The sequence below is a fragment of the Arvicola amphibius genome, chromosome 4 (assembly GCF_903992535.2).
Source record: "Arvicola amphibius chromosome 4, mArvAmp1.2, whole genome shotgun sequence".
NCBI classification, from domain to species: Eukaryota; Metazoa; Chordata; class Mammalia; order Rodentia; family Cricetidae; genus Arvicola; species Arvicola amphibius.
In genome coordinates, this window is record NC_052050.1 from 66,242,727 (window position 1) to 66,531,084 (window position 288,358).

Genomic DNA, 288,358 nt, shown 5'->3' on the forward strand with positions numbered 1-288,358 from the left:
CCATCAACCACATGGTGGCTCACAACCATCTGTAATGAGGTCTGGTGCCCTCTTCTGGCCTGCAGGCATACACACAGATAGAATACTGTATACATAATGAATAAATATTTAAAAAAAACCTGAAGCTGACGGATCCTTCCCCACAGTTTAAACCCAATCAGCATATAACCAACAGTCTCACTTGGTATGTAGCAGAAAGATCAGGAGTGTGCTCTAGAAAGGATGTGAACACATGTGTGCACGGTGTCATTCCTTACAGATGTGACCTGTGTGCTTCACAGCAGCAGAGCAGTTAAACACAGCATGAACATACAATGGGAAATCGGCCTCGGTAGAAGGAACCTGGTGTTCCACTGCTGTGAAGAGACACCATGACCAAGGCAACTCTTATTAATTTTTTTTTTAAAAAGCATTTAATTGGGGGTTGGTTTACAGTTTCAGACTTATTAGTCCAATATCATCATGGCAGGGCGCACGGTGACACACACAACTGGTGTGTACATGGAGCAGTAGCTGGAAGCTTTATGTCCTGCTCTGTAAGCAGCAAGCGGGGGTGGGGGGACTGGTATACTTCCAGTGGCATACTTCCTCCACAAGACCACACCTCCTCCAATAAGACTGTCCTCAAACATAGAAGATATGTAAGCCTTTGGGGCCATTCCCGTTCAAGCCACCACCGGACCAATAGATGCTAGCCCATGGGTCAGCATAAGGACAGGAAAAGTGAAGTAAGCAAGTCACAAAAAGTCAAACAGAACTTCAGTTATGCAAGCAAACAAGTCACAGCTACAGGAGCAGGATGGGACTCGGATAAAGAAGTGTTCGTGAATGGATTCAGTTCCAAGACATGGAGATGTGAAGACTGGTTAGAAAATTCAAAGCCGCTAACACCACTGAAGCGCACGCACATAGTTAAGGTAATTCTAACATCATTTGTGCTTTGCCACAGTTTTAAATTCCCTCCTGCCCTGGCCCCAATGAACACTCAAGGACTGAGAATATTCCTGCCTGGTGAGGGAGAAGTCTGTGGGCACCGAGACTGGTGGCCCAGTGGCAGCTGAGCCTCTTCTACTGCAGTCGCTCACGTCAGGTGCACCTGCTTCCCAGCACCTTTCCGGACTCCCCTCCCTCCCGCCATCCCTTTTCTACCCGCACATCAATCAAACTCCAGGGCACTGGAGCTGAAGCTGGGTGAGCCACTGGATCAACATTCATAGAAACTCGACTTCAGCCTTTAACTGAGCTGTCAAGTTCAGCCCTAGGGATCCATCATGTTACGGAACCAACCAAAAACTTTAATATTTTTTATCATTTGTTTTTCTGCGCGTTAGAGATCGAATCCAAGTGCTACAGAGATGGCTCAGCAGTGAAGAGCACTGACTGCTCTTCTAGATTCAATTCCTAGCACCCACATGGCAGCTCACAACTGTCTGTAACTCTAGTTCCAGGGGATCTGACACCCTCATGTATGTATGCAGGCAAACACCATTGCATGCAAAACAAATACTTTAAGTTAAAAAAAAAAGCTGGGCAGTGGTGGTGCATGCCATTAATGCCAGCTCTTGGGAGGCAGAGGCAGGCGGAACTCTGCGAGTTCGAGACCAGCCTGGTCTACAGAGGGAGTTCCACCTAACAGCCAACGTGAATGCTCTGCATCTGGGCTGGATCCTGGGCTCCTTTCTAACGTGTTTTGACACAGTTGCTCAGACTTGGCTGCAGCTGGGCCACCAGGCTTTGCAATATATGTCATTCTTTTGTCACCAAGGCTCATTGATCCTGTGAGAAAGTTTACATCTCAATAAGCTTCAGAGGTTATCGGTAACTTTGGATGGTTACTTAGTAAGCAAGAACAAACAGGGTACTCAGGCAACTAAATATCTGTAATTATGGCTTTAGACAATAAACCTGGGAACTTCCAGCCATCTTAACCTATACATATACATACCCTTGATTAAATAATTAAAAATTTTAAATATCATGAGATATAATAACATTGACAAGTTTACCATTTGTTGTAAGCCATTTTCCCCATGGGTGGGTGGTACTAGGCAATGTCTGTTTTCATTGGGTTCACTGGGACTTTCTATAACAGCTTTCCCACGGCTGCATGAGAGCCCACGCACCTCTCTCTCACTAGATTTTCTAGTATACATACCTGACTTACCCAGAAAACTTAGGTCTTGTGCTAGTGGGGCCTGATTGCATACAACTAGGTAGGGCAGTGCTGCAGGTGAGGGACCAATAAAAACCTTAATAAAAGAAGGTTGAACTGGAGCATGGTGGTATGGTGGCGCAAGCCTTTAATGCCAGCACTTGGGAGGAAGAGGCAGGCAGATCTCTGAGTTTGAGGCTAGCCTGGTCTACAGAGTTCCAGGCCAGTCAAGACTATAGGGAGAGATCCTGTCTCAAAACCTAAAAATAAATAAAAAAGGTTGAGTCCAAATTACAAACAGGTTAAAGCAGTAATTTGATATTACCTGTGGACATACTATTATGCCATTAGATGGCTTCGTAAGTTTCCAGGTAAGCCTTATATGAAACATAAGGAGCCTTTATGGTTTATGCAGGATGTAGAGCTATTTATCATATGAACATTTCTCTCCTGCCTGCCAGTTCCCAAATAACCACTCAGAGGCTTAATATTACTTATAAATGCTCGGCTGGTAGCGCAGGCTTGTTACTAGCTAACTCTTACATTTAAATTAACCCATAGTTCTTATTTACCCTCTGGCACTGGCTCATGGCTTGTTACCTTATTTTCTACACGTTCTGTTTCCTTTAAGTCTGCTCCAGACTCCGCCCCACCCTTCTTTTCAGAGTCCTCTGTGTCTGGCTATCCTGCCAGACTACCAGTCTGTCAGCTTAACCAATGAGAGTAATGCATATTCACAGTGCATGGAAGGATTGTTCCACAGCAGTCATAATCATCATTAAGTTGATGCTTAGCACATCTAACAGAATTTAGATTGCTATGATGCTGGAGTTAGTACTGAGAGATTTTAGACAGAGGGTCTCTTATCTTTTCCATGTATGAGCATCCTGTTAGCTTATTTTTTATTGTAAATACCTTTATGTTTAGACCATGAGATAACCAACAGTAGCCTCTGTTGGGAATAGGTTAGCTCTTAACTGTTCTCCAGTACACAATGCCTTTTTCCTAGACTGTTCTGTTCTGTCACCGAGTCCGGGGACCAGCCTGACCCAGGACAGGGACTCTGGAGGAAACTTTGAGGCAAAAAAGAAAAAAATGCTTGAGTCTGCAATGAGCAGGCCAAATCCCTTCCCCAGTGCCAGCTTCTCTGTGAGCTAATACAGAGAAGTCAGGACAAGTCTCACCCAGAACCTGGGCAGTGAGCAAACAGTAAGTGAAACAAATGTCCCCATCCCTGCATCCCGCTCCCTTCCCAGCTCTGTCCAACATTCCCTTCCTGGGCCCCAACAACGACACCCCAATTTCAGTGGAGAGTAACTATAGACAAGATTATATCACCCCTTTCCCAACAACAAAAAGTCTGAGATGTTGGACAAAGCCAGGAAGGGAGGGAGGAGTGCAGGCTGGGGGCGTTTGGTTCACTTACTGCTCAGTGTCTAGGTTTTGGGGAAACTTCTTTTGAGACCTAACATGCATCATGTGACAATTTCTCAGCATTTCCATACCCAAAGGACAGTTGTTCCTCTAATGGACTGAACCCAGTGATCCAAACATCCATAGCCGTTGTGTGTGTGTCTGCAGATGGGGGCAGACAGCCTGAAGTTTAGTTAGCATTCCCTCTTATAACAGCATCAAGTTGTAGGATTGCAGGATCATATAATGATTCTATGAAGCAGGGAGAGCTTGGCTTCTTTGCCAGTCAAACAGCTAATTTTTTCCTCTTTGTCCCTTTTAAACTTATAAGTACCTGTAACCCTGAGACCACTAAACATCCATAAAAAACAAGATACCTAAGGGACTCAGAAAGTGGTGGCATTAGTCTGTATCTTTATCACTGAAAAATAGAAATAAAATCAAAAGTATTCAGACTTGGTGAAGCAGAGACAAAGGCAGACCACAGACATATGGCAAAGGAGTCCCAACTACAGAAAGAACATCCTGTCTTAGAGGAACTGACTTTATGATCCAGTAGAGATGGTAGGCGTCAGGGCCCAGGACATCTTCTACCTCCAGCTTCTCTCCCCAGTGTGCAACTAAAGGGCTTCCCATGGAAAAATTGGCCGTGCACTCTGTGGCCACTCTGAGGTGGGACCTGGGACCCATTGTTTGGCAAGGATGCCAAGATGCCTGGGGTCTTGGCAGAGGTAAAGGAGGGGAGCGACTGTTCTCCCCTGCAGGGACCAGGGGAGGAGACTACAGGGTCTGTTCTCTGGATAGAGGAGTCTTTCCTTTTTCTTTAGTGATACCAGAGTCATTTTCATTTCTCCTCATAAAAGGAGTCCCAGGTCTTACTTAGCTGGTCCTTTTGTGTCAAAAAAGATGTCCATGGGCCAGCAGCTCAGCTCGGAGGCATGCATGGGGCAGGCTTCAGGGATGAATGTGAGCTTGAATCCAGTTTATCAGGCTCAGTCCAGCTGAGCAGGTGGTTAGTTTCCTGAGAAAGTTCTTCCTAGTCCCCTGGTCTCGGGGGTCTCTGTGACATTTGAAGGACCCAGCCAGACAGGCAGCACCATATTCCCTCCTATTGCTTTCCTGTGGGAGACCAGACTGTCAGCCTCCCTAGGAAGACTCCCTGTTGGGCACACAGCCCTACCCCAACCTGTTAGCTTTACTAGCAAACTTCCTTAGGGCTTGGTCAGAGCCCTCCTATACTCTGTAGGTTTGAGAACTGGGGCCCAGTCTCAGCCTTACCTTATTTTGCAAGTTCTTTGTTGAGTTTTCCTTATCTCTGAAAAGTTTATATGGACCAGTGATAAGCAGTCCCAAGAGCCAATACATTCAGACAAATCTTACTTCTCTTCCTGGGGCTCCTCCTTTCTAGCCAGTTGAGCAGCATGAGGGGCTAGTGCAAAGTGACATCTCGCAGGGGCCTCCACATTATGAAATAATATGCTTTCCCTGTAAGGAATCTCTCCACACATTTAGAGATTAATGAAGGAAAAGATCTTTAATAACAGTGCCCAATTGGCGCCAGCTAATGAACAAAGGAGGACCAGCGTCAAACAGACATTTCCCCAGCTTGTATTATAGTCGTACAGTTTATGTGCTCCACATATGCTGCCATCCTTCAGTCTCCTTCAGGACTCAGCCCCAGGTTGCACTTTGAACAATTTAAACAGAGACAGGAGACTGCAAGCTAGACACTGGATAGATGGGAGAGTTACACCTCAAAGATATTGCTAGAATTATTTTAAGTACAACAGTGTTGTTCTTGGTACCCAGGTTCTTCTTGCCCACTGGCAGATTTACACTTTTCCTGGTAAATAGCACAGGAGACAAAATAGCAGAGCAGGATTTGATGACTATTGTGACCATGCACTGTCCCCTATAGCTGCCCATCATCAGAGCCATGTTCTTTGCTATAGGAATGGGCCAAATGACTGTCAGGGATGTCCCTCGTTATGGGAAGTAACCCTAAACTTCAGCTGTGGTACATTTTCTACAGTTTCTACGAAGTGTGGTTAGCATACCACTTTTCTTCAGCCCTCCTGGAGGGAGAGTTCCTTTAGCTGAGTTCTACTTTGTGTAACTTACTATTTCCTAAGCAAGTTTCTTTTTAAAGTAAATCCTCTAGTGAATCAACTTTATTATTCCAAGTTTTTCCTGCCCTATTCCCACTTCCTGATGGTCCAGAAGCACCTGCTTCTGGGCAGCACAAACAGCAGCAACTACCACATGGAGCCACAGAAATGCTCTCTGTCACACAGTCTCTGGCAGAAGCCTGCCACCCCAGTCACAGCCAACCTGACCCACCTCCTTGTGGCTTCTGTGGTTAGTCTGTGATCATACAGCTTGTCTGGCTCACATTCAGGTTTCTGTCCCTAAAAGAAGGCTCAAGGAAGCCACAGAAGCCCTCTAGAGAGGGGTGAGACCTGTGTCTGAAAACAGCCATGACACTTGGGATGTTTGCAGTCTTCAGGTAAGGCCTCAGCCCTGGAGCAGCAGAGACATGCAGCAGTTCCAAACTCTCTGGATTTCTGACTCACAGAGAAGTACAGCAGTATATCTTATGCCACCAAGTTTTGTGTTTGTTACAGAGTGGTATTAACTAGGATGTCATGACAGAACACAGGAGAAAACCCAGTTACCTGAGTAGACAAAGGAAAAACTGTTGACAGAACTCAGCAATTAGGGAAAAAAAAAACCCAAAATACAACACCAAATATAGAAAGAAAGCTGGAAACAGAAGGATTTTCTTTTTTTTTTGGGGGGGGGGGGAGAGTTGAGATAGTGTTTCTATGTGTAGCCTTGGCTGTCCTGAAACTCACTCTGTAAACTAGGCTAGCCTTGAACTCAGAGATCCACTTGCCTCTGCCTCCTGAGTGTTGGCATTAAAGGTATGTGCCATCACTACATGCAAAAGGAATTTTCTGAGAGAGATACAAAACCTTTAGCAAATGTAGGTTTTTGTGTTTATTGTTCTCCACCACCCCTCTTCTTTCTTTTTGGCCTGGCTGACCTGGAATTCAGGGAGCTTCACCTCTGGAGTTTTGGGATTAAAGCCATACATCACCATGACTGGCTCTATCATCTTTTAGTATATATCAAAAGTCTGGATCATGAAAATAAAAAGCCATATACAACAAGAAATGGACTTAGTTGCACATTGGCAGACAAAGGTCTAAAAAGTATTGTCAGAAGTGAGGCTGCCAGATGCATCACTAACATTAAAGAACCATTTTGTTTTCTATTTGTCAAAACTAAGTAATCAAACACTGAAAATGTAAAAGCTACTTTTCAAAAATGAAGGCATAGAACAAATTCTTAAAATAACCTCACATGAGGGCTGGAAATGGCTCAGAAGTTAAGAATATTTGTTACTCTTGCAGGGGACCTGGGTTTAATTCCAGCACCCACATGGTGGCTCACAACTGCCTGTAACTTCAAATCCAGGGGATCCAGCACCCTCTTCTGACATTTACAGGAATCAGATGTTCAGGAGGCACACAGACATTCCTACAAAGCATCTGCACACTTAACGATATATTTAAAGAACCCACACGAAGAGTGAGGCCATGAACCACATGTGGAAAGTGGTACATCTCCCATGGGGGGCCGGCACTGATGCACAGGGCTAGTGAGTTTAAGACTAGCCTATTCGGAAAAAGAAAAAGAACTTGTTAATAAACAGAGAAGTGAACCCAGCTGGGGTCACAGATGGCAGAAGACTGCCCCTCGTGTGATGAACTCCAGCATGACCCAGTGCAAACTAGTGAAGGGTGAAAGGGTGGCAGGCAGGCTTGCTTCAGCCACACGGGGACAGTTGAAAGGTGAATGGCTCAGAGAGCTGTCTACCTGACACAGCACTAGAGTATAAGACAGGAGATCTGAGAGTGGAGATTCAGTCACAGCAGACTACGGACCCAGCAAGGAACACAGAGTCATATTGATGGCTGACTAATAGCAACGATGATTGAAGCACAGTCAATCCAGTCTCCCCATCCTTTCCGCCCACAGCATCCTTTACTTCTGCTCTGCTCTCCCTCTTCAAGATTCCTTCCCTCACTTCCTCACAAAGATATTCCATTTTTGACAGAGCATACAGAAGACTTGAAACTATGTGCCCTTTGTCTTCTTGGGCCTGTGTTACTTCACTTTGTTTTTTGGTGGCACTGGCGACAGAATCCAGGGATTCGGTCATATCAGGCAAGCTCTCTACATCCCTGCTTCACCTGGAATGATTTCTTTCCAATTTTATCCATTACCTTGCAAATCTCACTTTCTTTCTAGTCGAGTAAAGCACACTGTGTATATGTACCACATCTTCATTGCCCATTCATCTGTTGTTGGGCATGTAGGCTGTCTTCATTTTCTAGCTATTGTGACCTCTGAACGGATTTAAGACCCACTCCTTGGGGGACAAGAGGACCACTGCCTGGTACTGTAAGCTTCGCTGAAAATCTAGGTCTGGGGATGTCGTAAGCCCATGCAGGTCCCTCCCTCCCTCCCTCCCCCTCTCCCTCCTTCCCTCCCCTGCCCTGTTTTTAGACAGGGTTTCTCAGTAGCTATGGAGCCAGTCCTTGAACTAGCTCTGTAGACCAGGCTGGCCTCAAACTCACAGATATCCGCCTGCCTCTGCCCCTCGAATGCTGGGATTAAAAGGTGTGTGCCAACACGGCTTTCCTGGGATACTTCTGATGGTTAACTAAATGCATACAGCGATATGCTGCCTTCTAAACACCCATGCTCATACCTGTGGATCAGAGAAGCCGCCCTTCACAACAAACAGTGCTGACAGCAGAGGATGAGGAATACTTGTGGCTTAGCCCTCAACAAGGCACTCCTGCCACACCCTGTGATGCTCCAAGCAACTCTAGCCATCGACCCTGGCTACAGGAGACCAGCCTGCCAACAAACAGCCAAGGAGGTGGGTGGGACTCACAGGGCCTTCCCTTCACATCAGAAATAGATTCTAGGAGCAAGAATCACTGCCTTTAATTGTTTCCTCTGCTGAGTCCACCAGGCTCCAAAGGGTAGCTTCACACCCACGGGGACACGGATGGCTCTGGTGGGTCTCAAAATAAATGAATAAGAAGATATTTGTGGGGAGTGGACAGGGGTTGTAGGAAGATGGGAGTGAGAGTTACTGTGCTGGGCTAATGTGTGAGAAAGTTAGAAAAAGAAAACAATTGGGAGGTGGTAAGGTGCACGCCTTTCATCCCAGCACTTAGGAAGCAGGTGGATCTGAGTTTGAGGCCAGCCTGGTCTACAGAACAAGTCCTAGGACAGTTAGGTCTGTTATACAGAGAAATCCTGTCTCGAATCTGCTCCCCTCCATTAAAAAAAATTCCCAATAAGTCACATTGTACCATGGCGCCACCTGGTGTCTGTACAAACTTTTTTTTTTAATTCCCACTCCAGTTTCATTTAATTATTGGGGGTAGGGGAGTGTGCCACATCTTGCATGTAGAGCTCAGAGGAAAAGTCTATGAAGCTGGTTCTCTCCTTCCATCTTTATATGGGTTATGGGGACTAAATTCCAATGGTTAGGCATCACTCATGGGCCTCCTCCCCATACTTGGTTTTGTTAAAGGTGAGTTTCCAGACACTGCATACAGATGGCAGCACGGTGACACTTCCCACCACCATCTGATGAGCAATCTTGACCATCAACTTGACTACAACAGGAATTAACTAAAACCTAAGCCACTGGGCATGCCTGTGAATGGTGTCTACCCACCCCCCAACCCCCCCACCCCGCAGACAAGGTTTCTCTGTGTAGCAGTCCTGGAACTCACTCTGCAGACCAGGCTGACCTCAAACCCAAGAGACACACCTGCCTCTTGCCTCCAAGTGCTGGGATTAAAATGCATGTGCCACCACCGCTGTGAACTGCTTTCTTGTGTTATTTGAGGTGGGAAGACCCACCCTAAATCTGGGCCATACCTTCTGGTGACAGCCCATTAAAGGACATAGGAGGAAGTGTTTGCTTTTGCTGCCTGCTTTCACTGTCCCTGGCAAGTCTGTCTATATTGTTGCTGCTGAAGCATTTCTTTGCTGGTGTTAGAACCTACTTCCTCAAGATTCCAGCTAGACTGAAGGATGGAGACATCTGGGCTTTTGGGCTGAATAACTACTGGATTTTTGGCCTTTCCATTGGAAGACATCCATTGTTGGGCTAGCTGAACCATAGCCTGTAAGGCATTTTAATACACACATATTTCATTCTATTAGTTCTTTTCCTCTATAGAGCATCAAAAAAAATTTTTTTTTTAAAATTACAACACTGTTTGGCCAACAGCTCAGGCATATTCCTAGCTATCTCTTACATCTTAAATTTTTATTATTTTATATTTTATCATGAGGCTTGTGGTTTGTTACCTCATCTTGCATCTTGGGCAGCTACATGACTTTCTCCCTGAATTCAGTTTAGTTTTCCCATCTAACTATATTCTGCATTGCCATAGGCCAAAGCAGCTTCTTTATTAACCAGTGGTAATAAAACATATTCATAGCATACAGTGGGGATTCCCACATAACTTGTGCTTTCATTTTCTCCTCAGACATTCAGCCTCCCTTTCTCTGATAGAATGTAGCAAGCTTTGAGAAGTATTTTAGCAACTAGAAGGGACTAGTAACATCAGGTTGTTATATAACCCAGTAAAATGATTTGTGAATTTCTTGTCCCTAATAGTAAACAAATACATATTATAATTGTGAAAGCAACAGATAAAGACATACATATCTTTCATTTTAGAATGTGTAGAAGTGTCTCAAAAGCTAAAAAAGAGCCACCACACAACCCAGCTCAATCACTCCTGGATATGTAACTCAACTTAATACCCTACTACAGAGACACTTGCACATTGGTGTTTGCTGCTGCTCCATTTACAATAGCTAGGAAACAAAATCAACCTAGAAGTCAATCAATAGATTAATGTACAATGAGAATGTACTGCAGATACACAGTAGAAGTTTATTCATCCAGAAGGAAAATGAAATAATGAAATGTATGGAGCTGGAAAATACATTAAGAGAGGTAATCCAAACTCATAAAGACAAATGCCAGGGGGCTGGGGGCTGGGGAGATGGCTCAAAGGTTAAGAGCATTGCCTGCTCTTCCAAAGGTCCTGAGTTCAATTCCCAGCAACCACATGGTGGCTCACAACCATCTGTAATGGGGTCTGGTGCCCTCTTCTGGCCTGCAGGCATACACACAGAATATTGTATATATAATAAATAAATATTTAAAAAAAGACAAATGCCAATGAGATCTCTCACATGTGGATACTGGCTTCTAAATTTTTTATGTGCATTGGTATAGGATGACTGTGTTTAGAGGATAAGAAACCAGAAAGATGACTCAGAGAGGCAATGATGCTCCTAGAACACAAGAGGCATGAAAACTGAATGCGTAAGTATTATAGGGTAGACATTTATAGTGAGAATGAGGGCTCAGGAATATGAAGAGATGAGGGTATGGAGACAAGAATTAACCAAATCTAAGTATATAGGAAAAAGGCCACAAGGAAAGTTGCTACTTTATAAATTAAAAATAAATCTCTCTATAAGTAAATCTTGACTAATGATGAGATCTGCCTTGTTAGCCAGCATTCCTATGTGTTGTGGAATATTATTTTAGCTATGTAAAGATATGTCACATTTGTATTTGCTATGGATTACTTTAACTGTTTTAATTTGTTTAATGATGTAAGGATGTGTTATATTTGTTAATGCTTCATCTGTTTAATTATGCAAAGATGTATTGCATTTGTTTCACTTTGCCTGCCTAAGGCCTAATAAAAAGCTGAATGGCTAGGCCAATAGCTAGGCAGGAGAGGGATAGGCAGGCAGAGAGAATAAGTAGAAGGAGAAATATAGGCTAGAGAGGAGGAGAAGAGGACAAGGGAGAAAGAAAGGGACACTCCCAGGGCCAGAAGCCAGGCAGCCACCAGCCAGAAAACAGGAAAGTAGGAAGAGCATTGATTCTTAACTTGTGGGTGGAGACCTCTTTGGGGGTCATCAAAGGCCATCAGAAAACAGAGATACTTACAATTCATAACAGTAGCAAAGGTACAGTTGTGAAGTAGCAATTAAAATAATTTTATGGTTCGGTCATCACAACAGGAAGAACTAACTGTATAAAAGGGTCACAGCATTAGGAAGGTTGAGAACCACTGCTCTAAGAGAATCCCAACAAATAGACTATAATATCAGGAGTGGTTCTAGAGCAACACAGCCATGAGGAAGGATGTGTTTAAGTACCTGGAACAGGCTTTCCAATTTGCCCACACCTAGTTACCGAAGTCTCTTCCTGAAGCATGGAGAGCACTAAAAATCCACGGTGTGAACTAGTTAATGAACTTAACTATATAAATGCAATTATCTTGACTTACCTCTGGGAGGAGCAAGGAATTTATGACTTTACAAAACTTCTGCATTTGTGCAAAAATAATGAAAACAATGAATTTAGTGATATACCTAGATGTGCATCAACAGTCTAAAGTGTTCTAACTATGCCCTGGAGGAGATTCTTCCCTCTAGATGATGCCACAGAGTTCAAGTTGCAAAGACTCAAACAGAAGTCCATATATTGGCTGAATTACAACAAGACTTTTAAGTCCCAGCCTGAGAACCCTAATACAAACTGCGAAGAGCGAGCTTGATCTCAGACATGCCCTGCACTAAGTGCTTACATTTAAAAATTACCGTGATGGTGTGTGCAGGACTCCTGTGTGGACATATGCATGGAGGCCACAGGACACCTCCGCAGGGTTGGGTCTCTGTTCCCGTCTCATGTGGATTCGGTTTAGACTTGCAGGTTAGGTGCTGTAGATTTTTCTCTGTTGGTATACTCAATCACTTTACATATTCTCCCTAGCAATGTTTGTGAACAGTTCCCAACTTCCTAGCCTTTTGCTTTTACTAATGTCTGTGTCTTTTAATATTGCCAAGTCTATCATCTATTTCTTTTTCTTTTTTTAGCTCTGGCTGTCCCGGAACTCTCCTATGTACACCAGATGGCCTCAAATTCAGAGATCTACCTGCCTCTGCCTCCTGAGTGGTAGAATTAAATGTGGGCACCAGTATGTCTTATCCAACCATTCTTTTAAGAATTCTGAGATTCTGATAGGTAGGTTCTACGTGAGCATGACTTATCAGAGCAGCAGTCCAATATTGCTTTTTTTTTGTAAAGGTGCTCCCTCCCGCCATAAAGACAAGGGTTTCCATCACTTAGGCTATCCTCAAACTCATGAGGCAGTGGACAACTTTGAACATCTGATTTCCTGCCTCTGCCTAGTCTGGTATGGTCCTGGGCAAGGTCCACTCCACTTTCAGCTTCAACTAGGGCTCCTTGGTTTTCCTTATGGCTTTGGGGAGCTGTTTTTAGTACCAACTTGCAAGCATGGTACTGTGAAAACTTCACAATTATGGTGCTTTCTCATCACTGACTTGGGTTAGTCCTCTCCTTACACTGTACCCATATAGTTTCAGAGGGCTGACCTGTAGGCATTTTGGGCATATTACCTCTCTAGTTTATGCTGATACCTTTCCATTAATTTTGGTTTAACTATTATTCTGGTTTCTTGAGAATACTTAATTTTTAGCAATTCTTGTCTAATATATGCATCTAGAAGCCATCAGCTTCTCTTTAAATGTGGCGTTAAAATGATAGGTTGTGAGTGTGGCACCATGCACCTTTAATCCCTGCACTTGGGAGGCAGATGCATGTGGATCCCTGAGAACTTGAGGCCAGCCTGGTCGACATAGTAGGGTTCCGTGTCCGTCAGAATCACATAGTTGAGACCATTTCAAAAGTCTCTTTGTTTGGAGACAGGGTTTCTCTGTATGACAGTCCTGGTTATCCTGGAACTCACTTTGTAGATCAAGCTCACCTTGAACTCAAGAGATCTGCCTGCCTCTGCCTCCCAAGTGCTGGAATTAAAGGTGTGTGCCACCACTGCTCAGCTTTAAAATCTTAAAAATTTTACTGTGTGTGTGTGCACCATGGTATGTAGACATTAGAGGATAACTTGCAGGACGCAGGTCTACCCTTCCAATGTGTAGGTTCAAAGATTAAACTTAGATCATCAGGATTGATGGTAAATGCCCTTGCTCCCCAAGCCTAATGTAGGGCCCCAAACCCTAAAATTTGTTTAAAAATAAGAAAAATTGAAAAAAAAAAAGGGATCCTGTTTTGTTATGTGGGCTCACACTCCTGCTTCATCCCCCAGAGGCTGTGACTGCAGCTGTGTGCTCCTGGGCCCAGCTTTGTTGGCAGCTTCTCAGTGGTCAAGCATTCCATTCTGATGTGTGGTCTGGAGGCGTTTCCCACAGATGTGTTGGATGGATTGTGTTTCCGTTCCTACATCTTCACTAATCTGGGGAAGGCTCAGCTCCCACTGCATGCTGGAGCAGCTGTAGGATATGCCATCCTATGAGGTCAAGATGGAGGGCCTGCTGGATAGGGAGAGGTGCCTTCTTCAATAACGTCGTCGCTGTGCAGGTGGCTCAAGCTCCCATAAGCTAGCCTACTGAAAATAAACCAACAAACAGAGAATACACTTTGCCCACTCCCAACACTGCACTAGACACATGGGTCAGAGGAGTGAGGCAAAGACAAGGCTGGAAATGAACACCATGAAGAGACCCTGTGAGCATGCAGCGAGATGCCCAGGACCCGAGTTAGAACAAGTGACACACCAAGAATCAGGATCCTGACGCCAAGTGTTACAAGTCCAGGCCAACTACATCAAAGGTATGCTTACCTGTATTCCTCCAGTGAGGGACAGGCCGGCTGGAATGGCAGGCTCCTCTCAGCTGTTCTCATCTCAGGCTTCTATGGGTGAAGGCTAGTGGATTCCCAGGGTATGCTATGGACCACACCCCTGAGCAACGGGAACCCAAACGTGAATTACGACATTCGCTGCCTAGAGTTACTAACAAATTACAGGCTAGGTGGGGACACCAAACACTTGTTGATTCAAAGTTCCGGCAGCCCAAAGACTTGTTTCCCAAAGAAAACAACACACAGGTATAGAAGGGTCTGGGGAGAACTTACAAAGCGCCATGGTGGCAGAATACCTTCTCTGCCAAGGTCTAGAGGGACCTGATTCCAGTAAAGAAACGGTCACCTGGGTACCACCCGAGGCTGGGTAGACAGGCGGTGCAGGCTCACTGGCTGCCAAGGGTCCTCACACAGCAAGATGTCCATGCTGCTTTTATTCACAGGACTGTATGGAGTCCACTGCTCTGCCACAGCACACAGGCTTCCTCATAAGTTCTTAGTGTAGCACTGATGACCTTGATGTGAGCAGAGCTTCTGGAACGTTCATCTTTCAATAAAAATGGACCATGTTTGCTCTTTTCATTCCACATTGCCCTGAGTTGATGTCCTGGTGTAAATACAGAGGCTGACAGGTGTTTGAGGGCCTAACAGTGCCTGCATCAGCCTTAAAGTTTGCTCATGGACATTTCTGTTAGGAAGCAAGTTCAATGGTGTTTAAGTCACTGTTCCTTCATCTGCAACCATTTTCCCCGAGGCAGGGTTTTTCTGTAGCTTTGGAGCCTGTCCTGGAATTAGCTTTTGTAGACCAGGCTGACCTTGAACTCACAGAGATCCACCTACCTTTGCCTCCTGAGAGCCACCACCGCCTGGCTCCAAAATTATCTTTTAAAGGTATATTAGAGCTGTTTTACAGATTATATATGGTTGTTGTAACAGAGCTCCAACTTCTCTGGTGACTTAGAGGCACCATGGGTCCCCAGTTGGCATTCTTGTTTTTGATTACAGTGGCCTAGGATGGCTTCAAACTCTCCATTTAGCAGAAGGTAACTTTGAAATTTTGGTCTTCTTTGCTTCCACCTCTGTAGTGCTGGGGCTACAGCTGTATGTTATAGTATCCACTTTTATGTGGTTCTAGAAACTGAACCCAGGGCTTTGTGCATGTTAGGGAGGCAAGCAGTGCTCTAATAAGCCACCATGCAGCCTGAACACTCCTCTGAAGCAACCTAGTTAACTGTTCCATGGGCTCTATATAAACTTGGAATAAAGTGCACACAGTTAATGCAGGTTCTTTATTGGTTCCAATGTGTTAGGAGACGTGGTAATAAATGATACCCATACATTCTCTTAACCAAAAATATAACAAGTATTTACACTCAGTAAAAATACAAAAGCATACAGAGGCACTGTCTTTCTAAAAGACATAAGTTTAAGAGGCATCAAAAACTAGGAGACAACATTGCTTGTTACAGGATGCCTTACAATCATTGAATTGTGCAGATAATTGTCACTTGATCATAGCAACTGTGCAATTTTGCTTTTTGCTAAACTCACATTTCAATGTTAAAATACCTATCAGGTACAACTGCATTCTGTACAGTAAAAATAAAGAGGCCTTTTAAATAGCACAAAAGCTAAAGATGAAGTAGGGTTTAAGTTTCAACTTGAAAATGTACCCAACTCAAGGCTGATTCCCACCCCCTTTTTATAGCATGTAATGGAATTCTGAAAGGATACACTTAATGTCTTCTAGAACCTTTCAATGCAAATAATCACTGTTTTAAACTTAAGGAATCCTTTTTCCTCCCTCCTTCTTTGTAATTATAAAGAAACTAGTGTAGTTACTGCTGCTTTTCCAGTTTGGTAGCGATCACAGAGGTGATGAACATGTCACCCTCGTGAATATTCTCTAAAGGATTTTTCTCCTCAAAGATCATGTTGAAAGACACCAGTTACAGGAAATGAAGTCTGGGGATCGCAAGTAACCTTGCTGTAAGGAGTACTGGGACTCAGTAACCAAATCTCTCACTGTTTGGCAAATTCTGCACTAAAGGTCTCCTGCTCTGACAGTCTTGGAAGATGCTGGGCACTGGTCTCTTTAGTAATGTTACACACTCAGGACAAGGACAAATGGGGATTTGGAACTGGAGCAAGCATGGGCTTAAGGCTTCCCTTGTTCTAGTCACATGACAAAGTAAAAAAAAGGCAGACATGATTTTTTTCAGGGACTCATATACATCATATCACGAAGCATTTGGTTTTCATTCTGATCAATATGATCAGCTGGTCTGAACACTCACAGATAAAGCTCAATATAACCAAGGCAGCTACACAGTGCAAGTTCAAAGCCACAAGCCTCAATGCTCTGTGCAAGATATTTACACCACTGAGGACCAAGGCAGGTCAGGCTCTGTCTGAAGACCTGCTAGACAAACGAGTTGTGAGAACAGCACATTTTTCTAGAGTGATGGATAGAAAATGGTGGCAATGAGGACCCAAACTTGGATTAAAAAGGTGGACATAGCAAAAATACTTATTTTGTTTTGGACACGAAAACAATATTATGCAAACAGGTGAATAAAAAACTTCACACTCAGAGACAGCACAGTTCATAGGTCAGATCAGTTAAGCATGGCTGTTAAGCTTCAGTGGCCGCGCAGGCTGCTTTCAACTTTAAAGGGCAGGCAAGGTTGGGCCTTACTGTACTGAAGTGCAGCTGGGCTCACGTCTAAGGCTTCTGGGTTAAGGTCTCCCCAGGGGAATTCATCAGTCACTACTTTTCCTAAAGAGACAGGCATTCTGTGGGAGGACAAAACATTTACATTTGGAACTGTTCTGTGTCTCAAGTGATTGGGCAGGAAACAGGAAGAGAGAGCAGCAGAAAAGTACAGTCTTGAAAAGGCAGTTGGTCACATGACTGTTCTGCAGCAATGCTGTCATGCTTAGTGCACTTATAATGGCTTTGGCTTTTTTTGGTAATTACAGAAGTTTATGAAACCTTATTTGCCTTTATATTACAAAGCAAATGAAAATTTTAAATATGTTATTTAACATTTAAATACATTAACTACAAAATGCTATGATTAATTTGTAAAAATGTGAAAAGTCTACTTTATTTAATAAGCAGTCACTGAATTTGAATAAAGAGTGCCATATCCAGGAGGTCACAAAGGATGTCCTCTCCAGGGTAGAAGTCCCCTCCATTATCCTAGTGCCTTTCTCTTATACAAGTCTATCCCTTGGTTACTGAGCTCTGTGGAGGGTTCTAAGTTCAAGTTCAATGATTGCACATGTGGCTGTGTAGTGCAAGCCACCAAATAAGTCAAGATGACCTTCATCATTACATCCATACTTAAAAAATTATTATTATTACTATTTTGTGTGTAGGGTGTTCTGCCTGCATGTATGCCTATGTACCACATGTACTCAGTGCTTCCGGAAACCAGGAGGGGGTTGGATTCCACTTCTGGAGTTACAGGCAGTTGTAAGCCATCATATGAGGGCTAGGAATTAAATAAACCAGGGCCTTCTGCAAGAGCATCTTAACCACCGAGCCATCTCTCTAGCTCCTACACTGATTTGTTTAAACTAGGAATTCTACACTTGGAGTTGTGAAATGTTAGCTTAGGGTGGGTTCCAATAGAAACAAAACTCTCTAGAAGCCATTCCCATTGGATTTGTAGTATCCTCACAACTGGATGCAGCATGACGTTCACTTCAGAAATAGATCCAATGTTAACTACTCCTTCTTTGGAAATTAGGGTTCTCCCTCCCTAATTGACCTCTGTTCCCCTTCCCAAAGGATTGCTAAGACCCCTATGGCTGTTAAAGCCCATGCCATGATAAGCAGGCTGCTCACACTTCATCTGTACAGGTGTCTAGAGTTCCCACCTGAGTGTCTGCTACAATAGTGCCACATCTCTATACCTATGTCAGGATGATGTCTGTTGCTCAGGCCACAGACAGCTGTATAGCCTCAGACAAACAATAGCTAACAAGAGCTCTTGAATACAAACACAACCACAATACTTTAAATAATAAGTTACTTTTCAAATACACAAGACTATCCTTGGTATTGGCAGACATTTTGAATGTGTCCTTTAGCCCAAGCTATGGCTTGGAAATAATAATACCACTATCTTTAAAATGATTTACAAAAAGAGAAACCTATAGTGATATACAGGGGGGCAACTCTGAGCTTGAATGTAGTCCCAAGGCAGGAGTGATGTGCAAAGTGAAGGCTGGGACCAGGTGCAACATCCAGTTTAAAAAACCTGCACCTGCAGGGACAGAAGAAACGGAAGCATGACTCAGGAAGAGCTCATCCTCAGCCCAGCGAGGAAACTTCATGGTGACAGCAGTGAGCTGTTGGCCTTGGCCTGCAGAACCACGAGCTCTGGTCCATGCTCCTGACTTCCAGTGGTCTCCAAAGGACATCCAAAGACTAGACTGCGGACACCTGCTCATTTTCTGAAAATGATGAAAATACAATTAGCTGGCATTTCTATCTGCTAACGCAGATCAAGTAATAACCAACAGATTAACAGATTATTTGCTACATGAGAAACTCTCCCTATCTCAACAAATCTTGGCAGACATTCTATTAAGAACCAGGCTTCTTTCTAACACCATGGTTTCTAGTCATACTGAGGACTAGAATTTCAAAACTAAAATTCTTTTACCCTCCCCCCCCCCGGTGTATACACAAATGCCACTGTGTATGTGTGAAGGTCAGATGGCCACTTCTCTTCTTTCACTGTGTGGATTCAGGGGATCAGGTTTGGCAGGAAGTGCAAAGGCACTGCTGAACCACCTTGCTGGCCTCCATAGATTTATTTTCCTTAGTGTGTGTATGTAGCGGGGTAGATATATGTATGTATGGGTATGTGCATATGTGTATGGAGAATAGAGGTTGACATATGATGTCTTATTGGATGGACCATTCTCTAGTCAGGATTTCTCAGTAAACCTAGAGTTTGCTAATTTGACTACTCTCTAGTGGGATTACAGACAGCCACTATACTTTCCAGCTTTTACATAGATTTCCGGGTTCTCTAAATTCTGGTCTTCATGATCGCATGGCAAGCACTTCATCTATCGACCAGACCATAAATAGTTTCAATATATCACTTTACTATTATATTTGTTTAGAAGGCTAAAACAATTACTTCCAATGAAGAAACTACTTTTCAAACTTTGGTGACAGCTACAAAGTTCATCAAGAGTTTTTATGTCTTTCATACAACTGCCATTTGTAGTTGTCAAGTACCTGCTCTCAGATGTCTCCTACTGGAGCTGCTGTTTCATTATCAAAGGCAGCGATACTCCACGTGAGCTAGCAACAGAGCAATGTGTACAGAGATACAGTTTGATCGTGTTTACAAAATGCATATTTAGTGACTATTTAAATGTTCCTTATAATTTGTGTGTGTGTGCACTACAGTGTTCATGGAGGCCAGCAGATAACTTTTGTGTTAGCTCTCTCCTTTGTGTGGGTTTGGGGGACAGAACTTAGGCTGCCAGGCTTGCTCAAACAAATACTAAATACTTTTTTGTTTGTAGTGCAAGAGTTTGAACCCAGGGCCTGTACATGGCTAGTCAAGAGCTCTACCACTGAGCTACATGCTCAGATCTTATTTTTTTTAAAAAACAAATTTAAAAAGAGCTACAAACAAACATTACAAATTATCACATATATCAGAGGAAAGAGCTTTCTATGGTCCATAATCCACTTAAGATCCATTTAGACAGTTTGTCAACGTACCATCTGCTTCGCTATCTGCATCAGCCACATCTGCTAGTTTGGGATGGGACGGCTGCAAGCTATGCCTGTGAGGCTGGGATCCGGTCTTCGAGGGAACCCAGGCCAAGGTGTGGCTACTGGGAGGAGCTGGCGGCAATCTAGACAGGCTGTTAAACATCATCTTTGACCTCTGCACTGCCACACTATAGTCTGGAGGTTTTAGATGAGGGTGGGGTCCTTCCTTTACGTCCGCTAAAGAAATTCCCAGATATCCTGGAGGAGTGGGAGGTGGCTCCCTATACCTATCACCTTTCTTGGGTGAGGTGACACAGTACACTGGTGTGAAAAAAATAAGCAGTGAAAATGTTAATGGAAAAACATAAGAAACAAAGGAAAAAGAACTCCACATTGAACATTACAATGGCAAAAATATAAAAAAACACAAAATGAATACATTTAGACACAATGATAGCAAAGTGAAAATGGCCTTAAAAACACCAATATTTAAACCTATGGTACAAACCAAAACCTATCGGATATTTTAGGAAAATTCCACAAACAGCTTCATGAAGCAGCGACAGCACACTCCTCCCAAGATATAGACAGCTCTCACGTCCAGCAGCTAGACCACGCCCTCAAGTGTGAGGTTGGCCTGAAGAGACAGATTTCTGCTGGCTGAAATGATCTATTCTGCACCACAGCACTGGCACTTGGGGCAGACACATTCTCAGTCTAGGTATGCAAACCATTGAACTTTCCCAGTTCGGATGAACGGATTCTCCGTGGGATCTTATTTTTGTTTTGAAATAGGGTCTCTACATAGCCCTGGCTGGCCTGGAACTCACAGAGATCACCTGCCTCTGCTTCCTGGTGTTGGGATTAAAGGTATGTACCACCACATCTGGCTGGGATTTTACTTTTAACTCCTTTTTATTTTTCTGACTAAAGGGTAGGGAAAAAAAAAACCCTGAAATTTAGGAAATGTGACATTAAGAATAACAGTAACTTTAATTTTTTTTCTATGTGTGTAATAATCCCCTGGGACTAATGTGAAGCTTCACAAAGCATCAGAAAAGGAAGGGAGGGAGCTCCTCAGAGTGAAAACCCTTCACAATATGTTGATTATACAGATGACATTTAAGAAGACACTACCCACACACAGCAGAATGGATTTAAGGAGTATTAGATAGTTTTCACATCAACAGGAGGCTTGTCCATGTGGATTTCTACTCTTCTACAGTAAAACTCGCATGTAATGTCAGGATCAGAGTAGCCTGTTTCCACATGAGGACAAGCAGGCATGACTAAGCACGGCAGTGGAAAGATTGTCAAGGAGAGAAAATTGAAGGAGGATTTGCCCAAAGTCACCAAGAAGTGGAAGAGTTTAAAATTAATACTTGGAGGGACATAGACATGTATATTTCTAGAATCCTGACAAAGTGCACTAAACAAATCCAAGAACTGCAAGGTCAGCAACTGCCCTTTCCTTTTTAAATAATTATATCATACTGACGTTGACTTGATGGTATTTCACATGAGCAGAGAAGCAGAGATATTATGTATAAGTATTCATGTAATTCAGGGAATAAACAAAAAAGCTTACTAGACAGCAATCCACAAATCAGTTACCAGCTGGTGATACACACCAGGCTAGACACGCTGAAATGCTTGGGGGTCTGTCTCTGCTTTGCAGTGCCTGGAAGTGAGCACAGGGCCTTGAGCTGCTAAGACCTACTTTATCATGGAACATGTAAAAGAGGATTCACTGTTTCCATCATGGATACACAGCAACTGTGGTACCAACAACTTGCGAGATCACCAGAACAATCAATCCGTTTGTCTCTACTGGGGAGTCAAGTCACACCACCACACCTGACAGTCCTAATAACGTCCCTCCTGCTGCTCATGCTCCGTTCACTCTCATGGCTTGAGTATCACTCAGGAACTTTTGACCTGTGCGTCTGTGTTTTCCACATATTTGAGAACTATGTGTCTTTTCTGCTACTCATGGTCATTTCCCTTCTCATCTTATATATAAATACAAGGACACGTATGACAGAGGGAAAACAAAGTTCCCGAGAAGCCATAAATTTTGGGGCGATAAATTGTGGAAGGAAGAAAAAGTGCAAAGTGAGAGAAATAATAAAATATCTTCAAGGTAGCCAATGTCCTCTTTTAGGGGAGGGGATACATAATCCCTCAACACCAGTGGTTCAAACAAACTTGTACTTACCAATCAACCCTCTGTCTGTACTGGAAGTGACAGTTTTATAAACTGGGTCAGTGGTGTCCCTGGGCTCCAAGCCATCAGGGGCCTCTGCTGGTGCACTTTCCAAAACCCTCCGCTTAACTGTCCCATAGTTCGGTTCATATGTGTCCGAGAGGGAGCTGGAAGAGGCCCAACTCTGCCTCAGCTGACTGGACTCTAGGCTGCCTTTGCACTGGCCACAAGTTCTTGAGCAGCCTCCTTTAGGACAGGCACAGGGCTCACAGTCAGTGGGCTCAACCTCAGCAATAGGGTCATCTAAATGTGTGTGCCTGTAAGTGTTCAGAAAGTCCCAGCTTTTGGGGTTTGGAAGGCTTTGGAAGTTGTCATGGGAGCTGCTGGAGCAGGAAGTCCAACTGCCCCGCCCACTGTCAGCTGCTTCCAGTAGGATGTGCTCATGAGACATCTCTTCACTGCTCAGAGAAGATGGGACAGCTACACCCTTGATAAGAGACGGCTTTGACAGCATCCACCTAAAAACAGAGACGCACAGATGAGTAGTGGTAATTTAGTGGCATAATGGAGACTTCCCAGCACATGTGTCCCTCCTAAAAGAGACCAGGATATACCTGAATGCTTAGTGAGGCAGTGTTTTCTCCACAAAACCTTCACTGACTTTAAATAAAAACACAAGATGAAATGTGAAATGAATGGAAATAAACACACCTTTGTCAATACACTGCTCCCCCAATGTGCAGAATTAGCATTTCTTTTCCTTTCTTTCTTTTTTTGGTGTTTCGAGACAGGGTTTCTCTGTGTATCTCTGGCTATCCTGGAACTCATTCTGTAGACCAGGCTGGCCTTACACACACAGACATCTGCTTGTCTCCGCATCCCTAAGTGCTGGGATTAAAGGCGCGCGCCACCACCACCGCCCGGGTGAGAACTCAGCATTTCTACACTGAGGAGCCGTGCTTTATCTTTTCACTGCCGTCCGAGGTTAACTGAGTGACGAAAGCGCCAACTGCACAGATGCCAACATTTATAACAAGGTTCCCAAATATGGGCCACAGGTCCCCAACAGTCTTTTTCTGTATAGTTAGTGACAGAGAGGATTTCAGTATTTTAAATAGTATGTATGCCCAATCTGCAGCCTGCATGTGGGCACATATAGTTACAAACGCAGCACAATACAAAATCTGTAAATAGATTTAAGACACTGTGAGGTATTTTTTTTATGTACGTGTATGTGTGTGTGGTAACTCAATTGTGCTGTTTTTGAATTTCAACTGTTTGAAAGACAACATAGTCTCAATGTCAAAAGACTAGACATGAGAATAAAGATCAAGGCCTGGCCCCACTCTCCAAGCTCTTGTAATGTGCTAGATATACATGCTAGACAGGAAGTCTGTTGTATAATACAATCTTTCTGAGTAATCGCTAATAGTCAGGAGCCATGTCTCTAGTAACAGCAGCAGGCAGACAATGCATTCTTAGCAATCAATAGGATACATGGCAGAAACTAACTTGAATAAAGGGAATTTAGGAACACAAAAAAATTTTACCCATGTATCTTTCAAATAGTATGTATTTTCAAACTCAGTATGTACAACGGGCATACGTGTAGCCTCATACTCTTACTAGGAATGTCTTATAACGGACCTACTTGAAGAGGGTGTAAGGTCAGGTTGTGAGTGTTATTGATTCCATAGGAACACAGACATGGATGTTTACCCGTGACCAAGCTGACTGTGGTCTCTGATTCCTGAAGGATGATCTGTCTTTTCCAATGTCCCCGCCATGGGCTCAGGAACTGCCAGGGTGTGGGTGGAAGACCGTTCATCCTGCAGAGCTGCAGACATGGAGTCCACGGAACAGTTGCTCACAATGCTGGACCGAGAGGAGATTTCACTGTGGCTGGAGTCAGACAAGTTGTCAGACTTGGCTGATGGTATAAGTGTGTAACCTAAAGGAGAAAAGAACACTGATTAAACCAAAAATAGGGGAATAGGAAGGAGCAGCCAAGGGAACACCAAGAAAAAGTAGGGGACAAAAAACATAGTAGGAAATCTCAGTTTTCATGCGTGAGGATATGAGAATGGCAATTTTCTCCATACCTTTCCTATACAGCCATTCACCTACCATCCACACCACACCCACAGAACTCCACACTGAAGAAAAAGAGTCAAAAGCTGGTATTACTGTCCAGACTCACACTTTCAAATATTCAACAAAACAAGAGCAATGAACATATTATAAACATTAGCAAGTACATACAGTTTAGCTTTTCTCTTTTTAACTCTGTGCCCCCTTCTTTGATTGATATAAAATATTTTATGACCCATGCTGTGGAAGGGATAGGAATGGAGACAGGCTCAAAGAATTGTACCTGGAAATCTTCAAAATGCATATCCTTATCACAGATATTCTACTTATTCTACCCAAGTCTTTTCCCAAGTTGAGGATCACTATTTCAGTATTTTCAATCGATTATTTTTTTGCAATTCTAAGTAAGAATACAACTCATGACCTTGTATGGGCTGGGCAAATGAGAGCTCCAGTCCTGTTTCTGTGCATATGTGCATACACATGTGGTAGATGTTCATGCGGGTTATGTATGTTCATGTGTATACGTCAGAGGTCAAGGTGTCTTCCTTGACTGCTCTCTACTGTATTTCTGAGACACAGTCTCACATTGAATCTGCAGCTCCATTAGCTGGCGAGGCTAGCTGGCCAGAGAGTCTCTATCTTCCTGCCTTGTGCTATGGTAATATAACACACAATGGATTTTTCACCTGGATGCAGAGGATATGGACTCAGAACCTCACATTGAAAGATCTTCCTAGCCCTGGTTCAGTATTTTTAAACAACTGTTTTAGATTTGGACATGATTAACTTTGTTGGGAATTAAGTAGCTGAACAGATTAGAAAGTACAACGATGAAAATAGCATGTATCTACTTTCCAATCTTCTACATCTTACTGCACAGTGCATGGCTACAGAGGCTTTGTTTATTTTGGAGGGATAAAAGAATAGGGATGAAGTGAGGTGAAGGATCCAAAATCACATCTACAGTATGATGGTTAAAGGTACCAAGCGTTCTATTTTGAGACAGGGTTTCTCTGTGTAGCTTTGGTGCCTCTCCTGCTCTTGTAGACCAGGCTGGCCTCGAACTCAGAGATCTGCCTGCCTCTGCCTCCCAAGAGCTGGGATTAAAGGCATGTGCTACCATGGCCGGCCAAGGGGCCAGTCTTTAAGAAACAACAATACTTTGTGTTCTTAGGGCAGAGTGAGGTCTGACAGATCACATGACTTTTGAACTAATTCCCAGAAATATTCATTGCTAAGGAAGAAATGGAGGCTCTTGTATGTTACTGATTCTAAGTAATTAAAAAAGAAGACAGTAAGCTTAGTGCCAGGACCTCCTTATGCCTGAAGAATTTTGGCATGTTTAACTGAATTCAACTGAAGATAAAAAAATGACTGTGAAGTAACATTTTCAAGAGGTGCCATTAATCATTTCAAAGAAAAATCAAGATCCAGAAATGTATGGTTTACACTTGGGCTTATGGGGCCAAGAACAGTAAGACAAGACAAGCCAGTGTTTCTGACTTCTACCACACAGCCTTGCACTTGGGATTACTGTCACTCACCAGTGTCCATGAAATGATTCTTCCATTTTTAAGATGACCAAGACAATGGAAATGGCAAGCAAGCGTTCAGACAAGCCAGCCTTCTACTTCTAAAGAGAATCACTGTCTCTTTCATTATACAGATTTCTTTACTATTTCAAATCAATTTTATCTTAATGTTACATTATTTTATCCTTTGTTACATCAGAATCTCACAAGTGTAATTTATACTAAGGATTGTCTGGAACATTTTTTGAATCACATATACACCTGGCACTCGAATTCAAAGCAATGAGATCTGGGGTGGGACATGGTAATTTCACTTAAAGTTTCCAGATGATTCTGAACCCGTTGGGCTAACTTCCCTCCCAGAGGCATTTTGAAGTGATGACATAAGACATAGGAAAAGACGTGCTTTTTCTGGCTCATAGTTCCCCCCCACAAAGTTGAGGAAGTAAGATGGCAAACAGGTTCTGAGGCAGAGGGTGGAAATGGCTTGTGATGGGGGTTTACATGAAACTGAACATTGGTTCTTAAGTTCTCTCTGATAATCTCACTCAGTCTCAGCTGCTACCAGAAGAAAATACAGAAACTACAGAAAACAAGTAGACAAGTTTACTAATTCAACACAGCAGTCAGAGAACATACGTACAAGTGAGGCACAATAAATCAGTAATTCTTTGCTGCTAAAGGTTCTAGAGCACTCAGCATAAAATGCTTAATTGTGTTTACTACATCATCTGCCCAACCTCTGACAGATGGCTGAATTCAAGCCATATTTACAGTAATAACTTAAAATAAACTCAACACTAATATTAAATAAGGAACTTTTCAGAGAGTCTTTCTCCGCTTAGGCTTGAACCGTGTACAGAAGCAGCTGAGAGTGGTACTGTGGCCTCGGCTACTCGAGTCGCAGATGGCATTCCCTTTCTCATCTGTGAGGTTGCTTCCAACACCCTTCACTTTCTCACAGCTGTCTGTAGCTTGATTGTGATCTGTGTCCTCTTTTTGGCTGTTGACTAGTCTCTCCCTTGAAAGAGTTCTCTCCCTAAATCTTCTAAACGGGGATGTCATTCTTTTCCTGGTTGTGTTTTCACAACTTGTCCTGTCTCTATTCTCCTCAGTGGCCTTCTTCGTCCTGTCTGTTCTTTTTGCTGTGCTCCCAGTAATCTGAAGGATTTTCTTTTGCAAGTAAACCCCACCTATTCCGGGACAGCTCTGGCCACTGATCTTGGTGCTGGGCTCACGGGGAGGGGATGAGGAAGACCCTGAGAGTTGCAGCGGGATGCTGTGATCAGATAGGATACTGCCAACTGGAGAAAGAGATGCAAAAACCCTGACATGATCAATTAATTCTTTTCAATCAGTCACAATTAGCTTGGTTAACAAAACATTTCACTATTTTAAAACTTTATCATCTTGACAATACCTAACTGAACGACAGTAACAGTTCTTTTTTAATAAATGAAGAAGCTATATAGCTACTATACAGCATAAACACCTGTTCCTACAAGACAAAATAGGGAAGGTATTACCTCGCTTAGAACAAGCTGACCCAAAAAGAAAAAAAAAAGAAAAAATATTGCTGAAAGCAAGTCATACTGGTAAAAATTATAAAGAGAAATATGACAAGAATATAAGGTGATCAGAAACATTTAAGAAATGTTAATCTTAAGAAATGATGCCTTAGAATTTTCAGATAAAAAAACCCCCAAAACTCATAAAGGACTTGCACAGGCTGCAATATATACCTTTATATAGTGCCATTTCTGGTGCAGATGGGGCTCCAGGAGGATGTTCAGGTTGTTTGGCTTACCCTCCAATGTGTGTGGTGACATATGTAGGTGGTGGACGTCAGAGGACAATCTGGGTGGTGCTTGCCCTGAGGAGCAGCTCGCTGATTGGCCCAGCAATCTGCCTGTCTTGACTTCCGCAGGCTCAGGACAAAGTAAACTATCATCCTGAGGTTTCACATGGTGCTGGGGTTGCATATTTGCATAGTATGTACTTTATTAACCGAGCCATATTCCCAGTTCTTGGCTTCTAAGACACTTTAAATTCTCCTTATGTAAATATGAAATAGGTTTACTTTATTAGTGAGGAGAACAAACCTAATTCCAAAGTTTAACAAGAACTGAGAACAGCTGAATAATGTACTTTTACTGTAATAATTTTGTTCAGCTACAGGTTACTGGCATGAACCTGTTTATGAAAATAGATGTACCAAGGTTGAGTTGGGTTTTTCTATTTTTGGAAGGTTCTCATTATGAAAATCCAAATGGTCACAAACTTTCTACAAACTTAAGTATGTACCTTATATAAGTCTTCCTGCCTCAGTTGGCTGAATGCCAGCTGAGTATGTTACTCTGGCCCTGCAGGATCATTTGTGAGACTAAAGATCAGATCAGTTGTAGAGATCTGATGAAGGCGTTCTGGATATAGACCAAAAAAGGCACAGATCTGTGTGTCTTATAAAAGCATAATGAGATACAGCAGAATCAGAAACTGTTTTCTGAATATACCTACTATGTATATATTCCTTCTATATCCTGTTTGATTTCATGAATCATTCCTTAGTAAAATCTCAGAATCTCAGTTACCTGAGGGTAGAAAGGGCTGGGGAGCAAGGGAGCTAAACTATGCTGGGGCAACAGCAGGGAAAGGAAGAGACGCTCGATTTATTCACTACTGACAACATACAGAAATACCATTTCTTTTAAACTATATACATTGGCCCCAAGGCAAAGGGTCTTTCTGAACCTTATAAACAAGTCACAAATGGTAACAAAGAAGTAATAAGGGACAGAGTGTCAAACTAGGTATTACATCATTACACCCCAGCTGGCAAAAATAGTTCTGAAGAGAGAATCTTAGACCTTGGGAACAGAGTGAGCTGCAGGAGCTCCTCCTTCTAGCCAGGACTTACAAACTTCATCTCCCTTCTGGCCAGGTAATGCCTTCTGCTGTGATTATTTAAAGGGCATTGCCCTCCCCCCCCTTTTACATTCATGAATAGTCCAGGACTAGGGCACCTTTATCAAACCAAAAGTGGCAATCTAATTCTTTCCTTTTCTTTTTTGAGACAGGGTTTCTGTGTAGGCCTGCTGTCCTGGAATTTATATTGCATATCAGGCTAAGAGATCTGCCTGCCTTTGCTGCCCCAAGTGCTAGGATTAAAGGGGTACATCACCATGCCCAACTAAGACTGCTTTTATCCCCCTACATTTTGCACTTGAACAAAAACAAAGTTTTTTTTAGAGTGGGGTCTCGGGCCTTGAACCAAGAATGGAGCTGCTGATGGCCATGACCTCCTGACCCCCTTGCCTCCTCTTCCCAAGTGCTGGGATTTCAAGTGTGCACCATCATGCCCAGTATAAATACAGTTTCTTGTGTAACTTTATTTGCAAATTCTCTATAGAAATGTTCAAATATTGGAAACTGGGAAGATGGCACTGAGCACCAGCAAAGACCAAAACAACTATGATTTATGCCCTCATTTCTATTCAAGCTTGTCCTCTGCCCAAGAAGCTAAGAGTCACGCCCTAAATACTGGAGTTCTAGTTACATAATGACTGACACCTGAAAAATGTTTGAACAATTCAATGTGAAGCATTAATTCATGTTTCTTACAGACTGAAAAGCCAAGCGTGCTGACATGCTGTTTGGTCTGAAAAGAGCTAGCACGAAAGGTCCTATCTTACCTTTGCGAGGGGAACTCTGAGGAGATGCAGGAGGGCTAGAATGCAGAGAGGATGCCACAGAAACAGTGTCTTCTGTGTGCTTCTTACCACTCACTTCTTCGGTTGGTCCTAAACCCTTCGGAGGTAAACTTGTACCTAAAATTAAATAAACAAAACACATAGAAATAAAGCAGCAAGTAAGTATCATTTTACAATTAAAATGTGTGAGCCCGGTGGTGGTGACACACTCCTTTAATCCCAGCACTCGGGAGGCAGAGGCAGGCAGATCTCTGTGAGTTGGAGGCCAGCCTGGCCTACCAAAAACAAACAAACAAACAAACAAACAATCAAACACTCCCAATTCCCCCACCCCCCACAAAAAAAGGTGTGTAGCTGTCTAAACCACTAGTAATTAAAGCCCTGAGACAATGGCTGGTATAGTCAACCAAGACATGTAAGTGCACTCAGGGACTAAGTGACTAGGAGATGGCACACAGGTCTCATTCTCTAGATTATTTGTTCAAACTCAGTTGGTCAGTACAGATAAGATTATATTAGGAAATTTGTTTTGTGACAGAGGGAAATCAAATACACAGTCCAAGTACAGTGCCCCAACTACCCACAATGATATGGTTGCAATCTTGAGAGAAGACTGAGGTTCAAACTTTGCCCTCCCCTCTTAAAGTAGCCCCTTCAAGAGAGCAAAATACGCCAGAGGTAGTGTGTGGTTGCCAGCCTCGTCACCACCTGAGGTGCATCTCTGCTGTGGGTACACATGAGAGGCTGTAGGGCTGCCAGGTCAGCCCTTTTCAAGATCACTAAATTCATACTACAGAAGAAAAGTAAGTAAAGGACAGGAAGATTGGATGGCACTCCCAAAACCATTCTTGTCAAGTTCTATTCTCCACCAGCTGCCTATTGAGCAAAGATCAGATTCTGAAATGGATATTGTGGAATAATCTTTTCGTACACTGTGAATTTGTGTTATTCAGATTAGTTTAATAGAAAGCTGAACGGCCAACTGCTAGGCACAATTTTCAGGACAGAGAGGATGTTTAGGAGGTGGCAGAGATGTCAAGAGACATTGAACAAGCAAGACATGAAGGAGGAGAGATAACAGCCATGAGCCACACGGCAGCATATAATAGAAATGGGTTGATTTAAATTTTAAGAGCTAGTTAGAAACAAGCCTAAGTTTTTGGCCATGCTTTCATAATAAACAAGTTTCTGTGTCATGATTTGGGAGCTGGCTGAAGGGATGGAGAATGACTTACTACAAATGGTTCAGTCTAGTTACTTTTTGGAGTCCTAGGAAGTCACCGACTACTCTCAGCATAAAGCAAGGATGACTGTGGTGAGGAGCTGGTACAGCAACAGCAATCTTCTCAAAAGATGTGCCAACCAGCCTCACTTGCCTGTGAACTTATTCTACTTCCTCCTCCCCACAACTATAGTGATATTTCATTTGTATTTTAATAAACAATGCTTGCCTGAAGATCAGAATGCAAAACAGCCACACTACTCAGCCATACTGGCCAGGTAGTAGTGGCACACACCTTTAATCCCATTGCAAGAGAGGAACATAAAGCTGGATGAGACAGGAACTCGCTCTTTTTCGGTATGAAAATTTCATAGAGGTAAGAGCCCTCTAGTGGCTTGGCTGCTTTGCTTTTCTGATTTTCATGTTGAACATCCCAGTATCTGTCTCTGGGTTTTTATTAATTGTGATACATACAACTTTCTTTTGTTCAAATATATTTCAATCTTCTTTCTCCCCATCTTGTTTCTCCTTCTACTCCCTTTCCTCGTATCTTCCTGTCACTCTCTCTCTCTCTGTTTTTCTTTTTTTTTGAGACAAGGTTTCTCTGTAGCTTGGAGCCTGTCCTGGAACTCGTTCTGTAGACCAGGCTGGCCTCGAATACACAGAGATCCACCTGCCTCTGCCTCCTGAGTGTTGGGATAAAGGTGTGCGCCACCACTGCCTGGTCCTGTCACTCTCTTAACAGAATATCACTATATAGATCAGGCTGGTCTCAAACTTATAGCCTAGGTTAACATTGAACATGCACTCCTCCTGCAGGCCTCAGTCTCCCAAGTGCTATGATTAGAAGGGTGTACACCATGCAAGACTTCAAATCTCTTCAGTGGTTTCTCTGTGATTAACTGTGCTTTGCACTTGTGTAATCTAGACATATTTATGACTTCACTTCTCATGTCTGGGAGGCTGTTTAGTCTGGTGGCTAAAAAGCAAGGATTTTAAAGCCAACCAGCCTAAGATCAACTACCAGATTGACTATGTACTGGCACTGTGTAAATTTACAAAAATTCTGTGTATAATGAGGCTAAATTACCATCTCCTAGGGCTATTATGAAGACTAAGTAAATATATAAAATTAATAATAAAGATGGATTATGTCTGAAACTCAGCAAGTGTTAAATGTGAGCTTCAATTACTTGTGTGCATGTTTTTGCAAACTGGGCTGAGCCCCTATGGCTTTATGCACACTAGTCAAGCATTCTAATACCAAGCCAAATCCCCAACGCTGACCTTCAGTTGTTACTGGCTCTTAATAAGCATGCAATCTGCAGTACACCAAACTGTAGCTCCTGACAGACACCAATACTCAAGGAAACACTTAAAAGCGTTCTTCTAAAGGCCTTCATTATCCCTGCCTTTGCTAAAGGTTTCTTTTGCTTTTTATTTTACATGCACCATGTTAGTACATACATAGTAAGTAATCTGTCTGTATCTTTTTTTAAATATTTATTTATTTATTATGTATACAATATTCTGTCTATGTGTATGTCTGCAGGCCAGAAGAGGGCACCAGACCTCATTACAGATGGTTGTGAGCCACCATGTGGTTGCCGGGAACTGAACTCAGGACCTTTGGAAGAATAGGCAATGCTCTTAACCACTGAGCCATCTCTCCAGCCCATCTATCTGTATCTTTAATGACACTAGACTGAAACTGGCCATTTCATACTCAGCTCCATATGTCAGACCAAATCAAATTAAAATATCATACTTTGCTGGGTGGTAATGGTACACACCTTTAATTCCAGCACCCAGGAGGCAGAAGCAGGAGGATTTCTGTGAGTTCAAGGCAAGTCTGGTCTATAGAGCAAGTTTCAGGACAGCCAAGTCTACACAGAGAAACCGTCTTGAAAAACTAAACAAAACCAAAGAAACAAACACCCCAAAAATTCTATTAAGCATGACATATGCATAATACATGGATCATGTTAATAGTACCAGGAATCAAATCTAATCTTTTCCCATGTAAAAGTGGACATAGAGATACTGTTAAAACAACAAATAAAAGTAATTCCAATAACGTCTATATGGCTGAATGGGGAAACAGAATTTAAGATTACACTAATGTATTTTATGTTTAAAAAAATTTCTTATTTGGGTCTGGAGAGTTGGCTCAGAGGTTAAAAGCACTGAATGTTCTTCCAGAAGTCCTGAGTTCAATTCCCAGCAACCACATGGTGGCTCACAACCATCTGTAATGAGATTTGGTGCCCTCTTCTGGTAGGCAGCATACATGCAGACAGAATACTATATACATAATAAATTTTAAAAGGTTCTTAATTTATTATTTTATTTGTATGGATGTTTTGCCTATATGTATGTGCACTATGTGTGTGCCTGGTAACCACAGGGGTCAAAAAAAGCAGTGGATCCCCTGGAACTGGAGTAGTGGATTGTTGTGAGCCATTATATGGATGCTGGGAACCAAACCCAGGTCCTTCTGCAACAGCAAGTGCTCTTACCACTGTGTCATCTCTCTAACCCTGTCACGTAAAAATAACTTTATTAGCTGTGTGGTATAGGTATGCATAAGACAGTACATATCCCAAGGAGGTCGGAGGCATCTGATCACTTGGAGCTCAAGTTACAGGCAGTTGTGAGCCACCTAATGTGGGTGCTGGGGATCTAGTGAGTTCTCATGAAAACAGTACACCCTTATAACTGAGCCATCTCTCTAGCTCCTACGTTTATTTTTAATTAAAATTTTTGTTTTTACAATTTTGTGTGTATGGATGTTTTGACTATATACCATATTAGTGCAATGCCCATGGAGGCCAGGAGAGGATGCTGGATCCTCTGAAAGTGGAGTCACAGATGGTTGTGAGCTGACATGACAGGTGTGGAAGAGCAGCCAGTGCTTAACCACTGAACCATCTCTCCAGCCTCATACTCTCTCCATGTTCTTTTCTCCTAATGAGGTCTTCAGAAGAGGACATTAATGAAAAAAGCAGTGTATAGGTATTTTCATAAAAAGCAATTTGATTTTCACAGGTTTTGGAAGTTTACATCTGGAGTATTTGAAATACATCTTTGAATAAAGAATGAATTTTAGCTTGAAGTGTTACCTAAGATTTACTGTAAATATTCAAGATATACAGTTATGTAAGATTTCTGTTGATAAACAGATTTCAGCACACTTTTAATCCTAGCACTTGGGAGGGAGATGCAGGTGGATCTCTGAGTTCAAGGCCAGCCTGGTCTACAAAATGAGTTTTAGTACAGCCGGGGCAGTCACAGAGAAATTCTGCCTTGACAAACCAAAACCAACCAATTGACCAACCAACCAAACAAACAAAAAAACTCCACATTGTCATCAAATACACTGAAGCAAAACAAAACATTTTGATGTAATGACCATATTATTCTGACATTGTTAGTAGTTTTAGAAATTAAGAGGGAAATGGATTAGGGCTTTGAGCACTCACTCAGCACATGGTCTTTGGCTTGTCCTCTCTTTCTGATGGGGTGCAAATTAACTGCTGGCACCTGAAGCACCTGGCTCACTCTGTGTGGCTGATGCAGGTGGACTTTCGCTGTTTGGCCAACTGATCTCAAAGGCACGGGTGACATTTCAGATGACTTGGCTGACCTTTTTTCAGTTATGTTCTTTGTCACTATAAGGAGAAAGAAGGGTCAGATAACTGCGCATTTTTAAAAGACTATTACAATTGACAAGTAGTTGTTTAAAAATCACATCATATACAAAAAATTAAAGATATACTTTCATAAAAGAAATTTAAGCATAAATTATCTCTTTTAAGCTGTTGTAGAACATATTGTTTGATTATCTACTTGCTGAGACTGAGTTTGCACTCTCATCTATAGGACTGGAATGTTCTCACTGGATCAATTCCAGCATGCCTCCAGTCCTCCAGATGACAGCATGAGAACTAAGATGGAGATCTAACCTACTATCTTCCTTCTTTATGTTCCATAAACCTCACAACTCCCTCTGTTCTCAGGAAAGACTCAAATGCCTCCAGAGAGGGCTGTAAAGCCATGAAGATTCACTGTCTTCACCGTGTACTTCCCTACTCTTCAATCCCATATGCTTGAGGTTTCTATCACGTCAGCCTCTGCCTTGGTTGGATCACTTTACACCAATGACCTCTTGCACCTTTCAGATCTACTTTCTTATAAACTCACAAAACTTTCCCTAACACTGCAATGACTATACTAGTGAGGTCTAAATACATAGACGGAATGGGGGGGCGGGGGAAGGAGGGAGAACACCACAAAACCCCCAAATCAGTACTGTGGCCCAAAGGCAAGAAATTCTTCCTCATCCAGCCCTTTCAGTCCTTTGGTTAAGTATTCAGGAGGGTTTCATGCATAGGCCTCAAACACCAACAGAAGACTACTTGTGCCAGCCCAGCTGTGACTAGGTAGTATTCATGCTTTCACTGTGAGCCTGAAACTGATTGATCCTCCTGTCTTCTCAGTAGCTGGGACTGAAGTGTGTATTACCACACTAAGGATAATGTCTACGGAGTACTTAGTAAAGATGCTGCTGCCATATAGAAGGCTCTCAATTTCCAGTGTTATTTCTTTCTTCAATTTTATAGGCTTGATAAAGAATCAGAAGACATAAAACATGTTCTTTAACCTTAGCCAAAGTTTCAGATATTTATTTTTTTAAAAAGACAGAGTCTTACTGTGTATTCCTGGCTGGCATGGAACTCTCAGAATCTGCCTGCCTCTGCCTTCTGTGTGATGGCATTAAAAGCACAGGATACTATTGCTAGCATTTTTCCATTCTTGAAAACAGGTGAGAATGAAGAAAACCTTGCCCAATGGTAATAAATGAAACTCAAACTCTGCTTACATCCATTATTGTCAGTACAAACATATTCCACTAAATTTCTCCAGTGGAAGCATTCAATATATTGTTTTTTTTTCCTTTCCTTTCTTTTCTTTTTTCTTTTTGAGACAGGGTTTCTCTAGGTAGCCATGGTGGTCTGGAATTCACTCTGTAGATCAGACTGGCCTTGAACTCCCAGAAATCTGCCTGTCTCTACCTACTGAATGCTGGGAATAGGGGAGTGCCTGTCTTGAATATATTGTTTGGATAATAGCTTAATCCACCCCCCCACAGACAAGCTATGCAGCCCAGGCTGGCCCTGAACATACTATCCTTCTGTCTTAGTCTCCCAAGTACTTTTAATCACTGGAGTGCACCTGTGAGGGCTAAAGTTATGTTTTAAGTTTTAATTACAGTGCATAAGAGAGCTAGAAGACAAAAATGTCTCTAATATATAAACTTTACTTGCCCAAGGGAAGTTAACTTTCTGGAATACTGGGGGCTGTTCATATAAGATAATAAGCTATGTGTCTTCACTTCTGTAAACAAGGTTGGTTGCCCCAGAGCTCAGGGTGTACTTATCACTCACAGGTGGGAAGACTGTAGGCAGTAAGCACATCAGGATATATGTTTGTCCCCAACCCCCATTGGACAAAGGCAGGAAGTATGTAGTCTTGTGAGCTTTGCCTTTATAAGCACCTGACTAACAATAATAATTTGTAGCCATTCTCTGGGAATTCTGGGTATGGACCTGGCCAGTGTCCATTGTCCTGATCAGTATTTAATAAAGCTTCCTTCAAATGGGGCTAAAAATTTGTGGTAGTGCTCTTATTGTTGTCCAGTGGATTAACACACTACTATGTCCAGCTCTTGCTAATATGGAATATACTGAATGACTCTTTACCCAGTATTTTAAATTCAATGTGAAATCACTATATGCTTCTATGTTCACTTTCTCTTTTCTATTCATATTACAATGGAAATATCAACACAGTTATTTTTTGGGGGGGTCAATCCATGGAGAGTACCATTCCCTTTTGTCAACAGAAAACTTGTAATTCTATTATGCTTTTTATGAGTTTAACATTTACCCCCCCCCCCCCCGCCCGCCACCCCACTCTTCAGCTCCTGTAACTCACGATTTTCTTAACCCAAAGATGTGTTCTGAAGCCTGCACACAAAGGTCAGGGTGATGGTTGGCGATGCAGTACTTACAGTAGTGGACAGATAGACTGTGAGGTAGCAGTAGTGAGGAGAAAATCTTTCCCACAGTGTCAGGATGCGTCTACTTCCTCTTTTATCTTACTGATAAGGCATCCATCACTGCTAGTGTTTGACTCAAAACTCTAAGCTTTCTATTTGCTAATTGATTTTCACCTGGTACAGAAGTCACATTTCATTTAGAGATAAGGGCAACAATGTTCTCAAACAGAGTTTTTTCTATAATGTCCTAATTAAAAAGAGACATTTCTGCTTTATGTGTATGGGTGTTTTGCCAGCATGTATGCCTGTGCACCATGTATCTGTAGTGCCCATGGAGTCCAGAAGAGGGCATTAGATCTTCTGTAACAGGTGTTACAGATAGTGGAGACACCATGTGGGTACAGGAAACTGAACTCAGGTCCTGTGAGAGCAGCAAGTGCTCTTAATAGCTGAGTCAGCTCTCCAGTGACTTGTTCAGCCCCTCCCCATTTGAAAACTTTATTAATGCTCCAACTTTGTAAGAGGATTTGTAAAGCCTTTAAAAGAGGAACTATTCACCTCTCCCCCTCCTACAGAGTTCTGTAAGGGCTAGGACTCAGCATTTCATGAACAGACCACATAGCTGGAGACAGCAGTCATCCTTGCAAATGAAATCAACAACTCTGGAGAAAGATATTTCTACTTTGTTGTGCTCACCCATGTGATAAAAAAGAAAACACTCACAGGTACCATATGCAGGCTCCCACTGCAGTGACATCATCTGGAACTTCTCCTCATCTGTATCTATGTCCAGACTAGAAAGATACTGTTTCACTTTCCTTGCCATTTGGGCATCTTCATATAGCTTCTTGGCATTCAGCAGTGAGCTGCGGCGTGCTCTTTTCTTGTGAGCACCTCCCTGAACATCTAGCATGTTTGAATTTGTGCTGCCTTGACTCAATGATCTGTAAATAGACAGAAACTGCAATGAAAGCCTGTAAAGATGAGAGTTTAGCACGAAAAAACGAAGATTCAAAGATTTTTTTTCTGTTAATACTATTGCATGCTGATGTAAATGAGTTAAAAGATGAAGAGCATTAATAATGCAAAGTAATCTGGCACAGATGGCAATATTCTCAATTAAAACAAGATCTGGCAAAACACGGGATTCAAAAGAGTAAGATACCAGTTTCTCCCTGAGCAACATATTTCATTACATCTGTGTGTGCCTATGCAACCCATGGCAGAACCGTGCCAAGAAAAGCTTTCCTCTGGTCCATTTAGACCATTCACTCTAAGATGTGGTAAGAGTCTAAGACAGGATAAATTCGTCATTAGTCCTTCAGCAAGGGAAAACAGAGCAGCTTTGTTACCTGTGCTGCTAGTTATATCCTGTAAAAGCACCATTCTGTGACAGGGTCACTTCAAGCATGGTGACCAATTTTACCAGTAACCAAGCATATTGTGACCAAAATTTAAAGAGAACCAAGATAACATTTCAATCTAGTATAGTGAGAAATTAGAAACGCAGTAAAAAAGAATTGTTTCTGTGTCTGCAAATATGATGTGGCCAGATACAACTTGCATTCTAGAAGCAGGAGCTGAGATTTTACCATTGCAATACCTCTGAATATGACAGGACTGCAGACTGAATCTTAGAAATAAGTACTATTCAAATAAGCTACAGCTTTATCCAGCGCTACTGTTTTTGTCAAGCCTGCGTATACAATGCACATCCAGAACCAATGAAAGGTAGCAACTGCAGTGTAGCTGATCCTTTCTAACAGGCTACAAGTTAAATGCCTATAGAGGGTTATTTGTTTATTACTGTGTGTGTGCAGGTGGGTACATGCCATAGCAAGTCTGTCAAGGTTTGAGGAGTGGTTCTCTCCTCCTACCTGTGTGGACCCCAGGTTATCACTCGGGATTCCAGGCTTGCCCGACTCAAAAGGTCTTTAATTGGAGGGTAAGAGTATATCTATTTTCAATATTAGCATTATTTACATAAGATGCTCTAAAACACAGACCATAAACACACAATTTGTTCTTCAATGTTCACATACCTGACTTAAAACAGACACTGAATCTTAACGTTTTCATTGTAAATCACATAAGACAGAGTTGAGAAACTGTTAATGGCATTTTTTTCTGTCACATTTTTAAGACCTTTGAAGCAGGGTTCCCAGGGGAGGGTGAGAAGGGAGGCCAAGTACACGTTTGAAAATGTCATAAAGAAACTTACTATTTTTTATGTAACTGAAGTAAAAACAAAACAAAATAACTCTTAAAAAAGAGGAAGGAAATTGATATAGTTATGCCTTATATTTGATGGCAACTTTTTTTTTTTTTTAAAGACAGGGTTTCTTTTGTGTAGCCCTGGCTGTCCTTGAACTCTGAGATCAGCCTGTTCCTGCCTCTGCTGTGCTACTACTGCTTGGTATATTGATGGCAACTTTCAGTTGATGTTGGTCAGGCAGGAAAGATGATATGGCTGTGAGTGACACATGGGAAAAACTGTTAAATTTGCAAAATTTGCAGAATGGTTTGGAGGAAAAAAAATCTCATTAACCAGTGAATTATCCTTTAACCTTTAAGAAACACTTGATTAAAGAAAGTGAAACCTAAAAATTTTAGTAAATCTCTAACAATGTTAAGGGGAGAGAGGATCCATGTGCTGAGCAAGTCGAGATAACCACAGGGTCAGCTTTGTCTTCTTTTATGGTTTGTTTATCCTCAAGTGATGGATGAACAAGATGCCGATCTGGGGCAAGGGGTGGGCACCAGTGCTCTAAAAGTAATCTGGAAGATTCAAATTCTGAATATAAAGTTTTAGAAACATCTAAACCAATTCACTTTCCTTGTATCTTCCCTTTTATGTACACACAGGGTGTCATGTGAGGAAAATGTGAAGTAGAGACAAATGTGAAGCACTTCAATGAGCATAGACTAACGAGGTGTTGCACCGGCTTTTCTTGGCATACAAGATAACAACTCATCACGTGTAACCATTATTACTGTGTGGATGTGCTACAGTGCATCTACGGAGGTCACAGGACAGCTGTGTGGAACTGGTTCTCTCCTACCTCTGTGTGGGTTCCAGGAACCAAACTCACAGTGAAACAAACCCTTAGCATTTAGGAGCAAATTTTGATGTAAATATTTAATAATTTTTATCTTAGTTGTTATCCAAAATAAAAAAGCCAGCTTGTAAACAAACCTAGGACACAAAGTTCTAATGGATGAGAATAATATAAGACAATAAAGTTTCTACTGAACTACTTCAAAAGCAACAAATACTGATGTGAAATGAAAACACCTGCTGTCTGCAAGCCCCAAACACTATACAACCCAAAGCCCACAGTAACTACTTAGCTCACTCACTAGGTCTTAAGATGCTCTGCTTTAGTTGTAATGCCAGGCTATCAGTTTCTACTTTCAGTAAGAAGAACCAGGGAAGATAAAGACACAAATGTATGACGTAGAAGAAAATGCACAAGAAACACACCAGAAGAGGAAAGTCAAGGTCACCAAATGAAAAACAAGACCACAAATAAGACTCAAAGACATGGCTCAAAAAATTCTTACATGTAAGGCAAGTATCAAAACCTCACAGCTCATTAGTTTTAAACATTAAGATTCTACGTATGTTCTATTTCTGCAATTCCACACATCTATAGTACTTATTCTTTCATTTAAAATGGATGCTCTAGGGAAATGATGTATAAGATCTTTAACTGTCTGTGGCTTTAAACTAGATGGCTAGCAATGTAGAATTAAGAGACCAGAACCTACTATATACCACAAAAAGCTGGACAGCTGAGAAGTTTTAGGGAGACAAAGAGATCTTCTAAAATAAATGTACAAGTTTAAAGTAAATTTCAATCTATACTTCAAGTTTAGGCATTTAGTAGATCTCATGAAGGGTTAAAAATGTATTCACTTTTATAATACAGAGTGAATAAAGTAGACTCTATGCAAATCTAATGTAAAATGCAACCCTTATAGACAGACCTTTTGTATGTTTAGTTTCATAAAATATGGCACTGAAACTAGAGAAAGTGTTGCTAACATTTGAAGCAGACTGTCTAGGTTTGGACACACCATTAATGGGTGGGTAAGACTGAGCAAGTTACCTTCCCCGTCCTGGGATCCCCCAGGAATCCCACACCTGTTCATGGGGCAATAGGAGACTTTTAAAAGTTATTTGCTTAGCAAAGTAGAGCACAGGGGACATGACATATACAGCAAATATCCACAATCATCATCTACATCTCATGAATCTGTTAAATTTAAATCTAAAAAGGGATTATAAAATACCTATAAAAGAAAAACAAAACAAAAACACAACCAACAAAATGCTAGTTCCATCACTACTTCCACCTTGTTAGCAAAAGGCATTTGTCAGGATGTAGGCTGACGGAGTTAACAGAACGCATGCTAACTGACTTGCGTGCATTAATGAAAAGGATGCAGCACATGTTAAGAGTTGCACAACCTTCATTCCAGTTGTTCATTTCCCCACTTACCCCAGACTCCGCCACCTCTTCTTCCTGTAAGCAAGAGCCACAAACATTGAAGCATGTGTTTGAATAGGAAAGCACAGAAAAAAAGACAACAGTTGAGAGTCAGAGAATTTATGCAGACAGAATAGAACAGAAAAATTTACCAGGAGAAAAAAATTATAGCTTAACAGTAAAAAATGGCTTTAATGGAATGAAGGAATGGGAAGGACACAAAGGTTTCTGAAGGCCAAACCCCTCTATAGCATGTACTTTAAAATATGCTTTTGATCGACAGCATTTTTAATGCCGAATCTACCCATAAGTTGATAGGGAATGTAATCTGTTCATTGCAAATTTTCTATTCTGTTTTTGGAAATGAAGGTAGTGGTCTTGTGCATTATACCAGAAGTCAGAATGCTCAGTCTAAGAACAGAGTTTCTACATTTTTGGAGCTACTTGACAATGAAATTACAAGGAACATATAGATACATAAATCAATTTTTAAGTATAAAGATTTCTCTGGCAAAGTACTTTATAAGAACACTTGGCCAGCAAAACAACTTAAAAGTGAAAGTAAGAAGATAACAAACTAGGGGTTGTGGTGTGTACCTATTCTTCTATGACTTGGGGGGAATTCCAGGCCAGTCTGGGAACACAATGAGATCCCAATTATGACACTTAAGTCCACTCTAAATATATTTATTTCCTCATATACTTTCTATTCAATCCAGGCTATTTTCAAGTAAATATCCAGGCTTATTAATATTCTTCAGTCATTTTCTTTATACCTGTGTGTTTGTGTGATTGTAGGCATGAGCATATGTATGCATGTGTAAGGAAGTGGTAAGCCTATCATGCTGTCCCTCAAGTGTCATAGATCTGTAGTTTTTGAGACAGGATCCTCTTTATTGGCCTGTAGGTAGCAAATTAGGCAATACTGGCTGGCCAGTGAGGCCCAGGCCAGGGATCCACCTGTGTCTTTCTTCCTCCCTGTGATGGATTATAAGCACAGCAACCATGCCTGTCTTTTATACATAGTGTTGGATATTGAACTCAAGTCCTCAAGTTTTCATTGCAATCACTTTCCCGAGTTCTCCCTCTCTCGGTTCTCCTCTGTTAATTTTGAAGTGGAGCATGCACTTTTATCAACTAATTTGGCAGGGAGACAAATTTATTATGTCTTCAGGTACTAGAATGGAAACATACATGAGTAAATGGAGGTTCATATCAAGACAAGAGACAGTGGGAAGGTCACCGTACCAGGACATTCAACAAAAACAAAAACAGACAACAAGCCTCTTAAGGTGTGCTTTGATCCCTGGTTCTTAATGTTTTTTGCTTTCAGATTTTGGAGAAGTGAAATCTCACTACATTACCAGGAGAAAGAAAAGAGATGGGAAGAGGAGATTTTGGCACTCCATCCCTGCTACTATGAGAATCTCTAAACTACAGCAAACAAGATCATCTACTTAGAAAAAAATGACTGTTGACAATGATATGAATGAAACAAACAAAACCAATCTCTCTCCCAATAAAAACTCAGTATAGCATACACTGATAAAAAAGTATCAAGTATTTTTATTTTCTTAGCAGAATACCTGTATTTTAAAATCACAGCAATTGTGTTTACTTAATTTATTTTATTTTTAATGCCCTACATGGAGAGGTCTAAAAGGAAAATTTAATAAAAAAAAATTTAAACTGTAATGCCTACTTACCTGCTCAAAATTGTAAAATTTACTAGGAACAGCTTAACTTTCTTTAAACTCTATAAATCTGTAGTAGCCTTTATACTACATAAAAAAAAAATCAAGTTAAAAAAGCATTCTCATTTTGTGGTGGTGTACAACCAGCAGTTGGAAGGCAGAGGCAAGATCATGAGTTCTAGACCAGCCTCAGCTACAAACTGAGTTCAAAAGTATTCTCAGATGAAACCAAAATAAAAAAGAAGCTCTCATTATTAATCAAGATAAGTCATGGCTAAATGGGTACTTTTTGGGAAGAGTTTTGCTAACTTTTAGAAAAGAAATGTCTTAGAAAATTGAAGCACCAATTAGATGAGATAGGACTTTAAAAGAGAAACAGAATAATTCTTTGCTACTTAGGTTAGAAAACAGATGAAATGATTTGCACTCAGATGATTTCGGGGATATTAGCATTCTTCTAATGCTGCTTGTTAGTGCTTGTTGGCACAACTATATAGAACTACTTGTATAGTCAGAAAAGTAATTGAGAAATGGGCTCAGGTCTTAGCAAGTTGTATAAAAACTGCTTGAGGGGCTAGAGAGATGGTTGATCAGCTAAGAGTACTGACTGCTCTTGCAGAGGACCTGGGTTCAATTCCCAGCACCTACATGGTGACTTACAATCATCTGCTATTCTAGTTCCAGAGAAGCCAATACCCTCTTCTGGACTCTGCAAGCATTGCACGCATGTGATACACAGACATACAAGCTGGCAAAACATGTGTACATATAAAACAAAACTACTTGAATTTCAATTTCTTCAGATGTAAAGGGAAGTTGACTATTGCTTACCTGTTAGGATTACCATATGATTACTGGAGAAGGATGTGTGTATAAAACTTAGCACAAAGCACAATAAAGGACAGACGTTACTTCACTACCCTCGATGCCACTGTAACATGATTTCCATGGCATACCTCTGTCGGAACATCATGGCAGGGTCCATGTTCGCAGAAGTCATTCGAACAATATGACGAATTTCCTTGGCAATCATTCTTAGCTTCTCAAAATTTACTAAGCCATCGACTTTGGAGTCATTTCCTATGAAATACAAATAATTTTCATAATTACAATTATATATCCAAGTAGCAGGAGACCAGTTATTACTCTTGAGTACAAACAAGCTTTAACAATTTGCCATTAAAAAAAAAAAAGATCAATTGATAGACAACTCAGCCCTAATCCCAGGGAATGAGCTTCTAAGAAGAGCTGTGTTATCTCTGGGAAAACTGACTCTGGATACAGAAAGTGACTGGCTGTCCACAGCTGCTAAAACCAGTTCATGTCTCACAGGCTCACACATGATTACACACCACCCAATCCCATTCTGCACTGTTTGCTCTTTTGGAAGAAGGCACAGCACCTGAAAACTTAGGCTAGCCGGGTGAAAAAGCCACTGCTGGGCTTTCTTATTTACTAATAATTAAGCCAGACTGCAATTTTTTTATTTGTAATTCTTAAAAATTTTCAAACAAATAATTATTTAAGAAGTAGCAAATATTTCCAATAGAATAAATGATGGGGGATTGAATAATACTGGATTTCTTTTTCAAATGGCAAAAATTAGCTAAAACAAAAGTAGCTGCCTGATGGGGTGCTTTCTGGCCTGGTATTCACTTTTCCTCTCTCAGAATCTGAATTTATCACTGTGACTTTAATCATTAGTATGAAATGCATACTTGTTAATTATTTTAATTTACGACTTTGAAAATTGTGAACAGACAGAGTTCTGGTGTGAGAGAATTGTCTGTATTCTGTCAATCATATTTTAAATAAATGCTGATTGGCCAGGCAGGAAGTATAGGTGAGTCAACCAGACAGGAAGTAGAGGTGAGGCAATGAGAACAGGATAATTCTGGGAAGGAGGAAGCCCATTCCACCCACTTCTGACCAGACTTTGAAGAAGCAACATGTGATCTGCCCCTCTGTGAAAGGTACTGATGAGCCACATGGCTAACAGAGATCAGAATAAGGGGTTAATATAAGCTACAAGAGCTAATAAGAAGACTGAGCTAATGGGCCAATCAATTTATAACCTAATGTAGACTCTGTATGATTTTCTTTGGGGCTTGCTGGCTGTGGAGAATCGGGCGGGACAGCCAGCCCTCATTGTTACAGAGTTAACTTATTGGCCTATCTAGCCCAAACCATAAGGCAAAAAACTCAATGTTCAAAGGTCAGTTACCTGACCACAGTAGCATTTAACTTCATCTGACTATTACTGTCAGTGCAACTGTTTTCTAACGTAGAAGGCCCTGAAGCAACTCTGAGAGCAATATGGGTCTAGAGTCTCATCTCTCATGCCGTTAGTGGCATCTGTACACCATCACAGGAATGGTTCAGGGACATAATACCAGTGGGAAACAAAACATCAAAACCACACTCAAGCTAAAGCAGTGTTTAAGATTATGTCAGAAGCCTGTGGGAATCATGTTATGTAAAGTAATGTGATGATGATGATGATGATGATGATAAGACTCAAGCAGGAAGAGTAGACAACTTGGATGCCCTTCCTGCTGAGGACAATTAGCAAAGGCAGACAGGGGACAGGGAACTGAATAGTCTTTTTGTGTTTTGAGGTAAAAAGAATAAAGACAACTTATACCCAATTAAATCCTAGAGCTTTGCTTTGGGATTCTGACTTTATTCTGGGACTAAGGATGAATCAAATACAGACTGGAATAAAGCCTAGAAATCTGAAAATGAGTAAAATCATGTGAGATTACTAATAGGCTTAAATAAGCAAAGCGTAATCCTTTTTGGAATAAAATATCAGTCATAAATTTCATATTATTTTTGTACTTTTTTCACTATTTCATAAAAAAAAACCCTGAAACCAAGGTAGAAAAGTGAGCATAAGAAAAAGTGAAAGAAGACAGTAGAAAGAGACCCCCAGAGGGCCCAGGCTACAGAGTCACAACAGAGCAGCTTTAAAATGTTCAAAGATACAAAACCAAGACTGCTAATTTAACAGAGACTATGAAATAGTAAAACTGAAAAACAATGAACTAGATTAGGAATTATGCAACAGGTTTAACTGATTAGACACAGCTGAAGAGAAAGCCTGGCAAGAAGGACAATACCTTGCATGCTGTAAGATGTAAGGTTACAAACATGCAGGGGTCAAGTCAGACAAAAATAAAACTAGTCCCAAAACTGAAGTCAGCAAAGGACAAATAAAAAACCTGAAGACCTAACTATACAGAATGTTCTAAAAACAAAGGAAAATATCAAACTATTTCAATATGACCTGTAAATGTAAATCTGAATGACAATGACACAAAATTACAAATCCCACACCTAGTAAAACCTAGCAAAACAGAAAAACTAAGGCTGATGTCTCAATAGTGACAATGGGAGCCAGAAGACAATGGATGCCACCTCGAAATGATGAAGCTGCCAATCAAACTACATTTATTAAACTGAAGTCTTGGTCGTTTAGATGAACAAAAATTGAGATCTCCATTACTTTAAGGGAATTACGGTGTCTTATGATCTACACAAAAATCAAACTTCTAAGCAACTAAACAACACAGCCCTCGAAAACCACAAAGTACACCAGTCACCAAGACACTTATAGGAATTTAGGATGGAATAAAAGCAGTGAGTGCAATAGACACACATGAGATTAAACAGATTTTAGTAGCCAACAGTGAAGCACTCAGGATTGACAGTATGATGGCTGCTTAAAAACTGGGGACAGAGTAAATGAAGCTTAAGTAGTCTAAGTTCTTCACACAACCCGAAATAAAATAACACTAATGAAATTGGCAAGCCCTACAGAATGGGAAAAGATCTTCACCAGCCCCACATCAGACAGAGGTCTGATCTCCAAAATATACAAAGAACTCAAGAAATTGGACACCAAAAGATCATATAACCCAATAAAAAATGGAGTACGGACCTAAACAGAGAACTTTCAACAGAGGAATCTAAAATGGCTGAAAGATACATCATCCTTAGTCATCAGAGAAATGCAAATCAAAACAACTCTGAGATTCCATCTCACACCTGTAAGAATGGCCAAGATCAAAAACACTGATGACAACTTATGCTGAGAGGTTGTGGGGAAAAGGGAATGCTTCTGCATTGCTGGTGGGAATGCAAGCTGGTACAATCCCTTTGGATGTTAGTGTGGCCATTTCTCAGAAAATTAGGAAACAAACTTCCTCAAGACCCAATAATAACCACTTTTGGGTATATATCCAAAGGATGCTCAATCGTGCCACAAGGACATGTACTCAACTATGTTCATAGCAGCTTTGTTTGTCATAACCAGAACCTGGAAACAACCTAAATGTCCCTTGATCAAAGAATGGATAAGAAAAATGTGGTACATTTACACAATGGAGTACTACACAGCAGAAAAAAATAACGATGCTTGAATTTTGCAGGAAAATGGATGGAACTAGAAAACATTATTTTGAGTGAGGTAACCCAGACACAGAAAGACAATTATCACATGTACTCACTCATAGGTGGCTTTTAAACATAAAGCAAAGAAAGCCAGCCTACAAACCACAATCCAGAGAACTTAGACAACAATATGGACACTAAGAGAGACTTACATAGATCTAATCTACATGGGAAGTAGAAAGTAGAAAAAGGCAAGATCTCCTGAGTAAATTGGGAACATGGGGACCTTGGGGGAGGGCTGAAGGGGAGGGGAGAGGCAGGGAGGAGAGCAGAGAAAATGTGGAGCTCAATAAATATCATGGGAAAAATAAAATAATTAAAAAAAGAAATTGGCAAACAAACTTAAATGCTATATCCTCTAGTGAAACACTAAAGAATAGTAAAACAGCATAAGGTTACCAAAGGAACAGAGCAGGAAAAATATCATTACCACAGAAAAGTTCATGTAGGCAGATTGTAAAAAAAACTGTACTGGCAAAAGATCAAAAGGAACTTATACTCATAAAAAACAAAACAAAACAAAAACAAGACAAAAAACAAAAACAAAACCAAAAAACCAAAAAACCATAAAAGAGTCAAAGAGTAAGTTATTTTACACCCAGGATGTAGAAGAGAATGTCTGTAGGAACAGTAAACAAAAAAGGAAACCTAATAAAAAATGAGCAAGGATTTCAAACCGGTAACTGACAAGAGGGTTACTGCACACAGAGGATGTTCAGCCCATTCGTAATCACAGAAATGCAAATTATAACCATGTCAAGAGCCAAGTACTCATTTACTGTAAGACACAGAAATGATGAGAATGAATTTAATAGATAATCATAAGGATGAGGAGTGTGAGAACATCCCCAATGCTAGAAACCAATTTCATTTGACACTATCACCACATTTTTTTTTAATGGGTGAAATCATAGATTCTACTGACTATATTGTATAGTCATTAAGAATACACTTTCTGGGGCTGGAGAGATGGCTCAGAGGTTAAGAGAACTGGCTTCACTTCCAAAGGTCCTGAGTTCAATTCCTAGCAACCACATGGTGGATCACAACCATCTGTAATGAAATATGCTGTCCTCTTCTGGCCTGCAGGGACATATGCAGGCAGACCACTGTATACTTAATAAATAAATAAACCTTAAAAAAAAAAGAACACTTTCCTGAAGAGTATGAGCAGAGAATGGACAACAACAGTATTCTTCACAGCAGGTCAACAAGAGAAACTACCCAACAGTCACCAACCAGAAGAATGAATCACAGTATAGAACCCAGGCAATGGAATGGTAAGCAGTTTTTGGGAAACAATGCAGAATCTCCATAATCCAATGCTGACCAAAAGAAGACAGAAATCAAATCTAACTGCAAGAAAACAAGCATTTTCCAAATCTGCTTGTCTAAAGTTCAAGAACAGTTGAAACTACACAAGGCACAGGATAGTAGTCACCTCTATGGAGGGGAAGAGGTGAGTGGCTGGGATTGGGCAGGAGCAAGCTTCTAGGATATTGGCAATGCTTAATTTTCCTTGTCAAGTTTATATTTGAACTCTTACTGTAAACAATTCAAACTGTGACTGTCAACAACATGGCTTAGGATGTCATCAATTTGCTGCATTTAACTATATGAAGATTTAATAGCATGGGATGATTACAATGAAATGGGTAATAGATCATAATGCTGCAGCTAAAGCTAAACATGCTAATTTTCAAATGGCTTTCAATACCTTCATGAAGAAATGTCATATCTTTCTTGACAACAGGAAAGAGTGGAATAATTGGAGGCTGCATGCTTTGACTGCTAAGAATATTTCTGTATTTGGCCATATTTCTAGATGGATCAAAAAGGTCTTGTAGATCTTGGAGATGTTTCTCATATTTGCTTGGTAACTTTTCCCAAGTGCCTCTGAGTCGTGCTACGGGTGCCAGGTTCAAGCCACTGTCAAAGATGAGAATAAAAACATTCAGAACAGATTCAGAGGAAAGGTTAGGTTTAGGTCAATAAACTATACAACCACGATCTATAGTGGAAAAAAAAAAGCAGGACCCATTTTTTTTTTTTTTTAAATCAAGACAGGGTTTCTCTGTAGCTTTGGTGCCTGTCCCGGAACTAGCTCTTGTAGACCAGGCTGGCCTTGAACTCAGAGATCTGCCTGCCTCTGCCTCCCTCTGCCTCCCGAGTGCTGGGATTAAAGGTGTGCGCCACCACCGCCTGGCTAGGACCCATTTTAATATTCTGAAACAGAGAAGAACTGTAACTTGAAAAGATAACTCATGTCCATCAAGCAGTCTTTCCCCATTCCTTTGCTTCCATGCTGCACGCTATAAAAAATAGTGTATCTAACACATCAACACGCCTACAGTTTAGTTCTTTGCTTCTTGGGCATCTAATCTTTACCTACAACACTACATATAAAATGTTTTCTATCTTCTAATTTTAAGGTAGGAGTTAAAATGTTTGATCCGCATTGTTTCTAAGTAATCACCTCCCCACTACTAAAAGAAGGGTAAAACAGAAATGTAATTTCACCTCTGTTGATATTCAGAGAGGGCCCAAGTCCTAACTAGAATGTCTGCCAAAAATTAGCCAAGGTCAAGCAGGAGTAAGCAAACACACCAAAAAATGACATTTGTAGCTAAAGAGGGAAGGAAGGCTGGAACAGTAGTGCTCCAAAGTTACAAGGGAAAAAGCAAGACTTGGAACAAGAGCATAAACGCCTGTGTGGTGGCATCAGGCAGGGTTAATCTCTTCAGTATCAGAGGAAGTAAATCAGCGACTGTAAAGAAAAATTCTAAAAGGAAGCTGGCTGTTCAAAAGGACAGCAGAGAGAAACTGTGGGTGTAACATAGCCCTAAGGCTGCCAATCTCCACTCACTAAAAAAGATAAGGGTAAAATAATTTACAAGGCTAGTCCTATTAGCTAGGAACTGTGCCCCAGCTTCACTCTCATATGAGCATCCACAGGGGACTCCTCATTCAGAAGGAATGGAGAGGAGGAGGAGTGCAACATCTACATGTGTAGTACAGTTAATAAAAACTTAAGAGACAGAAATTGGGGTTCAACCTGAAGGTCAGAAAAGCAAAACTGTCAGCCACTGGTAAATGGGATGAAACTACTTCTTTATCATTATTTGAAAGAAACAAGAAAATGAGATTATATAACTCAAGTCCCCAAAATATTAACTCAAAACTATAAGAAAAAGAATTCTGTACTATGCCAATATATGGAACTGATACATATAAACAGCAGATTACTTAGTGGAAACAACAAATGGTCAGAACAATATAAGGACATACTGAACATTAAAAGAAATGTTCAAGACTTATATGAACATCACATAGAAAAGAAAAAGCAGGGCTGCAGTGTTTTAGGGTAAAGGAGCTAATGCTAAATAAATCTATGTATTCTGTGTAAGCTCAAGGAAAATATTCATAAGACTTTTTAGAAGACCTAGACAAATTTACCCTGAAACTTGTATCAAACATGCCAGCAATAAAGGACAAGGAGAGGAACAAAGAGCTTGACTAGGCCTAAGAGAACTCAATACCTCTTTAAAGCTCTAGCAACTATAGCTAAATTGCTGGGACACAGTGCAGAAACAGACCCAACATATTTATGGGGTTCTAGCAGCATATTTTATTGTGTATGAGTGTTTGTCTCCATGTATTATGTGTACCACATGCATGCCTGATGCCTACAGAGGCCAGAAGAGGGTATCAGAACCCCCAAGAACTGAAGTTATAGATAGCTGTGAGCTGTCATGTAGATATAATGCTTACTCAAAAGTTAAAATTAAGTTTTTCTACCTAGGGTGGTGATCATGCATTTAATCCCAGTACCTGAGACACAGAGGCAGGTGGATCTCGTGACTTTGAGGCCTGGTCAACATAGAGTTCCAGGCCAACGAGAGCTACATAAGAAACCCTGTCTCAAAAACAAAACAAAACAACCCAACAACAAAAAAGGTTTCCTCTTAGCCTTCTGTTCTAGACCACCTCTACTGCTTTTGTCAGCCACTGGTCCCCAGAAACATTTCCCATCCAGAACTCCCAGTGGCCACATCATGCTGGGACTCAGATCAGTGCCTTGGTCAGCTATCATCACTTTGGGACACTCAGTCTTAAATGGGTTGTCTTCATCAAACTCCTCTTAGGGTTTAAGGATTTATGTGGAAGAGGAGGTGGAAGATTCCAAAAGCCAGAGGGGATGGATGACTCCAAAGAAACAGCATCTTGCAGATACAGTCAAGACTGATATACGTAAGAACTCATAGAGCCTGTACAAGTTCAAACAAGAAAAACTCCCGGTACTGAAAGGAAGAAATGGAAATAGGCTCCCACCCCTAACCAAGAAGCTATCTGCAACTGATACCCACTACCAAATGAAAAATTTAGTTTTCTCCAATGGAGTCTCTCTGGGTATATGAACCACATGATAGGGTAGGCCACATGCCCAGCTGTAGCTGGCCAACACAAAAAGAATTAATTCAATGGTGTTTTTGAAAAAATGGGTTCTTTTTTTAAAATGAAGGATAAAACACAGAATAAATTAAAAAGAGAGAGCCCTCATTATCAGAATGGAACACACATTAAATCTAATCATATTCCAATAAAAACTTAATAGTTGTTGGGGAGATGGCCAAGTATTTGTCTTAACACTGTGAGGACCTGAGTTTGGATTCACAGCACTAGGTAGGCATGGTGACCCAACTGTGATTCCAATGTGAAGGAAGCAGAGACAGGATCCCTGGGGCAAGAGGCTATCCAGACTAGTTGAACTGGCAAATTGAGTTCAAGTGAGACTTGATTACGTTATGTGTGGTGGAGTGCGATGGAAAGACATGTGACATCAGCTTATGACATTATCTATATTGAAAAAAACCAATGCTAAAAGAATGCACCCAAACACAAACATATGTACCCCACTTTACAAAAGTTTTCTAAACTTTTCTGTTTCTAGACATGAGATACCTAAGCAGATAATGCCTTATATATGAGAAAAATCATTACACAGATAACTGTACAAACTTACCTTATTATTGCAAACATGGAATTGAAGTTCTTGCATTCTCGGCAATGAAGGGCAATTTTAATAAAATGTTTAATAATCTTCATCCTTTTGAGCTGATTGGATTCACTTAAAATCTCTGAGGCAACCCAGAATGTCTCTTGGTTTACAATGTCCTCAAATTGTTTCAAGTGAGTATTTCCTGTCTTAGAATCTAATTTAAAAAGATCATCAATGTATTCAGTAGGCTCAATATTACGAAACAAATCAAAGTCCCTCATTGAAAGCTGGGTGGCAACCTCAATGGTGCTGAGCTGTAGCATGGACAGTTGGCTTTCCTTAAGTAGTTCCTGGGCATCTTCATCAGAACATAATGTTTCTGTTTCCATGTTATTTTTTAGGTAATACCTAAATGGGAATGAAATTATAAATGTGATCATAAATAGATGTCATTTAATAAGAATACTTTCTTGATTTTACTTTTGCTTACCAAAAGTACCATTTTATGGTAAGCTTTTTAACAAAAACATTATTCACTTATAGATGAAATGGAAAAATAAATTAAAAGATATCTTGAGAAGTTCTACTTCCTGCCACTTGACATCTATTATTGTAAAAAATAAAAATAATGATGACAGTTACCTTGAAGTAGCCAGTTTTAGAAACTTCTAGTGTGTGTGAACCATCGTGTGTTACCCTGAGGATAAAAGCTCTACAGGGCATAGTCAGGACCTGAAGTTGTGTGTGTGTGTGAACCATCGTGTGTTACCCTGAGGATAAAGGCTCTACAGGGCATAGTCAGGACCTGAAGTTGGCCATGTTGGTTCTGTGGGGCAGTGATGGGAGACTAACACAAAAAGCTGTAGAGACAAGTTGGGTCGCTGCTGTAATTAATCTTACCAAATGGTTATTACCTTTGGAACTGGTTGGTAAGAGGAAACTGCAAGGCCTTGGGAATATGGGACACAGAAGTCCTAGGATGCCCTAACTACAGCTCAATGGTCTATTTCAGTTGGAACTCTGAGGAGGAGAAAGCCAACACAAATGTGGACAGATAAGACTATGGCCGAGAATTTTCAGATGGGTTTCTGGATTAGAGGTTGTCTGTGATACCCTCTAACGAAGAGTAAGACACTGCTGGAGGCTAAGTTTAAAAATAATTTAGGCAGAGGAAATTTCAATCCTGTTAAGATATCAGGCTGTGAGGCAACGCTGTTCCTAGCTGCTTTAGCCACGTTTATAGGAATGTTATTACTAGCTGCTTTAGCTATGGTTAGCCAAGAATTGGGAACAAAAAACAAGAGTAGAATCTTTAACTTAGTTTCACCAGTGAAGCCTATGTAAAGCTGGGCCTAAGGAGGGCATGTTTCTAAAAAAGACCAGGACCATTTAAAGCAGTGGTTCTTAATCTTCCTAACACTGTAACCCTTTAATACAGCTCCCCTGTTGGGGTGACCTCCAAACATGAAATTATTTTCACTGCTACTTCATAACAGTAATCTTGATTCTGCTATGAATTATAATGTAAATATCTGATATGCAGAATATCAGATGTACCACCCTTGTGAAAGAATCTTTCAACCCTCAAAGGGGTTGCAATCTACAGGCTGAGAGCAACTGATTAAAAGCCAAGCAAATGCTCCGTGTCTGGATTACAGGGAACTGTCTGAAGGGGTGATCAGACCTTTCCTGCTGCAGTTAAAAGAGGGTGTACTTGTAAACTTATTTAAAAAATAATTTCTTGCTGGATCCAGTGGCACAGACCTCTATGTGGACTAGGCTGGCCTAAAACTTACACAGATCTACCAGTTTCAGTCTCCTGAGTGCTAGGATTAAAGATCTCCAACATCATGTCCTGTAATACAGGCCTCTAATTCCAGTTACCTAGGGATGTGAGACAGTAAGATTATATTAAGGTGTGCTTGGACAACTTAGTGAGTTCCTGTATCAAAAATAATAAATAAAAAAAGAGAGAAGCTTTGGATATAGCTCAGCAGTAGAGGTCTTACCATGTAGAGGCTCAAGGTTCAATTGTCAGTTCTTCAAAAACAAACACAAAATATGTAAGTAAAAAACTTTCTTTTGAAAAGAATGAGTCACTGGAATACCCTATTAGCACAGTGCACTAAATAAAGTGTTTCCCAGGATTAACTTTATCATGCTCAACTATCTCACCATTTATAAACCACTGCAACTAGGATCCAAAGGGGCTTGTTATTCTACTGCCTAGCCTGGCAGCAGACTGTAGCACTGCCTATGTGATAATGTTTTTGCAGGCATTTAGACTGAAAGAGCTTTTAGTCATGGAAGCTTCCATTAAGATTTTTCAAAGAAAGGCTGGAAAGCCAGGCAATGTGTGGAAGGGTCAAGACCACAGCAGGCTCTGGGCAGGTGGTAAGTAAAGTGGAAGGTTAAGATGAAGATACAATGGAGACTCCAAGATGTTGGAGATGCTAGCAATGTGGAATGTTTGACAAGCCAAGGAAAGCCAAAAAACAAGTGGAGATAGTTCAAGAGGTCACAAACGTGGGTCTTCCAAAGCCAACAGAATGACACCATGTGTCTGGGACACAGGCATGGATCTATAGGATTTAATGTTTGTCTCAATGGATTTCTGTCTCATTTTGGTTTGCTGGATTCTTGCTATTCTCGTGTTACTCCCACTTGGAATGGAAATGTTTACCTGTTATCATTTTCATCTTTTTATTTTTATTTATTTATTTATTCTACAAGGTTCACAGCTAAGAGTCTGCCCTGAATTTCAGAAGAGACTTTGGACTTGGACACAACAAGCTGTGTGAAACAATCAGAGCAATTAAGATTCTGAGAATTCTTAGAAGATGGACTAAATGTGTTCTACATTTTGAGATTGTATGAGTCTTTAGGGGCCAGGGTGGAAGGTTATGGTTTGAATAAGAAATGTCTCACATGGGCTCAGGTGGTGCACACCATGTAAGTAGGCTGAGCAGGAGAAAGCAGGTCACTGGGGTTAGGCATCTTGAAGGTTATACCTACTCCCTGGTCTCATTCTTTCTCTCCTTCCTGGATGCCATGATGGGATCTACTTCTGCTCTGCTACATACTCCCTGTCATGATGGACTGTGACTAAATAAATCCATCCTCCATGAAGTTGTTCCTGTCAGGTATATTGTGACAGCAATGAAAAATTAATATAGCATCTGACATATGGGTAATATTACATACATATTTGTTTATGGAGAATATGATTTCTGGCTGGCAAGAAAAAGCATGTACATTAAGACTTGCTTTTAACCGTATTCAGTAGCTGCTACTAGATCCATTTCCCCCACCGCTCCTGTCTAAAACTTCCAAGTGAGGCAAGGAAAAGTAGATCTGTAGACATTAAGTTCTTAGTGATTTCTCCTATAATAAATACAACTTGCATCTCAGCAAGTGGTATGGATCTGTCCTTGTACAAAAGACCTTCATGTCCTCTTCTCTTTTTAGAATAGAACCTCTATGGTACTTCACAGCCGAGAGACAGGCCCTTCTCTATTTACAGCTGGACACATATTATACAGGGCTGTTCTCTCCTTTTTAGGGTAGACTAAGGACCCCTCCAAGATTCCATTTTTTGTAATTATGGAGATAAAAACTTGACAAGGAGAGAAACCCCATTTTAATCTTAGAACATAGTAGTGGCAAAGCAGCATGATGTTTCTACCTAAAATACTCACTATTATAGGGAATCTACAAATGGCACTTTGCATATTCATGGATAAGCTCATTCACCTTCCATTGAGTTGAATTCTATCAGCTAATTTGGAGAACTGGTCCGGAAGTCTTCTCTGCTTTATGACACCCTCCGGAGTAACAGAAACTTCACAGAGAGAGTATGTCTCAGATGCACCAGTCAAACCAAATTCCTGAACAGCTTGGCATACCACTTCTTTAGCTGTGGTATCTTTACTGATGATAATGTAGCAACTTTGTTGATCTGCTTTGAAAACTCTTATAACTTGATCAGGAATATCTATATAAACACAAAGATGAACCTTAGTATTTTAAAAAGTAACATTTAAACACCCCAATAAGCAACTTGGAGTACAAGGATCCCTCCAAACAATGAAATATACATTTCTATTTCACACAGAATATGAGAAAAATGTATTCATTTTCTTCAGATGAAAGATACTAATAGAAGTTCACAAAGATAAAAATTGTGACAATTCAGAAGACATTTTTTCATTTAACATGTTATAAACATTTGATGTTATTATTGTTTTATAGTTATTTTTATTATTTAAAATAAAAAATTATGTGTATAGGTATTCTGCCTGCATGTATGCTTATGTTCTACATGTATGCTCAGTGTCCGCGGAAGCCAAAAGAGGATACTGGAACCCCTGAGACTATTACAGGTGGTTGTGAGCTGCCATGTGGGTTCTGGGAATTGAAGCTTAGTCCTCTGGAAGAGCAGCCAGTGCTCCTTAACCATTAAGCCATCTCTCTCGCCAACAAGCTATTTGTTTCTAATAAGGATGGAAGGACAGTAGTCCATATGTATTGTGTGAATGTGCAAACAAGTGCAGGTGGTACTGAAACTCCTTGGATTAGCATTTTCTATCATGACAAACAGTATGATACAGAAAGCCGCCCCCCCCCCAGCAGATAAAACTATCTTTTGAAGGAATCTGACCAGCTCTTTAGTGACAACTCTCAAAAGGTCTCTGAAAAGGTATGCAGATTTTCCAGGTCGTTACAACACACTTTCCAATCTTTCTCCAAAGGTTATGTTTTATAATCATAGAATGTGAGAGAGCAAATTTGGTCATGTCTCTATTAAAGCTGTTTATTACCTTATATGTTTTTGTCTTACTGCTATTCTGAAAGGCTATCTTTTTCTTGTCTTCAATACTTTTTTTTTTGAGACAGTGTCTCTCTATGTAGTATTGGTGGTTTTCAAGCTCACTACGTAGATCAGACTGCCTTTAAACTCAGAGATCCTCTTGCCTCTATTTCCTGAGTGCCAGAGTTTTAAAGGTGTGCACCAACACATCTAGTTTCCAATACTCTTTGGCACCACCTGTGTTTCTTCCTATTGAGTCACATTAAGGCACCAACACTTATTCAACTATAAAGCAGTAATCATTTTTTTCTAGTTTTTTTTTATTTTTTTTCTTTTTAAAGGGGAGGAGTGTTGTGTTTTTGTTTGAGTTTCTGTTGAGTATGTATGCAGAGTCAGAGGTTAACATTAGGTGTCTTCTTTAATGGTTCTCTACTTGCCTTTTGAGATAGTCTCTTATTGAACCTGGAGCTCCTTGATTACACTAGAATGATTAACCAGTGATAACCCCAGGGAATCTCCTATGTGCCACTTCTCCAACCCTGAGATAATTGGTGTGCATTGCAGCACTCAAGTTTTGTTTTTGTTTTTTTTTTTTAATAAAAAAACATGAATACTAGGTATTAAATTCAGGTCCTCTTGTTTATACAACCAATACTTTACCTACTGAGTCAACCTCTGTGCAGTCCATTTTGTCTGTTTTATATTAAATTTATTTTGTTTTTTTAAGAGGAAAGTGTTTAAATGTTTATACACATCAATTTTTGTTCTGTGATTCTGCCACTAGCAAATAAATACTACCTAAGATATGCTCATATGATTTACACATGTCAACATTTCCTCCTTCGGTCTTGCTTTTCTTTTAAGGGGAGAGCTACACCTCCAGAACAATGCTTACTGCAATGCCACACACTAAAAATAAACACTAAGTTTCCAAATGAAAATAAGTTGTATTTTCAAATAGGAATATGCATTGCTGTGACCAGTGATGATGGCAGTAAGTAACTTTACACTATTTGCTCAGCATTGCCTTTCTTAACACTATTATGCACCATTAGTTAAAAAAAGGGGGGGGGGACCTGTCTCAAAAGGGAAGATGAGAATAATGGAACAGGCGTAGCAGGAAAACAACTCTACAGAATAAAATACCCCACACTCTTGTACCCTGAAAATGTGAACACAGAAAGAAATCAGTTCCCAAGACTAAAGATTCAACTGAATATACATGGGTGTAATTCTACTTGTGAGCTGCTGGATGCTCTGGGTCAAGTTCATGTACTCAGTAGCCTCTGTTCTACAAAGAGGTACCAAGCAATATTTCTTTGATTTAGAGATCTGAGTAATCAATACTTCTTGCTTAGATTTCTGTCAATGAGTGAGTCTCTGATGTGTAGCTAATAGAACTGTTATTTTAGAGCTCACACAACTTAAGGTTAGACAGTTTTATAATTCACCAAATCAGGCATGCCTCTCTGCCTAGTGCTGGATATTGCTGTCAGGAAATGGAAGACTGGCTGTCAGAAGGAAAGTGAGCGAAGGGGTTTCACCATATGCTTTCCTTAATAAAGAACAAAACTGTGTACCTGAACTCTTCATGAACTGGGTTCTAAGCCCCAGAAGTGGGATTTCTCTGTTATACTTTTGGAGACTAAGTTTCAACAAGAGATCTTGTTTGACCTTGAGGGAAGGGCAAAATGTCTATCCCTTTATTAGCATCTTTAAGGGAATATATTCACAGACAGGGTGGGGATTTGTACAACTTCACACTCTGTTTCTGGGAAGGAACACAGTTGTGTATCTTTTAACAAGGCTCAAAAGCTTTACTTCCTAAAGACATTTGTTCCTTAGGTGAAAGACAAATTGTTCTTGTAGTCACATAACAGAAAGTCAAGTTAAAAAAAAAAAAAGGTGCTAGAAAAAATCTGTAAATAGGATTTATCCAAAGGCATCACAACTGAAACCTGATAAATCTGCCAATGTCATGAAAGCCAACCTGAGAACAGTGAAATCAGAAGAAAAACAGTTTCTCCTCACTGGCACCAGCAAGAGAACAACCTTTGCTTATTTCAGAATCACTGTATGTACATTATTTACAAACACGCTGCCAGATGAAGAATCATGTACAGGGCCAAACATAATACTTGGCTCATGACAGATGTACATAATACAGAATTAGATGAACAGTAAATATGAGATCAAAAGAATCAAAAAGAAAAAAAATGATATAATCATCGCAAATTCTAGTCACGAAGCAAAAATGCATACACAAAAAATTCCGTTAAAAGTAGTTATTTTTGGGTGATGATGATGGTGACATCAAACCCAGGGCTTTTATATATGCTAGGCAAGTTCTGCCCCTAAACTATCATTGCAGTCCCAGAAAGACATGCTTTAATAGACTTTGAAGTGTACAGTATTTATTAACCCAGATATTTATATTTTATTTATATATAATTGATTAGTTTATTTGTGTGCTGGTATGACTGGAGGGGCAAACACACGTCACAGCACTTATATGGAAAGCAGGACAAAATTTGGGAGTTGGTTTCTTTCCTTTCACTAATGTGGGCTCCAGGGACAGAATTTAGTTGGGCAGTTTTAGTGGAAAGTGTGCATGTAACTGTTGAACCATCTCATCAGCCCCCAGATTTTATTTTCATAACACATCCTTTTTAAAAAACGATTTATTTATTTATTATGTATACAGTGTTCTGCCGGCATGTATGCCTGCAGGCCAGAAGAGGGCACCAGATCTTATTACAGATGGTTATGAGCCACCATGTGGTTGCTGGGACTTGAACTCAGGACCTCTGGAAGAGTAGCCAGCTCTCAATCTCTGAGCCATCTCTTCAGACCCTTAGATTTTATTTTATTTATTTATTTTTGGTTTTTTGAGACAGGGTTTCTCTGTAGCTTTGGAGCCTGTCCTGGAACTAGCTCTTGTAGACCAGGCTGGCCTTGAACTCTCAGATATCCGCCTGCCTCTGCCTCCCAAGTGCTGGGATTAAAGGCGTGCGCCTTGGCTAGATTTTATTTTTGAGAAATGAAGCCGGGCGGTGGTGGCGCACGCCTTTAATCCCAGCACTCAGGAGGCAGAGGCAGGCGGATCTCTGAGTTCGAGGCCAGCCTGGTCTACAAGAGCTAGTTCCAGGACAGGCTCTAGAAACTACAGGGAAACCCTGTCTCAAAAAACAACAACAACAACAAAAACAAAAAAAACCCAACCAAACAAAAAGAAATGAAACAAATGAGACAAACAGAAATTCCAGATATCTGAACTTTAAAGCTAGAAACACATTTTTAGAGCACTAACTACATGTATTTTTGAAGATTATTCACTTGTAAGTGTGTATGCTTGATTGTCTGTACAGATGGCACCATGTTCCAGCAATGCTATCGAATCCCATTGAACTGGCTCGAGATCCTCTGAAAGAGTAGTCAGTGCTTGTAACTGCTGAGTAGTGGTCCACTCTCTCAGAGTGATAACTTTAATTTGGTATGTATAAAATAAATACTTTTAGGGAGCTGGTTGTGGTGGCTTATGTCTTTCATCCTGACTCTTGGGAGATAGAGGTAGGCAGATCTGCGGGGCAGCCTGGTTTACCTAGCAAGTTCTAAGATAGCCAGCACTACACAGAGAAACCCTGTTTCAAAAACAAAACCTTTTAAGGGATGTACTGCCCTTGAGATTACACTAAAGATGGAATAAGTTTTCAGGTATTTAGAAGGATCTTTAAGAAAATAAAGTTTACTTTTTCATTCTCTACTCCCCTCCCCCCCCCCCCCCCCCCCGAGCATTTGTGTATCTACTGTGTTTCAGGTGAAGAAAATACAATGGCAAAGAAAGCAGACAAGTCTCTGACCTCAGGAAATTCACTAATACTCAAGAGAGTGGAAAGTGGTTCAAGGAAAGATAGTAACAAGTAGAACAGCTCACAAAGTGGCCAGGGCATGTGCTAACACACACATACACATCAAAGGCTATGGTAGACTATTGCCACACTTGCTCTACTCATATCAAGGGCTGGTAGTGAGTATTTTACTTATTTTATGGCACTTATACAACGAGACAAAATCTCCACAAAACAATGCATGTATAAAACAGGTGGTAATTCATGAACACAAAGACTTAGCAAAAACACAAATGCCCATTACTGGAACTAGTTTAAAGAATTTTTACTATCTCTAATGTTGGTAGAACATGTCATCCAGATACATAAATATTTAAGGTATTCTGTTAAATAAAATGGTGAGTGGAAGTGTACCATCTCATTTAAATTAAAGGGATCGATTGACGCCACATTTTATATTCAACAAAACTTGTGAAAACATCTAAGTAAATTATTGTAAAATCTGAAGGGTGGAGACACTTGTAATTACCCTTTCTCTAAAGTTTTACTTAAAAAGTACATGATATCTGTACTTAAAATTAAAAAGCAGCAAAAAGACTTTAGATAAGACAAAATTAAGTTTGCTACAGAAAATAGGACTTCACCTACTAAATGAAAAAATAGCCATAAAGAGCTCTGTATATAAACTTGGCAGCAGCAGCAGTGGGGGTAGGAGGGACAGGAGTTGGCTTCAAACCTGCCATGAAGCTGAAGGTGAACTTTAACTTCTGCTCTCCACCTAACTGCTGGGTTACAAGCCTGTGCCACTGTGACAGCTGTGAGAGCTGCACAGACTGAACTGTGCCTTCTACAAGGTAAGTGAGCACTCCAACTGAGCTGCATTCCCAGCTCCATACTCTGAATTCTTAAAGCTTCAACTTATGTTAGATGAAAAAGTACTTCCACAGCACTCCATGACACATGTTTATATATATACACACAGAGTAAAAAAAATAAAAATTTAAAAAACTTTTCACAAGTTGTAAAGTGGCATGTATATTCTGTCTTTATATGAAGAAAAAACACACACAGTCACTGAAAATAAATAAAAGGTTTATACCAATGAGCACTACTTCACAAGTGGAAAGAGAACTATGCTTCCTACTTCACTGAGTTCTCTATCAAATGACCTTTTTGAAAATAACAAACTATACACAAAAGACAAAAGAATACCAAGATACTTACAGTAAAAACCAACAGCTGTAGGCAGCAAAAATAAAGCAAAATTATAAAAAGTCAGCAATCAAATCAAACTATTCAGTAGTTCTGCAGCTTTGCCTGCACTGCGATTTTGATCTAGTAAGAACTTTATGCATACAGACTCAACATAGCTGAGCTTGACCGACAAACATCAATAAACGTTGGCTAATGACACACAGTCACTGCAATCAAGTGTGTGGACAGAGCTAACTTTTAGTATTGCTGTTAAATGTATGAAGCTGAATTTGAAGCTGGTAACAGTTTTTCCCAACAAAAATATAAATAACATATTACTGAATAAGTCTTTCACAAAGTTGTGCACTTGGGGGTCTCAAAAGTGAGCTGATAGGTGTATCCAGCTGTAACATGACATGCACACACATGGCAGCCTCAGCTGCATTAGACTTTTTCTAAGCAGATTTAAAGAGCATCTCAGTGTCCTTTCAGGATGCTCTCAAGGAAAGAACTAAGAAACCAATCTGAGAGCTACCCGAGAAGTACCTGCTCCTCAGGGCGGATACAGGTCTACATGTGGAATACTGCCCACCTCCTCCTTTCACTTCTCACTCTTCTTTCCCTTAAGGCCCTCTTTGTTCCTTCAGCATCACTTTCTAATTATTTACTCTATTAATTATGATGATGATGATGTATACATGCATGTAGAGGTCATAGGATGACATGTAGGAGACAGTTCTCTTCTACCACGTGGGTTCTGACAAAACTCTGGTTGTCAGACTTGGAGGCAAGTGTCTTAACTTTAAATAGGCCTTGTGCTGGCTTGTCTTTATCCCTATTATCTATAAATGCTTGGGATGGCAATATAATAAAAAAATCAGCAAATCAGAAATATCATATGCCCTTTCTAAATAACTGCATATTTAGATTGTTCTCTGGAAGTGTAAAAATCTTTTAGTTGTGAATCTTCTATGGAGTGTAAGAAACACCACTGTAGAACACCTACATACAAAGTAAAACAGATTTTGATTCTACCACACGATGAACATGAGAAGTCATTAAAATGCACTGAAAGTGAGTCAGGTGGTGCTCTGTGAGTTTGAGGTCAGCTTGGTCTACAAAGTGAGCTCCAGGACAGCCAGGGATGCCACACAGAGAAACCCTGTCTCAAAAAAACCAAAATACCAAAGGTGCTGAAAATGATGATAAAAGTAGGGTATCTGAGCTTGAGTACTCGAGAGTAACACATTAGAGTAAGAAGCAGTTGACTGGACATGCAGAGAGAACCTACAGCTGGCCAAACACACGTAGGCAAGAAATGATGAAGCAACAGGTTGTCAGAACAGGTGGTTAGAAAGAACATTCATCTACAAAACACATCCTCATGCTGGTACAGGCATTTCCTCTTATGTCACAGAACTGAACCAAGCCTGCTCTTTCCTTGCCTTTGTGACACCTTAGTGCTCACCTTTCCTGAAAGCAAATAACTTAACATACTGGCAGCCAGTTTTATACTTATTTCTGATTTGTCTTCTGACACAACCCTTTATAGGAACTACTAGAACTTTCAAAGCGAAACAATGATTCATTAAAATCTCTGTTCTACAGAGTCTTGACAGCCTTACAGAAAGAATGATGCACAACACCAACTTGCTAGGTGCAGTAACCCTATCGTGCGCGTTGGGAATGGAAGGAAACAATGTACACAACTACTTTCACTAGTCTGGGTTTTTGTTAAACCTTGGGAGTTTTTAGACTGCTATATAATATACAGTACAACCTTCAGTAAATGTTTTCTCTTATGTTGAAGGGTTTTTATTTAAGTTGCTATAGGAAAACACAAACTTTACCAATACACTTGTATTTTCTTTCTGGCACTGAAATATATGTGAATGAATGCTTTTCCTTTGAGCATTAGAACTAAAAATTTAAGTTGAATCAGAAACACTCTGAGGGATCATTTCCCCCATCTTTCCTTTGGGTGCAATTGCATATTCAGTTTTTAATTTTTTCCTGGAAAAGAAAAGTGGTGTATGGCATATAATCGGTTCTTTACAATGAGATTTTTAGATCATAGACTTATGTGAAATTTTATGCCTCTGGGCATCAACACATACAGAAAACAACTTGATGCTCCATTCTGAAAACCATTAGTAGGGAAAACAATGTTATACTATGATAATAATTCTTGACCAAACCAAAACCAAGTCCTCTTTCCCCCCACCCCCGAAAAAACAACTTTAGCTTCAGGTGCTGAGATATAAATTTTACAGTCATTTGTTTTCATTCCATCACTCATCAATTTCTAAAAAATATCACTGGTGCTCTTATTATGAAGTTTTAATTTAGAAAGAAGTAACCTGCTTTGGTAAAAAGACATAAATTTCCCTGGCTTATTGCATGAATCCAAAAACCAGAGGTAAACTCTGCAGGCAAAACCAGTATTTATGGCACAAGTGACTGTGTATCAGGTACCACTTTGGCCACACGACATCACATAGAAACATTACCTGAAGGGTTGGAAAAGTCCAACATGCTGGTGGTAGGCTGCAAGAGATCTGGGCTGCTGGATGAGAGAGTTCCAGGAATTGGCATTATAGCCAGGCTGTGCCTACAGTGCCTGGTTCCCACAATGCTGTCATCTTGTGATTGGCTCAGGCCTCCATCACTTCAAAAGATAGATATATATCACTTTCAAGTATTAGAAGGCACTTACATAGCAAACAATTTGGATTCCTAAGCTCAAGGTAAAATAACAAACTCAATTCAGTGTAATGACTTAAGCAGTTAAGATTAAAACATTTCAGCAACCAAAAAGAATAATTATAATGAAGAGACAGCAATGAAATGTTTTTGAAAATTACATTAAAATGAAACATAAAACGGAAGTAATTCTACTATATCACAAATAATGCTGAATTTGCTTCTTCTGGTTTTGGCAGAAAAACTCAATCTGAATGTTCAGGGACTGCTTGCAATTTGCCAGTCTCAAATTTCAAATATAGTTACTGAGCTATACATAGCCACACAACAGCAACTGTCCTCTCCAAACACATGATAATCACAAGATGATTTAAATCGGTAAGAAGAGTTTGTTCTCTTTTTAGGTTTCAAAAACACATTAACTAAAAAGCCATTACCGCCGGGCGGTGGTGGCGCACGCCTTTAATCCCAGCACTCGGGAGGCAGAGGCAGGCGGATCTCTGTGAGTTCGAGACCAGCCTGGTCTACAAGAGCTAGTTCCAGGACAGGCTCCAAAGCCACAGAGAAACCCTGTCTCGAAAAGAAAAAAAAAAAAAAAAAAAAAAAAAAAAAAAGCCATTACCTAGGGCAACAAGAAACTCTTACAACACTTAGAACTGTTACATAGGTAATTCTAAAATCACAGGAAGGAAAAACAAACACTGTCAGTTAAACTTTGTATATTTCCAGTATCAGTTTAATCATAAGTAAAACTGTTCTAGAGAACTTAGATCACAGTGGGAAAGATTTCCATCATCACCAATGACCAAAATCAGAGTTCTCTCCCCAAACCGACTTAGGTTGAAATATGTTCCTTAGTATCTGTTCTCATGTAAATTTTACTCAGCACAATCTCCTGTCTTGTTTTGCTATACAAACAGGATCACAGAACACTTACAAATTATCATGGCAAAGATTAAACTACAACCTATAAAAATGAGCGATATGGAATATATAGAATACATTAAAGCAAAATATAAGATTGAGGCAGACTATGTAATGAAGCAAGATGGAGAGTAACGGAGTGTTAATAGCAAGAAAACAAGGACGGCCAGGACAAGAGCTGCATAGTCAGGGAGGCATGAGGGCGTGGAACACACTGTAATGGCAGACAGACTGTTAAGTTAGCTGGTTGTCTCAGGTCCTTTCTCTAGCTCGCCACTGGTTGAAGAGCTAAGTCAGCTAAAGTAGATAAAAAATGGTATTCCTGTTCTTATGAAGAGAAGTCAAGTACTTTTACCAAATTAAAATAAGAGCAATTCAAAGCTGGAGAGGAGGAACATTTATTTTAACTGACACCGAGAAGGAGAGGCACAACAACACAACTGATAGAAATACCAGTTATCCCCAAGGAGAAACATCAGTTTACTCTTGGGAGAAGAAAGGTTTTATTTGGTAAGCAATTCCCGCTTACCCTAAACTACATCTCTACAACTTGGTTTGCACTGCTGGCTGTAAAAAAATAAACATTTTAAGATTATCTAAGAGAAGACAAGAAAAGCTGTCAGTATTTGAATCAGAAAAAGTATAAAGACATATGTTTAAACAATAGTCTCTAACTGATTTCTACAAACCCAGCAATTTTTGGATTCATAAGGTTAGGTAACTGAATCCAAAGACACAAAGAGGTGATCTACTCTTACGAACAAAGTAGAAGAAACTACAAAACTAAAAGTAGAATTATTTTTTGGTACAGGGTCTCATGTAGCCTTGGCTGACTTTCAACATTCTAGTAGTGAGAATGATTTTGAATGCCCGATTCTCTTGCCTCCACCTCCAAAGTGTTGGTATTCTATGCTTGCAGCACCACATCTGACTCATGTGGTGCCTAGGATCAAACCCAGAGCCGTCAGATGCTGGGCAAGCACTCTGCCAGTTAAACCATGTCCCCAGCAATAAGTCAGAATTTTTGGTTAAAGGGACTTCACTATAAGTTTACAGAATATGAAAAGATTTTTTTCCCTAATTAAAAGTCCTTATCTAGCTATACTCATGTAAGGCAGGCTATAAATTCATGTTACTTAGGTGTGAGCATGTGGACATGAAAATTCTGTCATGCAGAATTCAAGCCATGACAGGAATGAAACAATTGGCAAAAAAATCCATGCTTAAAGTTTAACGGATAAAACCTATTTGAGAAATAATTATGTCATTTCTTACCAAAACAGTCTCCTGAGAGGTGATGCAGTAACAGAAACAAGACATTTTTGAAAAATTCCTCAATAATTAGTTCCCTAACGCTAAACTTTAGAATAAAATTAGCTTCATTATGAAACCAAGAGGGCACAAAACATCACTAATGTGCATATGAAAAATAACTTCAACATTAAAAGCAAACAAAAAATACGCTGACATTTGGAGAAAAAAGAAGTTCTTAATGCACAAAACAAAGCAATGTTATTTCTAGGAAGATAAAGAATAAAAGTTGAGTGATAAAAAAAAAAAAAGGAAATCTTGACTTCGGAACAGTCTAATATTCTCCAGTTAATTAAAAGTGTACTTTTGTCACAGTTTACAGATGTCCCTCAAATCACTAACTTATTTTCATTGCTTTTTAGGAATAATTTTTCACTTCAAAAGTATGTAATTATTTGGGACTTAAGTGTTATCTACTATTATCTAAAGTATCTATGTCTTTTTATATTCTTTCCTTCTTGTTCCCACAGATGCTATGACAGCTCCTCTGAGATCATGTGGGGAGGAGTGGAGTCTGTCTTCCACCAGGCTGGCCGTAAACTCAGAGGTCGGCCTGCCTCTGCTTCCCGAGTGCTAGGATTAAAGGTAAACACCACTACCAACTGGCATTTACTTAATTTTTAATTTCCATTTAAAAAATCCAAATATTTAAAGTAAGAAACTTGGAAGATAAAGAAAGAAAAAGGGAAAAATTATTTGTACTTTATAAAAAACAAAAAACCCAAAACAGACATCTGGACATTCGTCCTTGTTAATTTTTGTGTCTACATACCATTTAGCTAACTACTTTCTTTCTTTCTTTTTTTTTTTTGGTTTTTCGAGGCAGGGTTTCTCTGTAGCTTTTGGAGCCTGTCCTGGAACTAGCTCTTGTAGACCAGACTGGCCTTGAACTCACAGAGATCCGCCTGCCTCTGCCTCCCAAGTGCTGGGATTAAAGGCGTGTGCCACCAAACGCCCGGCTTCTAACCACTTTCTTCTACTTGGACTTTTAGTATACTTCTAACCTTTATGAGGATCACCTGACTAGAGGAGTTTTCAGGATGAGCAACACAGCAGGACATTACCATCATCAAGGAGCTCTATGGAAAAGGTGTAGTATCCTTAGATAAACATCTATACGAATCACTTGAACTCATGTTCTCTATTATCTACTGATGCCACAGTGATGTTTTCCCCCTAAATGACTTTTAAGAGTTCTTCAGAAAGGGTGAACCTCTGTAGTGGTTTGAATGAGTATGTCCCCTATAGGCGTAAATATTTGAATACTTGGTCCCCCAGCTGGTAGTACTGTCTAGGGCGGCTTAGATAGTGCAGCCTTGTTGGAGGAAGTACAGCACTGGGAGCAGACATTGTGTGTTTATAGTTTTCTTCCATTTCCTGTTTGTGTTCTCTGCAAAATGGTCAACCCTTTGGGTGAGTTTCTGAATGTTAGGCTCGCAGATTTCCCTACATCTAGCTAGACTGCACACTTTTGCAAAAAGCAATCATTTGCTGGATGTGGTGATGCATACCTATTTCTAGCACTTGGGAAGTAGAGGCTGAACAGGGCTGAAGAATTTGAGACTACGCAGGGCTACAGAATAAATATGGTACATGCTGGAACTACATGGGGAGTCCCTGCTTCAAAAAAGCCAAGAACTAGTGCTATGGTTTAATGGCAGAACATTTGCCTTGCATGGGAAAGCCACCCAAAAATTGCAGAAAAATTTATCCAAATTCACTTTAAATGATTTGTAACAAAATAATAATAAAATATATGGTCTCAAAAACCGAGTCAGACAGAGAAAATGAGAAACTAGCTCTCACAAAACTGGCCTCAGAAATCTGTATGATTCTGATTTATCTTTTTGGATTTCAGCAACTGAAATGATTGCCATTTTATGCTACAGCATGAATAGAAGACATGCGTAACACGTTTTTACTCATGTTTGTATTTAGCTAACTGCTTCTTGTGGCACAATGCAAAAAACTCAAAATGCCTACTGATTAATAAATGAAAAACTAAATAAAAATATATTCTGAATTTAAACACACCCATTTCTAGTAGATTTTTCTTCCTTTGTTACTAATACAAAGTTATCATGTGGGAAATGCTCAACTAGCTGCTCCTGGTGATAGCAACTTTGTATCCTGCTATTAACCAGTCCACTCTCCAGAGAGTACGCAACACAACAATGTACACAATCCAGACCAATCCATCAAGGCTTCTGGAAATAAAACTCAAGACATTACCTGCTTAAAGAACTCTCCATGTGAATTATTTTCTGCTCTCTGGCCTCTGGATTTGTTTCCCTTTCCACAGTGACTTCTGGTCATCTCAAACTCTCCCCGGCCTCTTTAGAGTGGGTTACAACTCTAACAGTTTCTTCACCCAGCTTCAACTGGTCTCAGTGTTTGTGATATGTACAATATTAAATATTTTTGCTATTTTAAAGTTATAGTTTTCATAACCTACTCACCTTAATGAAAGCAGTGACTTAGAAATGAACAAGCAATGAGCTTTACAGTTGAAGTATAAAGCAAAGCCATCTGATGCACTTGTCTCCAGTGAGTGACAAATTGAAAGAAGAGAAAATTTGTTTCCCTGGGTAAAGAACTCAGGAAGAATATTTCCTGATCTTTGAGATTTGTGTATGTGTGTGATGGGGGCATGAACAGGCTTGTGTGTGGTCATATGTATAGGGAGACAGTGGATGGCATCAGCTATCTCCTTAATCCCTCTACACATTTTTTCAGACAGGCAACAGAGAATCTCTAGAACCAGAGATTATCAGTTCTGTAAGGCTGGATGGCTAAGAAGCCTCAGGAATACATCTATCCTTTGAGCTCCTGCCACTGCATGATATACATACAGAATGACTGTCTGGAAAAACCCAAATATAAAAAAATTCACCATTAGAATTCAGGATAGAATAAGTAATGCCAGCAGAAAAAAATGATATTTAAAAACTCAAAAATTACCAGCAAAAGATGTACCTCAAAATTTAACGTCCAAATTTATAGATACAGTGATTGAAACTGAACCCAAAACATAAAAATACATAACATAAAACAGTCTTTTATAAAATTCACAACACTGAAAGCTACTATATAGTGATAAATCCACAGAGATAACGCAGAGATTTTTAGATTTTACTCATGTATTATTTAAAGATTTTATGATGTATAAAACAAACATGACTCTTATCCCTACAATAAAAACTTCACTTAATATGACAATCCAACACAATAGATTTGTATTACCTACCTAAAGAGTTTTGGAGGCAAGATACTAAATCGTGTTTTATCCAAAATTTTTCTGATTTTGTTTCTTCCACCTGAAACAGTATTTGCTTTAACTTTCTTATTTCCTTTCTCCTGTGATGTCTGTTCAATATCTCCTGGGACATCTTGGATTGAATGGCGATTACTTTTTTTTTCAGCAATTTTGGGAATATGAGGTATACCAGATTTCTCTTGTTCAGTCCTACTGAGCAGTTCTTTGAACACTGTGGAAATAAATAAATTCATCATTTCCCCTTTCCTTACTAAAATGTTTTTACCAACACATTTTAGGGATAAATACCATCAGGTTCACACTCACTTTAAAATTATCTGCTAGATCCCCAAAGTTATAAAATTAAGTCATTAGGAATAACCGAAAAAAAAAAGGGTATGCTGCTAGCATGTGTGAAAATGTGCACAACTAAATTAAATGAGATCGCCTGGTCCCATACAGCCTTACCACAACTGAGCTGCACCCCAGCCTGAGAGGTTGCCTTTCTTTGTCCTTTCCCCTTCCCTTCCCTTCTCTCTCCTTCTTGCTTTCCTCCCCACCTTCCTTTTGTTTTGACACAGGATTTTGCTTCACAGGTTGGGATTGAACTCTCAATTATCTTCCTGCCCTGGCCTCCCCAAGTGCTGGGATTACATGTATGTGCCACTCCAATGGGCTTGTTAAAGCAAAATAACAAACAGCAGCAGCAGCAACAACAACACACCCAACAGATATTAACTGCGCATACTTGTGAAGATCAGGATGTCATTCTATGCAATCATGCAACATACATCATCGTATCTTTCATTTTTGCACTCTTCTTCACATCTTTCCTAACCTCTAGAAATCTTAACCCTGCCTTCAGGTGAATATTGCTTTAGCTGCCAGAGAAGAGAGAAAATGCCATACTTGTCTTTGTGTGTCAGACTGGGCTACCTTAGCATAATATCTTTCAGCTCCATCCACTTTGGCCAAGTGTCAAGATTTGACCTCTGTTATGGCTTAATACTCCCGAGTATTATATACCATCCTTTAACTTATTATTGTGCCTCAAGATGACTTCTAATCTTAGCTATTTGTAAAAGCAGCAAAAAAACAGCATGCAGGTATCTTCATTTCTGGCTTCATTTCTTGTGGCTATCCACTGAGGAGTGAGACAGCACCATCACACAATAGTTCTACTGTTAAGCTATATGAGGAACTTCTCATTCTCTCTTCGGGAGTTACACTAAGTTACATTGGGAATGACAGTGTAAAGAGTTTCTTTCTTAAGGGAAGCAAACTAGAGCTTACCCTGTGGTAAGCTCAAAAGTTAAGGCAATCCTGAGGGCACAGCGCAGGAGGGCTGACTCTGACCCCCCCCCCCCCCGTCTACCATGTGGCGGCATATGTGCGTGAAAGATGCCTTCCCCTCCACACCCATTACTACCTGTAGCAGGTGAGAAAGCTGGCCCTAGGGTCACAACAGTGAGAGAACTAGCCCTTATCCTTACCAGCTGCACCCAGGAGAGCTGACCCCATGCTCCCCTCATATATCCCCTACGGCAATAAAGAGAGAGGGTCCTTGCACCTCACCTGGCAAAACAGTAGAGTTGACTATGGGTGGTATGAGTGGGTGATCCGGATCTGAGAGTAGGAGAACTGGCCTTGCTCCCTGCTGCAGGTGGCAATGGGTAAACTACATGGGGCAGTGCTGGAGAGCTTGCCTGGGTAGTAATAATGAGGGACTGGTGATATATTCAACCCAGCTACCACCCAGGCCCAGAACTAGGTCTATGAGTTGGCCAATCCCAACATCCACATCATCTATGAATATGTGAATGGGATGAACCTACAGATCCAAAACATCAGGATCTCCAAGACACAGGACAACAAGATATCTAAGAGGAGCCCAAGTGAGAGCCCATTATCAGTGGTGTAGCAGAAACTAGAGGCGTCAAGCCAGGCCAGACTGTGGCAGTGAACACTTGCAAATAAGGATGAACGGACTAAAGGGTGAACTGTGACTCAACTGGCCACACTACAGCTGCCACGACAGGATTATTTTCTCTCTCATTTGTTTTGTTTAGCTTTTCTTTTAAATTTGGTTTTGTTGAGGGGAGGGGGGTTCTAAGAGCAGAGGATGCATTCAAGGGAATGAGGAGATAAGTGGATACCAGAATGTATGATTTAAAATCCACAAATAAACAATAAAAGTTAAAAAGTTTCTTTCTCATACACCCTCGTGATCAACATATGCTATATTTTTCTTCTGTGTTTAAATATACTTATGACAGAAGATAACTGTGGCCTTGATTTACAGTTTTCTGATGGTTAATAATATAGAGTACTTTCTCAAATATTTGTTTGGCCATGTTTGTTTTTTCTCTTGTGAACTGTTTCTTTTTTCCTTTTTTGGAGACAATGTTTCACAATGTATCTCAGCCAGGTCATGAATATTCACTCCTGACTCATCCTCCAAGTCCTCTCCTTTCATTGCTTTGTCTTATTTTTTGGAGATAGGGTTTGGGTAGTTCACGCTAGCCTTGGAGGCTAATCCTCCTGCCTCCACCATACCAGTTTTTTTGAAGTTTTTAATATGGTCTAGATATTAAACTTCTGTTAGAACTGCCAAATATTTTTTCCCATTCTGTAGGGTCTTTAACAAAGACAAGACTACAGTGCCCAAGTATGATGCAAACATATAAAAATGACATTAAAGTTGAGATTTATTTTATGTGTACATGAGTGTCTGCCATGCATCTGCATGTGCCTGCTGAGTCCAGAAGAGGGCACCAGATTCCCTGAATATGGAGTTACAGGATGATACTGCCTGATGTGGTGGTTGGGAACATAACTCAGGTCCTCTGGAAGAATAGCAAGTGAGCTTTTTAACCAGCGAACCATCTCTCCAGCACCAAGAGAGACATTTTACTCTGCCTTCAAAGTATAAGGTATCTTTAGGATTCCTCTTTAATAGATATTTTGCTTTACTAAATTAAAGTTCCTTTCAGCTTTTGGTTTTCAAATTTCACCTTTGTTAAAACCACCTGGCAAAGATAAAAATAGCTTTTCATGCAAGGCTTTTCTCTTGACATTCAGAACCAGGAGCAAAATTTTCAAGTTTTCCTGGGTCCCCCTGAGAGGGAGCTACAGCTGAGTTCTATCTTTTGAGGAGGTCTGTGAGAGCTCCAGTTTGCTAAGGTGATGCTGGGTGCTCTTGTCTTCGTGAGAAGTGAACCATGAGTATCCCTAAGAGTTGTTTATTTCTCAATGACTTGTGTTTTTTTTTTTTCCTTTCCTCATTTTTCTGTTCTTGTTTCAAGAGATAAAGTTTTAAATCACTAGACAGGTTTTCTGCCCCTTCCTTGAATCAACTTTTCTTCTTCATAATCTGAAAAGGGATCATCCTCTACGCCCATCTTCTGCTTTTCCTTACACCTGATGTCTGACCCAATTTTATGACAGTGCCAGTTATTGTGAACACTATGAAAAGATAAAAGTACTCCCTCCATTTCTACAAATGTTGTATGAATGCTAGTTTGAGGTCGACTTTGGTGTTCTGCTTGGCTGATGGCATTCTACCTGGGTTAAGGCAGCTCCCACACTTCTATGGTACCATGTAGTTCCCTATCCTTGACCACAACCAGTGTAGGATCCTGGGAGGACAAAAGTATTCTTACTACCCAGAAGCTCTTAGGCATGGCTTCCCTGCCTCCTACATCCAAAAGTCTTCATTTTTTCCCCCCAGGGTCCATGTTGCTAAATACTTGGCACCAGTCAGTAAATATTTGTTACAGATGCAAAGCACTCTCAGGTATTAGATCCTTAAGAATTATATAAAATACACTTGAGACAGAAAGCTTGAGAGAAACTTAATTTGCTTAAGGTGACAGAGTAAAGATTGCTTTCATATTTTTCAAAATTGAAATTCTTTAATATGACCTAAAAGTTGGCATTGGTAGATAGTATAAATCCCCAGAAAGTAAAAAGCTCTGAAGGCTTCTTTATTGAGCACTAAAATAGAAGGCTGGAAAACTGTCCAACGACAATTTGAGGTATCCAAGGCACTCAGATGAAAATCTCAAAATACTTCATTTTTCTCTATGACTGAACACAGTTTAAAGAAAGACAAGCAAAAGTGAAGAGTAAACAAATAAATCAAAAAAACCCCAAACACATCAGAGGTGGGGCATACTCATAGGGTTCTATCATTCTCATAGCAATCTAATCATCCTAAAGGGATTTTCTCCCCCTGTCTTGAACTCCTAAGTGGTTTTTTAATTGTTATTCTAGATGTATTGGCATTGTTCTCATGATTTTGGCCAAAATTCAATGGAGTCTAAAGCAAATGGTAATAAATTTTTCATAAAAATTATAATATCAAATGAATTAGGTATATTTGATTAAAAACACAAACTTTATCTTTTTAAATAAAGATTTATTTTATTGTTAGTTTATGTGTGTGTTTTACATGCCAATATGGAGTCAGATAAGAACAAATCAGAGTGGCAGATGGTTGTGAACCACCACGTAGGTGCTTGGTTTTCTGGAAGAACATCTAGTACTTTTAACCACTGAGCCATTTCTTCAGCCCCCAAAGCACAAGCTTAATACATGTTTTAATCAGATATAAATAAGAAAAACAAAACAGCCCAGGGCCCAGTCTCTCATACCACAGCTACTAGAAATATTTCTACAAAGAAAGGAGGACATGTCGCTTACAAATCTCTTCATAGATTTCAAATGCTTCACTGAATTTATCTGATGAAACAACTCTGGCATTTGATTCGTTGCAGAAAGCTAGCTTTGTACATTTCGAGTGGAAAAGAGACTGGTTATGACTTCTAAGCTTTATTCAAATTATTCAAGTTTTATTACTGCACTCTGCACTATATAATATAGTACACAATAAAAGCTCAATGGATACTTTATACATAACTGAAGCTGTATCTCTATTTTCATAAAATTTAGATTATATAAAAATTATAGATTATAAAAGCATAATAACCTTAGCATCTTACACAAAACAAGCCTTTTATTCTGTTTCTGATTTTCAAAGATAGGGTTTCTCTGTGTAGCCCTGTCATGAAACTTACTCTGTAGACCAGGTTGGCTCTGAACTCACAGAGACCCACCTGCCTCTGCCTCCCAAGTGCTGGGATTAAATGCGTGCACCACCACTGCCTGGCAGAAGTTTATATTTTACTATTATCTACCTCACTGAAAAAAAATTCTTTTTTTTTTTAAAGATTTATGTATTTATTATGTATATGGTGTTCTGTCTGTATGTCTGTCTGCAGGCCAGAAGAGGACACCAGATCTCATTATAGATAGTTGTGAGCCACCATGTGGGTGCTGGGCAATGAATTTACGACATCTGGAAGGGCAGCCTATGAGCTCTCTCTCTAGCTCCCTTACTTTTTTATTTACACAAAATAAAACAAAACCTTACCTCAGTAGCTTTTACAAAACTTACCAAAAATGTTGGTCTTCACAGTAAGTGCAAGGTGAGTATTATTCCTCAAAATTTCAAGAGCTTTAACAAATGTAATATTCTCAAAATTTTGTCCATTGACTTCCATTATCTTGAAAAAATTTTAAAATGCAAATTAAAAAGATATAGTATTAGTATCATCTATTACTTCATAAGTTTAATATTAGAAAAACCAAAATAGAACTTGAATAAATCACACCATATGCAAGCAATGATTATTGTTTTTAGAAACTGGACTACCTTTTGTTTCCCTGTACTGTATAATTTCCAAATCTTCCATCATACGTACTCAAACAGAGAAAAGAGAGACTTGATTTCTTGGATATCCACACATGCATTCCACATGTATGTGAATAAGAACACATGCACACACTAAACAGAATTACATATATATGTATATATGCGTGTATATGTACACACACACACGATGGTTTTAAGCATACAGCTTTCAAATCATCTAAAGAGAAATTTAGTATATTTCAAGGTGAAAAAATTCATTTAAAATCAGCATGCTAATGTTGGATGTAACAGTGCATGCCTAGAATCCCAATACTAGGACAAGACGACTGAAAGTTCAGGGTTATATAGTCAGTCTCTGTCTTAAGAAAAAAAATTTAGATTTGTTATTTTTAACTAATAAAAGCACCAGGTAGTCAACCCAAAGCAGCACTATTATGATGGTTTTTCTCCAGGTGAAAAACTGCTTAATTTGGCTGTACCCCATTACTACACAAAAAGCTTCTTGGAAGAAGAAGAAACCAAAATGAAAAATACCAAGGGCAAAGCATAAAAAGGTAAAAATCAAATAAGCAGAAATTCAGCAGTGAATAAACACAGTAGAGAAGACAGATCTCAGAAGTGACAAAAATTCTCAAAGGTAAAGAGGACACAAAACAATATATTATGAAAAGAAAAATCAATGTAAGGAAAATTCAGAATTCTAAAAGGACATCAGGCCCAGAGTGATGGTGCACATCTTTAATTACAGTGTTTTGGAGGCTGAGACAGATGGATTTTTGAAGTTTGAGGCCATGAGGGTCTACAGAGTGAGTTCCAGGTCAGCCAGAAACATGATATTGTGAGATTCTGTCTCAAAAAACAAAACAAAACAAAAAGATTTATATCTACATACCAAAATGCCATAGCACTGAACAGAGATCCACATTTTAATAATTCTCAGTGACAACTTTGAATCTCAAGGACAGAGAATAAAGATGTTTATGTGTAGGAATCAATAATATAAAAGAAAAATAAAGCCGATTTTAACTTCTAATATTATACAATATAAGATGATATTTTTCTGTAACCTCAGTGTTATTAAGGAATAAAATCCTAACTTTATACCACATTGACTAAAAATATCTTCAGATATATACAAACTTATGTCTGTAAAATGAATAATAACAGGGAGATATGATCTAGACAAAGTGGATCAAGGGAAGATGGATAGAAGAGGCAAAACCACAATAAATTTCATTGTTAGGAATGTAAGTTTTGGATTTCACAGTCCTCCCACGCACTGTGAGAAATATCTTTAAAAGTTTTATGATGAAACACTGGAAAATATATATTAATTCTAGGATACTGGCTATTAGATATTTTTAATGAGTAGACCGAGGAATAGGCCAATTAAAAAAAAAACACAAAAAAACACTTCCTTAAGGAACATCAAAGGATTGCTACATTTTTTTCTCGTTTTTGAGACAGGGTCTCACTGCAGCTATCCCTGGCTGGCCTGGAACTCAGAGATACACCTACCTGTCTTTGGCTCCTGAGGCTGGGATTAAAGGCGTGCATCACCATGCCTGGCCCCCTACTTTACACCTCACCATCTCCCTCGGTTTCTGATAATATGAGCATTTGCAGGTTGTTTAGTGGCTTCTATTCCCTATGTACCGGCAATAATTCTTAAGTTTTTAATACCCAAAAATATTTTTAGGGACTTGAAATGTAGTAGAGTAAAATACAGTGCTCATCTATCATGTCTGAGGCCTTGGGTTCAATCCCTAGATACACTCTCAACAAACCAAATCAAACAATAAAAACAACAACAAATATGTGTGCACATGTCTAGTTTTAGACATTGCCAAATGATGGTCATATTGTATGTGAACTTAAGGTCAGCAAGAAAATAATTCTTTGGTGCACATGAGAGACATCTATAAAGCTTTTGTAAAAATACACATTCCTGGGGTAAGGAAGAAAGTTGATGCTGACTGCTTGCCTCACAGTGCAAACCTTGGCCTGATCTCCAGTATTAGAAATAAAAACAACAAAAAGTGGCAACAGATTCCCAACTTTTCTGTTGATGATATTTTTAAGACTGAGACAATCCTGGAAATTACATTTTATGCAGAAGATACATTATATCACACTTTGAATTAGGACGCACAATAGCTACTTAATGACTAAAAGCATAAACCAACCAGGTCTAATGGCACATGCCTTTAATCCCAGCACTGGGAGTTAAAGGATTTCTGTGAGTTCCAGACCAGCCACAGCTAGCTATACAAGTGAGACCTTGTCTTAAAAACCAAAAAGAACAACAACAACAAACCAAAAAAAAAAAAAAAAGAAAAAAAAATCAAACAAACAAATCCCCAAAAGAATAAATCCCTACCCAATTCCTCCCATGTCTCAGTTTCTCCTGGTCCCTCATATAGTTCTCTGCTTATAAATGTAGCCGTGGTACCATATATTAGTTAATATGATAACATGATTTAATCTTCAGCCACCTACATTTGAAAGTACTATGAAGCATCTATTCTGTCAAACTTGTAAGGTGCTAATTAATGAACATCTTTCTGGAATATTCTGAAGTTGTCAAGGAAAAATTTCACAATCCTTAGAAAATAAGAAGGGCTATTCAAAGTAGGCTATACTGATTGAGCCCCATAGAACACATGATTTTCAACCCTCTATTACAAAATTTTCCATCAAAAGTAATGAATATATGTTAAGTATTTTAAAAATAAACCTTATTTAAATGTTAACACTAGGGCTGTGAAGATGTACGATTGGGAAAAAAGGGTAAGCAGTGCTTGAGGAACAACACTCAAAACTGTCCTCTGGTACACACACACACATTATCTTTCTCTCTCAACTATCACCTTCCTCCAAAGAAAAGAAACAAAAGTAACAGATGTACTGCTTATAAAAGTTTTTATCTAAGTGTGGGATTATTTACTTACCTGATCACCCCGTTTCAGTCCTGCATCAGCAGCTTTGCTACCAGGTTCTACGCCTTCAACAAAAACACCAAATCCCTTCTCACTGCCTCCATTAAGGCTGAAGTGCAGCGGCGACTCACGGGACGCCTTCTGTAGCACAACTTGCCTCCACTTAGCCTTTGCAGCACAGGCAATATTCAATAACCTGAGATGACCATTCATTTTCTGTGAAGTAGAAAAGATTACAATGAACATTTATGTACCTATTCTTACAGGCTTTAAAAAAATATACATTGGTTATGATTAGGACCAAAACACAAACTACAGAACATGTGAACAAAACTGGAAAAGGTCCTTCCACTCCAGAGCACTCAACAAAATTCCTTAACAGGGTTTTAAAAGACTTTTAGATAATGAAAGGTTATTCCTGAATGTTCAAAGTTCTTATCACACTATCTTGTATACCTCCTAGCTAAAACAGAGTGATTTCCTTTCTGAATACTTATATTGTTTAATACTCAGACACATTCAGAAAATACTTAACTCTTTAATAAATTCAGTAAGTCTAATTTGAAGTTCTATTCCTATTTGAATATTCAATTATTCTCAAACAGGTAATGCAACATGTTTGTGAACATTATATGGCTCTAATAAGCCAAAGATCTTTTTTCTTCCAGGGCAGGAGTCAAATTCTATACTTGTACATAATAATAATGTTGAGTGGGAGATTTCAATAAATATTTGATTATTTGTTGGGGGTGGGAAATCCCATAACTCAATCTTTCCTTCCAGTGTCTCTTAAATAACTGCACACCAGTACTGCAAGAGCTACATGATTTGGTGTGCCTCAATGGTCTATTAGCCAAGTTCCCCAATCTCTGTTCAAGTTTCCTCATTTTGCACGGGGTAGATATGCTGTAGGAAAGTCTACAGGAACTGAGGGGTAAGAAAGGGACCAGAGCCGCCACTTTCTTCCTTCCGTGTCCAACTCAATTTACTCTGGGAACTATGCTCCTGAGTATTTTCTCTGTGACGGTTTCTTTTTAGGTTATTACATTGACTACCTCATTGTAGTCCTCACATAATCTCTCATAACTGGAGACTAAATTTTTTTTTATTAAGATCTAAGGTATAAAGCTTATGCAATCTGTTCAAGTGCACAGTTCTAACTAGAGGATAGCTCCAAAACAGAAATGAACATAGAAGATCCACCGATTTTTATTTTAGTGAGGAATTCTCATCCAAAAACAGATCTGGGGGGCTGGAGAGATGGCTCAGAGGTTAAGAGCACTGACTGCTCTTCCAGAGGTCCTGAGGTCCTGAGTTCAATTCCCAGCAACCACATGGTGGCTCACAGCCATCTGTAATGAGATCTGGTGCCCTCTTCTGGCATGCAAGCATACATGGAAGGAGTGCTGTATACATAATAAATAAATAAATCTTAAAAAAAAAAAACAGATCTGGGAGAAGATGGAAGTTGTTCTGAGTTGCTGTTCTTGCTGAGGGAGTAGAGAGACCCCTGAATTATAAAAACAACTTCTTACTGTATCTTCCAGATTTTTTTCAAATTCTTCTAGAAATCGAGTCATAGCGGGATCACCTTCAAAATCATTAAAATGATTATTTACCCATAAGAGTACAATCCGGGTCACCTGTGGAAAGGAGGAAGCATGTGGTTATGTGAAGCATTCATTCTGTCTGGCTAGTCACTCTTGAGCTTCATTTTACACAAAAGGCGTGTTCTAACAGAGGCACAGTTTAATTTCAATGTATGCTTCCCTTGGTTCTGAAAGAAGTCACAAAAGTCACAAACTGGGATGTGCATTTTACATGTGTCTTAAATACAATTCTCTGTTGTTAAGTGCAGGTAGTCATTTCAATTAGAACATATCATTGAAAGTGTTTCTACAATTAAGAATGTACTTGAGGGCTGGAGAGATGGCTCAGAGGTTAAGAGCATTGCCTGGTCTTCCAAAAGTCCTGAGTTCAATTCCCAGCAACCACATGGTGGCTCACAACCATCTGTAATGGGGTCTGGTGCTCTCTTCTGGCCTGCAGGCATACACACAGAATACTGTATACATAATAAATAAACAAATAAATAAATAAAATTTTTTTTTAAAAAAGAATGTACTTGACTAATATTTCTACGAAAAACAGATCTAATATTCCATTAAATGTTGTCAAACTTTCAAAGTGGTGAGTTAGTTTATTTTGTCTGACAGGTTAAGTAAAAAATTAAGACATGTGGGTGAAAAGTGGTATACTTCATTTGGTTTTGAGTGGACTTCCATATGTGCAATCATGATGAACATATGCTTCTTGGCTACGTATAAATCTTCTTCAAATAAGTGTTTATTCCAGTCATTTGTTCTTTTTTTAATCATGTTGCTTGTCTTTCTGCCCTTCAGTTCTAAAAGTTCTTTATGTATTCTGGTTAGTAAAATCTTACTGAATCTATGATTTGCAAATCAGTATGTTGTTTTGTGCATTTTTTTTGTTTTTTCCATTTTCATATTTGTGTGGGGCATGCATGTGCAGGTCTGAGGTTGATGTTGGTAATTATCCTCCATCAGTCTTCTACCTTATTCACTGAGTCAGGGACTTTCAATCAAACCCAGAGCTTGCTGATATAGCTTTTCTTGCAAGACAGTGTACACTGGGGAGCCCTATTTACACCTTCTGAGGCTGGAATTGTAGGCTGGCTGCCATGCCCATCTGGCCTTTACCTGGGGTCTTGGAATCCAAACTCACATCCCGAACCTTGCCTAACAAAGTATTTTAGTTACTGGGCCATCTCCCAAGCCCCTATTTTTGCACTTCTTGATAGTACTTTTTGATACAGAAAAAAAGGTCTTAATATTGGAAGTTCTGTTTATCTGTCTTTTTCTTTTCTTGTTTGTGCTTTGGGTGTCACAGCTGCAGAACTATAGCGAAACCCAAAGTCAATTAGTCTAAGAGCATTATAATTTTAGTTCTTAAGAAATATTTTCATTTATTACTTACTGTGTATGCTCATGATATACATGTGGGATACATGTGCCATGGTGTGTACTAAGGTGAAAAGATAACTTTGTGGAGCTGGTTCTCTCCTTTCACTAGACTGTTTACAAAGTTACTCAGGTAAACTTATTTTTTTTTTTCATTAAAAAACAACAACACCCCATGTGATATATAAGATGCAAAAGTGTTAAAATATAAAGGCTAAAGTTAAGTCCATGCCTTTTATATTTATAAACCAACCTTATCCCTTAAGCTGTCAATCTTAAACCATTCCAAAAGCTTGATCCCAACATCCAAAGGACTTTCAAGAAATGTCCTAAAAGTTAACAGGAAATCTTCTATATACGTTGGGTCCACAATAGAATGTTCTTCTATCAAATGCATGATTAAACGTTCAGGTGTTGCCTAAAGATCCAATGAAACAAAAGATTAAGACAAAACAAAACAAAACTCAAGTATCTTCCTAATTGTCTTTTAAAGCCTACTGCTGGAGAGAATGCAGTTTTCAGATCATAACTCAGAAGCAGACAAAGCTCAGGGCTAAGAAATGGTAGGAGGATAAGCCCCCAGCAGCATTTGCACAATTGTGCTTGTTTCCACTGGCATTTGCAGGGCCTAGGAAATTTACTGACTTCTCCCTTGTATGGGGCGTTACTATCACTTCTGCTACAATAGGGCATGTAATGACTGTTCAAGGCAAAAGAAACAGAAAGAAGTTAGCCGGGCAGTGGTAGTGCACAGCTTTAATCGCAAAACACAGGAAGCAGAGGCAGGTTAATCCTTTTGAGTTTGAGGCCTGTCTGGTCTACAGAGGAAGTTCCAGGACAGCGAGGGGTACACAAAGAAACCCTGTTTTGAAAAAAACAAACAGCAACAACATCAATAACTTAAAAAAAAGAAGACAGTGAGCAAGTAATCTTTCTTCCACATTTAATCCACCTCAAATTCTCTTCTGTCCCAGGCTATAGGAATAATAATATACAGGTTTTTACTCTTCCAGTCTTCCTGCTTGCTGTGTGTGAAATGACTAAATCTTTTACTGTTTGTACATTCAGCATTTTAAAGGCTTATCTACCTCAAAATTTATCTACACATATACATAAATAAATATAATATCTATGTGTGTATGTAGGAACAAATTTTCCTAGAGTTTCTGAACCAATGTTAAAATTTACTAAGACTTTTTAAAAAAAATATTATTTTTTGGTGGTGTATGTGTCATGTGGAGGCTAGAGGACAACCCTGAGTATTGTTCCTTAAGCACTGTCCTTTATTTTTTTGAGACAGAGTCTCACCAGCCTTGGATGTGCCAAGTAGGCAAAGCTAGTTAACCAGTAAGCCCTATAAGCATATGCTATCATGCCTGGCTTTTTGGGGAGTGAGTTGGGTGAGGTGTACATGTGTGAGTTATAGGCTAGAGGATGACATCTTACTCAAACAGTATTATTATTGTTGTTATTATTATTATTTATTTTAAAATATACAGTGTTTCACTAAACCTGGAGTTTACCAAGTGACTGGATTGGTTGGCTAGAAAACCAGAGGAACCCTTGTCTCTGCCTCCACAATACAAGAATTACAGGTGCTCAAAATCACACCAGTTTTTTTTTTTTTTAAAGAATTCTGAAATAAGATCCATGTACTTATACAGCAAACACTTTACCAACTGAGCAATCTCTCCAACCTCCTATGCTTGGTTTTATAAATGTGGGTTCTGGGGATCAAACTTAAGTTACTAGGTTTGTACTTTATCAACCTTGCCACCTTTGCAACCCTGCTCTGCTACCTTCTCAAAAGTGAGTAAACACAACACATTTAAAAAGAAAACAAATATTAATTTGTATCTATGTGGGGGAAAGGAAAGCTCTGGGGTGAAGTCCTCTGCTGCTCTTGCGGAGGACTTGGGTTTGGTTCCCAGTACCCACATGGTCACTCACAAACATCTCTAACTCCAGTTGAAGGGATCCACTGCCCTTTTATGGCCTCTGTAGTTATGGCACACACATGATGCACATACATAAAATAAAATTAAAAAAATCTAACGGTGGCCCTTAAGTTTAAACTTCAATTTGCTGTGCCCAAATAATTAATTGATCACAACATCTATCTAAACACACATTAATACTGATAATGCTGTCACCTTAGATTTTTTTTCCCCCCAAGGGCACCCAGTGCTAACAAGGTATATAAATCACTTCTATTGAAGGCACTCAGGAATAAGAAAGACTTTAATATAAACCTACTAATGGCACAAAGGCTATAGGTTATTCTTCTTTTCTTATCCTCAAAAATATTAAGTCTAAAAACCCAGTATAAAACATTATAAAAATGGGTTTATTATTTAGGTCAATCAAGTCTAGGAAATTAATTTATGTGGTTCTAGGATTTACAAGCTAAGTGGCCAACCTTAAAGGAAGAACATCATACTATTTATGTAAATCAGTAGACAAACCATGCAGAAGTATGTAAGTTGGATACTTGGAGAAAAGGATCCCACTCTGGATACTCCCCTCTTCGTTGAAAGGCAAAAGACATGTTTGGCAACAGTTATACTGGCATGGTAGAGACTGGTTAAAAACAGTGAATAGTGGGAGGGAGCAGGGGGACGTGGGCAAAGGGAAGGGAGGGGAAACTGTGGTTGGTATGAATAAAATTAAAAAAACGGCAAATAATTAGAAGATATTAATATATACGGAAGTAAAACACTAAAAAAGTCTGTAAGACAGTATTAGAACTGTATCATATAAACTCATGTTTGTATAATACATATATGTGCAATGATAATTAACATATCTGTTTTTCCAGTTCTGACTCTTGAGAGGCTGTAAATATTCAATATAGTGAATTTCCAGATACTGGCTTATAAATGCTATCCTCCACTGGAAAGATCAAGAACTTTCTGGAGAAATTGCTGATTCCAGAGCAGGAGCAAAAAAAGTTCATGAGACAGGCAGATCTCTGAGTTTGAGGCCAGCCTAGTCTACAGAGAGAGTTCCGGGACAGCCAAGACCACAGAGAGAAACTATCTCAAAACAAACAAATAAACAACAACAACAACAACAACAAAAAATATCAATTAAATGAACAACCAAAACCAAAAAACAGAAACAAAAATAGGGGTCTTTTCCAAAGACAAAATGATAAATAATGTGCATTAGCTTATGCGTTTTATTTATATGTTTTCCTTTCTTCCTAATTTTTTGAAAGACTCCTGATGCTCTTGCCTCTACACTTTCAGTGTTGGGATAACTACAGGTGTGCAACCAAACCCAACACACACTATTCACCTTTTACTATACACAAAGTTTATCCTCAGAAACAGCTCTAAGAATTCAATTCCCAAGAAAAAAACTGATATGACATCAGACTCATATGCTAAATCGTCTATTTGCCAACTAATAACAACATACTTATTTTATAAACAAGACTAGCTTAGGAAGAGAAACATGCATGTATTTTCAACTATACTTGCTCTACTTTATATCTAGAGATTTTCAAACAGACAAGAACGACAAAAAACGTAGGAGAGTAAGACACAGAGAAGGGACTATGGAGATTGCTGTTCTGGCTGCAATTACGCTAAAGCTTCAGATTTACCTAACTCAATCCTAATTTTACTTCCTTTGTCTCTTCCATTTTTAATTTAAAGTAAGGTTCAGAGAAGCCACAGCTGATTTCAATGCTAGCAAGAGCACTGCGTCTTCACTGTGGATTCTATGTGTCTTTGTGGCTAGTTTTTAAATTTCCTGTTCCTGTCTATCACTAATTTTGCTTTTCTTTTCGTAAACCAACAACCAACATCAAGGGCTTATACATTTAGGAAGAAAAGATTTGGCCAGTATAATCTAAAATAATATTGTAACAATTTTGATATTAAATGCCAATAAGTATCCTTCATTATTCAAATGTGTAATAAATAACCAGCTGGAAAAGGGACAGAAGAGAGAACACACTGAATTAGACATTAACATGTTAATGATGAATTTTACATTACTCAAAAAAATGATTTAAAGCCTTCTATACAAGAAGTTAAAAACAAGCCTGGCAGTGGTGGTGAAAGCCTTTAATCACAGCACTTGGGAAGCAGAAACAGGCGGATCTGTGAGTTCAAGGCCAGCCTGATCTATGAGTAAGCTCAGGACCATCATAGCTACAGAGAGTAACTACAGAGAGAAAAACCAAGCAAGCAAGCAAGCAAAAATACCCACCTTGATTACAATGTGTCCTTTCCTGGTTCCACTCCGGTCTAGTTCTCTATGCTCATGTACCATGACAATTTCTCCCTCTTCCTCAACTTTATGGGTATTTTTTTCCACATGGTTTAAAATTCTCCAATAATCCTGTTGGGCTATACACACAAACTGTCCAAGAACAACATGTGGACAGTTAATGAACCTATAGTACATGAACACATCACTATGCACCAAGGCAGAGCACAAAGGTAAGAAATCAAATGGCATCAGTTCTTTTCTCAATTTGTTTAACCCTAAACAAAAAACCAAGGCAAACAATTCACACACACACCAGACCAAAGTGGAATCGTCTGAATTCTGCTGTAAAAGGAGAAGTGAACATCCACTTCTCTTAAGACATTATGCAGAGAAAACATGAAGCAGGAATAAGTCAGAAACAAACAACTCACAAGTTCCTATTTCCTTCCTTCTTTGAAAACAGAAAAGAGCCTGAACTGGATAATAAGACTTTGAATGCTCAAACAAACATTTATTTGGAACATTCTCTTAAAATTTGTAGTCTGCTCAATTCAACAAAATTTGAGACAAATATAAAATCTACTTTCTATTGGCAACTTATAGACTACTGAAAATCCTAATTCCCAACTAAAGCTGTTTTATTTCCAGGAAGAAAAAGAAAAGTAACTTAGATATTTTCAGGCAAAGAATGAGAAAACACTGAGCAGAGGTCAGCTTACCTGACAATCATCGACTTTGGTCCTGACAACACCATGCATGTGCTGCTTATCTAGAGTGGGAACAATTCCAAAACTATTCCCCATGAAGAGATTTTCTATTCTCCCATCTGGATGAATAATTTCTACGGTGCCATTTAAAATGACATACCATGAGTCAAGCTACAAAGGAAAATAAAGGTGTTAGAACCTTTAAAAAATAGTTATAACTTTAAACAACAATATAGCAGAATACATACATCACTTAAAAAGAAAAAAAGAACACCTTGCTCTATTATTCAATAATTAGTCAACAACACCCCATGCTTTGTCTACAGGAAGCTGCACCGTTGTTGTTGCTGTTTTTTTTTTTTGGATACAAAGTCTCTATGTAACCCTGGCTGTCCTGGAACTTGTTATGTAGATCAGGTTATCCTTGAACACACAAAGATCTTTCAGTCTGCCTCTCTAGTACAGGAACTAAGGGTGCACCCTGCCCAACCAGACAATACATTTTTGTTGATGGAACTGTAGAGTTGAAGAACATAAAAGCATATAGGAAAGAAAAACTGTTTAAAATTCTATTGTGTATGTGTGGGTGCAGGTACACATATGTGTTGGCATATAAACAGACTCATTTGGAGGCCAGAAGAAAACCTGGCTGTCTTTCTGCAGATACCATTTATACCTAATTCTTTTAGAAAGGGTCTCTTTGACCTGGAGCTTCTCAAGCAGGTGTGGCCAATGAGCCCAGGGATCTTCCGGTCTTCACATCCTCACTACTAGGCTATCTCTCCAGTGCCTGCCTTATGTTTAAAAACAAAATACAATCATCTGTCTCCTCCAACTTCCTGAGGATGTATATCCTACATATTAGATATAGGAACAAAATACATAAATAAAGCTGGAGAAGAATTGTGAGCAACTTAAGAAAAGAGTGTGAGGTCAGTGGGACATTATGTGTCTAGCATGTTGGGTTGAATCCTCAGCACCACGAAGAATGCCTGAGAATGCTCTAGTCTTTTATCCTATGATTATGTATTCATTTGGTTAGCTATTGTTTGTTCTTAAACTGTATTTTGGCATACTCAGTTCTTTCTATTACAAATATGTAAGGAGTATCTTTTTATATAACTTGAGATTTTTATTATGTTCTAAATAGAGACTCCAGTTAAGTAGAACAGGTTAGAGACTGTGAATATAGTAGAGCCCACATCAAGAATTTCTAAATACATTTTCAGAAATGTTAAAATAATTTACTAATAGTAAACATTGGTAATTCACTTCTCAGCACCAATCTGACAGCAGGGATTCTCAACCTGTGGGTTTGCAACCCTTTCACTAGAGGTTGCCTGAGGCCATCAGAAAACACAGCTATATACATTACAATTCATAACAGTAGAAAAATTGCACTTATGAAGTAATAAGGAAAATAATTTTAGGTTTGGGGTCACTACAAATATATTAAAGGGTGGCAGCATTACAAAGACTGAGAACCACTGTACCACAGCCTGGTCACATCCCTAGGATAAAGAAATCAACATCAATTCTCCCTCTTTCAATTCTTATCACACAGTGAAGAGGGGAGTGAATAAACACTTGACCAACATTTTCACCAACAAGATCACACATACACACGTATAAATCACCAACAATAACAACACACATACACACATATAAATCAACAACAATGAAGAATTCTTTAAAGAGTTTTACCACCTAATTTTATTTAAAAAAATTGGTTCAATCATCGACTGAATACCTATTTTGTATAAAGTCCATTGCTGGGGAACTAACAGTTTAAAAAAATGTAAAGCAAACAAAACAAAAAACCCAAAACACCACACGCACAAAACAAAAAACCCCCAAAACAACAACACACACACACACACAAAACCACAATAACAAAATAAAACAACTCATCTCTTCAAAAGTTAACTACCCAGAGAAACCCTGTCTCAAAAAAAAAAAAAAAAAAAAAAGTTAACTACCAACAAGTGGTGGAGGTGGTGACTGCACACAGAATTCTGTGAATTCAAGGTCAGCCTGGTCTACAGAATGAGTTCCAGGACTGCTAGGGCTACACAGTGAAACCTTGTCTCAAACACAAAAACAAAAAACGAAACAAAAAACCCAAAAAGATAAAACCAAACAATGACAACAACACCACCTAAAATAAACAACAACAAAAACCCTACCTCACCACCCAGTATTTACTTAAAATACTTTACACTCAAACTCTTAGATTTATACAAGCTTCAAAACATTAATGACTTATTTGTTGACCTACCTCTTGCCCATCTTCAAGAATTACAGCTCCAGCTTGCTCTACTACTTCAAAAATCATGACAGAGCAGAGCTCTCTCCTTACAGACATGGTCATGTTTGCAAAGGCAGGAAGCTGGTGCATGAACTCAAGTAACTGTTCTATAAGAAAACAGAAATTCTAGTATAAAGATCAAGGCTACTACTTTAACATACATCAATTCTACAAATCAATATTCTATTTGTTAATCAACTTAGGAATTTATACTGCTAAAGTAAGAAAAACAAGATACATCACTTCACGACTATTCATAAAAAACATTAACAACCAAACCAAAGTGGCTGGAGAGGCAGGAACGCTGGCTGTCCTTCCAGGGAACCTGTGTTTGATTCCCAGAACCCAAACAGTGGCTCACAATCGTCTGTAAAATCCAGTTTGTTTGTTTGTTTATTTAATTATCTATCTATCTATCTATCTATCTATCTATCTATCTATCTATCTATCTATCTATCTATCTATCTATCTATCTATCTATCTATCTATCTATCTATCACAGGGTTTTCCGTGTAGCCCTGGCTGGCCTTGACCACAGGTATTTCTTACCAACATCATCATCAGTTTTGTCTGCAGGTTCCTTTTCAAGACACTCTCGAACAAGATCTCGACCCTGCAGTGGATCTGTTCGATCAATTTCCTCTTCCTCATCTTCTTCATCCTCAGAATCAACAGGTCCTTCTGGAAGACGTGTTAAGTCTACATCTCCTACTTCACTTTCTGTAGCCTACAGAAAGAAATTTCAGTGAATAATTTCATGCTAAAAATATTATACATCACACCGTGAATTGACCAAAATAGTCTTAAATGCGAAATTAAGGAATTAGGTAACAATGGAAAAGATACTTATTTAGAAAACATTGCTCTACCGAAAATGCAGGCCCATCTTTCTTCTGTTATCTACATAATAAGTCAGATCCAGTTAAGTATAAGACACAAACATTACTAAATATATTAGTAGCTGTTCTCCAATAAGCAACTGTTTTTCTTAAAGCAAAACTTTCTAAAATAGTAGGTACGAGAGATGAACCTATTAACACATGCTGCTTTATGTGAAAAACGTTATTCTTTTCACAAAGTCTATTAGGCCATCAGGGAGATTAAGAGCAGGAGTCTGAAGAGAGGCACAATAGTACTAAAAAGTACTAACACTAACATAAAAAACAAATGCCAAGCCGGGTGGTGGTGGCGCACGCCTTTAATCCCAGCACTTGGGAGGCAGAGGCAGGCGGATCTCTGTGAGTTCGAGGCCAGCCTGGTCTACAAGAGCTAGTTCCAGGACAGGCTCTAAAAAAGCTGCAGAGAAACCCTGTCTCGAAAAACCAAAAACAACAACAAAAAAAAAACAAATGCCATTACTTTCTAATATATTATCCAGCCTTAAAAAATTGTAAAGAACAAAAATTATTCAAAGTTATTTCTAAAGTCAATCTAACAAGCACAACTTTGGAAACAACAATGTTCTATATCTTAGGAACTACCAGACTTTAAAAACTGTCATTCACAGAAAATGAAGATGTCTTTTCAAAAGTAAAAACTGATTAGGTAATACTTTTGATTATTAAAGCAGTTACAGAAAACAATGAGTTGAGCATAAGAATTCTATAATAATAAGTATAAGCATTCACAAATGAGTACTAGCGAAGATTATGACAGGTTCATCTAAGATTTTACATTCTTTGTCCTCTTTAGTAGTCATTTATTCTCTGTATTAACCTCCTCTCTGAGCCCAAAGATTCAGGGAACTTGACAGAAGAAGGTACTGAAGGAACGCACAGCCAGAGAATGGGAGGAGTGCTCTGATATACTTACTCTGAATATAAAATGCTGCACTCATGAACTCACCTCACCTGCGGTTACCTGCTGAGGACCTATACAAGATCAAGATAGTTAAAATATCCAATACAACATGGTATGTTTACACAGGAAAGTACATTGAAATGAAATTAAAAGTCAGTATAAGGGGAAAAAAATCCAACAGGGCGATAGATGCTCCTGAGGTCCTGACATAGCTGAAGAGCTATAAGGAGGGGTGGAAAAGTCACTTTATTATGAGGGGCCGCCACTGGCAGGGTTCCTTGTGCTGCAGTAGATAATCTCACAACCTTGTACACATGGCCAGCAATAACAAGGCTCAGACTCAGGACGTGCACGCGCGCGCGTGTGTGTGTCCACACAGATTTTTTCCCCCCAAAGAGGAGAAGAGACATATTGTGGGAAAAAGTCAGCGAGAGGTAGGAGGAGGGGTTGGGGGACAGTTTAAGTTTAAGATGAATTGTGACCATCAATGGAAGTACCAAAGTTTAAAAAATATGAACAAAGTTAAAAGTGAATGGGAAAAGAAGAGGCACGAAAACGGGAAGGAGAATTCTGAGTAAGAGAAGCAGAACCAGAAAGAGCAAAGCAGCAACAGAAATGTAGCATTTCAGAGAGAGGAGGAGTACCACCAACAGTATGACAGGGAAAGACGATCAGGGCAGACAGGAAGGGGACCAAGCCTATCTTCAAGTATAGCCTCCCGCTGTCAAATGTTTCCACTCTGTCTGTGTCAGCACATTATTCTTCTGGCCTTTGTTAATTCAAGTTAGGGCTCTGGTAACAACTCAGTCTTGTTTTATGCACAAATTATACTGCCTTTGGATTCCTACATACTTTTAAGTGGTTAACAATCCAGATTAAATACTCAACCCGAAACCCTTTAGGACTAGAAAAGCTGGCTTTAACAGCCTGCTGCTATGGTCTGGGCCCAGTTTATCCCCCTCCCCCTTTTTTTTTGAGACAGGGTTTCATGTTCCCAGATGGGCCTTGAACTCAAGACTTGTTGCCAAGAATGCCCTTAAACTTCTGATCTTCTGGCTGTCACCTGGGATTATAGACATGTGCTATTATGAAGCTCTGAGATTGAACCCAACATGTTAGGTAAACACTCTAACTGAACTACATCCCCAGATCTCTCTCCCCTTTTCACAGTACTAAGTGTCAAATACAGGGCCACCCAAGGCTTCTCTAGCCAAGGCATACTCCTAGATCCTAAATGTGTTTTTATTCCCTTATTTTAATTATACGTGCATGAGTGTTTTGGCTGCATGTATTTTAAGTGAACTGCATGCATGTCTGGTGTCTACAGAGGCCAGAAGAATGCACTGGATTCCTTGATGGTTGTGAACTGCTATATTGGAGCTGGGAACCAAACCTACAAGCACTCTTAACTATGGAGCCATCTCTCTAACATGTAGTGAGGAGCTGTGGGTTGTGTTCCTGCCCGGCTCCAGGCCGCCTGACTAGCTTATGCCCCGAAATAACAACACACAAACTGTATTCATTTAAATACTGCCTGGCCCATTTCTAATAATCTGTGTAACATCACGAAGTGGTGTCTTACAGGGAAGGATTCAGCATGTCTGACCTGGTGGCCAGCTTCACGGCTACTGTCCCAGAGAGGAGAGGAAGAGCAATTTGCCCAAGGCATCTGCCTCACTCCCAGCATCCTGTTCTGTCTACTCTACCCACCTATGTTCTAACCTATCAGGCTAAGCAGTTTCTTTATTAATTAACCAATGAAACAGTAGATAGACAGAAACACTCCTACATCACTAACACCCTAAAAAATTTTTTCCTTTTCCATTTTTTTTTTTTTGAGACAGGTTTTCTCTGTGTAACCTGTCTGTCCTGGAACTGACTTTATAAACCAGGATGTCCGCAATCTCACCTAAAAATTGTCACTAGAAAAAAATCTTAACTTCAAGATGATGGTATTGGGAGGTGGGGTTGGGCAGCCATAAATTCATAAAGTTATTAGAATCATGAACCGGTAGCACCCTAACAAAAGGCCAGAAGGAGTTCATCCAACTTTTCCTCCACAAGAAGAAATAGCTAGGTGGTGTCATCTACAGATCAGAAAGAGGTCTTTTGCAGGATACCAAATCTGTCTGCACCTTAATCTGGAATTTCTACTGTTTGTGACCTACCCAGTGCATGGCATTTTATTATACTAGCTTGAACAGACTATACTTCTCCATAGAGAAGAAATCCTATTCTGTGACTACCATGCACTTGTAAAGTAAAAATGAGGACTCTTAATAAGGAAGCATAAACTATAAAATGAATAGATGAAAAAAATTTAACTGGATATGATAGCTCAGGCTCACAGCCCTAACACAGAATTCATGAGTTCTAAACCAGTTCAGGGTAAGATGAGGTGGGGGCGGGGGATGACATGATAAAACCAGTAAAGAAAGTTCAAACAAAAGACTGCAAAAGACTGGCAATGGATTATAAAAATAAACAGAATTATGGAGACTAGAATGGTAATATCAAGAGATGGTAGAGGGATGTGGAAACATTTTTGTACAACAGTTAGCAAATCTGCAGATCCTTTAAATGGATTAAGCATAGGGAAGACATTGTAGGGGCCTAGCAGGACAAACACAAAACTTTTGATTTTCCTTCCTTGTCACATGTATTATTTTATTTATCATTTGGTGAGTACAAGCTGATTTTGTGATGAGGTAGCAGTCACCAAATAAACCACCAGAGAATATCCTTTTCCTGTTTGCAGCTTGATAACCATGAAGCTATAGCAAGAGGTGCCATAGATTTTATGAAAATGTTATACAAATTTATGAAAACCACATTTTCAAATTGAGGTTTAAGTGTTAAGCCAGAACTTCATACTTTCAGTAATTTTCCTTTCAGTGTTATCAAGTCCAGGTTTCATTTAACCTTTTTGAGGGAACATTCAGCTAAAAGGTATATTCATAAATTTAACAAGTATTCCTCTAAAGGTAGTCTCGAGTCCAGTACTAACATTTAACCTTTCTTACCTGTTTTGTTCCCTATGCTGTATTAGAGACAGACATGCACACATCTGATATATTTCTTATCCTATATATACATGGCTTCTTATTAAAATTGCAGGTCTAGAAATTTTACATTTTTTGAGGTCTACTTAATCATTCTATTTTAATTCTGTTCTAGTTCCTTTTTTCCTTTACTATATATTCCTTTAATTGCTGTGGGAGAATGTTCTTGTACACTGTAAAGATTTGTCACTTGTGTTAGTTTAATAAAACACTGATTGGTGAGGAGCCAGGCAGGGAGTATAGGAGGGGTGACTAGACTAAGAGAATTCTGGGAAGAGGAAAGGTAGACAGTCAGTCACCAGCCAGGTGCAGAGGAAGCAAGATGAGAATGCCTGAGAAAAGGTACTAGGCAATGTGGCTAAACACAGACAAGAATTATGGGTTAATTTAAGTTATAAGAGCTAGTTAGTAATAATCCTGGGCTAATAGGCCAAACAGTTCATAATTAACATAAGCTTCTGTGTGTTTCTTTGGGACTGAATGGCTACAGGACTGGGCGGGACAGAAACTTCTGTCTACATATAATCATTTACCACATACCTTAAAATTATCGTTTAAGTTTTTGGAAAACAAAAAATATAAGAATTCCCTTCCAGTTTTATCTCTGTTGGCTTGTTTTGCTTTGTTTTATGGTGTGTGATGGACAGTTTAGTTGTCAACTTGATATAATCTAGACTTATCTGGGAAGGGAGTCTCAAGGAGGGACTGTCTGGATCAGACTGGCCTGTGGAGAAATCTATGGAGGACTACCTTAATTCTTTTTTTAAATATTTATTTATTTAATTTATTTATTTATTATGTATACAATATTCTGTCTGTGTGTAAACCTGCAGGCCAGAAGAGGGCACCAGACCCCATTACAGATGGCTGTGAGCCACCATGTGGTTGCTGGGAATTGAACTCAGGACCTTTGGAAGAGCAGGCAGTGCTCTTAACCTCTGAGCCATCTCTCCAGTCCAGGACTACCTTAATTCTGCTGAGGTGAGAAGATCACCAGGGAGATATGACTGTGTAAGAGTAGAGAAAGGAAGCTGGGAAAGCATGCATCCATTAACTCAGTGCTCTTTGCTCCTGGATATAGATAAAATTTGACTAGCTGCTTTCCTGGACTTGTGAGCGAAGATACCCTTTCCTATAAGTTGCTTTAGTCAAGATAAGATATTTCTATTTCTGGACAATTGCCTTAAAAGTTAGCTGAGAATTTCTACCTAAAGGGCCACTCTTAAAAGATTCTTCTTACACTATAGCATTCAGGGTTTAATATTATCACAAATTTCTTCTTTAGATTTTTGAGTCCTGTTTTGTTTTCAGAATTTTCAATGTTTGTTATGTTTTCACTTGTTCACTCTCTAAATTCACTAAAACTCAACCTTTGTCATACTGGGTAATTTATAAAGCACACTCCTGTTTTTAGTTGTATAGATTCTATTTAATACAAAATTTTGGAAATGCAAAACAATAAGGGTAGAACAGACTGGTTTTCACAGGGATAGGGATAAGGAGAGGAACTAACTACAAACAAGCCTAAAATGCTTTCTGACCCTATGCCATTTTCCCATATTAAAGATGGTAAATTTTGTTATATGTAAACAATGCATTAATGACCATAAACATGCACACATGAATAATGATACAGGAAGCAGAACTGATGGCATGGTACTGAACTCAATAACTAAGGAAGAAAAAAATTAGTGTTCGCATTTCTGGATTATGAAGTATGTTCTTCATATTTATCATGCTAGATAAATGGTAAGACATTTACCGATACTCTAATTGTAAAGAAAATAGTAAAAAGGTCATACAAACTGCAGACTGTTATTAATGAAGAAAGATGCGCAGAAGACTATAAGCAGGGTAGTCAAATAGCGTGACATCAACCTGCAATATAAGACTACCAACTAACACTAGTAGGTGGGAAACCTGAAGAAGCTACTATCAGAGCAGTATCTTAGACCCGCTTCCAGCATTTTTGGAGAAATACGAGCTACACATACAGTCCAAACTCCAGTGTACAGCAAAGCACTGACTTGAATAAAAATATGTTCACTACCCTTTCATTCTTTCTGTTGTAACTATTCAGGGCTTTGCTTCTTGCCTCAAAAGGGCAATGATTTCTATCTTAGAAGTGGAATACCCCAGCAGGATCAGGCACCTATAATTTGAAAGTGCCACAACTTGCTTACTATCTGTCTTAGCAAGGCATAAATTCCCGATTATTTTAGAGACACCTACAGTCAGCCACAACACTCCATTTGATGGTTTTAGAGTCAATTTTCCTCAGGATTCCTCTATGAAACAACACAGAAACAGAAAAACCACAGCTCTAACTTAATTTTTAGATGCAGCAACACCTACAGTTCTTCTTTTTGGGGGTGGGTGTGTGGTTGGAGACATGGTTTCTCTGTGGAACAGCCCTAGCTATCCTGGAACAAGCTCTGCAGACCAGGCCTTGAACTCACTCACAGTTCTTCTACAATGTACTTCCTTTTAAGAAGTAGAATGTACTAACTCCAACAATTGCTAAAGAAAAGGAGTAAGTAGCTTAAGAGTTACTGTGTTATTAAGATTTTCTTTGTTAGACCCCGTATAATATTTTTACAGAATAGAAAGGGCAAATTCCTATTTTATAAATACTATAAAAAGGCAAACAGGAAGTCAGAGATGCTCATAGTATCCTTTTGTCAAGAAAGTTGTATGTTGGCCTAAGCTTTTTTTTTTCTTTCAATTTTGCATCTGTCTACAAATTCCCCTTCATAGAAAGAAGCTATTTCTTTTAAATATTTGAATCTGGGAAACACAGCGGAAACTAAATGCAAATATTTTCTTCAGAAAAAAAATGATTATAATTTTTTTTTTACTACATGGTAGCAAATATATATGGCTATTGGGGCATTGAAGTATGACCAGCAATAACTGAGATGGGCTGTTTAAATCCAAATTAAGCAAGCAAAAAGAGTGCAAAAAAAAAAAAAAACACCCCAACCTCATTTACAATATTAAAATACTGCTTAAACATCAAAATAGCATTTAAAAATACTATGTTAAATAAAATATATTAATTAATTTTATGTTTCCTTTTAGATGACTACTGAAAACTGAAACATGTGGTTTACATTAAATGTCTAGTTAACAGCCCAGAAACACAAAATGTATCTGAATTCTTGACTAAACCAACTATCACTACCAAATCTGTAGTTATTTAATATCACTAGGTTTCAGGTTGTAAGGCCTTTCACCCAGAAAACTGCCCTAGACGTCTGACATTAAAGATAGCATAAGAGACCACCATGAGGACTTAACAAATCAGCATTGGCCCAAACAACCCAGTAGGATTGTTCAAGGATTCTCAGTCTATAATCCTTTCCAGAACTCTCTTTTTATTACAAGGATCATCATCTAGTTTGGATTTTTTTCTATTCAGATTAAAAATGGAGAAGTCCATAATTACATTCCTTATTTAACTTTCTATTTCATTCATGTTACACAGGATAGAAGTTTGACAATGCAAAAACAACCTTTTACTTTTCTTCAAAAATTTTACTTCTATGATTATAATAAAAACCAGTCCTTTTTACAAGAGTAAGCTGTTGTTTCAAAAGTCTTCTTTAATCCTAGGCATGATGCTTGTAATCTCAACTTTCAGGAGGATGAAGCAGGAAGACTGAAATGTTCAGGTCAGTCTGGATTAGAGGGTAATATTCTGTTTCTCAAAAACAAACAAAAACACACAACCTTTTTTCCCTTCTGTATCATATAATTCTATATTATATGGATTCAACTGGATAAAAGAAAAGACAAGGAAATCCCAGTCATATACTGTTGGATTATACTATATCCTCTCAAAAGACAGATTGACAGATTGCTTTGTTATCAGGCTGATAAATATGAGACATCACATAAAGCATACTTTGCCGAAAACCTTATACTGAAATATCACACTTGAATTAAAAAATACATGATCATCTAGAGCAGTGGTTCTCAACCTTCTTAATGCTGTGACCCTTTAATATAAGTTACTCATGTTATGGTAACTCTCAACCATAAATTTTTTTCATTGCTACTTCATAACTAATTTTGTTACTGTTATGAACTGTAATGTAAATATCTGTGTTTTCTGATGGTGGCTTGGTAAGGGTCATCTGAACCACCAAAAGGGCCACAACCCACAGGTTAAAAACCACTGATCTAGAGGATAAGCAGAGGGTATCTTGCAGAATAATAAAAAAAAAAAGTCTGTATGCACAGTACCCAGCCTAAGGTATTACCTGGTAGATATCGGATAAACTGCTGCTCCCAGAGTCACTGGCAATGCTACAGCCAGACTGACTAGAAGACACATGGGTCACCTGTGGATGAGGGTTGTCTGTGAGGTGCATCTTGGTAAGATCAGCTGGAAGCTGAAGGAAAAAGGAACTTGAGTTATTCTGAATGCCAAGCTTTACCTATTAGAGAGTTCTTGACATAATGCAACTTTACAGCACAGCTTTATGTACACTGTTCAGAACCCAAGAATAGAAATCCTTCTAAACCAAAGCCTTTCATTCTTAGTAAATTTTTTGGAACTAGTAAGAACCAAGCACATGTTCTAAAACTGTTAAGACAATTTTAACAGTGGCAAGCCCACAGAACAGTTTTGCAAAGAGATCACCATTATTAACTATACTTTGGGAGATATTCAATCCCTTTGTTCACCAAAATAAAAGTATCAGCTTCAGGCTAGAAAGACAGTACAGTGGTTAAGAGGTCTTCTAGTGGGCTTGAGTTTGATTCCCACCACCACACAGCAGTTTACAACTGGTAACTCCAGTACCCAGAGATTTAAAGTTTTCTAGCCTCCATGAACACTACACTATATGGCAAAACACCCAAACAAATAAAATAAAAAGTTTAACAACAAAAACCAAACAGTTTCCAATGTCAAGAATAGAAAGCACATACAACACACACACATAGAGACATACACTGGAAACATGCCTGAATAGAGTTAATAGTAACGGCTGAGATTATAGAAGAACACCTGAAGGCAGTAAGAGTTAAGTTTACAAAATGACTGTATACAGATTAAAAAATTTTCATAACCTTTGCTCTTAACATTATAATGTAGTTGGCTCCAGAAAATATTTTTTGGTGGTCAAAATTATCCAATGAATGGCTGTGTTAAGTGCAGAGACAAAAGAAGACTGGGAAGGACATCGGCCAGCAAGATGGCTCAGTGGGTAAAGATGCTTGTCTCTTCAAGCATGAGAGCTGAGATGGCTCCCTGGACTCACAGAGTAGAGAGAACCAATTTCTGTAAGTTGTCCTCTCATCTTCACATGCTTGTTATGGCATGTCTATGTGCACACACACGTAAACAAATATAATTTAAAAAATAAAAATAAGAAATGACTCTACTACTTGATCTTTAATACCTGACTACTGTTATTAAGGATGCAAACTGCATAGTGTATTTTATACCAAGAAATAAAATAAAACACATTATCTCATAAGCAATGCTATGGAAGAAATAATTCACTATGTTCTAAAGCAGTCAATATTTTAAGTACTCACTATTCTGCTATATAATTTCTCTTCAATTTGCTTTTTATGACCATTAAGTAAATCTAAAATTTGAAATGTTTCCTTCTTGTGCCCATTCAATGTATTTTACACCTACTTTAAAGGAGAAAATGATCAAGTCTGAGCTCCCCTATCTTAAAATGCAGATAAAGAAATTGCACAGACCAATTATACCATGAATTACTGCTGATGGGTTAAGTAATTCAGAAAAATGACATTACTGAGAAAAAGAAAAATCACACAACTCAGTATCAAAATGTGCAAGAAAAAATGAACCAGAAACAGAAAGGACAAATATTGTATGATCTAACTATCTAAATTCTATGTGGCATCAAAATGCTAAAACTCACAGAAGCAAAGAATAAAAAGGTGGTTACTTGAGGCTGGGAGTATAACTGTACAAAGTTTCAGTTAGACAAGAATAACAAAATTTAGTCACAGATTACACAGCACAAGTAACAATCACTGTAAAAACATAACATAGATGTTCAAAATCGAAGAGTAGATTTTAAATGTTCTCAGCAAGAAGAAGTACTTTATATGATAGGTAGGCTAACTAGCCCTGATTTGATCATTTCACAGTATACACACTTACAACACATCATCACAAACACAATTACTTTCAACTAAAAGAAATTTTAAAAATCTAATGTGAAAATAACAACAGAAGATGAAGTTACACTTATGCTGTGAAATATTAGTACAGCTCTCTCTACAACAAAAATAAAGATGTGAACATATTCAAGAAATGTCACCTACAGTACACACACACACACACACACACACACACACAGAGAGAGAGAGAGAGAGAGAGAGAGAGAGAGAGAGAGAGAGAGACTGTAACTCAAAACTATAGAATATGCATTCTTTAAGGCAGACATAAAATATCTGTAAGAGACAAAGCTGAATAAAACATCATACAGAGAATATTTGGTAACTATGCACAAAGGTAGAAATAATCAAGTAATGAACAATAATAAAATAACCTCTCAACAATTCACAGACCAATAATACCACATCAGAAACAAGAAAATATCTGATGAAATAAATACAACATATCAGAATGAGATTAAAGTAATTTTTAGATGAGTGTAGTGGCACATACCCGTTATCCTAGCACAGAAGAGCTGGAGACAGGAGGACCAGGAGTTGTAACCTTTTATTTAGGGAGGGGACACAGGTAAATCCTAAGAGCTAACTGGTTAGTCAGCCAGCCAGGGTTCAGCGAGAGACCTTATCTCAATAGAGTGAGGCAGAGGGCAATAGAGGAATACACTGGATTATTCTGCTTTGCAAAAAGATACATGCACACCCCCTCCCTGCACTCATCCACTACATACCACACACATACAAGATTCTTACAAGGACAGACAGAGCAAGGTGTCACTTTGGACACTGATGTAATAAACCAAGGTCAGAACAAGGCTACAGACCGGGCCTGGGAATACTTACAGTGTATTGAGAAATATTAACCCCCACCAGTTCCTGGAAAGCAGTAATGTTCAATCTTCATACTACTACTGAGGGCCTGAGGCAGAACAACTGACCAGTGTGCTTAGTCTCCTATTCAAATAAGTAGTGGAACAGGACTCACACTTGGGTCTATTTGATTTTAGACCCCCACTAGGCTGTATTTTATGCTAGGATCACAAGTGGTGACACAAAGATGGAAACAGATGGGGTGATGTTAAAATTTTACATAAGAATTTCCTGAACCTGTAAAAGAGATGAGAACCGCAATGATGAGACAGTGGCTGCAGTTAACATGTGCATGCACCTTAGGTGGTTCATTTGTGAACAGGAGCAAATGCATTCTATAGGCCTTTACATAGATTTCTGGAGCATGAGACCAAATGAGGTAGAAGCTTCATGACATTAAGCAGTAAGTTACTATTTACTATGCAAGAATCAAAGAGGAAAACTTTTATTCCTTTTTTCATGACCAAGTCTAATTTAATAGCTGACCTTTCACCAGAGAACTCTATTTATTCTATCATTCTTCTAACCCATTAAACTCTGCAAAATGTTCTGTTTGTTAGACTCCTTTATATATTTTCTATCTCTGGACATACGTGGTTTGCTGAAGATTGTGTTTTTTTTATAAAGACTATTGTCAAAGTTTCACACGAGGGAAAATGTCTTGAATATAAATATTACAGAGGTATAAAGTCAGTTGCTGAATGAATAAATTTAAGACTTAAGGTTGCCATAGGTGCAGATGATTTTTTGAGGTAAACTGCACATAGGTTCAGATATCCAGATTCCTTTGTCTTTTGGCTCTACCAACTATCTAAACATGGGGTCACTTAGGCTAAGACAGCAAAAGAAACACCAGAAAAACAAATCCTTATTTTCCTCCATCAGACCAACAAACAAAATAACTAGGTTGGGGTTTGTATAAGAAGCTGAGAAATTTATAGGAAATAAAGTATTTCTGTATTTTTACTCTACTCTTTAGAATGTACAACTTCTGGTTCTTTGTATGTTGCACTATTTCCCCCTTTCCCAATCAGATAAAGGGCTTGATGTAGTGAGTGGTGTCTACCTGCATAATCTGTTGATTAAATACCTGGAGAATAACTGAACGACTGCATCTGGCTTCTCAACAAGTGACATTGCTGCTGAGGTTTTTGAAGATTTCTGAACAAATGATACTTCAGCATAGGTATAGTCTGTATTCCACAGAGTATAGACTCTCGAAAGCTACATGCTATTCTAAGAGATACAATTCATGAAGATTAAAAATTAAATAAAAGGGTTTATCATTGAACAAAGTGGAAAATGATGTTCTTTATGCCCTCAGCTCTTTATAGAATAAGTAGTCCTTCAATACAGAAATCTATTTTACATATACTGCTCTTCAAATTTATTTTCCCCAATACCCTTACTGGCATCAAACCATGTTAAAAAATTCTGTTTTGGGATAATCTCATAGAATCAACAATTCAATGCTTGAAATACTTTTATAGGACAACTAGTGCTAGTCAAGACACAGCTGTGAAGAACACTTGCAGCTCAGCAGATGGGGAAGAGCATAATTTGAATCAGCGCAAACACAGACAGCAATATTGCATGACAGTTCTATGTCCTACTTTAAGAATAACCTACCACAATCAAGAATTTTTTTTAAAAAAGATTTATTTATTTATTATGCATACAATGTACTGCCTGTATGTATCCCTGAATATCAGAAGAGGACACCAGATCTCATTACAGATGGTTGTGAGCCACCATGTGGTTGCTGGGAATTGAACTGAGGGCCTCTGGAAGAGCAGACAGTGCTCTTGACCTCTGAACTATCTCTCCAGCTCCACAATCAAGAATTTTTAACAGGGAAATATCTAAAAAAAGTTTGCTATCTGAATTATCTAGTTCCTTACAACCCACATCCAAGCCCTATTTGATTTGAGAAAGACTTTCAAAAGGTGCCAAAGAATGAAACAATATTAGCTCTAAAATGGTTTTAAACTTGTGTATCCCCCTTAAGGATAACAGTTCTTCAAATTTCAATTTTAAATCCAAACTGCATTGTTAAAGCTTCCTTTTCAAGGCATCAACTATTGGATTATAGAAACACTTTGTCAGAAATCATTTGCTTGTGACCAAGGTGGGGGATAGGGGTGGGGAATGATTCTTGTCTATGTACCAAAGTTTCTAAATTCCCATGCACTGCTTTCAGAAACATATTTTAAAGCTTGATGCTAATTAATGTACATATACAATGCTAATATGCCTTGTGGTCGAACTTCCCATTTGCAGATAAAGGATTCTACTGCATATCCAATGCTAGCTGTGTAGATGGCGCAGCGGGGCTGCTTCCCGCCACCCGGCTAGCTTTACATCCGAAATAATTACATGGAAACTATTTTTTTAAACATTGCCTGGCCCATTAGTTTCAGCCTCTTATTGGTTAATTCTCACATCTTCCTTTAACCCATATTTAGTAATCTGTGTAGTACCACAAGGTGGTCGCTTACCAGGAGAGATCTTAACCTGCGTCCATCTCAGAGAGGAGAAGCATGGCGACTGACTATGGCGATTGCCCTGAAGCGTCTGCCTCACTGTCTTCTACCCAGCATTCTGTTCTGTTTACTCCGCCTACCTAATTTTCTGTCCTATTAAAGGGCCGAGGCAGTTTCTTTATTAACCAATGAAATTAACATATAGACCCTCCTCCATCACTAGCTGTAATCAAAACTCAAGTAAAGTCTTGGGGTATAGAAGGTTAAGAAATTATTACTGTATAATTTAGAAAGTGATGTTTGAGGTAAATCATTTGAATAATCAAGACTAAACATGTTAAATGACAGTAACAAAGATCTAAAAATGTATTATGCAAAATAGTAAATCTGGTTACACATGTGAAGTATGGTTAGGCCAGACTGTGATGTGTTCTAAGGGAAAAATAATATTGAATTCACAATACATGGCACAAAAGGTAAAATATTTCATCACTAATTAACACCTGATGAAATAATATTGTGGATATACTACATAACACATCGTTTATATAACATATATACACGCATATATAATAATTAAAATAAATGTAACCTGATTTTTACAGCATATTTCTGTTAAATGGCATTGAGTTCAGAGACTTGATGATGCATTCAGAAATTTTAGCAGACCAGCACAGCTCAGGCAAGGGTACAGAGAAAAACAGTAAGATCATCTTCCTCCTCTTTCTTTTTGGCAGTGCTGAAGATGCCCTAGGCTTTATACATGATAGTTACAGCCCTCCCCCACTAAGTCATACCCCAAGCCCCAGATAGCATTCCTGAGGGCTTATAAGTCATGCTTTAAAATGATCCCCTGAAGAGTTTTAAGGAAGAAAGTGTAAGAGACTTTTGATTCTTAAAAATTACTCTAGAACATTCAAGATGAAAAGAAAGTCACAGAGATAAATCCAACACAAGGCCTAAGAAGGCAGAGGCATTCTCAAAGTAAAATTAAGACTCAAAATTACAAGGGGCCCTTCAGTATAGGCCAGACCATCAGCTGACAGAGAGAGAGAGAGAGAGAGAGAGAGAGAGAGAGAGAGAGAGAGCGCTAAAAATAGATTCTAAGATCTGAAAAGCAGCCTTCAACAGAAACCCAACCCTAGGCTTCGCAGTCTTTGGTACAGGTGGTAGAGACTGTAGCAATGGCTCTGAGGCACAGCAAACTCAATTAACTACTCATTTTTTAAAAGTGAAATCTGAAGGAGTGGTGCTATTAAGCTACTTTATTAAAATTAGTGTTTTTCCATTTGAAGACACAACCTTTCTCATTTAAGTATTTTTTAAACTATGGAGATTTAAATCAATCTTTGCTAGTTAATGTATATTAAAAGTAAAAAAAAAAACTTGTAGAAAGAAAGAGGAAATCAGTATAAAAATGCCTAAGTTTGAGAACAAGCAACGGAAGTACACTGGCTAGAGGAAAGAGGGGTGAGTTGTAAGGGCAACTAGATATCAGATATTATACTGTCCACTCCGTCATGGTCCTTTTTTCTTCCTTCCCTCCCTCCCTCTTTCTTTCTTCTTTCTGTGGTGAAAGTCTGTTGAGGAGTGGTCAGCTGGGCCAAATACTGTAGAGAAGTGAAGTAAGGTAAAGCCAGGCATAACTGACAACGTTAGCTGTTTATTAACTTTTTCATTGGCTCCCAGTTGTAGAACAGCTAAAAGAAGGAAAACAGATGCCAAAGCACAATGGCTTCTCCAACACAGTGAGAGGCAATCTCCATCAAGCAACCCGACACAATCATGAAAGGGGCACCCAACTAAAAATCTCGAGTAAAGCCAATCCCTGGAAATGAACCAATTAATGAACCAAAGACAAGAATCTATATGGGGAGGAAAAAAAAATCACTTCTATACAATAAAAACTAATACTAAAACAGGTAATTATGAAAAAGCATCACTTATGAGGCATCAGAAACAAGTCACATAAATGGTTACAAACTAAAAATTTAAGATATGCCTAGCAGTGGTTACAAACAGATAATGAGTAAGTTAGAAAAATCAAGCTAAAATAAATGTTTATGGACATCACTAGCAGAAAAGAATGAGAGAAAATGAAGGAGCTGCAGTTTTGATAAGAGCAATTTCCACTAGGTGTAGTAATATGTGCCTTTAATCTCAGGACTTAGGAGGCAGAGGCAGGCAGATCGCTTTGATCTATAAAGTTAGTTCATGATAAAGCAGGACTATGTAGTAAGATCATATGTCAAAAGATAAAACTGTTTTTTTTTTTTTTGTTGTTGTTGCTGCTGTTAGTTTTCTTACAATAAAGACAAACTAGCCTCTCTGGCTTGAAAGAGTCCTCAGAGCACCAAAGAAAATCACTTTGATGCTTGGTAAAAGCTTATGGATAAACAACCTAAACAAATACATAGCCAACTACAAACACAACACTAAGTTCTCATAGCAACAGTAGATACCAGAAAGTCATGTATTAATTTCTTCAAAAGCTCAAGAGAAAGGACACTGAGGTTGTTTTATATACAACTAAATAACAGAAAAGAATCATTAAATAAAAGTAAAAAGAGTAAAGCAAATTGGAAAATCCAGTATGGGTGAGTATGAAAATTAATATCTAGTCTAATGTGTTTAGCAAAGAGTTAAATCTTAATAGTAACATAAGAGATGGGGGAGACAGAAAGGAGAAATGTGTACTTATAAATAAATAATTTATACAGGAAAGCGCCCATCACAGGATTCTCCTCATATTTGCTGTCACTTAATAAAACGATAGAACTGGATCTCTAAAATCCCCTTTACTCTTCTACAATTGTTAAACCATGGCTTAAGAGTGGCTACTAGTACTCCTCTCCAAGGAGTACTTTTCTTTTTGGGGTGTGTGAAATCTTCAAAAACAACTCTTAAACCCCATTTTTAATTTTGTTCAATTTATCTGATCCCACCCAATTCCCTTCCACACGCAGTTTTAAATTTTAGTGCTGCCAATATTACTCTGAGCAGTGCTCGGGCCCCACAGGTGGCATCTGCACTGAAGCAGCCACCCTCTTTGTATGTGCAGATAAAAGCATAACTTGTGTTTCCATCTCTTTACGCCAGTCAGCAGTCTGCCAAATGGACAGTACATTTAAATGCCCTCCCAAAAGAGCATTCAGGAAAACAGGCAATGAGCTAGGCCAAATAAACAGTACAACATCATGCTGTCAAAGTGTTTCTCCCTTAGTCACCACAAAGGCAAACCTTTGAAACAAAGACGTGATCAGACCTTCCTATGAAAAGCCTCCAGTATGCCAGATTCTAAGAGAACCATCAAGGAATCTTGACATATTTAAAGTCACCATTTAAGCATTTTCTAAAATATTTAGTCTTTTGTTTTGAAATTAATACGCAAGGTAAGAAAGACAGCTCCAAACACTGTAAACAGCCTCTATCAACAATAAAACTGAATTGTAATAGAGTGTTTTCAACAACTCAACATTTTAGCATTTTGACAGTTAATATATTTGCTTTAAAATGACAAGTGGTTTTAGCTATTACTACTTTGAAAATAGTTTGGAACACTAAATGTTTTTATATAATTAATTTTCATTCACAATTTTCTTTACGTTGTTCTTTAGGAATAAACAGCCAGTTTAATAAAATAGAACAATTCATTTCGAAGTTATCAGGTAATACCACATTACCGAGCTATGTTATATAAGACTATGGTTAGAATAGTATGTCTAAACATACCAGCTATTTAAGGTAAAGAAAAAACAAAAGAATGTATCAAGTTAGGTATTGTTACAAGCTATTTCAAAAACATCACAGCCAAGTGATGGTTCTGTCTGAGGTATGTATCTCAGATGTACATTTTAAGTCTATAAACTATTAAGATGAGTCTTTTCAGTCCATCTCGGAGGCTGTATTAGACTTTCTCTGAAATGACAATGAGTCAAGGCTTTATAGACTGCTTCATAGTCCTTATTTTTATAGTTTAGAAAATAGCACAATAGAACTCATTTAGAATTCAAATACAATTTAAATTTAATGATTAAACTATACCAACAAAAAAAAATAGTAATTACTTACTTTGGAGGCCCATGGCTGAAGACAATTGGCGTAACAGCGAACAAGAAAGGCCATTTCCGTGGCTGGAGGGGGTAGTAGTTTCTCTTTTAAACCAGAGCCACACTGATGAGTATGTTGACAAAATTCTGCTAAGTTTCTTTTTACAATCCATACACCATTGTTGTTATATAAAGCAGCTCCTCAAACCCTCTTTACAAACAAAACTCAGTAGCTTTCAGACGCAGAGATTATTGTTCTAAGGATAAGAATCTTCCTTAAATATCAGTTGACAAGCAAGTATCATCAAATAAAGATGTTTAGATCTCTGGCTCAGCACACATAGTTACATACATCCTTGAGCACCTTACACAGACACACACTGGCAGCACAGAAGCTAATACCATATCTATCAGTCAAAGCAAATAGGTAATATGCATGGAATCTGTGTTCTTGGAATCCGTGAAACCTGTCTTCTCTGTAATGTGGATGTTTTTTCTTCAACTTATTTCATTCTGAAGAAGCACCACAGTCTTCTGCATTAGAAGCAAAGCAAATCAGCAAATCCTGATGATTACAGTCTCATTTTTAGATATCCTTAAATGCTAGAGGTTAAAACAAAACAAAAACCCACCACACACACAAAACATCAACCCAACCACAGAGCAAATGGAGGCAAAGAAAAATGCTGTAACAGGTTTGTCCTTAGACTGAGAATATCCAGAATTCAAGCAATCTTCCCTTCTCCCAAGCACTTTCACAGCTCTGCAATACGGCGTCTGGTTCCAAGGCATCAGTAAAGAAGCACTGGTGATCCAAGTCTGCTCTTTCTGGATAACATGTATATACGATGCAGCACAAAAACCACTACATCTTTTGTGAAAGCAAGAGTCTGTTAGTATCTTAATTCCTACTGTCCTTGCCTGTTTCACAGCAGCTCCCCAAGGAGACGCTCCTATTGATTCTATGCCCTGCAGTAAGATGAAATATCTAATAAGGAAAGAGAGTGGGAGGAGAATAGAGCTAAAAGGATGACATCACCTGTGCAGAAAGCCTTCACAAACTGCATTAGATCAATTGGCTACTGTATCTGCAGATGTAGCCCAAGAGCAATTTACTGAACAAGCACGCACACATGCGCGCGCATGCACACACACACACACACACACACACACACACACACACACACACACACGAGACCTGCTGTGAGACATGCTGGCATGCTAAATTCTGTAAGAAAAAAAACCTGGATAATATACCCTTCTGTTTTATAGTTTTAAAAATTCATTAAAAATTTTGTACATTAATAGCCAGTTGTATTTGAGAAGCCTCTTTCCTAATACTATTTAAATTTAACACAGAATTGTTCTCCCAAGGGAAAATAAAATAATTTGCTGTAGTAAGATAATACTGAATTCCAAATACATGGGCAGTCTGGTTCAGAGATGTCACATCAAAGTGATTTTAATAGCACAAATTCATGGGTTTCTGTATAAAACTTGTTATTTATTGAATGAATGTTCTGAAGGTTTAACCTTCAAGCCCACACTAAATTAGCATTAAAAATAAAACAGGCACTAAGATTTATACGTAAAGAGATTTAAATAAAAACAATCCTGCAAGCTGGGAAAAACCAGAGAGGCATAACGTGTACCAAATTCTCTGATGAGGGATAATCTATACTATATGGTACTTCACTGTAGCCCAATGTGCAATTCCTAGAAAGAGACAGCTAGCAAAACACAAAATGAATCAGAAAAGGAAACAGTTAAACCTGCTTCTGGTAAGAGTGTGGACTAAAAGGAAGCTATCATAATTTTTTTCTTTAAAGCTTAAAACATTTTGCCACACCCTCCCCAATAAGAAAAGCATAACACCCTGAGAACCCACCCTTTCCTTTATGCTTCCACTACAGGGCACCTACTGCACATACACCCACCCAGCAGAAGACCTAATGGTGCTTCCCAATGGCTAGAATCCATTTCCAAAGTACAAATGTATACCTCCAGGCAGCAAAACTGTGAGACTAGCAGTCAATGATAAAAGTAATATAACTATCTTTCTTTATATACATTATGTGTGCGTGCGCGCGCGCACACACACACACACACACACACACCCCTTCTGAATTCCTTCAGGTGAAGTTTCTGACTTTCAAAACGACACTATGCTCCCAACTTGAAATATGCTGCCCCTTATACAACTAGAATTTAACATAGAGATGCTATTATTTTGAGTATACTGCCATGTTTGCAAAATATGATTAAGAGCTCATGAGTTATGTTTTTTTCAAAAACCCAAACCTTTCTCACAAAATTTAGAATCAAATGTAAAATTTATTCCGACAAATTCAAATAAGTACTAGTTTCCTTAAGGTAAGCCATTTAATATTTGGACAGATTGATTTTCAAGAACTAAAGTTATTTTTCCAATTTAATGAATATAAACTATAAGTTGGAATTAAAAAAAACTTTTAAGTACAAATGAAAAACATTTACTTTCTAAATAGAAAAATGTGGATAAATAAATTTTTTGCTAGAGACATTTTCTAAAGAAATATTACTGAACAAAAATAACAGAACCCAAGAAATATTTTAATTGTAATGCCAGATTATATATTTATGTATGTGGTGTTAGGATAAATGACAGGCAATCAGAAGCAAAATCTGCAGTGGCTCCTTGTTCCTTTTATAAATTGTGCTGATACCTTTGACACAATGGAGGGCCTCAAGCTGGGCAAGGAGACAGTCATCTTTTTGCTGCTGCTCCGGGAGTGAAATACAATCCACTAACGCCATATGTCAGACCTACTGGATATTCATCAACTCCAATAAAGGATCAAGATATTTTTTCTCTCCTCCCTCCCCAGTTTGGCTGGCTTATGAGTAAAGATGACATCATCTTGTTGTACCAATTATCTCATAGTATTTGCTATTCCAGAAACCAGTATGGTGAACCTATCATGCAAAATCTCATGGGGGTGACAATACCAAAAGAAATCCACAGTCCAAACTGCACTCAGCATGCAAACTCTACAAGCAGTGTCATGATACTCCCCTCTACTGTCCCTTCAACATACAGTGACTAACCTTTTAATTACTGATAGAAACGAGGTCAGTAATTTGTTAAAAAACCAAAATAAATGATTATGTGAATCAATTGTTTTTCGAGATCATCAAGTTTAGAAATTATCATGATTACACCTAATTATCAAGTGAGGTCAGTGCAACAAAGGATGGAGCTGTGACTGATACAGTTTACAATCAGGCTAAGCACTGAAGAACACACTTCTCCTGAATATGAAATGCCAGTATGTTAAGTTATACAGACAAAACTTTTAGCTTTAAAAGGAGAATTTGACTACTGTGAGATCAAAAAGCTTTCAATAATTACAAAAGTTTTTTAAATAAATATGAATGATTTAGTTACTAAAATATGCTATTTGTATATATAATTTATAAACAAAATATAAACTAGAATATTAAAAATTATGCTACATAGAAAACAAAAGATAAGGCTCTAATAGTTAACGCTATAACATGCTTCCTCTTTATTTCAACTACCGATGACACTAAAACAAAACAGAAAACAGTAATCATAAACTAAAGAAAGCTAGCATACCTATAAGGCAGTATAAAAAACGAAACCAGATTTTCACTAATTTAAGGCATGCAATCCATTCCCCAATCTGCACAGTGAAATGGTACAAGCTCTATTTAGAGATGCTAAATGCAAAAAGAGAAGAACAAAAGTAAAACTGTCATTTACAAAATAACAGTCATTTCTCCATTTTATGTTAAGCATTTGGTCTTTGAAACATAAACTGTTAAACATACTGATTTTCAGAATAAATCCTACTGAAGTAGTACAACACTGAAAAATAAATCAGTGATTCACACCAGCTTCTGTAAGGACATGCTGTCCCACCCGCTTTCCTTCCCATGCCTTAGAGGAATGAATCTGTAGTTATCAAACATGGTTAACTCTAATTATATTGCCCCTTAGTAATTTCTGCCTTCAAGCTGCTTGTCCTATCTACTCCTCATCATTCCTAAGGAAGCAAGTACCAAAGGAAGTCAAAGTATCAAAGCTTTCCTTCTGCTCTTTTATAAGAAGCAGTATTCTTCAGCACACTGATGTGTTTGTTCACTGATTGCCTACATGCCTGCTATCTAAAATCTTTGTCAAAGCCACGAGAAGTCCATATGCACTATGAAATATGATATATCCTTAGGGAGTGATTGAGGAAGAAAGAGCAAGAAGGGAGAGGAAAGCTGTTATCATCAACGAAGGTGATGTAAGCTTCTATAATTAGAATCAGTGAAACTGAAGGAACAATAAAAGGCACCACCATGCTTCTACTTTGCCTACCCAAGGTAGCTGTAACCAGGCATTTTTTATATACAGAGGAAGGAACACAATTTGCACACAGAAGTCAGCCAAGTATATATTATTAGGAGCATAGTTTTATGACAGTATTTCTTTAAAAAAAATCTAGCAATTTAAAAATTCATAAAAGAAAATAAAATCTCATTTTAAAAAATTAAACTGCTAAGAATACTTTATCTGAACCCGATCACACTATTACCTATAATTTAAATATGTCATTTTATAATACTGTGAAAATTGAATATAGAGCATAGTTCTGAGTGAACAGAAAACAGATCAATCTAAAAAGCAGTAATAATCAATGATAATTTGTCTGCCATTTAAGGAGTTGTTATACTTGTCTACCTGAAATGTTGTCACAAATTATCCTTAGACTGCTGACATGCAATAATACCTGAGTTAGTTTAGACAATTATCCAAAGAGTTTTCTTTAGCAATTGCTGTGCAAACAGTCACAAGTATGATACTCTTTCTCATTCTGGGTCCCTGGGCACATCCACACGAGTTAGTGTCATCCTCAGAGAAGCAGGAACTACCCCAGAAGACATAGTATGCCTGGCTGTCTTCCTTTCTACACCACTAAAGTTCACATTCATTGAATTAAAACGAAAAAACAAAATATGACTACTGAGGGGTCATCAATATTTATACAGAAAGTAATTTTCATTCTTTTAACTCTGCAAAAAAATAACCAGCCATTTATGAATTTATACATAAAAGCTGTTTGTCAACAGAAGAAAAACTAGAAGAGGCAAACATGTAGCACAGTATGAATGCTAAAATGATATTTTGGAAATGTTTTAATTGACAAAAAGGCAGGATATATAAGTAGTTAGCATCACCCAAATAAAGGTCTGTGCAAATAAACATTCCTTTGAAAGTTACTGCCAGTACTATTTCCAGCTCTGAGGACCTTGCCTTAATTTCTTTAATATTCTTTTATATGTTACATTTCTATAAAAATCATGTATTTTACCACGTTGCTAACTTTACACCCGAAATAATTACACGGAAACTGTATTTATTTAAACATTGCCTGGCCCATTAGTTTCAGTCTATTATTGGCTAATTTTCACATCTTGCATTAACACATATTTAGTAATCTGTGTAGCACCACAAGGTTGTGGCTTACCAGGAAAGATCCTAACCTGCGTCTGTCTCAGAGAGGAGAGGATGGCGACTGAATGAGGCATCTGCCTGACTCTGCTTTCTTTCTCCCACAATTCTGTTCTGTCTACTCCGACCAACCTAATTTTCTGTCCTATTAAAGGGCCAAGACAGTTTCTTTATTAACCAATAAAAGTAACACATAGACAGATGACCCTCCTCCATCACCAAAACTTTAACAACTCTTTAAAACTCTGATATTTTCCCCACTTTTAATGTCAACTGTATCAATCCAGCACTTTTTATCTGTGGACTCACAGCCATGCAGTTAGGTATAAGCACTTCCTATTATCCTATTATCTAGAACTTTGTTACTTTCCAGAAGGACAGTGAACCAGATTTTACTAGGGAGATATAGGCAGTAGTGGAGAGGGGGAGAGGGAGGGAGGGGGAAGGGGAGGGGGAGGGAGGGGAAGAGAGAGAGAGAGAGAGAAACTTTTTAAGGTAGAAGGCATCAGAAAAATTACAACCCTTATACACGCATTCTGAGTTGTAAGTGGGGTGAAAAGAGGAGCTGCAGAGCCTCAGATCCCTGGACCTGGAGCTATGGATACTTGTGAACCACCACGTGGGTGCTGGGAGCTGAGTCCAGCTCTTCTAGAAGAGCAGCTGGGGCTCTTCACCACTGAACTATCTCTCCAATCCGTAAGTCTGCTTTCCCCTTCCATCATGGGGATATATCTGATTCAGGCTGGGCCACATCAACAACCTCAAGTTCAAGTAAATCCTACTTGGAGATTGAAAACATCTTAAGAAATTAATCTACCTGTGAAATGAAGAAAGGCAAAGAAGAGTTTGTACTGTTTTGCTAACACACCTCAAACTGCAAAAATCCACGGTGATATTTAGGTTAAAATGAGAAGGCAATACACTTGAAGAAGGAAGACAAGCACCCAAATGAGGGCAATGTGGTGCACAGAAGCAACAGGCCTAAATCAAGATTTCTGCAAAGAATCCTCTGAAATAAGTGGTACTAAGCCATTCACTGCAAATAAGAGATGACTATGAACATTAAGATTGTTTGGAAAAAAAACAAAAAAAAAAACCAAAAATGAATGGAAAGGCTATGTCTGCAAATAAAGAAGCTGCTGCCATACTGTATTTGGCAGGAGTAGTGGGCTCGCTGTGCACACTAATGTCAAGTTAACTTATACTTAGTTTCATCTGTTAGCATATTTAACTTCATTTATTTTAGTGCATTTAGGAAAGTGTTTGCAATAGAGTGTTTTATAGACTACCAGACACTATGCAAAGTCCTTTAATAAACCTGTAAGTTATCAATCCAAACATACCAACAAACCCCACAAATCAAAAAATATCCAGACCAAAATAAAGCTTACACAATAAAGCTAAGCATACTTATCTAAGTACAGATGTTGTTACTGAGACAGGCAAATCACTCTGAGGATACAATGAGGCTCTCATTTTTAAGTCAAGTGCAATGTAATATAAAGAGAGTAAATACACACCTTTGGTGGGATGTTCTAAAAGCATAGGTGCAGGCCTATCCTTTCCAAAAAGAAAAAGATATGGAATTGAGTCCTAAAGATTAGTTTTTAGGTAAAAATATCAAAAAATAAAGGGAAATCTAAAGTAAAATGACTAATACAAGAGATTTATATAAAAACAGCCTTTTTAAGAACCAACAATCTGGCATGGTGAAAACACAGGAGATACATACAAAGGAAAGACAAAACTGGAGAGATGAGGACTGTGCTATTCCATTTGTTAGCACTAGCTACCATGTATCTATTTAGTTACCTGTATTTATTCAAAACTAAATATAGTTAAAACTTTAGACACTGAGGTACATTAGTCACACTTTAAGTGCTCATGGATCACATGAATCTGAGCAGCATCAATGTAAGGCACTTGCACCATAGCAAGTTCTACAGGACAGACAGGTCTAGACTATGCATGTCCTCTTATGTTGGATCACTGCAACTTCTCTGACAGATTGTGGTAAACCACAAAAAGAATTAAGAATTTAAAAGGACACTGTTAGAACTCCATCTAGAATTTATAAAAGCAAAGTTAATAGGCCAGTTGGTGGCAGGGGGTGGGAGAATGTGGAGAATAGGGCTAGCAGTAGGGGAGCAAGCTCAGAGCAGTTTTAAAATCAAATACAGTAATGACTAAGTACATATGTCTTCATAAGAGATTATATAATACTTTTCAGCTTATAAAAATGTTCCCAGTTAAATGAAAACAGTTTGTACAGTGAGCTTGGGTAATGGTGTAATAGTCCTATGAAGAAAATTAAAGTAGGGTGGCACATGGACGAGGCAGGAGCACCATGAGTTCAAAAATAACCCAAGTTACATAACAAGACCTGTCACAACAAAATGACTAGTTAGAATAATGACAGAGAGAAACTGAAAGAGGGACATATTTTAAACAATTGATGGGAAAAATCTAGAGGTAGCAAGAATTAGGCAACAAGTGTGCACTTATGTTCCAAGGGAACAGGCAAAGTGTTAGTGCCACTGATATAGTGGCAAAGCAATCAAAGCACAAATCATTTAGACGACCTATGCCCTCACACAGTTTGAAGAGGGAGAACTGGCTCATCCAGATGTGGGACTCTCTCTATGTGGCTTAATTACAGATTTTATTCACCAAATATTTTTTATAAAAATCTTTGTGCTATTTCTAAATACTAAATACATCTTCCTCAAAGGTTCATAGTCTGAGAAGATTTAACAATGTACAAATGGCTGTAAAGTATGAAAACACACTGAATATCACATGGCAATAGGAATAGTTAAAAATCTTAAAAACCAAGCTGGGCGGTGGTGCATCTCTATGAGTTCAAGGTCAGCCTGGTCTACAAGAGCTAGTTCCAGGTTAGGCTTCAAAGCTACAGAGAAACCCTGTCTTGAAAAACCAAAACAAAACAGAAAAACCCCTTAAACCACAGTGTATGTAAGTATTAGAATTTCTAAGCAGTGCTAGTAAAATCTGGCCATATCAAGTGCTGTTAAGGAGGAGGAACGAGTTACTTTTTCCTCTTAGACAATGGGAAAGAATACAACAAAGAATGGAGAGACTGCAGACACCAGAAAAAAGAGGTTCTTGGTTTTGTTTTAAATGATGTTAAACATAATATTTAATATATGATCTAGTCACCTAACTCCTGAATATTAACTTAAGGGAACTGAAAATAAATGTATCAATAAAGATATATACACAAATATTCATAACTGACCCCCCAAGTGAAACAATTAAATACCAAGAGGTAGAAAATGAACTAAACTGTGCCCTACTGAAATAATGGAGTATTATTATTCAGTAAAAAAAGTGAAGGAATAATAAATACATAATATGGATATATCTCATAATCACTAAAACAAGTATAAGATGATAGGCACAAAGAATAATGTAACATATGAAATCAAATAATTTTAGAAAATAAAATTAATTAATACTGAGAGAAAGAAGACTGGTGGCTGCTTATAGACATTGATTTAGGAAAGGACGGATTACATAGGGAGATAAAGTATTTGGGAGTAATCCTGATCTTGATCATGCTGACTGCTATAAAGGCCTGTGTATGATGTGGAATTCCCCTCTGTATGCTGTGAATATGTTTTATTACCAGTGGTTAATAAAGAACTTGCATTGGGCCTATGCCAGGCGTGAAATCCGAGCAGAGATATGAAAGAAAGTAGGAGGAGTCAAGGAGACACCATGTAGCTTCCAAACCAGAAAGATACCAGCCACCAACTAGAACCTGAAGGGTAGGCCAGTCTTGTGGCAATACACAGATTAATAGAAATGAGTTAAATGTAAGAGTTGGCTAAAAATGTGCCTAAGCTACTGGCTGAGCAGTGTTGTAATTAATACAGTTTGTGTGATTTTTCGGGTCAGGGCAGCTGGGAGCGAAAGAGCAGCCTCCACCTAGATGTGTATAATATCAAATTGTGTACTTCAAGTATGCATCACGTACTAGTTACAGTTCAATAAAGTTAAAAAGACACAAACTGTTACAAAGACTGAGGTTTTAAAGATACCACTACTAGAGTAAAGTCTGGAGACCATAACAAAAGCTGTTTGGGAGGTTGAGACTGCAAGTTTTGACTCTGACCTAGCTACAGACTAAATTCAAGCACAGCCTGGGCAGCTTTTAAGACCCCATCTCAAATGTAAGATGAAGGCTGAGTGTGCAGTGCAGCTGTGAAGTGTGATGTGTTGAGCTCAACCATTAGCACTACACTCTTTTGACATTAAAATATTTTCACATTGAGGTTATGACTGCCATTGGAAGCATGAATAACATCACAATAATTTATGATGCATTAAGACATCACAATAAAACTATTTTGTATAGTTAACAAACTCTAAAATATTCTAAATGAATAAGCCATTTTTTCAGTTATCCTGTTTTGCGTGTGTGAACCATGTACATATATGCAAATTAAATCTAGGGCCTTAATGCATGGTAGGCAAGCACTTTACCACTGAGATATATTCCCAGCTCTTTGGCAATTATTCTAAGTGTTTAGTTAGAAAAACTTAAAAATCTATGTAAAATCTTTAATACAAAATCATAATGTACATATGGGTTATGCACTAAACATTAAGCGTGATAAAGAAAACAGTGGTAAAGTATTCTGTACAACTTTAAGAGTTTTATGCCTTTAGCATTCCATCAAGAAAAAATTGATAATAGGTTTGCAAACTAAAAAAAAGAGACTATCAAAATGCAGGTGAGTTCACGACCAGCCTGGTACACACACGAGTTCCAGGCCAGCCAGAGCTACATAGCAAACAAAGACTAAAAAGCAATTCAGCAATTTTTTCTATGAATTCCTGACAGTAAGACAAAGGAAATAGAAGATTTTACAGCAGCTATACCAACAGTAAATGCTTTCAGAGAAACTAATACTGCATTTTTCTTTTTTAAAAACTTGAAGTCTCATGAATTTATTAATAAGTTTTCTCAAAGAAGCAACCTTGCCAGGCAGTGGTGATGCACGCCTTTAATCCCAGAATTTGGGAGACAGGCAGAGGCAGGTGGATCTCTGTGAGTTCAAGGCCAGCCTGGTCTACTGAGCAAGTTCCAGGACACCCAAGGCAACACAGAGGTCTTGGAAACCAAACCAAACAAAAACAAAACAAAACAAACAAACAAACAAACAAACAAAAAACCACCCAAACTTAACAATTAAATTTGGTACACTTTTGTATAGGTACATATTGTATGTTGAGCATTATTTTCCTTAAGTTCATTCCCTCTAATGGCCCCTTTCTTACCTCCTCCCTAGACAATTGCATTTCTATTTTAATCATGTATTATATTCATACATTTGTGAACACACATATACATACACCTGGTTTTATGTGGCTTTATATAAAATCTAACAAACACAAATGAGATAAAACACATATTTGTGACTGGGTTAATTTGCTTAATATGAATTCTCCAGTTGCATCAGTTTTCTGCAAACAATATAATTTTATTCTTGTGTGTGGTGTCATATATATGTGGTAGTTAGAAAATAACCTCAGATATTGTTCTTAGGTGCTGTCCACCTGATTTGAAAATATTTCACAGGCTTGGAACTTGCTAAGTAGGGTATAGACTGGCTGGCCAGGGAGTCCTGGAGACCAGGATCTGCTTATTTCTACCTCCTCGGTGCTGGAGCTACACGCTTGGACTACCACATTAGCCTTTTAAAATGAGGGTTCTAGGGATGGAACTCAGGTTTCACATTTGCAAGGGAAGCACTTTACCGTGGAGCCATCTGTCTAGCTCTCTCATTCTACTGTGCACACACAGCACACTTCCTCCATTTCTCTGCTGTTAAACACTAAGTTGGTTTGCACCTATTTTTACTAGTGCTGTAATGAGCATGGTTGTGCAAGTGCCTCATCTCTGTGATACACTGACAAAGTTTTTCATGGCAAGACCTAAGAGTAGCGCAGCTGGCTCATTTGGCAGACCTGAGTTTTGAGAAGCTGCCATATTATTTCTGTCAACGCTGAACTAGTTCATATTCTCATGAAGAGTGTCATTTTCTAAGTTGCCTAAAGTATATCCTTTCTAAGAAATAAATGTATCAATTCAAGATATCACATATGTAAGCCCTGGTAAAAATCCTTTTCTAACCCAGTCTCACTGTTAATCATCAGGCTTGTCTCAGCTATCAATTAAGTTCTCCTCATGATTTACCAAATTCCTGACAGCACATAGTAGGGGAACTACCTCACACAAGCAGCCATCCAGGCTTCTACATGCCAAAATGCGTGTTATCATCCGAGGAACAATTGTTTGTTCTAGTCTACACATGAAACCAAAAAATATAAAGATGACTTTCTTCAGCACACAGGAAGGCTAAAAGCAAATGACTCATGTGTGAACCACAGACCTCAAGAGGAAATACAGATTCTGTATCTTATGATACAACACCCAAAACAAATAAACAAAAATCTGGGGAAAGAACATTAAAACTGAGAATAAAATATACAAGCAACCCACATATATGTGGTACTCATGCAGGTACTCTTTAACTCATCATACAAAGAGAGCCAAATGGCATAAGGATCTTCTGATTTGGCAGTTCTACAGCTTGTAAGTTTTCTAGAGTAATTAACATACTGTAATACATATCCAAATTGATATTTCATAGGAAATCATTTTAACAAACAAAAAACTAGAAGTTTAATGGCCAAGTATTAAAAGTTCAATGAACAAAGGATGACATATTGCTATAATGAGTATTATGCACCAAAGAACAACAACATTGTGGGCTAGGCTGACGGTTATGTTTTTATAGTTCTAGCTACTAGGAATGCCAAGATAGGAAACTCTCTTGAGCCATGCAGTTTGAGACAAGCCTGAGCACCACAGTGACATGTTATACTAAACAAAACAAAATAAAACAAAAAAATCAAATGAATCAAAAGAATGTTAGAAAAAAGCTTAAAATGTTATTTTTAAAAAGATGTATGTGTGTTTTGTCTGGATGTATGCCTGTGTGTAATGTGCATGTCTGTGCACTGCATGTGTGCCTGGTGTCAAGGGAGACCAAAAGAGGATAATAGAAACCCTGGAAAAGCAAGAGCAAACAGTGCTTTTAAACACTCAGCCATCTCTCCATCCCTTAAATATTTAAGTTTAAAATTGTAGAACACAAGGACATCCAGCAAAGGAAGGTCGTTAGGATTCTAAACAGATCTGATCAGAAAATATCTTCATCATGCCATTTTATATTTGTTCAAACAAACAAACAAAGAACTCTACAGACCGTAACAAAAAAGTGCCACATAACACTAAAGGGCACTTTATTAGGACAACACAAATTTCTTAGCAGAATTTTTACAGCCCAGTCCAGGATGTCATGGCATACTTAAAGTACTGAAAGAGATTAGCTGCCATTTGAGAATATTAGTCTCAGTAGAGCTCTTCTGAAGAAATTAAGGCAAAAGAATTCATCCTAAGACTAGCCTCATAAAAAATACTCAGGGACACCCTCGAGGAGTGCAAGACAGATCACCACCATTAGTGAAACGTAAAGTGTAAAACTCAGAAGAAATAATACAAGAATGGGAAAGCAATCTAACCGTAAAATACAGTAAACTATATAGATCAAGAACAGGAAAAGAATAATCAAAATGATGAATGGCTGAGCATATTCAGTATTAGATACCACACTTAGCATATGTTTGGCCCTAGGTCCAATATCCTCAGTCCCAAATAAACAATGAGAAGAAAATTAATAAATGATAGGAATATGCCTTTGTCAATAGTAATCTTGCATATGAATAAATTCTTCAATTAAAAGATACAATTGGTGAAATGTATGTATGTATGTATGTGTGTGTGGAGAGAGAGGGAGAGAAAGAGGGAGAGGGAGAGGGATAGAGAGAGAGAGCTAGAGCGAGCGCCAACATTATGGGACCTTCAGAAATGACACACACAGAATGAGGTGACAGGCTAGACAAGGGAGCCCACGTAAACAGAACCAAAGCAGGCAGATACAGAGACACTTGTACCTGAAAACAGACTAAGAATTAGAAATTGATACATCTGTATAGGATCAAACAATAGATATGGAGCCAGCACTAGAGCATTTGAAGGGGGAAAAAAAAACCCTTAAAACAAGTGAAAACAATTTAACAAAACTTACAGAATATAGCAAAAGCAGTACTAAGAAATTTTCATCAATAATTACCTACAGCAAAGAATAGAATATCAAATAATATGATGATGCACCTCAATGACCCTATATAAGCAAACCTAGACCAAAACCAAAATAAATAAAACAGAAAGAAACAGCAAAGAGTGGAGACAATAATACAATCAAGTGCGGAGGGAGATGACTGCAGCTATGTACTCCAAGCTAGATGATGAGTGAGTTTCTGGGAATTTTCCAGGCTCTACCTCCCGTTTTACTATAGGAGCACTAAGATTAACAGAAGTTTATCACTGCCCATGGTTTATAAGGGACATCTAGGGAATTAAATTCAAACAAAGTTTTATTTGTTCATTTGTTTGCTTTTCTCCTTCAAATACAAAATTGACAAAACTTTTCTAAAGGGGAGGAGAGCAGAATAGTGAAATTGCCTCAAATCTAAGTAAAAAGAAGCCAAGGATGTAGCTTAGTAAGGGGAACTTGAATTAAATATCAAAAACTCATTAATAAAAAGGGAGTAAGGGAGGGAATTAGCAAACCAAATTTGGTGGTGCACACCTTTAATCCCAGTATTGTGATCTCTTTGAGTCTGAAATCAGCCTGGTATATACATAGTGAGACTCACAGTAGCAAACACATAATCCCAGCACTGGGAAGGTGGAGACAAAATAATCTCTGAGGTTTACTGACCAGCCAGCCTTGCCTACTTGATGAGTTTCAAACCAACGAGAGATATTGTCTTCAAAAGAAGACAGTTAAGAGGGCCTGAGGAGCAGCATCTGAGTTTGTTTTCTGACTTCCACATGTATACTGGCAAACACATATGTGTATACACACGCAACTAAGAAAGCAAACAAAATATATTACAGTAGAACAAAGTATAAATATCCTATAGTCCTCTTTGTAAATCTGGTAAAACCCAACACTGTTTCTTGATAAAAGCCTGGTCAGTTATAGAGAAGGCTCACACACCAACACAATAAAGGCTTCAGGAAATAGACCCATACCAACATTATGGTCAAAGGGGAATGCTGAAAGTACTTCCTCCATGTTTGACCATGTCCACTTTTACTGCTTATTCATTATAGAGTTTATGGAAGTTTTAATCAAGGAAACTAAAAGGTAGTAATAAAAGTATTACAAATAGGGAAGAGAGAAAGGGATAACAGATGATCTGATTCTCCACAAAGAAAACCCTAAAAACTCCAGCAAGATTATTAGAATTGAAAAATAAATTGGGTAAAATTTTCACAATTTAAATAAGACATCATGCAGGTGCTGGAGAGAGAGTTAACTTGGTAAAGTGCTTACCTTGTAAGCATCAAAGCCTGAGTTTAGTCCCTAGCATTAATGTTAAAAAAAACCCAAAATGCCAGAAATAGTGTGGATGCTTATAATGTAGTGGTGGCAGGCAGCAATAAGCCCTGGCCAATCAGTAAGAGCTTCTTTCACGAAAAAAGAAAAAAAATAAAGAAAATAATACAAGATGGATGGTGCCACAGGGATGACACCTGAGGTGGTTCTTTGGCCTCCCTGTGCATGAGCACCTACACACTCATTTAAAAATCAGTATTTTAGAAAAATTAGTACAAGGTTTCACAGAATAGTACTGGCAGGCCAGAAACTTGCTATATAGACACAGAAATCACAGAAATCTATCTTCCCCTTCCTTTTGAATAAAAGAATTAAAAGTGTTTGCTACTACATCAGGACTCAGTACTGTACACACACACACACGAAGTTGCTGAAAAAGATATTACAAAAGCAGTACAATTCATAAGAGCAAACAGAATGTTTCAATCCCATCCACTTAAAAAAATTACGAAAGCAAACCTAGTAATGAATTTAACAAGGGGAGTCACAGACATCTAAAATGAATTTTTTCCTATGTTCATAAACCGAGAATTAATATTGCTAATGTTTGGGGGCTGGAGGAGTGGCTCACTGGTTGGGAGTGTGTGCTGTTGTTGTACAGCACCTGAGTGCAGTTCCCAGGACTCACAAGGGTAGCTCATAATCTCTTTCAACCCCAGCTCGAGGGCATCCATGGGAACATGTACTTATGTGCTGAACATATACTAATATTGTTAATACCCACACCACCAAAAGCAACTTGCAAGTTCGATGCAATCCCTATCAAACCAGGATTGATCACTCTCAACAATGAGAAAAAAATTCTTTGGAAGCACAGACAACCTTCATATAGCTAAAAATAATATAGAAAACGAGAAGAAAACTGTAGGTATCACAGTACCTGACTTCAAAACACAGCACTAAAAAACAGTAAACTGAAAACTTTGGTACTAGCATAAGAACAGATACATAGATCAACAGAAGAGACAATGACATTCTGAAAAAAAACCCATACATCTAGAGTCAACAGATTCTCAACAAGATACTAAAACCACTGGAGAAAGGAAAGCCTTTTAATAAAGATTGCCAGGAAAATGGGTATGTGTATCTCTAACCTTGCACAAAAGACCAAAGACATGAATCTCCAAAACTACTAGAAAAATTTCAGAGGATGCATTTCAGTGTTGACTATAGACAGAGTTTGAATAAAAGCCAAACAAGAAAACACCAACAATAGGAACAGTAATAACAAACAACTAAAAGTTTCTATATGATAATGAAAATAATAAATTGAAAAGAATATGAAAAATTCCAACTATTCATCTGACATAAGATTAATATCTATAGTAAATAAGAAACTCAAACAGTAACAAAAGCCCCATGTAATCCCATTGAAAAAAATGGGCAGCCGGGCGGTGGTGGCGCACGCCTTTAATCCCAGCACTCGGGAGGCAGAGGCAGGCGGATCTCTGTGAGTTCGAGACCAGCCTGGTCTACAAGAGCTAGTTCCAGGACAGGCTCCAAAGCCACAGAGAAACCCTGTCTCGAAAAACCAAAAAAAAAAAAAAAAAAGGAAAAAAATGGGCAAATGGTCAGATGGAGGTGGCATGAAAAAGAAATGGGTAACGATCAGAACACTTTTCAAAAGGTAGAAATACAATGATCAATAAATGTAATCTTAAGGTATCTATTATAGCTGCTCAACAAATCAAAATTATGATGAGATATCATCATAGCCATCTAGAAAATGAACTGTTAAAAGGACAGACAAATCCCAAAACACAAAATGCTGAGAGGGAAGAGACACTCTCACACTCTGTAGGTAAGCTGTAATTAGAAGAATCATTATGGAAGAGAGTATGGAAGTGCCTCAAAGAGCTGAGAACAACTGGGTGCTCATGCCCTTTTATCTCAGTACTTGCGTGTATCACAACTCAAAGCCAGCCCTGACTACATAGCAACATTCGGTCTAAAGCAAAAGAAAATGAGACAATCTAAAAACTCATCTGTATAAGAGAGCAGTCCATTCCTTGGGAAACAAGAAATCACTGCATGAATCATGCTTACTGTGGGTACCCAACAATGAATGAATAAGACAAAATATGCTGAGGTATTGGTTGTAAATTCTGGGACCAGTATTGTTTATTTTCAGCAACAGAACATATTCAAATTAATTAAACTAGGCAAATGTGACAGAATCTTTAAAACTGATTTAAATCCCATTCTTGTTCTAGTAAACCACTTCCCTGACTATCTTCCTCTATCCTGCCACAGAACGAGAACATTTCTGTCCTGACAACGAAAAGAACAGACCCTTGTTCATTTTTTTGCAACCAACTATCCAAGCACTCCAATATTGTCATTTAAACACAGACCAAATGAGACAGTTGTTGTAGGGCAACTTAACAGTTCCGAAATTCTGTGATGCTGACTCCTTGGAAGATATAATTATGGAGTTGTCCCTTGTACATGAACCTCCCCTCCTCAAATTATTATTTCTCAATTTAACCACTTCTCAGTCTAAAAAGATGTTATCTGCAAAATAGCCAAAAGACTTCTAAAGTAGCAGCTTCCTTTCTCTGATTTTTACAAAGGCCAATGCTTCATTTGCTTCTTTTCAAGTATTTGTATGTGAAGAAGGAACTTTAACACATAGTGCTACAGTAGCGCCCAGTTTATGTGTGACTAAAAGCCCTGTAGGCCAAGGGAAGAACTGCCACCATTTTCTTGTGTACATCGTCATCACATAAGGAAAGTCACCCCACTAATCTACTGCCTGAGTTCTCAGACTCAATCTGCATCCTACTCAGACACTATAAAGGCAAGAAAATTCACATGCATAACTAAGAAGCTATGGCAAATACTTACTTTGGTTAATTATTTAAAGTAAAACAAAGCTAAAGCAAAATTACCCATATAAGAAGATTTCTAATAAATCCAACAGTCAAACAGAATTGTTTTTAAAAATTGTTGTTTATCTTACCCTTGTTACACATGGAGATCAAGAACCATCTAAAAGATATTTTAATGAAAATCAAGGATCCATGAATTAGTCTGAAATATACTCACTGAAAGGTAGTTATTAACATCCACTCCATCAGTTATGGTTTGGCGCTCTCCTTTACAGTTAATTTTCCGAAACCTTCGTCGAGACTGTCTGGCAGGAATTTCTCTTTGTAAAATACTATCTTCATTATCTTTGGAATTTTCTACCTGAAATACATGTTCACATTCCTGATTAAATAACCAATTTTTCCATCTTACTGACAGTCTATGAAGTCTTAACAGGCTCATAAGGAAGCTTCATTTGCTTCTGCCAAGAAAGTGCCTGAAGAAACAGTCTACACAAGGCAATGTTCTAGTTGAAAAAGATTAAAGACCATGTTTTTATAAAGAACCAGAGACCACAGCTTCCTTTCAGGAAACTGTCTGTCTTGAGCACATAAACATATATCCGCTAAGTAAAGACTCTTACCAGAAATGAAGGCTGCTAACTACACCTACACATTCAATAATTATAACTTGGATGTTAGTCTAATTACAAACTGCCTGATTATGCACTTATTTTACTTAGCAAACAATCATAGCTTTCCTTTTAGTGAACTACTGAAAAACAAAACAAAACTACTTTTATTCTTTGAGTAGAGATACTTCGGTGTTCATTTTAATGAACAACAACAGAGTCAGGATGGCAACTTTCAAAAAACGACAGAGAGCTAACTAACAGTTACGGAGATGGCTTAAAATGGATGTGCATATATATGGTTCACTCTATAACACTATCTACAACACTATCTAGGTAAAAAAAAAAAAATGAAACCCCCAAGGACTGGTACCTTTCAAGTTGAGCTGGCAGGACCTATATGCAAAACCTGTAATGTTGATACAAGACTGCTATCTGATCACAAAGTATATCATTACTGTAAAAAACCAACAATATCTTTTAAAGATTTATTTTTTATTTATGTGTATCTATCTGTGTGTAGGAGTCTGTGTGAGACAATATCACAGATGTGCAGGTGCCTAAGGAGGCCAGAAGAGGGCCTCAATTCCCTGGAGCTGGAGTTAGGGATGACTGTAAGGCTGTGAGCTGCTCTATGTGTATGCTGGGAACTGAACATGATTCCTCTGAAAGAGCATTCGCTTCAGACCCCAAACTTAAATCTTCTTATGAATGTATACTGGTAATTTCTAAACTATACTTTATACTAACCTAATATTCCAGAAATGATTTTTTTCTACTACTACCACCACTCTTCCTGCTAATGTCATGTTAGCACAAAATATGCTCTAAACACTGAATTAAACAGTTCAGTTAGCAATCAATTTCCAGCTCCCATGCTCATCTTCCAAAGCTCATTTTTCAGGAGGCAAAATCTGTTTGACCATGTTCCTCTCGCAATGTCCTTTTGTTCAAAACTGTCAGTACATCCCACATTGGAGTTTTAACGACTTCAGCCTTAGAATACATCAATTGTGATCCTGCTTAGACAAATTCTCCAATCTAATCCTATAGTCAGATAAACTACCATGAAAAATCATTGTGTTAGGTCTCCTAATTCAATAATGAACTGCTAGAGTTTACTATATCCATTCAAATTTAAAAATTTTTATTTTATGTGTATGGGTATTTGGCCTCCATGTATGTATGTTTGTGCACTACATATATGCCTGGTGTCCATATAGGCCAGAAGAGGGCATTGTATGTCCTGGAACTGGAATTAGAATGTTTTAAGCTGCCATGTGGATGCTAGAAGCTTATGTTGGGTCCTTTAAAGAGTAGCTACTCTTTACCAGAGACATCGCCCTAGCCTGGATAAATTTAAACTCTTACTCTTGATATTTAGTCACATGGACCCCCATCTCTCCTCAACTGTTTTATTTTTCTCAACACAGGCTCTTGTTCTGTATCTGTAGCTGGCCTTGAACTTGTACTATTCTTCGCTTGAGCATGAGCCACCATACATAACCCCAAGATACTTTCAGAATTTCATCTTAAAAAAAAAATGACCAGCCCCCTTCCCCTCTAGGAAATCACTTCACATAAAAGTTCTAGAGGCATGTACAATTTTCTAAGGATTTTTCAGAGATGCTATCTAACAGTTCTGTTCTGATTCAGGGGCAAAAAGCTCAAACTGAGGAGCAGTCATGTTAGTGTGACCACTCATGCTTTTGTAAATAACTTACACTCCTCTAATAAGTAACGTCACTGCAATGACTTCCTTACTATGTATCATCCTTCTCATTCTATCACCACATGCTAGCAACCATGAAAGACAGATCTTAGAAGCTATTCTTCTAGGTATTTAAATGTAGGATCCTAAAAGCCTATGACTTCCCTGCAAAAACATGTTGGTCTACTAAATTTATGACTGACGGTTAATTCTGATTGCCAACCTGATTAGATTAAGAATCACACAGGTGCCAGGAGGTGGTGGCATACGTCTTTAACTCCAGCACTCTGGGAGGCAGAGACAGGTGGTAGATCTCTGGTTTATAGAGTGAGTTCCAGGAGAGTCAGGGTAGTTACACAAAAAAATCCTATTTCAAAAAACAAACAAAAACCAAAACCCCCAAAAAAGAAAATTAAAAAAAAAATCACATGGGGATTAAAAGACTTCCTTGACTAAACAGAAGACCTGGATATCAATCCACATATCTTCGAACACCTAATCCTTGATAAAGAAGCAAAAGATATGAAATGAAAAAAAGAAAGCATATTTAAGAAGTGGTACTGGCATAACTGGATATCAACATGTAGAAAAATGAAAATAGACCCATATCTATCACCATGCACAAAACTCAAGTAAGTCCAAATGGATCAAAGACCTCAACATAAAGCCAGCCACACTGAACCTTATAGAAGAGAAAGTGGGAAGTACACTTGAACGCATTGGCACAGGGAACCACTTCCTAAATAGAACTCCAGCAGCACAGACACTGAGAGAAACAATTAATAAATGGGACCTCCTGAAACTGGAAAGCTTCTGTAAAGCAAAGGACACGGTAAACAAGACAAATGACAGCCTACAGAATGGGAAAACATCTTCACTAACTCCACATCAGACAGAGGTTTGATCTCCAAAATACACAAAGAACTCAAGAAATTGGACACCAAAAGTTCACATAATCCAATAAAAGAAATGGAGTACAGACCTAAACAGAGAGCTCTCAACAGAGGAACCTAAAATGGCTGAAAGACACTTAAGAAAATGTTCAACATCCTTAATCATTAGAGAAATGCAAATCAAAACAACTCTGAGACTCTATCTTACACTTCTAAGAATGGCCAAGATCAAAAACACTGATGACAACTTATGCAGGAGAGGATGTGGGCAAAAGGGAATGCTTCTGCATTGCTGGTGGGAATGCAAGCTGGTACAACCCCTTTGAAAAGCAGTATGGTGATTTCTCAGAAAATTAGGAAACAACCTTCCTCAAGACCCAATAATACCATTTTTGGGTATATATCCAAAGGATGCTCAATCGTGCCACAAGGACAAGTGCTCAACTATGTTCACAGCAGCTTTGTTTGTCATAGCCAGAACCTGGAAACAACCTAAATGTCCCTCTACTGAAGAATGGATAAGAAAAATGTGGTGCATTTACACAATGGAGTACTACACAGCAGAAAAAAAATAACAACAGCTTGAATTTTGCAGGAAAATGAATGGAGCTAGAAAACATTATTTTGAGTGAGGTAACCCAGACACAGAAAGACAATTATCACATGTACTCACTCATAGGTGGCTTTTAAACATAAAGCAAAGAAAGCCAGCCTACAAACCACAATCCCAGAGAACTTAGACAACAATGCAGACACTAAGAGAGACTTACATAGATCTAATTTACATGGGAAGTAGAAAGTAGAAAAAGACAAGATCTCCTTGTCATGGGGACCTTGGGGGAGGATTGAACAGGGGAGGGGAGCAGAGAAAAATGTAAAGCTCAATAAATATCAATAAAAAAGACCTCCTTGAAATGTGTAGGTGAGTACTTCCAGAGACAGTGTTTAATACATCATGAGTGTTCTGATCCAATGGACTGATGCATAAGAACACGACAACATTACTGGGAGGTGGTAAAAGTTAGAGGGGGTGGGGCCTAGCTGAAGGTCATAAGTATGTGCCCTTTTGGTTGTATCTCTTTGGCCTCTGCTCTATTTCTTTCTTTGCTTGGATTCCAATATTAAAGTCTTAAAATTGTGACTACTTAGGTTGAGACTTTTTTCTGTTTATGGAGGCAAGATCTCACAAACAGCCTGAACTGGTTTTGAACTCTTGGTATTCTTCCTTGGGTCTCCTGAGTGCTGGGAGTAGAGGTGTGCATCACCCCGCTGAGCTCAGCTTCTGGTGATTTTAAAAAGGAATTATAATTAGATGGAAACAACATAAAAAGAAAAGCCCAAATGCCATTTCTAAGGGAGCAGGATAGGAGAACGGATGTGAAAAAGTTAATATACTAAAGAACAAAAATCAATGAGAAAAAAGAAAAAAACCAAGAACAAAATAAATGGGGAACTATGATTATCATTAAGCCAAATCCAAGCTAATCAGTGATAACAATGAATATGAATGAAAGCTTTTCCAAGTAAAAATAAACCTCAAACCAAATACAGAAATAAGGAAACAGATTAAAGCTCATAAAATCTTTAATGTGAAGATTTAAAAATTATAGTCTGATATCTCACTCAGAAAACAGAATTCTAAACTTGATTTCAAATTTAGTTCTTTGTTACCTGCCTTGTTGCTTCTACAACATACCAGAAAAGGACCAACCTAAGGATGGAAGGAAGGCCTTATTTTGGCTCATACCTTGAGCACACAGTCCATAATAGCAAGGAAATGAGGAGGGCAGGAGAGTGAGGGCTGTTACATTGTATCCAAGCCAGGAAAGGGTGATGGATGCTGCTGCTCAACCCCTTTTCTTTTAGTCTGTCCTGGACTCAAGGACTTCGGTTGGTGCTGTCCATATTTAAGGTTTGCCTTCCAACCTCAATTAACTTAATCTAGAAAATTCCTCAGAGAAATGACCAAAAGTTTCCTTCGTTGAAACCTCACCAGGCTGATACCAGTATTAACCATAATAGGTTCGAACTACAGAGAACATGTTTAGCCAAGAACTCGTGTTGAGCTTTCTTTTAGAATACAAGAGAAGTTTAAAGTTTAAAAAAATCTAGGTGAGTGAATGATATTAAAAGATCAAAGAAGGAAAAGGTATAAATCACTGTAAGAAATGCTTCAAACACTGTAAATCTCAGTATTTTGACAAAGTTCTTAACAATATTAGAAATTACAGTCATATATATATATATATATATATTTTATACATGCTTATAATCTATCAATTCCCAGAGGCATATATCTAATTAGTGGGAAAACACCATTTACTATAACCTCAGTTCTATATTAATTATACTTATTTAAGAGGTTTATAATTCTGATCTTACATAAATGCCTAGATAAATAATGAGGTAAGACTCATGAACCCCACCCTTCTGTTCTTCCACCACTCTGATGAACTTTAGCTAGTCAAACGTCAACTTTGTTATAACCTGGCATGACCTCAATGCAGCAGAGTCATTTGTGCCCTCAACTCCACCTCGACAGCAGGATAATGCTCTGCTTCTTCTCTGCCTCCTTACCTTCATTTCCTCTTGTTGCTCTTCTCTAAATCTCTATGCTTTCTAATATAAATACGTTTTTATTTTATCTTCATCATTTATTCACTTTCAAGACTTGAAGAAAATACTAACTACTGTCAGGGCTGAAGCCATTTTGACCCTCTTAAGCTGTTTCCTGACACACAATAGCAATTAAGGGTATTGCAACTTGAGCCTGTGGATGCTCAAGAAAGGCAATGAGGTAACAACTGCTCAGTCTTTATTTCTTCACAAAACCCATTTTTTCATTTAATTTCAAAATTCATGTAACATTTACACTTATTTATGGGGCATATAACAAATGTACTGGCTGTATATCATTTTGTTTACTAAAACTACATTTAAAAGCTAAAATTCAAAAGGAAAAAAATCAATAAAATAATGTACAAAATCTTTTTTTTTTTTTTTTTTTTTTTTTGGTTTTTCGAGACAGGGTTTCTCTGTAGCTTTGGAGCCTGGCCTGGAACTAGCTCTTGTAGACCAGGCTGGCCTCGAACTCACAGAGATCCGCCTGCCTCTGCCTCCCGAGTGCTGGGATTAAAGGCGTGCGCCACCACCGCCCGGCAAGGACAAAATCTTTTTAAGGATAATCTCAATCCAAAAATTCCTGAGGGGGAAAAGAAATCCTTGTAACTGTAACAAAATGCATTCCAGCAGTCCAGAGGACAGATTCACAGCCTCTTAAAAACAAGGTTACTTTTGTTTCCTTCTATTTTGAGACAGTATCTCACTGCAGCCTACACTGTCCTTGAAGGCTCAGCAGATCTCCTGCCTCACTCTCTGAAGTGCTTGGATTATAAACATGTGCCACCATGCCTCGGGCAACAAGATCACTTTGAAAGACGTCATACAGTAGACTACATATTCAATGAATAAGGTGTCTGGCCAGCCAGTGCTACATAGAGACCTGTCCCAAAACAAAAGGAAAAGTGTGGCCAGGCATAGGCATTTCCAATCATCACTAGAGATCAAATATTTCAAAGAATTCTCAGTATTTTTTAAAAAATTCTGAAATTTTGGATCATTTTCTACTATAATTAATAAAATATTATAAACATAGCCAAGTCAGCAAAAACAGTTCTGAATTTAAAAATGAAATTTATATTTCGATATTACTTTGTTGAAATTTTTTATATAGCAGTTTTTCCTGAAATATTTAAGAACTGGAGGGAAATTGCTTATAATGAAATTTATCAACATGCATTCCCCATGCCTAGAACTTTATCTCATGTTAGCATAGCACAGCTAACAAAAATCAGGTATTTGAAAGTACCTTACCTGCATGCCACACTGCTAACACGATTTACAATTCTCCACTGTCCAATAATCAACAGGAAAAAAAAAATCAAACATTATGTGTAGTGGCATTTCAATTGTATTAAAGCAGTTTTACTGGTCAGCTTCACAGACCAGGTTATGGTAACACACACCTTTAATTAGCCAGTAACCACACTATAGTTGCCATAGAAACTGAGCAGTGTGTGCCTTTAATCCCAGCCCTAGAGAGGAATATAAAACGGTAAGAAACAGCTTTCAACACAGAGTTTCATTCTGAGATTCTGGGAGGCAGGATCGCCATTTCAGACTGAGGTTGAGGTAAAAGCCAGTGACTGGCTGTTTTGCTTTTCAGATCTTCAGGTTGAACCCCAATTTCTGAACCTGAGTTTTTATTAATCATGCTTCATTTGGTGCCCAACTTGTTGGTACACAAATTCACAAAAATGCCGTTTGCCTGAGGCTTTTTAGCTATCAGCTGAGGGCAGAGTTGGGAATGGAATTCCAGCTCTACGAGCTGAACCCAAACCTAGCCACCTGGGTTCGGGAGAAAAACTAGTGCTTGTAGCTCCCATATGCCCTGGCTTAGCTTCCATGTAAAGATGGAAAATACACAGAGACTCTGGATACTGTATGTTGTGTTGTCTTTGAATTGTTTGACTGCGGAGGAAGAAGCAACAGCTGCTAAAAGACATTTGATTATTAATGCTGCTGGACTGATTAATCCAACCTATATATTTTGAAAATGTCTTGACTCCAAGATTTAAGTCAAAAGATATGTTACTTTGAAGAAGAGTTTTTGTTTCCAAAGGAAGTGAGAGGCTGTGGATTCATTCTGGGTTAAGAAAAATAAAGTTTGATGAAAATGCCTTGACTTCAAAATTTAAGTAAGAAGATATGTTACTTTGGAGAAGAGGTTTTGCTTTTATTTTCCACAGGAAGTAAGAGGCTATGGATTCATCCGGGTTAAGAAAAACCTTGATCAAGGAAGAAAGACCCCCTAAAAAATCTCCAATGGGAACAGATGACCCAAATGATCAATGTTTCAAAGTACATTTGTTGTAGTTTCCTCTGAGTTTTACATCCAGAACAGCTTCAAGAATGCTGGCTGAAATGATCAAGCCTCATAGAATACTCCAGTAAGCACTTGGCTATAATCCAAAATTTTCTTTGGGTCCCCATAAGATTATCAGCACCTCTAATCAGCAGGAAGTAGCCTAGAAAACTACACCCACATTTCCAAAAAAATGGATTATGAATGTTTGTTTTTGTTTAATGTGTTGGTTACAAGTTGTTATGGATAATGATCAGGAAAAAACCTAAACAAAGAAAATTAGATTCAATATTCTTGTTTTGGGGGGTGGGGGGAAGGCCAGGCAGATCAATGTTTATTTAGATGCCACACTTGTGTCTTTTAAAATGGTTCCATGAGTTTTCTGTATTTTATTTCCTGCCATTGAGATATTTAAAGAGTACAGTCTTGTCAATTTGTAGACTGCCCTCTAATTTAATTTGTGAGAGTTTGGTTTAAATATAAGTGCTGAGCAAGAATACATCCCAGAAAAGCCTTTTGTCCTTTTCAATGTTGTTACAGCAGGAATAATGCACTGTTAGCGTACATATGATGGCAGTAGCAATAACTACTACTCTGGTAAAAATCCATCGTATTTTAGCATCAGAAATTTAGTAATGTTCCCTTCATAATTTCAAGGGACATACTCTGAGATGACCTACGTATTCTGTTCCCTAATCGAACATTAGCCTCCCTAGTTTTTCCAATGTTAAACCAAGTGCTTCCTATTTGCTAGTTGGCATTCTACAAACAAGGAGAGCTATCTCACCTTTCTTCTTCATTTATTCATTATTGTCAAGGTTTTAACTTCTTCTATGACATATGAAGGTACCATTATTATTATAAAATTTTATTTGGATTCCCAAATATCCTAGGTTTGGCCAATGGGAGTGCTTTTGATCTGGCTCAAATATTTAAATTCTCTTAAATATTTTCTTTACCTTGTTGTCAGGTAATGAAAATTATCTTCTTTGTTAAAAGGAAGATGGATAAAGGCATATGGAAGGGAAATCCACTGATAAATATTTTTAAAATGTACATTTAATACATGTATATATCAAAATTCTAGCCAATAATTTTCCTCATTAAATATATAGATATATTTGTACCAGGCATTGGTGGCGCAAGCCTTTAATCCCAGCACTCAGGAGGTAGAGGCAGGCAGATCTATGAGTTCAAGGCCAGCCTGATATTAAGAGCGGCACCAGGACACCAGGACTATTACACAGAGAAACCCTATCTTGAAAAAACCCCAAAACTACACAACAACAAACAAAACAAAGCAAAAAACCAAAGCAAACAAAAAACCCAAAACTCTTACATGCACACACAAATATTTGTATATTAGTATTCTCGCTAGTAACACTTGTTTCCTCATGCTAGTCCATTTTCTTCTCTCTCTCTCTTTTTTTTTTAAAAAAGTCTTTTGAGACAAGCTCTTAGGTAACTCATGCTACTTCCAATTCATTATATGGTTTTGAACTCATGATTATCATGCCATCATCTTGTCAAGTGTTGGAATTATAAGAATTCTAAGTATGAATTATCATGCCTGGCTTCTAATTAGTTGTGTTTTCTATGTTATGGGTAAACAAGTCTTAAGACAATCTTTATTAACATTTTCTTACATTATTTAGCACGCACTCACACATCCACACCAGCCACACCAAGTGTGGAGATCAGGGAACTCTTTCTGTAATGCAGGTTGTCAGACTCATGGCAAGCACTTTTACATGCTGAACATCCCACCTGCCCAATGCTTAAACACTTATGAGTAAATTAATAGATACATGATAATGTTAGCGAACAAATTCTAACTCTTAGTAAAAGGATATTGTTAAACACCAGGATAAACTATGAGTTTTAAACAGAAATCTTTATGGAGAAATTAACACAGACATGTGCATGTGTTAGACAGGGCTGACATGTATTTCACTGAGGGAGAGAAACTAGGAATAACCAGTAGCCAGAGCATGGTTGGTTCCTAAACATCTTCTGAAAAAACAACAAAATCTAACCAAACCCCCTTTACAGAAAAGGCTAATAATTCCAGGTTTAAAGCAGCATTATAATGTAAGATGAGACTGTAGCTTAAATTTTTCCAACTTTTTCTTACAGAGACATGCAGCTATAGACAGCGTCTATGTGCACTAAGAATCCCCGCATACTGACTGCGAGACGACTGTCAGTCTAGCACCACTACTTCCCACATGTATGAAAAATGGTAAATGTGCCAAACTAAGGGTGGTATTCTTGTCATACCCTTTTATACACTTAAAGAAGAAATTTTCATGCCCTACTGAGTATTTCAGATATCCAGTGCTTAAAGAAGAGTAAAAGTCCATGCCTCAAACATAACTGACTGAACATGTACTAACTACACAGACAGCCCTTGCAAATATACTAAACGTCCCTTCATCTGTCATTTTTTTTCTTTCCTTAGAGTTCTAATTAACTACAGTCACCAAAAAAGTGAGTAAGGGGTAAGAGTTAGAAAGTGACCATGCTCAGTTTTACAGCAGTGAATTGTTATGGTTACCTATTTTATTATTAGCTATCTTTAATACCCTCTTGCTTTATCTACTTTATAAATTAAACTATGAAAAATATGCATACGTAGAAAAAGAAAAAAGACAGTACATAGAAGGTTTGGTGCTATGTGCTATTTTAAGCATCTACTCTGGAACTTAGAATGTACTTTCCTGAAGCTTAAGGGAGGGAGACACAAATGAAGACATTTTTTTTCTAGGAGCTTAAATTACAGGAGGTTTAATGCAATCTGATGAGGTGTGATCCACTTTGAAGAAAAGAGAACAACTTAAAGACATCAATCTGACTACACCGCCATGAAATGACAAACTGGTTTAGTTTCAAACATTTACAAAAATGCTTAAGAGTCAACCTTAGCTGGGTATTGTGTATACCTTTAATCCCAGCACTGTGAAAGCAGAAACAGGAGGGTCTCTCTTGGCCTAGTCTACACAACAAGCCTGAAGCAAGCCAGAGCTACATAGTGAGACCTCATCGCAAAACAACCATCAGAAATAAACAAGAAGTCAACCCCACTTCACAACCCTTCCCATCAATAACAAGACACGGCATCTACAGAGATGCTGGTAGGACAAGAAGTTCATTTAGTGTATGCTATTTTCTAGACAGTTCTCAGAATAGGGTAAAAACAACTGCTGGGGTTGTTTTCCTTTAAAGACATTTTGGAGGTGAAGAGATGGCTAAATGGTTAAGCACTTCTGAGTTTTGTTCCCAGAACCTTATGGCAGCTCATAGGCACCTGTATCTACAGTTCTAGGGCATTTAATACTTTTCTGACTTCTGTGGACACTTGCATATGTGGTCTACTTATACACATGCAAGAGAAATAATCATACACATAAATATAAAAAATCTTTAAAAAGCTAGATTTTATAAAGTTATAGCTAGCTACCTTTATGGCCTCTTATGGAAAAACAAACAAAAAAAATTATTCACTAAACACAAGCCCAAATGAAAGATCATCTTAAATTGTTAAAGGGCAAAGAATTAGATCTAATTTATTTCTTACTTAGGCCTATTTTGCATGTGCCATTATTTTTCTCCAAAGTCTTTCTTTCAAACCATTCCAAATGTATGGACTACATCAATGGCAAAAGAGAAAACACCAGAAATAAACATGGCCCTTTAAAGATACAGGAACACACACACACACACACACACACACACACACACACACCCCAAAAGCCTGTATTTTAATTTTCAGGTACAACAGTAAAGAAAGTTGCCAATTTTGGGATATGTTATCTCTATTATCATGTTGTACATTATTTCAAGGATCAAGGAATTTTAGAGAAAACAATACATAAAGCAGCATGGCTTTGATGTTCCTTAAACAATGTGTTAGATCATGGACAGGTCACTGCCCTGGATATTTATAGTCTACCTTAGTTAGAATTGAAACTGAAGCATATCAAAAAACAATTCAGCGTCTTACCACAATCATTTCTGAAGGTTCTAATACAAGACAATCACATCCTCTTTTTCCTCCAAACTGCTTACCAAAACTACAAAAACAGAAAAACAATTTCTTTAGCAGAAGTTATAATGAATTTTAAAGTGGGGAAAAAATAAACAAAAACTCTGAGACATTAACCAAGAAATTTTAATCTTCTTGGAATTTTCTAACAAACACACACACAAGAGTTCCTCTTAATTGCTCAAACATAACAATTCAATATAATTCTGTATATAATTGTTTATAAAAGATATTAGCCTAACCTCAAACTCTAAACACTTAACCAAGACTAAGCTAAAATAAAGCCATTTAAGATGTGATACTATAATTACATGTTTTATAATTTTTATAACTGTTACATTAGACAATAGACATAGAAATAAAAAACATTTAGTAAATAAAAAAACACAGATAGACAAAATAATGTATGTTTTAAAAAAGTGTTGCCAGCCATCAGCCATTTCTGAAATGAAACTTAAGCAAGACCACACTGAGAGAAGTGCTCCATATGCTTCACCTGAGAAAGAGTTCTGAACAAATAAAAACTAGAAAGAAAAAAAAAGCTAGGCTTTAAAAAGAGAAAGTATATTATTATTTAAAAAAACAAAGAAAGCAGAAAATAACTTGTCAAACACATGAGACACGAAGATAAACTGTACAGAGTATACTTAAACTTGAGAACAACCTAAAACATCAGTATTGTGCTCAACAATAAAAATATGTAAGTAATGGGGCTGGAGAGACAGTTCATTGGATAAAAGCACTTTTTGCTTTTACAGAGAAGCTGGGTTTGGTTCCCAGCAGCCACATGGTGGTTCACAACCTTCTGTTAACTCTGGTACTAGGGGATTTTACACTCTCTTGTGGTTTCCACTAGCAACAAGCACACACATGTAGACCAAATGCTCACACATACAAAACAAAAAAATATATCTAAGTAAAATACTGCTTCTATATTAAGTAACTTAAAGGGAAGGGGAAAGATACTAATAACTAAACTAATACAAAGTTACTTAAATTAAGTAACAAAGTCATCTATAAGGAAAATTATACAACTTTACCAACGAACTGGAACCAGGGCTCAAATGTATAGAGACAAGTAGCATATACTTTTAAGAGAAGGCTCAAAATTGTAGTTCAACAATTTTGCAACATATAAGATTTGTTAGAAATAATTTACAACAAAATCCTAATCAAAATTTAATGAAAGTAGCAGGGCCTGGTGGCACATGCCTTTAATCCCAGCATTCAGAGGGGAGAGGCAGGTGGATATCTGAGTTTAAGGCCAGCCAGTGCTACACAGTAAGACCCTGCAAAAAAATTCCAATGAAATTACTTTTGAATGTTAAAAAAATCACTTATTTTTTAAGGAAAAGAATTATATATATTTTCTGAATTCAGTGTTACATTACCTAATACAAAATGCTAAATCTAAATAAATTTCATGCAACACAGAGTATTAGGAACTGTATATACTCTCTTAAATGAAAATACAAAAACAAAAAAAAAAAATTTAAAAAAACTGTGCAGCAAGTTTCCAGATACTAGAAGATAGGCAGAATCAGGGTAGCATCTCTGAGAGAGAAAGCAGAAGCAATGCGGACCCTGTGAAATGCTTAGCTTACTATCCTTCCTACAGGTATTCTCAACACTACACAAGCAGCAGCTACTGAATTGAAAGACAGCAGCTGAATTTTTAGGGGGAAGAATGCGTCAAAGTTTTCAAATTTGCCAAGTTAGAGCATCAGAAAAGAGATGGAGAGGCAGAGAAGACAGATACAAAGAGAGGAAGGGAGTGGACACATACAGTTTATGCACTTTGGGAATCTCTGGAAAGGTCCTTGAGTCTGAAGTTGAGTATTATACTGTGGTTCACAGCATATACAATGGGCATGTGAGAAAAAAGAGTCAACTGAAAAGCACACAGCACACAGATATTTAGTATCATTCTCAGAAATGCATTTTAAAATAATGATATTACAGTCCTGAGAAAGTGCTGAATTTGATCTCACAAGTTTAAAAGGCTCAAAATAATCAACTAGATAGCTAGAATTATGGTAGAACAATTCCTATTACTAACTGAAGCAATATAACAAAAAATGTAATCCAATTACATAAAATGTACAACATCTGACATTAAATTAATAAAATAACTATTCTCTCCAAAATGTACAGACCCAATGTAATTACAATAAAAGAAAATCCCAAAAAGTTAATCTCAAAGACTGACACAACACTCCAACAATCCAAAGGTTTATACAGAAATGTCAAGAATCTACTATAATTGAAACAAAGGTGGAAAACAAATCTGGAGTGTCCACATTATCAAACTGCACGACACAATGATATTTCAGATGATGAAGCAGTGGACCAACTCAAGGAAACAGGCCAAGAAGAGCAGAGAAGCCCACACATAGATGCTCCAATTAATTTTTTTGTTTTGTTTTTGGCTTTTTCAAGACAGGGTTTCTCTGTGTAACAGTCCTGGCTGTGCTGGCTTTGTAGAGCAGGCTGGCCTTGAACTCACAGAGATACACCCACCCCTGCCTCTTGAGTGCTGGGATTAAAGGCCTGCGCCACTGTCACCCTCTTCAATTGTTTTTTGTAACAAAAATAAAGTGTATACAGCGGGCTAGGGAAACAGCCTTTTTTTTTCTTTTTAAGTAAATAGTGCTAAATAAGTAGCTAATTAGTACAGAACAGCTAGCAACATGGCTCAGCAGGTAAAGAAGCTTGTTGCCATGTATTAACAAGCTAAGTTTAATTTAGTCCCAGGACCCACACAGAGGAAGGAGAGAAACAAGTCCTCCAAGCTGTCCTCGAATCTCCACATGTATGCTATGGCACACATATAAACAAACAAATAAAAATTATGAAACAAAAAAGGGGAGATTCAGTAAAACACTATGAGCAAAAAATTAATTTGAAATGGTCAGAGATAAGCAAAAAGAACAGTCCTTAAGGTAAAAATTTTTGTACATGATTTATATTAGGGCTAGGAGAATGCTAACTGCATGTCTACAATTTTTACTTTGTTTTCAATTCTATCAATAGTTTTCTGTGCTTAAATTATCAGGCAGTTCTGCATGTCATTTTATCATAATATGTTTTATTAATTGAATTTTGGATGTACAACCAATCCTGTATTTGGAAAATTCTTATGTTGATAATGCGATATTTGAAATACATTCCTAAGTTCAGTTTACTATTATTTTGTTAGCAGTTTCTGCATGTATTGATCCATCCTCCGCCTAAAATTCCAACTGGCCAGGAATTTGCTAAACAGAACAGGCTGCCTTCAAACTCAAAGGGATAAACCTGCCTTTGCCTCCTTAGTGCTGTGATTAAAGGTGTGAGTCACGACATGGAATTCTTACTTGGGATGCTTTTCTCTAGCATTGGTGGTGGCTATAATGCCTCAAAGCAATAAATTGAAAACATTTTTCTATTTTCCAGGAGTTCATATATGTTTAAAAGTATTCATCAGTAAAGCCTGCAAGCCTCAGCTTTTTCTCTTTCTTCAGCTGTTTCTCTTGAGACCATTTTGAGAATGTTAAGTCCTTGCAAGATTTGCTCAATTTATCGATGTAAAGTTCCTAAAATTCCATTTGAATTACTATCACCTTGTTCATGTTCAATTTTGGTAATATTTTCTTTTTCATGGTCAAACATCAGGTTTACAGATTGTTCACTTTCAAAAGAATTAACTTTTAATTTAATTAATTTCTATTATTATATCCTATCTTTTCAACTCATCGATCCATCCTTACTTGAAACTTCCTTTGATTTTGAATTTTCTTTTGTTTTTATTTACACAACTTTTGTTTTTGGAGGTCCATCATTCCTAGGGTAGTTCAATATCAGGCAAATGCATACTGGGGTCATGTGTGGATTGTGTAAAGCAAGGTCCTCTCCACCTAATTGCTTCCAAGTTCCATTTAATAGGTTGTCTACAAATACTTGACACATTACATATTAAACTGATGATAACAGATAACTTATTGTTCAAGATGAGAAGGAATTTTCTTAAGAATTTAAGTTGGATGATAATTGGAAACAAAAAGATAACCTGAGACTATTTCTCAACTACTCGTTTAGAATCAGGCATGCCAGTGCAAACCTGCAATCCTGGCCTATGAGAGGCAGTGGCAAGGGAACTGAAAGTTTAGGTCACTGGGGATACAGATAAGTTCCATGCTCTCTTTGGCTACCTTGCTAGACTCCATCTTAAAACAAAGAAATAAAACTTCCTAATGGAGTCAAGGCCATAGAGCAGACATGTTCTCTGCCCACAATGCCTCTCTCCTTCATTTGATAATCATGCTTATCTTCCAATTTCACATCAAAGTTTTCTTTCAATGGCACACTGGGTCCTTGGGGAGGGGAAAGTTACTCACAATTCAGTCTATCTTTCCCCCTAAGACATTAGTTACTCATCTCATTGTCAAGCCCAAACACGAATTAGAAGCATTTCAGAAAGGGTTTTGTTCTGGTTGCTCCTTCCCCCATAAACTTAACACAAACTAGAGTTATGTGGGAAGCCAGATCTCAATTAAAAAACTACCCCTATCAAATTGGTTTAGGCAAGTCGCGCGGGGCGGGGGGGGGGATTTTCTTGATTAATAATCAAGAAAAAAATACACAGCCAGCATTCTGTGTGCAGTGCCACCTCTCAGCAACATTCCTCCATGACTTCTGCTTAGTTCCTGCCCTGACTTCCTTCCATGATGGACTATGATATGGGATGTAAGTTAAAAAGAACCTTTTCCTCCCCAAATTGCAAGAGAAACGCAAGACAGGTTTACTCTTGTATATAGTTCAGGGGCTATATTTCATCTTTTCTGGAAAGGCATAGCAGCAGGAAGGTGAAACACCTGGTTACACTGGGTTCAGAGTCAAGAAGCAGAGCAACGAACAGTTATGTTCATCTGGTTTTCTTTTTTTTTTTAATTCACTATGATCACCCTGCCCATAGAATAGCATCACTCATAGAGGGAAAGGGGATTCTTTTCATGTAGATTAACCTAATATGATAACATCTCACATACATGCCTCGAAGTTTGTTTCTGTGACAATTCTAAATACCACACCTAGATGACAATAAAGTTTAACCCTCATATGTGATGTCTTACATAGACAGGATACTTATTTGTTGAATCAAACTAAGGGATATTTGATTCAAATTCATGTGTTAAATTTTATTTTAAAAGCAAATCCAATGAAGACTTGCTTTCCTGACCCAGTGTTAGATTTTACTATGAAAAGTAAAGGTAAACTTGACTTTATTTAGAAATAATTTTCAGACATGAGGCTAGGGAGAGAGGGCTGTAGTAATGTGTGTACTACACAAGTATGAGACCTCATTCTGGATTCCCAATAACCACAAAAGCCAGGTGAGCAGTGGTACACATCTGCAAATACAATGCTGCAGGAGGTAACACAGGTCTGTGGAGTTTACTGGCTGGACAGCTCAGTCAGTTGGTGAACACCAGGTTTTGAGAGACACTGTGTCAAAATATAAGGGGGAGAGCAAATGACAAAAAACATCTGACATCAATCCTCTGACTATTAGGACACACCTATGTAAATGTGTACATACACCATACACAAAAACAAAATGAATAGAATAAATACATTTCAACAACTAAAGGGGTCAACTTAAATATTAAAACATTCTTACCAGGATAGTATGATTTCTCAAAAAAAAATTCCTACATGTTTAAGTTGTTAGTATCTAGGCACACCTTGGTCTGGCCCCTTGGAAACCTTGCACTTCACCCTTCTGTGCATAGAAAGCAGTTCCCTGACTATATGCAGGTGCAAAAGTCCCTTTAAAAGACAAGTTCCGCCCACTCCCTCTTTCTTTCTGCCATTTCCTCTGAGGAGGCAGCTTTCTGCCCCCTTCTACCTTTTCTCCTCAATAAACTCCACACTCAAGCTCTGCACGGAGCATTCTGCTACCTGCTGCGTTTTGAACTCACCCACCAGGGAACCCACCTCTAAGGTCCCCTCTCATGTCCTATCATAACAATGGTATCTGTGACACTTGGCAGGTTCTTCTATCAGTTCCTCCAGCCTGGCTGTTTTGAAGAGCAACAGACCCTGTAATCTCCAACCCAGTGGGTAGCTTTTTCAAATCAGGATCACTGGATTTCTATACCCAACATCAACAAAACAGGTAGCACTGGTAGGTCCCTCCACCTCCTGCCATGCCTCCATGAAAAGATTTGCCTCTAACTATGGTTCCTTGCCTTCTGACTCCAGTTGAAAGACCCAGTACTGGGCAAACACGGGTCTCTCAGGTATGGAGCCCTTCAAGCTCCCATCCCCACACGACGATGTAGGGGTATGACATGGCATACGCCCACTCATTCCCTGAAGCATCTAGACCTTGTAGGTGACCACCCAAGGCCAGCTTGAGCCGTGGCCCATATTGAACTTCTGGGATGCCGTTATTCAGTCTCTTGACCTTATCTCTACCTCACTCGTGGGAACTGCCCCCCCAATAAATTAAAACACATAGCCACTTATGGACACCCTACATTCTGCCAGTGATACAGTAGTTGGAAGTGTGACCTCTGCTTTTTGTTCTTTCTCTTCTGTTTGTCCTTTCCTGCCTGTGCCACTATGCCATCCAGCCCAGGATGGCAGGCACAGAACACCACCCTGAACAAACCAATTCAGTCACAGTTCTCCCTTGTTCTTTCCTGTCCAGCTGTAAGCTGGCAGCATATGCTGGGGGAGATTTCCTGTCTACTTCATGTATTAAAGAATGTGTAAATGATGTGACCACACAAATGTAATTCTGTTTTAAATGTATGTTTTACACGTCCTGTATGTTTGTCTTGTTAATTTGGTCTGTTTAAAATTTGTGTGACTGCTCTAAACATGTGGTTTCTCAGTGCCTTGCAACACATGAACAGGTGCCATCTTGGCTAAGGGCAGGTCAAATGTCCTTATGGCCATCTTTGCTATGGGCAGCCACATGACTGCTGCCTCCTAGCTCTCCCAGCTTGCAGGGAACCTACCCACCTGCCTGCTCTACCTGCAGTGGATCTTTTCTCTTCCACTTGCTAGGAATCTGTGACTTTGATTCTCCATATTTTTCTTTGATCCAAAGATCTGCAACTGTCTGTCTACATTTTCTTTAAATGCCCTGCCTCCTTGTTACAAAGTTGAGTCAGAGATGAAAAAGACAGCTTCCTCTCACTCACTTTCATTTAACTTTAGTGTGAATGTAAGCTAACTTTAATTCTGTATGTCTATCAGTGTATGCAAGTAAAATTTAACTGTACATATATGAAACTCTGTTCATTGTATCTCCTAAAGAAGCAGTAAGTCTCAAATATTTTAAATTGGTATATACTTTCAAATAATGATAAATATATGGTTAGGTCTATTATACTGTGTATGTGATCCAACTCTGCTTTAAAATATACTCTGCATAGTAATAAAAATTTACAGTTATAAGAATCTATTTCAGATTAACAAAAGCTAACTTAGAGATTTCCTATAAGCTGTTCTTCACAATTGTCACTTTTTACTGTTAAGCTTCTAATGCAAAAAATTTTCCTTAATATCTTTGTCCTTTGCAAGTAAAAATCTGACCTGCTAAGTTAAAATCAGTTACGGTCAGCTGGAGGATTCTGGGTAAAACATTTCTCCACAACCTCTCAGCGCCAACTCTTCAGGCAGATCCTGCACTCATGTCATTATAACTCATATATACCCAGACAGCCCTCAGATGCTCAGAGATCTGAGTATTTCCTCCAAACAAATCAGATGGGCACAGAACTTCTATCCATCTGTAGCTCACTTCAAGTGAAAATGCTAGCCGCTGAGCAAAACTGCCTTTCATCTATACTGCTGTAAAGACCTCTCCAGACTATGGACAACAAACACTGAAATCAACTGCCTCGAGTTGCCTAAGCCAACAGAAAGCTGGTCTTCCAACAAACTCCTAATCCACAGGATCTTAAGCCTATCACTGCCAGCTGAAAGACAGATGCTGCCCTAGGACCTGCCCTCAACGACCATGGAGGACCCCGGGGTGGCTGTCTAGGTAATCAATCTGGTCTGTCATTTTAAAATGAACAACTCAGGTAAAATTTATCCTTCTCAAGATCTCCGATGCAGTTTGATGACTGACAGCTTTGCCAGATCCAGACACAATTTACGTTGTTACCAGGCTCAGATAACAAACTCACAAAAACAGATTTCTCCTGAATGATAAGGTGATGTCATAATAATGGCATAGGAACAGGTGCTTTCAGAATCACTTATGTAAAAATGCAAAGCGTAAGCTGTGAGGATCTAAGGATGTTTTAGGGTCTAAGAAGGTGTTTTAAGGTGTGCAAATGAAAGTTATTCAAGTGTATACATGCAAGTTATAAAGGTCTGAGGATAAAAAGCTTAAGTAAAAACAAAGGCAAGTGATTTGAGACATTTGAAAGAATAAAACAAGTTCCATATTTCTTTTTCATTATGCTACTGCTATATTAGGACTCCAAGGGTCCATAGTCAATAGTCAATAAATTCTGATAAGCTATTAATCTAGCTGTCGTAACTGCAAGGTCAAGATTTTAAATTCCCTTTGGTGGTTTCCTAACTACAGACCTCAAAGATACTTTTCATTGTGCAAAAACATCTGTCACAGTCATTTCTGGCATAAATATACTTCCATTTAAATTTCAGTACAGATTATAAGCAGTGGAAATGCTAATGTGTCTAAAACTTACGTTTTCACAAACTCAAAGAATTCTTGAAAGCTCCAGGGAGCCGAAATTGGAGGATTCACCTCAAACAGGTCAGATGTACCCCTCCCTCAATTACCAGGACCTAAGAGCCCAAGCTTCCCCACCTTCCCTTGGTCCTGACACCCTCCCCCTCAATCACCAGGACCTAAAGAAAATCATTTTTTTTTCGTAAAATTAATCTTGTCCTTTGCTTTGCCAACACCTCAACAGGTCCAAGAGACACTGGACAAGTTCCACAGAGTCTGGACAGCGGTGAAACAGCCAGCTACCCCAAGACGTGGCAGCAACTCAGCTTTCTCAGGTTCCCCAAAATTTCAACTCCTACAAATCGGCAAGAAGCACCTTGAGAACTTGACACACTCATTCCCTTAACCGGCCACACCTAACTCCCCACCTTTTTAATGAAAAAAGAAGGGAAAAATGTTAGTATCCAGGCACATCTTGGACCTGCCCCTGGGGAACCTGGTAACTCACCCCTGACTGTACATCGGGTGCAAAGGTCCCTTTAAGAGCCAAGCTCGGTCTACTCCCTTTCTTCCTTTCTGCATTTCTCCCTAAGGAGGCAATTTTCTGTCTGTCTGTCTCTCTCTGCCTCTTTCCCTTCCCTCCCTTCACTCTTCCCTCCTCTCCTCTCAATAAACTCCACACTCGAAGCTCTGTCTGCATGGCATATTCTGTTACCTTCTGTGGTTTGCATCATATAACAACAGGGATTGATGCATTTTTCTCCATTGAGGTTTGTGGTGGTATGAAAGAAAGTGATCCCCAAAGGAAGGGGCACTAATGAGAGATGTGGCCTTGCTGGAGTTATGTGTAGCTTTTGTTGGAGGAAGAGTGTGACTGTGGAGACAGGCTGTTAGGTCTCATATATGCTCAAGTCACACCCAGGGAGACAAAGATATAAAAATCCCAGTTCCTTCTCCACCACCATGTCTGCCTGTACACGGCCATGTCACACCATGATGATAATGGACCGAACCTCTGAATTGTAAGCCATCCAATTAAATGTTTTCCTTTAAAAGAGTTTCCATGGTCATGGTGTCTCTTCACAGCAACAGAAACCCTAACTATACCAATATCTTAATCATTTAAATCAATTGACTTTTCTATATCAAACCATACATTCTGAAAGAAATTCACCTTAAACTTATTTTCTACATTCTAGACTGAATTTTTTTTTTTTTTTTTTTTTTTTTTTTTTTTGGTTTTTCAAGACAGGGTTTCCCTGTAGTTTCTAGAGCCTGTCCTGGAACTAGCTCTTGTAGACCAGGCTGGCCTCGAAATCAGAGATCCGCCTGCCTTTGCCTGGGATTAAAGGCGTGCGCCACCACCGCCCGGCTTCTAGACTGAATTTAATACTCAAGTTTGGGAATTCTGTTTTCTTAGTGAGATATTAACCTGTTATTTAAATTCCTTCAATTTTTAAAATCAAGATTTTATCAGTCTTAACACTTGAAATCTGTTTCCTGTTTTTCTGCATTTGATATAATTTCTTTTACTTGAAAAACGCTCCCATAACCTTCAATGCTATTAAGCTGAAGCTTGTCTGTCTAACATCATGCTTTTGTATTTACTGTTTTCACTCTTTTTGGTTTTGTTCTTTTATATTTTCTTACCTCTTCTACCATTCTATTCCCTTGAAATGATATATAGGCTTTTCTTTAGTGCTACTTCCTGTTATTTTAAAAAAAGTCTATTTAAAAAACATGAGGCTGGGGCTCAGTCCATAAAGCAAGTATGAGGACATGAGCTCAATCTGCAGACTCAGTGTGGGGGTTTACACTGGTAATCCCAGTGCCAGGAAGACACATACAACAGTGGATTCCTGCTGATTGCTATCAGTCAGACATCCTAGCTTATTGGAAAAGCCCTAGATCCCAGTAAGAGACCCTATCTCAAAAAGAGAGCCTGTTCCTAAGAAATGGCACTAAGAGCAGTACTCTGACTGCCACGTGTACCACCCTCCCCAACATACACCTGATGTAGTGCTATCTACCTGTAATCCCAGTACTTGGGAAATTTAAGACGGAGATTAAGAGTTCAAAGCCAGTCTGGGCTCTATATATCAAGAAGTGAACTTACCAACCAACCAAAAAAAAAAAAAAAAAAAAAAGGAGCCGGGCTGTGGTGGTGCACGCCTTTAATCCCAGCACTCAGGAGGAAGAGGCAGGCGGATCTCTGAGTTCGAGGCCAGCCTGGTCTACAAGAGCTAGTTCCAGGACAGGCTCTAGAAACTACAGGGAAACCCTGTCCAAAAAAAAAAAAAAAAAAAAAAAAAAACCACCAAAAAAATTAAAAAAAAGAGGAATTTGAAGCTAAAAAAAGGTAGCCATGCTTCTAAGACTTTAATGATATTATTTAAGTGAAATTTTTTACTGCATCTAGCTGTTAATATTTCTGTAAGCTTTCAGTTCTTGTAACCACATACTTCAGATAAGCAAAAGATTCCTAGTTTGATGTAATATTAGTCACATCTTTGCAAAAAGTAGATTTTAAAATCCCATACTGTTTTTCATGCAACTTGACATTTTAGAAATGTTCAGAAGATGGAACTTTCTTACTAACATTAAATATTTTCCTTAGTATTTTAACTTATAAAGTCCTTTCCTAAACTTACATTACTTTTGTTTCTACTTTGAAGAACATCATTTAATTATTTATTTGTGATTTTTTAAGACAGTGTTTTCTCTGTAGTTTTTGGAGCCTGTCCTGAAACTAGCTCTTGTAGACCAGGCTGGCTTCAAACTCCCAGAAATCGCTTGCCTCTGACTCCCAAGTGCTGGGATTAAAGGTGTGCATCACCACCGCCTGGTTACACCATTTATTCTTTAAGTCTGTGCTTTTACTCAATTAATAGTAAATAGTAGAAAATCCAAAACTCATAATAACGAACTTCCAACTACCATCTCAACTGAGCTAGTTCTTCCCTGTATAGGTCAAAGTTACAAGCTTTTCTTATCACATGTCTCTATTCATATTTACATGAACTTAATTTAAAAATCATTCTTTGTGAATATTTTGCTTGCATGTATGTCTGTATACCATGTGTATGCCTGGTGCCTGTAGACGTCAGAAGAGGGTGCTGTGTCTCCTGGAACTAGACTTACAGATGGTTATGAGCTGCCATGTGGGTGAGAATCAAACCTGGGTTGCTAGAAAGGCAGCCAGTGTTCCTAACTGCTGAGCTATCTTTCCTGTCCCCAAATGAACTTTTAAAATTAAACTATCTATTAAAAGAAGTAAAAAAGTCACTTGTTGGTATTAATTTCCTGGGGTTCTTACCCATACTTCCAAGAAATGCTGAAGCTACTGAAATTGCAAAGGGGTATTTCTAGGAATTAAAACTTGAAGTAACACATCTAATGGATTCTGGTTTTTATATATAACTTTATTTTTTTCTGTGACTGTTTACCTCATAAACAGATATCTACAATTATTGATCTAAATAGACAGTTACTAATTTTGAATGGTCAGGGACTTCAAAGACCATAATTTGAAACCTGGTAACAAGGAAGTCTAGGAAGAGATATGTAGATGAGCACCTTACAGAACAGGTACAGAACTTAAAGATATCTGTGTCCATGTAGACCACAAAAGGACATCTACTGTGGAGAAGACAGTTATTGTATTCTATAGTCTGTATATGCACATGTGTATGTGATAGAATTAGGTGTTTTGCTTTATCATTTTACACAGTATTTTCTAAAACAGGGTCTCTCAGCAAACCCAGATTGTATGGCTACACTGGCTGCCAGCAAGTCCTAGGATCCTCTCTCTCTCCACCCCCTCTATTCTATACTACCAACCTACCATGCTGGCATTATGAATGTACATCTAAACATCTGGCTTTTATACGTCTGCTAGGCATCTGAACCCAGGTCCTCATGCTTGAGTAGAAAATACTTTACTTGCTGAATCATCTGTTCAGTCCCAGAGAAGACTCTTAATAATTAAGATGGCACAAACGACAACACTCATCAGTCCCTTTACCTAACTTCTACAGTGCTATGTGGTTGGACTATAAACACCGACTATGGTAGCAGAGAGGGAGAAGATGTGCTAGGGCTCAAATTCTAACACTACATTTGAGTAATGATGATGATGAAGATGTGAGGCTGACTGCTGCTATGTAGAACAGTAGAAGCCTAACAGGATTTCAAGCAGAAGCTAGTTTGACACCAGCCTGAGAAGGGGATCCAGGAAAATTCCACCAGGGGAGAAGAAAGGAAGAAAGGTGACTCCTGCTGCATGTAGCTCTGGTCTTTGCCGGTGGCTGCAAAGCCACAGGCAAACGGCTTTTTTTCTGAATTTGTACCCCAAAAAGTTGGGCACCAGATGTAACATGAATTCTAATAGGTTTTAATAAAAAACCCAGAGTCAAATATCAGGGGCAAAAACTGAAAGATCAGAGAAGCAGGGCAGTCAACTACTAGAGAGTTCTTACCTCTTCCTCTACCAAGGCTCAGACCAAAAGGGCGATTCTATTTCTACAAATCCTCAGATTCCATCTACCTCTCTAACTTCTCAGACTGCGTCCGAACTCCTGTCTCCTCCCACCTTATATTTCTCTGTCCCTAGTGCTGGGATCACTTTTGTGTGAGCTCTGTTTCTCTTTTAGACAGATTCAATCCTGTATGGCTCAGGGTATCCTTGAACTCAGAGATTCCTCTGTCTGTCTCTTTAGTGCTGGGATTAAAGGTATGTGCCCATTGCCTGGCCTCTATGGCTAACTAGTGGCTTAGCTCTGCACTCTGATCTTCAGGCAAACTTTGTTAAATCATAAACAAAATATCACTACAGAGGTCCTGTTGCATTCCTCAAGGGGACAAGACAACAACTGGAGCCAGGTTATTTATCATCACTGAATAGACACATTCAAATTCTACTAGTGTTACCATTCATTAGCTTACAAAGTTCATTTCCCATTTGGTACTGCAGATTGCATTATCTCCAATCAAGAAACCAGCTTTTTGGCAACAGAAGTATAACAATGCTTTCTGTTTTCCCCAGTATTCTCAGTGTTTTATGTAATAACTTATTCACAGTATTTTTGCTTGTTTTATACCAACTGAACTCTGTTGGCTTAGTTTTAATGCTTCTAACAGGAGAACACAGTCATTCTTCTATTGAATTGGAAACTTCTCCTGGCCACTGAACCAATAGGTAGCAAAGATTGCCATAAGTGATTAATCTCAATGACCAAGGAAAAAATTGGGTTGTAGCACACAACAGGGGATAAAGGAACTCTCTTTGTGTGCTTTATAGTATGATCATGTCAAAACACAAGTGAAGACAAAACAACCCCCACCCCCACAAAAAGCAAGACAATCAAGACTTTGTAATATGGTTCTTCTCCCACTATGGTAAAGAACCCAGAGCAGCCAAGTTTCAGCTGAAGGCAGGAATTCTGAATGACTAGTAAAGGGATGAGAACTACACCTATGACCAGTTATAGAAACAAAGACTCCAGTAATGTTTTATAGGTTATTATGCTTATAATTGTACAATTTATTTTCTCCCCTGTTCTCTTTCTTATATTTATTTTATATGCAAAATATTAGGAGTGAACCTTATAAAGTAAGCTTTAGTCAATAAAATATTCAGATGGAATATATAGTTGGTATAGTTAGAAATGATTAATAGAACTATGCACCTCTTTATTTGGGTCAGAATTTAGAATGGTACGTTAGTGAAGGATTGCTGTATTTTATTAGGCAAAAAGTTGTTTTATTGTTGAATAGAAACCTTTTGGGTTTGTTTTTAACTTGGGATTTCGGGGTTGGATGAATTCTTTTTTTTTTTAATCCTTAACATTACAGAGGGTTCATACTCTTAGTATCAATTTTCAGAGCCAACTGCAACTACAGCAAAACAAGTCAAATTTTATGTGATGCTTATTTTATGCCAATTGTCACTTTACATACTTTTCTTTCCAATAGTTCTTTTTTTTTTTTTAATTTTTTTGAGGCAGAGTTTCTCTGTAGCTTTAGCTTTGGAGTCTATCCTGGAACTAGCTCTTGTAGACCAGGCTGGCTTTGAACTCAGAGATCCGCCTGCCTCTGCCTCCCGAGTGCTGGGATTAAATGTGTGTGCCAGCACCACCAAACATAATTCATTAATCATAACAAGTATTCAATAACCTTTAACAATTTCTTCATGCAAAAATTAAAAATCTACTACCCATATTCTTTAATATAAAGATTAAATAAACTACTATAACTAATCATGCTTGCTGTGTTTTGGTAGCTATATCCAACACAACTTTATTTTGTAAAAGCTTACATACTCCTATGAGTTACTTTTAAAACTCAAACTTCATTGCCTAGATCACAAACTAACAGCCAGTTATTGGCTACAGTTTTCACAACAAATTTTTGACTATTTAAAAACCACAGGAAGACTGAAGAACTATTCAAAAGAAAATACTAATCCTAAAAACAACCACAAGCAGTGGTTTCAGAACTAACTCAATGCAAATTCATTATTTTGAGTTTCACAAACAAAAGGAAGGGAATAGCAGAAAGGTTTAAATAACCAAGAATCAACAAATTATCCTTCTAAAAAGGTTTTTGTTTTGTTTTGTTTTTGAGACAGGGATTCTCTGTGTAACAGCTCTAGTTGTCCTGGACGCTCTTGTAGACCAGGTTGGCCTTGAACTCCACCTGCCTCTGCCTCCCGAGTGCTGTGATTAAAGGCATCACTACCACCACCTGGCTTCTTTGTAAAAAGATGTTTTATTCTACTCATGAAAAAGCACAGATTTCACTTAACCAATGGTCAACAAAGTAAAGTTTTAGAATTCAAGCAAGATATGACTTTCCAAATGGCATATAAACTGAGACATCTCATGCCGATAGTTAAGTTTAATACATTTAAGATTACTGAACTAATTTAGCTGCAATCTCATGTCCCATTTTAAAAGTTTTTTGGGGGCAATGAAATGGTTCAGTAGGTAAAGGTGCTTATTGCCAAGTGGAAGATATAAATTTCATTCCCGGAAACCATGTGATAGAAGTAGAGAACCAACTCTTTCAAGTTGGCCTCCAATTTTACCACACATGCAAAATGGCATAGCATGAGTGTAACACACAGACTACACAGAGTGTAGCACACATACACCGAAAAGACTTGTTGAAAGGAAGGGGTTTAGTGGGAAGGGAACAGAATCAAAATACAAGTAAATTGTGAAACAACACATTTTAGAGGAATACATAAAAAACAAAAAGTAAACTGGTAGTGGTGGGGCACACCTTAAATCCTAGCACTCAGGAAGCAGAGGCAGGCAGACTTCTTTGAGTTTGAGGACCGCTAGGGCTACACAGTGAAACCCTGTCTCAAAAAACAAAACAAAACAAAAATGTAATTGTGAAAATTGTTAAAAACTACTTTAGTTAGCCAGGAACTATTCTATCATTTAGACTTACCTAGTCTATTTCACGCACCCAGTCTATCAAACCGCTTCTACTATTATACCCATTTCAGAGTAAACTTAAAGGTTAAGTATCTGCTAAAGAATCACTAGGCAGAAATCTGACTCTTAGAGTATGAGCTCCTACAGACTTCTGAGAGCTTTGAGCAGAAGAACTTGCTTAAGTCTCATAACAACACTTACCAAGGATTATTACATTATTATCTTTGTCTTACAGAAAACTACAATTTGTTCTAAGTCATAGAAACTGTTTAAGGTTCAAATAGAAAGAAGGGAAAATTATATCGTCAGAATTGTATTAAACGCCTGCTAAAAATGTCCAATGGTAACAACAGAAATATATACTTTTATATGAAACAAAAGAGTTACAGCATTAACTTTGTCTACCTAGATGAAGCAGACTATGCACTGTGGCTGAGGCTAGAGTACAAGTTCAAGGATACATAATTAAGACCCAATAACAAAACAAAACCACACAGTATCTATGGAAACTTACCTGCAAGGAGGAAGGACCATAGAGTCTTTTACAAGTACAGATCCAGAAAGCAGGATATACCAACATCTGGCAATAGTTTCTGAACTGTTTAAATATATAAGAAAAAGAGTAGAGAAAAATGTGTATTTTAGTGTGGATTCAGTATGAATACAAAGCCTAGAATACTTTCTAGTAATGCTGCAAATCATTAAAAATTAAGGAATATTGAAGAATATGCATGTTGCCTAAGATTTTACATTAAAATATGTTCACATGGAGGAAAAGCAGTTAATTCTCAAGACACACACAGAATGGAAAAAAACCTTCACATCACTAGTAAGCAATACACAATAAGAACACATTAAATACATCTTAAGAAAATTCTCAGAAATTAACCCAACTTAAGAGGTTCATGAAAATATTGCCTAATCATTGTTTAATGATACTGAAAATCAAAACCAGTTCTTCTCTAAAATACAGTACTATAGTGCAAAGGGCAAAACAGCATTCTATCTTGCAGTTCCATAATTTTATCATTCCTATCTCTACAGAACACAATTTGAGGAGTGCATTTTACTTTATCGTTCATCTATTATCTAATTGTCCTCATATTTGTATATGATGGGCAATCATACAATCATTACAAAGTACAGTCATATAGGACATACATACACATATTGGATAGCAAAGTAGAGCACACACATCATAAAGAAACCACAAATACTTATGAAAGGTAGGACGGAAAACATCCAGCATTAGTAGATGGGGTTAAAGCTCAAGAATGAGATCAATACTGTTAACATTTTTAGGCACAGGTGGAAAGAGTTGATCAAAAGTATGTAGTCAGCAGTAGTTAAGAAATGCGAGAAGGAGCTGGGCAGTGGTGGTGCAAGCCTTTAATCTTAGCACTTGGGAGGTGGATCTCTGTGAGTTCGAGTCCAGCCTGGTCAACAGAGTGAGTTTCAGGATAGGCTCCAAAGCTACACAGAGAAACCCTGTCTGGAAAAATCAAAAAAAGGGAAGGTAAAAAAAGGGATATTGTACCCAGGGAGTATTTATCAATCAATGCAAATTTTTAGACAACTTATTTTAGAACTATTCCACTGAAAGTTAGACAACTGCTTCCCAGCAGTTTAAAATTTCATATAATTTCATAGCCTAAACTTCAAGTCAAGTAGAGCTTTATTGAAAAGTAATTCCAATTTGAAACCATGAAAGGAGTTGGGGATTTAGCTCAGTAATAGAGCAATTGTCTAGCATGTTTGAGACCCAAGGTTCCATTTCCAGCATACTAGAGAATGTGAAGATGAGATGGGGGGAGAAAAGGGGGAGAGAGAGGGGGAAAGAAAAGGGGAGGGAGAGAGGAATAGAGAGAATGAAAAAGGGAAAATGAGAATATTCTTTTTTATACAATTCAACAACTTTTACTAAATGTTCTAGTATTTTTAGATTTCTATTTAACACTCTTTTCCTGGGAACTGTCAAAATATTATACTTGACATTAAAAATTTAAATACTGCAGATACTCATTAAATCTCCATTGCCTTTAACAACCAAGATCAAGGATAAATACAATCATGTCTTCTGAACTCGTTAGACATCTGAAAGTTATTTTTCATTCTCAATGTTTTCTCTCGGTACCTCCTAGGTCACTGCCTTCCTCCTCTACAGACATTTACAATGGCAGACAACTTCTCTCACATGTTTCTTTTGCCTGTGGGTTCACATGGTTCAGTTATACCTATCGATATCAAACCATTCTTTCCCTTTCCTTATTAAAAATCCCCAGTTTTAAATTTTAGATCATCAGATCATACCAGTCAGTGTCCTCTGATGTAATCAGCTAGACGCTGAAGGTCAATCCTTCCATTCCTTGTAGGATGCTTGGCTGCTACAAACCCTTTCTAACAATGATATCATCAGATTTTATACTGACATTGATATTTATTCCTTCTCAATATCTTGATCTCTTTAAGGATTTTTATTTAATATCCTCTCGCCTTGTATTTGAGACAGGGTCTTGCTCTGTAAGTCCAACCTGGAACTTTCTATGTAGATCAGGATGGTCTCAAATTCACAGCAATCTTCCACACTCACCCTCCCACTGCTGAGATTCTTCATGTATGACACTATGCACAGACTATTAGTGATTTTGCATGCAAATGGATGGAAATAGAAAACACCATCCTGAGTGAGGTAACCCAGGCCCAAAAAGATGAACATGGGATGTACTCACTCATAATTGGTTTCTAGCCATAAATAAATGACATCGAGCCTATAATTCGTGATCCTAGAGAAGCTAAATAAGAAGGTTAATCCAAAGAAAAACATATAGTTATCCTCCTGGATATTGGAAGTAGACAAGATTGCTGGACAAAAAAATGTGAACTTGGGGATGGGGTGGGATGGGGGATGGGGAGAGAAAAGTGTGAATTTTAAATATAAAGAAATAAAAAAAATAGTAATTAAAATACAAAATGTATAATGAAAAAAAAATATCTTCTACTTTAAATGAGTTTCCACAGTCATTTTCCAGAATTTTGCTTTAGCACAAACTATCATATCTTCATTCATCTAGAGTTCAAGATTCCAATGTCACATCTTTTCTCTTTGCAGCTGTTTGGTCCTTACTCATCATCTACTCCACAATGACCTCACCATCATCTTTTCTCCCTAGCCTCTGTACCTACAATTCAACGTACATTGCCATTATCCTTCTTTTCAACAATTCCCTCAACTCTTTACTCATTCATTTGTAGTGATCTGAGGCTTTTCCAAAATTCCTTAAAAATAGAGTCAACCAAATACAACTTCCACTAATTCCCACACAAGCCACTTAACAGTCTTTGCACCACGGTGTCTACACTCTGCGCACCACAATGCAGAGAACAAACCACACATCTAAGTATGCCATGCATAGATAGGACAGGACAGGCAGGGCTTCCACTTTTCATGGAGCATCTGGCATTCAGTCAAAAATACTGATGATGAAAACAAAACCAAATAATCGAAAACTGATAGAAAAAAAACTAAACCCACTATATTTAGTAAATTCAAGAAAAAAAAAGACAAGGTAGAATACCTACCGAAGCACTGATATCTATGAAAAATCAAAACACACACCTCCCAGGAATTCAAACACTGGAGTTTTATTTAGGACTAGAAAGACTAGAAAACAAGAATTTATAAACCAGAAAGTCAGTCAGTAGAAAATAACAGAGAAAGAAAAGGAAGGAAAATGGTATAAAGATGAAAGAAAGTAATGAAGAAAAATCAGCAAAGAAGCCAATCAGGAAAAAATACTGGCTAAGGATTTCTTAAAATTTATTGAAGACAGCAAGTCAAAAAATAAAGTACTACAAATCCTTAAACAACAACAACAACAACAACAAAACAAAACAAAACAAAAAACCCATCACATTTAAGGACACTAGACAAAACTGCTGAGGAGAAAATTTTTCAGAACTTATATGAGAAAGTAATGTCACTCACAAAACAACAGCAGTAACAACTGACTCTTTAACACAAATGTACGGAACATGATAAATCAATGTTTAAGAAGAACTAGAGAGGAAAAAAGACTGCATACATTTCAAAACAACAACAAAACCTTCCAGTTTAGAATTATGTATGTAGCAAAAAGTCTTTCCTTTAAAAACAAGATGAAACAACACTACAGTGGAGAATTAAAGATCAGCAAATAACTGAAGATATACATATGTGCAGGTTGAAAGATGGTATTTCTAAAGATGCCAATTCTCTCTGATTTAATTCTATCCTAACACAAAGGCCACAGCTGTCCTACAGGTTTTTATGTATGTAAAAGCTGAAGGGTTGATTCTCCAATGTATACAGAAAAGGGAAACCAGTATTAATAGTTGCTAGGTTATCCAGACATCACAAAAATATATTTATAAATTTGTAAATTATAAAACTACATGTCCTCTAAAGTTCAAATTTTTGAAAGCTTTCGTTTTATAATTTACAATCCTAAACTTTTTGGGAAGAAACTAGTAGTAGCATGAGCTAATGACTTTTTTTTTTAAAGTATAATGTATAAAAATACGTCAAGATGGGAAAATTTCTAAATTCATTACCATTAATAGTTTCCAAATGACTGATACAAAATGCCACAAGAATCACATGAAGGGGAAATAACCCATTAAAAGTACTTTAGTCAGGTAGGGTCGCAAACACCTTTAATCCCAGCACTCTGGAGACAGAGGCAGGTTGCTAACCAGATACTGTGTAGGGAGTTCCAGGACAGCTAGGGTTACACAGAGAGATCCTGTTTCAAAAACCAAACATCATCAACAACAAAAAAAACATACTTTAATCACAGCATTCAGGAGGCAGAGGTTGACGATTGCTGTGAATTTGAGGTCAGCCTGGTCTACAAAGTACATGCCAAGCTAGCCACTGATACACAGTGAGACCCTGTCATAACACGCCATCCTCTAAAACCCCGCAAAGTAAAAACAAAACCAAACAATAGTTTTCAATTAAATAAAGTATTTAAAATTCACTGACAAAGTCTCAGATTCTTGTTGAAACTAATGTAGAAGAAGCTTAAGCAGTTTTATTATTACGCTAAAGAAAAATACCCAAATTATTTAAAATACTGCTAAAATACTCATTTCTAACTATTTCTTAATATCAAGTCAGATTTCCTTCACTAAAATACAAAACAGACTGAATAAAAAAAAAACCTACCTACTGTCAATCAGATGTAAGTCTAGAATGACACTCTTGTTTTTATAACTGTTTGCTATAACAAATATAGTTGTGTTATATAGAATGACTATTTTAAAAATATGATTAAATCAAGGAAAATAAAAATTGATTACATTTTGCAACAATGACTAAAATCCTTTTCATTATGGGCTTAACAAGCTTATTTTGGGAAACAAAGCTCGGAAGGTTTTAAAGAAAACCAGACAATCTTGAAACAGAGATAGATATTTGTAAATTTTTTTAAATGCAGATTAAAAAAAAGCATTAATCATGACTGTTGAGATAGCTCAGGGGTTAAGAGTACATATTGCTCTTGCAGAGGATCTATGTTGGGCAGCTCATAACCACTTATAAATCCAGCTCCAAGAGATCTGACCCCTTCGGCATCCATACATACTCTAAAGACTTGGAAAAGACAAAAGTCATTGCAGGAAAAGTATTTGCAATAAGCACATCCATCAAGGAGTTTGATTAAAAATCCATACAAAACTTCCAAGTCAATATAAATTAAGGAACTGCAATAGAAAAATGGTCAAGAATGCAAGATTTAATTAGTCAAACAACCTGAAAACGAGAATTATTCATTATCACCATCAGTAAACAGGACATTGTATAATAAAACCATGGTGAGATAACAAAGTGATAAGCACAACATCTAAAACTGAAGCAAACATACAAAATAGGCTACATGGGTTGTTAAAGATGGGTACCCAAACTAGGCATGTGATGTGGGATTCCCCTCTGTATGCTGTGAATACCACTGGTCAATAAAGAAACTGGCTTAGCCTGATAGGGTAGAACAGAGCTAGGCGTGAAAAACTAAATTGAATGCTGGGAGAAAAAAGGGCGAAGTGCAGAGAAACCATGGAGCCGCCAGGGACAGACATGCTGAAACCTCCTTGCTGGTAGGCCACAAACCTCATGGTAAAATATAAAATAATGGAGATGGGTTAATTCTAGATGTAAAAGCTAGCTAACAATACGTTGAAGTAATGGCTAAGCAGTGATTTAATTAATACAGTTTCTATGTGATTGTTTCAAGGCTGAGGAGCCAGGAACCAACAAGCGGCATTCCATACAACAGTGGTACACACTTTAGTTCCGGCAAGTGGGTGGCAGAGGGCGACCAAGGTTACAAAGAGAAACCCTGTCTCAAAACAACAACAACAACAACAACAACAACAAAGATGGGTTACTGGGACTTACTACTACACAGCTCATGGTCACCGTCACTGGCACAACTATAGTGGGAAGCTGGGTGATACTCCTAATATTTATATGCAAAATTCTAGAAATTCTATTCCTTGGAAGATGTTTAAGTTTAATTAGTAAGTAAGGGTACAATAGGTGTCAGCAAAATCTCCACAGGGAGCTTATTTTTCACTTTCACAACAGTAAAAATCTGGTTGCAACCCAGTACAGTAGAACACATAAACTAACATTCAATCTACCTACAACAGTAAAAGAGAACGAAGGGGAATATTAAAGAATCCTGGATGACACCTGCTATATAACAACCTGATTCAAAGATGCTATCAGTAAGAGGTTGAAAAAGGTAAAATTAATTGATGAATCACAATTATAATTACCATTCCAAAGCAGCACTGACTAGAGCTTTCTAGAAAGTCAATCTTTTTGGTTGCAGTTATATATATTTCTAACATTTGATGTACTAGACCAGTTCCTGTATTTTGTATGTATTATACTTCATTTTATGATTACTAAATGAATTTTAATGTGAAAAGTCAAGATTTAGACATGTCATTAATCTGAGGTAAGCATAAAAATACTTACCAAAAAAGCAATTGATTGCCATTGTATCTCTCATAGCGTGCTCTTGCAGACATTAACCTAATAAAAAGGGTAAAAAGTTTTTAAAATGTCATACATCAATAGAAAATTATTAAATAATAACTAAATTTTTACTAAACTGTGAAATATATGTAATATGGTAACATTTTTTATAAAAGCAATAGATAATATTTTGGTTTATTTTTAAGTATTTTGCTTTTCTTTTGATTTTTAAAATGTGACATAAGCCAGTCACAGTAGTGTATGTCTATAACCCTAACCCTTCAGGCAGAGAAAACACAGATTTAGGCAGAGGTTTATGAAGATAGGCACAAATTTGATGGTCACAAGAGCAATATATTAAGATTTTATACCCACAAATCCAGGAAAGTAAAACAAAACAACAAAAACAATTAAAAAAAAAGCAATAGATATTAAGTGACAGGGTTTAATATTCTTATGTACATTATAAAGTCTTTCAATCCATACTAAATAATTTTATTATGAGAAAATACAAATTTGAATGGTTCATTCTCACATCTTGTGAAGAACAGTTACTGGTAACAACAAATATATACAAACAAAAGGATCTGTTAAGTATATACTTTTTTTTACATTTTAAAAGAATCTTTAAAAACAAAATAAATACATATTAATATGACTTGTAATTTTCAGTTATTTAATTCTTCCTGATTTACTCACAAATACTAACACCTTAAATTATACAGCAAACAGAATGAATAAAAAAATAAATGATACTGTAACAACCTAGTTCACTATCAGAACCTTGGACACTGAGGAAAAGCAGCTAGCTACATGGGTCATGGAGAGAAAGATTGAATCAAAACATACAAAAATCACAATTAGTGCTTTATAGCACTAAGTGTCTAGAATATAACCACATGATTTCAGATACAGATATGTCTGTCCCCGTCACCCCCACCGCCCAGATAAAGTTTAGTTTCTGAGTCCTGGAACTCACTATAGACCAGGCTGGCCTTGAACTCAAGAGATCTGCCTGCCTCTGCTTCCCAAGTGCTGGGATTAAAGTTGTGCATCACCACTGCCTGGCAAGGTCTGACTATCTTAAAGAGAAAGCAGAGGTTCATAAAGTATATTGGTCTTGGCTGCGGGAATCATGCAAGGCTAACATATTGTGCCTATTTTAAGCATCTGGCACAACTAATAAGAGAATCCTCAGAAAGAAAATAGGAGCTTTGAGTTCTGTTCTGTGCTCCTTAGTATATGTCAACATGATACAAATCAAGACATAATCAAGAAGAGGGAATCAAACTAAGGATTTGCCTCTATCAGACTGGACTGTATGCAAGTCTATGAGGTATCATCTTCTTGATTTAATGACTGATGTGGAAAGGTCCAGATTGCTGTGGTTGGTACTACTGTGGGCAGGTGGCCCTGGGTTATATAAAAAAGCAAACTGAGCAAGCCCTGGGGAAAAAGCAAGTGAGCGTTCTTCCATGGCCTCTGCTTCAGGTCCTGCCATGGCTTCCTTCAATTATGGACCATGATGTGAAATTGCAAGGCAAACCGTTTTCTTCCCAAGTTGCTTCTGGTTATGGTCTTTATCACAGCAACAGAAAGAAAACTAGGACAATCACAAAATTTGGCACACATTGAAAGCATAGTTGTTTGTGTTACTTATTTTCACGTAACTTTCAAGAACTGTAACAAAGACAAAGCTATCACTCCATTTTATTAAGAAAAAACTGCAGCTTACATGATGAAGACTTAAAATATCATGACTAAGAAAAATTAAGGAACATAATTTTTGTGCCTAGACCTACAAAATTTCTAAGTCATCTGATTCCTGGAGACTACTTTATTCTACCTTTCTTTTTACTCTGCACCAGAAACCAAAGGCCTCTTTCTTGTCTTGGCCCTGTCACAGAGGCCTCTATTCAAAACCTACTTCCTATGAGAGTAATCATCTAAGTATAAACAGCCAGCAGGTTACTTCCCATCACCATGTTGTATTATATCACAGTACTTATCATTTCTGCATAAGATACATAGTTTTTATAATGCTTTCAAATTCTAGGCATTAGAGATCTAAGTAGTTCAGATACCGAAAAAAGGATGACTGTAAAAGGTGCTTTACAAGCATCCGATGCATAAATGAGTATACAGCACAGATCAGTAAACCAATTACACTTACCTAAGCTGATGCTCCCTGAGGTTTGATAGTATTTCCATTCCATGGAGGTAAGAGTAAATAGTATTTAAGTCCTGTGGAAAAGAAGTTTTCAGATCACTTTTCAAATATATATTCTGAAATATGACCCCCACCAATCTCTTTTTAAGCAACCATTTAAGACAGAGCTCTGTTAGCTATTCAAGAGCCACAAAAGCCTCTGAATTACAAATTTTTTAAAGATAAGGCGGAAGCCGGGTGGTGGTGGCCAATTCTAGAGTTCTGGAAGTTGCTTACAATGCACTTTCTGTTAACTTAGGTAATATTATATCCGTCCGGAGTCGTTGATGGACTTGAAGAAAAGTTATAACGACAGTTTTACTTAGCTATGATAAAAATAAAGTAGATATAAATGTTGTGACTGTAATTCTTGTTTGATACCTGTTTTGTTATATGCAATTTTACTATGGTAAAATTAAAAATCTTACTTTTTATTTAAACAGAAAAGGGAAAATGGTGTGGAAAGTCCTTCTGTCTATGTGTTGTTTTTATTGTTAATGAATAAAGGAACTGCTTTGGGCCTATAGCAGGTTAGAACAGAGCTAGGTGAGGAAAGTTAAACTGAATGCTAGGAGAAAGAAGGTAGAGTCAAGAGACACCATATAGCCGCCAGAGGGGAGAGATGCAAGCTGTCAGCTAGAACCTTGCCAGTACGCCACGAGCATAATGGTAAAATCTAAAATAATAGAAATGGGTTAATTTAAGAGATGAGTGATATAGAAATATGTGTAAGCTAATAGGCCAAGCAGTGTTGTAATTAATACAGTTTCCATGTGATCATTTCGGTTCTGGGCATCCGGGAACAAACAAGCGGCCTCTTACAATAAAGAAACAACAGGCAAGTGCAGCTGATGATTTGGAAGAATAAAATGATCTTTATCAACAGTGAGAAATAGAGCTGCTTTTTATGTAGTACTTCATAGAATATAATAGCAACTATTTATATAGTGTTTACATTTTTTATTTATCAGTCATCTAAAGAAACTACAAATTATATGAGAAGGTATATTTAGGTTACATGCAATACAACATTGTTTTATATAAGGGACTTGAAAATCTACAGATATAGTATTCATAACAGTCCTGGAATCAATCTCCTGAATTCAAAACCAGCCTATCCTATGTTATGAATATCAAGTCAGCCAGGGCTCTATAATAAGCTTATCCCAAAACAATCACCCAGGAGAGGAAAAAAAAAAAGCCAGATCTGAGTTTGAGTTATGGTGCATGTAAATAACAGCCCTAGAAATCCTAAACTAGCACCGTGAGCAGTATTTGAGAGTTTGGGGGTGGTCTTTCAGACTCTAACCCAGAATCTTAGAGACTAATATGCTTCCACAGAAGCCCTATAGGTGGTTCCATGTATACTGTTTAGGAGACACTGGTGTATAGGCAGGGCACTATGTCACTCTACATTAGTTGTCTGGTAACATAATACTGGGAATGAACACAAGAACAGGATGCTTACTAATCCTTCCAGTATATCAAATTTAAAGTTAAAAAACACTAAGCCTTCACAAAAAGATAATTTTCAGAACATGTTGGTTCTTTTCTAAACAAACAGGTAGAAAGGAGTTTCTTTGGGTTTTCGCTCCAGTTAACCATTACGAGACAAGCTTGAAGAAATATATGATTTAAGGTTTCTTGGTATATGCAAAAGAAACAATCTATTCAAACAAACTCTATTTAGCTCCTCTAAATGAGAAAATGAAAGAACACCAATAGAGACAGACTGAAAGTCTTACAGAATTTTGTTTGCAGTCACAAATTCAAAAGCTAGAAAGAGGATGCTAACCAATTACAGAGTGTACTTGAAAGCTATTTGATAGAGCCTGAAAGGAGAAGCAGTGAAAATGACAGAAAACTAACCATCTGGGACATGACAACACCCAAATCACTAGCATCTGTTTCTGTAACCATACCAACAAGCACTGCAGAAATTATTCAGGGCATTAGAACAAAGACCAATTTAGGATTAGAAATAAAAGATTTCACCTAAGCAAAAAAGTTGAAGTCATACAGTTAGCAACAAACCATTTACACAATGGTGGTCCCATTATGATGGTAATGAAAAATCCCTATTGCCTAGTGACCTTGTAGCTATGGCAATGTCATAGTTCAATATCACTCATGTGTCTGTGGTGATTCTTGAGTACATAGAACTTCTGTCCTGCCAGCTGTATAAAAACACAGCAATAGTTCTATATAATAACCAGTACTTGATAATGATAATAAATAACTCCATCATTGGTTTAGATTGTTCCACTGTACTTTTAATTGGTGTTGTGTATGCTAATGCACACACATTTGTACATACGGAGGCCAAAGGACAACCCGAGTGTTGTTCCTTCACCATTGTCTATTTACTTATTAATTGTGACATGGTCTCTCCCTCACTGGTCTGAACTCACAAAGGCTGGCTGGCTGGCTAGCAACAAGAATCCTACAAACACCATTACGCTTGATTTTCCACATAAATTCTGAGGATTAAACTCAGGTTCTCATTCTTGAGCAAGACAAGTACTTTACCCCTTCACAGATCTTTGAAAGTATACTTCTATTTACATTAAGAAAATAAAAGTTCAAGGACAGGGGATATAGCTCTGGGTAAAATGTCTGACTAGCATGCATAAGGTCCCAGGTTTCATCCAACATACTGCCAAAATAAATTAAAATTCACTGTAAAATAGTATGTGCCATGTTACATTGGCAGAAACCTCACTCATTTCTTGATTGCATTAAGATATGACATCAAGTGATTGAGCTGTACTATGTTGGTTTGTGTGGGTACTTGCTGTAATGTCCATACAATCACAAAGTTGCCTAATGATGCTTTTCTCAAAACATATCCCCACTGTTAAGTAAAGTATGACTAGGACTTCTTTGAAGGATAGTGGTAAGGTCATTGTCATTCTAAAACAAAATGAGCTCTATAATGCACCCTTCTAACAACCTAAACCTACATTTATTGTAGATATAGTCTATGGGGTTTTGATTTGAGCCTGTTATATAAAATATTAAATTCATAAATAGTTTATTATTTGGAGTAGGGTAAGGCTGTTTTTTGCAATGTTGGGGTTCAGATTCCTTATAAATAGCAGACAAGCACTCTACCAAAGAATTATATTAGTAGCTATTTTGAACATACATTTCTCATTAACAGTTGGGACATGCCCTTCTTTTTTAGCATACAATGTTGTGCTACAAAACATGCTGCTTTCTGAATAGCCATCTCTCAGTTCCACTAGGCTTGTATAGATATTCAGAACATTAACCAATACTTGAAAAACTCAGTCAGAAATAGCCAGATGGGGGATCATATGGAAACCTACTAATGTAGAAGTTTCTTAAAATATATACATATACAAAAGGAATCTAAAGGAAGTCACTAAACAATGGTGAAGCCAATGCCCCAACTAGATTATCTTTTTTTGAAGACCAGGCTGGCCTCGAACACACTCAGATCCTTCTGGCTCTGCCTCCCAAGTGCTGGGTGGTGTGCCACCATCGCCCAGCTCCAACTAGACATCTTTTACCACCAAATGAAACTTGCAGTGCCAAGAATGGGTTACATCTAATTGAGTGAGTTGTTGGCTAAAAGGGCCTCATGGAACCCCTAAACAACTCAGGTGATTGCCAGGGATATTGGTTTCACTCCACAAACTGTCAGGTCCTGTTGCTGAAGATAATATTTATATATCTCATTGAACAAGGAGAAGTTGTGCTGGGGCCTCATTAGAGCCTTAACCCCTGCTGACTATGATTCATGATACTGGAAGGTACTCTGCACACTACCAGAGGAGAAACTAAACATCAGGCCAGCTACCACCCCTGAACCTACTAATAGTGAGCTGAGTGCATGACATGCTGGTGAAATAGTGGCACAAATGCTGTGGGAGTAACAACCATTATATGATTGGATTTAAGACCCGCTCAACGAGACGGAACCCATGCCTGACACTGTTCAGGTGACCAAGAACCTGACACTAGGGAACATGGGCCTAGAGAAAAACCAAATACTATAATTCTGCTAAAATAACAAAGCAATAAAATGACTCCTAATAACATTTTGCTATACCCATAGATCAGTGTCTCATTCAATCATTACCTGAGATGCTTTCTTTTGTAGTAGATGAGAACTAATATGAAGGCCAACAATGAGAAAATGTGAAGAAAGAGATTATGAAACACTCAGTTTTTAATAAGATAGCTTCATCAAACCTATCCTCTCAGGGCTCTAAGAACTAAATGGAAGAGGAGATAGAGGATTATTAGAGCCCACAGGGATGGATCACACCAAAGAAACAGTGTCTTCTAGACACAACAGGACTGACACACATATGAACTCAGAGACTATGGCAGCATGCACAAGGTCTGCACACAGGTCCCAGTGTTGAGAGTGGGCAGTGGACATGAGTTCCCACCCCTAACAAGAAGCTATATCCCTTTGGATAGCCACTTGCAAAGGAAAAATTAGTCTTACTGGGTAGATAAACCACATGTAAGGAAAGAACCCATACCCAGAAGTAGATGGCTAATACAAAATGAACTCAGTGATATATTTGTAGATTTCTTTGGTTTCATATTGCTTTGTTTGTTAAGTTTTAAAAAAAAATCTTGTCTCTTGCTTGTATATTATAGTTTCTGATTTTTTATTGTATGTATGTTTTGTGTGCCCCCCCTTTAAAAAATCCTGGCTTATTTGCCTGTTTTTTATTTTTTAAAGAGAAAGAAGGCATGGGTGTTGGATTGGTGGGGAGGTAGGGAGGATCTGGGAGAAGGGAAGGAAAAATTGTGATCAGAATATATTGTCTGAAAAAATTATTTTCTATTTAAAAAGTCTGGCCTAAAGGTAATTTATATAAATTCTAAAATTAGTTCATTTCTTGTAAATATTTTTTTATGTGTACATGATATATATGTGTCTATGTGTGAGGTCACATGTGTGGCTAGAGGATATCAAGTGTCAGTTCTTACCTTTCACCTTGTAAAACTGGTGAATTTCGGCAAATAATTATCCCAAATTTTCATTAGCCTAGATATTTATTCAGTCTCTCTTTTACTTAGAAAACAAGTACATGCCAGAAAATTTAACCAGGATAATCTCTCAGGACAAATCCTAACGTCAGAACAGACTTTGCACACTCCAAAGCTCTTGTTCCATGAAATACTACGACAAAGAATTTTCTCCAAATCACTTGGAAGGTAGGTTAACAATGTCTTTAACACAAAGTTGCCTAATGATGCTTTTCAAACTCAAAAACTCAAAGAAAAAGGACCCAATAATATATTTAATCAAAAAAAGAAAGACTTCTCCATAACAAAAATCATTAAAACACTGAAGAGGATACATAGAAATGCAAAGACATCCTGTGTTCACAGACTGAAAAGTCAATATTATTAAAATGTTCAGACTACCCAAACTAATTTACAGATTCAATACTATCCCTATTAAAATAACAGTGGCAGTCTTCATAACGTTAAAAAGCAAATCCTCAAGTCACATGGAATTACAAAACACAAAGAGTCAAAGAACAAAGCATGAAGTATTATACTATAAGTTCAAAAACACTACACAAAGCTAAAATTAAAAGATGAGGCAGAGCAAGACTACATTAAGTACCTCCCATAATCATCTGATTAAGTACTTACACACCAATTTTCAGAAGAGTACAGAAAGTTTGGTTAGACATCACAGAGCCTGTACTTTACATCCTTTTGCTTTGGGACAAACTTCCTAATTATAGCTGAGGCTATCCTCTGACAAAATTCTCCTGACCTCAGCCTCCTGTATACTGGAACTACAGGCACATACCACCACCCTCAGATAGTATCTGCTTTAAGAGCAACAAAATGTGTTGAAGGCAGGAAGCAAAGTTATTTGTATTACCCTTCCACAGCAAGGAGAGTGATGCCTCCTGCTTAGAGTACAGAGATGAAATTAAGTCTAGGTCATATCCTTGATACTCGGTACAAGGCCTGCTGTGATGAAACCTGGTGTTGAACAAAGTCACATGACCTCTGCCAGGAGGCCAATATCCATTACAACTATGCTTAGGTCAGGAGGCTGACTACCTCCTTTAAACTCAGGCAGCATAGGGTGGAAAAGATCCCACTTGCTAGGGAGCAGAATATGAAAGCTAGCCAAGGGTTTTGTCCTAGCATTCTAACCTGGCCCGAGGTGAGACCAAGCACCTGTAGAAACTGAATGTCCTATATGCAGGCTAAAGTTCACATATGGAGCCTTGAATCTGGCTCCAACAACAGGGAGATATTTGTGCATGGGTAGAACAAACTTCAGTTTCAGCCTTGAAATGGATCCTGGGCACACCTGATTTGCTAAAAGTAGAATAGTTCCCTGCAGCTCTGAGACTCAGGTGTGAACCAGCTTTGGTGGCCAAGGCACTCTCTTCACCATCCACTCTCCAGCCTCAGGAAACATTAGTATTGCCAAGTCAGTATTAACTCATAAAGCTCTAAACTGCCAAAGTGCCAGACAGGTCTACAAGTATGTACTGACATACATGTCAATCATTACCACCAACTATGAACCTGAGTGCACCCAAAATTGTTAAACCTCTACACGTAAGAGTTAAACCCAGGCAAGGCTCAGATTAGAGCCAGTCAGATGGCACAGGACCATCAACACTATCTCAACACAGTGTGGTATAAGGCTCTATTCATGGGGATAGGGTAGTAAGCACAAGACCATGTGTTGGAACTTAGTGCTAGGCTGGTCATGTTTTCTTTTTCCCAAACAGGATTTATCTATGTAGCTTTGGCTGTCCTGGCTTACTCTGTAGACTAGGCTGGCCTCTATCTTACAGAGATTCGCCTGGCTCTGCTTCCTGGGTGCTTGGATTAAAGATGTACGCCACCATCACTTGGTGGCTAGTCAGATCTTAATGGTCTGCCTGTGAATGGAGCTTCTGAACAGTCCCAGTACCGGGAGAAGACAAAGTTCAGAGGGTTTCTATTACTATAATATCGCCTATGACTAGCTGCAGTTATCTTGGGCCAGGAGCCCACTTCAGCAACAGGCAGTTTGAATCATGGGTGTTGTGCAGGTCTTAGTAGTCTGTAGATTCAAACTACACAGTTTACAAATAATGGTGACTACTTGTATAGCATAAGAGCCCAAGGAACAGAGATCAATTTAAAGTGATTCTTCCCCAAACAAGGTTGAATCCTGCACTGCCATACAACAGACTCCAGAAAGAAACTTGAGGCACCAATGGCCTATGGGACCCCAGGCAGAAGCTTGTAGTTACAGACTACACTTTCCCTTGGCTCTTCCCAAATGACACATACTCAGTCTACCTGAGACAAACCCAGGCTTATACTGTGCTCAAGAACCAAAGTGGTGACAATATGGTGTTAAGAGTTTCCCACCACAAATGTGGACCTACACTCTATCTAGTGCTGGCATAATGAAAGTGACAACAGGCTCATAGAAACTATGCTGTATTAGGATGATTAGGGTACCTCAACACCCAAAGAATGGCCCATGACAAATTATGAATTTATTTTCAGAAAACAGGATTTTACTTCAAAGTGTCAGAGATCTCAGAGAACATGAAATACCAGTTTTAAGGAACTCAATGAAATTGAAGAAAATGAAACAAACATGTTTCCATACTTTAACAGAAACTCTTAAAAAATCAAACAGAATCCTTGAACTGAAAAATACACTCAAAAGATTTAAAACAGAAGGCATTAATAGTATGATAGAAGAAACAAGAAAAAATAGTAACCTTGTAACCAGCTACCTACGATGGAGGGCTGGCTAGAGAGATGGCTCAGCAATTAAAAATGCTTGCTGCTCTTACAGATGATGTTTGTTTTCCAGCACCCACATCATGTGGCTCATAACTGCCTATTAACTCAAGTCCTAGGGAACCTGACACACTCTTCTAATCTCCTTGGGCACCTGCACAAACGTGCTTGCTTGCTGACTAGTGAGACTACATAGACAAATTCAGATGCTCTAATACTACTAAGTGTGATATATAAATTACATATATCTTTGGCATGGTCTTACTCTTGTCTAGATTAAAACAACTGTTCTTGTTCTTTTGTTTTTGTTCTTATCTTTTAAAAAAAGATTTATTTAGTTTATGTACATGAGTGCTCTAGCTGCAAGTATACCTTTATGCTAGCAGAGAGCATCAGATCCCACTATAGGTGATTGTGAGGCAGCATGTGGTTGCTGGAATTTAACTCAGGATTTCTGGAAGAGCAGCCAGTGTTCTTAATAGCTGAACCATCATCTCTCCAGTGCCCTTTTGTTCTTATTTTTATGATCATGTCAAGTTCTTATAATTTAAAATTAATTAAAACCATAAAATATTCTTTGTGTCATAGAAACCATAAGGCAAAAATCTAAAATATACAAACCAAAAATAATAAGCAAAGAATCAAACCACAATACTAGAGCCAAACAATACTACAGCAAAGCACTAAAGAAATATTACAAGAGCTGGGCAGTGGTGGCACACACCTTTAATCCCAGCACTCAGGAGGCAGAGGCAGGTGGATCTCTTAGTTCAAGGCCAGCTGGTCTATAAAGTGAGTTCCAGGACAGGCTCCAAAACTACACAGAGAAACCCTGTCTCAAAAAGCAAACCAACAACAACAAAAGGAACAGCAAAACTAGAAAACACATTACAAAATGGCTATGATAAGGCCATAACCTTTCCATAATTACTTTGAATCAAAGTAGGTTAAATTCTCCAGTTAAACAGTCCGGGGATATAGTGCTTACGTAGCATGTACTAGGCCCCAGGTTCAATCCTTAGTATTACAGGTAAACAAATACCCTCACCCCGAATACATACAGAATGATTAAATACAAAAAGTACTCTACAGGCTTATCATAAATCCAGGTCACCTCTGAGAACACATACAGATACAAAGTAAAGAGATGGAATAAATATTTCATTCAAATGGAATCCAAAAGAAACTACAAAACCAACAAAGTCAAAAGAGTAAAAAGAGACAAGGAAGGCCACTGCATTATGATAAGATAAAATAACATTACTAAATGTATACACAGTTAATGTCAGAGCACCCAAATATGTAAAATATTGATGAGCACACACGCGTGTGACACATGAACATTCATGTACGTGAACACACAATAACGACAGAAATAATCCTGAACTTCCAAGAGGTGTTTGACCAGATGGAGTGAGTCAAAAAGGAAAGAATATTTATTCCAAACATAAAAAGACAGGAAAATGCTTTAGAAATCCATAAAGGAAGAAAAAGGATATTTGAAAAAAGCTAAAAAAACAACATGATCAATCAAAAAGAGTAGGCAAGTAGCCATAGCTCCCAGATGGGGAATGGGAGAAGCAGCTGCAAATGATAGGCCAAGCAAGAAGCATCTATTTTCAGGAAAAGTCTAAAGACCTGATAAGCTTCAAATCCCGTTGTCGGTTTTGATGAGAAACAAATTCCTTTGGTGGGAAAGTCAATATAAACTGAAATCCCACTTTATTACTTTAAATGCTACTCCAAAGACAGGGCCAGGAGCCACCTTGAGATGGAACCTATTATTAAGCTGAGAACAGGGAACCACAGTCTTGTAGCTGCAATTGGCCCTGCCAAAGTCACAGGATGAAGGCAGGCCTAGGAAAACAGCTGTAAAGAATGGAAACAGACAGACGCTAAAACGTTGAAAGGTGTAGGGAGGTGGGAGACTCACCCAGGCAGGAAGTACATAAAGAATGATAGTCTCTCTTTCTCAATGGTTCATCAACTGAAATAATTCTGAAGTTTGATAGTCTGAGTTCAATAGCTCATCCATCTCTGAGCCACCTATCTGCCAACAGTTCCAAGGAGCTTGAGAATGCTGAAGGTCCAGTGGTGCACTAAACAGCTACCGACACACCCATCTGGCAGACTGACTGATAATCAGGAGGTTTTTATGAAGACATGCCCTTTATCTACTTAGTTCTCAGTGCTGTGACGGCTTCTCACACTCCTGTTTTATCTGAGAAAATTACTCAAGAATCTCAACCAGGTTTGAACTCTAGAGAATCAAGAAGAAAGAGCCTGCCACAAGCTATAATGCTAACTGTGGCCGGCAGAGACAGCTAGAGCTCAAACGAGGAAAATTATCTGTATTTGGAGACTGATTTTGTTTCCTGGCCACCCAGACTCGAATGATCACACAAAAAAACTACATTAATTACAACACTGTTTAGCCGATGGGCTTAGTCGTATTCCTAGTTAGCTCTTACATCTTAACTCGTTTCTATTAATCTATGTATCACCAGAAGGCTGTGGCTTACTGGTAAGGTTTTGGCACCCTTCTCCTTTGGCAGCAACATGGCATCTGCCTGACCTCACTTTCTTTCTCCCTGCATTCATTGCCATAGGCCAAAGCAGCTTCTTTATTAACCAATAGTAACAAAGCATATTCATAGCATACAGAGGGAAATCCCACATTAATTATCACTTAAGACAGCATACCAGACCTCACACATTTGCTCAGGGACTCACCAACAGCATAAGCTATAGGAGTCTTTCTTAAAAACAGTAATCCACAGTTTAACTGACTCTCTCCAGTCCTCATGCATAGAAATTAATTGAACATTATTCTTCTTTCCTTTCTCTTACACCATTCTGCCATGTATCCTTTGTTCCACCCTATTTTAATAGCATCTTAATCTATTTTAGATGTTCTTATGCTTTTAGTTCACTTCTTGTATTTTTCGAATTTTTTCATTATTGGGAAGTCTTTTTATTTTTCATTTAATTTTTTTTCTAATTTCTTGTTATTTTCTCTTTCCTTCCATTTTCTCTATTCTTTCTTTTTCCTTTCTCCATTTAATTTTCTATTTCTCCCTTTCCCTGCCTTCCTCCTTTATTTATTTCATCCACCTTACTTTATCACACTAACCTTAGATACTTTTTTTTTTTTTTTTTTTGGTTTTTCGAGACAGGGTTTCCCTGTAGTTTCTAGAGCCTGTCCTGGAACTAGCTCTTGTAGACCAGGCTGGCCTCGAACTCAGAGATCCACCTGCCTCTGCCTCCCGAGTGCTGGGATTAAAGGCGTGCGCCACTGCCGCCCGGCTACCTTAGATACTTTTTAACAGCACATTATATGCAGTTCTGTCTTGTGATAATTAACCGGTGATGTCAGTGGGCTTCAGTCAATTCTAACGTATATTTCCTGTGTATAGTTTGATGCACAGTTTGCTGCTAACAGCAGATTATTTTCTTTTCTCTGAATAGTACTGGAGATTGAGCAATCATGAATAACCAATGAATAAGTCAGGGAGAAAATGTGAAAATACCTACATTCAAATGAAAATGAAAGCACAACCTACCAGAACCTCTGAGGTAGAGCTAATGTTAACAGGCCCCCAGATCTTAGCACAACTAATGCTATGTTAGAGGCAACATTCTGACCTTAAAACCCAGCATGCAGGCCCCAATACCTGCCAAAACAGGAACAAAAACCTAATCAAAGACCTAGTGAAGAGTTCTAGAAAAATCCCTAAATGTACTAACCTTGCTTTTTTTCCCCTGTAGTTCTGCTTCCTGCTAACTGAAGTGTGATAACCAGGATGTAGTTTTTGTGCATAAAAGACAAAGGCTTGGGGCTGCATGATTTGAGCAAGTACCCCATGTAGCTGCAGGCTGGCAACAAGGACTTTCTTTTAGGCTTTAAGAGTTTCTATGTGATTGTCTCTGGTGGGCTTACCTCAGAAGACTAAGGCAGTATGAGAAAGTGTAGAGTTATTGTCTTAGCCATTGTTCTATTGGTATGATGAGACTCCATTATGAAGGCAACTCTTTTATAAAGGAAAACATTTCACTGGAGCTGGCTTACAGTTTCAGGTTTGTTTACTCCATTATCAGCACAGTAGGAAGCATAGCAGACATGCACGCAGACATGGTGCTGGAGAGAAACTGAAGGTTCTACATCTGGCTCCACAGGCAGCAAGAAGAGAAAGAGCCACTGGGTGTGGCTTGTGTTTTTGAAACCTCATAGTCCATCCCCAGCAACTCACTATTAAAAAAAGGCCACACTTCCTAAGAGTGCCACTCCTAGTGCTCAAGCATTGAAATGTATGAGTCCATTGGGCCATTCTTATTCAAACCACCAGTTATGAAAAAGTTTAGTAAAATGTTGTGATAGAGTATTAAAGAATAATGACAAAAAAAATCTGTTCACTACAGACACAATCTCACCTGCAATACTTTTACTATTTGCATGGGTGAGGGATCAAACCCCACAGATTCACACATTACAGGCAAGCACTATACTATGCAATTACATCCCACACCCCCTCCCAAAATATTTCTATAGTTGGTTGGATTTACAAAATTAAACTTGTGGCTACAAATTGTGATGGTCAATCTTGACTGTCAACTTCACAGGATTTATGTGGGATGTCCTTCTGTATATGTGTTGCTTTTATTGGTTGATGAATAAAGCTTTTTTGGCCAATGGCTTAGCAGAGTAAAGCCAGGTGGGAAATCCAAACAGAGATATATATAGAGAGAATAGGCGGAGTCAAGGAGATGCCATGTAGCTGATGAATGAGAAAGATGCCAGAACATTACTGGTAAACCATAGCCTTGTGGCGATACCTAGATTAACAGAAATGTGTTAATTTAAGATGTAAGAGATAACTAGGAATAAGCCTGAGCCATTGGTCAAAACAGTTTATAATTAATATAAACTGTTAATATAAGTCTCTGTGTGCTTCTTTGAGACTGAATGGCTGTAGGACCAGGCGGGACAGAAACTTCTGTCTAGAAATGGCACCCAAACATTTGGCAAGAATTTTCACATAGAGGCTGAGAAAGCTTAAAAAAATAAAGGATTCTACACAGACAATAATAGAGGCAAGTACAGCTTCTTGGTAATCGTCTTTACTCCAGTAAGCACTCTTTGCTGGCAGCGAGCAGAGGCATGGATACTTTAAGAAAGGCTTCCTGACTCAGCATTAGCAGCAAAAATCATATGGAGGTTCTTAAAGAGGCCCTGCCACCAAACACTTAAATGGTGTTTATGAGAAGCTGGCAGCATGCCTTTTGGTGGTGGCATGGACCTAGAAACTCCACAGAGTTGTGGCAAAAAAACATGGCCCCCACCAGTACCTCAACCATGAAGTTAAAACTCTCAAAGTCAAGGAGTAGGGCAGATCCAGTCACCAAAGCTGCAGCTTTAATACTAGTCATCCACTTAGCGGATTAAAAACTCGTGGCCAGAAAAAGATAGATATATACAGTAAAGACTGATTCAGACAGGAAAAAAAAAGCTTCTAAACTGTTTACAATGTGGTTAAAAATATACATAGGTTTGGGAGAGAAAAGAAAAAGGATAGAGAAATGGTATGGGAAGTCCTTCTGTCTATGTGTTGCTTTTATTGGCTAATGAATAAATCTGTTTTGGCCAGTGGCTTAGCAGACTAGGGCAAGGTGGGAGTTCCAAGCAGATAGAGGAGAGAGTAGGCGGAGTCAAAGAGAAGCCACGGAGCCACCAGTAGACAGACATGAGCTGTCAGCTGGAACCTTGCCTGTAGGCCACAAACCTTGTGGTAAAATATAAACAAATAGAAATGGGTAGATATGAGTTAGCCAGAAATACACTTAAGCTATAGGCCAAAGAGTATTGCAAATAATATAGTTTCTATGTGGTTATTTGGTTCTGGGCAGCTGGGAATGAACAAGTAATCTCTTACTACAGAGAAAGTCCTTTAAAAAGGAAACAGAGTAGGCGGGTTTGGTGGTACAAGCCTTTATCTCAGCACTAGGGAGGTAGAAGCAGGCATCTCTGCAAGTTCAAGGCTAGCCTGGTCTACAGAGTGAGCTCCTGGACAGTCAAAGATACACATAGAAACCCTGTCTCAAAAAACCAAAAATTTAAAAATATACATAAAAGAAATAGAGAAAAAAGTCATGTAAAGATAAAAATACACAAAGAGTCTGGATTACGTATATTATTGTCTTTTCTTTGAAATTTTTGACTGTGAATGAGCTAGCTACAGAGATATTTTATTGTATTGTATGGGCTGCTAAGCTAACCAATATATATTTTAAAGGTATCTTGACTTCAAAATTTAAGTTTAAGGACATGTTACTTTGGAAAAGAGGTTATGCTTGTTTCCACAGAGGACAGAAAGCTGTGGATTCCTTACCGGCTAATGTGGTTTGATCAAACAAGATCCCTTGAAGCAATGCGTATGTGGTCTAACATCCACAACAGCTTCAGGACTGCTGTGTGAAATGGACCAATCACACAGGATACTCCATGAAAGACCTGATTAACAGTGCCCCCAATCAGCAGGAAGTAGTCTAAAAAAACTAGACCCAAATTCCCAAATATTGTTTATAAATGTTTGTTTTCATTTAAAGGGGGTTGACTACAAATGGCTAATGGTCACAGTCAAGGTTTTTCTAAAGAAAAAAAAAAAGGAGACATATAAAAATGAATACATTGGTATGGACTTTGGTTTACTGATACAAATTTAAAGTCAATTTTTGCTATATGTATATTTCTACTCTTATTTAAGGCACTATGCATATACAGCTCATTTAAAACTGTAATGTATAGTTAAAATTTACAAACTAATAGTCATTTATAATAGTCAAATTTGTAGCCATGTTAGGTTTTCTACATATACAAAGATATATTTCAGTTAGATAGATAATCTTCAGCACTTCAAAGACCTACAGAATATGGCATTTCAAAGGTTTTTAAGAACTCAGACTTTTCTCAACAGTGAGACATTTTTGCTTCTGCCAGTACCAATTACTTCAGAGAGGTTGATGGGCATCAAAAAAACTCATTATGGAATTTGTCTTCAATGTGACAAAGCTAGCCATTTGGGCAAGAAACTGCTCTTGCCTGGACTGTTTTATGGTATGATATATGAACTGGACGTGCAGGACCCACAAATAACTGCTGAATTTTCCAAAAGACAGGGTACTTTAGGATTCCTGCTTCACAGGAGAAACTTCCAAACATTCTGCAGAACACACAAGAAAGCAACTGACAAACTTTGCCAATACAAGGCAGAATAGATCTTCAAATTTCCTGAAAAGTCTGCCAGATATGATGAGCCTCTAGGCTGAAGATGGATGCCCCAATGTTACAAAAGAATTTTGGGTGACTGTCCAAGCAGCAAGATGTCTCTGTCATTTCAAAAACTTTGGAAGTTGCTTACAATGCACTTCCTGTTTAAATAGGTAATATTATATACCTCTGGGGTCTCTGATGGAGTTGTAATTTTCCTTAGTTATGATAAAAGATAAATTAGATATGAAACTTTAAACTCACAAAGATAAAATAGATGAGAAAATGTTTTTTAAATTTTGCTAAATACAAGTAACTAAATATTGTAAATATAATTCTTTCTTGATAACTGTTTGGCATATGTAATTTTACTATGTTAAAGTTCAAACCTTCCTTTTTAATTAGACAAAAAAAGGGAAGGTGATGTGGGATATCCTTCTGTATATGTATTGCTTTTATTGGTTGATGAATAAAGCTGTATTGGCCAATGTCTTAGCAGAGTAAAGTCAGGTGGGAAATCTGAACAGCAATATATATAGAGAGAGAGTAGGTGGAGTCAAGAAGATGCCATGTAGTTGCCAAAAGAGAAAGCTGCCAGAACATTACCGGTAAGCCACAGCCTCATGGTGATACATAGATTAACAGAAATGTGCTAATTTAAGATGCAAGAGCTAGCTAGAAATAGGTGGGAGCCATTGGCCAAACAGTTTATAATTGTTAAGTCTGTGTGTTTCTTTGGAACTGAATGTTTGCGGGATAGAACTGGGCAGAACACTGGGCACTGTGACGAGGTGCTCAGTCTCCTGCTGCCACGCCTTCCTGCCATGCACTAGTCCAAAAGTTCTAGTGGCAGAAGTGGGAAAGATTAGCGATAGCATTAATGGTAGCTTCCACTGCCATGCCAGAAATAACAATTCTCTTATGTACAGCGACATCCCACTTTCACCAGGCTTGTCTAATGATAAACAGTTTAAAGGGCTCACACTGCCTCCATCCCTTCCAAAGACTTATTATTTCATGAAGCTGTCATGCTGGCTGCTCTTCCTTCTGGGAGAATTTGAGTAAGTTACTAAATATCTCAGAAACAAAATCACATGGCCCAAACTCCCAGTGGGCCACAGCTGTTATTTTTCTTTTTTATGTGTTTGGGTGTTTTGCCTGCATTTATGTTTGTGCACCTGTGTGCCTGAGAGATCACTAGAGGTCACGAATCCTCTGGAACAAGAGCTACTATAGATGGAGTGGCCAAAGGCCGCTTCCCGCCACCCGGCTAGCTTTACCCAAAATAATTACACGGAAACTGTATTCTTTTAAACATTGCCTAGCCCATTAGTTTCAGCCTCTTATTGGCTAATTAACACATATTTAGTAATCCGTGTAGCACCACGAGGTGGATCGCTTACCAGGAGAGATCTTAACCTGCGTCCATCTCGGAGAGGAGAGGCATGGCGACTGCCTGAAGAGTCTCCCCAACTCTGTTTTCTTTCTCCAACAATTATGTTCTGTCTACTCCGCCTACCTAATTTTCTGTTCTCTTAAAGGGCCAAGGCAGTTTCTTTATTAATTAACCAATAAAAGCCACAGCCTCATGTGGCTTTTAAAAGTCCTCCATCAAGCTACAGATGGTTGCGAATCACCATGTGGTTGTGGGAAGTGAACCCATGTTCCACGAACAGCAACAAGTACTCTTATCTAATCTCTCTAGCCCCAGTTTTTCCTTAATAAAGATTTCATCTAGATCTGACATTTCTCTTTATTTAGTTGAATTTACAAATAAAGGTCAAAGGGCCCAGGAGCATAAATAAGTTTTTTTCTTTCCGAGGAAGCCTATGAATGTACATTGGCTGAGAACACACAGCAGAATCTTTGTTTTGCCAACCTCAGGGTGTGTACAAAGTGACTCACTGAAAAATGACAAGTACAATGGTACTTTTTTTGCCAGATCAGGAAAAAACATCTATTCTATAGGTTTATAGTCAAAGACTTATATTCTAAATCTGAAGCAGGTTAAGAAATAATTACTAAAAAGCTAAATTTTGCACGTTTTTTTTTTTTTTTGGTAACAAAAGCAAGCTAGATCTTAAAGTGTTTCTTTTCTTTTTTTCCCTTTGATTTGAGGTAGAATTGTATTAGCACTGAATGAGTGTGAAATTCTCTCTGACAAAAATTTCCACTTTTGAGTTAGGATCTCACATTGCAGCCCAAGGCAGGGTTTGAACGCATAGCAATTCTTCTACTTCAGCTTCCTAATTTCCAACAAACTCTCTGGCGAAAAAATATAGAAAGTTAAACATGCCATTTATCTATAATACTCTGTGATGTTTCTTGAAAACTGCTTTGGAGCCATATAGAAAAGGGATTTCTATTCTAAAGTATAACTAAGTTTCCTCTATTGCTTTTCAAGAACAGCCAGATATTTTACAAGATATTTTAGTTTGTTTATGATGGGTGTATGCTAGTCATCTTTTAAGAAATATTTTATTGGGGGCTGGAGAGATGGCTCAGAGATTAAGAGCACTGCCTGCTCTTCCAAAGGTCCTGAGTTCAATTCCCAGCAACCACATGATGGCTCACAACCATCTGTAATGAGATCTGGTGCTCTCTTCTGGCCTGCGGGCATACACACAGACAGAATACTGTATACATAATAAATAAATAAATAAGTATTTTTTTAAAAAAATATTTTATTTATCTGCATGCCATGTGTGTTAAGGTACCCAAGGAAGTAATTAAGAGGGCACTGGATCCCCTGGAGAGGGAGTTACAGGTGATTGTGAGCTACTTGATAAGGGTGCTAGGAAAATGACACAGATTCCTTGGAAGAACCCAGTCCTTATCAACTTACATACCAGCAATTATAGCATAGTCTCAGAACATCATGCTTGAGGAAGATTAAAAGTATCAGAAACAAAGGAGTTGGAAGAAATAAAAAAGGATTCTACAGATAAGCACTAGTGATGAGATTTCAATGTAAAATCTTAATTTATCAAAGGATGATAAATTTCTTGCCAGAAAAAAGTAATAAACCAATACGTGACTACCATTTAATGCTATTTGTAGGCAAGGTGATAAATATTTTACATTATCTCATTTCATTTAGTCCATATAAAAATGCCCCAAAGTATTTGTATTTTAAAGTTAGGCAACTTTCCTAAAACCACTCATATACTTAGGACTTTTCTTTGTGCACAGCCAACTTAATCACCACAGTAATCACCTGCAAAAGGCCCTCAAGGGATCAGACCTGTAAAAGTTTCTTCAAGGAAGGAGAGGCTGGGAAGTCATCAGACCCTCACCTGAGACTTCAGCCATGTCGATCTATCCCGACTGTATGAGATTCTTCTCTAGCTGCCCATGGTTTAGGATATTTAGTTAAACCTTTCAAACATTGAAAAAGATGTTATCCCCTACAGGATTCACTCAAAATCCACACAATTTAGTTAAAGAAAGCCATGGAGGGGATCATATTTTAAGTAGTTTTTTATTTTCTCTTGGACTGTATCTCAGCCAGTGACAGTAAGCATGGGCTGTGGTTGGGCACACCTGCTGAGAATAAAAAGGGTGCAAGTTTAACTCAAGAAGGGTAAGAGATTTATGAGGAAGTCATCAACCACATTGTAATGAAACTTTTAGTGACGGCTGGCTTTTTCCTTTTTTTTTTTTTTTTTTTTTTTTTGGTGGGGGATTTCACCTATGTGATAGACCTATACTTATATGTAAGACTATTAATTCTGTCCTGATGGTGGCATCCTACTGGACTGAGCAAATGCTTACTTCTCTCAGGAAAAGTTCACTCACACACACAAATATTAGATAACATTATTTGCAGTGGGATCATCTAAATAAAAATTCCTGGGCTTGTAAGGGGTGGTTTCATGACACTGCTAGTCTGTAAACCCAGCCCTTTGGAGGCTAAAGCAGGAGGATCAGCAGGATTGATGTCACTATAGACTATACAGAAAGGCTGAGGCCAGCCTGGACTACATAGTTAAATCCTGACCCCAAAAGAAACCCCTAAACTTTAAGGTTGATATTACACCACAAAATTCCACACGCCATGCAATGCAGAGATAGAAAATGTGATATGAACAGTATTCAAACTCTGTGTATGCATCTCAATTACTAAATGGGCTATATATAAATACTAATGCTTTATGTGCTAGTTCAGAAAGTTCTAATTTAAAAAGTAAAAGATTGGCACAGTATTTATTAATAAAAAGTGAGCTTGAGTATATTTCCTGAGATGGGAAATTATATAGCCTAGATTTATAAACAACGTCAATGTATTTACAGGTATACTGTACACATCATGTAAAGGAACATTGCATCATTAGTCCATTCTGCTCCTGTGCAAGCATCACAGAGCATACAGTACATAAACTAAGAAACTAAGAAAGTTACTAGAAGACTCAGGGAACATCTTGGAATGCATTAATATCTTTATTTTTTCTTTTTTGAGTTATGGTCTCAACTACATTGTCTGGGTTAAATTTAAACTTGTGTGCTCAAGTAATCCACCAGTCTCAGCTTCCCTGAATATTGTAACTACAGGCATATGTACCTGTCTTTGACTGTGCTGGATATTAAATACAGGTCCCACACGTGCTAGTTAGGTGTTCTACAACTGAACAACTCCCCAGCTTGAGGCCATCTTTCTTTAATAGTTTTTGTGGTTTTAGAACACTTTTACTTACCAAGACCACCAGTATTTAAGTCCACATTTTCCCATAAGAAATCATTTAAAAGTGGAAATCACAGAATAAAGGAAAGACAATGTGTTGTGAAACCTGGATCCATAAAGTAGGACAAATAGCTAGATAAGTAAAAACTGTTAGAAAGAAATGTAAAAGTCACAGTTCATCACTCAAGAGTCTAATTCACTAAGACTTACTAGAAAGTTATAAAAACACAGATTCTAAACTTGGCATGATGGAACATACTTGTAATCCTAGAACTTCAGAAGCTAAGGCAAGAAGATAATGATTTTAAGGGGCAGCCTAGGCTACACCGTGAACCTGTCTCAAAAAAAAAAAAAAAAAAAAAAAAACAAAAACAAAAAACAACAAGCCACACCACTGTGTTGGCTACTTTCACACTCTGTGACTCACTATCTGCCAGAAACAGCTTAAGGAAGAAAGACTTTGGTGTTTACTTTCAGGGGCCATCAGTCCACTGTGGCAGGGAATGCATGATGCTAAAGGCAGGACAATCTGTGTTGCTGGTTAAAGGGACAGGAGAGTGAGGTAAAGACTCCTCACATGGTTGATGATCAAGAAGAAGAGCGCAAACCTGGGCTGGAAGTAAAGCTGGACTACATGACTGAAAGACCTATCCCAGGCATGCCACCTGCTCCAAACTTCCATAAGAACACTGCCATGAGGTGCGGACAAAGTGTGGAAAGACGCTGTGCCTGTATGTGTGTGGGGTGCGTGTGTTTCAAATAATTTGCTTATTTTCACAATACTGTGTACTCATTACACATTAAGGAAAAGGAAACTGAATTAAGTTTAACAAATAAATTTTATCCTTTTTCATTATAACTTTTTTTTTTGAGAAGGGGTTTTATGTAGCACTGACTGAACTGGTAGTCTTAATTTTTTCCGCCTTCACTTCCCAAAGGGTGGTATTCCAGGCATGTATCAACATGCCTCACTTTTAAAAATAGAATTCCCCCAGCTCTATCCTGAGAATTGAGCTCAAGTTTTCATGTGATAGGTAAATGCTCAAAAACCATGCATTTTTATTAACTTGACTTACAGGACACTACTACACTGTATCTCTGTTTGTCTTAAAAAAAGATATATATTTTAGGTATGTGAGTGCTCTATTTGCATGTATGCCTACATAACAGAAGAAGATATCAGATCCCATTATAGATGGTTGTGAGCCACCATGTAGTTGCTGGGAATTGAACTCAGGATCTCTGGAAGAGCAGCCAGTGCTCTTAGCCGCTGAGCCATGTCTCCAGCTCCTCTCTCTCAACCTATTCTGTCATTTTTCTAAGGCACACCACCCTCCCCTCTGTATGTGTGTGTAAGAATAACTATACCAGGAACCAATGTCAATCTTACTCTTCAGCGTCCCAAGTGCTGGGATCTTGATGTGTGTGACAGCTTTTCTATTCTCTATGTACTCTCTATATTGGTAATTTCATACATTCTCCCAACTGGAAATGTCTACAACCCCATGACTGAAAATTCTATTTAGTCCAGCCTTCTCTTAGAAACATAAATTTTATGTGTAACTCTTTACTCCAACATTTTAAACTAGACAAATTCAAAACATTACTTCTGATCTTCTCCTTCACCAAACCAGCTCCAGTATATCTTCCGTACTTTTGTTTTGTGGTGCTGAGGATTAAGCACAGAATCTCAAGAACACTAGGTGTGCATTAGAACACTGCTCTACAGCCCAGGCCATTTCTCTGACTGCTCTTCAACCTGTTTTTGGTAACAACTCCAACATTCCAGAATTATTTAAACCAAAAACTCTGTAAGCAGGCTTAATCCTTCTCTTTCTCTCAGTCTACACCTAGTGTACTACTAACAAATGCTCTTGGCTAAACATCAAAAAATATTTCCATAAGTTGATGGTTACTCAAAAACTCCATCTCTGTCGCTTTAGTCCGAGTTATCATCATTTCTTACCCCATTTATGCAATAGCCTCTAACTTCCTCCTACCTACCCTAGTTCCCACCTAGTATACATGCTACACAACAGTCAAGAATCTTTTTAAAAATCTAACAAGTTACAGTCCTCTGTTTCAAAACCTTTAGACAGTAACTCACCCATTTCACTGAAAGTAAGAGTCATCATCATCTTCTTCTTCAGCAGTTTAGAAAGCCCTACAGCACCATCTCTGACTTCCTACTCACTCTGGCTCATTCCCCACTACTCAGGAGTTCCTTGCTATTCCTGGAATACGTGAAGAAACATTCTCATCACAGTCTTTGCAATGACTATTTCCTCTGCTTGCAAAAGCTTTTCTTCATAAAACTTCACACATGATCCCATTCCCATGCATCAGTAGAATGTTCATCCAGTTAAATCCTCAAACCAGGTATGGTGGACCAGCTCACTCCAGGTTACTGTGAGCTATAAAGTGATACTCAGTTTCACTCAACAACAACAACAAAGTCAAGGTACATAGGGCAATAGAAACTACTTCATTTAATCCATAATCTAGTTCACCTTCCCTTTTCACAATTCTCCTTATCCTGTTACTTGAAATGGCCATTATAGCTAGCATATTACATATTTATAACCTACCTGCTACTCTCCATATGCCATCAGAATGTAAGAACTACAAGGACCTATTTTCTTCACTAAAATTTTCTCATGTACAGACTAGAACCATGAACAGGTTGACAAAGAAAAATTACCTAATTAGTGTATTTATAACAGACCCTTAAGAGTCCACTAAAAGAATCTTCTGACAGCAGAAATGAGCATGTAAGAATAACATCAAGTTCTTTATCAAAATAAACCATCACTAGCGTTCTGGTTAATGATTTCTTACTAGTAACCCAAATTCTACACTCATTCAAAAATACAGTCAAAGACTCTAAGCGGTTAACATTCCTTTCAACAATGTTGCTATTCCAGTAAAACGAGATAAAAGTTCTCACTGCAGCACACATGACCAAGCCTAACTTAACAAACAGGAAATTTCCTCTGCTTAAAAACTCAATTTCAAACTAAGTAATTCAGAAGGAATCGAATTACTTAGGGTTTTCCCTCATTACCTAGATAATGTTTATAAATAAAACTTAGAACGCACATTGCCATAATCATCATCACCACAGAAAAACTGAGTTCTAGAATTATTAGTAGCACCTGGAAAGTAATTTTAAAAAACTGCCTTGTTCCTATGCAAAGATCAGTATCTCAGTAAACAAGCTGGACTCATCACAGCTTCAGTTACGGTCTCAATAATATCATGTCCCTGAGTCCCTGTCCACAGTTTCTGAGACTTTTTATGCAAAACACTATAAATCTGAAACTCGCGTGACTAAGACGTAAAGTATTTCAATTACTGCAACTTCTACCTAGACGATCCATTCCACTCACAACACTTTTGGTTTTTCTTTTGGTATAACCACTGATTATAGACAAGTCTCTAAACCAAGAAAACAAATAATCTGTAGTTTGCTATGGACAGTTTGAAAAGGCACCTAGGGAACTACTCAACTCTCACCGACCGACTGGATGCGGTGTCTGATAGGGACTTTGGAAGCTTGTCATGGGGGGGGGGGGGGGCAACTGTACAGTATAAGCACAGCACGCACTGGCTGGAATGTAAACTGTCTATTTATTACACATTACAACTCCCAGCTTGTTTCTCAGCCCGCCTGAGCAGACACAAACTCAGAACCCAGTCCACAGTAACGGTGTTTTCTTATCAGAGGTACAAGGAAGTCCCCAGCAGGGAGCGGCAGGAAAGGCGCTCACCACCCCGCGCGCGACAACGGCCAGGTCGGGGCCGAGGTGTACGCGCCAATGCCCGGCCTTACCTCAGGAGTCCGATCCGGAGGCTTCTTTCTCAGCGCCTGACGAGCGCCGGGGTCCACGGGCGAGTTCATGTCCGCAGACCCACGCTCCCCAGCGTGCGTCTAGCTGACTCCCATTTGCCTGAGTCGGGTGTGCGCCCGCCCCACCAGAAGGGAACTGAGAACTGTCGCAGGGTCCAAACTCAAGCAAACAAGTCTTCGCAACGCCCGCCCAGGGCCTCAGCCCACGCGCGACTGGCCAGAAAGACGCCTGCGCGGGGGCGAGAGCGGGCGAGTGCGCACGCGCACATCGCGCACGCTCCCGCCCGCCTAGCCGTGACGTAAAGACTAGGGGTGGGGGACTGAGAACGAGCTGCTAGACCTTCGTCGCGAGAGTCGGTCACGTGATTGTAGCTTCCGCATCCCCAGCTTCCGGCTGAGGTTCCGGAAATGTTATGAAGGCCTAGCTAAAAATAGCCGGTGGGGCAGAGCTGCGGGGAAGGCGCTCAGGACTTGTACCTCAGCACCCGAGTCCGGAAGCAGAGGGACCCAAGGCTTGCTGAAGCCTAGGCCGCCATTCAGCAACTTCGGGAAGCCCACACACCGCCGCGCAAGCCGCGGATCTCAGGGCAGTACTCGCGCACCCAGCGCTATTTTGAAAAGCAAAATCAAACCATGAAATCGCTAGTGAAAGCTGCGCTCAAAAAGTGTTTTCAAGGCTGTAGATTATAGCTCAGGGGATAGCCTGGGGGCCAAGCATGCACCAGGAAGTCCTGGACATGATGATGGATGCCTCAGCGGCTGGATGTAGTAGTTCAGGATCTTCGTTTAAAGGGTTTATGACCTAAAAGCCTCAGGTGGGCTGAAAAACTCCAGATGGGAAAGTTAACATCTGTGGGCTATCAGGATTCTGGAAACTTCTGATAAGATCCACATACCAACCTTGGAATTTGCCACTTTGAGACTGTTGGGGAACCTACATGAAGATGAAATCTTACATCCCAGTTACTTTTTCTGTCCTTATAAAACTCACAAGTCACGTGTGCACTCGCCACTCCCGTGGAGAAACTGCTGTTCACTTGTTCTGATTAAAGGACAAATCTGCTTCTTTAGAGGTAGATCTGCCCTTTTATTTCAACGTGCCTCCGTCAATCCTGATCTAAGATTCTTGAGTACTAAAGCCCTCCGAGTGGGTGGCTGGGGGCCAGCTAAGGCCAGGTTCATCTGCTTTAGCCTAATCTGTGTTCAGAGTAGGTTCCTCTGTGTCGTTTTTTCACCCCTGAGGCAGCTGGGTTTTATGTTGCCTGGAGCCAATAATGAGTGCTTTTGCATTGAATTTTACGTTCTGGTCTCTTTTCCTAAAATACCGTAGCTACAGTTTGTTTACTTGTCCTTTGGTAAGAAAAGCCGCAAAGAGTGAGTTATCAGTTATTTTTCCTATTAGGATAAAAAAGTAATCTGATGAAAGGAACTGTAGAGAGTTAATTTTGGCCTACAGGCTGAGACGGAATTTCAGGGACTTGAACAGTTGGACATGAGTGCTGGGAACTGAACTGACCTTCTTCAAGTACACTACTTGCTCTTAAACCACCGAGGCATCTCAGCAGCCCCCAGTTTTTCTTTCTTCCCTTTTTAAACATTCCTTTTGTGTATGGTATGCCATTGTGCTTATGTGGGGGGTCTGGAGACATCTTAGAGGAAAGTGGTTTTTCTTCTACCATTTTGGGTTCTGGGAACCAAACCCAGATTATCTTGGTAGCATGTACCTTTTCCTGCTGAGCTATGGTGGCAGGGCTGTCAAGTGACTGTTCATTTTGTCCACAGTCAGGGAATAGCACATTATGAATGCTCTTGCCCAGCTAGTCTTTTTATTCAGTCAGTACCTCAAGCCTATGAAACAGAAGAGTAAATCATCTCTTCCTTAATTAGCCCAATCTTGAAACTCCCTCATAGACATGCCCAGAGATTTATCTCCATGGTGATCCTAGATTCTGTCAAATAGACTGTATTAACCATTACAGACTGTTTCAACAGTAAAGATTAACTGACAGAACTCCAGAATTCATCATTTTGGGACAGTTATTTTGTTCCATTACCAGCTCTGGTGGACCACACTAGTCACACCATTCCTTGTGTGGCTTGACCTTCTGGCATTTCATTTATACAGAATTTTAAAAGTTGATCTCTGACCACATCTAGATTCATCATAGTATTTTCCAGAGTAAGTTAACTAGGGAACTTATAGTCTTAGTATTTGACGTGTTTTCCAGTAATGACTCACAGTACCTTTCTTGTGGCAAGGCAAGAATCTCTAATAAAAAGAACAGGAGAGTTCAGGCCGTAACATTTCAGAGTAATGACAGTGCTGTATTTTCCGTTGGGCCCTGGGGCTTGCCCAAACTTGAAGTTTACAACATGCTATTAGCACATCATTTTTTGAGGTTAGGGCACAAAAGCCCTTATGGCTCAGCCACTACAGAAATAAACTGTGAAAAAGTTGTACGGTACTTGTGCTGGTTAATTTTTCTGTCAACTGACACAACTTAAGGCCATCTGGGAAGACGGAGCCTCAATTGAGAAAATGCCTCCATCATATTGGCGTGTGAGCAGGTCTGTGGGGGCATTTCCTTGATTAATGATTGACATGGAGCCTTAGCCCACTGTGGGTAGTGCCGTTCCTGGGCAGTGGTCCTGGGTTCTCTAAGCAAGTAAACCAAGCAAGTCAGTAAACCGTGTTCCTTCACAGTCTCTGCTTCACTTCCTGCTTCTACGTTTCTGCCCTACGTGAGTTCATGCCTTGACATCCCTATAATAGGAAAGCCGACACTTCTCCTCCACAGGTTGCTTCTGGTCAATGTTTTATCACAGCAATAGAAAGTAACTATGACAGTGTTGCACATGACTGCATCATGTTTGTGTATATAAACTAGATCCCAAAGGTCCATCCCAAATCATATCCTTCACTTCCCCCAAAGATTAATGTTCATTATCATCTTAATATTTTGAAAGAGGTGAAAAAACCCAAAAGCTTAATCATAAACTTGAGCTTTGCAGGCAATCAGACCTGAATTTAACTTTTAGTTAGAAAAGGGTTTCCCAGTCTTGAGAATCCAACCAGAGCAAGCATTTTATTACTATTATGAACTTAACCCCGAAGCTATTTAACGTATCTCTGAACATCCGTTTACACATCTCTAGAAATAGTGGGCCCTCAGGGTTCTCAAGATGATGAGTTAAATCATGTAAATCATTTAGTGTGTTGTCAGTACAATCCAAACATTGCCACTATTTCTGTTTCTTCTGGAAAATGATTTCCCTAAAATACAAGTTCAAGTTTCAATAATTTTGATTGTTTTGATGTAATTAAAAATTCTTATTAAAATATAAGAAATAAAATCCGATTATTTTAAATTTATATTATTTGTGTATGACTGTTGTGCCTACAATATGTATGTACATCATGTTATATATCTCGTGTCCTTGGAGGCCAGAAGAGGGCATCAGAGTCCCTAGAACTGGAGTTGCAGGTGTTTGGTAATGACTATGTAGGTGTTGGGACTAGAATTTAAGACAAGTGCTCTTAATTGAACCATCTTTCCAGTTCCTGATGGTTTATTTTAAAAATAAAAGTATCTTGAGTCAACTTAGGTCCAATTACAAATAAGCTGAAAACAATAGACCCTTGTGGCAGTATGATAAACTAGTTAACCTAACCCAAAGTAGGCTAGTCTAGGTATTCCCTAGCAGTTTGGAATAGAAAATTACTAACAGCCAAGCTTGCGTAATGATTTGTAAACATGAAGGTCATGCCCCCTGATAAACCGCAACTTCTCAGTCCTCACCAGCCTTCAGCTCGGACTTGGCCTCACTTGCTACTGCAGGCCGAATTCCACACAAGAAAGCACATGTAAAAAAACTGGGATAGCTTTGCAACCTGTCACCCCAAATAGCTTGGAAAGCTTTCTGGTCTAAGAGAAATGACGGACTTTACAGGAGACGATATGACTTTAGATGAGCATGTTAAATCCTCTGCATCTCACTCAATTTCTCATTAGCAAAATCAGTCTTCCATGCTACTTAGAAATGTTTAAAAAAAATCTGAATGTTTTTAGGAACAGCTCATAAATGATCCTTGCTTTCCTCATGTTTGGTTCTTACTGCTTTAAAACAGAATGTTTTTCTGTGCTTAAATGTAAAAGTGAAAATTAATATGTGAAACTGGGTTCTTATTTAGCTATTATTGCCTCAAGGCTTACCTCAGCTCAATTTAACCTAACTTAAGGAAGGCAGCTTCCCAACAAACCTACTCAGGGTTAAATTATACTGCAGAGCAGGTGCCAAGGATGGATAAAGGGCTGAATCCCACATGATGTGTAGCAAGAGGCACACTTGCTCAGAGTTACATCCAAATTAGGGAGCAAATCAGTGACAGACTCCAAACCAATACTTGTTGTAGTTAATTTTAAAATTAATGGTCATTTGTTTTGAATAAAATGTTCCTAAACAGCTTTACATGGTGTCTTCTTGGTTTGGATTTAAAATTTCAATTTATCACTGAGTAAAGTTGGGTGTATCAATGAGCACATCACTGTATTTTGGGCACTATAATTACAATTATAAGAGCATACATTAAAAATTCTCTGAACATTATATGATAATTACTCCGATTACCTGGTAAAAGGTAGCAGTCAAAAAGTCAATGAGTCTTGGCACTTACCTAAATTCCTTGTTTGTGTTCTGAGACTGGGTTTTTCTGTGTAACAGCTCTGGCTGTCCTGGAACTTGCCTTGAACTCTCAGAGATGGCTTTGCCTCCCAAGTGCTGGTATTACAGGTGTGGGCCACCATTGCTGGCTTAGCTAAATTCTTATTATTTTTTACTTGAATCTCACAATCTTCTAAGTATTAATAGATCCTACCAAAATAGGTCACTTGCTCAAAGGTATCAAAGCTGGAGCACAAATCTAGGTTGTCTGATAGAGTAAAACAGGTCACATACACCTCAATAATAGATGAAAGAAATATGAACATTACCCATCAAATTGACATGTGTGTTTATTGCACAAATTTCCCCTAGAATTGGGAGGTTATTATAATACAGGTGTACATTTGAGAAATGTATTCAGAACAAATAAGTATGTACATTTATATATTCATCATCTAAATAACTTGAGAAAGCAGAACATCCTCAGAAGACAGCTACCAGACACAGGCATTATGCAAATTGTTTTTAGCCATCATCTGCACTGTGTGCCAACTGCAACAAAATGAAATATGTACTAGTATGTTTATTGCACTTAATATTTTCAAATTCAAAGTTAAGACATATTAATAAATGCCAAGTTAATTAAAATCAAGTCAATTAGTTTACATATAAGGAAAATTAGTTTTAATCCTATAATATAAAAGATCCCTTTTTAATTTCCCGTTACAATGAACAGGTGTTTTTAATATGTAGCACATATATGTCTGTACCATAAAGTAATTGAAAAATTATTTTAAACAGGCCAAAACTCTTTTCACATTTATCACAGCCACACTGTAAAGAAGTAGCAGCTCATTCCTTGGGCTTTGAGTAAGTAAAGAATATAATGATAAAGGTATTACAAACTCAGGAATCCTGTAAGGACTAGTGAGTCTTTAAGAAACTATAGGCCTTTCCTTTCCAGTAAAGCTGAGTTCTGAGAATAATAGGTGCACAAGCCATTCACTTATTAAAGACTAGAATTACTAAGTGGTAATGAGAGATTTCAAAGAGAACTATGAAAAGTTCCATGATTAAGAAAACATCCCAAAACATATCTACCTGCTACATAGTCTTCTGAGTCACAATCAAAAAATAATGTACAATGGCCCATAGAGGAACTTTTTCAGGCTCTAAATTCTGGCAGAAATCTACTCTCTGAATTCTAACAGAACACAACAGAGCAATCCCACTAACAAATGGGATACAACGACGCCAAAGAAAACACATCTAAAAACACTCTTTGGCAGCAAGTTATCCGTGGGAGACCCAGGTACTAACTGGAACCAACTGACAGGACAAGGGCCAAGTGGAGACATCCTAATTTTGAGTTTATGTTCCATCAAAACATTCTACTTATTCTTTTCTAGTTGAAATTCTCTTGAACACACATAAAGAGCAAGATAAAATGTAATCAGACACTATAAATTTCAAGATTCTGAAGACTAAACCACAGAATATTTTCATTAATTACTGAAAATTTTAAATAGCAAGAATGGATGTTTTATAGTAAATGTAACTGAACAAGCAAGTAGGGCTTTTTGTGTTTTTTGTTTGTTTTTGAGCCAAACAACTTAAATTAGTCAATGAAAACAGAAAACAACTTTAACTCTAGCATTTTGTGTATATTAGCCCACACAGGCAAAGAGTAAGCTATAATTCAGTATTCAAGTAAACTGAGGTAGTAGAGTATACTGAAAACATTATCTACCCACCTTTTTATTTACATTACTTACAAGTGTTTGGTTCCTTATTAGCCTCTCTTATTAGCAACAATCTACACTATGTACAAAGACAACAGTAAGTGGGAAGCTTTGAAAAACAATGTTTTTGAGAAAAACAAGAAACAATAAGAAAAGAAAGTTTTAAAGTTATTACACTTCTACTAGTGTAAATTGAGGATTAATAGCAAATATTCTGTTCATATGGGTTCAATTGTGGATACTTAAACCAAAGTTTGTGGCCACCTGAGCATATTTTAAAAATATAGTATTATTTTTGCAGTTGCTTTGGTGCACTTTTTAATTTTTATTTATTAAATTAATATGTAAATATCAATAAGAATTACCTCACTCTTATAAAACAAATGGTATAAAGTAGTATTCTTAGGGAATCTACAACCTTTAGCCTCAAAAAAACTGGCTTTAAATATATTTTAGAGTGTATAAAACACTCTAAAATAAAAATCACCAGAAGGTAGTATTTCAACATTGCATACAATACTAGATGAAAAAATATTATTTTAAAAAGGCATGTTTATCAATATTGTATTTCTACCTCTGATTTTTTAAAAAAATAGATAATACATATGTACACTTAGATGAGCAACATGACATTTTCACTCATTGTGAGTTTCTGAAAATTAACAGGTTGTTTAAAATACTTAAATAACTAGAAGTTAGTTGATCTGAATTGCAAAACAACAAATAAATCAAGATCTTGTAGATTTCTGTATTTTAGAAATAAAAATTAAAAATTAGTGAAATGAAGATTTCTGACATTTGAGCATAAGACATCTATTGCTATTCATGAGTTGTGACAAAGTTTTTAGTTTGCATGAAATTCCTGGATAGTCACAGAAATTTCTAAGTTACACTTTGGTTTTTGTAAATGCTACTTGCTCCCCTCCCAATTATTTATGTTGCTTTAGTTTCACTTGGTTGAAAATCTACTGCTACCCAGATGTCCAGTTGAAAATAAAAAGCCATCCAGTCTATGTAGACTGTGATGCAACACAGCATACTAGAGATGACACATTCACAGAAGCCTAATGGAGAAAACTAACACAAAAAAACAGAACAGCAACAGCTCCATAGATACACAATGTGCCTGCCTCCTTGATTTCTATTCAACTTTAAACCAAAGTTAACCTCTAGGCATGTTAAAGGAGTATCTGAGCAACATATGGAGAATGAGTGCTTGCTACAGCAGCCAGAAGAGGAAGGTCACTGGATTCGATCCTGTAATAAAGAAAAAAAACCTCAGTTCAGGCTTTCTGTATCCAAAATATGAATCTTACAGGCAATGATTACTTCTACACTCAGCACTTAAGGGCTCACACTGGCCAAAAAGAACAGGATAAAGAGCTCAAAGGAAAAGAAGCTTCGAAATGCAAAAGAAACCAAAGCACGGACACAGGAAAATACCACAGCTGACCTGACATTTATCTAGGGATAGTATGTACAAGAAATATAATTTACTAGTAATAATAGTCTGTGTGAGCTTTTAACCAAAAGTATTTCTATAATATATGTTATAAGTAGTAAATTTCTTTAAAATACATCATACAACAAATATTCAAAGCATGGTGACACACATCTGCAATCCTACAGTAGGGAGATTGAGGAAAGAGTGGTGTAGGAGGTCCTTCTTTCTATTTGTATTGGCTAATGAATAAAGAAACTGCCTTGGCTTTGATAGGGCAGAATTTAGGTAGGCAGGGAAAACAGAACTGAATGATGGGAGGAAGACGGGCAGAGAGAAAAAAGCCATGGATCCTCCGCCTCGGATGGACACGGGTTAGAATCTTGCTGGTAAGCCACTGCCACATGGCGATACACAGATTAATAAAAATGGGCTAAATCAAGATGTAAGAATTAGCCAATAAGAAGTTAGAGCTAAAAGGCCAGGCAGTTTTTAAGTGAATACAGTTTCTGTGTGGTTATTCTGGTGTAAGCTAGCCGGGCGACTGAGACAAATAAGCAGGTCCTCACCCTGCAACAGAAGAGAATCACAAGTTTGAGGTAAGTTAAGCTACAAAGTGAAGCCTTGTCTCAAAAAGAACAAAAAATTAAAAACTCAATTTTCAAAAAAAGAAAAATGGTCAATGCATTTAGAAAAAATTATATATTTAACTTAGGGAATTTGAAGAAAAAAAATCATATGCCAGCTCAGGAGCAACAGTTCTGAAAGTCTGCTGCTAGTTTGGTTAATAGATGGCTTTTTGTGCTTATGCGAGTTCAGACTCTACTTTCCAGACATCATTTAGTGTTACCAAAATTATGTGTGTAATTTAATGTGGATGTCCTTTAATCAAACATTATACTATCAGGAGTAGAATTTATTCTACAAAGGTCAAAATTCATTTTTATTTCAGCATTGGTTTATAGTAACAAAAATTATAAGCCATAAATTATAAACTGGAATGCTATACAACCATTAAAATGAGATGTAACAGTATGCATCCATATAAAGAAATATTCAGGCTGTATTAACTGCATGCTGCACACTAACAAAGTACAAACCAGTTTCTTTTTTTATACATTTTATAATTCAGCAACAATAAACAATATCAAGAGTGTTAATGTTTGGGTTGAAGTTAAAGAAAAGATAATGGTAATTTGATTTCCATTTTAAACAAAATGTATCATGAACTTGGTTATATGTTCATTATTTTAAAAATTAGTTTAATTTTTTTTAAAGATTTGTTTATTATGTATACAGTGTTCTGTCTGTCTGTATCCTTGTTGGCCAGAAGAGGGCACCAGATCTCATTACAGATGGCTGTGAGCCACCATGTGGTTGCTGGGAATTGAACTCAGGACCTTTGGAAGAGCAGGCAGTGCCCTTAACCACTGAGCCATCTCTCCAGCCCCGTTTAATTTTTAAAGTATTAATACAGGTATCACAGTCTCTCTCTTTCTGTCTCTCCTACTTCCCAGGAAAAAAAGATTATATTGTTTTTGATTTTCCAAATAGTGGAGAATCATTCTTTAAAAGCCTCATTGGAACTTATACAACCTTTGGTACAGTATACAAACAGTATTGAAGTCAGGAAAATTTGGAGTCATTCAAATTCCTATTCAGTCCTAATATGTGACAAAGGACATACTTATTTACAGAATGGGCCATTTCCAATTTGGATATTGCTTACACACTAAGAATGACTAAAACAATTGGGCAAGGGGGATGATACACACTCTTGCAGAAGTATGTACTTATGTGTGAGGCTGTAGGGTGAATCCCCAGAATGAATGACAAAACAAAAGTTTAGACTTTAACTTAGTTTCTGATGCACACTAGATTCTAAATGATTGACACTGATCCCTTTTCCTTTCATAGAAACTGAATTTAGGAAAAAAAATCTTTAATTCCTTCAATTAGAATATTATCATGTACACACTCCTAGAACATAAAAAGCTAACAACACATAATGGGATAAGGTTACATTATGCTTAGAAACCAACTTCTTTTTTCTCCTTAATTAGCATTTCAGATAGTTCTTATTTTCCAGGGAGTAACTATAGAGTAGACCGATATACTATGAAGATTGTGTGACGAACAGTAACCTGCTGCAGTAAACAGCAACTACAAACCAAGCATCTTTACTTCCATCAGCTCATTAAAAGGCAAGACAAATGCTTACAATAATGTATCTACAACAAATTTAGTAAGTAAAACATGAATACTTACTTTATCTATAAATAAAAATTTGGGTTTAGGCCAGGCAGCGGTGGTGCATGCCTTTAATCCCAGCACTTGAGAGGCAGAGGCAGGCAGATCTCTGTGAGTTCGAGGCCTGGTCTACAAAGTGAGTTCCAGGACAGCTAGGACTGTTACACAGATAAACTCTGTCTCAAAAAATAAAAAAATAAATAAAAAATAAAAAAAAATTGTTTAATTCCCTCTGCCTATATTCTTGACAAACTACAGGAATGGTGCAAAGGCCAATGCATCTCTATTAGTGGTGACAAAAATTTGCATTTCTAGAACAAAGAGAAACCTGGCAGTGTACATCTTCTAATAGGAAAAAGCACACAAAAACAAACACAAAAAGCAGTTCTGAGGAACATGACAAGAGACAAAGCAAAGTCAGAAAAGGAATCATGAACATACCCAAGAACTACTCCTAGTTCCTTGACATGAACACGCATCTGTCCCCTCAGGTACTCAGACAGCATTTTGCTCTTGAAGTATAATTCCTGTAACCGGTCTTCAAGGTGCATTACACACTGCAGTGAAGGAAGAAACAAACTCTGTTAGAAAACTCATTCTAATTTAATGTCAAATTTCTTTCCTTGTAGGGGAGAGGGCCTGAGGGATAACAACAGGATTTCGCCTATGTATCTGAGGCTGCCTCTGAACTCTCTACATAGTTCAGGGTGGCCTCAAATTCTCGGGTGCTGCATTACAAGTAGGTACCACCACACCCTGATAGCAAATTTCAGAGCATCAAGTTTTATACAATTCCATTTGGTCATTCCAAGATGAATTTATGTTCAGAAGAAATTAAGGATGCAGTTTTAGAAGAAAAGAGGCATAAATCTGTTTCTGGGGGCTGGAGAGATGGCTCAGAGGTTAAGAGCACTGACTGTTCTTCTAGAGGTCCTGAGTTCAATTCCCAGCAACCACATGGTGGCTCACAACCATCTGTAATGAGATCTGGTGCCCTCTTCTGGCATGCAAGCATACATGGAAGGAATGTTGAATACATAATAAATATAGATAGATAGATAGATAGATAGATAGATAGATAGATAGATAGATAGATAGATAGATAGATAAAATATTTAAAAAAAAAATCTGTTTCTGGTTACTATCAGAGATGAAGTCCCAAGAAATTCTTCTTTCTAAACTGCAATAAAATCGACCATCTCAACCATTTTCAAGGTACAACTCACCAGCATTTTAGACGTTGTACAGTGATCATCAATAATCATTTCTAAGACTTTAGGAACATTTTAATTTCAAATCTGATATATATACTCATATTTCAAATGTATATATATACATATATACTCACATACATATATTCTCCCTCCGTCCCTCCCTCCCTCCCCCTCTCCCTCTCCCTCTTCCTCTCCCTCTCTCTCTGAGTAAAAAAACAGTTTATAATAGTTCAAAGAAGGAACAGTAGACCTTGGTGAATGAGGTTTATAACCTAAGATAATAAAACTTAAAATACCTACATTTTATATTTTACAATTAATTTATACATGTTTCCTAAAATAGATGATTTTTTCATATAATTGATATATGTTTGAGGGGGAAAATGTGAATTTCAAGTAATAGACAGTGAATTCCTTTCCAATGAAAATGAACTACTAAAAGCGCCTGATAGAAACTTGTTTTACAAACCAGAAGGTAGTAACACATGCCTTTAATACCAGCCCTCAGGAGCCAGAGGCAGGTAAATTTTCAAGTTGGAGGTCACCTTGGTCTACAAGAGTGAGTGAGTTTGGGTTTCAGGACAGCCAGGGCTACATGGAAAAACCTTGTCTTGCAAAAACCAAACCAAACCAAAACCCAAATCCCAAAAAAAACGAAAACACAACTGAATGGATGTGGGGGTTCATTGCATGTGTTGTGATATGTATCTCATTCATAATTCCTGTTTAGGCTAAAAATGCCTTATGAAAATGTTAGGTGTAGAATATGTATATCATATAACAGACAATATCATTTACCTTATTAACTTGGGGGTGGGGGTGGGGTTCAAGACAGAGTATCTCTGTGAAACAGTCCTGGCTGTCCTGGAATTCTCTTTGTAGACCCCAAACACAGACACTCTTGCCTCTGTCTCCCAAGTGCTGTGATTAAAGGCATGCAACACCACTGTCCGGCTTTTACTTTTGTTTTTTAATTGGAGATAAAGTCTCATGTATGGTAGGGTAGCCACAAACTTGCTATAAAGTACAGGCTTACCTTGAGCTTCTGGTTCTCCTGCCTCTGCCAGCTAAATACTGACATGACAGGCACCACCACTCTTGCTTTACGAGATGCAAGAGATCAAACCCAGGGCTTTGTGCATGAGAGGCAAGTACTCTCTACCTGAAGTATATCTCCTCCTCCAAAACAGAACGTTTAAGAATATATAGTTGAGAGACATTAAGAACATCTACAATGTTTAACTATAAACACCATCCACTTGAGAATTTTTCATCAAAACCTATTTACCCAATAATAACTTCTCCTTCCCTCCTTCCTCTCTCTAGTAACTACTAGTTTATCTCTAGAGATAAACTATAAAACAAGTACGCAAAGAGGAAAACTCTGTGACATAAAATAAGAACGACAAAGTGATTCTTTAAATATACACCAAAAACACGGGCAACAAAAGGTTTAGCTCTAAGTACAGGTCTTTCATCCAGGTTGAGCTCATTTTTAAATGTGACAAAATAAAGACTGGAAACTTTTTCAAAAATGTGGCCATCTTTTGTAAACACTTTTCCTTGTTGAATGTGGTCTTAGCACTATTACTGAAACCAATCTTATATGAGAAGGTTTAATTCCGGGCTCTTCAATCTATAATGAATGAAGAATGAATCTGTCTGCACTTTGGTCTTTATGCTACTACTACCACCATGTTTTGATTGTAGCAGCACTGTAAGTTTTGAAATTAGGAAGTTTGACTTCTTTAATTTCACTGTCTTTTTTATCTTACTGTTGTTTTTTTAAAATAGGGTCTCCACAGTATGCAGCTCAGATCTTCTAAGAAATTATAGACATGTACTACCATGTGGCTACTTTATCCTCAAAAGTAGAGTACCTTTGGCTCAATGGGTTCCCCTGATGTTCTATATGACTGGATTAAGATGGGCTTTCTATTCTTTATAAAAATTTTTTGGTTTTATTTTCTTTTTATTTATATTATTTTATTTATACATGCTTGCATGTATGTATGTGTACCATATGCATGCAGTGCCCATAGATCAAATTCCCTGGGGCTGGAGTTACAGATGATTGAGCCCAGGTCCTCTGGAAGACCAGTCAGGAATCTTAACTGCTATGCCATCTCTCCAGCTCCAGGTTTTCTATTTTTGAAAAGTCTTTCATTAGGATTTTGATAGGGATACTATTCAATTTGTATGTCAGTTTGGGAAGTAATGACAATATTAAGTCCTCCAACTGTGGTTCCAGACAAACACAGGGACAAAGAGGTCTGTTCTTCCTCTGGTAGAAATAGCCTGAGTTGTGTTGTATGGCAGGTCATTTGGTACATGGTGGGACAGTGGTAGGCTATCAGTTTATTGATATTTAGAGTGGCCATTAAGCTGAACTGAACCAAAAGAACCCTAAGTTTTCCAATTCACAGATTTGGGTGTTCCTCTTATTTATTCCTTCTTCTATCTCATTTATGTAACATTTCCCATTTACAACACCTTTTCTCGGTCATTAAACAACCTGGTTTTTTACTATTCTAAGTAGAAATGCTATCTTTCCCCTCAACCTTGGATTTTTTTTATATGAGACAGGACAGTCTTGAACCTAGTATGTAGCTGAAGATGGCCCAGAATATTCTCTCTGTCACTGGAGTGATCACAATGCCTAGCTCAGAACTACTTACTTTTCATTTCAGGTTGCTCACAGTTAATATATAGGGCATATTATTTTTTCATGTTTTCCCTGTCTGAAAATTCTATTTTTCTCATGAAATGTGTTTTCTAGATCATGTCATCTGTAAATAGAAAATAAAATCTAGCTTCCTTTCCAATTTTGAAGTATATTGTTTCTGTTTTTGCTTAGTTGCTCTGGCTAAACTTAAGTGCCATGATGGAGTTAAAGTGGTGAAAATAGGTCTCTTCATTACTAACCATAAGGACACTTTTAGTCTTTTGACACTGAGCAATGCTGTTGGGTATTTGTTACACTGATAGAGAAAGCTTTTGCGAACTTTTACAGTTCTTACATGAGAAAGAATGAGCTCTGAAAGTGGGAGAAGGTCTCAAGAGGCTATCATTGTCATAAAGTGGAAATATTCAAATGATATGATTATGCGGTTCTGAAATGTCACCCTACACAAACCAGGAATACTGCACGTTATCAAAAAATCTGGCTGCTGAAATCAGATTGCACAAATTTGAGTGCATCCCTTTCTTTCTTAGCTCACAGATAGACTCAGTAATAGATTGTTTCATATTCCTGAAATAAAGAAATCCATTATCTGGGTACATGTACTAGCTTATAGAGAAGGCTCTTTCTCACTGTGCTGTCACATGGTGGAGACAGAACAATCTCAATCTATCTCCTTCTTCCTTAGTAGACCACTAGTCCTCTCACATGAATCAACACTCAAGACCTAAACAACCTCAATTAATGACCTAATCTAACCTTCCAAAATATCCCAGTTCTAGATTCTATCTTCACAATGGTTGGCGGTAGAAGAGGACAATCATTGTAATACCTCTTTCAACAAAGCGATGATAAAAGCTAGTAAGAATATTTAGTGTGTACATAGTAAGCCAAGTTCATTTAGCAGAGTACTCAAAGTCATTCAAGCCTTACATATACTTACAAAGTTTGGAGACAAGTTATGTTTATAAAGTTGAAGAGTAGAATGAAGCAGGTTGGAAACAAGACTAGAAACCAACACTTCCTTTCCCAATTTATTATCTGTCACTCGTCTCTGACTGCTGGCAATCTGAACAGTCCATTTATCCATGTCAGCTATTATACAGACAGCTTCTGCTATTGGTTCATCCAACACTGGATGCTGGAAAGAAAATAATTCAGTTTATGATAAGCAAAGTTTTCAAAAAGTAATGTAAATAGAACAAGTCAATTTTTAAAAGACAGAAAAAAATGTATTAAATAACAGTATTACCAAGGAATCTTTGTTAAAAAATGGAATAATAACAAATACATTGAAGTATTTTATAGAAATCATCGCATATCTTTGTATTCATTAATAAATCACATGTAAGCCGGGCGGTGGTGGCGCACGCCTTTAATCCCAGCACTCGGGAGGCAGAGGCAGGCGGATCTCTGTGAGTTCGAGACCAGCCTGGTCTACAAGAGCTAGTTCCAGGACAGAAACCCTGTCTCGAAAAAAACCAAAATAAAATAAAATAAAATAAAATTAAAAAAAAATAAATCACATGTACTGGCCTGACTTATCAACACACATTGACAAATGCAAACTACTTCCCTACATACAAACACTCTACCATATGTCTATTGCTCTTAGATCTACATGAAAATGAAGGACTGAAATACTCAAATCAAGGTGACTGTCAAAAGTACGAAGGATCTCTTCTATTCTGTGTATCTTCATCTCGCTTGATATCTTTATCACACAGTATGTTCATAATTACAATAGTGAAAAGTATTTTAATTGACTGTCTTAGTTTGCTTTCTATTGCTGTAATGAAAACCATGGGAAAAAAAACTTTGGGGGGAAGATTGGTTTTATTTAAGCTTACAGTCATAGTCCATTATCAAGAAAAGTGACAGGAAATTAAAGCAGAAATGTGAGGCAGCAATTGAAGCAGAGACCATAGAGGAACACTGCTTACTGGCTTGTTCAGCCTGGTTTCTCATACATCACAAGACCACATGTCCAGGGTGGTGCCACCCACAAGTGGGCTGGACCCTCTCACATCAATCATTAATCAATAAAATACAAGTCCGAGCGGAGCTAGTGAGCCGAGTGGTTGTGTGGTCACGTCTCGGAAACCCGTAGCCCTTGCAGCATGTCTGACCAACTGACTGAAGAGCAGATTGCAGAATTCAAAGAAGCCTTTTCACTATTTGACAAGGACGGTGATGGGACTATAACAACAAAGAAGCTGGGGACTGTGATGAGGTCTCTTGGGCAGAACTCCACAGAAGCAGAGCTACAGGACATGATTAATGAAGTAGATGCAGATGGTAATGGCACAACTGACTTCCCTGAAATTTTTGACAATGATGGCAAGAAAAATGAAAGAAACAGACAGTGAAGAGGAAATTAGAGAAGCATTCCGCGTGTTTGATAAGGACGGCAATGGCTATATCAGGGCAGCAGAGCTTCGCCACGTGATGACGAACCTTGGAAAGAAGCTGACAGATACAGAGGTTGACGAAATGATCGGGGAAGCAGATATTGATGGTGACGGGCAGGTAATCTATGAAGAGTTTTTACAAATGATGGCAGCAAAGTGAAGACATTGTACAGAATGTGTTAAATTTCTTATACAAAATTGTTTATTTGCCTTTTTTTTGTTTGTAACTTATCTGTAAAAGGTTTCCCCCTACTGTCAAAAAATATGCATGTATAGAAATTAGGATTTCATTCCTCCATGTTTTCTTCCCATATCTTCTGTCATTGTCCTCAAACCTTATTTTAGAAAATTGATCAAGTAACATGTTGCATGTGGCTTACTCTGGATATATCCAAGCCCTTCTGCACATCTAAACTTAGATGGAGTTGGTCAAATGAGGGAACATCTGGGTTATGCCTTTTTAAAGTAGTTTTTAGGAACGGTCAGCGTGTTACTGTTGAAGTGTGGAGCTGTAACTCTGCGTGGACTGTGGGCAGTCAACAATATGTTCTTCAAAGTTGCACTATTGCAAAATGGGTGTTTTATTCAGGTACTCGTACACTATTTTTTTGTACTGCTGGTATTGTACCAAAAACATTTTCTTTTATTGTTACTTGCTTTTTAAACTTTGTTTAGCCACTTAAAAATCTGCTTATGGCACAATTTGCCTCAAATCCATTCCAAGTTGTATATTTGTTTTCCAATAAAAAAATGACAATTTACCCCCCCCCCAAATCAATAAAATACATCACAGACTTGCCTATAGGACAATCTGCCGAAAGTAATTCCTTATTGAGGGTACTTCTTTCTAGATGACTCTAGCTTGTATCAAGTTGTCAAAAAAAAAAAAAAAAACAACCATAACAAAACAAAATAAACATTGACATATAGGTAAAAGGCCATAAGGCTGTATTTTTTGACTTTCCTCAGAGCAAGTCAAATCCTTTATAACAAAGATTAAAAACGGAAATTAAGTATGCAGCATACCTATCAGTAATACAGTCCTGCAATGTTGACTACTTCACTATATTTTATTATTACAATAGGTTATGGACATTTTTTAAAAAAAAAACACAAACAAAACCTCTGGCCAAAAAGAAGAAAAACAAAAACAAGAGTTAATGGCCTCACTTTTACCATTAAGTTTGGCATCCTCAACATCCATCCCTTTACCCAGTTAATAAACAACTACTCTGAATAATATTCTTTTCTAGACAGTAGACAAGGAAGCTATAAATATTTTAAAAATATAAAATAAAAATCTAATTACAGATTAAGCAGGAACTACTGGAGATGCAGAAGAGAAAATACTGCAATGTACTTATGAGCTGCAGGAAAGAGAGGAGAGGAACATGGACAGTTCTTTCAGAAGAAACATTATGAGAAAGCTCCAAGTAAATGCATTTGGATACATTTTTGAGAAATGATACTGAAAAATGGGAAAGAAAAACAGTAAATAAATGGCTGGAGAAAGCAAGACAGGCTGACACATACCTGTTATTTTAAAACTCGAGACTAAGGATTGAAAATTTTAGGACAGTTTGTGCTATACAACAAGACTGTTTCAAAACCAAAAAAACAAAACAAAACAAACCCTCACACTACCAGCACCACAAAAACAAGCAAACAAATACCATCACTACCACAATAAAAAGCCAATGATTTAGAATAAGCTGAAAAGGGTATCTATCTACAAGATAATCTACCTCATACCTCATGGTTTCCTCCTAAGTATGAATCTACAAGAATCCTATCAATACTATCCTAATAGTGAAAGACTCAATGGTTTTTAAGATAAGGAGCAAGATAATACTATCTTCTGTCACCTTTTCTTTCCATTCAACACTGGACAGATATTACCCAATATATTCAAGATTGGAATAGAAAATGTAACATTGTCCACTGATGACATGAATCATGGGTAAGAACTCTAAGGATTCTATATGAATAACACAACTAGTAAGAGCTCAGGAAAGCTACAGAATAAAAGGTAAACACAGAAAATCAATTACATTTCTATATATAAGCAATAACTTGACAAGGAAATTAAGAAATACACCTTTAATTCAAGAGCTTAGGAGGCAGAGGCAGGTGGATCTCTGAGTTTGAGGCCAGCCTAGTCTAAAGAGTAAATTCCAGGACAGCCAGGGCTATGCAGAGAAACTCTTTCTTGAAAGACAAAAAAGCAGAACCAAACAACAACAACAATAACAGAAGAGAACTACTCTTTTGGATATCTCAACTTTTGATGCTATGAGTAAAATATTTCCTATATTTCAAATTTCCATTTGGTAGATACCTAAAATTCAATTCTTGTCTTCTTCACAGTGATAAATTGAGTGTCACAGATGCTATATATGAGGTGACAGATTCAGAGAACAGTGACTATGTTACTAAAATACAAAGAATTCTGGGTTTTAATAGAGAAAAAGAGTTTGCTTTGAATATATTCAGAAGCTGTGAAGGTATCTCACCTGCACAGCATGAGATAAATCTGAATACAGGCACTGACGGAGCTTCTCATCACTTCCAATTCCTTGAAGAACAAAATCAGGAACGTAAGATGAGCAGTAGCCTCCTAGCAAGGATCTTCCAAAGTTGGCAATATTGGGCTGAACAGCACTCACTTCAATTAATTTTGACCTGAAAGAAAGATGATCAAGGAGGGAAATCTAGTTAAGTAACACACATTTTTTATCAGTGGCAGAAGATGGGGTGGAGAAGGTTATGAACTCAATAAGTCTGTCTTTCCAGTACCCTTGCTTTTTATGAACTATATATAGAGTAAAATCAGCCTTATATAAAAACTGACCTAAACACTAAAGCAGACCACAAAATACTGTTCTCTCCTGGAGGAGGTCTGAAGAACAACAAGAGTCTTTCAAAACAGACTTTAGGAGGCTATCCTTTATAAATATTTGTAACACATTTCTAACACAATCAGATTATGAAAATCACTGTGTAAAACAAAGCAGCTAAAAATCTTGGTCTGTAATGTTCCAAAGCAGGGATATTCTTCTTGCATACTTGATCTCAAATACATATTCCCTCTTTGTCCTCAAGTATTCTCCCTAAGTGCCAGGCTTGTCATAGGTCCACTGTGGGATATACACATGCATAACTCACTCCAAAATGATTTGTTAGCTAAGCAGAGACCAATTTCGTACATCACACTTGTATTTTTAATGTTTCTCAGATGTCTTCACTAGGGGATGTGAGGAATAGTCTTTAATTCTCCCTATTAGTAAAAGAATTTGACCAGCATAATGATGTTAAAAATTATTTTAATAATCATTATTTTGGATGTAGGTGCATGAAGTCAGTGAAAAACCCTTGGGAATCAGTTCTCTCTTTCCACTCTTGGGTTCTGGGATCAAACTCACTCCAGTTCATGGGATCATCAGGCCCATATGGCAGATGTTTTTTACTGCATAACCATCTTGGAGTCCTAACCTCTTTTTAAATTTAGTTACTGCCAATCTCTAGAGACTGGCTAAACAAAAAGAAAGCACATGCTTCAATAGGGGTTGTTTCAGATGGAAACTTTCTACTTACCCAGGAAAAGGTATTTCATCCTCTTCTGCCCAGTCTTCCTGCTCCCCTCCACAGTAACTGCCAACTTGTCTCCTTAGATCAGGACCTGTGTCTTCGCTCTCACTATCTCCAAGGGCACTATCTGAACTTTCATTTCTTGGAATGTCCCACTCAGTTCCTACAGCATTTTTTTTCTCTGAACTCTCTTTATCCCCATGGGGGACAAGAATAGAGAGGGTGTCTCTTTGGTCCTGCTGAGGAAAGCAGGCATTACATGAATCTTGGTGAACTGTTTCTATACATTTACAAAATTCACTTTTTTGTTTGTTATTTTTTGTATATAGTCTTTTTGGGAACTCTAACATACAACAATACTCTTTACTATCTGTACTTGTTTTAACAGGAACATCATCAATAGTCCTAGTTTCAATTGAATCATCATTAAAATATTCATCAAACAAGCTCAGGCTTTCTGGGTCTGAATGATTCCAACAAGGAAGCTCACAGGATTCTCCAGAAACCATGTTCGGTGTGCCAGACTCTCCAGATTGGTCCTTAGTTATTTTACTCTGTTGATGTTTATCAGTCACCCCTCTGTCTTCCTTCAGTGGTTTGCTGTGATGTCTATTAATCTGATCCACCACAGCCTGACTCCGAAGTTCAGTGTCTGAATCAGGTGACATAGAATCTCCAATCAAGAAAGTAACCTTTGTCTGAGTTACTTCACAGGAAAATGCATTAGGCATAGTCTTATCTGGAGGTTTCTTTTCCACAACTATCCCTGTGGATCTCATCACTGTGCCTGTGTGATTATCTGAATCCAGCAATTCCTTATTCTGCCAGGATTCTTCTGTTGGCTCCAAGCCTGTCTCTGGCAACACACATTTGTCTGCTGGAGCAGATCCTGTACAAACAACTGTTTCTAACTTGTTGTCAAGGCAAGTTCTTAATTTATCTCTGTACTGTTTAATATCAACAACATTTTCTTCTTGGCAGTCAGGAGGAGAAATCTTTTGGCATTCATCTGTAATTCCCAGCAATTCCTTAGAGTTGTCTTGAATATCTTCTCTCTCTGGTTGTGACACATTCTCTGTATTTTGCCCAAGGAGTGGATGACTGCAATATTTACAGTTACAGCTAGGAGTTCTTGTCTCTTCTGACTCCTTAAAGAGCAAGCTGCTTTTGTTTCTGTGCATTGTGATCAGCACATACTCTGACTCCTCTATTTCCCCTTTTTCTAAAGTGGTAGTAATCACTGTGCCTGGCATAACAATGGCTTCATCTTCTCCATTTTCTAAAAGATGGGTTTCTTGAAGTTCAGAGCATCTTATGAAATAAGTAAGAAAATAAAGCAGCCTCTGGACCAGGTCTTGTCGTTTGCCAATGACTACAGTTCTTGCTAAACGTACAGGAGACCCAATAGCGCCATATAAATCTCCTGCAATAACAAGACCAGTTAATAAGCATGCAGACTTTCAATTATGATAAGCTTTCTCATACAAGTTCAGATTTTACTTTTAGCCTCTTTAAAGGATGACTGACTATTCAAGAAAGCAGGGTAAAATGAGTGATTTTAACCATGGAGAAAGGTGGAAAGAGGTGTGCTCTTAAACAGTTTTAAAGCCTCAAAGAATTAGTTCTCAAAGTCAAACTTATTAAGAATATTCTCTACATCAGCTGCCACACAAAGGAGCTTTATTGGCTAAAGACTATTATAAAGGAGGCCATAGTCAAATGCAGACAGGAGAAAACATAATGTTGCTGCAGGCATAAAAGGAGAGGGGCAGTGGTGGCTTGAAGCAGGAGGAGTCATATCACTGTATTTGTACTATGACTCAAATCAAACTTCAAACCCAAGAGCAAAACAAGAACTCAAAAATGAATATAAAACATCAATTATCAATCCCTTTTACAAGTCTTCAATATACACACTTAAAAACCTCTACTTTAATGTTATAAAAAACAGGCATACTTTTTAAAAGAACAAACATGAATCTTAAGGAAATCTATGCTGCAGACAGGACTGTAGTAAATGTTCTCCTCTGGCTAATAAACTAGCTCAAATATCACAAAATCACCATTCCAAAATAATCCTCCAAATGTTCACTAAATATCCCATGAACTGAAACTGCTTTGGCCTTTTGAGTCTGTCATGGCAGCTCTCACCTGAGTCTCCTAGCTTCATCTTCTTAAAGTTACCCTTTGTATGGCTGTTCTCTAAAAGCCCTCACTTAAGCTCCAGTAGCAATAGTTTTATACTTTGATATTCAGAGTCCCTAACTGTACACTGTACTCAGTCTTTATCTCTTCCAGTACAATGTTTCTCAACTGTGCAAAGATCAAACTTACCTTCCTAAACTACCACTCAACTTTCACTTATATTTATTAATTGTATTACCATTATTGTAAAAATACATGCTGCCCATGGTATTTGACTGTTAACCTCTTGAGACTATGAGAAAACTATTCTTCTATCTTTATATTCCTTTATGTTCTTTTCACAGAGCCTTTGATACAACTATGCACTCAAAAAGTAGTAACAGAATTCGAACTGACTTCATATACCCATAGTTAATAATAGTTAAAGAGCAATTAGTGTGTACCTTTCACTCTACCCACAGTTCTTTAGCTGTAAGGAATGGGTGCAGATATAAAACAATAGGACAATTTAGCAGACATGAAAGGGGAAGTATCAGAGAGACTTTTAGAATAAAACTGATAAAAGAAAACACTATATATTTAGTTTTTGCTTAAAAGTAAGTCTTAAGTTTATACACAATAGACAATGTTCAGACTACATACCAAGTTGTGCCCAAAGAGGGTTATATGGATGAGTTTTTGCCAACATGCCCACGCTCTGAGAGGAATGTTTTTCTAAAAATATTTTTATAGGTGGCTGTCCATTTGGCATGACTGTTGGAACCCAAGCAAGATGATTGGTCAAAACTGCAGTAATGAGAGCTGGCAAGAATCTGAAAACAAAATGTATCCTATTATATTCCAATCCACACGCATGAAATTTTAAATAAATAAAATGCTTTGTATAACAATGAGGTTGCGTATTCTAAAGTGACTGAATGACATTTATAAAAAAGAGGGAAGAAGAAAAGACAAGTACACCCACCAGGATGGGGGGGAGCTCATAAATGTTTTCTTGAAGAGCAATTTATCATTTAACACTAAAACATTAACAAAAAATATTCAGATTACAATTACAAAATAAAAAAAGGCCTTTTACTTAAACTATAACTCCTTTTCAGTATTTAATCTGCCTAGTTCACTAAGGAATTAATGAACAGGTCCTTAATTTTCAAATTTCCAGATCAGTAATTTACTGAGTAGGAAAAAATAGTAAGTAACCTTTATCATTAAAGAGGATTAAAACATCTGAATCACCATGTGGATCCTAAAGGCTTGATGAATAGTAAGAAGAAAACTCGGATAAAACAGCCTACTGAAAGTCCAACAGCAAGTCCTGGAGCACTCTGACTCAGCGAGCCTGCTGCTCACTGCACACAGCTGCTCTCTACTTTCCATCAGTGCTTGAGGGGAGTTTCCTTGTCACTCTGAAGAAAATAAAATTCTAACACTGGAATCTGAATATTTCCTTACATTTTTGTTGAGTTTTTTTAAGACAGGATTTCTCTGTAGCTTGAATATTTCCTTACATTTTAAAAACTTTTTATGAAACAAAACTATCATGAATGAATACAATTCACACAAAAAAGGTTTAGAATCCTCAGGGGATTCTGTAACATGTTAGGAATTTTAAATAAGCATAAAGAATTTTATTACACATGTTCATACAGTGTTGTGATACTCTTCCGTATCCTAACACTGAATCATCTTAGAATAGTTTGACCATTAATAAGAAATAATTGTAGAGGTTGGAGATATGGCTCAGCAGCTAGGAGCACTACTGGTTGCTCTTCCAGAGGACCTGGTTTAATTCCTAGCACCCACATGGCAGCTCACAACTGTATAACTCCAGGATCCAACACCCCCACAAAAACATACATACAGGCAAAACACATAAACATTTTTTAAAGAAATAATTATAAACACAAAGACTTATCCCAATTTCATAATTAAATTTGCTTTCAAAGTAGATATATAGTAATAGCAAAATAACATATGTAACTAAATAAATAAAGCAAACCATACTGATTTTTGGAGGCATTTTCCATTAGAAAAGTGAATTCCTTCATGAAACGATGGCAAAGCTGGTTTTTTTCTGGAGTCCCTGACATCATTGTAAGCCAGACAGGTTCTCCAATTCTTGGCATTGTGTAAAGATTACAAATTGTTGTTCTAAAAAGAAGAAGACACATTGTAAAATTTATGGTTCTCCAAATAACATACTCTTAAAGGCTTACTGCCAGCTGACTATTCACACCTAGATTATTAGAGCTTCTGAAGAAAGAAAAAAAAATGTCAATGAGCCTTGCTTTTCCTTCTTTGCCATCAGCTATTAGCATGGGAAGTATATTCTGTAGGTAAAGGTGAAATATGCTGGCTCAGACCCTGGTGCTAGCCCTTCCCCCAATAATACTGTCTTATAGCATATTATTTTCCTACTTTGTTCATCAGTTTCTTCCATCTGTAAGACCAAAGGAGAGTTCTAGGTACTCTCTAGAGCCCCTTTCTACCCCACAGTTCTAAATTATACATTCTACTTAATCAACTGCAAATTATCAGCACATACAAAAGAAAACTGCTTACCATCTACCTAAACACACTACCATGGGTTAACGGGCTAGCAGTTAGTAAGCTTCAGGAGGATGAGAACACCAAACACATGTGGTCTATTTCATGTCTCTCTACTTTCTGCAGTTTTTCCTTAGATCAACACCAGGAAAGACTACTGCACAATCACTATAGTGTGCTCCTAGCTGTCCTGTGACATACTCTATCATAAAGCCTTCAAAGCACATTTGTCAATTCTTTTTCTTTTATGTAAGCATCTATTCAACCAAATCTGTATGTATATTCACTATACTAACCAGCTCTGTAAACACAGAGTTTTAGAAGCTTTAGAAACAAGTAAATCTGACAACAGAACCACCACGTCCTCGCTTCCATCCTCTACATGAGCATTCTCAAGCACATCTTCCAGTCTTGATAGAAATAAATGCACAACATAATCAATGTCTATGCAGTAACACAACAACTGGAACATGAGTTCCAAGACTGAGGAACTGAATTAGGTTGCATTAACTAGATTCAAGTGACTTTGGGCACAAACTGTATTCAGTAGCACAGCCCTAAAAAGTTCTTTAAACTCTCCAAAAATTCTATTACCTTTCTCAGTAAATTTCTTTAGCACTTAGAATCTAAAAGAGAAAATAATTCTTTTGCCCATATAGCTTTTCATTTAGCAAAAACTTTATCATTACTGAAAAAGAAAGAGAAAGAGGGAGAGGGAAGAGACAGAGAAGTATGGAGAGGTCAGAAGACAACTTCTGGGAGTCGGTTCTGGCTTTCCACCCTGGTGACACAGGGTCTCTCTTGTTTTTGCTATGTTGCATAATCCAGGCTAGCTGGTTCATTAGCTTCCAGTCAATCACCCTTTCTCTAGCTTCTATCTTGCAGTAGAGGTACTGGGATGACAGATGTGTGCCACATCTGTTCTTTTCATGTAGGTTCAAGTGCTCAAACTCAGGTCATTAGGCTTAAAAAGCAAGAGTTTTTACCTGATGAGTTATCTCACTAGCCCACACACAAGTTTTATTAACTCTTTAACCAATATTAACACAATGTATTAACAAATATGAAGACAATGCACAATACACAAAATAGCAGACATGTCACTTTGGAAAGTTCTTGGGAGAACATAAAAAAATCATGACTGCAGAGAACGTAAAAATTATTAAGAACTAAAGACATTTTGTTGAGCCTGGTAGCACATATATGGAATTTTGGCCCTTGCCAGGCAGAGGCAAGAGTACTACTTTAGCTTAGTATGGGGTCAGCCTGGCCTAGAAAGTAAGTTCCAGGCCATTCTGTCTCAAAAATCCCCAAACAATAATGAGAAGTTAAAGGTATTTTAAATAAGGTAAAATAAAACTTTTGTAACAAGAATTTTATAGATTAAGAATTCTATAAAAATTAATATAACACAAATTAGTAATAAAAATATAAATTTTAATTTACATTTCATATGAATGAGTGCTTGCTGACTGAATGCACTTTGTACCACATGTGTGCCTGGTGTCTGCTGAGGCCAAAAGCGGGCATCATATTTTTTGGAACTGGAGGTATATAGAAGGTTGTGAGTTACAGTGTGTGTGTTGAGAACCAAACATGGGTCCTCCTGAAAGAGCAGTATGTGTGCTTAACTTATGAGTCATCCATCATCTCTCAAGACCCCTGTGGTGGTTTGTAAGAAAATAGCCCCTAAAAGGAAGTGGCACTATTAGGAGGTGTGGCTTTCTTGGAGTAGATGTGGTCTTGTTGAAGGAAGTATGTCACTGTGAAGGTGGGTCTTGAGGTCTTCTATATGCTCAAGCTACACCCAGCATCTCAGTTCACACCATGTCTGCATGCATACAGTCATGCTCTTAGACTAAACCTCTGAAACTGTAAGCTGCCCAATTAAATGTTTTACTTTATAAGAGTGGCCATGGTCATTATGTCTCTTCACAGCCACACATCCTAAGACGCTCCCAGATATACATGTTAAAATTTAGTTATGATGAACACACTCCTTTTTTAAAAAATATATTTAAATTTATTTCATGTGCATTGGTATGAAGGTATCAGATCCCCTGGAACTAGAGTTACAGACAGTTGTAAGCTGACATGTGGGTGCTAGGAATTGAATCCAGGTTCTCTGGAAGAACAGCCAGTGCTCTTAACCGCTGAGCCATCTCTCCAGTCCTGATGAACTCATTCTTATAGTTACTTTACTATGCCTAAAAATATGCATGTCTTAACAAGGCTAGAAAGGTTTCACTTGAAAAAGCTAACCCTATACCTATCCTGAGAAAATAAACCATACATCTGCTCGAACAAGGAGTTCTTCTCATATTTGTGTCTCAAATGATATAATACTAAAACTATACCCCAACAACTCCCAAACATGATTTAATAACATAGCTGCCTTACTGATGACACTCTCATATAGTCATGAGACAAAAGAAATTTAAAGAGTTGCATTTCCAGAATTCTGGAGACTAAGACAAGAGGATCACAAGTGCCAATTTAGCTTTGGCAACACAGTAAGACCCCTTCTGAAAAACAAACAAACAAACAAAAAAAACACAATGACAACAACAAAAAAAGAAATTTAAAAAACGAAGTCTTATTTAAACAAGTTATACTATCTTTCTATGTAAATAAATTACCTTTGTATACTATAAAACAGTTCTGTATTGTAGCAAAGTGAGGAGTAAAGTACCTGAATTCAGTTAGGGCATCAACTATGCGATTATATGCCAAACTTCTCTGGCTGGCATCAGCTGATCTCCGGCTCATTTTCATAGCCTTGAAAACAATCATTACACAATTAATTCTTACACTAATTATAGTCACAACACTGAAGGAAAGACAGAACCTTAATACACCTTATCTACAGAGGCTTTCTCTACTCTTGAGTTTGGTCATTAATGATTGTTACAAAATTTAAAAATTTTAACTGTTAAAATGTCTCTGTGGTAACAAACTGCAAAACACCAACACAAAGAACTTAATGTTGACAGTTTTTCCAGCTATAACAACAAAAACTTTGGCTTTTAGAGACAAGGTCTCACTCTGTAACCTAGGCTACCCTGAACTATGTACCCCAGAGTGGCCTCAAACTTTTGGTAATCCTCCTGTCCCAGTCTCCCAACTGCTAGGATTACAGGCATGCATTACCACAACCAGCTACTATTTCTCTAAACAAAACACACAGGAACTCACTAACAGATCATAGTATGTCACAAGAAACATTCTAAATACCTTATGAAAAATCAGAAATACCATTCACCTAAAGGATCTCTCAAGTCAAAACACAGTATTTGCTTATTCCCCTCTGTGTTTCCATCCCAATCAGCACTGAGGAACAAATGCATCCCCTGGACAGATAGGCAGGCTCTATAACTGAACTACTACAACCTTGGCCAGGTACTTGTTTTCTTTCCTATTCTCTCTCCTCTCCTCTCTCTTTCTCTCCTCTCTCTTTCTCTCCTCTCTCTTTCTCTCCTCTCTCTCCCTCCCTCCCCCCCCCTCTCGCTCGCTCTCGCTCTCTCTCTGACAGAATTTTTTTGTGTAACAGCCCTGGCTGTCCTGGAACTCACTTTATAGACCAGGTGACCTTGAACTCACAGAGTTCTCTTGAGCTACCATGTCCAGTCACTTGTTTTCTTAATAGTCCATGCAGTGTAAACTGAAAAGTTTTCATCTTGGTAGAAAGAGAGTGGATTGGTATTCAGATAGTAGAAGTTAAAAGAGAAAAAGTTAACTTTTTAAATGAGAATTTAATTCTGTATTCTTCATGTAACTACAAATTGATTAAACAAAACTCCACATATTTAAGATTCCATTATTCTAAGCTGAAGACAGAGATCAAGCCTCATAGGTGGAAAGTAAAACTCACTGCTTTACTTAGTGTTAAGAAACTTGCAACTTCCCTATGGTGGGATGCCTTGCCCAGCATTGATGCAAGGGGGGGGGAGCTTGGTTCTGCCTCTACTTGATAAGCCATGCTCTGCTGACTCCCAAGGGAGGCTTTACACCTTCTGAATGGAGATGGAGGAAGAGTGATGGTGGCGGAGGATAAGGTGTAGAAGGGTGAAAGGGGAAGGGAACTGGAAGATAGGAGGGAGGGGAAACTGTGGTCAACATGTAAAATTAATCAATCAATTAATTAATGATAAAAAGAAACTTGCAAGACAATGGTAGCACACGCCTTTAACTCAGCACTCAGGAAGCAGAGGCAGACGAGTCTCTACAAGTTTGAGGCCATTCTGGTCTATAAAACAAGTTCCAAAACAGCCAAGGAATCCTGTCTTAAAAAGAAAAAAGAAAAGAAACTTGCAACTGACAGCATGAATGTTCCTTTAGCAGAATTTAGTGTTGCTAAATCTTGCTGACAACGTTTTAAAACTATATCACAGATCTCAAAAACTAGTATAAACTTCAAAATAATTACGATGGTGCCTCGAAACAAAATCAATGAATAATAGAAGTATTTTGCAAGCTGGTTCTAGAAGGAATGATTTTAAACTCTATTACTTATTTTATAATTTTCGTATTAAGTCATATTCACTTACATAAATGTAACTATTCAGTTGCATCACTCTATAACTAATACTCCAGATCATAGAAAGGTCATTAAAACATGAAAACATTTAAAGTAATCTTTAATGAGTTCTTACACTGTCTAAATTTTATACACAGTGTAAAATTATTTTCTAAGTAGGCAATGCATACTGCAACCCTTAACCTGAGAGAAAAGACAGGACTGAGCACCAAACCAGCCTGAGCTATAGAGTGACACCCGTCTCAACCAAACCAAATCAAACTGAAAGGCCTAGCCCCAAATTACAACCATTATAAAAAATTTCAAAGTCACTCAAATTGTTTCAGGTACAAGAACTGCAAATTTACCAACTTTGATGATTAAAAAAGCTACACAAAAAGAGAGCAGCCAACATATATATAACTTGAAAAATTTAAAAAGCATTTACTCATTTGTGCAGCAAAATTACCTACTTGTTTTTAATTGATTTAATGTAAACAAACGTGTGTCTTCCCTAGAGGTAGAAAATTCTTAGTTAACTACTGAATTCTTGAGGTACATTCTAAATGGTTTCCTTGTCCCCTCCCCCTTTGACACAGGGTTTCTCTGTGTAGCCCTAGCTGTCCTAGAACTCACCTGCTGCCTCTGCCTCCCGAGTGCTGGGATTAAAGACGTACACCAACACCTCCCAGCTTGTTTGTCCCCTTTTAAATCTCTTTTAAATATATTACCCAATTAATCTGTTTAAAGCAAACCCTCAAAAGAGCCTTTAAAAAAATGTCAAAACTCCCTAGTCAAGCACTCTGGGTTCTTTGTAACTAAGCTCAGACTACTCGCTCCTCCTCCTCATATTCTTTCCAAATACTGTGGCAGGGATTAAGAACTTTAGTCATAGCTAATGATCAGTTAACACATCTTTGGGGAATCTTTGTCAAGAAATAATCTGGAAAATTCACCAAAACTTTTAATTATAAAGTAACATTATCTGTAAAAAATTACAAATGTCCTAAAAGGAAAATTACGTAAAATGAGGAAATTACTTTAAATGAGAAAAAATATTAAATATATCTAAAATAATTTATAGTAAAAATAAGACCAATTTTGCAATATAAATTTTCCACATGAATATTACAATGATTATTTTTGTGAGTGGTCTGGAAATTTTAAAAATATTAACCAAAAATAATCTCTACAAGTTGGAATACAATATGAACACAAGCAGCCTGGCCTAGGAAGATTTCCTGCCAACTGCCAACCAATCCCCTTGGGCAGAGAAGACATCAAATTGTTTGGCTTCTCCTTTATCTTATTTCCAAAGGTTTACATATAAACCCTGACAAAGAGAACTTTTAATATAAGTCCAAATGAAGACTTCACATCAGAAAGTCATATTTGTTTTTCCTCTTTTAAAAACAAAACAAAACAAACCTTCATTTGCTAAATTTTTTTTTAGCTATCTTTAGGTTTTTATCCTGTATTTTCCAATTTTCTAAGCTTAAGCAATTGTCTCCTATACTATCAGAAGCACTTGACATAAACAATTCATTCCTCCTAAAACACTGTCCCAATGGCTTCCCCCCAAAATACTTTTCTTCTGGCTGGATGTTCAGGCCAGCCCTTTTCTATTTACCCTATGCCTTCCTCTGTTTTCAGAAACTTAAAGTATCTGATGACCCAACTCTAGGTGTTCTCTCCTCTTCCCAATAAATCAGTTCCACGCCTTCAACTCCCTTCTGTACACTGATAACCTTTCACTTAACTCTAAAATCACAGAAAAATAGAGAAAGGAACATAAAAAATGCTTCACTATTTTACTTCAGAGCACTTACCAGCACCTCAAAGACATATATCCATATATTCACCTGCTACTTTGTGAGCTCAGGACTGCCCATACACTTTTTTTTTTCAGTTACTATAACTGTCTTGTAGGACCTTAAAGATTTAGCTCCTGAATGAATAAGCTGTTTTAGACCTTTGTCTAAAATAGTAAATTTCTTTAACAACATTAAGTTTGCTTGCAGCTCCTGGAATATACTGTAAAGCTTCAAAACAGCTGGCAAAATTTTGCCAAGTGAATAAACACAACTCTTAATAAAAAGAATAAAATACAAAGTAAAAAATAAAAATAAGGTACAAAGGACTATACTTACCTGTTCTATTGCACTCTTTAATTTGTTCATGTGGCTTTCAAAGAGAGGAAAATGCGAAAAAAAGAATTCATTGAATTTGTTATTTTCATCTTCATCTTTGGACAATGAAAAGATCACCCCAATTGCAATCTTCTTTTTCCTCACAATTCCCGGGTTAGGGCCACAACTTTCATCTGACAGATTAAAGCTTTCTTCTATAGACCTTAAAAATAAATGTTTTTGTTTAAAACACCAATAGTTTATCTCCCTGATAATTCAATGTAGGTGAGCAAAAGCTGTTCTGCTGTTTCATCAAATTAAATGTAAATTTGCAATGGTATAACAATTGTTACCTCTCCAAGAAACCCAACTATCTTTTCATTGTTTTCAAAGAAAGTTTATCAGAGTCAAATTGGGAATGGTTAGGAATCTTGTCTTTTACTAAAAGTTCTTAAAGAAGCAAATAATACCAATTCAAAAACAAGCTAAAAAATGTCTGAATTTTAAGATAAGAGAAAGTAAATGAGGAAACATTAAGTGTCTTTATCTACAGCTGTACTTTAACACAGAAAAAAAAATCTTGAGGATAAGCAAATTGCCCAAACAGAACCATGAGAAATTAAAACACCAAAATACATGCTGCAAGAACGAAAGCACTAAATGTAGAACTCTTGGAAGAAAACAAAGGACCTCAAAATACTAAATTTGGTGCTGGTTTCTTTGCTAGACCAGTAAAGTCACATGCAACAACAGCATAGAATTGATGTTATAAAAATAGAAAATTTGTATAAAAGGACATCATCATCAACAGATGGCACAGCAATCCACATAATGGTAAGAAACATGTGCAAGTCGGGTACCTGGTAAGGAACTAATACTCAAAGAAGTTTAACTCAGCAGCAGCAGCAGCAACAGCAAAAACAAATATGCTACGAGCAAAGAGTTGAATATATACTACTCTAAAGATGATGTAAAAATGACCAAAAAAGTACTTGTAAATTATTTTAGATTCATTAGGATGGCAATTATTAAGGGGTGGGACTGAGAGTGTAGCTTAGTGGTGGAGTGCAACTCAGTGGTACAATGTGTGCCTCATATGTAAGAGGTTGTGAGCTTCCTTACACAGGATCAAAACAAAACGAAACCCATGAAGAACATGATGGCGAGCATACAAAGATATCAGAATTGCTTTACATTGCAAATGTTTAATCATACACTCACTATATAGCAGTTCCTCAAAAATTAAAAATAGAATGACCATATGACTCAGTAAACTCGCTTCAGGACATATACCCAAAAGACAGAAGGCATGGACCAAAACTTTTATATAACCATATTCATAGCAGTTATTCAAAGCAGCTAAAAAGTAGAAACAATCTATGTATTCATGAACAGGTGAATGGGTAAAGAAAATGTACTTCTTTATGTATGTATGTATGTATGTATGTATGTATGTATGTATGTGTGCACAGGTGAATAGGTACACAAGTGCTTTGCATGTATGTAGGTGTATACATAGAGCTCAGAGGTTGACACTGGGTATCTTCTTAATCATTTTTAATCTTATTTTTTGAGATGAGGACTCTCACCAAATCTGGATCTCATCAATTCAGCAAGGTTGTATGGCCAACAAACTTGAAGAATCCTTCTGTCTTTGCTTTCCTAGTGCTGGGATAACAGGTGCACCTGGATTTTTACATGGAAAACGTGCTGGATCTGAACTCAAGTTCTCATGCATACACAGCAAGCACTTTACTGACAGTGCTATTCCTCCAGTCCCTCAAATGTATATATAGTGCATTAGTTAGCACTATTATAGTGTTATTTAGCCATAAATATGAATTTCTTATATATGCTACTTGCTAAAACATGGATGAATTTTGAAGACATACTAAACAAAATAAGCCAGAGAGAAAAGGGTAAGTACTGCATGACTCCACTTATACAAGGTACTTATAGCTATCAAGTTTATGGAGATAAAAGAACAGTAGTGCTGGAGAGATGGCTCAGTCATTATGATCACTTAATGTTCTTCCAAATGACCCAAGTTCAGTTCCCAGCATCTATGTTGGGCAGCTCAAAACTGCCCGTTACTCTATCTATAGGTGACCCAAAGCTCTCTTCTGGCTTTCATGGGTACATATACAAAAGTGGCATGCATTCTCATAGACATACAGACAAACCCAAAACTAAAGACTTTTAAACTACAAAAATTCAAAAGTACAACAAAGGGCAAATAAAGGGTACAGAATTTTAGTTTGGAAAGATGTAAAAGTTCAGGACTTAAACAGTAGTGATAATGTGCTGGTACTTCGTACACTAAACAGTATGGTAAAAATGATTAAAGTTAGTTTTGTCTTCCTTATCACAATTAAAAAATGTGATAAACCTTTAAAAGTTTTCAGTTACATCTTCAAACACCTAAAATACAAGTCGCAAGCTCTGAAAACCTTACTTAAATGAATACTTAAGGAATTAGTCAACCTTGGTCAATTCCAACTTACCATCTAGGAAATACCCCATTTTCCAAACTTGTTGTTTGGCTACGTCGCCAGCGTCTCTGGTAGCTGCTAGCACAGCTTCGGGTAAGTGAAGAATTTGGGGAGGGGAATGGGGTGATGAGCAAGCTGCTCAAAGATGCTGTTAAGTTAGAAGAATGTGCAATTATTAGTCAATGATTAAACATGATGACAAGTTTCTTTTTAACAGATTGAAGAATAGAGTAAACCAAATCTTTTGTTTCAGCAATTTTTCTAAACTTTCCATTTAAAAAGTACTTGGAGTAAAGTCTCAAAGGAGAAAAGCCATTCATTAAAACTATATTTACAAGAGACTCTTAGATAATAATTTTTGGTACTGTACAACCCCCAAAAAATGCTACTGCAACAAGCTATCACTTCTTAAGTCACTCTAAATGTCCACTAACTTGGATGAACCCTCATCATTTGTAAAGGAAACCTGATGCCATTAGAACTCATTGCAGATGGGTTTTAAGAAAAAAGAACAATTAAAATTAAGTCATTCAAATGACTCATGGATTACTCCTGCACAGAATTTTCAAGTCTAACACTTTTTAATAAGTCTTTTTTTTTTTTAATAAGTCTTAAGAGTCAAAAAACAGTAGACCCTACCAAGACTCTCTGGAGCAATCTAAGATGGCAGACACATAACAGTAGACTCCATTTGTACAGTATATAAATGCCTCAAGGCATCTTGTAGATGAAAAATAAGTACAATTTTATCTGAAAATTTTATTATTTTCTTGCTTTAAAGTGCTATATTTATTACTTTAAATTATGTATATGTGTGTGTGTGTGTGTGTGTGTGTGTGTGTGTCAGCATATACGCATGAGAATGAAGGTGTCAGAGAAGACTAGAGGATCAAATCTGCAGTTCCAGGAAGTTGTGAGCCACCTTACAAGGGTGCTGGGAACCGAACTTGGGTCCTTTGCAAGAGCAGTATACACTCTTAACCACTGAACCATCTCTCTAGTCACTTATATGTAAATTTTTAATTTTTTCAGAAAAAAAACAAAAACAAAATTCCTGCTACAAGATAAGAATAAACCTAGAACAAACAGAAACAATGGGTAAGTACTAAAAGAAACAGACTTTATATTCTCAACAACAAATATAATTCAATTAGAAAAGAAGGATGAGGGCATAAAGATTTAGGCACTTCCTATCAGAATAGTGTTTTTAGACCCAATTGTCCATCAAAATCAGCTGAGCTTTTTATCTTGTTTTTCAAATATTCTGTACTGAATCAGTCTTTGAGAATAGAGCTCATGCATCTGAACTTTTTACCTTTGAAAGTTCCTAAAGATCAAAACCCAGGATAAAGTAAAGATTGCAGTTTATACTCAAACTGAATCACAATAAAGTAAAGGTAGGTACACAGCAAGACAAGGCCTGTCATAAAGTACAGGAATCAAATTTACAATTTGATAAAATTTTCAATTTTATATGTGGAGACTAGATGTATTTGACCTTTCTGTTCAAATATAGAGGAGAAATTTATTCCATTTAATCAAGCTACAGGCTTTAAATAATGCATGGCTTGGGGCTGGAGAGATGACTCAGCGGTTAAGAGCACTAACTGCTCTTCCAGAGGACCTGTGTTCAATTCCCATCACCCACATGGCAGCTCACAACTGTCTGAAAATGCAGTTCCGAGAGATCTGACACCTTCACACAAATGCTGGCCTCGAACTCACAGAGATCCACCTGCATCTGCCTCCCAACTGCTAGGATTAAAGGCATGCACCACAACTGCCCAGCTAGCTAATAATGTTTTAAATAAATTTATGATTTTTGTATTAGGTAGCACTTGTAGCTATCCTCGGCCACATGTGGCCACCAGGTCACAGGTTAGACATGTTTGATAGGGCATACCACATCAAACACACCATATAGTCAACATTTAAAATATCAAATTTAAGAGACTTCTTCCTATCCTTTCTACAATCCTGTGTGAGATGTCAATATGAACAAACTAGACACAGAATTAGACAATATAGACAGAGATAAAAATAAAATCAATGCAAGCTAACAAGAACCTCAAAAAAAAAAAAAAAAAAAAAGCAGGGTTAGTTTGTAAACCTGACATTACCGGAGCGTGCTATGCCACTGTCTCTGTCCTCATTCGGTTCTCTTCCCGGCATGTCCATTGGGTTGCTGTGAACTACAAATCAAGACAAATGGTCAGTCATAAACTATATTATTATTAAGGCGGATGTTGCTCCTTTTAAATCTCAAACTAGATCATGCTTCATCTCATTGCATTCCTTTTTCAATAGCATGGCACCAACCCAACACTAGGAGCTATTATTCAGTTGAACAAGCTTTCAGATCCATCTGAAGATTTACCATGTGATGCAAAACTATCCAAGACATAGAATTCAGGAGTGACTAAAATTCATACATTTAGAACATAACCAAACATAGAAGTTCATACTATTAAATGAAAAAGTTAGTTACTAAGGCCAAGTGACAACTCTAGTTTACTCTGATTATATCCATAATAATGTTTAAACATAATAAAGAAGAATTTAAAGTGCTGTAATAAATCATTTGATAAATTTGTTTAAATAGTATGACACCAATTTTGTTTAAAAACAGGCAGGAGGGCCGAGGGTGTAAACTAGTGATAGAACACTGGCCTAGATCACATATACGGCCCTGGATGGGAGCCACTGCACTGGAAAAACAATGAAGTAAAAAACAAAAGTAAGTATAAGGTGCTGGCAGGATAGCTTATATATTTTTTAAAACTTGTTTTATATTTACATAATTTTCTAGGACAAATATGCATTACTCATATTTACCACTTACATGTAAAATAAGTTCTAATTAAAACAAGAAATGGGATAGCAAGGTGTGGTGACAATACCCATAAGCCTACCACTCAGAAGATTTAGGTAGGAAGATTTCAAATTCAAGGCCAGCCAGGCCTATTAAGAGGAGATTGAAAATAATGAACAACAATGAATACACCTGTAGACTGCTGATTCCTACTAGAAAATGATTCAAGACGAGGTGCATGTGTGAAAAAGTGAAACAGAACTGTGCTCCTGCATATATAAGCAAGGCGCACACTGTGTAACAACGTAATGATCTGACTAATTATGCTCACATGCCTTTTATGTAGTGCTAGAACAGTGCTTGTTCATCTAAATCTTAGCTCCAAGAAAAGTTGTCCTTAGGGAAGAGTGTAGATCAGAAACTTTGCAACAATTATAAAGATCGAATTATTTCCAGCAATTGGTGAATTACAATACAAAAACTACTTAGCCATGGAAACAAGATAGCGTAACATTAACATTTCCAAGGGGACAGTATAACTAGTAAGCTAACTACAAATTAAATTTTTCTTGAAGAGTCTGAAGTTCAAAATTATTATGGCATACTGAAGAAAAAAATGATGAACTGAAATTTCATAAAAACATCAATCCTGTCAATTACGTATTTTGTGAAAACTTTAGGAACATACCAAGTGGAAAGCAGTAAGTTCCTATACTTTGTAAGCAATGCTTTCTTAAACACAGCCTCCCAACTTCATTCTCTACACTCTCTTGTTTCCACAGCTTAACTAGAGATTCTAGTCACTAGGGCACAACAACTAATCTACCCACACAGCACATGGCAAACCTGCAAAGAAAGAGGCGCTCCTGATCAGGCGGAGCGGACCCTGCTCAGAGAATGCCCGCCTGGGGCTGCAGAACTGTGAAAGACCTATATGGCAAAAATGTAAAATACACATGAAAGAGACCTGTTAGAGAAGCCACATTGAGTCAGGAAAATAAGGCAAACTAAGGCAAAACAGGAGCAGACCAAGGAGTAAAGCACAGGAACTTTTAACCAAAGCAAGAACAATTCAAGAAGTCACATTCCTCATTTAAAATAAGTATACTTCACCTTTTAGTCATGGTTTATGTCAAAAAATAGTTTCACGCCTATTTATGAATAAATCCATTTATAACAACAGAAATAAGCTTCTGTTGCAAAAGGCAGAACTATTTCAAGTGTTCAACCCTAACATAAAACATTTTAACCACTCAAAAAGACAACAGTATCTATATAATTTAATGTTTGCCAAAAAAAATTGTTTTTAAAAGCCAGTTTTTAAGACTTCAATATTCTCCTGCAATTGTGGTTAAGAAGACTGTGTTACTGTACTTAGCACAAGAACATAGCAAATCTATCAAGGAATTTTATTGACAAATAAGCACAAAAATTGCTAGCCCAGTGAAAAGCTACAAAGTAACAGAAGAAATTGATGGTTTTAGAACTATGGTTAGCCACTATGAAAACAGGAGACACAGTACAGCCTATAAGGGCAAGACTCCCAAAAGTACCAAACACAACCACAAAGAGATGATAGCAGTCTGAATACTTAAAAAAGGGCATAAAGGCCACACACCTTTAATCCCAGCAAACAGATTGCTATGAATTCAGCCCAGTCTACATAGAGAGTTCTAAGCCAGCCAGGGCTATATAAAAGATATCCTCTCTCCAAAAGAAGTGTGGGTGAGGGGCTTAAGTTCTATATCAAGCAATGAGTTATGTTACTTATATTCAGTTATGACAGTCTAAGTCAGTGGTTCTCAAACTTCCTAATGTAGTGACCCTTTAATACAATTCCTCATGTTGTGGTGACCCCTAACCATAAAATCATTTTTGTTGCTACTTCATAACTGTAATTTTGCTACTGTCATGAACTGTAATGTAAATATCTGTGTTTTCCAATAGCCTTATTCAACCCCGGTGAACAGGTCATTCAAATGCTCAGGAGTTGTAATCCACAAGTAGAGAACCACTGGTCTAAGTAATGTAGGAGTTGAATACCTAGGACAGTTAGCTTTCTGCTTTAAATAGCATCTGTGTTTCTCAAATTGCTGATACTAATTTTTTTTCTGCAACAGAAATTTCTGTAATTATAATGCAGCACCCCTTCCATTTCTCAATGGTCAATTCCTTCTTCAGTGTTCTCTAGCTATTTCAAAATAACGTCTTTAAACTCCTTCCTCTCCACATTTCTTTACATGTGACTGTTTACATGGGCATAGATGCAGAGCACACACAGAGCTTCCAGACTAAAATTGTTCTTTTCTTTTCAAACCACCTTCAAAGTTACTCAAATTCTTACCTATCTTTGCCTGCTTCCTACCTATATGAAATAGGTAACATTTAAATCTTATGATGCTAGTAACTTAAGTATTCTGAGAAGTTCCTTCTTATCTTCTTAAGTTAATTTTAAGCCAGTTAGTGCCCCAACCCAACACTTTCCTCAAAAACCTCTCTCAACTACCGTATCTATTTTTAATTTCATTCCCTCAATGGCTTTATTTTTTCATAAATACCTACATGTAGTCAAATCTCATGTTTCCTCAATATATATCTCTTCCCTAAGACCCTTTTAGGAAGTCATTGAGGTCTTCCATTTTTCTATAACTTTTTATAGGAGGTGAGATTTTCTTGACATATTTTAATCCCAACTGCTTAACTAGACCCATTCTCACTACAGACATTCTTTTTCTTCAGACATTCTTTAGTACATATAAATCAGATCTGATGTTGTTGGATTCTAAACAACTTTCTGTTGAAGTCTCAAGACTGTATCTAAAATATTTCCAACTGTGATTTTAAAATCCACTACAAATTTGTGCACAGCTCTAAATTACCCAAAGCAAGCTCCCAGTCAGTATACAGAGGATACAAACTCCAGATCTATTTTGAGGAAACATGGAACATTTCTGACAACTAGATCTTACTCAAAACTTCCTCCTTGTCTTGCCAAACCTTTCCTCTTTAGAAAGCTATTACAGGCTGGGGTATGGGTACTTAACCTTTTGTATTTTTTTCTCCTTTACTTGGAGTCAGACATGCATCACGAAATATGGTTCTTTGGCTTTCCCACATCCCTCATTTTCTTTCGCATAGTCATTTCCAGTAATAAAATTTTTGCATAGTTAATCCTGTCATGGCACTTGCTTTAAAAAACAAATGACAAGACTAGCATATCCTCGTTGGTATCTGGCTGCATAGAGCATGAACATGAATTTATTGCTGTGGCCCACAGTGCCCTTTGCCAGCTTCTCTTGCTCAATTCTTTCTTTTCTCCATTTTTTTTTATTTTTGAGACTGCATCTTAATTACAGCATTTTCCTCTTCCCTTCCTTTCCTCCAAACCCTCCCATATACTCTTAACCTCAATTCTTTTCATTTCCTTTACCTTTACTATGTGCCCAGTCACCTGAACTTATTTGCATACTTGTATGATGGTGTGTCCTTCCCTCCAGGATATACTACTACTTCTTCCTAGGTACCTTCCTTCCCTAACTATATAAATGATTCTTCAAGTAAAGGTGTCTTATTCTCAAAGACATCTTCCATATTCTCCAAGATAAAATTCATGCTTTTATTTTAATCACAACCATATAATTTTAATCTTGTATATACTAAAGCATACTATGGTTGTATTATTTATCACATTGCTCACTAACTACAAATCCACCAAGGCAAAAACCATGTTAGCTTACCACTGCCTCTTCAGGGTCTATGAGAGTGCTTGTTATATTATGGATTATTTAAAAAATACTTGATTAGTTAAGTGGAAACATAAACAAAGCCAGAAATAGGTCTCAACTATCCTTAATTCACAGTTAACAGTGTGGAAATATAAGCCATGCATTATTTTTTTTAAAAGCAACAAGGGCACTTAGCCACTCCTCCAACTCTTTTTTTTAATGATTTATTTAACTTTATTTTATGTGCATTTGTGTGAAGGTGTCAGATCTCACGAAACTGCATTTTCAGACAGTTGTGAGCTGCCATGTGGGTGATGGGAATTGAACACAGGTCCTCTGGAAGAGCAGTCAGTGCTCTTAACCGCTGAGTCATCTCTCCAGCCCCAAGTCATTCATTATTTAAAGCCTGTAGCTTGATTAAATGGAATAAATTTCTCCTCTATATTTGAACAGAAAGGTCAAATACATCTAGTCTCCACATATAAAAAATCTATTTTTATATCAATTCAATTTTACTATTAAATCACTTTCATTCCTTTTTCTTTTTGCCTTCCTTCCTTTCCATCTCTCCCTCCCTCCCTCCCCTCCTTCCCTCTCTCCCTCCTTCCTTCCTTTTTCTTTTCTGGCTTATCAATACTGGGTCTCTCTGTGTAACCCTGGCTGCTCTGGAACTCACTCTATAAACCAGGCTAGCCTTGAACTCACAGAGATTCACCTGCCTCTGCCTCCCAAGTGTGAGGAATAAAGACATGCACTACTAACTACTGCCCCACAAAAATAAATCACTTTCAATAAGCCCGTAGAGTTTTAAAAATAATCAAATTATTTTTAAGAAGACATTTCTTTGCTGTAGTTTTACTCCACTAGAATCAGTGATTAAAATCAAGTGAGTTTGGAAGAACTTTTCCTATAAGCTGATTTACATTATAAAATCGGCCTTACACTAAGACTAATCCACAGGAGCTGCTTAGTAACATCTCAATTGAATAAACATACATCTAAAACATAAAATGTACTATGGGCTACATAGTAAGTGCCAGGGCAGCTGGAACTACACAATGAAATCATGTCTCAAAAAAGGGAAAAAAATAAAATCCATCTAAATAAAACTTTTTACTAAATAAGGGCTACTGTCCACTCTCTTATATTATGCATCAGAAATATGACAAGCAGCAATTTAGCTGTGCTTTCTAGACAAGAAATTGCAGAAATACTATGTCATTTTAAAATGTACTATACATTGTGAACCATAATTAACTAAATTAATCTATTATTCCAATCAGCATCTTAAGAGTCATCATTTGACTATCTGATCATATAAACCACAGTTCATAAAAAAGGAGCACCATTTTAAAATGACTTTTAGGTTAGAGAAGAGAGAGGGATAGTTATTCCCCACTAAAATATTTCAGAAAGCTGGTAATGGCTTTCAATATCAATGACTTAGCTTTCCAAAGACACAATAAGCTTAAAAACAAAACCAATAAAGACAAATTAAACATGCAGAAGTTCTTTTCTCAGATACAATAGGAATATTACCTTAAAATATAAGAAAAACATTTTCCAAATAAGATAAAGGTTATATATGTAAAATTTAACAACCTTCCCATTTACACCATCAGAAGTTCTCTGGTTACACAAGAAATCTATATAATTAAGAAGTGACTTCAAATACTTTTCTACTGTTAATATTTTTTTAACTTTATGAAATCAAAATAAAAAACCTACCTATATTTCCAAGCAGTCCATTAATAACTGTGCTGCTATCAGCCTTTAATGTATTGCTGTCCTGATTGATGAATTCAAGACTATCTTGCAGTCTACAGAGGAAAGAAAAAGCAAAGAAATTCCAAAAACATTTTATATTTTTAATAGTAATACTTCAACAGTACTAAACTTCTTGAAATATTATAGGCAGAGGGAACTACTCGGAATAAGGAGGAAAATAGGGTGTTAAATATGAATAAAATTTAGTGAAAAGAAAATATCACTATGAAATCTATTATTTATACATTTTTTACTAAGAAAATTAAAACCCTTCTAAAGTTAAAACTATCACTATTAGTACTAGAAGTATAAACTATGATGATAATTATGCAATCACTTAAACCTCAGTTAGTAAGCTATTCCTGAAGGCCACATCCAGACGCTGCACCTTTTAAAAATAAAGTTTCACAGGAGGACAGGAGTTTCATTTCCATGTTGTTTAAGGCTGCTTTAATGCTATAATGACAGCAGTAAGAAACTAGAACATACTATACAGCTAATAAAAAATATTTATCATCTGGTTCTTTCCAAAGTAAATTGTTGACACCGATACACATCACAAACAAGGTTTCCCTCATATTTTGGACTAAAAATATTTTCTAAACATCTGGTGTAGGGAATGGTCAATGGAGCAATTTCAGATGAGGAACAGAGGATGGGAAACAGAGCAGCAGGAACACCACCAATCAAATAATCACACATTAAAAGTGTTATATATTACTTTCATTCTCTTTGAGAATAACAAAAGTAAAATTACTATGCTTTCAGCATGAAATATCTTTTCCATAAATTTTAAGAATTAAAATTGGTGATTTTTTATTTCTACTTCATTATTAAATTTAAAAAGTTGGCATTTTGGCAACATCGTTTTTTCAAGTACTCACAATATTTTGAAAATCGTACCTTTTCCTTTCTTCCTAAAAAAAGGTAAAAATAAGCTACAGATAGTAGAAGCCTCTATTAATAAAACCCTTCAAAACAAAAGTCTTTCAAAGTTCAAAAGAATTTCTCTAGAGTAGTTTTTCTACTGCTTCCCACTCACTTAGACTTTGTATTTCCCCAGTATTGAAGCTAGTCAGTGTTCTGATTTGGCCCCTACAAAATCCTACTAACCTCACCATAAATTCTAACTCAGTACTTTATTAGCGTTCTAGTACATAGCCTCTTATCCCCCAAAGAAGCCCCAATGTAGTTTCAGCTTCATTATTCTAGTGTAGGCACAAACAGCTTATGATATCCCTGTACCTATTATGTATGTGTGGAGTGGGTGAGTGACTCTGATTTAATAGTGATAGGCCCCTCAAGTCTGCAGTGCTCTACAAACTGAAGAATGTAAAGGTATGACTGTTAACACAGAAGAATAGACTGAAAAACAGCACACTAGTCTATGGTTAAAATGCATTCAACATTTTGCTTCCAGACACACCTTCTATAAAACTACAGAAAAAGAAATCACATCTATATGTTCAATTATATTCAGAAAGGGTACAATCTGGCCTTCATAAACTTTCAAATTTGGGTAAGATACAAACTATATGTACTATAATTTAAAAAGCCATTTTAAGTTTTATACTTGTATATTTTAAATATTAAATATTAATCACACCCTACATCCATAAGTACTTACGTATTTAGACTTCCACAGATACTGCTTCCAGTCCGGGCAGTGAAAACTTTGCTAAGCATGAGCTGTGGAGGTGAGCTATGAAAGACAACAAAATGTCAAAAAGAGATTAAAAGTAAAATACAAAAAAAAGTAAAATACAATAATGTTTTTGATTCACTGTAAAAAAAAGACTTTGTAAGTTACATGATTTCATGACATCACAAAGACTGAGAAGGAACACTAAAACCATGACATAATAAGCTGGGCATCTGACATGCTCAATCTGAGTAAAAATCTAAGAAATCCTTTCATCTTCAAAAAAACCTGAACATCTACAACGAGTATAACAAGAAGAACTGAACTCCCTCACCGGATCTGATGAATTTTTAAGGTAGATCCTTTGTAGCTCATTGCTACTGAGCCAAACATCATTTCACCAAGCATATTGGCATCAGAAGAACACCGAGAACCCTGAATGAAAATTAAAAACATAAATAAAATTAAAGAATTAAAAGCCTTATAATGATTTCAAATATTAATTTTCTTTATAAAATAAAACTGTTAGTTTTTCTAATAACTAAAATTATTAAAATTCTGTATTATATAAACTTCTCTGTAATTTGTTCTTCATCACAAGGTTTCTTATATTAAATCTAACCATATCATCAAACAAATTCCACTCATTTTTAAATCTGCACAGATAATGGTTAAGTATAGTAATATCTATAATCCTAATAGTGGAGAGATCAAGGAAGGAATATCTCAAGTTTGAATCCAAGCTGGGTACTTTGGGAGACTGACTCATTTAAAGATGGAAGAGACGGAAGAAGAGGGAGGTAGAGAGTTGTACATTATTTGATTATATAAAAATACCATAATTCAGGGTTGGAGAAATGACTCAATACTTAAGACCACTTGACATTCTGGCAGAGGACCTGGGTTTGCTTCCCAAAACCTACACAAAAGTCATAACCACCTGTAACTTCAGTTTCAAGAAACACAATTCTGGCCTCCCTACTAGGCACGTGTATAGTGCACATACATAAACATTGGTGAAACACTTATACACATAAAACAAAAATCTTAAAAAAAATACCATACTTCATCAGGTCAGACTAGTTAACAGGGAGTATTTAGCTTGCTTCTAGGACTTTGCTACTAAAAGTAATGCTGAAATAAACTCTTTTACAGTTAGTCATGCGTTTGGTGTGAGTGTATGTGGGTGGGTGTATACACTGCATGTGAGTGGAGGTCAGAGAACAGCTTGCAAGAGTTGGTTCTCTTCTGCATACTACCACATGGGTACTAAGGACTGAATTTAGGTTGTGAAACTTGGCAACCAGTACTTTTACCTGCTAAGCTATCTTGCTAATACCAAATCAACTTTTTAACCATGTCTTACACACATATATAACATCTATCCAGTAAGCAAATAAGGGTAGAGCCGACAGTATAATTTTTACTACTTCCATTATGGCAAAGAAGCATCCATAAATGGAACAATTTTTAACTATCATGAATTTAAAAAAATACATAGTCTATAGACTTAATGAGACTCATTTATAAACACAGAAAAACAATTCTAAAATAATATGTAAACAAAGATCAAAGTCAAATTACCTTGAAAAGAGAACAATAAAACTGAAGTTATCACACATCTAGATTTCAAAATATACCAACAATCTATAGTAATCAATACAGTATGATAGAGATAGACAATATATAAGATCAGACCCAGAAATAAGTGTACACCAATACAGTCAACTGATCCTCAACATGGATACTAAGCTGATAAAACAGGAAAAGGAAAGTCTTTGCTGCTGGGAAGGCTAGATATTCATATGCAAAAAATAAAAACAGACTCATAGCATATATAAAAACCAACTCAAAGTGAATTAAAGAATTAAATAGGAAAAGAATAGACAAAGAAAATGGGGTATATACACATGCAGTGAAATATTTAGGACTGATATACATTTTGGAGTATAAAGAAACATAGTTAAAACTTTTAAAAATTTAATATTATTATTATTTTTTAGTGTGTTTTGCCTGCAGGTATATCTGTGTACCACATAAATGCATGGTGCCCTTGGAGACCAGAACAGAACAAGAGATCCCCTGTGATTAGAGTTACTCTACATTTTTAAGTCCTAGGAATTGAACCCAAGACCTCTGGAAGAGCAACATGTTTTTTGAACAACTTAGCCACCTTTTTAGGCCTCCATAGATGAATCTTAAGGGCAGCATGTTAACTGAAACAAGATAATCACAGAGAGATAAGCATTGCATATACTTCCATTTATCTAAAGTATTTCATGGAACCAAAGAACAGAATTGGTAGTTACTAGGGCAAAGGGGAAAGAAAAAGTTAAAAGTCAATGAGCTTCAGTCAAGAAACTGGAATGAATTCTTGAGATCTGCTGCACAACAGCACATCTATTGTAGTCAAGAACAAAACACTGTGTACTAAAAGTTTAGTTAAGAAAAAGATTTAAGCCAAGTATGGTGGTCTTTGATCCCAGTACTCAGGAGACAAAGGAAAATGGATCTCTGTGAGTTCCAGGCTAGCAAGAAATACATAGTAAGATCTGTCTCAGAAAAAAAGGAAAGATTTACAATATCAAAATGTCTTCTTTCTCAACAAAGTCTTAATTATTATTGCTCATTAACTTTTGTCACCATAATTATAAAATCATTTTAAAAAAACAAAATTTATTTAGTACTTATACACCATGGAAAATATCACTAATTACAAAGTACTCTCTACCTAATTTTTAAAAATTTAGCTGGTGGTGTATGCCTTTAATCCCAGCACTTAGGATGCAGAGATGGACCGACTCTGGGATTTTGAGGCCTTTATACTTTATAAAGCGAGTTCCAGACTAGTCAGAGCTATACAATGAGACCCTGTCTTTAAAAAAAATTATTATTTACTTATTATTGATATGTATGTATGTGTGGTTGTATATGGGTATGTCATGCCACAGCACAAAAGTAGAGGTCACAGATCAACATTTGTGAGTCAATTCTTTCCTTCCATTATGTGGGTCTTGGGGAGGGAACCTGGTGTGAACAGCAAGTACCTGTGCCTGCCGGGCCATTTCATCAGCTCTCTTTACTTAATTTTCAAAACCCATTTTTTGTCTAAGACATCAGTGTGGCTAACTGAAATGAATTCCATCTCATACTCTCAGATAAAAACAGGCAATACACTCACAGATGTAACATTGGCTTAATGGTAGCAATTTTGGAGTAGCAACTTTCAGAACAACCCACTCACATGCACTTTAAAGATTTGGTTAATGAAATTCATATGCAAATCACTAGAAAAGGAGCTGCTATTCTTTGGGCAACAGAACACATTATCTCTGATGAATCTGAAAGAAAAAGCAACCCTGGACTTTTTCTGAGGATATCTTCAAGACAACAAATCCCATGTATCACATGACTCCAGACTGGTCATGTGAAGAAAATAATTCATAGTCTGTAAATAAGTCTAATAGTTTAATCCTCATTTACAGTTGGAGTTAAAGGCAGATTATTTTATTAAATAATTGCATCAATTAAGCATTCTATGAAGATAATCTAATAAAATCATGTGATTTGATATTAAAATTCTTTGTCTGCTATAATATACACCAAAAGGTTAATGTGAATATTAGATACTGTTATATATTTTCATGTGGAACAATCTACAATAAAAATCACTAAATTAAAGTGTGTTATCACTGCTACCTTTTATATGCTTTACTTAAAGGGTCTATTTTCTCCATATACTCACTCCTGGAAAGTAATTTAAAGATAATGTTCTAGTTACTGGAGATCATATTTTATTTATCACATCAAGTATAATTGAAACCTTTTACTTAAAAATGTATTTTGTGGGATTCTGACACAAAATGAGATTATAATCAATCACTACTTTTTGGATCTCTACAATCTTGGTCAGTTTTCTATTTATTTTTAATCACATAATATATACAGAAAAGGAAATTATATACAGCTTAAGAAATTAGAAAACCTCTCAAATTATGCAAATTTCCTGAGTTATACAGGTTCTATATGGCAAAGTGCTGTTCTGCATTTGTTAAGGGTCTGTGCCTAAGGCGAAGGAAAAACAAGAGTGTAACTGTGAATTAATCCTAACATGCAGATTTGAGTAACTTCAGAATCCTTTTACAGACTGCCTGAACAATGGATATAAGGATAAATTTCCACCCAAGTGCAGCCATCTCTTACAAACACAATGACCAAGATTCTATTTTAGCACCATTAAATACAAAATATGTTTTATTTGTACAAGTTTGGGATGACATAAATTCAAAGTAGACGATATGAACTTAGCATGAAACTAAGTCAATCTTATTTCACATAGTAAGCTCATATACAAATTCCTATGTAGTTACTGATTGTTTAGCCTAAGGAAAAAAAATCCAGTTATTTCTGAAAAACAATGAGGTGTGTTTAATCCTTGTAATTACACTTTAATTTTCTACTATGGACAAAATTTATTGGTATTTTAATTTTATAATTTAATAATAAAAGGCAAAAAAATAAATTACTCTGAGTACTCAATAATATGAATTGAGGTAAAGATGGAAAAAATACCTGCTATCAATACCACAGATTTCTGTATTTCCCCATCTAAGGTTTTCAAATTATTAAAACTTAATTGTTTAATGAATTTATCCATCTCTTCTGCTACAATGCAGGCACCAGGAAGGTAGAGACTAGTTGATATTATAACTCTGGTCCTTAGGAAGGTGATTAAAATAATTTATAAATGACTAAATGAGTGATCTTACCTGGTACTTGGGACACTGGTCTTTTACATCAGAAGATAATGTGATAGAGCTATCCAAAGAGGAAGAACTATCTCCTCCTGGCTTCAGCTGACAGCACTTTCCAAAGACCTTGACTTGAGCATCATTACAGAGTTTCTGAAACACAGAGGATACCCTCATTCATAGTCCAATACATTTTTTTTAACCATAGATAAACTTAAAAGCAATATTTAAAGAAAAGAAACACCTTGGAAAAATCAAGAATGAGATAACTGAAAATAATGCAACTTTAATGTAATATATTTTTCTCTATTTCCTCCAGTACTATTTGGAGCACATTTTTCCCTCACCAACATTACCAAACCACAGAAATTTTCTTTATTATATGGCCAAAACAATATTCATTAATTGTAATTTAGTAATCTATTAATGGTAGGCTGGAAACATGGCTCAGCGATTAAGAGCACTGCCTGCTCTTCCAAAGATCCTGAGTTCAATTCCCAGCAACCACATGGTGGCTCACAACCATCTGTAATGAGATCTGGTGCCCTCTTGAGGAAGAAACCTGATCAATCATCTTTATCAACTTAGACCATGAAACCCTATATGGACAAGTTCAACAGAACAGCCATATACAGGCACCCATGCATGCTTCAGCAATGCCATGACATAAAATTTAATTTTTCTATTTCAATTTATAATGGTGATTTTCAAATTATTTACTTTCAAAACTTTATGTTCTTACAGATTATTGAGAATGTTAAGGATTTTGTTGAGTTATATCTAGTTCATTATTTTATATTAGAAACTAAAGCTGAGAAAGTTTTAAATGTTTAATTAAATATAACAATAACATGTTACAAGTTAACAAACAGTAGTGTTATGAAAAACTAATCATATGTAGTCTGTAAAGAGAAATGTAAAATTCACTTACATTTTATTATAGGTACCTTTTGGGTTTGGAGAGGGCATGTCAAGGCCTGAGATCAGAGGCATGTGCACAGTAGGCAAATATTCTACCACTGGGCTACAACCCCAGCCTCATGTCTAAACTTCTGAAATTAAATGTATTTATGTGAAGAACAGATAAAGAATACATTGTAAATTTAGATGATTGTGCTATCAATGAAAGATTCACTTTTCTTTTTCTAAAAAAAGATTTACATATATATATTTGGCCTGCATGTATGTTTATACACCATCCATGTGCCTGGTGCCCACAGAGTCAGACAGAAGGTGTTGAATTCCTCAGAACTATAATTAAGGATGGTTGTAAAGTGTTGGGAACTAAACCCTGGTCCTGTGCAAAAGCAGCAAGTGCTTTCAACTATGGAACCATCTTTCTAGTCTCAGGACTCATTTCTTTTACTTTGCTCCTCTTCCATCCCCACTGAACCCTGGAGCCTTCATTGCTCACAGCTACCAAAGCTGCAATTCATTTAGGTGTGCGATATCACTAAAAAGTACTCCAATGTTTTATCAGTCTCAAGTATGCTCATTTTTCCATGTACAGGACCTTAGATTTCCAGAAGCAGCAATCAGGGGAAAACTGCAACTTTCTGAGGAGTAACTATTCTACAGTTACATTATCACCAAAGGCACTTAACAACTTCCACATCATCTGCAACCAAATATTTCAAGTAAAATTAAAAGGGGCATTAGAGCTTTTGAGTTCATATGTTGAGTTTAAATTCTATGAACAGGTTATTTGAGTTATTAAATCTTAGCTTGCCACCTGTTAGGAAGAGAAACCATAATGACACAGAATTTCTAATTATAATAGTCTAGAAAACTAACTTAAACTTACTGATGTCATAAGTAAGAAACTAACATAACTGAAGTCAAGGATTTCACCAGACACTTTTATTTATATTATTTCATTTAAATGCTTGTTAATACCATTTAGTATTGATATTTTTGGCCATATTTTTTTAAAAATTCTCTCATATTTACATTTCAACCAGTTTCCCTTTCCTATACTCATCCCAGTGCACCCCACCTCCTCTCTCCCCCAGATCAATTCCTCCTCCATTTGCCTTCAGAACAGAGTAAGCCTCCCAGGGACATCATCATGTCCTTGGCTATATCTTAATAATCTTATAACTTATTTATAAATTGTTGCCAATAAGATCCTAGACCCTATTAGGGAAGATACAACAAACTTTGGTTGCAAGATACAGAGAAATCAATTTGGAATTGACCTAAAAACTTCCTCCCTACTGCCTAGTTTTCATATTGAAGAAGTTTTCATATGCAGGCCACTGTGGAGGAAGGTGGTATCATCCAGCAGTGAACCTTGAATGCTACAATATTGACCTGATGAGCAATATGTGCTCACTGCTACAAAAGTGACATAAAGATTACAGGGATAACCAATTGCTTTCTGACTAGATTTGAAGCCTGTCTTAAAGAAGAAAATTCGTGGCTAGTACTACAAACCTGGTCAAAGCTAAGAAAATCTGGGACTGCTGGGAAACTACTATTGTTTTGCTAAATGAACACATTATCAAAGCACTTTTTAAATATTTGTACTTATGCCCACACAGACTAGTTTGTTCAGAAAGGCTTGTTTTTAAGCCAGCTATTTGGTGTACACCTTTAATTCCAGGACTCAGGAGGCAAAGACAGGCAGATCCTTGAGTTTGAGGGCAGCCTGGTTTAAGGTCAGCCTGGTCTATAGAATGAGTTCCAGGCTACACAGAGAAACCCTGTTTTAATGGGGAGGGGAAGCATCTTTTTAAAGCAATGGCACCAGTTAATGTGGAAATGTGTAACTGGTGGTAGTGGTGAGAGTAAGTGGCGGCTGAACGCTCTGTCACAAATGAGACATTTATGTCATACCCTCCAAGACTTAGGGAACATTATAGAAGAGAGAGTGGAAAGAATTTAGGAGCCAGAGGTTGATAGAGGTTGGGGTGAAATGTTACAGAACACTATCTTCTGGACATGATATGGTCACAGCATTCTTAAACTCATAGCAGCTGACAAGACTAGGCCTGTCAACATCTTGTCATAGACTGGAGAGGGACCTACAAGGCCCTACCTCATTCCTGAGGACCTACTTGGTTGGTGTTGACAGAGACTCTTTTCTTTTCATCAAGACAGGTTTTCTATTTGTTGCCCTAGCTGCCCTAGAACTTGCTCTGTAGACCACACTGGCCTTTCAACCCTAATGAAACTCATTAGGTCACAAAAACAAAAATGATGAAGAGTGGGGAGACAAACTGGGAAATGGGTGGTATGGTAGTTTGAATGTAATTGGCCCTCATAAACTCAGGGAGCGGCACTATTAGGAGGTGTGACCTTGTTGGAGGAAATGTCAGTGTGGGGGGCAGCCTTTGTTGCCTATGCTCAAACTATGCCTAGTTCAGACCACTTCAGACTACATGTGAGACAAGATGTAATAATTCTCAGTTTCTTCTCCAGCACCATGTCTACCTGCACCCTGCCTTGTTTCCTGCCATGATGATAATGAACTATAAACAAGTCACCCCAATTAAATGTTTTCCTTTATAAGGGTTGCTATGATCATGGTGTCTCTTCACAACAGTAGAACCCTAACAAAGACAAATGGGAACCAGTGGGAGTGGGAGAGAGATACTGAAGAGGAGAAGAGGGTTGAACAGTAAGTGCATAGCATTGGAGGAATAAGGCCAAAAGACATATTATTATTGGAACATTCAGAGAAAGAGACAAAGATACTCCATGGAAAGATCACTAGAAAGGAGAAACTAAGAAGACATAGAGAGAAACACCAAAAACAGATACCAGAGATAGTCTAACAGAGAAAGAAACATTAGCAAACACTGAGAAGCAATAAAGAAGGAACATACAGTGAAGGACTGTGGGCTATGAATACCATGAATCCCTGATGGGATGGTATTAGGAGGTCTGGCTTTGGAATGTTCTTTGGACATAAGGGATAGCATCTCACAAATGGAAACAGTACCCATACAGAAACAATTTCAGAGTGCTCTTAACCTTGTTTCTACACATAAGGTTACAAGAAGTCAACAGTTTGTAATCTGAGAGATAACCTGATAAAAAGCAAACATCCCAGCACTCTATCCTGGCTTTCTAGTCTGTAGTGTTTTGTTATTCTGCCTGAAAAAAAGGCACACAGAGAGAAAGTTAAACATTATTTTGTTGGGGTCAAACAAGACGGCTCAGTTGCTACTTGCTACTCATTCTCAGAATCCATATGGTGGGAGGGGTGACTCCTGAAACATGTCATCAGATTAACAAATACAATAAAATAAAATGTAAAAAATTTTAAAATTTTGTTGATGTTGGGTAATGAATCTTTATGAATATATGTAGGAAAATAAAAAGTGTCACAGAAAAAGATATGAGCAGGAGAGAATAATGAAGCACTAATTCAGAAAGGATGGGCAGGAAGATTTGGAAAACAGTATAAATCAAGAAGTACAGAGCAAGTTAATTTTAAAAAAAGTGTAGAATAAATGCATAATGAGCAACATTAATCAAGATAAACCAAGAAGCATCAGACAATGTAATGTAGTAGAACATTAACAGACACAAAGAAAACCTCAGTAAATGCTGAAATAAAAAAGCAAGAGTATTATTAATTAATGTTAATCTATCAAATTTAGCAAACTTTTGTTGAGCTTTATAGTAGCCTATAAACAAAGAAGTGCTCATGATCATATTCTTTTATTTTATTGATATTTAATGATCTCTACATTTTTCTATGCTCCCCTTCTTGCCTCTCCCCTCCCCTTCAACCTTCTCCCAAGGTCCCCATGCTCCCAATATATTCAGGAGATATTGTCTTTTTCTACTTCCCATGTAGATTAGTTATATGTATGTCTCTCTTAGGATCCTCATTGTTATCTATGTTCTCTGGGACTGTGATTTGTAGGCTGGCTTCTTTGCTTTATGTTTAAAAAACACTTATGAGTGACTACATGTGATAATTATCTTTCTGGGTCTGGGTTATCTCCACTCAATATGATGTTAGCTAGCTCCATGCATTCGCCTGCAAATTACAAGCTGTCATTATTTTTTTCTTCTCTGTAGTACTCCATTGTGTAAATGTACCACATTTTCTTTATCCATTCTTCAGTCAAGGGCATTTGGGTTCTTTCCAGGTTCTGGCTATCACAAACAATGCTGCTATCATGTCCTTATGGCACAATTGAGCATCCTTTGGATATATACCCAAAAGTGATATTACTGCATCTTGAGGAAGGTTGTTTCCTAATTTTCTGAGAAATCATCACACTGATATTCTAAGGGTCTATACCAGCTTGCACTCTCACCAGCAATGCAGGAGTGTTCCCTTTACCTCTCAACCTCTCCTGCATAAGTTGTCATCAGTGTTTTTGATCTTGGCCATTCTTACTGGTGTGAGATGAAATCTCAGAGCTGTTCTGCTTTGCACTTCTCTGATAACTAAGGATGTTGAACATTTCCTTAAGTGTCTTTCAGTCATTTTAGATTCCTCTGTTGAGAGTTCTCTGTTTAGGTCTTTACTCCATTTTTTTATTGGATTATGTGTTCTTTTGGTGACCAATTTTTTGAGTTCTATGTATATTTTGAAGATCCGACCTCTGTCTGATGTGGGGTTAGTGAAAATTCTGTAGGCTGTCGTTTTGTCTTGTTGACCATGTCCTTTGCTTTATAGAAGCTTTTCAGTTTGAAGAGGTCCCATTTATTGTTTCAGTGTCTGTGCTGATGGGGTCATATGTAGGAAGTGGTCTCCTGTGCCAATGCGTTCAAGTGTATTTCCCACTTTCTCTTCTATAAGCTTCAGTGTGGTTAGCTTTATGTTGAGGTCTGTAATCCATTTGGACTTGAGTTTTGTGCATGGTGATAGATATGGGTCTATTTTCATTCTTCTACATGTTGAAATCCAGTTATGCCAGCACCATTTGTTAAATATGTTTCTTTTTCCCATTTGATATTTTTTGTTTCTTTGGTGTGTTCACAGGTGTGTGGATTAATATCCGGGTCTTCGATTCAGTTCCATTGGTCCTCCTGTCTGTTCTTATGCCAATACAAAGCTGTTTTCAGTAATGCAGCTCTGTAGCAGAGTTTGAAGTCAGGGATTGTGATGCCTCCAGAAGTTCTTTTATTGTACAGGACTGTTTTGACTATCCTGGGTTTTTTGCTTTTCCATATGAAGTTGAGTACCATTCTTTCGAGGTCTGTGAAGAATTTTGCTGGGATTTTGATGGGCATTGAATCTGTAGATCACTTTTGGTAAGATTGCCATTTTTACTATATTAATTCTACCTATCCAAAAGCACGGGAGATCTTTCCACTTTCTGGTGTATTCTTCAATTTCTTTCTTCAAAGATTTAAAGTTCTTGTAATACAAGTCTTCCACTTGTTTGGTTAGAGCTATTCCAAGATATTTTATGCTATTTGTAGTTATTGTAAAGGTTGATGTTTCTCTGATTTCTTATTAGCCCGCTTATCATCTGTGTAAAGGAGGGCTACTGATTTTTTTGAGTTAATCTTGTATCCTGCTACATTACTAAAAGTGTTTGAGTTGTAGAAGTTCCTTGGTAGAATTTTTGGGGTCACTTATGTAAACTATCATATTATCAACAAATAGTGAGAGTTTGACTTCTTTTCTGATTTGTAGGTTTCCTTTTGTTGTCTTATTGCTCTAGCTAAGACCTCAAGAACTATGTTGAATAGATATGGAGAGAGTGGGCAACCTTGTCTTGTTCCTGATTTTAGTGGGACAGCTGGGACTTTCTCTCCATTTAGTTTGATGTTGGCTGTTGGCTTGCTGTATATTGACTTTATTATGTATAGGTATGTTCCTTGTAACCCTGCTCTTTTCAAGACCTTTATCATGAAGGGATGTTGTATTTTGTTGAAAGCTTTTTCAGGATCTAATGAAATGATCATGTGGTGAGAGTGGAGTATTGAAGTATCCCACTATTGGTGTGTGTGGTTTAATGTATGATTTAAGCTTTAAAAGTGTTTCTTTTACATATGAGGGTGCCCTTGTATTTGGGGCACAAATGTTCAGTATTGAGATTTCCTCTTGATTTTTTTTCTGTCACTAATATAAAATGTCCTTTTTTGTCTCTTTTGATTGATTTTAGTTTGAAGTCTATTTTATTATATATTAGGATAGCTACACCAGCTTGTTTCTTAGGTCCATTTGATTGGTATATTTTTCTCCAGCCCTTTATTCTGAGGTGATGCCTATCTTTGAAATTGAGCTGTGTTTCTTGTATGCAGAAGGATGGATGCGGTTTTTGTATCCAATCTGCTAGCCTGTGTCTTTTTATAGGTGTGTTGAGTCCATTTATATTAAGGGATATTAATGACCAGTGATTGCTAACTCCTGTTAATTTAGTTTTCATTGTTGTCAATGTTAATTTGTGTGTCTTTCCCTTCTTTGGGATTTGCTGTGTTTTTGTTGATGTAGCTAACTTCCTTGGGTTGGAGTTTTCCTTCTAGTATTTTGTATAGGGGTGGGTTTGTGGCTAGGTATTGTTTAAATCTGGTTTTGACATAAAATATCTGGTTTTGTACTTGTATGGTGATTGAAAGTTTTGCTGGGTATAACAGTCTGGACTGGCATCCGTGGTCTTTTAATGTCTGCATTAACATTTGACCAACCTTCTGGCTTTCATTGTCTCCAATGAGAAGTCAGGTGTAATTCTGATAGGTATGCCTTTATATGTTAGTTGGTGTTTTTTCTTTGCAGCTCTTAGTATTCTTTCTTTACTCTGTATGTTTAGTGTTTTGAATATTATGTGGCAAGGGACTTTTTTTTGATCCAATCTGTTTGGTGTTCTGTATGCTTCTTGTATCTTCATAGGCATATCTTCCTATAGGTTGGGAAAGTTTTCTTCTTTGATTTTGTTATATTTTCTGTGCTTCTGAGTTGAACTTCTCCTTCTTCTATACCTATTATTCTTAGGTTTGGTCTTTTCATGATATCCCATACTTCCTAGATATTTTGGGTTAAGCTTTTGTTAGATTTAATGTCTTCTTTGACTGATGAGTCTATTTTCTCTATTGTATCTTCAGCACTTAAGATTCTCTCTTCCATCTCTTGTATTCTGCTGTTCATGCTTGCATTTGTGGTTTCTGATCATTTTCTCATGATTTCTGTTTCTATAATTTCCTTGGCTTGTGTTTTCTTTATTGTATCTATTTCAGTTTTCAAGTCTTGAATAGTTTCTTTCATATGTTTGATTGCTTTTTCCTGATTTTCTTTATTAAGGAATTTGCTGATGTCTTCTAATTTTTTGTTTGTCTTTTCCTCCATTTCTTTGAGGGAATTTCTCACTTCTTCTTTAAGAGCTTCAAACATTCTCCTGAAGTTATTTATTTGTTTGTTTGTTTGTTTGTTTATTGGTCATTTTCTTCTGCTTCATCTATATTTGGCTGTTCAAGTGTTGCTGTTGTAGGATCTCTAGATTTTACTGGTGTCCTGTTGCTCTTTATGATGTTGATTGTGTTCTTACCTCGTCTACTCAACTTTTCCTCTAATTGGTGTGGTTGGGGCTGTCTGTGATTCTGGAGATTAATCTTCTAGGTGCCAGTGAATCCAAGGCTCAGACGGTTGTTCCTCATGGTAGAGTCAGTGCCACTGTTCTATTTACCCCATTGGTCACTCTGTGTTCCTGTTGGACGCTCAGCACTCCCAGGCTATGCTCTGCTCCTGTAGCATTTGCTGTCTCAGGCCTGCTCTGATTTAGGTTGTTGGGTCAGACATCTTTCTGTAAACATCCCTGGTCTGGATCCACTCCTGCAGAGGTCCCTGGCTTGGGGTTGGTCCTGCAAAGGTCTCTGGCTCTATTCTACTCCCTCGGAGGTCCTAGAGTCAGGTGTGCCCAGACCTGCAGAGGACCTCCTCCCTCAGAAGTCCCAGATTCATGCCTGGACCTGCAGAGGTTTCTGATTCCTACCTACTCCCTTTGACGTTCCAGACTGACGCCCAGACCCACAGAGGTCCTGGCTCAGGCCTACTCCCTCAGAGGTCCTAGACTCATGCCTGGACCTGCAGAGATCTCTGGTTCCTGCCTCCTCCCTCGGAGATCCCAGACTCACGCCCAGACCAGCAGAGGTCCTGACTCAGGTCTAGTTCCTCGGAGGTCCTACACTCACGCCCAGACCCACAGGGGTCCTGGCTCAGGTCTACTCCCTCAAAGGTCCCAGATTCATGCAGTTTCTGGCTCTGGCCCACTCTCTCAGCAGTTGCTCCCCTAACCTACTCCTGTGGAGTTTGCTGTCTCAGGTCTGCTCTGTCTTGGATTGTTGGCTCAGTCTCGCCTCTGCAAATGTCCCTGGTCTAGATCCACTCCCATTTCCATGGAGCTGGCAGGCTCAGGCCCCCTCCGGCCTAGGTAGCTGGCTTAGTCCCGCAGGCCTGCTCTGGCCTAGGTCGCTGGCTCAGTCTTGCTCCTATGGAGTTCACTGCTTCAGACCTACTCTGGCCCAGGTCGCTGGCTCAATTCTACTCCTGTGGAATTTGTTGCTTCAGGCCCGTTCTGGACCAGGTTGCTTTAATGATCATATTTATAGTTGTTCTTAGATTTCAAAGGTCTTGATCATACCCATCTCTATGACTCTGAGGAATCTTACTACTTCAGTTATTCAAACTAAAAAGGTAGATTTATCAAACTTTTTCTCCTCCCCATCACCACATCTAACTACTCTTCATAAGGGAGACAAGGTGACATTTTAAAATTTGAGTTTGATATCTTCAGTGATTTCCCTCTGTACTTAGGATATAAGTATCCGAACATCTAACACAGAAACTCATAAGGCCCTGAATACTATGCCCTCTACCTACCTTCACCACCAGCTACTTTGTATATTATTTGTTATCACTCCAGCCAAGGTGGGGGGTTCTTGTAATTCCTCAATTTGCCAAACTCCCAAATCATACTGCAGACTTTTCATCAGCTGTTACTATTATTTCTTCACATTTCAGCTTTTATTTTACTTTTTCAGTAAGGCAGACTGTCACTCAAATTGATGGAAACTTGGTTCCGTACTACTGGCATCTTATTAAGTATCCTTCAAGCTTTCTTCACTGTACTTTCACAATTTAGAATAATGTGTAGATTAATTTTTTGAGTATCTCCCTGCCCTAATAGCCTATCTATTTGTGGAAACTAAGAGAACACACAGGCTAGTAAATCTCCAAGTACTCAGTATTTTATAAACCCTTGGGTAACTCCTTTTCATCAAATTAATTACAAAGTAGAAGAAAAGCAAACAAAGCACAATCTCCAAAAGGTCAAAAATTCTTAATGATTAGGTACAATACTGTAAAACCTAGCAATGAAAAAAGAGACTAACACCTATTTGTAAATGCTAAAGACCCACTTGTAAATAAGACAACAGATCAGGACAGATATATTCCACATTTTTTCAGAAGGCAAAAATCTCAAATTAAGCCAATTCTTATTTTTTAAAAAAAGTAATTACCAATAAAAAGTTCTACTGATAGGAAAACTTTCTCCAAAGTATTTTGTTTTCAGTTGATTATTAGAATGTTGGTAGAAAGTGGCAAGCTAAGGTGTGGGAGAAACCCATTCTAGGCCCAGGGCACTTTTTTCTTTCTATCTTAAGGTGTAATGGCAGTAGCCAACACTAAGCTCTCTTGGCCAACCAAATAAATGCCTTATTGCTGCTAAACTAGTAACAATGTATTTCAAAACATGGTGTTGAAGATTTAAAGAACAGAAACAGGTTCTTGTCCCCACTGAGTAGGGGAAAGTATGTTATCAAGATTGCAGACTTAATTTGCTCTATACCATCAGATAAATATCTTCCTTTCTCTATGTCTCACTTCCCTGATTGCACAATGAGGGGGTCTAACCAGTTTCTCTATAAGGCTCCCAGTAGTTCCTAGATCAGTCACACTTAACAACACCATCATAAGGCAGTGGTTCTCAACCTTCCTAATGCTGTAACCCTTTAATACAATTCCTCATTTTGTGATGACCCCAAACATGAAATTATTTTTTTTTTGCTACTTCATACTTGTAATTTTCCTACTGTTGTGAATCGTAATGTAAATATTGGTGTTTTCTGATGACTTAGGTGACTCCTGTGAAAGGGTTATTCTAGGGACGTGACCCACAGGTTGAGAACCAATGATATAAGGGACTAAATGTCAAACAAAAACATTTCTGGCTAGATGACAAGTAATCCAAGTGTTGTCTTAAAAAGAAAAGAAGGAAGGGAAGGGAGAAGGGAAAAGGGAGGGGAAAAGGGAAAAGGGAAAAGGGAAAAGGGAAGGGAAGGGAAAGGAAGGGAAGGGAAGGAAAGGGAAGGAAAGGGAAAGAAAAACCAGGCCAGGCGGTGGTGGCACACGCCTTTAATCCCAGCACTTAGGAGGCAGAGGCAGGGGCAGGTGGATCTCTGTGAGTTTGAGATCCCTGGTCTACAAGAGCTAGTTCCAGGACTGGCTCCAAAGCTACAAAGAAACCCTGTCTCAAAAAACAAAACAAAACAAAACAAAATAAAAATCAAAAAAAGAAAAAAAGAAAAAAAAAAGAGAGACACTATGTAGCTGCTGAAGGAGAAAGACTCCAGTACACTACTGGTAAGCCACAGCCTCATGGCAATACACGGATAAATAGAAAATGGGTTAGTTTAAGATGTAAGAGCTAGCTAGAATACACCTGAGCCATTGGCCAAACAGTATTGTAAAAATAATAATTAAAAAAAGACTTCATGGAGTGTACCCTAAGTCAAATCAGATATTTGTTGGTAACTACCACAAGGTTTGTGCCATATATAGTCTATATATATTTGTGTATATATAGTCTATAGACAGGACACCACTGTAGATCAAAGGGTTTGTAGCTGGGTTGGTGTTTACATTTCTCCTTTGGGCTCATGCAGCATACCTTCCTGTAACAAAGATGCTAGCACACAGAGGTTAAGGCACCAGCATAACTTTTCTAGGTTCAATAAGTAGTATAGATGTTATTTTCAGCAACAGTTTTATTTATTTGCCATCAGTTTGTGGAGAGCAACCTACAGTCTTGGCAACAGCCTGGGTTGTTTGGGGTTCCTATGGGACCCCTTTGATCAACAATTCAATTAAATGTAACCCATTCCCAGGACTGGAAGCTTTATTTGGTGACAAAAGATGTCCAATTGGGGCTCTATCTCCCCCATTATATATGTATATATTTTAGGAAACTTCCACTGTATTAGGTTTTCATACGACCCATACCTAACACTGCTTGGATGACAAAGAACCTGGGATTACATAGCATAAAACCAACTACTATTGTTCTAAACGAACACAGCAATAAAATGACATTCTGCTATACTCACAGATCAGTGCTTTCCTCCTGCAGCAAATGTGAAAAAATACAGAGACCCACAGCCAGACATGCAGTGAGTTAGATATCTTGGAACACTAAGTAAGCCACAAATGGGTCTCTCTATCAAAGTCCTCCCTCAGAGCTCAGGGAACTCTGCAGAAGATCATAAAAGTCAGAGGGGGTAGAAGACATAAAGGGGAAAAAAAAGTACTCTAAATAAACAGGATCAACACACATATGAACTTACAGAAACTGAGACAGCATGCACAGAGTCTACATGGGTCTGTACCATGCAGATGTACCATGGGATCCTAGAGCTAAAAGGAGAAGTGGAAATGTCCCTACCCTTAATTCAGAAGCTAACCACAATTGATAACTACTTGCAAACAGAAATTTAGTTTTCTCCAAGGGAGTCTCACTGGGGAAGTTAACGACTTTTAAGGATAGGATACACGCCCAGCAGTAGATGAACAACAGAAAATAAACTCACTGGCATCCTTAGAGGTTCCTTGTCTCCTAATGCCATGTAAGGGCTTTTAAAAAAATTTTATCCCAATCCCTACCCTACAGGTCCTTTGCGTATATATTATAGCTTCCAGTTTAATGTTTTTATGGAATTTCTGAGTGTGAGATTAAGTGGGTCTCCGCATCTATATCTGTTTCTTGTGCCTTTTCTTAAGCTCTTTTCCTTTATTTGTTTTGTCCAATGTGTTAGTTTTTGTTTTATTTTCTTATTTTACAATCTCTCAGAAGCTTGTTCTTTTCTAACAAGAGACAGAAAGGGTCTGGATGGAAAGGGAAGTGGGTAGGAACTGGAAGGAATACAGGGAAGAGAAAATGTAATCAGGATATAGGAGGAAAAAGTTAACTTTCAATAAAAGGAAAAAAGAGAAAAAAAATCTCAAAATTAGGACTCTGAATTTTAAACAGGCTAGAGATATTTTAGGCTAACAAAGTTACCATAGTTGAAATTATACTAATTCTTTCTTGAATTATTAAAATACCCAAGATTAAATTTCAAATAAATGAATAGTAATACTCACTGATACTGATGTGTCCTCATTTTTTCTCTTAATACTGGAATCAAACAAGACATTTCTCCCTCGTCTTTCACAGTCTTGATATACGATCAGTCGAATCTGACTTGGGTCAAACTCTGGCAAGGGCCAACTGAAGAAAAAAAAAAAAGATCCTCTTTAGTTACTTTAATAAATACTTCACATATATTCTTATAACTAAAAAACTTATCTGATAGACCCAGAAGCTACATTATTACTGAAGGACATTCACCTACCTGATGTTTATATAGAATGTCACTATTTGGTTCAAGGTGTTAAAAAGTTTCATAGGCATGATTTTTAGATTAAAAATAAAAATACAAATAAATAAATAAAAAACAATTGGCTACTATCAACATGTCAGATATAGCCAATATATATAAAGGATTACTAAATATATGTAAGCACTAATTACTAATAAAAATAAATATGCTGATCTCATGGAGAGATGACATAAAGTTAATATTTTAAGTTGTTTTTTCTGCAACACAGAAGTATAAAAATAGAAACAGTTTTGCTGTAGGTCAAAACAGGGATATATCGTGAGTAAAACAGGCACACAAAATGTTACTGAATTTTCACTTAAAAGTTAAAACCTGGCAAGATTCTGTCTAAGAATACCTAATATTTAAAATTCTAGAAAAGATAAGTAGGTAGTACTCTAGTCACTTGGTGCCCTCTTTCAGTGAAGGGGGGGGGGAGAGAAAGGGGAGAGAAGAGAAGAAAACCTGACAGCTCCAAAGTTTGGAGCATGGTTACCTCAGAGTAAGGAAACATGAAAGTTCACCAGAAAGGGAACATACCAGATGAATCAGGGCAGTTAATGTCTATCAAGACAATGTTGAAGTACTTTTTTCACTTCACAAAGCATATTTGGAAAAAAAAAAAAAACATACCGCATTTGCTTTTAGGACCTTTATTTGTGCATTAAGTGTTACAATTTTAAAGATTAATGTCTCTGTTGGAAACTGAAGGAAGTCCGACACTACACATCAAGCTAAAGCAGCCATCTATCCTTTAGACAACACTGGCTTGTATTACACAGGACTGTACTTTAAAACTTTGATAGAGCAGACCAACATAGGTTGAAAATCAAGAAGTGGCTTCATGGAACCGACAAAGACATGTTCTAAGGAAGGACTAGAATGGCAGTAACTGAAAAGCATTCACCAGCTTTGGAACTGTCATTGGTGATCATCATGGCAAGGAAAGTTCTAAGGAGTAAAGAGAACAGAAGTCAGATTGCACAGGACTGAAGAAAAAAAAAAGTCAACTGTCAAGAAAAGAAGGGAGTGGGTGATAGGTGCATATTTTGTTACTAAGAAAGGAAATATGTGAACATGTTTACCCTCTGATACAGTTTGAGGTGAAGAGGAAATTACAGACCTTTGAGGAAGTGGTGGAGTGAATACTGTTTAAAGAATTAGCTCAAGAACTGGCTTCTCATTCTCAGCCTTTGTCTAGTATCACATTCAGAACAAAAGTAACTCTTGCACTAGAGTTAAAGAGAGAAGAGTAAAAAGGAGCATGGAGCTTGTTGGGAGGAAATTATGTTGATCAGAAACAGTAAGACTTCTGTATTCCTACACATGGTTAACAATTACAAGAATATAACTGGCCACAAACTGCAAAAGTGATTTTTTTCTCTAAAGCTCTTAAAGTGCTTGAATTTGAATCAGGCAGAGACAAAAAAAAAATTTTCAAAGATAACTGGGTAAAAAGGAAAGGGAACCCTGCTTATGGAACATTAACTACAAGAATACAGCTGAAACAATGAATACTAGAACCTAAAGTAGGAAAATAGTGAGACTATGAGGCTAGGAGAAGAAATGAAGGCATAATAGTCAAAGTGCTTAGAAAGGAGTGAGGAGGAAGGTCAGAACAGACATACCACCAGTGAGGAAGAAAAAGCTCACAGTGTAGAGCTTAGAAAGGTCAAGGAAGACAAGGAAAGAAGCAGGTACACAGAACCAAATGTTGCAGGAAGGCTTAACTTCATAAAGACTAAGCCACTTGATGCTTTAGCTATTTGGTGGGCTTGGTTCTCTTGCTAGAACAGCATTAGGGGAGAGATTGGGTAGTTAACAGCAGACAGGAGAGACTGAGAAGAAGGGCACCAAGATGGAAGATTATAAGCAGTTTCCCTGTCAAAGATGATGACACAAAAACTGTGAGTGCTATAACTGCCCATTTAAACGGAAAGGTTTTGAATATAGTCAGGAAGAACCTGGGATTATCTTAACATTTATTTATTTATTATGTATACAATATTCTGTCTGTATGCTTGAAGGCCAGAAGAGGGCACCAGACCTCATTACAGATGGTTGTAAGCCACCATGTGGTTGCTGGGAATTGAACTCAGGACCTTTGGAAGAGCAGGCAATGCTCTTAACCACTGAGCCATCTCTCCAGCCCCCCTGGGATTATCTTGAAGCAAGGCCAATGCTCACCCTAGGCAGCCAGAAGTGAGATTATGAGGCTTTTCTCTTAAAAGATAAAGGTATGACTGACATTCCATCTGAACTGAACCTCCACCTGACGATAGATGAAGAAAATGACAGAGCCCCACATTGGAGCACCGGCCTGAGCTCCCAAGGTCCTGATGAGGAGCAGAAGGAGAGAGAACATGAGAAAGAAAGTCAGGACCGTGAGGGAACCTCCAGCTGGCGATGGATGGGGAAGGTGACTGAGCCCCACATTGGAGCACTGGACTGAGCTCCCAAGGTCCTGATGAGGAGCAGAAGGAGCGAGAACATGAGGGAGAAAGTCAGGAACGTGAGGGGTGCGTTCACTCATAGAGACGGTGGGACAGAACTAATGGGAGATCACCAACTCCAGTTGGAATGGGACTGATGGATCATGCGACCAAACCCGTCTCTCTGAATGTGGCCAACAGCGGGGGCTGACTGAGAAGCAAAGGACAATGGCGCTGGGCTCTGATTCTTCTGCATGGATGGGCTCTGTGGGAGCCTTCTCAGCTTGGTCGATCACCTTCCTGGACCTGGGGGGAGTTGGGAGGACCTTGGTCTTAGCATAGAGTGGGGAACCCTGATGGCTCCTTGGCCTTGAGAGGGAGGAAGGGGAGGTAGGGGTGGAGGGGAGGGGAGGGAAGGGGGAGAAGGAGGGGAGGGAAGGGGGAGGAGGAGGGGATGGAAATTTTTAAATATAAAAAAAATAAACCATGAGAGAGAAAAAAAAATAAATAAACATCTATTATGTGACTGTCAAAAAAAAAAAAGAAAAGAACGCGAAGGGGGATTTGGTAAAGGCAGGAAGACGTGCAATCAGTTTCTGCAGCATCTCATGAAGATAACTAGGTGGTGGACATGTGGGGCTGGCTGGCTGGTTTCTGAAGGTAACAAATTAAGATGAGTGGTGGTATGGAATTCCTTAGACTTAGTAACTCCAGAGTCACCTGAGGACATAGCATATCTAGTCTTTCCTACAGCTGGAGGTACATATTGCAAGAAAATATTAAAAATAATTAAAAAAAAAGATAAAGGTATACAGATATGAAATGTTCAGGAATGTATAAAGGGGAAACAAACATTTAAGGTTTATGTTTCTAAATTAAGAAAAGGAACAGAACAAGAATTTAAAGGTAGCAAGAGAAAACAGGAAAAATCAATGTTCCAGAAAAGTTAGAACAGAGTATACTACCAAGAAGATCCCTGATGAACTGTAGAATATATTAAATGAGATCAAGGAAAAATGATCTACAAATGAAAATTGCTACATATGGATTTGCAAGGTTGAAGAAATGAAATAGCTATTTAAATTTGATCATTTATTTAATCTGAAAAGTACATATTCTCAGAAGTGGATATGCGTTGGGTGGTCTGAACTAGGGCATAGGACTTAAGATGCAAAAATTTAATAAAAATGATCAAAATAGGAGAAAGTGCTAACCATAGCAAAGGTACAATTAGAAAGAAGACCCAGCTGAATCACAAGCTTGAGGTCAGCCCACGACAAAATGAGATCCGATAAAAAAAAATGATAATAAAAGTGACAGCAAGAAAGGAATGATCTATATTTCACTATCTGAGAAAATGTGGCCAGAATGGCCCTGACTGAAGCAAAGAACGTTAAATGTCAGTGGTTTCCTCTGATTGTCCAGACACTGTCACTGCTGTTCCCAACCCTCTTTACCATAATAGAAGTTGATGTAAATTCTGAAATCTGTTAATACAGAAAACCATTTTTTAAAAAACTATGCTTTGCTGGGTGGTGGTGACACATGCCTGTAATCCCAGCACTCGGGAGGCAGAGGCAGGAGAATCTCCGTGAGTTAGAGGTCAGCCTGGTCTACAAGAGCTAGTTCCAGGGCAGTCTCCAAACCTACAGAGAAACCCTGTCTCGAAAAACAAACAAACAAACAAACACCTATGCCAAAAAGATAACTGAGTAATCCCAGCACTTGGGAAGCAGAGGCAGATCTCTGTGAGTTTGAAGACAGCTTGGTCTACAGACCGAGTTCCAGGACAGGCAGAGCTACACAGAGAAATCTCCCCCCCCCAAAAAAAACACAACAAAAACAAACAAAAAAATCATACTTTTATAAAATAAATAACATCCCTAAAGATGATCAAGTCATTAATATAAAAATAAGATGACTAAGAATATGAAATTTAGAGTCAGAACAGGAAAGTCTCAGGAAAAGCAGATTTGACTGGCTAATAATCAGGATAAACACTCAGCCAGTATTTGTTTCTATCTTCTAGCCTCTGTACCTTGTTAAGAAAGCCAATTTCATAAAATTTTCTTATTTCTCCAGGTAACTTTTGGAAATCAAGTAACTTTTTAGAGACTGTAGTTGACTGATCCTTCTCTTTTTCCTTTATACTTTTTATGTCCTTTCATAGCCCTGTTCCTTTTTACTCTTGACAAGGACTTTTTAAAGAGAAAGATTTTTGGCCCCACTAGTGGTCCAATTTCCTAAGTTCTTTAGCAAAGAAGCAACAGTAAGCCCAATTATCAGTTTAGAAACTCTACCACACTCACAGGAACATTTTCACTGTCAGAGTCTATGCTAGGCTTAACCAATAAAGTACATGACAACCTAGAACACAGAAATAGCAAAATTAATGCCTACAGACTATTACTTTTGCCCAGGAGCTTTCTTAAAACTAGCCTTACAAAGAATAAAGGAAAAAACGTGATTAACAGAAAAAAGGGTGGGTCAATTCTATAGTTTCCTCAAATAGTAGCAGCCACACGGCACATAAAAGTTGCCTGTTTTCCTGATTCTTACAGACCTTGCATTATTGCCAGAAACTGTACATCAAAGAAATGTTTAGTAGGGTATAGTAGCTCACACATACGATCCCAGAACTTTGGAGTTGAGACAAATAGACTGCCAAGAATTTGGTACAACCTGGGCTACATAATGAGTTCTAGGCTAGCCTGCAATACGAATGAGATTCTGTCTCTGAAAAAGAAACAATGTCAGTTGGTTGAGTGCTTGCATGAAGCCCTGGGTTCAATCTTCAGCACTTTATAAGTCCAGTAAAGTAGCCTATGCTTGTAATAAGACTCTAGAGGCGGACAACTGTAAATTAAAGGTCATTTTCCCTAGGTTCAAGGACAGTCTGAAATACAGAAGACCTGATGATGATGTCAAAAATGAAGATGATGAAGACAAAGAAGCAAAAGCACCAGAAAAAAATGTTTAAAAAGTTGATTATGTAAATAGTAGAAATCCCTACCACATTGACACAAATACCTAAGTACTACAAAGAAAAGTGGAAAAGATAAGTAATACAATAGAACCTTAAATAATTTACCTGATTTTAATCATTAAAATTAAGACACAACATTTTGTATGTTAATACCTAATGTAATGTGTTAATTTAAAATTTACTTATAAATACAATAATGTTATATACATACAAACACATGATTTTTCAAATATCTTCAGTGTTCCTGTACAGGTACAATAAGAAAGCAAAGCACACATTTTAAAGCAAATGTATCATCAAGTTTATAACTAGATATAGGGTGATTTTGTGTTAATATACTTTAAAATAGCATTTTGAATTAAGCTATACGCTACTGGCATCCTATTTCTCTTCAGCAGTTTCACTTTGCGAAATCCCTAAAAACTCCAGTTACATACAACTGCCAAGCCAGGTTAATAATAGCAATGAACCATACTCATCTAAAACCACAAGACTGTCAGGTGACATAACAAGATTGAATTTAATTCAAAAGCCTCTCAGTGCTGCAATACAAAAATGTGTAATCCTAGCAACAGGACCATGGGTCACTGGGAGCCTTTGAAGATTTCCATACTGATGACAAAACCTATTTTATAAAAGGCTTCATTTCTACAATTTTGCAAGTAGCATACTATCTTTTTGTTTCACTTAAGAGTGGGATTTCACAGAAGTAACTTGGTACTTTTCTCTACTACAAAGTGTATGACAAAGTGAAAAATCAATCTAAATATTCTTGCAAACTAAGCCCTACCTAGCAGCTTGTGCAGACCAAGAACGCCAACCATGTTCAGTGTTTTTAAGGCACTTCTGTTAACTTTTGTGCAAGAGTAGAGGAGGTAGTTCTTCACTTCATGAAAGCAGGAAAATAAAAAGAAGAAAATGTAAACAAAAAAGGAGAGAAGAGAGGGGAAAGAAGATGGGGAAGAGGAAAGGTGAGAAAGAAAAAAGGAAGAACAAGAAGGGGAAGGAGAGAAGGAAAGAGGAAAAAGGTAAAAGAAAGAGAAAAAGGGAGGGGAGGAAAAGGGGGAAGAAAGAAAAAGGAAAGGGAGGGAGAGGGGGAAAAAGAGGGAGAAGACACCCACAAAGACTTGTACCCAGTGCCTGTGTCCTCTGGCTAGACCCCACCTCCTTAACTTTTCATACCTCTCAAAATACTGCCCCCACCTAGGGATCATGGCTCACAACACTGACTTTCTAGGGGTCACTTTATGCACAATGTTTGGCTCAGTAAGAGCTACCCTGAGCACAGGACTCAGGCAACCATAGCTATAACATAACTCTTCAATAGTTCACACCTAAGGAATTCAGAATTACTTTGTAAACAAGAAAAGGTTCTGTCTCAATTTCTGTGTGCCCATATACAAAATCTTAGAAGCTATCTACTTTGCTGACCAGCAAATGGAAAATAAGCCTCATTAATCACAGCACCAGCATAGTCATCAGTATGTAAAACTGGCTCACTAATCTCAACACTTACACTGCACTGAAGAGGACAAGTCTAGCAGAAAATACTGATTTTGTAGAGAGGTTGTTTAGCAGTACAGCCATTTACTTACTGTTTATGAAACTTTAGCTCATTTGGTTGCCCTTCCAGAGGGAAGTATGGAGAGGGGGAGAAAGGAAAGCAAGCAAGCAAACAAACAAACCTGCCCTTGGAATTATAAACTTCAATAAAACCACCATGTTAAATTACTTAGTTACATGTTTTTTCAGTAGGGTTATGTTTTAACATTTATCAGCATGTTCTTCCACAACACTGAAGGGTGTGTGTGTGTGTGTGTGTGTGTGTGTGTGTGTACTAAAATGTAGTGACACATATACCTAATACAACAAGCTATATTTACTACAATAGAAGTAAGAGACATTATGCTGAGACCAAAAACAATTACCCACCCCTAACATGGCAGAAACGTAAGAATAGCCTCGGAATCAGCGAAACTTGGATTTAAATCTTCTCTACCACATACTGAGTATGGTATTAGATGCAGCTACCTAGAAATTTATTTATGTTAATTAATTAAAAATTATCATACTCAGTAGATCTACAAATTAGTTTGTTAATTTAACCAGAATGCAACAATGCTAGTTTGTCACAAATGTAATACTTCAGTATTGTATATTTTCAACATGTTGTTTTCCTTATACTAAATATTCTACTTTAAGAATTTATAAATAAGGGTTGGAGAGATGACTCAAAGGTTAAAAACACTGGCTGCTCTTCCAAAAGAGCTGGGTTCAATTCCTAGCACCTATGTGGTATCTCACTCCGATCTGTTACTCCTGTCTTGGTGAACCTGGACACCATCTTCTGGCCTCTAAAGGCACCAGACATGTGGTACCCAGACATAAAACACCCACACAAACAGAATTAAATAATAATACTAATAATATTTTTAATTAAGAAATATAAATGTTTTTATATGAGAAGCAGTATTACTAGAGAAACTAAGAATGTCATTCTCTGATATGATTCCACAAAGAAAATGTGTGCCTAGCCAAGGAACAAGAGACAGTGTCATGAGACATGTTAGGGGCATGAGATAGTGAAGGAAGACTAATGGTTTGGGATAGTCACAAAAAAGCCTACTTTTTAAAACTGAATAATTTTTTTGGTGCTGGGAATTAATTTCAGAGCTCATTAAACATGATAGGCAAGTGCCCTACCAACAATCTACACATACCCTCGGCCCAACATTGATTCTTAATGGTATCTTGGATATTTAAGCTAGTAAAAAGAAAATTAAATTCAGAAGATCTTTGTCTTCCCCTCTTCCCCTCTCACCCTCTCCCACCCCCTGACTTCTCCATCCTTTCTGAGTGAGTACCACTGGCATTCAAATCTATGTTAAAAAAAAAAAAAAAACTCTTCTGAAAAACCACCAAATTAAAAACAAAACAAGAAAGATTCTACTGTGTAGTTAAGCTACAGTGAAATGTTAGTGTGTGTTTCTAGTTCCGAACTACTATAAATAAGATAGGAGACAGCAGACAAGCCGACATAAGACCAACTGGTACCAGAAGACAACGAGGCTGTTTTCCTGCAAACAGTTGCTTGATTGTTCATGCTATGTTTTCTGAAAACTAAACAATCTTTCCTCTGAAATTTTAAAGTTAACACATGAAGACGTGACCAGGTATTCAACTGAAGATTTTAGCAGAAAGAAAATGTAAACTCTCAAAGTATCTCATACACATATAACAAAATAGTAAGGGTAAGTAACAATTCATTTTAAAAAATACAATCTAATTAGTTAATCTTATCAATTTCACACTGGACTTGTAAAATGCCTTAGGATAGTATTATTGCTAGTTATTTCTGCTTTTTAGTTAAGTGTAGAATTTTATGCCAGTATTTAGTTGGATATATTTTTAAAATCAATGTGGAAAATTGAATTCAGTAAATATTCAAATATAAAAATATCTAACTTATTTCTAGAATATTACCACCCATCTGAAAACTTAACTTCTGAAACATCTACTGCAATACACTACTTTAAGGAAACTCAAGCTCCACACTAAACAAAATAATGCCTAAAACTGTCTGCTGCTATGAAGTCAGAGACCAGTAGTTACAACAGCTAGAGGCAGACAAGAGATCTATTTAAAAGATGCGGGATGGAGTCAGAGATTTATTTATGGCACTAAAATTGTTCTGCATCACTGGTGGTGATTAGTAACTCCATGCATCTAGCCATGTACAACACTCACACAACTCTAATAAGAGCATGAACATGCATGTTCACAACAGCACCAATCTCAAAAATCAGAGTTAGGACATTATATCCCCGTATTTACCAGTGACTGGGTATATACAGACTTATACAGAACATAACAGAACATTCAGCTATAGAAAGAAGTAGAGTACTGATGCATGCTATAGCACGGATGAACACTGAATATAAAGTCAGTCAAAGAAAAGTCAAGACATTAAAAGGTCACAGGATTCTATATATGTGTAATATACAAAATGAGTAAATTCAGAGAGAGAATTAAGATTGGTAGTTGCCAGGGTGCTTTGTGGAGAAGAAAAAGATTAACTCCTAAATGCACAAGAAGTTTTACTTTGGACTTACAGGTATGTTTTATAACTAGATAAGAAGGCCAGTTACCTAACACTGTGAATATACCAAAGGCCTCCGAACTGTTTATAGTGGTTAACTTCATGCTGCATGAATTTTGTCTATATAAAAAGTAGGTATGCATTCATGGATCCTTTTTCATCAGTAATCAATTAATAATGACCTCTCCTCTGAGATCTCTACATGGCTGGATGAAAATCATCACAACCACTTAGTAAAATAATGTGGCAGAAGAGCCAGGTCCTCAGGGGCAAAGGCAGAAACGTCCCCAGGTTTGGAACAATGATGAACAGCTACAGTAATATATGCCTTAATACATGGGAAAAGTGTGCCTATATTTAGCATGCTTATCATTTAATGTAGTGGGGAGCTGCGGGAGCCGGGCAGGACGAAAAGCAAGCTCTAACAGTTATGCCAAGGTATGAATCTCACCAATATTATAAAATACAAACTTATAAGCTCATGAGCTGTGAGGACAGAGACCTTGTTCCTGACACTGGAAAGAGAAGGCCAAGATGAGTAACGAATTACCTAACTGCAGAGCTGAATGATATGAAAACAAGATCACAAGACATTAAGGCAGAGGCCAGAACTCATGCCTGTAATTATCCAAAAAAAGTCATCATCTCTGCATCACACATACAAGATCACAAAAGAGTAAAACTAAACAGACATCAAATTTTAAAAGCTTAGAATTTAAATTTAAGCCTTATGAAGGTGTGGAGTAAACTGAACTCTCTACATACCTGTATGAAAATCATCACAACTACTTAGTTAAATGGGTGACAGAGGAGCCAGGTACTCAGGGATAGAGACAGGGAATTTCCCCATGTTTGGAACTAACCCGATCTAGATACTGAATTTCAGGACAGCCATGACTATCTACCTTATCTATCTATCTATCTATCTATCTATCTAGTAAGACCTGGTCTCAAACAACAACAGTAATAATAATGTAGTAAAACCTGATAAAGTCCTAGACATATACCTATCTTATGATCTATAAATTCAATCTAAGCTAAATATTTCAACACACATGAGTGTGTATCTTCTCCCTAAAACTTATACAAAAATGTTCATAGCACTATTACTGATTATAACCCCAACTCAAATATTCTTCAACCATCACGAAGGTAAAGAAATTGTGATATATTCATAGAACAGAAAACTGCATTTAATTAGTCATTCCCTTAACTAGGGATGACTGTGTGCCCAGGAGACACTTGTGGGAAGACATTTTTGGTTCTGAAAATTGGCTAAGACATCAGGGATGACAGTAACACCCTAAAATGTACAAACAGAATTTCTTGAGCTAGGTAGGTCAGGCTAGCCTTGAGCTTAAGTTGTCTGCTTATGAAAGACATACTCCCCATAAGATAGTTCTATACTACAGACACACACACACAAATTAGCTGGCTCTGAGAGGGGTAATTTCCAAATAAAGCCTCAAATATCAGAACATCACAAAATATGAAAAATAAAAAGACATGATAAACTATGTATTTAGAAGGGTGTATTTTATTGAATACATCTTATTTCAACAAAATTGATTTAAAAGAAAAAAATGTAAGAATAAAGATACAGCCGGGCGGTGGTGGCACACACCTTTAATCCCAGCACTCGGGAGGCAGAGGCAGGCGGATCTCTGTGAGTTCAAGACCAGCCTGGTCTACAAGAGCTAGTTCCAGGACAGGCTCTAAAGCTGCAGAGAAACCCTGTCTCAAAAAACCAAAAAAAAAAAAAAAAAAAAAAAAAAGAATAAAGATACATCACAGGAGCTAATTAACTTAGGAACCAGCACAAAAAAAAAATCTTGTTTAAATAGAACAAGATCTAGAACTAGCTTTAATTTCTTTAAGGGGAACATGATATAATTCTCTAGAACATGGGTTTTCCATTATCTTAAAACTAATCAGTTATAATGCTTATTTCTCTTTTTTGAGGGGGGAGACTAGGTGGGACCTGTCATTATTGGACCTAACCGTTCTTTAGTATCTAGCTAAAGGCACCATCTTTGTTTTCCATTTTATTTTCTATTTTTTTACTTCATTTATTTTATGTGTGCATACAGTGTGTGAGGTGGTTGGGGGACAGCATGCAGAAGTTGGTTCTCTCCTTCCGTATGGGTCATGAGGTTGAACTGAGGTGGTCAGACATAGAAGTATGCTCTTTTACTGACACACATTACCAGATCCTTTTTTTCTTGCCCGTTAATTCTAAATTCCAGCAGGTAACTGGTTTGAAGGGGGTCCCAAGAATGAAAATCTTTCAATGTTTCCCTGATGGTAGAAGTTGTGAATTAACAATATATATGTAACTTAATCTGAACATAGTTTATATATAGACAATATTCTTACAACTTAGAAAATTTCAAATACAAGTACACTGTATTTGCATCATTCCTATCTCCTACCTCCAACTCCTCTCTTGTCCTCCTCTTTGAAATGTACCAGCTCTTCTGTACTTATTTTTGTTCTACATGCACACACACACACAATTTTAAGAGTTCAATTAATGTTGCCCTTATTTGCATGTGTTTAGGACTGATCATTTAGGAATTTCTTCCCTAAAACAAAGAAACTAACAAAACCAAAAACAAGTTCTCCTTCCTTCAGCAGTCATTGACTACTATAGCTCTTCATTTAGGAACAGGACCTTGTGAAATTTTCCTCCATGCTAGCATGTAGACTGGTATGATGTTTATAGGTTTTATGAGGCAGTCATATTGTTGAGAGTTCATGGAAGCAACATCTCTGTTCAGAAGAAACTATCATGCACTAGTTATCTTGCTCCTTAGGCTCTTAGAATCTTTCCAACCCCTCTTCTAAGATGGTCCCTGAGCCATAAGTGAGGGGTGTGTTTTATAAATGTTCTGTCTGGGGTTGTGCTCTTATCCTAGCTAGTGTTTTGTTAACTTGATTCAAGTTAGAGTTGCCTGGAAAGAGGAACCTCAATTGAGAAAAAGCCTCCATCAGATTGCCTGTAGGCAAGTCTGTGGGGGGCATTATCTTGATTAAAGGTTGAAGAGAAGAGTCCATCCAACTGGAAGTGGTGTCACCCCTGGGATGACACCAGGGGTGTCATGGATGTTCTGGATGGTATAAAAAAGCAGGGTGAGCAAGTCACAAGGAGCAAGCCAGTAAGCAGTGCTCCTGCTTCAGTTCTGCCTTGATTTCCTAGCCTGACTTTCTTCAGTGATGGACTGTGATATGGAAGTGCAAGTGAAATAAACTCTTTCCTCCCTAAGTTATAGTCGTGGTTTACCACAACAATAGAAACCTATGACAGCACCTCACAGTCACTCTCTACATTTTGACCAGTTGTGGATCTATTAGTCCTCACTTGCTATAAAAAGAGGTTTCTTTGAAGAGAGCCTAAGAGCTGCACTTAGTTATGGATATACGGATGAGTATTTAGAAGGCAGTTGGAAACTATATTACTTTAGTAATATGGTAATAGTAGTCTCTCCTATTAGACCCTATATCCTTAACAGCTATGGATTCTTAGCTAGGTTTACAGTGTCAGTCATGAGTTAACTCTAGTTGAGTGAGCTTTAGGTCCAATTAGACAGGTGTTAGTTACCCCCAAGATACAAGTACTACTATTGCACCGTTGGAGATACCTTATTAATCCAGTCTCATCATTGTGATAATTCTCAGGCTTTACAGCTGAGTAGGGGTTGTTGACAAATTTTCTCCTTTGGCAGTTTGCATAGTACCTTCTGACAATATGAGAGCTAGTTCTTAGGGAGGAGCCATCCAGGTCAATATCAGCTTTACTTCTCCAAATTCTGTAACCAAAGTGTATAGTGTCTTCAACAATAGGGTCTTACCTTGATGCTCTAGCAAGCAATGGAGGGCAATGGAAATAGACTGTTACTGTTTTAGGGGTCTCTTGAACCCCCCTGAACAACAGCTCCAAAAGAGATATCCCCCTATCTGGCACTGGAGGTTTTGTAAGACAAGTCTATGGCCCCTAGGGAGCACACTATCCTACTGAGGTAACTGCAGGGAATTGAACTCAGGGCCTTGTGCATATGAAGCGTTTGCTTTACCACTAAGCTATGCGATAAGCCCCCTCAGTTTATTTAGAAGGTACAGTAGATTCCAGAGATCTAGTATAGTATAAATGTAAAACGGACCAAAATAAGGTAGCAATCATAAAATAAGAAACCACACTTCTACCCCCTATAGAAAAAGTATATAAATTTAAAGCATCTTCTGACCAATTTATCAGAAAAGAAGAAAATACTTAATACCCCAAGTTATTACAGCCATTTAATTGGTTTCTGTAACTCTGGAGAAAATGACACTCCCTCCTACTCTAAATCTTTACACTACAACCTAGAAATCACATTGTATGTGTTCCTCCTAACATTTTCACATATATCTTCTGGTCACAGAATCAAAGTTTCTGTACTACAATACACACAGGAACTGGAATATACTAGTCAGAACATAACAATAGTCAGGGAGGTAAGAAGAAGGGAATGAGAAAAAAGAAACTAAACAAGAGCTTAAGACAGTTTCCTTCTGACTTAAGGTCTACTATAGGCTCTGCTATTCTCTAAGGCAGCTTCCTTCACAAAGGTGTTAGGGATTGAACTGTTTCCACAGGTGAGGGCATGAAGAACTCACACTGCCCTTCTAATCTTAGGTCTAAATACAAAACATGTGAATACTATTTACAACCACAATGATACTGCAGCAGTATCCAAAAGTTGGGTAATATAAAAATGCATATGAAAAATCCTGCAAAAAATAAATAATTGTCTTGGAGCATAGGATATTAGCTTTTTCAACTTCACTAATCAAAGCCAGATCACTTTACAAAGTGCTTGTACCAATTTATACTCCAAGGACTATACAAGTGTTCTCACTGCTCCACATTCTTGTTAATAGCTGGTACTAGTCCAACATTTTGGTCTTTGCCAGCCAATGTCAATGTATGCACCACTCTTTACCAAAATAAGTTGGCTGTAGTTTTGGTAGACACATTTAATCTACCCAACAGTAAGAAAACATCCTTTAAATTTGCTACAATTTTTTTTATTTTAACAACAAATGGGGGCAGTGTTTTATCAAATAAATATGTATGAACTGACTAATCACATAGTCTATCTCCTTTAATAAATAACAGCAACATATAGTTCAATATGCCAGGCATTGCTGAAAGGATGTTAAATAAATCCTTCTAACAAACTGATGAAGTCTTATTTCAATTCACAGACTAAAAAACAGAGGCACAGAAATTTAATTAGTTGCCATAGATTTAACCAACAAAACTAAAACCAACCTATATTCTAATTTCTATATTGTTTCTTGTTGTTGTTGTTGTTGTTGTTAGTATCACTGGATAAAGAGAAAGGCTTATTTAAGATCACAGTTCAGATAGTGACAGGGTTCTTGTGGGCAGAGTCCCAAGGCAGTGAAGGGCAAGGGACACAAAGTACATATCCTTTGATCTTTTCTTTCTCTTCTTATAAAGTTACTAATGTTCAATCATGTAGCCTCCAGTCTGATGATCTTATCTAATATCCTAATCACCTCCTTAAGGCCACACCTCTAAAACTACAGCTGGGTTAAATTTCTATTCTTATAATTTTGCCAAACAGGGATTAAACTCCAGCATGCATTTCAGAAGGGACAAGCCATGTTCCATGTTCCACCCATGGTATGTCCTCAAACTCTGGGTGGCCACAACTTTAGGGGTCAAATGACCCTTTCACAGGAGTCACCTAAGACCATAGGAAAACACAGATATTCACATTATGATTCATAACAGTAGCAAAATTACAGTTATGAAACAGCAATGAAAATAATTTTATGGTTGGGGGGCACCACAACATAAGGAAATGTATTAAAGGGTCACACTATTAGGAAGGTTGAAAACCACTGTATTATCACTGAGAAATTTTAATTTGAGTGCTTTGATGAGCTCCCTCATCTATAAAATGAGGCTATTAGTTTGTTTAATTGTCTTGAGGAGTAAATTAATGAGTACAACTCTCTATGGTCCTTAAGATTCTGCCTGTAACAAATGTACTAAATGAGTATTACAAATACTAACAGTATGGACTGGAGGATGGCTCAGCAGTTCAGAGCACAAACTGCTCTCCAAGAGATCTGAATTTGATTCCCAGTACCCACATTAAGCAGCTAACAACTACCTATAACTTGAGCTTCAGCTTCCACACTCCTAGGCACCTGTACTCATGTGCACATACCCCAACCCCAATATACAATTTAAAATATTTTAAAAATTTTAAATGTTAACAGTATTCTCTTACCTTTTCTTATCTGTAGAAAAGTTTCATTTAAAAGTGTGATTATTTACCTAAGCTTCACCTTTTGGGGAGGGCATGTTCATGTATTTTAGAGAAATCATTTTCAGTTTTTTTCTTTTCTCTCTTATGCAATCATTTCTAGTCCATTAATTTGACTCCTAGAGATTAACTGGTTCTACTTTCTTTAGATTTATTTTCTAACATAAAATAGAACACTCAACACATGTATGTACATCAAATAAAAACTTTGTTTTTTTTAAGAGTTTTGTTACTTTGGGGTTTTTATGAGCAGGCACCATCACGCCCAGCTCTAAAATAATTTGTAGTCTCAAATTTTTTCATTACTTTATCTTCAATAAGTAGGAAAAGTATGTCAAAATCACCTATAATAGTAAACATGTCACTTTATCCATTTTTTTGAATTTTTTAATATTTATTTATTATGTATACAATATTCTGTATACATATTTATTATGTATACAATATTCTGTCTGTGTGTATGCCAGAAGGCCAGAAGAGGGCACCAGACCTTATTACAGATGGTTGCGAGCCACCATGTGGTTGCTGGGAATTGAACTCAAGGCCTTTGGAAGAGCAGGCAACACTCTTAACCACTGAGCCATCTCTCCAGCCCCACTTTATCCATTTTTAATGAATTTTTTTAGGTATAAATGCTCTCTCTGCATGTATGCCTGCATGCCAGAAGAGAACATCAGATCCCACTATGGATGGTTGTGAGCCAACATGTAGTTGCTGGGAATTGAACTCAGGAAAAGCAGCCAGCGCTCTTAACCACTGAGTCGTCTCTCCAGCATCCAATTTGTTTTATATATTTCTATTTTATTTAATTCTTTTTGCTTGTTTATTTTTAGATAAGTTCTCTCTATGTAGCCCTGGTAGTCCTGGAACTCAGAGACATCCTCTTGCCTCTATTTCAGATTAAGGCATGGGCCACCACACTAGATCTGTGTATAGTTCTAAAACATGTTATAACTGACTAGCAAATAAAATTGTATTCACCATAAGTAACTTTTTTGTTGTTTTCTTCGAGACAGGGTTTCTTTGTGTAGTCCTGGCTATCCTGGGCCAGGCTGGCCTCAAACTCACACAGCTTCACCTGCCTCTGTCTCTTGCCTCCCAAGTGCTGGGATTAAAGGTGTGCATCACCACTGCCTGGCTAGTAAGTTTTTAGTTCTGGTTTTTATATGATGCAACTGGAGATATATCAGCTTTCTTTTTGCTGTCTAGATATTTTTTCTTAACCCTTTGTTTCTAATATTTCATAACTTATATAATGCATCTTGAAAATATGTTTCTAAGTAACCCATATTACTATGTATGGTTAGTATCATACTGTTGTAGAAGATTTAAATTATAACTCAGTTATACCTTCCTATGAAGATAAGAGCTCTGGTGTGAGATTACAGGCACTATCATGTCCAATACAAATTTAAAAATATATAAAAAAGACTGTGAGTTTATCAAAATGTTCATAAACTGGGATGGGGGTATGGCTCAACGGTACAGTGCTTACCCACTCTATATTGAGTTCAATACCCAGCACTGCAAAATAAGTGGAAATAAAAGTTTAAATAAATTGTATGGGGAGTGACTCCATCTACCCATACTACCACTTCTTTCTTTGGATTTTTCAGGCATGGTTTAGCAGTTCAAGGACTCTACAACTTTAGCAAATTAAATAAAAAGAAAATGCAGTTCTCGTAGATGTTATTGTCAAGTTTGTCTTCTTCATCCTGTTTTAGCCTCAGTCTTTGCACAGAACCAAGGTGTATCTGCTTTAAAAAAATGTCAAACATCACACTCAAGATCATTAAGGACTTCCGAGAAATAGGCTTGTAAAAGCATGCCATAGGCAATTAAAAATATGATAGTTCAAATTAAAACATACTTACATAATTCACTACAAAATAATATTTATAAAATATTTGAGAAGTACAATATAAAGCTAATATGACAGAAATTGGGAAGAAAAAAAAAAACAAGAAACCCAAAGGCTCAATAAAGGAAGCGCCCCTTGAAATCTTACGAAGTCCAAATAGAAGTGATAGAATTGTGAAAATCATGTAAGAACATTCCCTAGAATTAAATGCCTTCTGACTAAAAGAATGGACACCAGCAAATTAATTTGTAAAATCTCCATACAAAGCCCAAGGTAGATTTTTCTGAATTTTCAGAAGAAAATCCTGTATCTTTTGTGATTTCTCAGCTACAATACTGGTAGCCATAAGACAATAGAGTAATGTCTTTGAATTTCTAAGTTAAAATGATTTCAATTTATAGCTGTTGTATGTATGGAATGTGGTATATGTGTTCAAGTGTATGCAGAGATGTTAGAGGTTGGCACCGGGTGTCTTCCTCAATAGAGTTCCACCGTAAATCAAATTATTCTCAATAAATAACAAAGACTCTAATAAGGTCTTTAAACCTGAAGCTCACCGGTTCTGCTATCCCCAGGGGCCTTCCTGTCATCATTTCCCCAAAGACGGTTTTAGAACAAAGTACCACCGAGCCCAGGTTTTTGCATGAGTGTTGGGTGTACATAAACTCAGATCCTTATGATTTGTGTGACAAGTACTTCACTGACTAAACCATCTCCCTAGCCCTTCAATCTGGAATTCTATAACTATCAGACTGCCAAGCAAGCATAAAAGTAGAATTGATTTTTAGGTTTGCAAAATCTTATGTTTCTTTGATAAAAATGTTAAAAAATTAAATTATTCACAAATAATTCCTAGTGTATTTCTGCATTGTTATAGATGTGTAGTTTGTAACTTCTAAAGTAAGAATTAACCCAAAATATAAAACTAGTAGCAAATCTATATTGAGGGGCTTGTGTGAACAGGCCACATTTGATTCACCTTCTCAGTACCTCACAATCTGCATTTTCCTAGTATAAATGGAATTTTTAAAAAATATATACAGATTATAGAGACAGAAAACCAGGTGAACAAACCTCAAAGTCCTGCCCTCCAAGTACAGTACAGCATCAATTGTATAAAATGAGTTCATTAACCCACCTACAAATTTTTATTACAACCCTATCCAACCACTACATTGAGATAGGAGAATCATATAAAGCAGACAACCACATTTGGAATAGCTTGGAATAGAAGGCTACTGTGTTAAAGGACACTCTGTATTAGTCAGTGTGGGCAATGTGTGTATAAGGAGACAGGTCCCTGGAGCTCTGGAGGTGTCCTTACAAATAGGTTATACTGGAGCTCCAGCTTCCCAATAGGTTCAGTCAACAACCATATAAGGTATAAGAGGCCAGAATCTTCAAGCAAGGAGAAAAAAAAGTTCTCCAAAACCACTTCTATTTTTAAACTCTAAATTACCAAAAAGAAGACTACTAGTTCATTAATTCATTCTTTTACTCAGTCAGCAACACTCAATATCAGGGATGACACCAGAAAATACACTATTACACTAATTGCTAATGAGGGGTTATAGTAAAAGGTATAATAATCTACTCTGGAAAATGGGGTTGTCCTTGAAATCTTAAAAAACAATGAAACATGAAATTTTTCTTTAAATTGGCAATGTCAAAGAAAAACTTAAATTATTTATTAAATAATATCAAGCAAGTAACTCAAAATAGAAATAATTTTAACCTAATTAGAACTTTTCCATTCCATAATTTAAAGTATTTTTAATTTCTTATAGCTTCAGAATTTCATTCTTACATGTAATATATTTCAATCCAGTTACTTTTTTTTCCATTCATCAAACATTTAGTGACTTTCTTCTTGAGCCAGGCACCAGAAATACAGCAGAAAACATATTAGAGGCTATTCCCCCTTATACAACTTAAAATCTAGTGAAAGATATGACACCAATGAGTGCAATTACAACACAGAAGACAACAGCCCAGGACTTGGGGATATAGCTCCATGATAGAGCACTTGCCTAATATGTGTGAGGACTTGGGATCCATCTCCATCATAAGGAGGAAAATAAAGAAGAGGGGAAAAGGAGAAATAAAGGTTCTATTACACTTTGTATTTTGAAACTGGGTGTACTATGCATCCCTGGCTGGCCTAGAACTCACAATGTAGACCAGCCAGGCTTTAAATCTGCAGCAATCCTCTTGCCTCTGCATCTTAAATGATATGATTATAGGTATGGATCACTATGTCCTGCTCCACTGAAACTTTAGAGAAAAATATGAGGGTGAGATGACTCAGTTGATAAAGTGCCTGTTGTGCATGTCTAAGGACCTCAGTTCAACTCCTGGCAACCAGGTAAAAATCTGGATTCTGTAGCACGTACACGTAACCTCAGTGCTGTGGCAGAGGGGAAAGCTGGAGACAAGTGGATTCCTGAAGCTCACTGGCCAGCCTAGCTGAACTGATGAATGAGGTTCAGGTTCAGTGAGGTACCTTTTCTCAAAAATTAAGGTTTGAAGCTGGGTATAGCGGTCTTTAATTCCAGCACTTGTGAGGTAGAAACAAAAAGATGTCTATGAGTTGGAAACCAGACTAGTCAACATAGAAAGTTCCAGGACAGTCAATGCTATATAAAGAGACCCTGCGTCATATACAGCAACCCAACAGCCAACATCAAACTAAATGGAGAGAAACTCCCAGCAATCCCACTGAAATCATGAATAAGACAAGGTTGTAAACTCTCTCCATATCTATTCAATATAGTTCTTCTCTCACTATTTGCTGATAATATGATATATAAGTGACCCAAAAAATTCTAACAAGGAACTTCTACAACTCATAAACACTTTCAGTAATGTAGCAGGTTACAAGATTAACTCAAAAAAAAAAATCAGTAGCCGTCCTGTACACAGATGATAAATGGGCTAAGAAAGAAATCAGAGAAACATCACCCTTCACAATAGCCACAAATAGCATAAAATATCTCGGAGTAACTCTAACCAAACAAGTGGGACTTGTATGACAAGAACTTTAAATCTTTGAAGAAAGAAACTGAAGAAGACACCAGAAAGTGGAAAGATCTCCCATGCTCTTGGGTAGGTAGAATTAACATAGTAAAAATGGCAATCTTACCAAAAGTAATCTACAGATTCAATGCAATTCCCAGCAAAATTCTTCACAGACCTCCAAAGAATGGTACTCAACTTCATATGGAAAAGCAAAAAACCCAGGATAGTCAAAACAGTCCTGTACAATAAAGGAACTTCTGACTTCAAACTCTACTACAGAGCTACATTACTGAAAACAGTGTTATATTGGCATTAAAAACAGAGAGGAGGACCAATGAAACCAAATTGAAGACCTGGATATTAATCCACACACTGATGAACACACCTGTTTTTTGACAAAGAAGCAAAAAAATATCAAATAAATAAAAGAAAGCATATTTAACAAGTGGTGCTGGCATAACTGGATATTAACATATAGAAGAATGAAAATAGATCCATATCTATCACCATGCACAAAACTCAAGTCCAAATGGATCAAAGATCTCAACATAAAACCAACCTTACACTTTAACTTCACTCACTTGAACACATTGGTACAGGAGACCATTTCCTAAATATAACCCCAGTAGCACAGACAATGAGAGAAACAATTAATAAATGGGACCTCCTGACTCTTAGAAGCTTCTATAAAGCAAAGGACTCAGTCAACAAAACAAAACAGCAGCCTACAGAATGGGAAAAGATCTTGACTAACCCCACATCAGACAGAGGTCTGATCTCCAAAATATATAAAGAACTCAAGAAATTGGACACCAAAAGAACACATAATCCAATAAAAAAAAAATGGAGTACAGACCTAAACAGAGAACTCTCAACAGAGGAATCTAAAATGGCTGAAAGACACTTAATGAAATGCTCAACATCCTTAGTCGTCAGAGCAATGTAAATCAAAACAACTCTGAGATTCTATCTTACACCTGTAAGAATGGCCAAGATCAAAAACACTGATGACAACTTATGCTGGAGAGGTTGTGGGGAAAAGGAAACACTTCTACATTGCTGGTGAGAATGCAAGCTGGTACAACCCCTTTGAAAAGCAGTATGGTGATTTCTCAGAAAATCAGGAAACAACCTTCCTCAAGACCCAGCAATACCACTTTTGGGTATATATCCAAAGGATGCTCAATCGTACCACAAAGACATGTGCTCAGGTATGTTCATAGCAGCACTGTTTGTCATAGCCAGAACCTGGAAACAACCTAAATGTCCCTCTACTGAAGAATGGATAAGAAAAATGTGGTACATTTACACAATGGAGTACTACACAGAATAAAAAATAATGACATCTTGAAATTTGCAGGCAAATGGATGGAGCTAGAAAACATCACATTGAGTGAGGTAACCCAGCCCCAGAAAGACAATTATTATATGTACTCATCCATAAGTGGTTTTTAAACATAAATCAAAGAAAACCAGTCTACAAATCACAATCCCAGAGAACACAGACAACAACGAGGACCCTAAGAGACATACATGGATTTAATCTACATAGGAAAAGACAAGATCTCCTAAGTAAATTGGGAGCATGGGGACCATGGGAGAGCGCTGAAGGAGAGGGGAGAGGAAGGGAGGGGAGCAGAGGAAAATGTATATCTCAATAAAATCAATAATTTAAAAAAAGATGTATACACACACATGCACACACACACAAAGAGACTCTGCCTCAAAAGGAAAGGAAGAAAGAAAGAAAGAAAGAAAGAAAGAAAGAAAGAAAGAAAGAAAGAAAGAAAGGAGAAGAGAAGAGAAGAGAAGAGAAGAGAAGAGAAGAGAAGAGAAGAGAAGAGAAGAGAAGAGAAAAAGAAAAAGCCCTCTGCCATCAACATTAACTTCTGGCCTAAACACAACCACACACACGTATGTGCGCACATATTCTTTTTTAAAATAAAGAAAAAATTTGTCATCACAGTGCTCAAAACAATGTGCAAACACATAAGTCAAATTATTCTCAATAAATAACAAAGACTCTAATGAAATCTGACATACAAACAAAAATACTGGAAAGAATGAAAGGAGAAACTAGGATGCCAGGCCTGGTGGGGTACACCTGCATTCCCAACATTCAGAAGGCTATGGCAAAAGGATTATTAATACATGTTACAGGCTAACCTGTCTCAAAAAAAAAAAAGCAATCTGTATTAGTTACTCTGCTGATGCTCTGAGAAACTACCATGACAAGGCATAAATATGGAAGCGGGAGCTTGGGTTTACTGTTCCCTAGGGTTAAGAGGCCATCATGGCAGGGAAGCATGGCAATAAGCAGCAGATATGTCAGCAAGAGTAGGAAGCTGATATATCACACCTTTAGCAACAAGCACAGAGCAGAGAAAGTGAACTGGAAGTGAGCACCAGAGCTTTAAACTCTCAAAGCCTACCTCCAATGATGTACTTCCTACGGCAGGCTGACCCTCTTAAACCTCCCCAAACAGCATCACCACCTGGAGACCAAGTGTTCAAATGCCTGAGTCTATGGAAGATATTTCTTAGGCAAATCACTGAAACCCCAAAAACAGCAAAAAGAGAAACATGGGAAAGGGAAGAAAGGTCCAGGGCAGAGAGGGGGGATTCTGGGAAATGACGGTTTGGGGAATTCTAATTTTTGAGTATCTACTATCAATTTATCCTCAGAACATCTCTAAGAAGATTAAGTATAACAGGCCTAGACTCTTCTCAGTATCCCTGCCCCAATCTCAGCCACATTTGGTGTGAGACTTGATCATATTTCTGGCTTGAGGTATACTACCACCATCAGAGCAACTCCACATGCCTTAGCACTGGTCCAGGTCATAATCATGGGAAAGTTTATTGGTAATGCAAACAGCACAGATTCTCTAAAACTTTTACTGGAAATCCTGAAGTACAGTCTGCCTGTTCCAAGATGTGATGTGAGAAGGAGCTAGCAGCATTGCACCTAAGACTTCATGACGATAAAAAGAATGAAGCCTGAAGACTTGGCAATTAAATGCTAGAACTCAGTTTGAAAATCAAGAAGTCTGGTGTCCAAACCAAAAGACCTTAAATCAGTGCATGATAATGTTTCTCAAAGCTAAAATATACCACTAAAACTCAAAAGAAGGCTAGCAGGTCAAGTTGAAAAGTTTAGATTTAATTGAGAATTTCCCTTTTTTTATACTATAGCATACTGAAATTAGTTTAGTTTGGAGAAAGGCAAGAGGGACACACAGAAAGATCCATTAAGAGGTAGTCAGCAGTTGAATTCCTGCTACAGACAATAAAGAGTAAATGTTTCTAACTGTGCTAGATATCATGTCAACTTGATACAAGTTAAAGTCATTTGAGAGGAGGGAACTTCAATTAAGAAAATGCTTCCATAGATGAAGGCAAGCTTGTAGAGCAATTTTCTTAGCGACTGATGGGGAAGGGCCCAGCCCACTATGGGTAGTGTCATCCCTAGGCTAGAGTCCTGGGTTCTGTAAGAAAGTAGGCTGAGCAAGCCATGGGGAGAAAGGCAGCAAGCAGCACCCCTCATGGTAGCCTCTATCAGCTCCTACCTCCAGGTTCCTGCCCTGATGAATTCCCATCATATTTCCTTTGATGATGAACTGAGATGTGCAAGTGGAAGACAAGTAAACCCTTTCCTCTTCAAATTGCTTTAATCATGGTGTTTCTTCACAGTAATGGTAATAACCCTAAGACATTAACTTAGGAAAACAAAAACACAGACAACTCTTTTTAACAATTACTTCCTAAAAAACATTTAAAATAACTTTCTTCACCGAATTAGAGGCTTTTTAAAAAAAATGGATAAAAGTATCTAAAGCAAGCCTTTTTAAAAATAATACTGTGCTTACGTGCAATATTTTTACTTCCACTTTAATGTGCCTAATGGAAAAAACACAAAATATAATCAATCTTCTGGACAGCACCTTTTTTCTCGAATTCTTTAAATGATCTAAATATCATTTCAATTCTATAATGACAGCTGGGTATGGTGACACAAGCCTATAATCCCACCAAACAGAGGTAGGAAGACTGTGAGTTGAGTCAAAGTAAGCTACATGGTCATTTCAAGGCCAGCTTGAACAACATGGTGAGACCTCATCTCAAAAGAAAATTAAAAAATAAATCCTACAAATGTCTGAAAAGTATCCTACGGTATCTTTCATCTCCAGCTATGAAACAGATGAGACAAACCCACAGGACTCTGTTCAGTAGGGGCTATCCTAAGAGTGAACAGCATCAAGAAGGCAGCAGTTCCTGGCCATCTTTTCTAATGGGGGAACCATGAAAGACAATACAGAAACATATTTAGGATTTCTTTTTGTCATAGTTATCTCCTATAATGAAGCCCTACAGTGGCTAACCATGATTGGGCTTCTCTAAGAACTGCCTCTTGGAAATAGGTAGTTACTAATGTCTGTACCTTTTGTGTGATTTAAGGGGCTGAAGAGACGGCTCAGAGGTCAAGAACTGGGGCAGCTATTCCAGAGGACTCAGGTTTGTTTCCTAGCACCTACACAGCAGCTAACAACTGTATATAACTCCAGTTCTGTGAGATTCCTGTCCTGTTCTGAGAGCATGAAATGCACATGGTACACATATATACATGCAGGCAAAACACCCATACACATATTTTCTGAAGTGTGATTTTAACAATTTAAGCTACTAACATGTGAGCATACACACACACACACACACACACACACACACACGTACACATACACATTTGCCTAGTGTATGCACACATGCACACAATTTCAATCACTCCAAACCCTGATGACATAAAAAAAGTGCTGGACAACACCTTAGGCAAATGCAAATTAAAACTACAATTCAACACTTGGGAGGCAGAGGCAGGCGGATCTCTGAGTTCGAGGCCAGCCTGGTCTACAAGAGCTAGTTCCAGGACAGGCTCTAGAAACTACAGGGAAACCCTGTCTCGAAAAACAAAAAACAAAAAAAAAAAACCCTACAATTCAATAGTACTATATACCCTCATAACAGCCAGAAGACAAAAAATTATTAGGAGTCAGTGAGATGGCTCAGAGGTTAAAGGTACTTTAACACAAGCCTAGTGACCTGAGTTCCATTCCCAGAATTCATGTAAAGGTGGAAGAAGAGGACCAAGTCCACAGAGTTGTCTTTTGACCTTCACATCCACACTGTATCACATGTATGTCCCTCACATACATCATACACACACAAAACAATAAAATTTAAAATTTTAATTGGTTGAGATAGTTATGTTTCTACACAACAAAAAAGTATTCATTTTCTTAAAAGGATAATTTAATGTACTGAAGGATTTATAGCAAAAGTAATTTTTTGCAAAATAACTTTTCTACTGGAACTTAAAACAAATATTTTTGAAGAAGCTTGGAGACTTTTTTAAAAGTTAAGTAGTACTTTGCACATGAGCCAACAACTCTACTGCTCAGTATCTATACAAAGAAACAAAAATTATTTCTAAATAAATAGTCATACACAAATATTTACAGCAGAATTGTTCAAATATCCTCTAACTGATAAATGAATAAACAAATTGTAAGGCTGGAGAGATGACCAAATGTGTGAGGACCGGGAGTTCAGAACCCAGAAACTCACAGAAATGTCAGGTGGGCATTACCTGTCACCTGTTATTCCAGCCCCAGAAGGCAGAGCAAGGGGACTGCCAGAGCACAGGGGCTGACAAGACCAGTAACATAGAGAAGTTCAGGGTTTGACTAAGAGACCCTGACTTAATAAGTGAGATGAAAGGTCAATCCAAGAGAATCCTCAACATCAAATTCAGCTCTCCACATGTACCCACACACATGCAAAAGCATAAAGACACCCCACACAGAAAGAAAAACAAAACAAAAATTGTGCTACACCCACACAATGGAACACCTACTTAAAAGGATGGATGGAACTACTAAAAAAGCAACATCCAAGATACACTTCAAAAATCATCATTCTGGGTGAAAAGAAGCCAGACATGTGGTTATGTAAGCTATAACAACATTTTTATGACATGTTCAAAAAACCCAAATCATAATGACAGAAAGCAGACCAAATATTATCTTGGGTGATAAAGGATTAAGGACGGAGAAAAGGGAGTGAGCAAAAGCAAAAATTTAAGCTGATGGAATGCACTCATGTGACTTGTACCCTTACATATATTCGTATTTTATTGTATTTAAATTATAACTCAAGGAAGCTTTTTTAAAGCTGCGTTAATTAGATCTCAAGTCACTAGGTATGTGATACAGACTTTTCATTTTCTCACATTACACTTGTACACGTCTTGTTTTCATAGCAAGCTTTATGATGAACTGCACGGATTGGGCTTCCACCTTGGAAAAAGGATTATGAAGTTCTCTACATTGCTACTTGCTCTACCTCACAAGGTTACTGTGAAATATCAAACGATATAACTCATGAGAAAGTTCTTTGGCAGTGGTAAAGTATTACACAACCATATAGAACACTTACTCAAAAAGCAGATTTTATTCACATTAGGGACTTGAGACTCTTGTAACCTTGGTTACTCAAAGTTGGTCTCTGCACAGATATAAACAGCTGCCTATTCAAATGTCATCTTTTAAAGCTCTCTCTCCAAAGCCTGGGTCTCTGGAGTCCCTAGTCTTCATGTATTAGCTTGTGTTATCTGCACTTTCGTTTTTCAAAGGAAAAACAAATGTCAGATGACCATAGCACAAGACATTTACTTCCCAGTACAGAGAAGAAAAGTCGACTCTTTGATTAAGCGTTTCCAAAATGGTAACTGAGCTTTTTCATGCTCTAAATATCAGTTAAATTACCTGCCACTTACTATTCAATTTCATATATGGTTTCCTGATGTAATCTCCATTGTTGACAGGGTGGACAATCTCAAGAATACTAAAAACTATAAAACCTGTGTAGCACAATTAGCTTTGCTGCAAAATTTGACAGTGTCCCCTTACTACTAGTGTACAGTTGGGTTCTCTGCTATACTGCCAAGTTTGTGTGATAGGTGACATCTGACCTAGTTACATGTGCAAGTTTCCACAGCGCATTATGGAAGACACGACAGTATCTTCCAATACAATTCCACGCAGGAGGTTAACCGTTCAGCCAAGCTTCTATAAAATCTGACAAGTCTAAAAAGTTACTACAGCAGCAACAGGTACTGCAGTCAGAAACGAACAAAGCCTGCAATCGCCCCCCTCCCCCACCACACACACACAAATCTACTACCGTTTTCTATACAGGACTCCTTTTCGGTAAGAGGTGCAAGGGGAAAGAACTAACGCGGGTCCTCCTCGAGTCCGCCAGGTAGGAACCCTAACCACTTCGGTGTCGCATTTCTCCTTCGATAACACTAAGGTCGCTCGGCCCGATAACTGCACCGCTCCAATTTTAGTTTCCAAGAAGGCTGACAGACCGGCAGCCTGCCCACTCGCTCGGTCAGCCTCTCTGCGTTCCGCAGGTTGGCCGAACGCGCGGCTGCCTGCACAAAGCCAACCGAGGGCGGCTGATCACAGGGAGGGAGAAGCTCCCGGCCCGGCCCCGGAGGCCTGCGGTGAGGTCGCAGCCCCGGCAGCGTGCGAACCGCCAGCCTCCCGAGGCCGCGGGCGCGTGGCACGGGCGGGACGTCAACAGCCCAGCGAAGCGGGCACTGGACCGCACGCCCCGCCCGAGGCCGCGACCCCCTCTCGGGGGCCCGCGACTTCCTACCTGAACGCGCAGTCCGGATCGCGGGCGTCTCGGCCCGGAGCGCCCAGCCCGCTCCGCTTGTTGAAAAGCTTCTGGAACAGGGTGGGCGCCATGCTGGCCGCCGCCGGACCGAGGTCGCTCAGCTGGGAGCTCGCCGGAGGCCCCCCGCTCCTACCGCCGCCCCGCCACCCCCATGGGCGCCTCAGTCATATGACAGAAATTAGTCACTTCAAACGGCCACGGCGCGCGGGGCGGAGCGCGAGCTGGAGGTCGCGGCGATTGGCTGGCAGCGAGCCGCGTCACGTGGCAGCGAGCAGAGCGGGGGGCGGGGTGGGGGTGGGGAGGCGGGGCCGCCTGCCATTGGCTGACCCATGGGTCTGTCACGCGCCCTCTCACGGGGCGGGGCGTGCGAGGGCGCGCGGCGAGAGGCGGGAGAGAGCCTCCAGGGCCTAGGCCCGCCCCTGGCCCTCCCCGGCTGCCTAGGCTCTGGGAGGAGACCTTGGTCCGCGACTTGGGGTGCTCAGTTTCCATTGACACCCGCTTTTAGTATCTAGGAAGATCTAGCGACTGCTCAGGCTTGGTCTCCTTGGTAACTAACAAAATCACAAGCAAAATCTAGGGAGGCAAGCAGCCTTAAAGAAGGCATCTACCTAAAAATATCTAACCCTTTATGCTAAGTATTTAGAATCTGAGAAACTGTGGTTCAAGGGCTCAGTAGCAGAGGGCTTGAGAAGCATGCTGGAGGCCCTGGGTTTGAGCCCCAGCACCAAACATGAATTTTAGCAAAATGTCTAAGGGAGGCAGGAATCAGAACTTCCACAAAATAAAGACATAGTTAACATCTAGTGTGGGAAAGGAGGACTCCAGCATTGTAACCAAATGACAAGACAGGGCTCTCAAAAAGGAAAATAAGGCTCGTGAATGTCCTTCCAATCTTATCAAAACGTCAGGGTTCAGATCAAATTCGTCAACCGTTTACCAGGATGAGGGATTTTGTGCAGTGGAATGCAGTTCTCTGAGAAATGTGGGTGTCAGGGAACTGGTGGTGTATGCTTGGAAGGCTAGAGATGCTTGAGAATTTCATTTAACTTGAAATAGAAACCAAATCTTTAAGAAGCTACCAGCTGATCTGTAAAGTTAAAAGTTTAAGAAAAATAAGTAGGTAGCCCTAACATGGAAAAAAAGAAAATTTGGCAGAATATTTTCATATCGTTAATAATTTGTCAATAGTTAGCATGTTGAACTCTGATGTTACAAGATTTTTATATATATTTATTGAGACAGGGTCTCTTGTTGGCCAGAGCTCACAGCTCACCAAGTAATCAGTTTACACTGCTCTTTCTTTTTTTTTTTTTTTTTTTTTTTTTTTTTTTTTTTTTTTTTTGGTTTTTTCTGCAGCTTTAGAGCCTGTCCTGGAACTAGCTCTTGTGGACCAGGCTGGTCTCGAACTCACAGAGATCCGCCTGCCTCTGCCTCCCGAGTGCTGGGATTAAAGGCGTGCGCCACCGCCGCCCGGCCACACTGCTCTTTCTGCTTCATCTTCTTGATATCAGTACGATTACAGCTTTACATTCCTTTGCCCATCCTCTTGAAGTAGATTCTGAGGATCAGATTCAGGTCCTCATGCTTACGCTGCAAGAACTTTATCCATCAAGCTGTCTCCCAAGCTTCCAAAGCTGTTGCCAGGAGCATGGTATGGATGTGCTTGTTTTGTTTTGGGTCTTTGTGAAGCTCAGGCTCATCTCTAGTTCCCTATCCTGTCTCTACTGTTCCAGTGCACAAGACTTTTAAAGCATTACTTGAAGATAATTACAAAATGATTTGCGGCCGGGCCGTGGTAACATAAACCTTAATGCCAGCACTCAGGCAGAGGCAGGTGTATATCAGTGAGTTTGAGGCCAGCCTGGTCTACATAGAGTTCCAAGACAGCCAGGACTGTTACACAGAGAAATCCTGTCTCGAAAAACAAAAACAAAAACAAACAAAAAAAAAAAGAAAGAAAGAAGAAAAAAAATTTGCTCATCCCAAAAACATTTGCGTTCTGTGTACTGGAGATCAATATTAACAACAGAAAAGCTAATTTTATAGACAAGAAGAAAACAAATTGGTAAGGTAATTTCAGACAGTGATTAGTGTTGTGAAATGAATAAACTAATAATAAGATTATGGCATAAGAAAAGTCTTTCTGAAAAGGTTTGCGGTGCACAGGTTAGAATTTATTCATGGGTCCTTTGTAAATTGTACAAGTTTCAAAAGTTACTGGGTGTGGTGCTTTGAATAAGAACGCACCCTATAGGCTCATATACTTGCGTGCTCAGTTACAAGAATGGAACTGCTTGAAAGGGTTACAAGGATTGGGAGGTGTGGCCTAGTTAGAGCAGGTGTAGTTTTGTTGGAGGAAGTGTATCACTCACTGGGGGTGCAGTTTGAGGCTTCAAAAAGCCCACCCCAGGCCCAGTTTTATCTTGCTCTCTCTGCCTGCAGATTAGGATGTAGCTCTCAACTACTTCTCCAGCACCATGCCTGTCACGTGTGCCATCATGATCTCAGCCATGATGATAATGGACTAAGCCTCTTAAACTGTAAGCAAGCCCCAGTTAAATGTCTTCTCTTCTAAGAGTTGCTGTGGCCATGGTGTCTCTTCACAGCAATAAAACAGTGACTAAGGCATGGGGCAATCAAGTTTCCAAATACATTTCTTGTACATTTCAGATAATCCTTCTCAATCTCACATCAAACACCAGAAGATCTTTAATATGAAAAAAATTAGCTATATATATATTTTTCAAGCAAAATATCTGTGACATTTTTAATGTAAAAAAACTTTGATGAGTCAATGTGTACTGAAACTGCTGAAGTTTCTCGTTTTCATATGAGTTAGGTGAATGTGAATATAAGCAGACTAAAGCCTTCTACACAGGACCAAAGTCTCTTAAGGACAAGAGGCTGTCCATGGCTGGCACAGAGATGCATCTTTCCAGGTTCCCACAGAAGGAAGTTTCCACATACAGTATCCTCATGTGCCTTCGTCTTGGGAAAGAATTACTTCATAGGTGATCATAGATATTAATAGTAGGAGAAGCTGTGCTGCTTGCATAAGAGATGTTTTATTTTAGTGTTCTCCAATCATACAATCCCTTCATCTCTGCATTCTCAGTCTTTAAATTACAGAGAAAACCAAATTTATTTGCTACCACTCATCACATTTTCCCTATACTGTAATATAACACTAAATAACAGAATCAAAACATTGAAAGGATACAAATTTTTATTATTTTATTGAGCTATATATTTTTCTCCATTCCATTCCCTTTCTCTCTTCTCCCCTCCTACCCTCTCCCATGATCTCCATACTCTCAATTTACTCAGAAGATCTTGTCTTTTTCTACTTCCTCTTTCTTAGGGCCCTCTTTGTTGTCTAGGTTCTCCGGGATTGTGAATTGTAGGCTGGATGTTTGTTTGTTTTGCTTTCTAAGAACTACCTATGAATGAGTACATATGATATTTGTCTTTCTGGGGCTGGGTTACCTCACTCAATGTATTGTCTACATCCATCCATTTGCCTGCAAATTTCGATGTCATTATTTTTTTCTGCTGTGTAGTACTCCATTGTGTAAATGTACCACATTTTCCTCATCTATTCTTCAGTAGAGGGGCATTTAGGTTGTTTCCAGGTTCTGGCTATGACAAACAGTGCTGCTATGAACATACCTGAGCACATGTCCTTGTGGCACGATTGAGCATCCTTTGGATATATACCCAAAAGTGGTATTGCTGGGTCTTAAGGAAGGTCATTTTCTAATTTTCTGAGAAATCTCCCTATTGATTTCCAAAGAGGCTGTACAATTTTGCACTCCCACCAGCAATGGAGGAGTGCTACCTTTACCCCACATCCTCTCCAGCATAAGTTGTCATCAGTGTTTTTGATCTTGGCCATTCTTACAGGTGTAAGATAGAATCTCAGAGTTGTTTTGATTTGCATTTCTCTGATGACTAAGGATGTTGAGCATTTCATTAAGTGTCTTTCAGCAATTTTAAATTCCTCTGTTGAGAGTTCTCTGTTTATGTCTGTATCCCATTTTTTTTATTGGATTATGTGTTCTTTTGATGACCAATTTCTTGAGTTCTTTGTATATTTTGGAGATGAGACCTCTGACTGATGTGGGGTTAGTGAAGATCTTTTCCCATTCTGTAGGCTGTTGTTTTGTCTTGTTGACCGTGTCCTTTGCTTTGCAGAAGCTTCTCAGTTTCAGAAGGTCCCATTTATTAATTGTTTCTCTCATTGTCCGTGCTACTGGGGTTATATTTAGGAAATGGTCTCTTATTCAAGTGTACTTCCCACTTTCTCTTCCGTGAAGTTCAATGTGGTTGGTTTTATGTTGAGGTCTTTGATCAATTTGGACTTGAGTTTTGTGCATGGCAATAGATATGGATCTGCCGCGCACCACGCCCCCATGTCTGCGCTTGGTGCGCTATTACCCAGTTACCGAGCTTCGGGCAAGGGGCTGGAGGTTAAAATACACAGACACACACAAACAGAGAGACAGCGACACGGGTCATCCTTGAATTCCCCAAGAATGCCCCCTTTATTGTGTTCAGGGGCAGATTATATAGAGATAGCCACACCCCAGCCAAACCCACCAGAAACCACTCTCCTGCCATCAGGAACTCCTGAAGGTCTCGTGCTCAGAGCAGCTGTAGGCACTCAGATCAGGGGATTACAAGAATTTCGGGATCTGAGGTCTCACTGTTCCCAACATGGATCTATTTTCATTCTTCTACATGTTGACAGAAAGGATAGAAATTGTAAGACACAGTTACGCTTAAATTCTTCCGAGACTGGTAAGCTATATTAAACCTGTTGCTTACTGTTCGTGTTTTCTCATGAAGACGCTGAGGTGTCTTGAAAGCAAGTTCTTTTAAGTTTAGGGAATACATGTGTGGGAAATAGAAATATAACACTTTTATTTAATCATTCATGCTATCTTACATAAATGTAGAACAACAAATTAGGAATATTACAAATAATTCCTGTAATCTAACTCTAGAAGATTCAAACTGGACTCTGTCTATCAGCTTCAAGACCACCCTTCTTGGCTAGGTGTAGTGATGCATGTCTGTAATTTCAGTGCTCAGAGTGCAGAGGCAGGCGGATCTCTGTGAGACTGGGGCCAGCTGAGCCCACATAAGGAGTTCCAGGACAGCTGGAATCAATCACACAGAGATCCTGTCTCAAAAAACCAGAAAAAATTACATACACTACATAAATATAAATGACAGGGGTAGTTTTCACTGTTTTTGCTGTTTGCCTGACCTAGGAAATGTGCCAATAAAGCTATAATCTTGCTCCTTAACCACTATGCTAATAAACCTTGACTTTGTTGTGCTAAATTATTCTGAAAGAAAAATTTCACAAATTACCATCTCAAAATAATCAGTCCACTTACACATACTTGGGGGTCAGTCAATTTTTAAAACTCTTAAGCCAACTATTTATAGCTACATAATAAGAAAATGGCAGTGGTTTGAAGTACAAAAAGGAATAAACATCAGTTTATTTGCAAACATCCCTTAAGTCCTTCCTGTCTCAGTCTGACTGAGGCACTGAGGATACAGTGTTGAAAGGGGAGTCTCCATTGGGAATGTACTTCTTACGGGGAGGAAACAATCCCTGCAGGTTGTGATAGGCGCTATAACAGAAACCCATGACAGAAAGTAACTGAAGAAGACCAAAGTTAGATGGGTGTAGGAAAGGCCTCTCCAAAGATTTAGGAGTTGAGCTGATGTCTGCAAAATTTAGGAGGCAGCTATGGAAAAGAGGGTCAAGAACATTCTGAGAGAAAGGAGAAAGTAGAAAGGCCCTGCAAAAACAATAGGTTTGGTGTTTGAAGAGAAGGGGGAACTCAGAAGAAAGTCAGTACAGACTCCTGGAAGGAACAATAGTTTGCATATGGTTAGAAAACACAATGTGCCAGACTGTATAAGTCACAGTCCCTTGTAAATCATGAGAGGGGGGATAAGAGCGATGGGACTAGGCTGGTGATATAACTCAGAGGTACAGTGCTTGTCTATCATGTGTGAGGTCATAGGTTCAATCCTTGAAACCACAAGAAAGTAAATGGTAACTGCAAGCAGCCCCCACTTAGACTCAGTGAAACACATGAAAATCATTAAAACAACAACAAAAAGACACAAAATAGGAGAAATTGTTGGGAAGGGATTCAGTGGGAGTGGGAGAAAATAAGAAAGAGGAATGGAGAATGAAAATGACAAAAATAGTGCCGCCAGTGCAAACTGGCTATAAAGCATTTCAATGGCTTTTATGGACTGGATGTTTGTGTGCCCGCTGGGGATCGGAAAGAAAGTACTCTGAGACCATGCTCTGAGGCAGGAGTGGCTCTGGCTCTGCTCCGCCATGCTAAACTGTGCTGACCTCAGGCAGGTCTATCGTAATTACCATAATAACAGCGCAGTTAAGGTTTAGACGTGGCTGTAAACAGGCGGTACCATATTACCTCTACCTGGCGCAACTTAAGTTTTTAAGAAGTGGTTAACCTTTTAAGAAGTGCTCCTGGATATTAGAAAATTACAGATTCACAATAGGAAAGATTCAGACATAGAAGGCCTTTAAATGGCTCACGTAGGCTTAAAAGAGAGAAAAAGAAAATATAGAGAATAAAGTTAATGCCTTTAAAAAAAAGGGTAAAGTGTTTAAAGAGACAAAATAAATTGATAGAGTAAATATAAGCCACGTAAAAATGGAAAATTCATAGAGAGTCTGGATTATGTATTTTATTGTGTTTTCTTTGAAATTTTTGACTGTAAAGGAGCTAAATACAGAGAGACATTTCATTATATGGGCTGCCAGGCTAGACCAAAATAGACATTTTAATGGTATGACTTCAGGATTTGGATCTAAGAACATGATGCTTTGGAAAAGAGTTTCTTTTGTTTTCACAGAGGATGAGACTCTGTGGATTGCTTCTATCCCAATATGGTATGATAGACCACGCCCTCCTGAAAGGTTGCTGTGAACATCTTCAAAAAATTACTTCACTCAACTGCCAACTGAGAGGAACCTAGCACACAGGTTACACCATGAAAGACCTAAATAACAGCGCCCCCATTCAGCAGGAAGCAGTTTGGAGAGAAAAAACTGCGCCCATTTTCCCAAATATTGCTTATAAATGTTCTTTTACATTTAAAGGGGGAGATGATATAGATATGAATTTGCATTGGTATAGATTTTAAGGTCAATTTTGTTATATGTATATGTATTTCTGATCTTGATTAAGCTATTGTGATTGTAGTTCATTTTAAAAACTGTAATGTATAATTAGGAAATATAGGTTGTTAATGGATAATCATTGATAATAGTTAAGCTTGTAGTCATGTTATTAGATTTTCTAGATATGTAGAGATATATTTCAGTTAGATAGACATTCTTCATATCTTTCAAAGACTGCAGAATATGGCATTTAATGTTTTAATAACTTAGGGTTTTTCATGACAATGAGACACGTCTGCTCCTGGCAGCACCAATCTACTTCGAGAGGAAGATGGGCATCGAAGAGGCTACTTATGGAGTTTGTTAGCCATTTGGGCAAGAAACTGCTCTTGGCTGGACTGTTGCATAAACTGGACACAAAGAACCCGCAGAGAGAGGACTGCTGAACTTGCCTAAAGGTGAGATGGTCTCTCAGGGTTCCTGATTCGTGAAAGAGTCTGCGAGACGTTCTGCAGGACACAGCAGAAAATGACTGAACTGTCTTTGGAATTTTTCTGCTTCATGGAAATGTCTGCTGGATACTGTGGGCCTGAAGCCCGAAGATGGATGCCCCAACAGTACAGAGGAACTTTGGGTGACTGTCCAGGCAGCGAGTTGTCTCTGTCATTTCTAGAGTTTTATAAGTTACTTATTTCTTGTTTACTTAGGTAGCATTATATCCTTCTGGAGTCTTTGATGGAGTTGAAGAATAAATAGATAGTTATAGCTTTCCTTAGTTATGATAAAAGATAAAATAGATTTAAATATTGTAACTGTAATACTTGCTTGATAACTGTTTTGTTATATGTAATTTTGCTATGTTAAAGTTGAAGCCTTTCTTTTTTGTTTAAACAGAAAAAGGGGAAATGATAGAGGAGAGTTATCTGTCTATGTTTCTTTCATTGGTTAATTAATAAAGAAAACTGCCTTGGCCCTTTAAGAGACAGAAAATTAGGTAGGTGGAGTAGACAGAACAGAATTGTGGGAACAAGGAAGTAGAGTTGGGGAGACGCTTCAGGCAGTCTCCATAGGAGTCTCCATGCTGCTCCTCTCCGAGATGGACTCAGGTTAAGATCTCTCCTGGTAAGCCACACCTCGTGGTGCTACCCAGATTACTAAATATGGGTTAAAGGAAGATGTGAGAATTAACCAATAAGAGGCTGAAACTATGGGACAGGCAGTGTTTAAAAGAAAAAAAAAAGAAAATGACAAAAATACATTATACACACATACGATTTTGTCAAAGAATGAAGAAATAAAGAAGTAATTGTAGCTATTAAATAATGTTAAAATAGAAAAGGGATATGATCTAACTTATGACTTCACTCTGGCTATTATGTAGAAAAGGAATTATAGAGAGAAAAAAATGGGAGAAGGGCAGTCAAATAGCTAGTTATCTATATATAGGGTAGAGGCAATAGTGGTTAACTAGGGTTATTTTGGAGATGTAGTTGGAATAAATTCTAATGGAGAAAAATCAAACATATTGCCAATATTTCTTTACTTGAGCAACTTAAATGTAAGTTATACCAGGAAAAGCAGGTTTGAAGAGGAAAATCAAGTATGTTAAGTTTGAACTGCCTGTTAGATACCCATGTGGAAATTTAAGAGAGTATATGGGTAGAAGGCCAGATTCGGGATGCTCCTCTCATACAATTTATCACAATGGAATGACTGACTTTTTCTAGAAAAAAAAAAATGTAGATACACAAAAGATAGTCCAGGATTAAGAACCAAGGATTAAGAAAAAAAGGACAGTTCCCGCAAGTCTAGAAGAAAGAGACCCAACAGAATAGGAGGGGGGAAATGTCCTCCCCAAAAGGAATAGGTAGATCACATGAATGTTGTTGACTGTTTAAGTGTGCACTGATTAGGTTGTCAACAGGAGCTCTTAGCAAGAGTCTCAGTGGAGCATGGAAATGGAAGCCTGACTGAGTGTGTTCAAAAGAGGAAGGGCAGAGAGGAAACAGCAAAGCAAATGCAGTTTCTCTGCTTAGCTGTGACAGAGAGGAGACTGGAGAAGATTGGGTTTCTCTTTTTTTTTCTTAAGATGGGAGACATTATAGAATTTTTATGCTAATGGAATCAATCTAATAGAGAATAGACATACTGTTTAAAATTTGAAGACTCCAATAATAAGCAAGACAGACACAGTTCCTGCCCTTTAAAAACCAGCAAGCCACAAAGAAAGTTACTGCAGATTGTAATGAATTCTTCTAGGGAATCAAGCCTTTACCTTAAGTATAAGAATACTGGCATGAATTCCTTACTTGAATTTTATTAGATGCATACCAAAGTTCATATAATGGCATATTTCTAAGATAAACTTTTCAACAAATATTTTTCAAACATTTAAGATTCTTACTGTGTGCCTGCCAGCTTTGCTAAAAGATGGAAACACAGTAGATAACAATATATAATTTATAAACTGATAGATCTTAGAACATATGAAAAATAGATCTGATAGGTGACTGCATGCTCTCACATGATTAGATAAATGCTATGATGCAGGCATCTCCAGAAAAGCTGATTGAATTAAATCTATCAACCAGCCTATAATAGAAAATTGCACATAATAGAAAATACAAACAAATTAGTACAAACAAAAGAATGAAATTTACTAGTGTTCATAACTAGACCTAACAACACTAGATGAAGAGTTCAGGCACAGATTTATTCAGGTGCTACCACACTGATAATATTCAGCTGCTTTCACAGTGCTGCACGGTGCCATGCAGACCCCTAAGGGAGAAAAGCACCAACGGTCTTATCCAGCACTGGATCCTGCATACTATAACAATGACATGCCAGGCTAGACGGGCCCATTTGCCCAACAGCAGCTTGACAGTTATGCGGGTAACCACCTACTTTCTGATTGGGTTTAAAGCCTGCTCCATAGGAAAACGGGACCCCACTCTTGTTATTTTGCTAAATGGTCATGTTGTCTAACTACCATCTACATATTTATGTTCATGCCCATAAACGGATGACACTCAACCTTGGTCAGAGAAGCCATTTGTGTAGTAGGCAGCAGTTAATGCACATAGCTGGTGAAAATTCTGAGAATTAGCGACTATTGAGAGCTCAGTCCTAAATAGGGCATCCACATCAATACTCCTCTTCACCCTTGCCCTCATCCAAGGCTGAAGAAGAGGGTTCGGGAAGAACGGAAGAGCTGAGAAGAGGAGGGAGTGTTGTGAAATGGAAATGCGATCATCTTTTATGGCATAGCTGTTTGACTGTACTTACAATAGCTGTGGTTACCTGCACAAAACCCACACAAGACTGAGCCAAACAAAATTCCAGAACTAATGGAAGAGGGACTCCCAAGGCCACATACCTAGCAGAGGAGCTCTTAACAGTTTATGGCTGCAGGGGAAGTCACTTTTCTTTGGTGAGACAGCCACTGCTGGGTTGCCCACAAGCTAAAGGATGGTCCTATACCCATGCGCATATGGGCAGCACTAATTAGACTTTGTAGATTGTTTTTTAAAAGGAAATAAACCATGAAATTCGGAGAGGACTCTGTTGAGGGAGGGGATATA

The 288,358-nt window shown here is 38.0% G+C and overlaps 2 protein-coding genes and 1 pseudogene across 7 annotated transcripts; 1 reads left to right on the plus strand and 2 right to left on the minus strand.

Moving 5' to 3' along the window:
* Positions 1–16,309: 16,309 nt before the first annotated feature.
* Positions 16,310–187,205, minus strand: Rapgef6 (Rap guanine nucleotide exchange factor 6). 5 transcript variants are annotated; one of them, XM_038325881.1, is made up of 29 exons: positions 186,966–187,205; positions 163,377–163,447; positions 161,204–161,260; positions 154,697–154,780; positions 137,995–138,064; positions 126,070–126,213; positions 98,651–98,782; positions 90,073–90,250; positions 89,494–89,630; positions 87,228–87,386; positions 86,506–86,658; positions 82,538–82,702; positions 80,839–80,946; positions 79,316–79,519; positions 76,107–76,215; positions 70,640–70,880; positions 64,965–65,122; positions 56,356–56,596; positions 52,627–53,010; positions 49,321–49,532; positions 44,105–44,228; positions 41,467–41,490; positions 37,685–37,905; positions 34,383–34,571; positions 29,661–29,795; positions 24,062–24,293; positions 22,355–22,860; positions 20,143–20,457; positions 16,310–18,848 (listed from the first exon to the last, which is right to left on the minus strand). In XM_038325881.1, the coding sequence occupies exons 1-29, from the start codon at positions 187,032–187,034 to the stop codon at positions 18,823–18,825; spliced, it is 4,848 nt and encodes a 1,615-aa protein (XP_038181809.1). In that variant the 5' UTR covers positions 187,035–187,205; the 3' UTR covers positions 16,310–18,822. The 5 variants fall into 5 exon arrangements, with proteins under 5 accessions (XP_038181809.1, XP_038181811.1, XP_038181810.1 ...); XM_038325883.1 differs by lacking the exon at positions 126,070–126,213; XM_038325882.1 differs by lacking the exon at positions 41,467–41,490.
* A 4,772-nt stretch (positions 187,206–191,977) lies between these two features.
* Fnip1 (folliculin interacting protein 1) lies at positions 191,978–277,744 on the minus strand. Of its 2 annotated transcripts, XM_038325887.1 has the most exons (18): positions 277,568–277,744; positions 248,831–248,957; positions 235,519–235,653; positions 231,084–231,184; positions 230,735–230,809; positions 229,069–229,160; positions 224,462–224,545; positions 222,924–222,995; positions 220,816–220,951; positions 218,333–218,534; positions 214,359–214,444; positions 211,124–211,270; positions 209,762–209,931; positions 206,981–208,397; positions 205,900–206,068; positions 201,919–202,116; positions 197,520–197,635; positions 191,978–194,644 (listed from the first exon to the last, which is right to left on the minus strand). In XM_038325887.1, exons 1-18 carry the CDS (start codon positions 277,657–277,659, stop codon positions 194,566–194,568), a joined length of 3,498 nt encoding a protein of 1,165 aa, XP_038181815.1. In that variant the 5' UTR covers positions 277,660–277,744; the 3' UTR covers positions 191,978–194,565. The 2 variants fall into 2 exon arrangements, with proteins under 2 accessions (XP_038181815.1, XP_038181816.1); XM_038325888.1 differs by lacking the exon at positions 224,462–224,545.
* Positions 203,096–203,546, plus strand: LOC119811812 (annotated as a pseudogene).
* Positions 277,745–288,358: the final 10,614 nt, after the last annotated feature.

What these genes read in the sequence shown, in the direction of transcription:
- Rapgef6 (XM_038325881.1), bottom strand. Translation starts at nt 187,034, where the DNA reads ATGAACTCGCCCGTGGACCCCGGCGCTCGTCAGGCGCTGAGAAAGAAG. An exon ending in TGTGAAGACCAACATTTTTG is followed by an intron (nt 70,881 to 76,106) that starts GTAAGTTTTGTA and finishes TTATTTCCACAG; the next exon opens with TGTTCAAAGAACTGCTCAGT. An exon ending in CACAGTCAGCTTGGTCACGG is followed by an intron (nt 22,861 to 24,061) that starts GTAAACATCCAT and finishes CTCTGTTTTTAG; the next exon opens with GTGGATGCTGTCAAAGCCGT.
- Fnip1 (XM_038325887.1), bottom strand. Translation starts at nt 277,659, where the DNA reads ATGGCGCCCACCCTGTTCCAGAAGCTTTTCAACAAGCGGAGCGGGCTG. An exon ending in ACCAGTGTCCCAAGTACCAG is followed by an intron (nt 231,185 to 235,518) that starts GTAAGATCACTC and finishes ATTTTCATTCAG; the next exon opens with GGTTCTCGGTGTTCTTCTGA. An exon ending in ATCTGTGGAAGTCTAAATAC is followed by an intron (nt 229,161 to 230,734) that starts GTAAGTACTTAT and finishes TTTCCTCTGTAG; the next exon opens with ACTGCAAGATAGTCTTGAAT.